The 232,417-nt window shown below is 47.5% G+C and overlaps 1 protein-coding gene, 2 long non-coding RNA genes and 1 other non-coding gene across 5 annotated transcripts; 1 reads left to right on the top strand and 3 right to left on the bottom strand.

The window, feature by feature from the left end:
* Positions 1–938: 938 nt before the first annotated feature.
* On the bottom strand, positions 939–49,261 carry LOC105486509 (tyrosine 3-monooxygenase/tryptophan 5-monooxygenase activation protein theta). Its single transcript, XM_011749406.2, has 5 exons — positions 48,968–49,261; positions 8,329–8,452; positions 5,069–5,232; positions 4,312–4,407; positions 939–2,301 (listed from the first exon to the last, which is right to left on the bottom strand). Exons 1-5 carry the CDS (start codon positions 49,259–49,261, stop codon positions 2,242–2,244), a joined length of 738 nt encoding a protein of 245 aa, XP_011747708.1. The 3' UTR covers positions 939–2,241.
* Positions 49,262–58,225: 8,964 nt separating this feature from the next.
* On the top strand, positions 58,226–141,858 carry LOC105486508 (uncharacterized). Of its 2 annotated transcripts, XR_011612207.1 has the most exons (4): positions 58,226–58,397; positions 60,860–60,952; positions 67,924–68,079; positions 140,793–141,858. It is a non-coding gene; the product is annotated as an uncharacterized lncRNA (long non-coding RNA). The 2 variants fall into 2 exon arrangements; XR_011612208.1 differs by lacking the exon at positions 67,924–68,079.
* Positions 141,859–166,315: 24,457 nt separating this feature from the next.
* Positions 166,316–166,456, bottom strand: LOC112427530 (U4 spliceosomal RNA). The gene has a single exon (XR_003019139.1). It is a non-coding gene; the product is annotated as a U4 spliceosomal RNA (small nuclear RNA).
* A 7,714-nt stretch (positions 166,457–174,170) lies between these two features.
* Positions 174,171–183,253, bottom strand: LOC105486507 (uncharacterized). Its single transcript, XR_011612209.1, has 3 exons — positions 183,113–183,253; positions 176,523–176,671; positions 174,171–174,526 (listed from the first exon to the last, which is right to left on the bottom strand). It is a non-coding gene; the product is annotated as an uncharacterized lncRNA (long non-coding RNA).
* Positions 183,254–232,417: the final 49,164 nt, after the last annotated feature.

Genomic DNA, 232,417 nt, shown 5'->3' on the forward strand with positions numbered 1-232,417 from the left:
CATGGTGGCTCATGCCTGTAATCCTAGCACTTTGGGAAGCAGAGGCAGATGGATCACCTGAGGTCAGACGTTCCAAGACCACCCTGCCAACAGTGAAACCCCGTCTCTACTAAAAATACAAAAAATTAGCCAGGCGTGGTGGTGGGCGCCTATAATCCCAGCTACTTGGGAGGCTGAGGCAGGAGAATCGGTTGAACCCAGAAGGCGGAGGTTGCACACCACTGCACTCTAGCCTGGGGGACAGAGTGAAACTCTGTCCCAAACAAAAAAAAAAAAAAAAAAAGAAAGGAAAACAAGTATAAATGAAGCCTTGTTTCATATTCACATTTTAGGATCAAGAATCCTACATAGCTATTTTTTCAGATTATCTTCTGACTTAAAAATCAGCTCTCAAGTCATTCAGTCTCAGTTATTTTTACTAATCTGAGTTCGGTTAGTAAAACAGCCATTGTGATACTATAAAACCAAAATTATTTTGAACTCACTAATAGTAAGATTGAATGTTTACCAACAGAAGTATAGAGTCCCCAACTTAATTTTTTGACTTTACAATGGTGCAAAAGTGACAGGCATTCAGTAGAAAGCATACTTCAAGTACCCATACAATGAATGTTTTTCACTTTCAGGGTTCAAAATTACATGAGAAATCCAACACTTTAGTATAAAATAAGCTTCATGCTCTTTGATCTTGCCCAACTGTAGGGCTAAGTGTTCTGGGCACATTTAATGTTGGATAGGCTAAGGTATAATGTTCATTAGGTTAGGTGTATTCAATGCATTTCTGACAGTATTTTCATCTTACAATGGATTTATCAGGGTATAGCCCCATTTTGAGTTGAGGAGTATCTGTATCTGAACTCTTACATTCCTTTTGAATATCCACTGAAGCACAATTCTAATAACAGCCAAGGTACTCACAATCACATAATTAACTCTGCTAGTTTTAAAATGTCCACTTTATTCCATATAACACTTAACCAGATATCATTTACATCTGAGGAAGAGATGGCCCATGAGACTGATCTATAGTAAAACACTCTAAGAAATGCAGTCCAATTTTATACATTTCCAGGCATCCCTAGACAAGTGTGTCACAATGCACAATGCAGAAATATAGGTATCACTACTACATTTTACATAAAAGGGAAGTATCAATAAACTTTAGAAAGTAGTAAATTCACCTGTCCCTTAAAATATGGGTATGCAATTGTTACAAAGCCATAGTAAATGGTTTATAAAATGTAATTTTATTTTCTGTTACTCTGCTGTTACATAGGGCATAACATTTTCACAAGGTTTTTTTGGGACTACAGTCAATGATTAGCAACACACAATAGTGGTCCAACTCTCTAAATAACAATCACTAGACAAACTGGACACCCTCTCACATGTGCACAAATCTGCATGGAAAAGTACTAAAGGTTTAGACTTGGACTTGTGTACTTTATTTCCCCTTTCTAGTGTATTAAGAAATGACATGCGCTTTAATTTGCCAAAAGCAATGCTTGTATTCTGGCAGCAACATGCTACTTCTATCACATAGTAAAGTGAATACCAGAACTACAAAGGCAGGAGGTGTAAGTGAATTTTTATTGGGAAGGGAGGTTGGCAACTTAAACAGCAGCAAATAAAGAGTGAATAAGGAAACTCCCTGTTGCCACAGATATACAAGACCTCCTTATGTGATATAGGAGCCATTTCAATTTGTGACCCCAGCCAGAGATGGCAAGTGCTTTTCCATTCAATCTAATACTTCCGGATTCCTACTAAAAAGGAATACATTAAGAGCATGGAAAAGTTGCTTACTGAAAGGAAACCCCTGAAGAGTAAGGGAGGGAATGTAGAAATTAAGAAGTTATGTGGAACACTGTTTAAATTGTAATTAACTACATTTTCTTATCTTCACAGTAATACAAAACACAGTCACTTGCAGAACTGGTTCAGATTACTTAAATACCAGATACATTTTTAGTCCTCTACATAAGTGTTTGGGAGTTACTTATGTTTATACGAAATGAAGCTATTAATACTTTTCTACAGCAGTACTGCACACCAGGAAGGCCAAGACAAACACAAATCAAGGAATGAAGTTTTCCCAAAGCTGCAGTGTGAAAAGACTATAAACAGTTGATTCCATACACATGAATGGGTTTCTTTGCTATAGGAAATCCAAGTGGAATAAGGAATGGAGATGTGTAAAAAGGTTTCTTGAAGGAAAGAAGGATGACACCCTGTATGGATTTAGTTTTCAGCCCCTTCTGCCGCATCACATTCTTCTCCTGCACTGTCTGATGTCCAAAGCTAGAAAAAGAAGAATCATATTAAGTCATTATTTCTAGATTAGGCCATTACACTAAGTACTACTGTCATATCAAAAATAACTACAAGAGTAGTAAATTCCTCAAACAATGGAGATCTTGACTAAGACTGAAGTTCTCTCTCAAAACCCCAAAGACCATCACATCCTTGCAGACTTTTCACTATGCATTTACAAAATGGCATACACACATGTCATTGGATATATGGTTTTATAGCTTCCTTTTTATTTAAAAAGCACTTGGCCAGGCACAGTGGCTAACGCCTGTAATCCCAGCACGTAGGGAGGCCAAGATGAGAAGATCGCATGAGGCCAGTTCAACACCAGCCTGGACAACATAGCAAGATCCCATGTCTACAAAAAATTTGAAAAACAAAATTGGCCAGGTACGGGGTGGTGTGTGCCTATAGTCCTAACTACTCAGGAGGCTGAGGCAGGAGGACTGCTTGAATCCAGGAGGTTGAGGCTGCAGTGAGCCATGATTACGAGACTGCACTCCAGCCTAGGTGACAGGGCGAGATCCTGTCTCAAAAAAAAAAAGTAACTTTTTAAAAAAGGCACTCTACTTTCATAATAAGCAAAGTGACAGTCTTAGAATTTAATGCTGTCTCTATTCCCAGCAGCCCAATGCTCTTCTTGAAAGCACTACTGCAGTATTATTACAGACTAATAAAGCAAAAAATTTTCACAGGGAGGAAAAAGCCACAATCATGGTTAACAATTTTAAAGTGTGTGAAGAGCTAAACTATAGCAAAAGCAGACTTACTTTGTGTTTCTCCAAGAATTAAACAGAAGTGGGTGATGGAAGCTACAGAGAAGCAATGTGTGCATGTATAGACAGGGTTCTTGAATTAGACAGAATGTTAAAACTAAGTGGATCTTCCATGATCTCTCTATTTTTAGGATAGAAAGATGAAGTGAAGAAGAGAAGTATTTATTGACTATAATTGTACTTTATTAGACCAACACCAAGACATTAGTGTTAATTTCAGAAAAGCTAGAATCTTACATAATCCTTAGGTTATTATGAAGATACCAAAATAAATAAAAATAAACAAAACAAAATCCCCCAAAGACCTGTCTCCATAATAGAGGAAACAAAACTGATTAAAAGATAGTTAGCTCCAAGGTATACATCTGGGAAGAGGTATAACTGCCTAATTTGCTCTTCCTCTGCAGAACTATTTGCTGATCATCTTCCATTGTCCCCTCACAACCACAGGGACTTCTTATGGCTAGAAATGCAGGGTCTTTATTCCCCTTTCAGTGGATGCATAAACACCCTATTCAGCAAAATTGAACAGACATGGTGCTAATTTAAAAAATACTATCTAGTAAATGATAAAGCACTAAACAAGGGGGCTGAGAGGACGAGATTTATATTAAAAGATTTGTTCCCTTCTTTTTCATTCTGTGAAGTCTAAGATTTTACCTATCAAATTTACTTGAACCTACAAAAGAATGTTAAAGTAAAGCTTAAGCTGTACTTTTTCTTGATTACTTCCTTTATCAATTGCCTATCTAAGAAGCAGGGAGAAAAAGACAAACAAAACAGAGACTTTGGCCTAGAAGCAGAGAAGGAGTAAATTTAGGTACAGGTTTACTCCCTAAAAATTCACAAAGTAAACTTTTATTAGAACGAGGTACTTCATGTGATTTTAAGAAAGCCTAGATATCTAGATAGTCCCTAACTGGCTATAGCTGATTTGCCCCAAAATATTGAAACTTTAGAAGCTCTCTTTATTAACATAATTTATCAACATCTTCATCCCAATGAAACAGTTGAGTTCCTATAATGTTACTTCTCAGGAAGGTCTGATAAAATGCCTATTCAACTTGAAAACCTGCCTACAAAATAATGTTCATCCCATAAAATACTAACACATATGTCATACTTTCAGTTCTTACGTATCTGCCCTAAAAGACACAAAGTCCAAAATAAAATATATTTTTGTTTCTGAAAAGGAAATAAAATTAAAGAGTAAACAACTCACTGTTAGGTTGTCTCTAAGCAACTGCATGATGAGGGTGCTGTCTTTGTATGAGTCTTCATTCAGTGTATCAAGTTCAGCAATGGCCTCATCAAAAGCCTGATAAATATTAATATCCATGGTAAAATATGTGCATTGACAAAAACTGGTTATTCTACAATTACAAACCAATTTTACAAAATAAATGAACACCCACCTTATATTCCACCATCAACAAACTCAACAGAACCATTCTCTCACACTCTCAGTTTAAGAACTTATGAGTATAACTGGAATTCTATAAAACTATACATTTAAGTAAATAAGCATGTCTTGGTTCTTTCACAGGACAAACAGAACAGCAGTAATGCTTAATATACTTCTTTCCAATAAGTAGTAGTATTTATCTGTACAGTGTCCTCTTTATTCTCTCGTTTTGAGCCACTTTGAGGAGTGTGGCTAATGCACAGCTATTCTAGTAACCAAACCTGGCAGGCATGACTTTCCAATCTTTTATGTTTCCTTCTTAATATCATTTATCCTTCTTTGATTACTCTGCTCAGTATGCTCTGTAGATGTATCACTGCTTATAATCATAGGGTAGAGTTAACGTGTCAGGGGCAGGAATAACGTAATCATGATGGTAAGAAAAAGAGAAGATTTCAAAATAAATATAGTAGAAATCATCCCTGGGCAACCAAGTAAAATACCTATAAATTAACATACCTGGTATCTCAAATAACTGTAGCTAAAGTAGGTATTTCCTGGACACACATCTTACCGTTTTAGCCAGCGTGCAGGCAAGCTCTGGGTTATTAAGAATCTCATAGTAAAATACAGAAAAGTTAAGAGCAAGCCCCAGGCGGATTGGGTGTGTGGGTTGCATCTCTTTCTTGCTTATATCAAATGCCTCTTGGTAAGCTCCTTGGGAATTATCTATCGTTTCTGTGAAGAGAAAAAAATAAGTGCAATATTAAAAATAACAATCCAGTGCATAGTACATTAACAACTTGAGCATTTGCTACTAGCTCTTGGTAGAACCAAGATTTTTCTCTGTATGGGTCTTTTAAAATCACGGTAGCTAACAAAAACCATTATCATGGCCAGGTGCGGTGACTCACACCTATAATCCCAGCACTTTGGGAGGCCGAGGCGGAGGGATCACTTGAGATCAGGAGTTCAAGACCAGCCTGGCCAACATGACGAAACCCTGTCTCTACCAAAAATACAAACATTAGCCAGGCGTCATGGCGGGGATCTGTAATCCCAGCTACTCAGGAGGCTGAGGCATGAGAATTGCCTGAACCCGGTAGGCAGAGGTTGCAGTGAGCTGAGAACGCACCACTATACTCCAGCTTGGGCGACAGAATGACACTCTGTCTCAAAAACAAACAAATAAACACACAAAAACAATATTGTGTACTGGGTATTTAAGAACTTATTTATGGCCAGGTGCAGTGGCTCATACCTATAATCCCAACACTTTGGGAGGGTGAGGCAGGGGGATCACTTGAACCCGAGAGTTCAAGACCAGCCTGGGCAACATAGGGAAACCTTATCCCTGTCTCTACGAAAAAAAAAAAAAAAATAGCTAGGCATGGTGGTGCATGTCTGTAGCTCTAGCTACTTGGGAGGCTGAGGTGGGAAGGACCCCTTGAACCCAGGAGGTTGAAGCTGCAGTGAGCCAAGATCATGCTGCTGCACTCCGAACGTGCGTGACAGAGTTTGTCACAAACAAACAAACAAAACAAAAAACCAGTTTAGAATGTTGCTTACATATAAACAGCTTAATGGAAAAAAACATGAGATATTATAGTAAACCAGACTTTTTTCCATCCCTAGGCTAAAACTATTTTCTTATTTTATGTCTTTTAACTCTATTACTTGGAAATGCAGCAATGAAAAATAATTTGGATGGGGTGCGGTGGCTCACACCTGTAATCCCAGCACTTTGGAAGGCCGAGGCGGGCAGATCACCTGAGGTTGGGAGTTCAAGACCAGCCTGACAACATGGAGAAACCCCAGCTATACTAATAACACAAAAATTAGCTGGGAGTGGTGGTGCATGCCTGTAATCCCAGCTACTTGGGAGGCTGAGGCATGAGCCTCACTTGAACTCAGGAGGCAGAGCTTGCGGTGAGCCAAGATCACACCATTGCACTTCAGCCTGGTTAACGAGAGCGAAACTCCGTCTCAAAAATGATGATGATGATGATGATAATAATAATAATAATAATTTGACTGGAATACCCTTTCCCGAAATAATGTGAACTTTACAAAGATCATCAACACCAAAATCTCTATTTTTCTGATTTGGAGAAATACTGATTCTTAGTATCAAGAGATACTATGTGAAAGGCAATATAAAAGTTTCAATACATAGGACAAAATCTGCTCTGACCTGAGTTTGATTACTGGCCTAATTAAAATGGTACTCTCCTTTCACAAAATGTTCAGTATTACCAACACTAATCTGATTATACCCATGTTTTGAAAAGGGTAGTTTTCTGTATGAGGCCACTGGCCTATTACAGCTTTAGAGATACTGATGTAAGAGAATTAAGCTATCCCTTTATGACATGAATCATGTTCATCTTCCTTCCTCTGAAATGGCACATTGATTGATCTAATCCTGACTGGTATAGCCCGCATGCAATAAGAAGTTCTTCCAGCCTGACAAATTAGGAAGCACCAGTGTCTCAGCAATTAGGTTATAAAGACAGCCTATCTACGAATCCCAGACTATCAGAATGTAAATGGGACTACGTGTGAGACCGGAAAGTGCCAATGAGATCCTAAGGGTTAAATCAGGTTAAAGCTACAGCTATGTCTCAATCTCCCAAATACTTCTCTCTGGCTTTCTGATACTTAAATGTACAGTTCTGTGCCAGTATCATGTCCAATTCTGCTTATCTTCATGGCAACAGAAATTACACATCAGTAACAGAATAAGTTAGTTTAGTATACAGATTTTGTTATAGCAAGGTACAACAGTTTCTCAAGTACAAGTTCTCTTTATATATGCAGTTACACTGATATTTAGGATGGCAAAACTCTCATTTTCAGGTCATAGTAACTATTTGTAGGGGTATATCTTTGTAGACAGGGCAAAATTAAGAACAAAATAACAAACTTACTAGAAAAAATAAGGAACTGATACTTCTATTACCTAGAACTTGATAAATCTGGTAGCAAGCACATACACTAAATTTAATGAGCTCTATCTTACACTCAGCTACCAGTATCCCAGGAGACACTCATTGCAAATAAATTCACTTTTTTATTATCAAGTTAGGCAATTTGGTCACTTTTTCCCATATCCATGTTTTCTATGATAGTCTAGGTAAATAAATAAATAAATATAGGTATTTAATACTAAAATCTATTTTTATGACCACTACTTGATTAATCAACAATTCCTATGTATTCAACCTTCCCAAGTAAAACCTAACCATATGGCTCATTCAAACTTACTGTGAAGTTGGAACAAGTTATACACCAGCAATAACACACTCATTTCACCTCTCCTCCTCAGAAATTTGATTATATGTAATTAGCAGTCAATGTTATGACCCCCTTAAAATAGACGATAATGAATTAATATGACAAACAGAAAAAGCACAACAACCTGTTTCCATGTTCTGTATGTAATTTCCAGTCATCTGAAGTTTTAAGGCATGATGACAGAAAGGCCATGTGAAATGCAGAATCACTCATAAAGTTTACACAAAAAACTCTGGAGCTAAAAATATGGTGAACCAAAATTCTAAAAAGCATAAAAGATTAAGCCCATTCTAAATAATACCATACGACATTACAGAGTTCATAGATGAGCTTAATTTTTTTTAAACAGCATATGATGTAAATTTATAACCCAATTTTCATTTTTGAGAATGTAAGGTAATACTAATTTTCTTGATATACATTGAATTGTTTTTAAGTCACAAAGAGCCTTAAGACTACGTATACTGTCATAGTATCCCATTTATCCCCATTTCTTTTTTTTAATTCTACTTTTGCCCATATAACAAATATACTTACGTTTTCGATCATCACCACATGCAACTTCAGCAAGGTACCGGAAGTAATCACCCTTCATTTTCAGATAGAAGACCTTACTCTCTGGATTAGTTGCATTGGCTATTAAATATTTATCCAACAATTCCTGAAATAAATAAGACAGAACATTGGGCACTAAACTTCTGCCTATTGCACATTATCATTAAATGATAAAACTTCTGCCTAGTGGGCATTTCAATCATTAACTACTACAGTAATACTATACCATACAAGCCTGGACTTGAAACATGTTCTTACAGCAGGGGTTAGGTTGTTGCCACTAGTTGCCCTGGGAGGCTTTAAATGATGTAGCCTATAGTTTCTAATGGTAAGGCTAGATTCTAGATTACACCAAACATTGTAATTTGAAACAGCCTGTCTGTTCACTCATCCATTCATTCAACAAACATTTTCATACCTGCTAGGTGCTATAATGGATATAGAGAAGACTTAAAATCAGGCCCCTGCCCTCAAGAAGCTCACAGTCTGTAAGTACACCAACTACACACCAAGCATTAAGAAAGATGTGGATACGGTGCTAAGAAAGCACAAAGAGAGAGCATCTGGCTCTGCTGGAGATGGCCTCCAGTTAAGACAGAATTCCCAGGGAAAGAGTATTTGAGGTGTCAAGAAGGAAAAGTAGAAATGCACCAAGCAGAAAACAGGGAGGTGCACTCATTTTAGGGAGGGGAAACAAAATGTTTAAAACATCAAGTACGAGGGAGAACAGTGCTACTCAGTGTCCTCTGCAGTCAAGTGTGCATCTAAAATGAGGTAAATACAGGAATCGAGAGTAAGAGGTTTAGAAACTTAGCACAGCAATTTAAAAGAATAATTTTAGGTCTACAAAATCTATTTTTTTAAAAAAGTTCTTGAGTATGTCTTTTGTTCCTAATTTCATACAAAGAAATTTTCACTTCTAGAGGTACAGGATATGGTATGCCTTGGAGTATAAAAAGTCACAAAAGACAAATATGATAGAAATCTTCTTAGATTCAATTTTTCTTGATGCTAGTCATCCATTTAAAAATCTTTTTAGGGACGGGTGCGGTGGCTCATGCCTGTAATCCCAGCACTTTGGGAGGCTGAGGCGGGCAGATCACAAAATCAGGAGTTCGAGACCAGCCTGGTCAACATAGTGAAATGCGGTCTCTACTAAAAATACAAAAAATTAGCCGGGCGTGGTGGTGGGCACCTGTAATCCCAGCTACTCAGGAGGCTGAGGCAGGAGAATCGCTTGAACCTGGGAGGTGGAGGTTGCAGTGAACCGAGATGACGCCACTACACTGCAGCCTGGGCGACGGTGCGAGACTCCATCTCAAACAAACAAAAACAAAAACAAACCAAAAAAAGTCTTTTTGTATTAAATATAACAAAGCAAAACAAAATTCTCATAAAAATGTTAAGATACTAATACCTACTTCATTGGTTTGTTTTGAGAATAAAACCAATAACAGATGTCAAAAGCCTGGAATAGCGTCACATGTTAAGTACTCAGTAAATGTTGGCTAGTATCAGCCTAGGTACACAGTTTGCCTGCCCAGGGAGAGTTTGAAAAGCACTGCTCTTGGAAAAGTGAAACTAGTGAACGTTTTAAAGCAGGGAAGAGAGAAGATCCTTTTTACATTTTGGAAAAATAACCACAGATACAATCAGTTAATATTACATAAAAATACTATCTGTGATACCAAACTGGCAAGTCTGGAGAATAAACAAGTAAGGTTGAGTCAAATTCACATAACTGGTAAAGAAAAGGAAAGCTGTTTATAAATTTAAAATAACAAAAGTTTAGAAAATACAATTCTAACCAAGAACTTTCTTCTTTATCTGACTAAAAGTGGTCTAACAAAACGCAATCACTGCATCCATGGTTTTTTTTAGACAAAGTCTCTCTACTGCCCAGTGTGAGTGCAGTGGTGTGATCTTGGCTCACTGCAACCTCCACCTCCCAGGCTCAAGCGATTCTCCTGCCTCAGTCTCCTGAGCAGCTGGGACTACAGGCACACACCACTACACCCAGCTTATTTTTGTATTTTTAGTAGAAACGGGGTTTCACCATGTTGACCAGGCTGGTCTCAAACTCCTGACCTCAAGTGATCTGACCACCTCGGCCTCCCAAAGTGCTGGGATGATAGGCGTGGGCAAATGCTCCTGGCCCGCAAGTTATTTTTAGAGAAAATAAACAGAGGCCATGTGCAATAGCTCATGCCTATCATCCCAGGAGTTTGAGATCAGCCTGGGCAACATAATAGGACCCTGTCTCTCCAAATAATTTTTTAAAAATTAGGTGTGGTGGCACACACCTGTAGTCCCAGCTACTTGGAAGGCTGAGGCAGAAGAAAGGCTTAAACCCTGGGGGTGGAGGTTTCAGTAAGCCATGGTTGTGCCACTGCATTCCAGCCTGGGAGACAGAGCAAAAGAGACCATGTCTCTAAAAGAAAAAAAAAAAAAAACAGAAAAACATTTAAAATCCTTTAATTCAAAAAAGATTTTAAATATCTAGATAATATATATACACACACACACACACACATATACACATATATATATTTTTTAAGGGCCTGAGGCCAGAGAAAGTTAAAACACGCACACATACACACGCGTGCACGTGCACAAAAAAAATTAGTATAAAATTATGTATCGAAGTCCCAGAAGTTTATACATTATAAAAGTGATGAGTATCAAAATTGTGGCTCAAGTTGGAAAGTTGCTGAGCCAGGAGTGTGGCAACAGAGGTCATTAGGGCCACACCCAAACTAAAGGCAACTGTGACAAGTGCTGCTCCAGCATCACTACACTCTTAACTGTAAAAAGAACAGACGAATCAGATTTTCAGAATTTATTGTGCTCAACATCACCAATATATTTTAATAGTTATGTAATAAACCGAGACACTTGAATCCTAAAAAATTACATTACTTTAACTTTTTCCTCTATTACCATTTTTATGTATTATGGATGACTTTCATACTAAAAACTATCTTTATGAACTGAATTTAGGGTTGTGGTGGAAGGAGGGGGGTAGGAAGCAATAGTGAGATAGTCACAAAAAAGTTCTAGATCTCAAACTGACTCAGTCATTGGAATCTTTAAATGAGTGGATTCTGAGAAGTAATATCAAAGAAGGCAAACACAGTATTTATACCAAGAGAAATACCACCTCTGCCTGTACCCACACCAAGGAACCCTAATACAAAGTAAGATGCCTCTCACTTTTCTTGTTCCTCCAAGTGAGTCAGTCAGTTACAATGAAATTCCACAGGATCTCCAAAAAGGTGCCAGCTCTGGTGAAGATATTATTTATAGTCACAAAAAAAGCTACTCAGTACCTTTAAGACCTAGTGCTCTGTTAACTGTGGTAGATGTGTAAGAGCAGGGGCTGAGAAAAGTCTGACCAGAACAAGGGTTTAGGGTGAGGAGTAGGAAAGAGAGAAACTTCCAGTCTAGCACTAGTCTCTCCTGAGTCACGCATGCTAGATGTGTGGGTGTTCACAAGGACTGTGGACAAAGGGCCTTCCAAGCATTCAGAAAGTTGCCAAACAGCTGCTGCATTCATTACAACACAGCCACTTATGAGCTAACCTTTCCTTTCTAAAATTATTAACTTTGACTACTAATTTGCATATAGCCATTACGTATGATTTACAGTGTTGGGCTTTTATAAACTGACTTGGGCATTACTTCCATCCTGGAGTTGTTCAGCCAGGTATCATGGTTCTTTGTCAGATGCCACTAGCTCTCTGTGAAGGAAACAACAGGTACAGAATAATTCCGTCTTTCCATATACTATCAGTAGTAAAGATGTATACTTTAGCTCAACTAAAAGACATAATGGATTCTGCTTCATGTCTTACCCAAATAATCAAGTCTGTATCTGTATTATCAATACCAAATGGCCGGGCGCGGTGGCTCAAGCCTGTAATCCCAGCACTTTGGGAGGCCGAGACGGGCGGATCATGATGAGGTCAGGAGATCGAGAGACCATCCCGGCTAACACGGTGAAACCCCGTCTCTACTAAAAAATACAAAAAAACTAGCCGGGCGAGGTGGCGGGTGCCTGCAGTCCCAGCTACTCGGGAGGCTGAGGCAGGAGAATGGCGTAAACCCGGGAGGCGGAGCTTGCAGTGAGCTGAGATCCGGCCACTGCACTCTAGCCTGGGTGACAGAGCAAGACTCCGTCTCAAAAAAAAAAAAAAAAAAAAATAGTATTAATACCAGATAGAATATAGGCTACAAATGTGTAATCTTTTAAAATTATTGTAAAAAATACAGATCAGAGACCAAAAACCCCAAACTGACACATAACTCCCTGAAAGTCTTCCCAAATAAGGGTACTGGTAAGAGGTCAGGAGGGAGGGCCAGGTGCCATGGCTCACGCCTGTTATCCCAGCACTTTGGGAGGCTGAGGCGGGTGAATCACTTGAGGTCAGGAGTTTGAGACCAGCCTGACCAACATGGTGAAACCCCATTTCTACTAAAAATACAAAATTAGCTGGGCGTGGTGATACATGCCTGTAATTCCAGCTATTTGGGATGCTGACGCAGGAGAATTGCGTGAACCCGGGAGGCAGAAGTTCCAGTGAGCTGAGATATTATACTCCAGCCTGGGCAACAAGAGCGAAACTCCATCTCAAAAAAAAAAAAAAAAAAAGAAAAGAAAAAGTCGCCAAGAGGGAGCATAGTTAGAAGTGCCCCCACTATTTCTTCTGTACATTATTCTTATCAATTAAGCAGGAGCTCTCCCTTGTAAACTCTTTAGCAAATTTTATTATCTTGGGAGTTTTGGTGGGCTAATATTGGAGGTCCCTCTGGTGCTGACAGTGTTACTTGACTGAGGAGTAAAACGTGGATGGTAGTGTGTTCCTTTTTGAGAATGTGAAAACTAAGAGGTCAATGTACTACCCACAATAACAAGATGAACTAGTAATTTAGAACACTCTAGACCAAAGAAACAAGGTTAAGTAAAAGGAAAGAACGTAAGTTATTATAGAGGTTGCTTTAGGAAATGCTAAAGGAACTCAGAATAAGTTTAATCTTAGAAAAACAGAACGGGAACAATAATAGACTATAACACAAAAGCCGTAAAGGGTAAGAAATGAAACTGTCAAGAAATAACATTAATGCAAATTTAGAACAGTAACTATTCCTCCTTTCTCCCACCCCCATATCTTAGAAAAAAAGGCTTCCAGAAGAAAAACAAAATCCCCATACGATTTTTAAGAGTTAACTACTGTATAAAACAATCCTACTTGCCACTTCAACCGCTTTTTCAAAATAATTTATTTGGTTTCAGCGGTAAAATTCTGTAACATTCAACAACTTAATCTTTTAATTCTAAATTCATTTATAAGTGATTTCCATTTTACAGACTAAGCTACTCTTGTCTCTCATTAAGCTTATTATGCTTATTTATAGGATTGATTTATTTAAGAAAGAGTAGATAACTGTTACGAAGAGCCTTAAAATACAAGCAAAATAACAGGAAGCAAAAAAAATGTTCTAAGAAGTTTCAATTTCCTAATAGTTTACTGAGGTTGATTAGCAAACACACTATCATGCTGAATCTCTAACTTTAGGATACACGTATCAGTCATTATTTCTATATTATCAGTTAGTCAGGATATGAATAGACCCTAAAATGGAGCGTTTCTAATAAAGATAAGGCCAAATCTAAGCTAGAGATTTTTCCCCCCTTGAGACGGAGTCTCGCTCTGCCAACCCAGGGTGAAGTGCAGTGGCGCAACCTCAGCTCACCTGCAACCTTCGCCTCCCCAAGTAACTGGGATTGCAGGCACCTGCCACCACACCCAGCTAATTTCTGCATTTTTAGTATTGACAGGGTTTCACCATGGCTGGTCTCGAACTCCTAACCTCAAGGGATCCGCCCTCTTCAGTCTCCCAAAGTGCTAGGATTACAGGCCTCAGCCACAGTGCCCAGTTTAGTGGTTTAATCAGTAAAACAAAAAAGGGACAGAGTAACTCTGTGTTATGTATCAGAATATTGAGTTTTAGAAATTAGATTATCATTTGTGGAACTTTTATACTATGGTTAGCTCTATAATCTTGTAGGAAATCACACCTTCTCAAGTGTCTGTCTCTGTAATTATGTAATGAGACTATTATGATCTAAAGGTCTCTGGTCTCAGAAACTACCATTTTATGACTATACCTGCTAGAATTAAATCTCATAAAGGATTTGCTGCCTTAACCAAGAAGGCAGTGAATCACCTAAGACTTAATCCAAGTTGATCATATAACATCAACTCATCTATGGAAATATTTTTAATCATTAAAAAAATGAACGCATTAAATAGTCAAATGTCCTTAAAATGTCCATTTTAAAATGTTACTAATTAAGAATTGTTGGGCCAGGTGCAGTGGCTCACACTTGTAATCCCAGCACTTTGGGAGGCCGAGGAGGGCAGATCACAACGTCAGGAGTTCGAAACCAGCCTGGCCAACACGGTGAAACCCTGTCGCTACTAAAAATACAAAAATTAGCCAGGCATGGTGGCAGGCACCTGTAATCCCAGCTACTCAGGAGGCTGAGGCAGGAGAATCGCTTGAAACCGGAAGGCAGAGGTTGCAGTGAGACAAGATCGTGCCACTGCACTCCAGCCTGGGCAAAAGAGCGAAACTCCATCTTTAAAAAAAAAAAAAAAAAAAAATTGTTAAGACTTAGAATCCAAGAATGACGAATCAACCCCATTCTGGTGCCCATGTTAAGTTCATTTTCAAAAAAACGAAGTATAGAATGAAGTAAAAATTTTGAGAGATAGAAGCAATCATTTATTTATTTATTTTTGAGACGGAGTTTCGCTCTTTATTTATTTATTTATTTTTTCATAGAGATGAGGTTTCTCTATGTTGGTCAGGCTAGTCTGAAACTCCTGACTTCAGGTGGTCTGCCTGCCTCAGCCTCCCAAAATGCTCGGATGACAGGCATGAGCCACTGCGCCCAGCCAGAAGCAAACCTTATAACCAATGTGACTGATCCTATACTCTGTGGGATTTAGCAGACACCACACAGCAGACATCAAACTCAAGTTGCAAAGCCTAATCAGATCCTTACATCCTTGCATCCCCAAGGTTAAAACTTTTCATTTAATTCTATACCAAATTCCAAACCTCTACAACCACATTTTAACAATGAAGTATACTGGAGGAGTAAAGCAACCATGTGATCTGGCTGCCCAGGACCATTTCAGTTTAAGCCCACTGTCCGTCCCAGCAGACAGATCTCATTTTATTGTCTTTTGCAGATATTGTGGTGTGTTTTTGTAGTTTTAACCAATTGAAGGTTTGTAGCGACACTGAATCAAGCATGTCTATCAGAGCCAATTTCCACCAGCATGTGCTCACTTCATGTCTCTGTGGCACAACCTGGTAATTCTCCCAATATTTCAAACTTTTTATGATTGTTATATCTACTATGGCGATCTGTGATCAGTGCTCATTAATGTTACTACTGTAATTGTTTTGGGGTACCACATGCATGCCCACGTAAGATGGTAAACTTAATCGATATATGCTGTGTCTGTTCTGACTGCTCCAACAATCGGGTGCTCCCAATCTCTTCTATCTCCTCTGGCTTACTTATTCCCCGAGACACAAAAATATTAAAATTAGACCAATTAATAACCCCACAATGGCCTTTAAGCGTTCAAGTGAAAAGATGAGTTACATGTCTCCTACTTTCAAAAGCTAGAAACAATTATACTTAGTGAGGAAGGCATTTCAAAAGCCAAGATAAGCTAAAGCTGGGCCTCTTGTACCAAACAGCGATGTTGTAAATGCAAAGAAAGAGTTCTTGAAGGAAATTAAAAGTGAACACTACTACAGTGAACACACAAATGGTAAGAAAGCAAAATAGACTTATTGATGATATGGAGAAAACTTTAAGTGGTCTGGATAGAAGCTGAGGCCAGCCACAACATTCCTTTAAATCAAAGCCTAATCCAGAGCAAGGCCTTAATTCTCTTCAATTCGATGAAGGCTGAGAGAAGTAAGGAAGCTGCGTAAGAAAAATTTGAAGCTAGGAGAGGTTGATTCATGAGGTTGACCAAAAGAAGCCACCACCTCCAGAACATAAAAGTACAGGGTAAAGGTGCAAGTGCTAATGTAGAGCTGCAGTAAGTTATCCAGAAGATCTAGCTAATATCACTGATGAATGAAGGTAGCTACACAAAGTACCATATTTCCAATGTAGAAAAAACAGCCTTATACCAGAAGATGCCATCAAGGACTTGACTCTCCAGGGCCAGTGCAGCTGGTGACTTCAAGATGAAGCCAATGCTCATTTAGCATTCCAAAAATCCTAGGATCCTTAAGAATTATGCTAAATCTACTCTGCCTGCACTCTACAAATGGAACACCCAACCAAGCCTGGATGACAGCACCTGTTTACAGGATGGTTCACCGAATATTTTAAGTTCATTGTTGAGACCTACTGCTCAGAAAAAAAAAGATTCCTTTCAAATTATAATTGCTCATTGACAATGTAGACCCTGTTTACCAAAGAGCTCTGAGGGTGATGTACAAGATTAATGCTGTTTTCATGCCTGCTAACACAAAACTACATCCATTCTGCAGCCCATAAATCAAGGAGTAATTTCAACTTTCAAGTGGAATTATTTAAGAAATACATTTCATAAGGCCATAGCTGTCATAGACAGTGATTCTTCTGACGGATCTGGGCAAAATAAATTGAAGACCACCTAGAAAGGATTCACCATTCTAGATGCCATTAAGAACATTTGTGATTCATGGGAAGAAGTCAAAATACTAACATTAACAAGAGTTTGGAAGAAGTTGATTTCTACTCTCATGAATGACTTTGAGGACTTTAAGATTTCAGTGGAAATCTTCCACCTGCAGATGTGGTGGAAACAGCAAGAGAAATACTAGAATTAGAAATGGAGACTGAAGATGTGACTGAATTGCTGCAAACACACGTTAAAACTTGAACACATGGTAACTTGCTTCTCATGGATGAGCAAAGAAAGTGGTTTCTTGAGATCTACTTCTGGTGAAGATGCCAATAACACTGTTGAAATGACAATAAAGGACTTAAAACACTGCATAAACTCAGTTGATAAAGCAGTGGCAGGGTTTGAGAGGATTGCCTTTGATTTTGAAAGAAATTCTATTCCAGCTGGGATGCCATCAAACAGCATCACATGCTATATAGAAAAATCTTTTGAGGGATGGGCATGGTGGCTCACGCCTATAATCCCAGCATTCTGAGAGGCCCAGGCGGGCGGATCACCTGAGGTCAGGAGTTCGAGACCAGCCTAACCAACATGGATAAACCCCGTCTCTACTAAAAATACCATATTAGTCAGGCGTGGCAGTGCTTGCCTGTAATCCCACCTACTTGGGAGGCTAAGGAGAACTGCTTGAGCCCAGGAGGCAGAGGGTTGTGGTGAGCCAAGATCGTGCCATTTCCAGCCTGGGCCACAAAAGTGAAACTCTGTCTCAAAAAAAACACAATGAAAAAAATCTTTTGTGAAAGAAAGCACCAATCAATGCAGCAAACTTCACTGTTACCTTGTTTTAAGCAATTGCAATGGCCATTCCCAGGACCAGTCAGCAACCGTCAACATGGAGGCAAGACCCTCCACCAGCAAAAAGATAAAAACTTCTAAAAGCTTAGACGATCGATTTCCTGGCAATTATTTTCTATTTAAGGTACGTACACTGGTTTTTAGACAAAATGCTATTGTGCACTTAATAGACTACAGTATAGTATAAGCATGACTTTTATACACTCTAGGGAACCAAAAATTTGTGTGGCTTGCTTTATTGAGATAATTCACTTTATTGTGGTGGTCTAGAACCAAATCTGCAATTATTAATGCTATTTCTTTTCATTCTTAGAAATATCCCACTTTGGAAGCCATTGTGTGGTCATCCTGTAGATAAGACTTAATATTATAATTCGGGCACGGTCTGAATTATAATACCCAGCTGTCACCATACCCAGCTGTCTTGCCCAGCCTAGAAACTCCACCACACAAAAAAAATATAATTCAAAATTATTACTTCAATACTTAAAAGTTAAAAAATGAATCATCCTGGTGTACCATTTAACGTTCACATAAAAGGTAATAAAACTTCCTCAGGCACGCACTGAGAACCACACATGTGATGCCATCCATGACTAAGAGCAGTTCTTCAGATTTTTTTTATTTTTTTTGAGACAAAGTCTTGCTCTGTCACCCAGGTTGGAGTGCAGTAGTGCGACCTCGGCTCACTGCAACCTCTGCCTCCCGGGTTCAAGCGATTCTCCGGCCTCAGCCTCCTGTGTAGCTGAGATTACAGGTACCCACCACCATGCTCGGCTAATTTTTTTTGTATTTTTAGTAGACGGGGTTTTGCCGTGTTGGCCAGGGTGGTCTCGAACTCCTGACCTCAGGTGATCTGCCTGCCTCGGCCTCCCAAAGTGCTGGGATTACAGGCATGAGCCACCACGCCTGACCGGTTCTTAAGATTATTAAAAACAAAAAGTTGTCTATATATCAAATGAACAGATACTAATTCAGACAACGAACCACGGTATTAACCTCATTAATGCCAAAAAATAAGCAATTTTCATAATGATACGTTAGAGCTTTTACTTTTAAAATATTCTGTCCCTCCTCCTCTATTCAATTATCCTTTAATATAACTCCTGGCCAGGTGTGGTGGCTCATGCCTAAAATCAAGGCACTTCAGGAGGCCAAGGAATGAGGATGACTTTTGGCTGCGAATTCCAGATTAGTTTGGGCAGCTAAGCATGATCTTGTCTCTAACAAAAATTTAAAAATTAGCCAGGCATAGTGCCTCACGCCTGTAAGTCCCAGCTACTTAGGACCATCTGTTTGCACCCAGATGTTCAAGGCTGCAGTGACCTATGATCACACCACTGCACTCCAGCCTGGGTGACAGAGCAAGACCCTGTCTCAATAAATAAATAAATAAAAATAAGTCCTTTTATAATATTTTATGCCTCCTTAACTAGGTTAAAATGAAATTAGTAGGTAATAATATGCCTATGCACTTTTTTTTTTTTTTTTTTTGAGAAGGAGTCTCGCTCTGTCACCCAGGCTGGAGTGCAGTGGTGCAATCTCAGCTCACTGCAAGCTCCACCTCCCGGGTTCATGCCATTCTCCTGCCTCAGCCTCCTGAGTAGTTGGGACTATAGGCGCCTGCCACCACACCCGGCTAATTTTTTGTATTTTTTAGTAGAGACGGAATTTTACCGTATTAGCTATGCTGGTCTCCGTCTCCTGACCTTGTGATCCGCCCGCCTCGGCCTCCCAGAGTGTTGGGATTACAGGCGTGAGCCACCGCGCCCAGCCTTTTTTTTTTTTTTAAATAGCTACTCCTGAGTAGCTAGGAGTACAGGTGAGTCCCACCACACCCAGCTGTCTTGCCCAGCCAGGAATGGAGTACAGTGCAGTAATCACAGCTTACTGCATCCTTGAACTCCTGGACTTAAGGGATCCTCCCACCTTAGCCCTACTATAGGGACGGGCTACCGTGCCCAGCTAATTGTTTTTAAATTTTGGAGAGACAGGGTCTCATCATCTTGCCCAGGCTGGTAACTCCTGGGCTCAAGTGGTCCTCCTGCCTCAGCCTCCCAAAGTGCTGGGACTACATGTGTGAACCACCATGCCTGATTAATTAAAAAAATTAAAAAATATATATATATACACACTTAAAAAAAGATATATGTTTTTAAAAAACATATATATTTAAAAAAACATATACACACACACACACACACACACACACACACATATATATATTTGTAGGGACACGGTCTTGCTATGTTGCCTAGGCTGGTCTTGAACTTCTGGCTTCAAGTGATCCTCCTGCTTCAGCCTCCCCAAGTGCTGAAATTACAGGCGTGAGCCACCTCATCTGACTGAGGAACACTTTTAAAATGTACATTTATCTCCTGAGGTATAAGGAACAAAGTAATTTTTAATAAAACAGTATTTTCAATAAACATTTATATACCTAAAGTACAAACACAATGTAGTTGGATATTTGCCTCTAAGAATCAACAACAATAAACAACCTTCAAATACAGACTTACGATCTGTTCAAATATCATGAATGGCCTGACCAGTCAAGTTACAAGCAAAACAAAGTACAATTCTCTCTTCAATTTTTTTTTTTTTTTTTTTTTTTTTGAGCCGGAGTCTCTCTCTATTGCCCAAGCTGGAGTACAGTGACACAATCTCGGCTCACTGCAACCTCAACCTCCCAGGTTCAAGTGATTCTTGAGCCTCAGCCTCCTGAGTAGCTGGGATTACAGGCATACACAACCACGCCTGGCTAATTTTTGTAATTTTTTTTAGTAGAGACGGGGTTTCTCCATGTTGGCCAGGCTGGTCTCGAATTCCTGACCTCAGGTGATCCTCCCACCTCAGTCTCCCAAAGGGCTGGGATTACAGGCGTGAGCCACCATGCCTGGCTTCCCTTGATTTTTACACAGTACATGCATTCCTGGTTAATTCTGTATGTTATTAAAACCATAAAATAGGCCAGGCATGGTGGCTCAGGCCTGGTAATCCCAGCACTTTGGGAGGCTGAGGTAAGAGGATCACTCAGAGTCAGGAGTTCGAAAGCAGCCTGGCTAGCATAGTGAAACCCTATCTCTACTAAAAATACTAAAAACTAGCCGGGCATAGTCGTGTATGCCTGTAATCCCAGCTACTCGGGAGGCTGAGGCAAGATAATTGCTTCAACCCAGGAGGAGGTCGAAGTGAGCTGAGATCAAACCACTGCACTCCAGCCTGGACGACAGAGTGACACTCCGTCTCAACAACAACAAAACCCATAAACTAAAACTTTGTCTTTAAATGTAAAGCCAAATTAGGCTTTGGCCTCAGATAGCTCCCTAAGTTTTTACCTAACTGAAAGAGCAGCTGGACAATTCCTTACATAGGCCTGGACTTCTAAGTGTTAAAGGATGTGTAGCACCACTGACCTCTGTCCAAAGTCAGTGCTACCTTCCCCACCTGAGCAGAAACACTGAGAGAAAGGAATATACAAGCGTTACAGGAGCTCAAAATAAAAAATAATTATTTAGTTATGGAATTAGAAGAATTTTTCTTAAGAAGGTATCAAATGAGAGGCAGAAAATACAGGGGAAAAAGGCATGCCAAGGCAAAGACTGGCATTTGAAAAGGTTTATCTGCACAAAGATATAGAAAGTCACTGAAGGTGGTAATCTTTATAAAAGAAAAAAATTCTAATCACAAAGAGAACTAAAGACACCAATATTTCACAGTATTCACTATGAATTACATTTGACTGACTCAGTGGAATGAGTACTGGACCAGTAATTTGGTTTAGATCAAGTTTAGATCAAGTTCCTCAGTTTCATCTCCTCTTCTACAAAATACATTTGACCCTTGAACATAGGTTTGAACTTTATGGGTCCACTTTTCTGAGAATTTTTTCCAGTCAGGCCTCCCTATCAGCAGGTTCTGCAACCACAACCAAGCATGGATCACAAACACAGTATTAAGGAGATGCAAAACCTGCATATAAGGAGGGCCGGCTTTTTGTATCCACAGGTTCCAGAGGGCTGAATGAGGAACTTGCGTATGTGTGGATTTTTGTATACAAGGAGGTGCTGGAACCAATTCCCCTCAGATACAGAGCGATGGCTATAATAAAAAATACTCTCGTTTTAAGAATCTACAGTAATTCTGAAGCACTAAATCAAAAGGGCAAACTCTTAAGCAGATGAACTCAATAAAAATGTTTCCTCGGGATTTGTCATTCACAAAATGTAGCACAGTGTCTATCACGTAGGACTCATCATTTGTCAAATGAACATCAGCCATGGCCTGGCAACATGTTGAAACGGATGCAACAGAAATGGAATTTCATACACAATACCACTTTGAAGTGATACTTGAATTATTTTAAATATTTATTTTGATCAAAGTCATAATGTGAAATAGGTAACTAACAACCACTCAAAAATTCCTAAGGAAAAATGAGTTTCCCCATTCTGTTCCCTTTTTCTTTATTTCTTTTTTTCTTTTTTATTTTTTTGAGACAGGATCTCACTCTGCTGCTCATGCTGGAATACAGTGGCATCATCTCGGCTCACTGCAGCATCAACTTCTAGGCTCAAGTAATCCTCCCACCTCAGCCTCCCAAGTAGCTGGGACCACAGGTACATACCACCACATCTGGCTAATTTTTGTATTTTTTTGTAGAGATGGGGTTTTGCCATTTTACCCAGGCTGGTAACTCCTGAGCTCAAGTGATCCTCCCACATCAGCCTCCCAAAGGGCGGGGATTACAGGCATGAGGCCACCACACACTTCTGCTCTGTTTCTAAGCTCCTTCAGGGAGTACTTTTAAAAAAAATCCTCACTTGATATGTACAATTCTTGCCCCCTGCCTAAGGCAGCCATCATTTACTAGCTTCTTGTACATTCTTTTTGTTGTTGTTGTTTTGTTTTTGAGACAGGGTCTCAATACATCACCCATGCTGGAGTGCAGTGGCACGATCTCAGCTCACTGCAACCTCTGCTTCCCAGGTTCAGGCAATTCTCCCACCTCAGCCTCCCCAGTAGCTGGGACTACAGGTGTGCGCCACCACGACCAGTTAATTTTTATTTTTTGGTAGAGGAGGGTTTTCACCATGTTGGCCCGGCTGCTCTCCAACTCCTGACCCAAGTGATCTGCCCGCCGTGGCCTCCCAAAATGCTGGGATTACAGGCATGAGCCACCGCGCCCGGCCTCTTGTACGTTCTTATAAGGATTCAAAACATTTAAAATCCATGTATGGCCCCCTCTCCCTCATGTTAGCACACTACACATTATTTTACACCTTAGCTTTTCCATTTAACAGTCCCTCTGAGTTAATTCCATGTCCATATATTTAACAGCTGCCTCATTCTATGTATAACACTGTATATACAGTATTCTACTGTGTGGGTACCCTAATTATTTATTTAGCTTCCTCTAAGGAACACTTACGTTGCTTCCGATCTTGGTATTTCCAACTATGCACCAAATGTACACTTGATCCTCAAGATAAATTGTTAAACTGTCCTCCCTGGAGTTAATTTCACTCCCACAAGCAATGCATAAATGTTCCCATTTCTCAACATCTTTCTGAATCCAGTGTGTAACAAACTTTAAACACCTTTTCCGGCCAGGCGCAGTGGCTCATCCCTGTAATCCCAGCACTTTGGGAGGCCAAGGCAGGCGGATTGCCTGAGCTCAGGAGTTCGTGACCAGCCTGGGCAACACGGCAAAACCCCCGTCTCTACTAAAATACAAAAATACAAAATACAAAAAATAAAAAAAATAAAAAAATTTTTTTTCCAGTCTAATGGGTGAAAAATACCTTACTACAGTTTTATTAGCATCTTTCCTTATTATAAATGCAGGTGAACATCTGTATATTCTTTTTTTGTGTGACGAAGTCTCACTCTGTTGCCCAGGCTGGAGTGCAGTGGCATGATCTTAGCTCACTGCAACCTCCACCTCCTGGGTTCAAGAGATTCTCCTGCCTCAGCCTCCCGAGTAGCTGGGATTACAGGCAGGTGCTGCCACACTGGGCTAATTTTTGTATTTTTACTAGAGACGGGGTTGCACCATGTTGGTGAGTTTATATCCTTTGCCCTTTTCCTAATGAGTTTTTCCTTACTGCTTTGGAAGAACTCTATATACTAATTAGTTCATTTTCTAGCTGTCTCTCAGATGAAACTATATGTAAACAGTCTGTCTGGCACCACAACTGCATTTAATATTTTTCTTTTTTTTTTTTTGAGACGGAGTCTTGTTCTGTCGCCTAGGCTGCAGTAGAGTGGCGTGATCTTGGCTCACTGCAACCTCCACCTCCCGGATTCAAGCAATTGTACTGCCTCAGCCTCCCAAGTAGCTGGGATTACATACGCGTGCCACCATACCCGGCTAATTTTTGTATTTTAGTAGAGATGGGGTTTCACCATGTTGGTCATGCTGGTCTCGAACTCCTGACCTTGTGATCTGTCTGTCTTGGCCTTCCAAAGTGCTGGGATTACAGGCATGAGCCACCATGCCTGGTCTAATATTTTTCTATTACTTTTTTTTCTTTCTTTTTTTTTTTTTATTGAGACAAGAGTTTTGCTCTGTTGCCCAGGCTGGAGTGCAGTGGTGCGATCTCGGCTCACTGCAACCTACGCCTCCCAGGTTCAAGTGATTCCCCTGCCTCAGCCTCTCGAGTAGCTGGGACTAACAGGCACATGCCACCACGCCCAGCTAATTTTTTTTTTTTTTTTTTTTTTTTTTTGTATTTTTAGTAAACTGAGTTTCACCTTGCTGGCTAGGCTGATCTCCAACTCCCGACCTCCCGACCTTGTGATCCACCCCCCTCAGCCTCCCAAACTGCTGGGATTACAGGCGTGAGACACCGCACCTGGCATTTTTCTATTACATTAAATCAGATAAAACAGTACCAACACTTCTGACCAATACGAGAAACACACGTGAATATGACTATGTGATTTCAGCACAAATAAAATACACAAAGAGGAGACTTTTAATTGAAATGCAAATCTGAATTTGTGTTTCCTGTCTACCTGACCACATGAAATGGTAACCCATTTTAAAGGTTACTAAATTCTTCCTTTTTTTTTTTTTTTGAGACAGAGGCTCACTCTGTCACCCAGGCTGGAGTGCAGTGGCGCAATCTTGGCTCACTGCAACCTCTGCCTCCTGGGTTCAAGCAAGTCTCCTGCCTCAGCCTCCCGAGTAGCTGGGACTACAAGCGCCACTACCATGCCCGTCTATCTTTTGTTATTTTTAGTAGAGATGGGGTTTCGCCATATCGGCCAGGCTTGTCTCAAAATCAACGTAATCCGCCCGCCTCAGCCTCCCAAAGTGCTGGGATTACAGGCGTGAGCCACCGAGGCTGGCCAAGTGTTACTAATTTTAGAGCAATAAAGAGCAGTATATCAGATTAAAACACACTGCATTCACTCTCAGTATGGAGTACCTAAGAAATCTGTGACTCACAACTTTAAAACAGATTCACAGAAACATGACTTTCTGGTTCTGGCAACATAGACTGAGCTTAAGGAGAATACCTCTTCTACTAAAAATAATCTAAATGCTAAGTAGAAGTACATAAAAATAGAAAAAACATACAGTAGAGCTTCAAAAGAAAGGAGAGATATATCCAGGCACTAGATAAGAGGAGGAAAGAAAGCTACAGCAGTAAGTGAAAGTTTGCAACACAACAACAGTGTGGAGGAGGCTGCGGACCACAGAAAAACTCTGTCATCGCTGAGAAGCAGGCAGAAATCTACTTCCTGGGCTTTTTGTTGGGTGGGGACTTCAAGATAAAAAGTAGTAAGAAATCTATTTCCTGGGCTTTTTTGGGGGGTGTAGTCTCCCACGAAAAAAAGAAACTCCAACCTATGTTCTGTGCAGGTGCTAGACAAACGTTTATTTCATGCATGATGTACGAAAACACAAGCTGAAAATGTTAAAAATTGGCTGGAGCACAGTGTGCCCAGCACAAATAATCAAAACTACTGTGTGAAGAGAGAGACTCTCACAATCTAAGGTACACACAAGTGCCATAAAAAAAGCAACATCCACGCTATTAAAAATAACAGGCTGGGCGTGCTGGCTCACACCTGTAATCCCAGCACTTTGGGAGGCCAAGGTGGGTGGATCACTTGAGGTCAGGAGTTCGAAACCAGCCTGGCCAACATGGCGAAACCCTATCCTTACAAAAATCAGCCAGGCGTGTTGGCGGGTGCCTGTAATCCCAGCTACTCAGGAGGCTGAGGCAGGAAGATCACTTGAATTCAGGAGGTGGAGGTTGCAGTGAGCCGAGATTGCACCACTGCACTCCAGCCTGGGCAAAAGAGCAAGATTCCAACTCAAACAAAACAAAAAAAAATACTCAAGGGACGGATTCTCTATCATGAGGGGTTAGCAGACACAAATAGGATGGTCAGTTCCCAAGAACTTTAAAACTGTGTATAATAAAACATAAATATGCTGAAAATAATTAAATAATCTTTTAAAGATGTTGAGGCTAGATACACAGGGTTATTACAGGACTTTCTTCATCTCAGTTTAAGTTTGAAATTTTTCCTGACTAAAACAATCAAAAAGATTTTAAAAGAAAAACAGAAGCCAGGAGAAACGAACAGTATATACAGTGAATTTTAAAAGGCAGCTTGGAGGTGGGAGAAGAGAAGAGGAAGGGCTTTTAGAATTAAAAAAATGAAAACAACTTTAAAATTGGAGCTGGACAAACAAAATTAATAAAACAAAAGGCACATCTGAAGAAACTACTCAGAATACAGAATAAAGAATAAGATGAAAAAGTGGAAAAGTTGTAAGATACGAATATAAAGAAAAGGTCTAAGGTAATAGCCAACAGGTATTCCAGGAGAGAACAGAAAGAACGAGGATGAGATGTTATTCCAGGATAATGGCCGAGACTCCCACTAATGGCATAAATACCTTCAGATTGGAAAAGCACAATAAATCCCAAGCAAGATAAAATAAAAATAAATTCATACCTAGATCATGGTAAAATTGTAGAATGCCAAAGACAAGAAAATTCTTAAAAGCTACCAGAGAAATGACACATTACCTATAAAGGAAGAAACAACAATATGACCGACAGTTGATTTTTCATCAGAAAACAATCAAGTATCTTCAAAGTGTTGAGAAAAACAACTGTCAGCTAGAATTCCATAACCAATTAAAGTACCACACAAAAACAGGTGCAAAAAAAAAAAGACATTTCCAGAAAGACAGACGTTCCCACTCATAGATCATTACTAAAAGAAACTTTTTTAGAGTGGGAAGGAAGAAGTAATGGAATAAAAGAAGTCATCAATTAGAGTATTAACAGTACCTAAAATAAGAGTACTGCAAAGGACTGAGTTGGCTATTAAAGCAAAGAAGCATGAAGAGGACAAGTGCTTCCCACATCTCTTTCAGAGGATTATCTAAATTTTTGAGGACAGTTACATGATTTTTTTCCTCCTTAATCTACCAAGTGTCTGCCTTTTAAGACCATACTTTCTAAAATCTGACAACTGAACTGTTGATTATTTGCTCCAGGAGAAAATGTTTCACTAGAATAATCAAGGATCCTAAATATTTCAATAGCCTATTATCCATCTTAAGGTAAATGACAAGACGACATGGGTCCATTTGAGATATTCACTGGCATGATTTAACCAACATCTACATGCTAATAACTCACAAATTTGCTCCTTCCCTAGTTGTATCTCAGTTTCTTCATCTGTAAAACAGTTAATGACAATTCTTACTTCACAGAGTTGTTGTGAAGATTAAATGAGTTAACACAAACTCTGCTTGGTACATAACCCTCAATGGCGTCATACAGCACAACACAAATCTTTCTCTTACATACCAGACCAAGTGCCTCCTACATATATTGACATCTGGATAGACCACTGGAACTTTAAACTTTACTTTTTTTTTTTTTTTTTTTTTTGAGACAGAGTTTCACTCTTGTTGCCCAGGCTGGAGTGCAATGGTGTGATCTCGGCTCACTGCAACCTCCGCCTCCTGGGTTCAAGCGATTCTCCTGCCTCAGCCTTCCAAGTAGCTGGGATTACGGGCATGCGCCACCACACCAGGCTAATTTTGTATTTTTAGTAGAGATGGGGTTTCTCCATGTTGGTCAGGCTGGTCTCGAACTCCCGACCTCAGGTGATCCGTCTGCTTCGGCCTCCCAAAGTGCTGGGATTACAGGTATGAGCCACCGCGCCCTGCCTACTCATTTTTTAAAAATTAAATTTACCTTCCTGACACGAGCTACCATTGATTCTGCTCCCCTACTCAATTTTCTGTCTTAGGAAAAGTACTCAGGAGCCCTAGGCAGAAACCTAGGTATCACCCTACTGCTTTCTTTGGCCTCATTTCCCCTGCCTTCTATATTTAGTCACCCAAGCCCCTGGAAGTAGTTTTCTCCAGGAAGTCAAGACTAATTTGGAAACTTTTCTCAGACAAGTAAGCCTAGTATACTTTGAGAACATATATCTCCCTTCTCTTTATAGTCACTGAGGGAAAAGATATTTTCTTGTCTGGATCTGATACATAACGACACTGAAGGATCCAATATATAGTCTAAAAAAGTGTGAACCATTATCAACGCACTAACAAATCTATCCCCTACAGTGGAGACGATGGTCCTTCAACATCTAAGCAGCATCCAACTCTTCTTTGGCATACCACACTTACTAAGCAACTTCCTGATTATGTCTTGATTCCTATGTGAGTCTATCTGCCTCCTGAAAGAGAACATACTGGTCATGTCAACACAGTACTGCAATATTTGTGCTAGTTATGGCTCACTGTAAATGAGTAAACTAACTTTCCTGGTTTTATGCACCAGTCACATGAGCTTGATCACTGTGGATCTAGGCTTGAAAGATGGCTCCACCCTGGTATAGTTCATAAAGCTAAAGGCCACACCATGAACTGCAGTAAACTCACAAGAGTAATGCTAACCCTCCCACTCCATCTTTTGGGAAATACCCCCCCAACACACTCCTAACTTCTCTGTAGTGTTACATGCCTGAGTATCCTTACATATTTTGAAATATATGTATCTGCTAGATCCCAAACCTGTTTCTATAGTTTTTTTTTTTTTTTTTTGAGACTGGGTCTCGCTGTGTCACCCAGAGGCTGGAATGCAGTGGTGCGATGTCAGCTCACCGCAACCTCTGCCTCCTGGGTTCAAGTGATTAATATCGTGCCTCAGCCACCCGAGCAGCTGGGATTACAGGCATGCGCCACCACGCCCAGCTAATTTTTGTATTTTCAGTAGATGGGGTTTGGCCGTGTTGGCCAGGCTGGTCTCAAACTCCTGGGCTCATGTGATCCACCCGCCTCGGCCTCCCAAAGTCCTGGAATTACAGGTATGAGCCACTGCACCCATCCCTGTTTCTGTATTACTTATTTCTACCAATTATTCTCTCACTCTCTGATCTCCCAGCCATCTAGGCTCATCCACACTACCTCTGAGTTTTCACTCTCCATTTCCCATTCCACCACAAGCTGCCAAAGTCCTACTGATTTCACCTTTATCACAGTATTTTTGAAAATCTATCTTCTCAGTATCATGCCTATTTCTATTACCCAAGTTAACCATAACATTTCACTTCAACTACTCCAATAATCTAACTGGTCTACCAGGTTTTTGGGTTCTTCTTTCTCGGATCCAGTTTACACCTTGCTGCCAGATTAATCTTAAATTCCATTGTGGGCATGTTAACTCCTGCTCAAAACTCTCAATGGCCTGTTAAAGGATAAACTTAAAGCCAGCCATTGTCCTGCAGACTCAAGGTCCTGCAGAATCAGACCCTAACCTAGAGCTTCCAGGTAATTTAAATGGTAAAGAGATATTGATCCCCTCAGTCACCACAACAGCAGGGTGAGAAATCCATTTTCCTCTGTACTATACAAATATGGTTATTCTGTGTGCCATTACACAAAAGGAGTTGGGAAGCATTGTCCTAACTGACTGACATCAACCTTATGTCTATTATGACCTTTTCTGGACCAGTAGGAGGAATGTGGAGCAACAATAAAGTGCCTCCCAAAAACATAAGTGGCACTCTAAGGAACATATATAAGTATTCTTTATGTCAGGATGCTAGGAATACAGCAGGTATTGGGAGGAAAGTTTAAAAAGCAACACTGTAAATATCTCCAGCACCACTCAAAGATAAAGCCACCTGAGCCCACGAATACAGTCTTTCAACAGTAAGGCAGCTACACTGAGGCTACAGGCAGCACTATTAAGAGTGACTGGTCATTAAAGTCATCCAACTACAGCCTCTTGTTGATCTCTGTGTTCACCACACAATCTTCTAGTGGTAATTTGGGTCCTCCTGTACATTTACCAAGAAACAATAAACACGGTTCGATCATGTCTCTTTGCCTGACTTAATCCTTGCAGCTCCTCTCTCAATAGACCAACAAATTAGATATGGGAGCCCATAAGGATGAGGGAGGGGACAAACCCTCAACCATGAATGTACACTACTATTTCACTCACCTAGCACCCTACTACCTCTTCCTTATCCTGATAAGAAGAGGGAAAATCCTTCAAAAATATATATTTAAAAAAATTTTTTTTTTTTTTTTTTTTTTTGAGACTGAGTCTGGCTGTCCCCCAGGCTGGAGTGCAGTGGCCGGATCTCAGCTCACTGCAAGCTCCGCCTCCCGGGTTCACGCCATTCTCCTGCCTCAGCCTCCCGAGTAGCTGGGACTACAGGCGCCCGCCACCTCGCCCGGCTAGTTTTTTAGTAGAGACGGGGTTTCACCGTGTTAGCCAGGATGGTCTCGATCTCCTGACCTTGTGATCCGCCTGTCTCAGCCTCCCAAAGTGCTGGGATTACAGGCTTGAGCCACCGCACCCGGCTTATTTTAAAAAATTTTATTGGGCCTTCATATGGAGCACTCATTAATGTGAATATGCCTTTCTGGATGAAAAAGGATTAACATCAGTGTGCAGACTAAAAATCACATCGCATAAAAGGTTTTCAAACTTTTGAGATTTGAGTCTAAAATGAACAAAAAAGGCATAAAACCCAACACTAGCTGGAATATTTATCAAATTAATGTCAGGAATTAAACAATAAGTTGTCATGATGTCAGAGAATATGGGCTCCTCACACTCAGTGGGATATGTGCCACTGTAGTTATAGTGAAAGCAATAATAAGTCAAAGGGTAGTCTATGCAATCAAGTGGTTTATTATTTTTGTGGGCTAAAGAAAATAAGGAGCTAAAACCGACAGGATAAATAGGCAAAAGAAAAAGGGAAGCAGCAGATGAAGAAAATCCAAGATTCTAAATACAAGGCAGCATTATCTCCATGACCCAAATATTTCTCAACATCTTTTCCCAGTCCATCTGATCTCTAGCCACCACCATCCCACAACCCAGGCAAAATTACATACAGTAATATTGCTATCAACATCTGCTATAGCACAGTGGTGTCTTACAGGGAAAGGGACAGCCTTTTTGTGAGCACAGTATTACCTCGCCCCTGATCCAAACAATTAACCATGTAAAAAAAAATAAAGACGTAGTTGAGGAAAAATGTTCATCCTATCTTCCAACTCAGGTACTGAGGTGCTGTGACTGCAGTGGTGAAGATACCTAACAGAAAGATGGCAGCCTCTGACAAGTCATGGGACAATAAAGTAAGGGTATGTGTCAGCTGCAATGTGCCAGTATTAGAGAAAATCAGAGTTTTTGTTCTTTCACTTCATCCAATGCAGCTTAACCAATTCCCGATGCTATTAGCAATAAACATAATGTCCAGTCTCTGACCTCCTATGTTATACCCCCACATTTGAGCAGCTGGATACTGAGTGGCCATAACTGCAACATAAAATGTTCTACCTTCTACTCCAAGATTCCCAGGATGTTCAGGTTTGGAAGAAAAGTTTAATACCTCCACTGGTGACACATACTACCTTCCCAATCTGTCAATCTGCATTAAAAACAATTACACATATATCACCATCATTTAGCAACATTTCCAGGACAGTGCTACAAAAGAACCAAGGCAAATAAATGCCAATGTCTATGCATACTTTCTTCCCCTTAGAGAATTTACAATTTACTAGCATCCACGAGCTGTTTTAGCTACTGATTTGGGAAGGACATCAGTTTTAGCCATTAATTTGGGGAGGAAAAGGACAAATCATAATGAGGAAACAAAGAACTTTCCTTAAAATCAGGGGGAAAGTCAAATCTTGGTCTGGTCATAAAGTAATCAAAATGGACAGACATCCTGATATTTAATAGAAAGGATGTTCCCTCAAACAAAAATAGGTCAAAATTGCCTTGCTAACTTAGTATATATGGGTCAAGTTTTGCTATATCCTAAGAAGACTACTAAAGATAGAAAACGGTTTATACTAGCAAGGACACAATTATACTTTGATTTGAGCTTTGCCTTTTCTATATGGCAAACTGAATTAAGCCACTACATTATAGAAATTATGTCATTATTTACAGGCTAACTTTTCCATTTATAACTAACACATGCCATATACATTTATCTCTGCAGCTGAAGTATCTACAACCCCTTCCTGCCTCGAGTCTATCAGTTCTGTTATGGGGTACAAAGGGAAGAACAGAGTCAACAGGAATTTAAGAGCCTATGGTGAAGAAAATTATTTTGCATTTACAACTAAACTTATATGAGTTACTGATCATATTCAAATGAACCCCCCAGGGACAACATAAAAACCCTGGAAATGAAGTAGTGTTTAATAGTACATAGAGGAAAAAATAAAGATGAAGTCCTTATTCTTATGCCCTTACAGCTTACCAATACTGATCTGAATTGGGCATAATTTACTTTGGGGGCAGTCACAAGAGCAACTTAGGAAACCGGTAAACTCCAGACAATATGGAACTGAACTGGGTTGGCCCGGTGCAGAGGCTCATGCCTGTAATCCCAGCACTTTGGGAGGCCAAGGAGGGCAGATCACGAGGTCAGGAGATCAGGACCATCCTGGCTAACATGGTGAAACCCCGTCTCTACTAAAAAAAAAAAAATTAGCTGGGCATGTTGGCAGGCACCTGTATAGTCCCAGCTAGTCGGGAGGCTGAGGCAGGTGAATGGCGTGAACCCGGAAGGCGGAGCTTGCAGTCAGCAGAGACCGCGCGCCACTGCACTCCAGCCTGGGGACTCCATCTCAAAAAAAAAAAAAAAAAAAAAAAGAACTGAACTTGGTCTCACTACCAAACCTGGTGAAAAAGAAGACACTATATAAACATAATCACACATTCTTATACAGGGTAGAAAATCAGAGCAGGCTGGTCCAAAGGTAATGAGTTATCTTGATTGCTCAGTTACAAATCAAACTCCTTGCTCCACTCTTCCCCCTTCTCACTACTGCACTTGACTACTCTTAAAAATAATTTTAATTCAGAAAGTAATAAAAAGGAAAAAAAAAGAAGAACTAGAGCAAAGGTAAGAAAGTGAGCAATATAGGAGAGAACCATAGGTAATTTCATGTGGTTGGAGGACAGAGGGAACAATGAGTGAGAAAGGACACTGAAGAAAAATGCTGGAAGGTCTTAGAGGTCCCTCTCAGGGAACCTAAACTCCATCTTACACGGTAATGATTGAGTGAAGAAGCAGTAATTATTCCCTCCCCAAGTCTTTATGAGCAATATCAGTATGTTAAAACAGACAAAAGGGAGCACACTGGTTGAAGGGTATATATATTTAAAGCCTAGATTCTTCCCCATTTACACACAAGAGAATTCAGATAAAGGAGAGATGATCTCAGAAGAATAGGGTCCTGTAAAGGAGGGCTCTAAAATGAAAGGCAGTAGAACTGAAAGAACACGTTTCTAGAAAAGGAGAATTGAGTTCCACAGCTAACTAGTTGTGGAACTGAGTAAATTAACATGCCTCAATTTCCTTACAATGTCCTTACCCATGTCTTATCTACCCATAACTGCACACTGGATGGTGCTAGGTAACAGAATTGAAAAGTATTAACAAGCTATAATTTGTAACTATAGAATGTAATGGTACCCAAATTGCATTTCATAGGATGGGTGTGATTTTAGCATTAGAAAGGGAGAGGAAATACATTACAGTAAAGTAATGGAAACAAAATACAGTACTGTCAACTTGACTAGACCACAGGGAACAGAGAAATCATGAGTTTTCCTTATACCCAATTAGCTCTGATTATATTTTTTGTGAGAATTTCAGACCAAGGATAAATGAATTGTTATTTCAACAAATGGTGCCAGGGTAACTGGATATCCACATGCAAAAAGAATAAAATTGGACCTTTTCCTCACTCCATATGCAAAAAGGAACTCAAAATGGACTAAAGACCTAAACACAGAAACTAAAATGATAAAATTTAGAAAAATTTAGAAAAAACCCTAAGTATGTATTTTCATGACCTTGGAGTAGGCAATGGTTTCTTAGATCTTACGCCAAAAATACAAGCAAACAAAAAAAAAAGGACTTCAAAATTAACAATGTTTCTGCTTCAAAGGACACTAACAAGACAATCTACAGAACTGGAGAAAAACATCTGCAAATTATGTACCTGATAAAGGTTTAGTATCCAGAATATATTAAAAAAAAAAAAAAAAAAGATTACAACCTAATGATAAAAACACAAATAACCCAATTTTAAAACGAGCAAAGGATATGAACAGACATTTCTCCAAAGAACATATACTAAAGGTCAATAAGTACATGATACCATTTCATATCCACCAGGATTGGTGAGGATGTAGAGAAATTGGAACTCTTGTACACTGTGGTGGGAATGTAAAATAGCCACTTTGGAAAACAATCTGGCAGTTCCTAAAACATTAAACAGGTACATACACAAGAGAAATGAAAACATGCCCATGCAGGCCGGGCGCGGTGGCTCAAGCCTGTAATCCCAGCACTTTGGGAGGCCGAGACTGGTGGATCATGAGGTCAGGAGATCGAGACCATCCTGGCTAACACGGTGAAACCCCGTCTCTACTAAAAAATACAAAAAAAACTAGCCGGGTGAGGTGGCGGGCGCCTGTAGTCCCAGCTACTCGGGAGGCTGAGGCAGGAGAACGGAGTGGACCCGGGAGGCGGAGCTTGCAGTGAGCTGAGATCCGGCCACTGCACTCCAGCCTGGGAGACAGAGCGAGACTCTGTCTCAAAAAAAAAAAAAAAGAAAAAGAAAAAGAAAACATGCCCATGCAAATTATCACAGCAGCATTATTCTTTTTTTTTTTTTTTTGAGACGGAGTCTTGCTCTGTCGCCCAGGCTGGGGTGCAGTGGCCGGATCTCAGCTCACTGCAAGCTCCGCCTCCCAGGTTTACGCCATTCTCCTACCTCAGCCTCCCGAGTAGCTGGGATTACAGGCGCCCACCAACCCGCCCGGCTAGTTTTTTTTGCATTTTTTAGTAGAGACGGGGTTTCACTGTGTTAGCCAGGATGGTCTCAATCTCCTGACCTTGTGATCCGCCCGTCTCGGCCTCCCAAAGTGCTGGGATTACAGGCTTGAGCCACCGCGCCCGGCCAGCAGCATTATTCTTAACAGCCTAAAGATGGAAGCAACCCAAATATGTCCATCGATGGACAAATAGATTTAAAAAGTACTTCTATACAGTGTAATATTATTCAGCCACAAAAAAAGCACAAAATTCTGATACATTTTTCAACATAAACATTATGCAAAATGAAGTCAGACACAAAAAGACAACTATTCTATAATTCCACTTACATGAGGTACCTACAGTAGTCAAATTCATAGAAAGTAGAATGGTGGTTGCCGAGGGGAATGGGGAGCTTTTGTTGAACTGGTATAGAGTTTCAGTTTTGCAAGATGAAGAGTTGCAGAGATGGATGGTGGTGATGGTTGCCAGTTGCATTGCACAACAAAATGAACGTACTTGATACCACTGAACTGTTGTAGCTTAAGAAGGGTTAAAATGCTAACTTTTATGTTACGTGTCTCTTACCACACAACAAGAGTTTTATTTAAAAAAGGTCAGGTGTGGTGGCTCACATTTGTAATTCCAGCACTCTGGGAGGCCACGCAGGAGGATCATCTGAGCCCAGGAGTTTGAGACCAGCGTGGGTAACAAAGTGAGACCCTGTCTCAAAAAAATTAGCTGAGGGTGGTGGTGTACACCTGTAATCCCAGCTATTTGGGAGACTGAAGTAGGAGGATCCCTTGAGCCCAGCAGTTTGAGGATGCAGTGAGTCATGATCATGCCATTGTACTCCAGCCTGGGTGACAGAGTGAGAGCCCCTGCCAAAAGAAAAAAAGAAGTTCTGATGCAAGCTTCAACACAAATAAACCTTGAGGGCATTAGGCTAAGTGAAAGAAGCCAGACACAAAACACTACATATTATGATTCTGTTTATATGAAACATCCAGAAGAGGCAAATCTATAGGGATAGAAAGCAGATTAGTGGTTGTCAGGAGCTGAGGTAAGGGGAGATGGTGAATGACTATTAATGGATATAGAATTTCTTTTTGTGGTAATGAAAATGTTTTGGAATTAATAATGATGACTGCACAATTTTGTGAATAAACTAAAAACCACAGAATCATATTTAAAAAGGTAAAATGTAATGTATTTGAATTATATTTAATTTAAAAATATATGTAAACTGACATTCCAAGTTTTTAAATGGGACAACAAAAAACAAGATAGAAAGCTTCTCTAATAAGGATAGTATCTGCAACTAAGCCAAATTATTTTGTAAACATTTCTTTGAAACTTTAAGGAAAGGAGATCATTAAGTTTCTTTAGAGAAATGAATTCTAAAGAGGGAAATTATTTATGTAGCAATCATCACTATGACTTTCAAATATATGTGCCTATACTTTTAGAGTTGTCTTTGTTTCACTTTGTTTTTTGAGACAGAGACTTGCTTTGTCACCCAGGCTTGAGTTAAGTGGCAGGAAGACGGATCACTGCAGCCTAAACCTCCTGGGCTTAAGTGATCCTCTTTCCTCAACTGCCAGTTAGCTCACAGGCACACACCACATCCCCAGCCAATGTTTTGATTTTGTTTTGTTTTGTTTTGTTTTTTTTGGGTAGAGACAGCATCTCATACTTTGTTGCCCGGGCTGATCTTGAACTCCTGGACTCAAGCAATCCTCCCGTGTTGGCCTCCCAAATTGCTGGGGTTATAGGTATGAGCCACCCTGCCCGGCCTGTTTATTTTAGATGTTCGAAACGACAAACAAAAATAACACTCTAGACAAAATGATGGAGAATACTTATTAAATGAGAAATAGTTCAGGGCTTTCATAAATTTGTGACCTCCACCCCTCCCCTTGGTCCTTTTACTCCATAAACTCTAATTATAAATTCTACTACCACAGGAAAAAAGAGGAATACATCCTTCTGAAAGGATGTATTAGTAGGTCCTTTAAAGACTCAACAGACTTGGGGGCTAAATATGTTGCTTTGGTGTCCTGATATAAACTTAAAAGAAAACTATAGTTTTATCAACAGATAAAATAAGTTTATGAACATCTATCAGGCCATTTTGATTACAAGCAGAAATGCTCAGTAACCTGTCCTGGACAAAAAATAAATCACTAAGTGCTTTCTGTTATCTGTATAAGAAGGATCACCTTCCAGAGATGTACAGCTGACTGTAAACAACAGAGGTATACAACCTTAAATCCTACCTGCTGAGTTATTCAAACTGCATCAGTGTACACTACACGATTTAAAACAGCAACAAACAAGACCTGAAAAACCCTAATGAGAAATATGGTAATACCAAAAAAGATATTAAATGTTTAAATGTTGTATGTGTGCTTGAGCCCAGGAGGCAGAGGTTGCAGTGAACTGAGATTGTGCCACTACATTCCAGCCTGGGAGACAGAGGGAGACCCTGTTTCAAAAAAGAAAAAAAAGAAAAAAAAGAAAAAGAGTTATATGTAAAAAATTAAAAAGATATTAAAAATTTAATTATGTAAAAAGTAACTTAAACAGAGCATAGCTATATTTAACGGGATATTCTATCCTTCCAAATGGTGGTCTCTGCAATCAGGCCCCAAATAATCAAGAGTATTTTAAACCTGTAATGTAACCTTTCCAACCTCTTCACTAATCCATCAGAATCCCAAGAGGGCAAACACTAGCAGTGAAGATCTAAAAAGCATATTCCCAAATTACTGGAAATAGTACCAGGCTGAAAGATCAGAACACCTAGTATAAATATGTTTAACTGCAGATGTTTAACAACTGCAGTTTTTTAAAGAGCAAAAATTCTGTGAGCTGCATTCAAGTAACGTTTGGTGGAATGTACAAAACAAAAGGGAAAATGGAGTACTAATTATTGAAGAACAACATCAGTAGGAGTTTATCAGGAATAAAATGTCTAATCTGATGATCCATATAGCTTATGGCTTTAAAGCATTTTCACACACTTCTCCATTTATTTTCTCTAATCACCACAACATGACATTCACAATCTATGACCATGCTTTAAGAAAGCATTTAAATTTAAGTAAGTTCTTATCGTCATGATCTCACCACTTGCACCATTATTTTTCCATTTCTCTAAGTAAAGCCTGTAGCAAACGTACAGGAAAGAGAATGTTCAAATGAGGAGTATCTTACAGAATATGTATTTAGTACCACACTGTGCCAAACCCAACTGGATACTGTAGCAAAAAATCCAGACGACAAAGAGATCATGAAATACTACTTATCTGGATAGAAAAACATGTAAACTGACAATCAAAGGTTGGTATGAAGATAAGTTTCACTGATAAATACTTTGACCAAAGCTGGTTAAAAGCTAACCTGACTTACTACCTCCAAAAGCTATGTATTTTTAAAACCTAAAAGCAACCAGCTCTGAAAGACCATTATCCATATTTTTCATGGATGTCAACTCTGCTTTTTGGTCAGGTATTGGGAGGGGCAAGTGAAGAGATTAACTTCATATTATCCTTCTCAACACAAGGAAGCAGAAAGACATTCCAACATACTAGTTCTTTAGCTGGTTTTCAGGAATTAACAGGGACTTTTACCACCCAATGTCTAATATCAACTATTCTCCTTTCTTCATTATCACATCTGTGATTTTCCTGGTCTTCAAACCTATATTCCTCGGGATAAGATGGGGTGAAGGGGCAGAGAAATGGAAAGGGTGGGGAAAGTTTTTACAAATTTCATTATCACTACATATGATGACTCCTCAGAAAATAAACTGCTCAATCACCCAACCACAGTAATAAAATTCTTGTGGAACAGCAAGTTCTATTAACTTCAGTAATTAAATTCCCATAGAGCAAAGTATAGTCTGGGAACCCCTAGAGGTCTCCCCTATACCCTTTGTGGGGTAGAGAGGAGACAAAGTAAAATCACTTTCATAATTCTAAGATGATATTTGCTTTTTTCCCACTGTCATTTTCTCACAACTGGAGTTTTCCAGAAGCTACAAGAGGTGTGATGCTACAATAGGTTGAATGAAAAGCAATGCTGCTATTCTCATTCAATTTGAAGTTATTTTCTTTTCTTTTTTTTTTTTTTTTTTTTTTTTTTGAGACGGAGTCTCGCTCTGTCGCCCAGGCTGGAGTGCAGTGGCTGGATCTCAGCTCACTGCAAGCTCCGCCTCCCGGGTTTGCGCCATTCTCCTGCCTCAGCCTCCCGAGTAGCTGGGACTACAGGCGCCCACCACCTCGCCCGGCTATTTTTTTGTATTTTTTAGTAGAGACGGGGTTTCACTGTGTTAGCCAGGATGGTCTCGATCTCCTGACCTCGTGATCCGCCTGTCTCGGCCTCCCAAAGTGCTGGGATTACAGGCTTGAGCCACCGCGCCCGGCCAAGTTATTTTATTTTCTAAAAAGGGGTTCTGAGATCAAGTTTGTGAACCACTGTCCTAGAGTATGGCCAATTGAGAGGTCTTACACAGCATCTGGTAACTCTATCAATCTACTTAGCATTCATCACCCAAATCAAAAAGTGATGGTGCCAGTCATGTCTCCTAAGTGGGGATCAATACCTTTCTATACATTCTCATATCTTGAGGACAAGACACAGGCTACACTATCTTCTTGCTATATGTATTAAAGACTCTCAACAAGTGATGTGAAATATCATAACCCGCAATACATGGCAACCAACAATTACAGTGAACACCCATATACCCACCACCTGGATCTTACCATTAACCTTTTGCCATACTTGCTTTATCAGATATCCATCCATTTCTAGCAGTTATAAACTGAAGACATCAGTACATACATATCACTAGTTTTTTCTTTCAAAGTAAAATTTACATACAAAATGCACAAATCTTGGGTGCACATTTGCTGAGTTTTGATGAATGTATAAAACTCAAACCCGTATCAACTACAGAATACAATTATCCATTCTACTATAAAGACACATGCACACGTATGTTTATTGTAGCACTATTCATAATAGCAAACACTGGGAACCAACCCAAATGCCCATCAATGATAAACTGAATCAAGAAAACGTGGCACATATACACCATGGAATACTATGCAATCATAAAAAAAGGATGAGTTCATGTCCTTTGCAAGGACATAGATGAAGCTGGAAACCATCATTCTCAGCAAACTATCACAAGATCAGAAAACCAAACACTGCATGTTTTCACTCATAAGTGAGAGCTGAACAATGAGAACACATGAACACAAGGAGGGGAACATCACACACCGGGGCCTGTCGAGAGGTGTTAGGGGAGGAATAGCATTGGAGAAATACCTAATGTAGATGACAGGCTGATTGGTGCAGCACACCACCACGGCACATGTATACCTATGAAAGAAACCTGCACGTTCTGCACATGTATCCCAGAACTTAAAAGTATTAAAAAAAAAAAAAAAAAATACAATTATCCTAGAAGCCTGCCCCTTCCCAATCAATCTCTGCCTATTCTCCCACAGAGGCCGTTATTCCTGATCTTTTTTTTCCCTACCACAAACAAGCTGTGTTTGTTCTAAAATTTCATATAAATGGAATCACACACACTATGTACTTTTTCATGCAGAGTTTCTTTCACCTAGCATGTTTCTGAAATTCATTCACGCTGTAGTATCAGTGGTCCGTTCCTTTTTTTTTGAGAGACGGAGTCTCAATCTGTCGCCCAGGCTGGAGTGCAGTGACCGGATCTCAGCTTACTGCAAGCTCCACCTCCCGGGTTTACGCCATTCTCCTGCCTCAGTAGCTGGGACTACAGGTGCCCGCAACCTCGCCTGGCTAGTTTTTTGTATTTTTTAGTAGAGACAGGGTTTCACCAGGTTAGCCAAGATGGTCTCGATCTCCTGACCTTGTGATCCGTCCGTCATGGCCTCCCAAAGTGCTGGGATTACAGACTTGAGCCACCATACCCAGCGGTCCGTTCCTTTTTAATGCTGAGTAGTATTCCACTTGTATATACATCAGTGTTTATCAATTTTCCTACTAGTGGAATATTTCTAGTTTTCTGCTCTTAGAATAAAGCTGTGATTAACATTCTTGTACCTATGCATCTTGGCCCCATGTATCATTCCCTCTTGCGTAAACACCTAAGAGTGGAATTTCTAGGGGAGGAAAAACTTATAATGGGAAATTTTAAAGGTACACAGGAGAACAGAGAATAGTACAATGAATTCCAATTGAAGCCAGCTGCAACTATATTACTTCATAGACACTCCTGTTTCATCTGTATCCCCCCAATTACTTTGAAGTCCTAGGTATTATCATCATTTTGTCTTTAAATATTCAATATGCAAACAATGCTTTAAAATCTAGTAATTTATCATAAAATATTTATCACTGACTTACCTATGGATTAAGAGTTTAATTAAAGTAGCAATTGATAAACTTGTCTTCTCTTCACATCTTTTAAATGATGCCTCTCTACCAGCCCCTTGATACCCAGAAAGTCAATGGTATAAACTCAGATATATTTTCTGTTGCCACTTGGAAACAATTAGTGCTAAACACAAAAATTGGTCTTAACGACAAAAATAGAGAACATTAACACAGCCAAGAGCCAACCAGATTTCCCAACTGCCAAACCAACACCTTGACTCAACTAATCCCATGCCATGCCATGTTCTAAATGAAACTACATGAGACTTAAACTTGCTTGTGCTGGAAAGGGTTAGAGGAAATGAATGGCCTTCTCAACCACTGCTGATGACAGCATACACGCATAGCTTTTCAGAGGGCTATCTGGAAAAAAACACAAATCTTTTGATTTGGAAATTCCACTTCCAAGAACCTAAGTAAATCCTAGCATAAAGCATGCCAACAACGATCTTCTTCCCAGTGTTGTTTGGAGAAAAACTGTTTACAACCTAAATGTTCACCACTGGGTTAAAAGTCTGAACCACGGCCTGGTGCAGTGGCTCACGCCTGTAATCCCAGCACTCTGGGAAGCAGAGGCGGGAGGATCACCTGAGGTCGGGAGTTTGAGACCAACCTGACCAGGAGGGAGAAACCTCGTCTCTACTAAAAATACAAAATTAGCTGGGTGTAGTGGTGCATGCCTGTAATCCCAACTACTTTTGAGGCTGACGCAGGAGAATTGCCTGAACCCGGAGGCAGAGGTTGAGGTGAGCCGAGATTGCGCCACTGCACTCTAGCCTAGGCAACAGAAGCGAAATTCCATCACCAAAAAAAAAAAAAAAAGAAAGAAAGAAAAGAAAAAAGAAAGTCTGCACCACATATGCCAAGCTACTATGATGGAGGGGAGTACATTTGCCCTTCATCAATTTTCACTGCATTTATAGATTTCAATATAATTGCAGTCTGTGCGAAGTTTTTAAAAGAGCAAATCTCAAGGCTTTGGAGACAGCTATGAAGAGGTGGCACTTTGAAAATATAGGACCCGGCCAGACACAGTGGTTCATGCCTGGGTGGATTGCTTGAGCTCACAAGGAGTTCAAGACCAGCCTGGATAACACGGCAAAACCTCATCTCTATAAAAAATACAAATTAGCCAGGCAAGTGCCTGTAGTCCCAGCTACTCCGGATGCTGAGGTAGGAGGATGGCTTGAGCACGGGAGGTGGAAGTTGCAGTGAGCCCAGATGGCGCAGCTCAGGCCACAGAGTTGCAGTGAGCCCAGTGGCACAGCTCAGGCCACAGAGCCAGACTCTGTCTCAAAAATAAAAACAAATCAAACCAAATCAAACAAAAAATAGGACCCACTGAATAAGTTTCAGTAAGGTGAACTGTAGAGTTTAACAGCATACACAAAATAATGACAAGGGGAAAAATAACAAGTCTAGCTAGACAAGAGGTTCAGGTAAGATACCAACACGTTAGGAAGAAATCAAAGGACAGCATGACACAATCCAATACAACTTAGTACAGCTCATTTTATTTATGGTCTAATCCAAGGTGTTCTCAACCTTGGCATTATTGGCACTGGGGGGCTGGGTTCTTTGTTGGGGAGTGTCTTGTACACCGCATGATGTTTAGTAGCATTCAGGCCTCTACCCGCTAGCCATGAGCAGCACCTTCCTTCCTCAAGTCTTAACCCAAAATGTCTCCAGATGTTGCCAAAATTCCACTGGGGGCAGTGGGGAGTGGGTAAAAATCACCTGGTTGGGTAACACGGATCTAACCTTAAACTTACAATATTCTATTCCACCCTTTTTTTTTTTTTTTTTTTTAGACAAGAGTTTTGCTCTGTTGCCTAGTCTGGAGTGCAATGGCGCAACCTCGGCTCACTGCAACCTCTGTCTCCCCAGTTCTAGCAACTCACCTCAGCCTCCCAAGTAACTGGGATTACAGGTGCCCGCCACTACGCCAGGCTAACTTTTTGTATTTTTAGTAGAGACAGGGTTTCACCATGTTGCCCAGGCTGGTCTCCAACTCCTGACCTCAGGTCACCCACCTGCCTCAGGCTCCCAAAGTGCCAGGATTACAGGCATGAGCCACCGTGTCCAGCCCATTTCATTCTTTAAAAAACAACAACAACAAAAAACCCTGGCCAGGCACGTCTCTACTAAAAATACAAAAAATTAGTCAGGCATGGTGGTCATGCCTGTAATCCCAGCTACTCAGGAGGCTGAGGGAGGAGAACTGCTCGAACCCAGGAGACAGAGGTTGCAGTGAGCTGACATGGTGCCACTGCACCCCAGCCGGGGTGGCAGAGCAAGACTCCATCTCAAAAAAAAAAAAAAAACACCCAACTCCCCCCCTTCCCCAAAACTGTTGCCTTTAAGCAGCCTACAATCTAAAGGCAAAACCCTCAACGTCAATGAGTTTTTAAATCTTATTACAGTATTGTGTGTATAAGAAAGTCTTCAATATTACAGACTGGGAGTTTTGCCCATCACAGATCTACCTTCCTTCCTCATTAGAAGCATTAATGTCTTGTATTTATCAAAATGCACTAATTCCTCAAAACAGAAATTCACACCATGGTCTTAAGTGAGCTACCATGCACTTAGGGCCTACTGTGGTCCATGTCATAAGCAGTTACGCCACTTGGGTTCAAATCCTTGCTCTTATCACTTACTAGCTTTATAATCTTGACCACATTACTAACTTCTTTATGCCTCATTCTCCTCAACTGTGAAACAGAAATACTATCAACCTACCTTAGCGGAGCAAAGTGAGTATAAAATGCTTAAAATAGTGTTTAGTGTGCAGTGAATGCCTGGTAAATGTCAATTATGAGCCATTATTCTAACTACAAGTCTCTAAAAACAGGTACCATCCTCATCAATTTACAGAAGAAAGAGAGTCTGAGAGATTAAGAAATTTGCCAGTGTCCATGCAACTAAAAGGTAATGGAGCAATGATTCAAAAATTGATTCAGAGTCCATACTTTTTCCACTGTGTCAATAAAATCACATTCAGATTCATTAACTACGAAGAAAAACATCAGTCTTACTCAAAAATAATGACCAGCATAAGACATTTTTTATTGAGATTAAATTTAAACACAACTAAATTCAAGCATATTACTCAATTAAGGTTACAAAGCTTTTACACTAAGACAGACAACTTTCAGAGATTCTCTACATATTATTTTAACTGACTCTTATTTTTAAAAATCATAATATGCACTTTAGTTTCTGAACTTGTTTATGCATTATGCTGAAGCAATTTACTGAAATTCTACTAGAACTGATGTACAGGAGACGATAATAAGATGTTTAAGATAGAAATTATCTTGTATACATTCAAACTGCCTGGTTCTTATTCCAAGGTCACTGACTTTGTAAATGACAGATTTTGTTCCCAAGTCCCAGAGGGGCTTTGTGAACCCCTCTAACTTTTTCCATTTGCCCTTCCCTCATACCCAAGTTCTTCTTAATGACTCCTAAACATCTTACCTGTAATATTTAAGCCCAGGGTTTTTTGTTTTTGTTTTCAGACAAGAGACTCGCTCTGTGGCCCAGGCTGGAGCGCAACCTTCACCTCCCAGATTCAGGCGATTCTCCTGCCTCAGCCTCCCAAGTAGCTGGGACTACAGGCATGTGCCACCACACCTGGCTAATTTTTTTGTATTTTTAATAGAGATGGGGTTTCACCATGTTGGCCAGGCTGGTCTCTAACTCCTGACCTCAGGTGATCCACTGGCCCTGGCCTCCCAGTGTGCTGGGATTACAGGCATGAGCCACCACAGCCAAAGCCCAGTTTTTTTTTTGCCTAGATTTTGCTCCTCCCAACACTCAGTAAGATCACCAATGACTTCTGCCTCACTTCTTTCTGAAGCCATTTCGCTGAAGTCACCAGTTTTCAACCTGTTATGTATTCTTCACATTCTTCAATTTGGACTTTAAAAACTACTCATTTAAGAGGTAGAAGGATGTCAGAGCAGAGCAGAATGGCTAGGACCTACTTACCCTACAGCCCCAAACTATGAGAACTGGAAGAGACTTAGAAACTTTAGCCCAAAGTCTTCGGTTTTACAATGACACTGAGAGACAGCTCTAACTGGATGAAATCTTCTCTAACTCCTCTCATCTTAGAGAGTTTGGTCCACTTATAGTTCCTTACTTTTGGATTTTAACATTTTTTTCTGCTTCCACGGTTCAGCAACCTCTTTCAATACAATGATTATCAAAAGGGTTGAGAGTTGTTCACAGAGTTATTTTGAATACATGGTTCAAGTAATTCTGCCCCAATCTACTGTATGAAAGGGAAAGAAGAGGCTGAGAATATCTGCTCTTTTCTATCAAAATTTTGGCTATCCTTCATGTTACTTCTACTAGTCTTCTACAACCACCAAGTCAAGTCTCACCTCCTCCACACCAAATTTTTCTTCCTGTTCACCAAAGGAAAAAAAGAAAACCCTGTATTAGCATGCATGTTCAGAAATTTTAGGTTTTACTCTACTTTCCTAGACTCCTTATTAAATTACTAACTCATCAATTATCAGACTCTTGTTCACTTGTCTATCACTTCCTTGTCCATCAGTTCAGATCACAGACTGGTTGGTTAGCACTCAAACCACGAATTCTAGATGCTGCTATGTGTACAGTGGTGGCTGACATCTGTAATCCCAGGACTTTGGGAGGCTAAGTCATGAGGACTGCTTGAGGCCAGAAGTTCAAGACCCCAAGTTTTATTTATTTATTGTAGAGATGGGGTCTTGTTATGCCCAGGCATAACAAGACCCCATCTCTACAATAAATAAATAAAACTTTAAAAAAACTCCAGTTTCCCATCAACCAAATGAAGAAACCCCCTTACTCCAACCTTCTATAAATGATCATTCCTGCCTTCCTTTCCAGGCTTGTCTCCTGCAACAACTCTACACATGAACTCTGCTCCAGCCATGCCGACACATTGTTTCCTGAAAAAGCCCTATCCCGGATATTCAGGTATTCCTTCGGCCTTTAATCCTGACACCTCCGCCAGCCTCTTCCCTCAATGTTCAGCCCTCAAAAACCTATCTTTGTGAAGCCTTTTCAAAGGTTTCTATTTCCTTCAGACTACATAGCACTGTGTTCATTAACTGTCTGATGGGAATATTGTGTTATTTATGTTTGTGTATCTCTCACATGCTCTCTAAATTATGAATCATCAGAGGGCAAAATCCACAATTCTGTTTTGTACTTCCCCATATTACTTAGAGCACAATGCCTGGCACACAGAAAGCTCTCAATATAGTTGCCAACTTGAAAAAGTGCTTTCCCAAGATATTTTTTTATAGGTTGGCCACCAAGCCCCAGTTAGCTTCTTATGCCATTTTATGAATATTTCATTTACACCTTGGTGTCTCAGATTCATCAAGCTAAACTACTCTATTTCTTCTCAGTATATAAAAGAGACTGTCCTAAATTCAGGGGTTGTCCCCATTGAAATGGTCTGTATGAAAGTTCTATTCTAACGTCACCTGGTCTATCTCTCAAGCTACATATCAACTAAGCAAAACTCTTCCCCCACTAATGCTATCGTAAAAATCAGAATTTATAAGAGCCACAAAATAAAACGAATATTCCTTCGGCTCAGAGTCACCTTGCTCGAGAAAAAGAAAAATCATGTGGTGATTCTGAATTGCTTCAACATAACTGAAAAGTAAAAAACTGAACAGAAAGAGACTGAAATATGCTGTGAGAGCACCCAAAATACATATATAGAAAACCTTAACATATGTAATTCTTGTGAGTCTTCCCTTGGTAACAGATAATGCTGTTAATAGCCATTACCATATGTTACTCAAGTTGAAGTCTACCATTACTTTCAAGTTGGCAAAATTTTTTAATACAGGCAATTCAGTCCAAAAAGCTTTTACAAGTGTTTCTTCAATGCCAAGCAGGGACTGGAAGCTAAGAGCACACGGACAAATACAACAAAGTTTTGACTTCATAAAGTAAATAATCTCAAGTTTTCTCCACTTTAGTACACACTCTGTCTACAATACTTTCTTTCCCCCTTTACCAGTTATTTCCATCAGCCATGATTTTGTCCGGATCGCCTGTCATCGTATTAGAAAAAGAGGTTAAAAAAGTTTCGTGGATTTTTTTTTTTTTTTTTAAACAAGGGGTGGGGAACACACCATTCTGATGACATGAAGAAAGAAGGCTTCGGGGTGGAGGAGGGGGCCAGGGAGAAATTATTTCTTCCACTCCCTTTTGAAAAAATCGCCAGTCTACTATGCTTGTCTATCAAAGCCCACCTAAAATATGATGTGCACAAACACATCAAAAATAAGTAGGCCTCTCGTAAAAGCGACACTTAAAGAAAGGCAAACCATATCGGATTATTTCCTATTTTATTCATAGAAATGACTCTTTGCAGCACTGAAACATTTAAAAACACTCCTGGATATAATGCTGGTATTTCAATTTGAAAAACTTATCCTACGGATCAAAAGATCCGTGCAATGACAAAGCTAAAAATGTTCTCTCTCACTAATAAGGGTGAATCACAGCAGCCACCTACTCCACCCAACAATAGTCCTTGCTAAGACTGGACAGTTCAAAACCTGGAAAGCTTTCCTTGTCCGCTCCACACTAGAAACGAATTCACTTCAACAGTAGTGTTTAAGCACAGCTGTGCAACAGCAAGGAAATGTTATTAAATGTTGAAATTTACCAGGACATTGTGTTCTTCAGATAGAGCTGTGCCCTTTTCACATTTACCGAACTCCCCTCCTCTGCTGTTTATAGGGGGTGGGGGGGAGCGCAACAGATACTCTTGCTTGAAAAATAAAGTATCTGTTCAGATTTTCGAAGTAAGTTTCCATTACTGGGTTTGGGAAAAAATCCCTACTACATTGTCTGTAACAAAAAGGTGCCTGCGCCTTCTTTCAACTGCCTGAAGCCATTAGAGAGCTCACAGATCTCCCCGCACAAGAAACTTGAAAACGCCTTTCAGTCTCGCAGAGACCTACTTGGATGTTTCCAAGTTCCATCGTTTGGTAGCTACCCAGCATCTGGGGGAAAGAAAAAAAAAAAAAAAAAGAACTTATCCTTGGAAAAGCAGCCTCTTGAGTCTCTAGAACCGGAGAGACACAGAAGGGAAGTCAGGGCTCACCTGAAACCCTCCACCTCGGCAGAGTCCGGTAAGCCCCGGCTCACCTTTCTTTCCGTGCCCGCGAAACTCTCAATGAAAAGTATCGCACAAAAGGCCTCCCCTGCTCCCCGCGCCGAGGACTCACCAGGACCGTGGTGCAGATGGATCTCAGCTCGGACTCCACTTTCTCCCGATAGTCCTTAATCAGCTGCAACTTCTTGTCGGAGGTGTCGGTCTTCTGCTCGATGCTCGAGATGACCCTCCAGGCGGACCTGCGGCCCCCGACCACGTTCTTGTAGGCCACGGAGAGCAGATTGCGCTCCTCGTTGGACAGCTCGGCGCCCTGCTCGGTCACTGCCTTCATGCAGGTGGCCATGTCGTCGTAGCGCTCGGCCTGCTCGGCCAGCTTGGCCTTCTGGATCAGCTCAGTCTTCTCCATGGCGGGCGCGGGGCCGGGGCCGGGGCGGAGGGCGAGGAGAGCGAGGGAGAGCGCCGACCCGGAGCGGGAGGAGCCTCGAGAGCTGCGGAGGGGCGGGGCGGCGAGGCGAGAACAAAAAGCAGGGAGGGAGCGCCGTCAGACAATGCGGCCCGCCGCCCGCTTTTGTCTCTCGCACATGCGGCCGCTTGAATTTCCCTCTCCCCCGCCCCCGCCCCCGCCGGGCGCCCGGGGAGGCCGCGGTCCGCGACGGGAGGAGGCGGGGGCGGCGCGAAGGCCCCGCGCGCACAGAGCCCGAGCCGCGACCGCTCCCGCCACCCCCGCCCGGCCGGCCCAAGATGGAAGCGACCGTTGGCCCCGCACCTTCCCGCCCGGAGCCGTCCCTGAGGGGAGCGGAATCGACAGCCGGCTGCTCGCGAGGGCGGCACCTCTGCCCGGCCCTCAAGCCCAGAGCGGCCGTTGGATGCCCGCGGGCCGACCCAGGTGCTCACCTTCACGTCTCCGCGGTCGCGACGAGTGTCCCACCACTTTGATCTGCTTTTGGCTTTAGCTGAGGACCCTCCCGTCTCAGCCTACCCCGGAGCCGAGGGGCGGTCCGCCGCCCAATGATGCGCCGAGCTTGGCCCGAGAGTCCCGCCCCCCGACGCGCCGCTGGCCAATGAGGACTGAGCGCGCGGAAGGGGGCGAGGGGGGCGGAGCGGGAGGGAACGCGGAGGCTAGGAGGGTGGGTCGGCGCGGGGAAGTTCGGTTGGCCGGCAGGCTGCAGCTTCGGCCACGGGGTTTCCTCCAATTAGATCCAGGGTAAAAGGACGTCACTGTTGCCATGGCGATGCCGTTACCAACTCCCCTCAGTCTCCCCGCCACCCCGGCACTTCTGGGTGCGGCACGAGACCCAGAGGCGCGCACGACCTCCGAAGCGGCGACCACGTCTCCCGGTGCGGATGGTGCATTGCATCTCAAGGTCTCTGGCCGAGTCTGAACTGGAGGGTGACATATTCAGCTGTTTGGGAGCACAGGGGCCTTTCTTTCCTCCACCTTCCGATCTGTGACAAAGGTTTGGATCCCAAGATACTAAACCCAGACCTTAATCACGTTGCCATTAGGGCTGGGAATTAAGCAAACCGCATCCCTATTAAAGAATAATTGATTCCTGGAGACAGTGGCTTCAGTATGGCACGTACGTGATAAATTCAGGTTTTCAGATGGGCACCCTAAAACAAAAACTTCCCTTGTGAAAAGGTAGGTCCCAGAAGATCCAGGCGAGTCTCTGTGACAATGCCAAGTATTGTGGTTTTCTTTAAAATGGGAAATGACATTCAGCACAATCTGCAGGAAAACACCTAGAACCACCCCTTCCCACCCCCCCACAAAAACCCTGCCCATAACATCGCTCCCCGCAAAAAAGCAATTTTTATGTTTCTTTCAGGCTTTCCAGGTTATGCATCTAAATCCATAATTTTTCACATCATTGTCACATGCGCACACGCTTTTTGTTTCTGGTATTATTTGTAAGAGCACACTTGAAAAGCCGAAATCCTCTCCCTGGATGTCGATTTCTGATTTTCTCCTCCTGGGGAACACCCTGCTGAAGTGAGAAAGATTTCCCCAGGCCCCTCCCATTCAGGGTAATCCCTGGCAGCTCCCTTTCCTTTTAAACCACTCCTGTCTCTCTTGGCACTCCAGTCCCCTAACTCCATCCAGGTAGGGTGGCTGTCCTGCCCGTCTGGCGAGTGGCCTTTGTGCCATCTTAAGATGCGAATTGCCCTCTGGGTTCACGCTGCTATGATCCCGATTCCAGCAGGTCTAGGGAGAATGGATCATAGAAGGCCCAAGAATGCCACAGGCAAGAAAGAATTTCCCATTCTCGGTGGAGACCTGAGCGAATCCGGAGAATCTCTAGAATGGGAGATCTGAGAGTGCAGACAGATGGGAGGAGAAGGTGCGACTTTCCAGAAATTCAGACTCCCTCTTGACTGCCCCTCCCTGTCCTGACTTGTAAAGGTTGCTTTGTGCTTTGACAGACAGGAGCGGCCTGGATTGGAAAGGGCCTGTGTCTTAACGCAGAAATGCCTTACTATGTTCCAGCCTTCTAATGGAGGGCCCTGCTGTTATTTCTGGAATCCCTGGGGCCCCACTGCAGACACATGAGTGTTTATGGCCCTGTGGGCTGGGGTGGAGCTGGACACCGAGAAATCCCAATGGAAAGAATTTGCATGTGGAAGGTCAGATAAAATGCCTTCTGTATGACCAGTGAATTTCAAGCTCACCAAAATTAGAGGCAACCCGGGCAAGGGGAGAAGCCAGTGGAGGTGGATAGGGGATAGAGACCCTGGAGAGGAAATCGTCAGGGGATGGGACCTCTGTGGTAGGGAGAGGTGCTACCAGAAGGAGCAAGCACACTAAATTCTTTGTCAGAAAGTCTAGGCTGTGCTGCTGTCTCCCCCAGTGACCTTGGGCAAGTTTTTGCTGCTTTCTGTACCTCAGTCTCTGAAATTTCTGCTTTCATTCAATCAAATATTTATTGAACACCAACTCATCTGGTTGCAATCATCTAGAATCATGGGTAAAAACTGCTTCCAACCAATGATGCAGTATAAAATTGCATTTTAGGAAGATTCAGAGGACCCTCTGCATAGCTAAAGGCTTCTGTGCCTGAAAGAACTCGGGTTGGAGAGAAATAAGGCTCTGGGAACTTGAAGTCCCTGGACACAGAAAGAACTAATGTGTGTTGAGTGATTGCATGTGTCAAGCACTATTTTAAGTCTTTTAGCGAGAATTAACTTATCCAATCTGCTTAATGCCACTACAAAGTAGGTGTTATTATGCTCACCGTCTCTATTTCACAGACAAGGAAATGAAGGCACAGGGTGGTCAAGCATGATGTACAGGGCCACACAGCTAGAGAGCGGCAGAACTTGGATACGGACCCCATGCAGTTTGGGTGCCAAAGCCCATCTTTTTAACCACTGCTGAGGCTGCCTCACCAAGTCTCCCCAGATCTCTGCTAGGTGCTGCAGAGAACCTAGGACAGATCAGACCAGCCTCTGTCTTCTAAGAGTTTCTCCCTAGTAAATATGAAACCTGTTAAGCATCACATCCAACATACTGGGAAGAAGTGCAGGGAACAGACAGCTAGCAAAGGGCGTACTGAGAAATTATTACCTTATTTATGAAGTTCTTGTTATTTTTTCTAAGTTACCTGGTATGAAGAAACTCCTGGAACAAAAAGGAGCACATGAACATGGAGCCAGAAGACCCTAAAATCCAGCCCTGCTATTTATATGTGATTTGAGCTTGGATACCTTGATCTTCTGTGAAACTCAGTTCCCTCTATCTGTAATCTGGAAAAATAATCCCAGCTGGGCACAGTGGCTCATGTCTGTAATCCCAATACTTTGGGAGGTTGAGATGGTGGATTGCTTGAGCCCAAGAGTTCCAGACCAGTGTAGGCAACATGGCAAAAACCTGTATCTACAAAAAAATATAAAAGTTATCTGGGCGTGATGGCGCACACCTGCAGTCCCAGCTACCTGGGAGGCTGAGATGGGAGGATCACCTGAGGCCAGAAGGTTGAGGCTGGTATGAGCCATGATTGCACCTCTGCACTCCAGCCTAGGCAACAGAGTGAGACCCTGTCTCAAAAATCATCATCATCATCATCATCATCATCATCATCATCATCATCATCGCAACATCAAAGAGTTGTTTGGAGATTAAATGAACTGTCACATAGGAAAATGCTGAGCATATAGCAAGTGTTCAGTAAATAGCATTTTCTTTTTTCCTTCTTTCCCTCTGCTTGGGGATGGGGTACAGCACTGGGGGGATGCTATCCAGCTGCAAGGAACCTTAGAACTTTATTAAATGTTTAGTGAAAGCTTATCTCTTGAATCATTGTTGTAATTAGTGCAGTTAATGGTCTACAGAATGGCTGCATTCCATGTACATTTCAGAATGAATGAGACCTGGTTGAGCTCACTCTCATAAATTGTTTCAGTGATTTATTTACTCAGACCAGTGGATCGCCAGAAACTTCTTCCTTTCCTGCCATATGGCAGCTAGTTTAGTGACAAGCAAACATTTGAGTGGGACTTTTCACCCAAAATCTTCATATAATTACTATTGGTGCTTCTGTGCAGTGGGCAGATAAAGAGTTGCCCCCACCTGGCCTGTGGGTGCTAAATGAGGTTTCGCAGAGTCACAGATAGATGGGGAAATCAAGGGAGCCTGGTCAAGGAAGTCTTTCTACATATTCCTTAGTTTGAAACTTTATTCACTTTGTTCAAGGTGATGGTTAGTTGTATGTGTCAACTTGGTGGATCACAATACCCAGATACTTAGTCAAACACTATTCTGAGTGTTTCTGTGAGGGTGTTTTTGGATGAGATTAGCGTTTAAATCAGTGGACTTTGTTGTTGGTGGTGGTTTTTTTGGTTTTGTTTTTTGAGACAGTCTCACTCTGTCACCCAGGCTGGAGCAAAGTGGTGTGATCTTGGCTCACTGCAGCCCTCACCTCCCTGGTTCAAGCGATTCTCCTGCCTCAGCCTCCTGAGTGGCTGGAATTATAGATGGGCACCACCATGCCTGGCTAATTTTTGTATTTTTAGTAGAGACGGGGTTTCATCATGTTGGCCAGGCTGGTCTTGAACTCCTGACCTCAAGTGATCCACCTGCCTCAGCCTCCCAAAGTGCTGGGATTATAGGTGTGAGCCACTGCACCTGGCCTAGATCAGTAGACTTTGAATAAGCAGTTTGCACTCCCTAATATGGGTGGGCCTCATCAAGTCAGAAGACCTGAAAAGAACACAAAAAGCATCCTTATTTGAGCAAGAGGGAACTTTCCAGCAGACTGCCTTCAGACTCCATCCGAAGCGCCGGCCCTTCCTGTGTCCCCCGCAGATGCTTTTAGAACTAGAAAGGGAACATGAGCTCTCCTGGATCTACATCCTGCTGGCCTGCAGGTTTTGAACTTGCCAGCATCCGTAACTGTGTGAACAAATTCCTTTTAATAAATCTCTCTCTCTACACACATACACATGCATATAAATACATGTGTGTATTCTATTGAATGCATTTAGTAACCTTTTTTTTACCCAACAAATGATATGGATATCTGTTTCTTTTCTTTGGAGCCTCACTCTGTTGCCCAGCGATCTCGGCTCGCTGCAACCTTTACTTCCCGGGTTCAAGCAATTCTCCTGCCTCAGCCTCCTAAGTTGCTGGGACTACAGGCACATGCCACCACGCCTGGCTAATTTTTGTATTTTTGGTAGAGATGGAGTTTCACCATGTTGGTCAGGCTAGTCTTGAACCCGTGACCTCAGGTGATCTGCCCACCTTGGCTTCCTAAAGTGCTGGGATTACAGGTGTTAGCCACTACGCCTGGTCAGATATGGATATCTTTTAATATCTTTTAATGTGTGTCTGCAACATACCAGTCTCTCTTCTCTCCCTTACCGGACCATGAGCCTCTTGAGGGTAAGGGTTTTTTTTGTTTGTTTGTTTGTTTGTTTTTAAATCTTGTATTCGGTGACTGCTCAACAGCTGGGTAAACTTAGCTATTGTAGTTCCCACTGGCTGACTAAACTGATGCTCAGAGAGGTTAAATTACCTATCCCAATTGGTAAACTTTAGAGTTAAGACTTAAAAACAGGTCTGTCTGATTTCAATCTTCTATTACAACAAGCAAGAATCTGTGCTACCTGCAGTGGAAGACAGAAGCTCCAGTGTTTGCTGGCCTGGGAACAATGTTTAGTTATTTGAGGCTGGTGGGCGGCTGAATATGTATCTACCCGTGAGTCAGAGGCTGATTTTATTTTCATGTAGAAGGCTCTGTTTCTATGCTCAACACATCCAGCAGCGAAAGAGGTGCATCCTTGTCCCTTGTCTGTTCCCTTTAATTGTCTACATGGTTCCCGTCCTCTCCCACTACCACCATCAGACTGCTACCTCCCAGTGGGAGAAGTTACATCTGACCTGCATGTCCCTGGTGACTTTACTGGGCCACAGAAGGCATTCAGTGAAGGCTTGTTTGGAGACTGGATCCAGACCATTCAGGATGCGTTTCCAATAACGCTGACCATTGGCCTTGTGTGCTTACTATGTGCCCAACCATATGCAGAGTCACTAGAATAGTAAAGCCACAGGAGGAAAGCACACAAGGCAGAGCTATGTCTTCAGCAGATGTTCCATAGATACAGGATTGCCTCTGCTCGGAAGAGTGTACCCAGAACCTTGAAGCCAGCACAGAAGGTCCCTGAGCCATCAGAAAACTGTCGCAAGATCACAGACTGATGCTCACCCTTACAAGACTTAGAGGAGCATTCTCCAAGCCCTCGCTCAGACTCAATTTCCTGCTAATTCATTCCACAAAATGTTTGAAGGTCTTCCACCTGCCAGATGCTGTCCTAAGGGCTGGGGTTTCCAGCATGATTAAGACACAGTCTGTGCTTAGAAGGAGCTTGACTGAGAGCACAGAGGTGGGTGCCTAACCTGGAGGCCAGCAAAGGCAGGGAAAATCCCCTTTCTCTTCAGTTGCAAGTTGTTCAGTTACCAGGTTTCCGGGTCCACAGCAGTCCAGAAGTGGCTACTTAGAAGGTGGGAGCAGAATTATTCCCGACACTTCCTCTGAAATCTACTCCACATTTCCGCAGATGACTTTGAGTAGAGTGACAGCTAGGGCTTTGGGGAGCCCATTTCTATGGTCTATGCAAGGCAATCAGTGGACAAGGCAGAGATGACAAACCCATAAAGAGCTCATAAAAAAGCTGGAGAGGCCAGGGCCAAATAGTGTCGAGGTACATGGCCCATATGTCCCAGGCAGGCCCTAGGTACGCGGCAATTAGCCTTAATCATCACAAAAAAATGGTCATTATGTTTCGTATTTTTATGCTTCGTATTATACGTAGACATATACGTTCTCTCTCTGTCTCTCTCTGGACATATATGAGAGTTGGGATTTTTTTAAGTTTTGGTACATAATCATCTCCCTAATTATGACTCATCTCCAGACAATTCGAGATAGTTGAAGAGATGAATGACCACAAAACAGCTAGAGAACAATGCACACAGGAGTTGATTGTGTGCTTCTCACAATAAGTGCTATGGGAGTTGAGAGAAGGGAGACATGAGTGTGGGCTCAGGCACCAGAAGGCTATGGAGTGAAAGGGACCCCTGTGGGGACAGCCACTGAGGTCATGCCAATCTGTGTTTCCATCCTTCCTGCTGCCCTTGGAGGGGCCCCTGGGAAGGGAGGAAGGCACAGGTGTTTCTCCTTGTGCTGGAGTTTCGTTTGGACGGTGCTGACTCCCGAAAAGGTGGATCTGGATACGAAGTTGGAATGTGACCAGCCAGGAGAGCTAGGCAGCTGAGGTGCAGAGGACTCTTCTACCTCTCCTCCTCCTGCCCTAACCAGCTCAGCACCAAGCACATGGGGCACTTTAAAAGCCCAGGACATGCTGGGAGACTCGCTGTGCTACCCTCAACCCCTTTAGCAGGAGGAGCTCTGTAAAAAACGCAAGTGTGGGCCGGGCGCGGTGGCTCAAGCCTGTAATCCCAGCACTTTGGGAGGCCAAGATGGGCAGATCACGAGGTCAGGAGATCGAGACCATGCTGGCTAACACGGTGAAACCTCGTCTCTACTAAAAAATACAAAAAATTAGCTAGGCGAGGTGGTGGGCGCCTGTAGTCCCAGCTACTCGGGAGGCTGAGGCAGGAGAATGGCGTGAATCCGGGAGGCGGAGCTTGCAGTGAGCTGAGATCCAGCCACTGCACTCCAGCCTGGGCGACAGAGCGAGACTCCGTCTCAAAAACAAAACAAGGCCGGGCGCGGTGGCTCAAGCCTGTAATCCCAGCACTTTGGGAGGCCGAGACGGGCGAATCACGAGGTCAGGAGATCGAGACCATCCTGGCTGACACAGTGAAACCCCGTCTCTACTAAAAAATACAAAAAAAAAACTAGCCAGGCGAGGTGGCGGGCGCCTGTAGTCCCAGCTACTTGGGAGGCTGAGGCAGGAGAATGGCGTAAACCCCGGAGGCGGAGCTTGCAGTGAGCTGAGATCTGGCCACTGTACTCCAGCCTGGACGACAGAGCCAGACTCCGTCTCAAAAAAAAATAAATAAAATAAATAAATAAATAAATAAAACAAAAAAACGCAAGTGTGACCTTCATTTTGCTTTGTGACTTAAAACCCTTCACCGTTATTCAGCTGCAGCTCAGCATGGTGGTTGGACTCAGGAGCCAGATGACCTGGGTTCAAATCATGGCTGCACTACTCACGAGATATGTGACGTTGGGCAGGTCAGCTGGCCGCTCTGTGCCTCAGTTTCCCCATTTATAAAATGGGGGTGATGGTAGTGAGAGTCCTAGCCCACAGGGTTGTTAGGAAGCTCCAGGGAGGAAGGCTGGTGAGGAGCTCCCTGACTCCTCTCTGTCTTCTCTTCTGGCTCCATTCCTTCTCTCTGCTTCAGCCTCTTCTGGGCTTTGCTCTGCTGCCATCTTCCCCTGGCTACCCGCTCATCTCTCAGGTCTTCGAGGAAATGGCACTTTCTCCCTGGGGTGTTCTAGGGCTCTGAGCCCCTCTCAGCTAGGTGAGCGCCCCCATCCTGGACTCCCCAAGCAGGTAGTTATTTGATGTTGCTTCCTCTGGTCCACTTGTCCAATAGCTGAAGGTATCTCAGAGAGGGGGTGCTACATCCATGTGATTTGCCTGTGTAGCCCCAGTGCCTAGCAGAGTGCTTGGCAGACACGCTGGGTGCCAAGAAAGCAATGGCCAAGTGGACGAATTCACAAAGGATGGAAGGAGGAGTCATAGGCTAGTGCACAGTACCCAAAGGACAGAGCTGAGGCTGCCGGTCAGGACAGCTTCAGGCTCTGGCCAGGCTCCAGCACACAGCTGGAGGCACCCGTGACTCTAGCTGGGAGGGGCTGGAAGATCCAGGCAGCCCCTGACCGCCCTCCTTCTCCTTAGTCATGTCCAGTTCTGTAAACAAATTCTCAACTGCACCAGAAGGCAGCTGAGAGAACCCAGTGAAGAAACCTTTTGCAGAGAGAGAAAAGAACCCTTTTGAATGTGATCAATCACCCTGATTTATTTGGATGATTACTCTTCTGGATTTCCTTAAACCAGGGAAAACCCAGGTAAGATATTTGGGGCCGTCATTCATCTAGACAAAGGACATAAAAGCTTGTTACATCAAAAGCCACCCCTGGAAAAAAACAGAGTTTCATCAACCCACTCAGCTATTAATATGAGATGCTCTCTGCCTGGGGACAGCAATTGCTGTAATTGATGCAAACGGTCCCAGCCACACTCACTGATTGTGGTTCTGAAACTCAGAGCTGCAGTTGACCAGACTGATGCGGCCAGCCTCACTCTGAAGGATCCTGCAGCAGGCAAATTGCTGGAATGTGTTCAGACGGAATCCAGCTGCTACAACCGTCACACAAACTTCCTAGAATAGAGGACAAAAGGTAGCAACTTGTTGCTTCTTGAGCCAAGAGATTTAGAACATGAGACCAAATGAGAGACATTAAAATAAAAAATGCAAGAAGTCGGTGAAATGAGGATTTAGCTCACCAGGCCAAAGCAGGCAGTCTTGGGTCTTTGCTGGGCAGTTGTAGCTGCCATATAAGCTGTCCCTGCCGGGGCTGGGATCTGGAGGCTGATGCTGAAACCTCGGCCTGGAGGTGATGTTGATGAAGCAGGGCTCTGACAGCCCCTACACTGTCAGAGGTCTGGGCAGTGCAGATGAGATTATCACTCCAAGATCCTCAAAGCATCCAGGAAAAAAGCACATCTAGGTACATTAGCTGAAGTTTTTAGAACACTAGTAAGCACCTAGTAGATGCTCAGAAAATGCATATTTTCTTTCCCTTTCCTGAAGACCAGGGGCCTAGCTTGGTCTGTATTAATTACTATATCAGAGTCCTTATTTGCAAATGAAAGAAACCAACTCTAGTGGATTGAAATATAAGACTATTACTTCTTACTGATGGTGAGGCATGTTGGTGAAGCAGGCTTATTGAATGAGCAGGCGCTGGGAGGGTGTGCAGCTAGAACCATGGCCCAAATCACCATGCAGACCTCTCCCAGGGAGATCCCTGTTGCTTCTGCCACTAAACAGCAGACATCACAGCATGCTGCACTGACTCCATGGCACCAGGTCCTGGAACCTGGATGCCAACACAGTCCAGTACCCTCTACTCTCATTGAAATCCATGACACCAAGCCTTGCTGCTGCCCCACAAAGGAATTCTCCACAGTCCCTGCTGCTTTGGATCATTCACTCCAGATTCAAAATCCTGGCTGTGGTTTCTGGCCAGGCCCAAGTCACGTGCCATGCCAAGGTTCAAGATAAGCTAGGGGGAATAAGTATCTAGAATGTACACCTTTCAAAAAGGAAAGTGGGCTCCACTTCCCACTAAGATTCGTAAAGTGGGGGATTCTTCCAACAAAGAAAGGGGCTTCAGAGGCTGGGCAGCCCAAAAATAGCACATCCCCTGCAGTTATACTTGGGTTTCCAGTCTACATGGCAGAAAAAAGAAGCAAAAGCTATGCTTGGACAGTGTGCAGAAGCTGGAGCCTGGGAAAAGCCTTAGCCTGGATTTCATGTTTCTCTCTCTGGAAAAGGTTGGGGGAGCTTTACTGTCATCGATGCCCCTACCTGGAAGGCTTTTCCCTCCCCAGACTTGCCCTCCTCCAAGACCCACAAAGATCTGCCTCTTGTTGAAGATGCGATTCTACCTCTAGATTGCATCACACTTTTTAGAAATGAATAACTTCATTTATGTAGGTCTTGTCAAGCTCCCCCAGATGAGGACAAAACTCATATTCATTAAACAGTTAACAAACATTCACTGAGTGTCTGCTAGGCCTTGGGGAGACCTAGGGCACAAAGACATGGCCTGTGCCTTTGAGAAGAAGGTCACATTGGGTGCCAAGTGTGTGGAGGTGTGAAGGCTTTGCAGAGGAGGTGACTTATTTAAATGGGTCTGAAGATGTTCCCAGCCATTGGTAGAGGGAGAGGTGCATCCCAGAGAGAAGGAACAACATGTACAGGGCAAGGAGTCATGAGAAGGCATGGCAGTTTTGGAACGGATTTGTTGGGATATGGTGTGTGTGTGGGCAGCAGGCAAGGAGGTGGGAGATGAGGTCACTGCTAAAGATTGGGACCACATGGCCGGGCACCGTGGCTCACGCTTGTAATCCCAGCACTTTGGGAGGCCGAGGTGAGTGGATCACGAGGTCAGGAGTTCGAGACCAGCCTGGCCAAGATGGTGAAACCCCGTCTCTACTAAAAATACAAGAATTAGCCGGGCATGGTGGCGGGAGCCTGTAATCCCAGCTACTTAGAAGGCTGAGACAGGGGAATCACTTGAACCTGGGAGGTGGAGGTTGCAGTGAGTCGAGATTATGCTACTGCATTCCAGCCTGGGCGACAGAGTAGGACTCCGTCTCTAAAAAAACAAAACAAAAAAAACAAAGATTGGGACCACATTCTTTTTACCCCAATCTTTAAAACCTGCTGGGTTTTTTTGTTTTGTGTTGTTTTTTTAACCCATTGAGTTTTACATTTTGTTTTATTTTCTTATTTTTGTAGAGACAGAGGTCTTGCTATGTTGCCCAGGCTGGTCTCAAGCTCCTGGCCTCAAGTGATCCTCCTTCTCAGCCTCCCAAAGTGCTGGGATTACAGGTGTGAGTCACTGCGCCTTGCCTGAAACCACATTCTTAGGAACCTTGAGTATCTCCCTGAGGAAAAGACATTGTATCCTGAGACCATTAGAAATCATCAGATACTTTTTAAATTGATGTTTTTATTGTGGTATATATACATAACATAAAATTTACCATGTAAACCATTTTTAAGTGTACAGTCCAGTGGCATTAAACACATTCAAAATGCTGTACAGCCAGCACCACCATCCATCTCCAGAATTCTTTCATCTTTTAAAACTGAAACTCTGCACCCATTTAACACTCACCCCCCATGCTCCCCTCACCCTAGTTCCCGGCAACCGCCACCATCCTACTTTCTGTCTCTATCATCAACGCTTTTAAGCCCGAGGGCCACCTGCTGGGATTTTTAAGAAAAGTCCCCACAGCTACATTGTAAAGGATAGGTTGGAGGATTTGGGGTAGGAGGCGACTGCAGAGAACTCCAGAGGTGACGATGACAGTGGCAGTGGGTTGGGGGAGTGTGTGCAGGAGGGTGACGAGAGAGATTGCAGAGATATTGATTAGATGCAGAAATCAAGAGGCATCCAAGGTCACTCCAAGACATCTTTTTATTTTTATTTATTTATTTATGTTTTTGAGACAGAGTCTCACTCTGTTGCCCAGGCTGGGGTGTAGTGGCATGATCTGGGCTCACTGCAACCTCTGCCTCCTGGGTTCAAGCAATTCTCCTGCCTCAGCCTCCTGAATAGCTGGGACTACAGGCACATGCCATATGCCCAGCTAATTTTTGTATTTTTAGTAGAGACAGGATTTCGACATCTTGGCCAGACTGGTTTTGAGCTCCTGGCCTCAAGTGATCCGCCCACCTTGACCTCCCAAAATGCTGGGATTACAGACGTGAGCCACTGTACTTGGCCCGAGGCATCTTTTTCTATTTTATTTTCATGATGTTAACCCCCACACCCATTCTTGTGTGAGACAGAGAGGCGATTATGATCGTACAGGAGTTTTAAATAATCCTCTGACCCTATCAATTCATAAATATTTCAAAATTACAGGCTATTTAGAGGGTGAAGGACATCCTCCCATATCAATCCCATAAGATGTGTGAGAGGACTTTAGGGCAAGTTTGCATGCTCTAATCCATTTCATAAAAGAGAAATCATTTACGAAAGTAGTTTATGGTCATGAAATGTGCAATGACAATTCAGAACAGTTCCTGTGCTAAGAATAATTATCTGAAGCTTGCATTCAAAAGACAGCTGACTAAACACAGGATCTGAAGTGATCGGAAGACCCGGGTTCCAGGCCAGTCTGCCACGAACCCGGTGACCCTGGGAGAGTGGCTTAACTTATCTGCATCTCTGTTTCCTCTTTAGCACAGTGGTTGCTGTGAGAATTAAATGAGATGCTTTGTGTAAAGCCCTGCGCAGCATGTGACCAACAGTGAGTGCTCAGTTCACAGTGGTTGCTGTTGTCTGTTATGATAACACTGATCATCATCATTATCTCCAAGGACTCATTCAGCCCTGACGCCCTGCGCTTTGAAGTTGTTCTTTTTTTTTTTTTTTTGAGACGGAGTCTCGCTCTGTCACCCAGGCTGGAGTGCAGTGGTGCCGTCTCAGCTCACTGCAAGCTCCGCCTCCCGGGTTCACGCCATTCTCCTGCCTCAGGCTCCCAAATAGCTGGAACTACAGGCAACCGCCACCAAGCCCGGCTAATTTTTTTGTGTTTTTAGTAGAGATGGGGTTTCACCGTGTTAGCCAGGATGGTCTCGATCTCCTGACCTTGTGATCCACATGCCTTGGTCTCCCAAAGTGCTGGGATTACAGGCGTGAGCCACCGCGCCGGCCTGCAGTTGTTCTTGAGAGGGAGATGAAACTGTCCATTCCTGGTTGTTCTGAAGAGAGTGTCTCACCCTCCCTGCGGGGCCTCCCCCATCCCTGTAGGCTAAGCCTCAGCTTTTCTGGAGTGTGACATTTCCGCCAGCCTCATTCTCTTTCTTTCTCACTTCTCCCAACTTACTCTGGCCCCAAATCACCCTGTCTAGTCTTCGTTAGCAGCTGTGCTGTTTCCTTTTCTGCCCCCATGATGCCAACATCTCCTCTGAATCTGGGCGCACTAGAGGTAGAGAAGGGGTGAGACCCTCTTCTCTCTCCTCTCTTAGGCCATAGACCCCTCCCTGAAGCTCCTCTGCCCCCTATCTCTGAGCCTCAGAGCCTTCCTTGCCACTCGGAGCTCCCCTTTGGGTGCCCTCTTGAAAGCTGTGTTCTGGGTACAGAATCTTGTCTAGAGCCTCAGATATTGGGACTTTTCCTGTGGGAGGCCAGGCTGAGGGACACCTCTGAGCTCCGAGGGGGCTGCTGGGCTGTGATTTGGTGCAGGGCTGACATCTGTATTTGAAACACAGAGTGGGCCAATGTGAACTCTATTGACTGAGAAGAGACACAGGTGCTAGAGTGAAGGTGCATGGATTGGAGGCATCTTGGAAACCCACACAACAGGAAACGGCTTTAGCCTGGACTGTTCCCACAGGGCTAAGTGCTCCCTACCTAAGAGAGAACCCATGTGTTTTTCTTCTTCGCAGTATGTAGTTTAAAATCATTTACTTTGTAGACAACAATCCACAGGGCTAGGCACATACCCAATTGACTGATTGGTAAGAGTCAAATATTTGTTGATGGAAAAAGCTTCAAGTTGTGTTTAGAAATTGTTCATGAAGTTAAACATCTATTTTGAAGTGACTTTGGTTGTGAGGCTTGAAGTTCTGTATCACCCTATAGTTTTAGGGTCCTTTACATTTTTCAGTGTTGTTGAAAAGCAATTTATTGTTCACCATGTGCCATGGTAGTTCCCCAACTTGAGCGCAGAGACTGTGTTTGTGTCTCTCCCAGCACCTAACAGAGTGGTGAATGTGTAGTAGATATTCAATAAATATTAATTTCGAGCATCTTTTGTAGCACACATTATTTATTCTAGATCGTTAACCTCAGAAATTCCAACTTAGTCACCTGCCAGGCCTAATTCCTTGTTTCAAGTAAGTGAGACACCACTCGGGGCTGCCTGTGATCAGTGCATGCTGCACGTTTTCCTGCGTGTCTGCCCGGATTCCTGTGTAGTCAGCTGATGATGATTGAAAAGTGAGTATCCAGCAGGCATTGCAGGGACCAATGTCTCATCAGAGACCCTGTTCACACATGCTCTTCACTTGGTGAGCGGTTTTACAGGTTTCCGATGACAGCAAGTATTTGTCTGTATTTCCCGGTGCAGAATTCTAGGCTCCTGGCAGCTTTTGTGAAAAACCATAGGCAGGAAAACCATCAACGTACTCCAGAGTTCTTCGAAAGTGAGTTTCATCACTGACCAGAGTTTCGAGTACAGAGTCATTCTCTTGGTTAGCGCAGAAGTAACTGCGCTACGGTAACTGACCAACAAAAGTGCCTTCCAGTTCAAAGTCGTGTTTAGTCTCACTTGAGCCCTCCGTCACTTGGATTAGGGGCCTCCCTGTCATTGCTGGAAGGGACTTCAGGAAGCATCTCTTCCAGGTCTTTACCTAAGGGCCGACGTGGACGGTGTGTGGCCCGGACAGGTGTGTGGGTTGTGAACATACTGAAATAGGCTGCTCTCATGAGTAAAGATTGGCTGCCCCCAAGCATCATGAGTGCCCCCCTGTCGCTCCCATTCTTTCCTGGAACCCTATAAATTCTCCACACCCTGATCTAGCAATGAAAGGGTTAATCCCTGGCCCAGCCCTGGGGGTGGTGGGTGGGGGCCTCCAGCTCTGCTGCTTCTGGGACTCTGCCACGTTGGGTCGTTGGATCGGAGGTGAGGTATTTTGACTGTCACTCCTGGCAGTGGGGATTCGGACCTGATGCACTGGAGAGCTGCATCAATGGGTTCCCAGTGAGGAAAGCTGTGCGAGGACGTGGCTACTTCAGGAGATTGAAGCTGGCTGCTTCTGGGGCTAATCCTGAGGAGGCCTCAGGAGGCTGAGAAACTCAACACATGGCATGTGAGTAGTGTTTGTGGCTCTACCTACAGAGAGCCTAGAGGTTCTGGGGGACCTAAGTAGAAGGAGAGGCAGATGATGTCACCCCCGCATGTGCACCCCTTCCATGGCTGTCCACCTGCCCAGGATAATTAAACCCCTGAGCGTGGCATCAGGCCCCCAGTCCTGGTCCTTGCCCACCTCTCCGCTGTCTCTGGCAGTCCTCCTGCTCTCCAGCCCCTCCTCCGCCCTCCTCCCTCCCTGCATCATGCTCTTCCCTCTACCTGGAATGTCCTGCTCTTTGTTACTGACAAGAGTCTACTCATCCTTTAAGACCAAGGTTCTCCTCTTCTAAATTTTCTCCGACTCTTTTCCAAACAGCCCTGACCCCAGGGCCACCACTGCCCACCATAGTGCTTTTGCAAGGTTCAGGAGACATCCAGAGAAGAGGCATGGCAGAGGCAGCCCACCAAGGGTGCAGGCTGTTCTTGAAGCTCCCTCCCCTGTTCAGCCATCTGCACAGTGTCTGCCCTCGCCCTGCCCCTTGCTGTCTCATTGCAGGCTGGCACCTGGTGGACCTCAGCATTGCATTTCCTGCCCTCCCTTGCAACCATAGGTTTCCTTCTGTGCTTCCTCCCACTGGCCCATGAGCTCTCCCAAGGCAGGGCCTGTGACGATGGCTTCTGTATCCCAAGTAACTGTGATAAGTAACCATGGATCCCATGGTAAGCTGTCCACAAATGTTTTTTTAAAGGAGAAAGAGAGCTAGAGGGGAGGAGAGGGAATGGGTAGAGGGAAACTCCCTATAACCTGTCTACTCCTCTGGCTCCCTTGGTCCTCTGGGTCAGTGCTGCTTTAATGGACAATGGCAGCAATGGAGGAAGAAGAGGAAGGGTGGGCGTGGTGTGTCCTGGCTGCAAAGAGGGCTCCTCACCAGGCTCTTGCCAGCGCCCAGCCCCCATAGACCCAGCCTCATGTTTACTTGCAGGGAGAACATATCTCTGGGGAGCGTTTGGGGAAGGGATCTCTCGGATATAGGAAAGCCTGGATTCTTCAGGGGAGCAAAGCCCCCCGAGATAGGATGTCCGGCACATCCTCGGGCCTCCTCAGAGGAATAAGGTGCTGTGGGACAAGGTAGAACCATACCCATCTTCCTGAGCACGGTCCCAGGCTGGGGCCACAATGAGGAACAAGGAGTCCCTGCCCTTGGGGAGTCCCAGTTCAGTAGAGATAAAAATCAATTACAGTACAATTCTCTACACACAGGGAAAAAAGTCTCCACAGTGCTGAGGCAGCCCCAGAGAAGAAGAGAACAATGCTGTTTGGGGATGGAAACTCACTCATAACGTACAGGAAGGGAGGTCAGGAGTAAATGACACTTACCTTGGGTTTTAAAGAATGAATAAGGGTTAGGCAAGCCAGTGCAGGATGGAAGGGAGTTTTAGGCAGGAGAAACGGCATATGCAAAGACAGTCATACATGAAAAACAGCGTGCTCAGGAAGACACAAACAGGGAGATAACGTTGGGAACTTCAAGTACCAGGCAGGGATAGTGAGAGATGGGGCAGAGGAGGTGGGTGGGAGTGAGAACACAAAAAATGGTAAATGGAGCTCAGAGGGATCTAGAATTTACCTATTACCTTCATTCAATTTACAATCACTTATTAAGCTCCTTCTCTATGTGAGATATTTTTCTTCGAATCTTCCCAGCAATCCTTATTCCCCCTTGCCACTAAGGAATGGGCACACCTTGGACACCACACGTCATCCAGACCCACTTTATAGAAGGGGAAACTGCAGCTCAGACTAGGTAAATGGGGTATCTGAGAGCTCCCAGTTGGTTAATGTCTGAACCAAGACTTGAATCCAGATCTCTAAATTTCCCAGTCCTGGCTCTGGTTCCAGACCCTTGCACTATGTGTGTAAAGCAGGCCCTTCAGACCTGAAACCATTTCTTATTTATTGACACCTGAAGTGGTTCGTGAAATGATACTCAGGTCAAAGGAAGCCAGGATCTCTTTTGAAACTCCGAAAATCAAAGAGACTCATGATTTGGTAAAGAGACTTCCATTACATGTGCATAAGCAGAATTTTCTGCTTGAAAAAAAAAGATGGTTTGGGGAGCTTGTAAGCACCTCCCTTTATGTTCACATGGACGCCCATTTCTGAGGCTGGCTTGTCAGTTGCTCAATAGTGGTTCTAGTTTGCAAACGGTTCACCTTCAGGGTATTGATCCCTCTCTAGTTCTCTCATTGATGTCCCTGTCATTGAGTGAGCTGTTTCAGCAGTGCTCCTGTTCTTTTTCAAAGTCACCCTTAGTTGCCATCGATTCCATCAGCATTCTTTGCAGGCTGCGACCTTATTGGTTTGCAAGGACAGCAAATATTGGGAGTTTGGAAACAGCACACTCCTGGCTTTCCTGGGGAGGGCTGGGCCCTGCAGCTAGGTGGGCTTTGCTGAGACAGAAATGAGTGGCAGAAAATGACTGATTGTCTCTGGGTTACAGCTTCAACTGCTAGGGCTCCCTTGGCTTCTTGGGTACAAGTCCTCCCTACAGGACACACAGACTGCATCCTTCTGCCTCCCTACCCGACCCTGCACCCCCTGAGTGCCATCTTCATAACCGGAAGAAGTCACGAGCTGGAAGTCAGCAGGCAGCCCCCCTGCCCAGGCTGTGCAGGATGCGATGTTACAAACCACGCCCAGATCTGCACCCTGAGGCCCCTGGTTGTGTGGGGTAGTGGGCAATGCCCAGGTTTGGTGTCAGACAGGCAAGGTTCATACCTCAACGCTGCCATTTCTAGTTACGTGACCTTGGGAAGGTTACCTGCTTTTCCTGAGCCTTTATTATTAAAATTTTATTTTGAAATTTCATTTCAAAATGCACTGTCTAATATGGTAGCCACTAAGCACACGTGGCTATTGAACGCTTGAAACGTGATGAGTCTGCATTGAGATGTGCCGTGAGTATAACACACCTGGATTTCATCCCTCCCCAGGTACAACAGTGACCCGTGGTGCAGTAGGGAGGGCTGTTTTCCATGCCCAGCGAGGCCTGCTCAGCACCCATGAGGTCTTTATGGATGGCCTGCCTCCCAGCTGGTACCTACCTGGTCCTGTCACAGTCCCAGGACTCTAGACCTCAAGGCAGCCAGGCAGGTGCTACAGATGGTGACCTCTCAGTGGCACGGCCTGGCCCTGCAGCAGAATGCAGTGTTGGGGGCGGGGTGAGGAATGGAGTGTGGATTGTGCCAAAACAGGAGTTTCTATATCTAGTCCTGCCACCGACTACACCTGCATTGCTGCGTGACCTTGACAGCTACTCCTTCCGCACCTGAACGTCCCTCGTCTGGAAACTGGACTTGCCTCCTAGGGTTCCTGCAAATATAAAATGAGCTAACACCTTTGAGGTATTTGGCATTGTCCTGGCACTTGGCAAACACATGATAAATATTAGCAATCACTTGCAAGGGGTTGTGGGGTTGGGGGGAGCTTTGCCCCTCTCCCGCCTCTCCAGGGCTGAGCAGCAGGGAAGAGCTTTCTGCATAGGAGAGAGCAAGAGAGATAAATAAACCCACATCTTCCTCTGAAGGAGGCTCCTGCTGGCTGGCTGCTCACCTGACCAAGTCTCCCTCCCAGCCTCTCTTCACTCTCTGGTCTGCCCTCAAGGGAGCCAGGTCACACAGCCTCAGCACCTCTTGCATGCCAATCTCTAGCTGGTGCCTTCCACTGGCTGAACCCCATAAAGGGCGGCCGGGCACCATGGTTCATGCCTGTAATCCCAGCGCTTTGGGAGGCCAAGAGTTCAAGTCCAGCCTGGGCAACACGGTGAAACACTATCTCTACAAAAAATACAAAAATTAGCAGGGTGTGGTGGTGCTAAGCTTGCAGTGAGCTGAGATGGTGCCACTGCACTCCAGCCTGGGCGACAGAGCAAGACTCCATCTCAAAAAAAAAAAAAGAAAAAAAAGAAACTAGGGCCAGGCACGGTGGTTCACGCCTGTAATCCCAGTACTTTGGTAGGCTGAGGTAGGTGGATCATCTGAGGTCAGGAGTTTGAGACGAGCCTGGCCAACATGGTGAAACCCCGTCTCTACTAAAAATACAAAAAGTAGCCAGGCATGGTGATGTGCACCTGTAGTCCCAACTACTCAGGAGGCTGAGGCAGGAGAATCATTTGAACCTGGGAGATGGAGGTTGCAGTGAGCTGAGATCACACCACTGCACTCTAGCCCAGGAGACAGAGTGAGACTCTGTCTCAAAAAAAAAAAAAAAAAAAAAAAAAAAAAAAGAAAAAAAGAAAAAAGAAACTAGAGGGCAAGGGATGCATTGATGTAGCTGGTATGCGCCAGCCTCTCTGGGCACAGTGCAGGGTGAAGAAGGGTGGCGACAGCGCTGGAGGAACATAGCACCTGTCCTCTGATCCAGATGACAGAGAAAGAAGTCACAGTCTAGGTGTCAGAAAACCTGAGCTCTATCCCCAGGGTTTCCCCTGACTGATTGCATGAATGTGGGCAAGCCCCTGGTCTGCTCTGAGCCTTTGTTTTCCCATCTAGAAAATGACAAAGTTGGAGCAGTGACATCCAAGTTCCCTCCAAACCTAACATACTGTCTTTTACTGACACTGCTGCAGATGAAGTAACAAGGCAAAGCTATGTTTGCCATTAGCTCTCAGGGAAATGCAAATGAAACCCACAATGAGACACCACTTCACACCCACTAGGATGCATCAAAAGACAGCTACATATCAAAAAGACAGATCATAATGTGTGGAGGGTGTGGAGGCACTGGAGCCCTTGTGTGCTGCTAGTGGGAATGTTAAATGGGGCAGACACTTAACAGTGGCTGGAAAATTGTCTAGCAGTTCCTCAAAAGGCTAAACAGAGTTACCACATGACCCTGCCATTCCACTGCTGCGTATATTTCCAAGAGAAATGAGAGCACATGTACACCCAAAAACTTGCACACAAATGCTCATAGCAGCATTCATAATGCATTCCAGATAAACAAGATGTAGTATATCTACAGGATGGAATGCTACTAGACAACAAAGGAAATAAAGTACAACATGCATAAATCTTGAAGACATTATGCTACACGAAAAAAGAGTATGTTCTCACTCAGAGCTGGGACTTGAACAATGAGAACATTTGGACGCAGGGTGGGGAACATCACATACTGGGGCCTGTCGTGGGGTGGGGGGAACGGGGAGGGATAGCATTAGGAGATATACCTAATGTAAATGACGAGTTAATGGGTGCAGCACACCAACATGGCACATATATACATATGTAACAAACCTGCACGTTGTGCACATGTACCCCAGAACTTAAAAGTATAATTTAAAAAAGAAAAAAGTCAGAGGGAAAAGGCCACACATTGTATGTGTGACCTGCCTACTTCCCTCTCCGTGATGCTTCCTCTCTGGTCAGCTCCTCTCCCTGGGTTCTGGTCATTATTTTTTTCCCTTTGTCCCTCAGGGCTAGGGGTGGTAACTGCTCCTTCTATTTCTTACCCCAGGAAACTGCATCCATTACTGATTGCCATAAACATTTTCCTCCACTTTGTGAATAGTTCTTGATTAAACTTTCCTACTGTTTCCCAACTTCTGCATCTGTATCTTGATGCAGTGCCTTACTCTCCACCCATCCATCCATCCATCCATCCATCCATCCATCCATCCATCCATTCATCCATCCATCCATCCATCCATCCATCCACCTATTCATCCATCTACCCATCCATCCATCCATCCATCCATCCATCCATCCATCCATCCATCCATCCATCCATTCTTCCATCCCTTCATCCATCCATCCACCCATCCACCTGTTCATCCATCCACTCATTCATCTATCCATCCATCTATCCAACCTCCCACCATCCATACCCCATCCATCCATCCACCCAATCACCCATCCACCGTTCATCCATTCACTCATTGACCTATCTATCCATCCATCCATCCTTCCACCCTCCATCTACCCCCCATCCATCCATCCATCCATCCATCCATCATCCATCCACCCATCCACCTATTCATCCATCTATCCATCCATCCATCCATCCACCTGTTCATCCATCCACTCATCCATCTATCCATCCATCCATCCACCCTCCCACCATCCATACCCCATCCATCCATCCACCCAATCACCCATCCACCATTTATCTATTCACTCATCGACCTATCTATCCATCCATCCATTCTTCCACCCTCCATCTACCCCCCCATCCATCCATGCACCCATCCATTCACTCTTCCATTCAGAAGCACAATGCAGCATTCATTCTGGATGCTTAGTACATTCAGCAAACACTGAGTCCCTACTGCTCAGTAAGTGGCCAGTGCTAGGCCCTGTGCCAGGAATATAGGTAATTAAAGCACAGCCTCTGTTCTCCAGAAGTTGATGATACAGTCTAGGGATAAAAATAAAATATACATATCTCGTGTCCTGTCTAGTGAGCAAAAAAAAAAAAGAAAGTGAGCCAAAAAAAGAAAGAAAAGAAAAGAAAAAGCCTTGGCAATTACTTAGCAAGATTAGCAATTACTTAGCAAGATTTGGAGACTTAAAGGGTACATTATGGGTTCTATTATTTTTAAGTTTTGAAGCAGTTTAGGAGCGTATGATTCTTCACCCTTCACAGGCTCCAAAAACCACCAAGAACTGAGCCTGCTATGAGCTGTCACTGGGCAGGGACCTATCCTGCTTTTCTTTGTATATCCGGGGCTCAGCACATAGTAGGTGCTCTGGGAAGTCAGCAGAATTTAATTAACTCTGACCTGAAGACAAGGCTCTACAAAAACGGAGACGTTGGGAACAGTCTGTGTTCAAAACATTATAGTAACAAGCAGTCAGCCAAACTGCATGGTGGAAAGACTGCTCCGCCTCCCTCTCTTCTCCATCTCTATGGTGACTGTTAAGGGAACTGGTCAAGGTCAAACATGGTCAACCAAGCAGGAATATCCCAGGGACTCTGGCAGCTGCAGCTTAGGTTTATACCACTGCGTGGAGGTCTTCTGTATTTCAGATTATAATATTTGTGCATTGTATGAGAGTCTTTTTTGTTATTGCACAAATATGATAAAGACATTAAATACATTTTTAAGAAAGAAAAATAAACCATCCCTTTGCCATTGAACTGATTGAATGTTTGCATTTCCCTTCCAGCCTTTGTCTATTTCCATATGCATTTCATCCTCCTCCGTGGTGATCACAGTGAACCTCTAATTTTGTATTCTGCTTATAATGCCTTTTTTAAAGAAAGCATTGTTCTTTCATGGAGATTCCGTGCTTGGGGCCAATCCTCGTTGGCACATCAGTTTTCCTCTTAGGAGCACATCATGGAAAAGACAATGGGAGACGTTTTCATGGCTTCTATTGGGTGTCTGTGAAATGCTTTGTTTCCACAGACTAAGAAGTTAGCATAAGCACAGAACAGAACAGACTTTTCATACGGATTATTCGTATTGTTCGCTCAATGGGGTGTTTTATTTCCCATATAAATCAAGTGGACACAGCATGGGTGTTAGCCTGAATAACCAAGATTTTTATTCCGAGATACTCACTAACTGTGTGAGCTTGGGCCACTAACCTAAATCTCTGGTTGTCAGTTTCTATCTCTGAAAGTAAGAACAACTTCTATCTACTAGGACCGGGGAGAGGAGAGAATGACATGAGATAGAGATTGGGTTCTGTCTGTGAGACTCTATAGAACTATAGTTCTCTGAATGATACTGAGATTAACCTTGGGCAAACCTTTCTGATCCTTTGCTTATATATCCGTGAAATGAGAAAATAAAGGTCCCAGCGAGCCTGAATGAGATCATGAGTACGAAAGCGCCCTGTTAGTGAAAATGCCTCTGGTCATCACTCCACTACATCTTCCTGTCTCTGTTTTCTCTTGGCCCTAGAAAGTGGTGTGGAAGTTTGGGGGTGAGTTCTGAAGTGCATTCCACAACTGGAAGCAGAGCAGCCACTGATTGCCTTGGGCCAGCAGTTTCCGGAGCCCAAACTTGGACCTCTGCATCCCTGCTAGGGCCCCAGCTCTAAGTACTGGGATATGGTGCTGAATGGGGCTGGGAGGTTGTCAGCTTTCCTAGCTGCCTCTGTGTGCTGCACTCTCTCCAGGGCCCAGTTCTCCAGCAGCAGGAGCAGGTATGCTGAGGACTCCAAGAGAGACAGCCTTCTGAATTGCAGCAAGTTTGTGGGGGCACCTGGGGGACAGGGTCTGGGACAGCGCAGTCCAGCCCAGGCAGGGGAGACTGCAACAACAGCAACTCTGCTAGAAATGACATGCAGGTGTTGGCTGAAAGCCATCTACTCTACCTCCTTCCTTTTCTTTTCATCTTCCCTTTCTTTCCCCCTCTCCCTCCTGTCTTCTCTACTCCACTTTTCTCCTTTCTTCCACAGTGCTTATGGCTGCCTATGTGGTGCCAAGCATCATGCAGTATTAGCAGCCACACGCTGCTCACCCAGAAAACTGGACTTTTGTGCTCACAGGCTTTCAGAGAAATGGGGACAGCCTGGACTGCACGCAGACGGAGCCACTAGGGCTGGTGGGGAGGTTCGAGAGATGTCACAGGAGATACCTGAAGGACTGAGGCTATAGCTTGGAGGAGACTCTGAAAACTGTTATATCTGAAGAACTGTCCATTGAAAGAAGAACAAAAAATTTTTTTTTTCTGGCTGGGCATGGTGACTCACCACTGTAATCCCAGCACTTTGGGGGGCCAAGGTGGGCAGCTCAACTTGAGACCAGGAGTTTGAGACCAGGCTGGCCAACATGGTGAAAACCCATCTCTACTGAAAATACAACAAATTAGCTGGGTGTGGTGGTGTGTGCCTGTAGTCCCAACTTGGGAGGCTGAGGCCTGAGAATTGCTTGAGCCGGAGAGGTGGAGGTTGCAGTGAGCTGAAGAGCGTGCCACTGCACTCCAGGCTGGGTGACAGAGCCAGAGCCAGACCCTGTCTCAAAAAAAAAAAAAGAAAAAAGAAAAAAATTTTTTTTTTCTGTGAAACCCAAAAGGAACAATTAGGTAGACAGTTTCAGCTCCATATCTGAGAGTTCTTTCATAATCTGAATTGTCCTAAGGTGGAAGAGGCTTCCCTGGAAGGTGAGTTCCTTGTCACCAAAGACCCTCAAGGACAGCCGGGACCACTCGGTGGCCAGAATGCTGGAGAGGGGAATTCAAACTTCTATTGCAGTGGGAGCGTGTCAGACTCGATGACTGTCAGACTCTGGGCTTCCTTTCGATCTTTGAGCTGAGAGTGGAAGAAGATGAAGTGTGACTCAGCTATTCAACCACGCCACAACCCCAAGCGTCTTTAGTTTTTGTTCTGATTTTTATCTTCAGTAGCTGGCTGACTGGGCATGAGTAATTCCAACTCCCCAGGCTGGGTGCACTTCACAGGCACGGGTCAGCATGAAATAGAATCTGTGGCTCCAAGCCCACCTTGACTGTGGTCACCAAAGATGCTTACCCTGACCCTGGGGTAAGAAATGAGCCCTTGGAGGGTCCTGGGTGTGCCCAGCCCCCACTGATGTGACTGGCAGCCACTACCACAGTCTGCAGCCCCGGGCAGGGGAGCCTCCCCTTCCAAAGTTCTAGAGGATTTTAAAAAATGTTTAAAGTCATTGACAGCAAAACAAAATCAAGTATCAAGTTTCGAGTCACCTCTCTTGCAAACAGAAACTTTTCTGTAAGAACTGCTTCTACTAGGCTGGGTGTGGTGGCTCACGCCTGTAATCCCAGCATTTTGGGAGGCCGAGGTGGGCAGATCATGAAGTCAGGAGTTTGAGACCAGCCTGGCCAACATAGTGAAATCCTGTCTCTGCTAAAAATACAAAAAATTAGCTGGTCGTGGTGACATGCACTTATAGTCCCAGCTACTAGGGAGACTGAGGCAGGAGAATAGCTTGAACCCGGAGGCAGAGGTTGCAGTGAGCTGAGATTGCACCATTGCACTTCAGCCTGGGCGACAGTGTGAGACTCTGTCTCAAAAAAAAAAAAAAAAAAAAAAAAAAAAAAAAAAAAAAAGAACTGCTTCTACTGGGAAAGAAAACTAGGGAGAAAACCATTTATAGATTATCTCAGATTTACAAGTAAGAACCACAGGCCTGACCCCAGTTCACCTATGCCAGGGCTGAGTCTACACAGTCAACAGCCTCAGGATGCAGGGATGAGTCAGTGTGAAACAAAGACTCATCCCCCATTTAAGGGAGCCCCTTCCCTGCTGTGCTCAGCCTGCACAGAGTCTGCCTCTAGACAACCCAGACAGCCAGAAGCCAATGCATCTGACTGAGAGGAGTGGCTAGTAACTTCCCTTTTTAAAAGCTTTCTTATTGGCTGGGCGCGGTGGCTCATGTCTGTAATCCCAGCACTTCGGGAGGTTGAGGCAGGCGGATAGACTTGAGGTCAGGAGTTTGAGACCAGCCTGGCCAACGTGGCAAAACCCCATCTATACTAAAAATACAAAAATTAGCTGGGTGTGGTGGTGCACGCCTGTAGTCCCAGCTATTTGAGATGCTGAGGCATGAAAATCACTTGAGCCTGGGAGGCAGAGATTGCAGTGAGCCTGGAAGACAGAGCAAGACTCCATCTCAAAACAAAAACCAACCAAACAAAACACCTTTCTTATTGAGGGGTAGCACATCTGCCACCAAGTGTGCTTCTGATGGTCCCTCCAAAAGCCTCTTCCCCGGTATCTGGATTTGAGTGGGGTGACAAAAAGGCTGAACATGGCTGGAGCCTGTCCTATGGCTTCAGTCCCTAGGTCCCCAGAGCTCCTCTGGTGTCTGTCCTCTCTGAAGCTTGGTTCTTCAGCTTTCCCATTAGGACTGTGAGTTCCCTCACATCTGGAGGTCGTTTCTGTTGTACTATCAAAGAACCTTGACAAAGAGAACGTACCCACTTGGTCTCCGTAGCTCCAGGGCCAGAACTTTTACTGACACACAGTAAAGTTCAAAAATGTTTAACTGAGTTGAACTGTGATGACTCCCTGCTTTCAGTCTGGGGATCAGAGACAGAGCTGCCTGGGTGTCCTCGATGGAAGAAGTTCTTCCTGATCACTTTGGCTTGAACAGCACTTGCAGGAGAACCTGCTTGGTGCCCTTGGCCCCAGGCTGGGGGTACCACATGACTCTGTGCAAAGCTTTGCAGAAACTAATGGGACCCTCACTCCATCTTGAAAGCTTGCTTCCTCCTTCCTGTTAGGCATGAGCCCGATGCCAACGCCCTGTGGAATTCTGACCCAACTTTCTCACTTCCAGCCTTCCCAAAACAGAGTTTCTACTTCTCTCCTGCCTCTCTGTTCAACCCCTAACCACCCAATTCTGCTTCTTCTAGGCGTTCTCAAAACACTAATAATAACATTTGAGTGCATTAGCTGACTGAATGTAGAGGAATCTTAAGAATCAGAAATCCCACTGCACTCCAGCCTGGGCGACAGAGTGAGACTCCGTCTCAGAAAAAAAAAAAAAAAAAAAAAAAAAGAATCAGAAATCAAATTGAGTTTTATAAAAATGAGGGTTTAGAAGGAAGGTTTTAATATAGGTGATTAAGCTGTAGGCTCCAGAATGGGGAGAGGTGTGAAGCCCCACACCTTTTCTCTCTTCTCCAGTGCAGGCTCCACCCAGCACTCGCTGTCAGTATTACTCCCATGGATGCTGGTTAATCACTGCTGGGAGGCAGCCTCCAGGGGTGGTGTGGTATTGCTTCTTAACTGTGCACAAGGCTTGAGGACTTAGCTCCTCTTTGTCCCTCCACCTTCTGCTTACAGACAGTAGAGACAATTTCACTCATCTTTGAACACACAAAAATGCTACTCAGTAAACAAGCATTGGATAGATGATGCCTCCTGGAGCCTATCATTGCTTTCCTTTTTTTCCCCAAATGTAACCTTATTTAAAGACATTTCTCATAAAAGTAGAGAAAATTGCATACTACCATATTATACCTACCACCCAGCTTCAACAATGATCATTTTGCTATTCTTATTTCATCTGCACTCGCACCAACATTTTGTTTTTGCAGGAGTCTTTTAAAGCAAATCTCAGTCATCATGTAATTTCATCCATAAAGATTTCAGTATAGATTTCTAATAGGAAAGGACTTAAAAAAACAAACTCAGCTACTTTCCATTCTCAGACCTAACAGAATATATTTCTTTTTCTTTTTTTGAGGGCGGTGGGTGGGGGAAATGGCATCTTACTTTGTCCCCTAGGCTGGAGTATCACAGCTCACTGCAACCTCGACCTCCTGGGCTTAAGCAATCCTCCCACTTCAGCCTTCTGAGTAGCTGGGACCACATGCACATGCCACCATGCCCAGCTAATTTTTAAATTTTTTGTAGAGACAGGGTCTCCCTATGTTGCCCAAGCTGGTCTTGAACTCCTGGGGTCCAGTGATCTTCCCACCTTGGCCTCTCAAAGTGCTGAGATTACAGGCATAAGCCCCTACACCCAGCCAATAAATTTCTTAATATTATCTCACATGTAGGCCACATTCAGTTTTCCTCAGTTGTCTCAAAACAGTCTTTTACAGTTGGTTTGTTCAAATTAGGATCCTTAAAAGAGTAAGTGTGGTGCTGGATGGGTGTGTTTCTTATGTCTGTTCCCCTTCTTTTTTTTTTTTTTTTTTTTAATGCCATTTAATTGTGGAAGAAACCAGGTCATGAGTCCTGCAGACATTTTCCACAGTTGTTTGGATTTGGCTGACGGCATCCACACGGTGACACTGCACACTCCTCCGTCCCGGGTTAGCAGAGGTTTGCATGCCACACTGCCTGGGCATGCCTGGTTTCAGCATTGCTTTCATTCTGGAAACTGTGGCCCCACGTTAAGCACTGCAGCTGTTATTCTGCTTCACTGACTCATGGTTTTCTCCTGAACATTGTGTGTGTTCATCAGGAGAGGGAGGTAATGGGGAAAGGACTGACGCTCCTGGGACAACCATTAACTGATGAAATGGCTGGAGACAGCGGCTCATGCCTGTAATCCCAGCACTTTAGGAGGCTGAGGTGGGAGGATCACTTGAACTCAGGAGTTCCAGACCAGCCTGGGCAACATAATGAGACCTTACCTCTATAAAAAATAAAAATAAAAATTAGCTGGGCATGGTGGCATGCGCCTGTAGTCCCAGCTACTCAGGAGGCTGAGGCAGGAGGATCCCTTGAGCCCAGGAAGTTGAGGCTGCAGTGAGCAGTGATTGCAACACTGCATTCCAGCCTGGGCCACAGAGTGAGACTCTGTCTCCAAAAAAAAAAAAAAAAAAAAAAAAAATCAAAGAACAACAACAACAAAAAACAAAACTCCATTGGGGCCGGGCACGGTGGCTCATGCCTGTAATCCCAGCACTTCAAGAGGCCGAGGTGGGTAGATCACTTGAGGCCAGGAGTTCGAGACCAACCTGGCCAACATGGTGAAACCCTGTCTTTACTAAAAATACAAAATTCAGCCAGGCATCTGGCACATGCTTGTAATTCCAGCTACTCAGGAGGCTAAGGCAGGAGAATCACTTGAACCCAGGAGGCGGAGGTTGCAGTGAGCAGAGATGGTGCCATTGCACACCAGCCTGGGCAACAGAGTGAGACTCCATCTTCAAAAAAACAAAAAACGCCAAAAAAACCAGTGGTACCTACATTCTCCAACTTCCCCATCCTCTGGTCGGATAACTCTGAGGCACATTCTGCATGGTTCTTCAGAGGGTCCCTAACAAGACTGAGCCTCTATTACCTACAATAGTAACCATCCTTTGTGGGCCTTTAGTATTATTATTATTTTTTATCACCATACATGATACTTAACCTTTATCATTAATGTATTAAAACAGGGTGCCCACCCTTTGTCAGTAACACACACTCATTGTCTTTTCTTCTGGGTTTTCCTCCTCCCACACTCCTTCCTGAGACCATCTCCCAAATAAATGACCTGCTCCCAAATCCTCCTCCCAGGCTCTTCTCTCAATGCAACCCAAGCCAAGACACCTTCCTGTGTCTAATAAATCGTGGTTAGCTCCAGAGCTCAGCCGGATGCAGCTTCCTCGCTTTCTCGTTTTGGCAGGTTGGCATCTCCGGCACTGCCGCGTGCTTCCCATTGTGTTGTGCCTGCCCGGCGGGAGCCTGCTATTCCGTCAGTGGCAGTGGATCTGTGGGAGGAGCCTCTATTCGTCTTCTGTGATTTCAGCCTCATAATGCTAGGGGTCTGCCTCACACAGTCAGGGGCCTACCTCTCATGTTTCTTTGTCACCTGTTTGGTGCTGCTCCCTGAATTTATGTCTGAACCTTTCCAAAGCTGGTTGAATTCCCGCCTGCAGGCAGCGCAAGGGTGGTTCAGCAGCAGGAGGCTGGGGTCTGGCTGCCCTCATACCAAACTTGCAAAGCAGCAGTTTTGTTCCCTTTACCTCACCAGGGTCTCAGTGTGTGAGTCATTTCAACTGAGGGCGTTAGGTTTTCAAGTCCACAGGGTGGAATACTTAGTGTCACAAAAATAGAAGCTCATCAAAGGTGTGCTTTGCTAGGCTGGGTGGCTGCTCACCAATTCATAGGAGGCTTAGCACATTGTAATGGAAAAGCAGAAAGGGCATGTAAGCCGGGTGAGTGTGTGAGTGTTGTGTGTGTGTGTGAGTGTGTGCATGTGAATGTGTCTCCAAGACCTCTTTCCCCATCAACTGGCAGAAATCACTGCTTGTTCTATATGCCTACTCGTTCTAACTGCTCCATCTGAAGCCTCCCCCGTTCTGTACTCCATCTCCCTGTCCCCAGTTAGTTTCCTGCCATCCTGCAATGCCTGAAATCAAGCCTGTGATGTGGGAGGTAGCTTGATAAGTGAAGATAGCTCGGAATTTCCAGTTAGAAGACGTGATGACTTACTGTGTGACTCTGGATCATTCACTGAGCCACTCTGGGCCCTATTTTTCTTACCTTTTAGTTGAACACAATACATATAGGTAAGTTATAATGCTTTGACTTGACAAATCAAATGAGAACATGCATAATGAAAAAAGAATATTAGGCCGGGCGCGGTGGCTCAAGCCTGTAATCCCAGCACTTTGGGAGGCCGAGACGGGCGGATCACAAGGTCAGGAGATCGAGACCATCCTGGCTAACATGGTGAAACCCCGTCTCTACTAAAAATACAAAAAAACTAGCCGGGCGAGGTGGCGGGCGCCTGTAGTCCCAGCTATTCGGGAGGCTGAGGCAGGAGAATGGCGTAAACCCGGGAGGCAGAGCTTGCAGTGAGCTGAGATCCGGCCACTGCACTCCAGCCTGGGTGACAGAGCGAGACTCCGTCTCAAAAAAAAAAAAAAAAAAAAAAAAAAAAGAGAATATTGTACGTAGTAAAGCTTTGTATGAATGAGAGGGTATTTTTCTGCCTCAGTGGAAATAGATTTTTAGTTCTCTCTTGGACAGGCTTTGACAGGAATAGAAAATGAGGATTGAACCAGTCTGTTTCTGTTGTCTCTGCAAACAACAGAAACAGAAACAGACTCAGGCTAGTTGACGTAGAAAAGAGATTTATTGACAGCATATTGGGTAGCTCTTAGACTTGCCAGAGGGCTGCAGAGACAGGCGTGGGAGATAAACAGGAGCCGAGAACTGGGCAATGACCACAGCCTTGGCCAGGGCCACAACACGAAGGGACACGGCTATGACCAATTCTGAACACAGGGCAGTGGGGCTTGCTGTTCCACTGTTGCAGCCCTCTGGAACCATCCGTGGCTCCATTTGGTTGCCATTCCTTTCAGGCCTGCCTGGAAGGGGCTGGGACTCTGGGCCTCTGGGGTTTCCCCCCAGAGACAAGGCCTCACTCTGTTGTCCAGGCTAGAGTGCAGTGGCACAAACATGGCTTACTGCAGCCTTGACCTCCTGGCCTCAAGCGATCCTCCTGCCTTGGCCTCCTAAGTAGCTAGGACTACAGGTACGTGCCACTGCACTTGGGTAATTTTTTATTTTTATTTTTTATAGAGACATGGTCTCACTATGTTGCTCAGGCTGATCTCGAACTCCTGAATTTAAGTGATCCTCCTGCCTCGGCCTCCCAAAGTGCTGGGACTGCCAACTGTGAGCCAGTGTGCCCACCTGGGGTTTCCACTTCTGTGTAGGAAATGGGCTGAGGGAGGAGAGACCTTATTAATAGGCGGAGGCAGCAGTGGGATGAGGCAGGAAACCTTGGAGGCTGACAAAGGCCAAGATGAATACTGATGCTGTCATGCTATTGAGTATTGATCTTGTACGTGACGTCCTGACAGATCTGTTGAGGTTCCACTGTGGCAGAGCACCATGGTGGCCACAGTGGTAGGTGGGACAGAGCTTCTGCTTTGAACTTAAAAAATACATGGTGTAAATCATGATATGACATATGAGGAAATAGATTGTAGCCATTATTAATCTTTTTTTTTTTTTTTTGAGACAGAGTCTTGCTCTGTTGCCTAGGCTGGAGTGCAGTGGTGCAATCTCGGTTCACTGCAACCTCCAACTCCCGGGTTCCAGCGATTCTCCTGTCTCAGCCTTCTGAGTGGCTGGGATTACAGGCACCCGCCACCACGCCCAGCTAATTTTTGTATTTGTAGTAGAGACAGGGTTTCACCATGTTGGCCAGGCTGGTCTCAAACTCCTGACCTCAAGCGATCTGCCTACCTCGGCATCCCAAAGTGCTGGGATTACAGGTGTGAGCCACCATTCCCGGCCCCGTTATTAATCATTTTTATGAAAATGTGGGAAAATGCTTGTGACAGACCGTTAATGAAAACAAAAGAGGAAGGCCGGGCGCGGTGGCTCAAGCCTGTAATCCCAGCACTTTGGGAGGCCGAGGCGGGCGGATCACAAGGTCAGGAGATCGAGACCACAGTGAAACCCCGTCTCTACTAAAAATACAAAAAATTAGCCGGGCGCGGTGGCGGGCGCCTGTAGTCCCAGCTACTCAGGAGGCTGAGGCAGGAGAATGGCGGGAACCCGGGAGGCGGAGCTTGCAGTGAGCCGAGATCGCGCCACTGCACTCCAGCCTGGGCAACAGCGTGAGACTCCGTCTCAAAAAAAAAAAAAAAAAAAAAAGAAAAAAAAGAAAACAAAAGAGGAATACCATACTGTCTATACACTTGATTACAAGGTTATAAAACAAGTGTGGATGTGGAAGTTAGTGTGCAAAACAGGAAAAGGCTGTTTTGAGTTGGAATATTGGGATTATGGGTGATGTTGATTTTTAAACTTTTTTTTTCCTTTAAGGTTGCTATCACATAGCTCTTTACATTGAAAATAAATGCAGTAAGCATTTCAATGTACGTATACGAAGGCAATATAAGAGCTGTTTTGGATGATGTTAACGATACTGAAAACTTCAGTAGTATCCCCTTACTATACGAGGAATTAGTTATCAGGTTCCAGTGAGGGAAGAGCAAATGCAAGACAGTCAGGAGAAGGTGCTGGCAGTGTGGCCACCCGCCTCTCTTTCCTTTCAGAAAAGATGGTTGCTAAGACTCCAGCAGGCAGCCTGTCTCTCATCAGTTCAATCCACTGCAATGTTTCTTTGCAACCAAAAATGACTCCTCTACCACTGGCTCTCTCAGTTCTCAGAGCACGAGTCTCTGACCACATTTGTGTGAATTGTCCTCAATCTCAGAGGAGAAAGTAATGGAGACAGTCTTGCCTACTCCTCTGTCTCCTGGACCCTTGATTCTAAGCTCTTCCTGTCTTGTATCCTATTAGCCAACAAATTCAGCTTCCACTAGGATATACACAAGAGCTGCACGCTGCATGATCATACGGGTTGTGAAATGTTGACCCATCCCCAGTTTATGGGCTTGTTTCTTTGAGAGTCGAGGCATGAGATAGGGAGAGATAGGGACATTAGCCCTCAAGATGGAGAGCTGCTTATTGCAGAGTGCTAATTAGTGCTAGAAGTTTGCCACCTGTAACCCTGCTTCATATAAAAGGGAAAGACAGATGTTCTTATTAACAGTGGCTTTAGCAGAAACAAGAGACATGCACAGGTTCACCACATTCTGTAAGACGATTGGGTTTTCTAGGTACAATTTGAGGGCATAGCCAAACATTGTCCCAGTTTTCTGACCCCACAGCTTCCTGTCTCTTCTACCTAGTTCATAATTTGGTAAAGTAAAATGTAACTCACTGCCACTCGGATGTGCAGAGGAAAGAGAGTGCAATTTAAACTTTTTCCATCCTTAATGTGGTCTGTTCTCCTGAGGTCCACTCACCCCGACCCACTGATTAGTGGAAACAATTAATTTTATATTCAATCTTGTATAAACATGGTCCTATCTGTTCACTGAAATGGCCCCTTTAGGAAACTGTCTTGCATTTGGATACAGATACTCAGTCTCTCAGTCACCTCTTCTGGCTCCAAGATGGTGTCTGGAGGTATCAGAGAAGGGTTTACATTTTCTTACAGCAACAGCAAATACTTGGAGTCCTCGATGATGGTGTCCACTCCCACTCTGTTCCCTAGGTGATGAGTTTGACCCACCTGAATTCCTCTTGCCCCATTGACGTCTGAGGCTGGAGTGCCTTGTGACCCGGTCTTCCCTTACGTGATTAGGGTTCAATAGGGGCACCCTAGCTGCAGCCCCGGAGTGTCTGCCCTGTCCTGCCCCTGCCCTCCTGCCCAGGTGCCCTCCCCAGCTTCTGCCATAAGCCATCCTGCGCCTGGATATGATCATCTGTCCTTGATGTCAACCTTGAACTTATTTAATGCTCCCTTTCCAAGTGCAAGCCTTGATGGGGACACGGGGGGTCCCACGCCTGCCTGCTTTATCTCCTCACTCTCTTTACTCTCTCTCCTCCATCCACCAAGCCAGAAAAAACGTGGGCTTTTCATTTACTTCTCCTACATCATATCTTCCTTCACTCTGCTTCCAGCTAAGCTTTAATGATGAACTGGGATCTCTCCTATGCACTGCAGGAGAACTCTGTGGGCTGAGTCTTCCAAGCCCACATGCTGACATGCTGAAGGAAGAAAGAAACTTGGGGGATCCTTTCTTTAGATAACAGTCTGGCTTGCAAAATGTGTTTTTGCTGCTTAATGCTATTTTTGAATATAGCAGCACAATATTACCTTTTTACCCTTCTCTTGGGAGTTCCATTTGTGACAAATTCTAATCCCCCTCCACAGACAGATGCCTAGGGTGAACTAGGGCAAGAGTTTTTGTATTTGTGGAAACTCTATTTATAATTCTATTCTGGGAATCTTTTACTTGGCATTTGATCTGTCTAAAACCAGGCTCTTCTTCCATCGCCAGCTTAGTTTTCCTGAAGTTATACTTTGATTGTGTCACTCTGCACAAAAGCCTTCCATGGTCCCCATTCTCACGGCATGAGCTCCTTTGGCTCTCTCTCTGCTTTCACCTCCCCAGATTCTCCTTCATAGCTTTCTCCTTAGCAGGCCTGTCACCTCTTTTTTCTTGCCTTCCTCCAAGTTTCTGCTCACCTAAATATACCACCTCCCTCTTCTTTCTGCCTATTCAAATTCCAGCATCCTCCAAAACCTGTACCAATCCCACCCATTCCATGAAGTTCTTTGAATCAGCTGAGTAAAGGCTCTCCCTTCTACTGTTCCACAGCACTTGTTAGACATGGAGCTTAGCCTGCTTTGTTGAGTTGGCACAATGGAGGTCCTGCCTTGGAGGTGGCCCATTGGTGACCGGGAGACATGTCCAGAGACCAAGAGTCAAGCTAGTTAGGCAGTGCGTGATAGATAAAATCGACTTCAAAGGCAAAATGTCTTCCAGAAAAGGAGCAGGTGGAGAAGGACTTACTGACTGAATTAATGAATCAGTACTCCTAATAGATTAAATAAGCAAATGTGGGCCAGGCGTGGTGGCTCATGCCTGTAATCTCACACTTTGGGAGGCCAAGGCGGGTGGATCACAAGGTCAGGAGTTTGAAACCAGCCTGGCCAATATGGTGAAATCCCATCTCTACTAAAAAATACAAATATTAGCTGAGTATGGTGGCCGACGCCTGTAGTCCCAGCTACTGGCGAGGCTGAGGCAGGAGAATTGCTTGAACCTGGGAGGTGGAGGTTGCAGTGAGACAAGATCACACCACTGCACTCCAGCCTGGGTGACAGAGTGAGACTTCATCTCAGAAAGAAAGAAAGAAAGAAAGAGAGAGAGAGAGAGAGGAAAAGGAAGGAAAGGAAAAGAAAAGGTGTCAGTGGAAGTGAAGGGTTAACACGGACTGCAGAGCCATGTCCAGGCAGCATGTCTCTGGCCCTGACCAGGTGATACAACCCCATGGCCCCAGGGTAACCTGTCCCTGCAGCGGGAAGTGAGTGGCTGTGGCAGTCGTTGTGGATGATATCAGCTCAGTCTCTGGCTCCTGCCTTTCACTGACATTTGTCTCCCGCATGGACACCCCTAGGGGTGTTGACTGGTTGATCTAAACATTCCGGAATGCGAGTCCTCTTTCGGCCTACAGCTCACACATTAGCGACCAGCTAGTTCAGCAGTCTCAGGAGCTCAGCTGTGCGATTCAACGTCAAGGGCTTACCTTGGATCAGAGCCTGGGATGCAATGGCCATGTCAATATCCTGTCTCCAGGGGGCTCTGTGTGAACTAAGGTTATCTTCCCTGGGGAATATCTCTGCAGCATAGGGAAGCATCCCCTCTGTTTTCCTAATAGACTTTAGGTGGGACAGGATGGGCAATACTTCCACTATTGGTTTGTACCTTCATAGCGAGTAGCCCCGTCCCTTGCATTCAGTTATAGACATACAATAAGTATTTGTTGAATTGGACCTGGAAACTGCTCCCCAAGAAAAAAGGCATTGGGGAAATTCTTAACAACAATAACTTATGGACCTTTGGTCCAGAGGTGAGACCTGCAAAGAAAAAGGGGGTGAAAATGGGAAAGAATGCAGGTGTGTGTCCTCATGGGTGTGTCCCAGGGAAAGTGGAAATTACTGAAGAAGCTGGGGGAACTCCAACAATATTCCCTGGGCACTGCGCCCAGAAGGGGCACAAAGATGAGTAGCACATGGTCTCGAGCTGGGGACTGTAACAGCCCACAGGCTACTTGAGACAAAGAAATGTAGAAATACATTCTCCAGGCTGAGGACTGGTCCCCTCAGGGTATGGACAGGCCATGTCATGTTGTCTACATATCTCAGGTGGGCCGATAACAGGTCCTCATAGATTAAGGACTGGCCCCCTCAGGGTGAGGACAGGTTCCTCCAGGCTAGGGAGGTAGGAGACATATCTCTTCTCTTGTACTCAGTCTCCCAGCCTCTTGCCTTCAGACAGGCTGTCTCCTCCAGCTGGGGCCTGGCTTTGCTTCTAGTGGACACTCATGGCCTTGTCGCTGGAGAAGGGTTCCTCTTTAAGATAATGCACTATTAGGCCAGGTGCAGTGGCTTGTGCCTGTAATGCTAGCACTTTGGGAGCCCAAGGCGGGGAGACCACCAGAGGTCAGGAGTTCGAGACCAGCCTGGCCAACATGGTGAAACCCCCGTCTCTACTAAAAATACAAAAATTAGCTGGGCATGGTGGTGCATGCTTATAATCCCAGCTACTCGGGAGGCTGAGGCAGGAGAATCGCTGGAACCCAGGAGGTGGAGGTTGCAGTGAGCTGAGATGGCGCTATTGCACTCCAGCCTGGGTGACAGAGTGAGACGCTGTCTCAAAACAAACAAACAAAAAATACACTATTAGAAAAACACAATTCACAAAACCTGAAATATAGAGGGATTAAGTATTTGTACGACAAGGTGTATTTAAATCTAAATAGACTATATGCAGAGTTCCTGTCAGATTTTCAATTTATAAAAATGTTACTTACATACAACTTTTCAGGAACCATTTTATTGATAGAAACAGCTCACCTGATGAGCCTCCAGATGTTCACCGTGGGGTCTGGGTGTGTGGAGGAGTCTCCCACAGGTAAGATTTGACCAAGGGTCTTCAGTTTCTTGCTGGGATCACATGGGCTGGTGCAGAGAGGATATCCCAGTCAATCGGGGTAGGAAAGAGCAGAACTACAAAACCCTGGTGAGGCAGAAAAGGAACGGGGGTGGTTCCTAACGCTAACGATCCCAAAGAAGGGACAATTTGATAAAGGAACACAGTAAGAAATCATGGGTCAGAGAAGGTCTCCCACTTAACTCCAGAATGTATCTTCCCTGCTTAAAGCCAAAGAGGTCTGTAAAAATATCTTCCAACCTCTGCAGATGTAACAGACATTCATAGAGGAAGATTTGCAGACTTGTTCCCATGGGTAGAGAGTGCCTGGAGAAAGACACCATCATTTCAGCTTCACGTGAACCCTGCAGGAACAAATAGACACAGGAATACCCAGAGTGACAGGACAGTGGGTTGAGTCTGTGCCGTTGACATGGGACTCTGCAGACAGAGAGAATAAGACCTCTCTGCACTCATGTTGTTGACACCAACAAATGGCTGTAATGTCACAGAACTTGTGAGGCTGAAAATAACTCAAGCACAAAGAGAATGATGAGAAAAGTTGATCTGGACCAGAACCAGGGAAGACTATGCCAGACCTGCTCAGTTAGGGATTGAAGTAGCACCCAGTGGGTGACATTGGCTGTGAACTCCAGACTCCCTCTGGAGCGTTTGTTGTTGCTGTTGTTGTTGTTGTTGTTTTTTAGACAGAGTCTTGCTCTGTCACCCAGGCTGGAGAATGCAGTGGTGTGATCTTGACTCACTGCAACCTCTGCCTACCGAGTTCAAGTGATTCTCCTGCCTCAGTCTCCCGAGTAGCTGGGATTACAGGCATGAGCCACCGTGCCCCCTAATTTTTGTATTTTTTTTTTTTTTTTGAGACGGAGTCTTGCTCTGTCCGCTAAGTTGGAGTGCAGTGGCACTATCTTGGCTCACTGCGAGCTCCACCTCCCAGGTTCACGCCATTCTCCTGCCTCAACCTCCCAAGTAGCTGGGACTACAGGCGCCCGCCACCGTGCCCGGCTAATTTTTTGTATTTTCAGTAGAGACGGGGTTTCACCGTGGTCTCGATCTCCTGACCTTGTGATCCGCCTGCCTCGGCCTCCCAAAGTGCTGGGATTACAGGCGTGAGCCACCGCGCCCGGCCATTTTTGTATTTTTAATAAAGACAGGGTTTTGCCAAGTTGGCCAGGCTGGTCTCGAACTCCTGACCTCAGGAGATTAGCCCTTCTTGGCCTCCCAAAGTGCTGGGTGGAGTGGTATTTTTATATCTGGAAAGATATTTTTATTTTACATGTATGTTTATATCTAGAATGATCTTTTTATTTTCTATGTATGTTTCTGAGCCTGGGTGCCTCTGAACAGTTCATTCTATAGCCTGGGTTCTGTTTTCTGCAAGTGAACTCTGGGATCCAACTGCAGTTGTCCAAAATGCAAGAACCTCTGAAGGAGTGTTCAGGCAAAGACATGTCCTGGCTCTGCTTTCTAGAGAGGAGCCTGGAAGGGTGGACTCTGTCGGAAGAGGCTGTGCCTTGTCCCTGCTCATGATTGCCCTGCATTCTCTCTTCTTGGGCTGGTGCCAGCCTGAGAAGGAGAGTTGGGTTTGCTGCCTGGCAGACTCCTGGTTGGGGGCTGTTGGCAGAACTTGACACCTGGGTGGAGACACTGATGTAGCACCCAGGCCCGGCTGCATCCAGTCATGGTGACTTAAGCTCCAGGGCTGGACAGCTACCTGGAGCCAGTTCTCGATTTTGAACGTGTAGATAGGAGACTGCAATCAGCAGATCTGGAATCTTCTGCCTGCTTGCTTTGACTGCCTAAGGTTTCATTTACTCTTGAATCTAAAAGATGTTTACTTAAAAAGTAAACAGGTTCATGCAGCTGAGTAAATACTGGCAAAACATTTCACAAAACTTTCTGAAAGCCCAGATAGACTGTCAAGATGAAGGCTCCTGTGTAACAGAAACACCCGCCAGCCCCATTCATTCACTTTTGAGGAAAAAATGAATGATATGTATTTTGAGCACCGACTTAGGCTTCTGAGGCCCCTCTGCCTCAACTGCCTGGACTTGTTGGCTTCTGCTGCCTCCATCTTTGTCCGGCCCCCACCCAACCTTGCTCTGACCCCCAGCTGAGCTTCTACTCCTGGACTTCAGATTTCTGCCTCTTTCTGAGAATGCCTCTCCAAGCCTTCTTGTCAGGGTACAGAAATAGAAGTTTTCATTTCTCATCATGACAGATTTAAGGCACTGTGAGTCTTAAATTAGAATTACTCCCTTGATACTCTTTAATCCTTCATAATACCCTTCGGGGCAGCTGTAGCCCTGGGGCAAAGCCATTAGTTATTTTCTGGATGTGACACAAAGTAGCTGATGGATTTCTCACAGCCCCTGTCATTTTTTAAATTTTTATTTTATTTTATTTTATTTATTTATTTTTGAGATGGAGTCTCGCTCCGTCGCCCAGGCTGGAATGCAGTGGCATGACCTCTGCTCACTGCAAGCTCTGCCTGCCGGGTTCATGCCATTCTCCTGCCTCAGCCTCCCGAGCAGCTGGGACTACAGGCGTCTGCCAACATGCCTGGCTAATTTTTTGTATTTTTAGTAGAGATGGGGTTTCACCGTGTTAACCAGGATAGTCTTGATCTCGTGATGTCGTGATCTGCCTGCCTCGTCCTCCCGAAGTACTGAGATTACAGGCATGAGCCACCGCGCCCAGGCTGTCATTTTATTTTTTTAAGCCACTGCAGTAGCCAGTGAATAGTAAGCGTCACTATGAATTCTTTTTTGAGACGGAGTCTCACTCTGTCTCCCAGGCTGGAGTGCGGTGGCGCAGTCTCACCTCACTGCAACCTCCACCTCCCGGGTTCAAGAGATTCTCCTGCCTCAGCCTCCCAAGTAGCTGGGATTACAGGCTTGTGCCACCACGCCCAGCCAATTTTTGTATTTTTAGTAGAGATGGGGTCTTACCATGTTGGCCAGGCTGGTCCTGAACTCCTGACCTCAAGTGATCTGCCTGCCTCGACCTCCCAAAATGCTGGGATTATAGGCATGAGCCACTGTGCCTGGCCTTCACTATGAATTTTTGCTTTGTAACAGTTCGATTTAAGTGCAACTTTCCTAAAATGTGTTGATTTTATAAAGTGACACCAACACATTGCATATCAACCCCCTAAATACACAAAAGGCCTTCCTTGTAAAAGGCAGATGAGAGAGGCCCGGGGTGGCCTACAAATTCCCTGGTGCGTAAGCAGGTTGTTGCCACCCGGCAGCATTTGCAAAGCAAACCCATTCTCTATGTTTCCCTTTCCTGGATTTTTTTTGGGGGGCCATATTTCTATTTGTGTGTCAGGCCACCTCAGTGCTCCCTGCACTATTTATCATTTCCTCAATACATTCTTTATCTTAAAGGAAAACTTCCTATCAATACTATATATGTTACCCATATTTATTCTGATACATTTAAAAATAAAGAGTAGAATAAAAACATTCGTTTGTGTATCACCTAAAATCTTTTCACATACTCCTAATATTATGCACACCTCAGTTGGATAAAGACCTATGTGATCACTGCAATGATAGAAGTTTGTACAAGGTGTAGGCTGGGCACGGTGGCTCACGCCTGTAATCCCAGCACTTTGGGAGGCCGAGGCGGGTGGATCATTTGAGGCCAGCAGTTTGAGACCAGCCTGACCAACATGGTGAAGCCCTGTCTCTACTAAAAATACAAAAGTTAGCTGGGCCTTGTGGTACAAACCTGTAATCCCAGCGACTTGGGAGGCTCAGGCAAAAGAATTGCTCAAACCTGGGAGACAGAGCTTGCACTGAGCCGAGCGTGCCACTGCACTCCAGCCTGGGTGAAAGAGCAAGACTCTGTCTCAAAAAGAAAAAAAAATAGTTTATACAATATGTAGATTTAGTAAACAGGAAGGCGAAAATTGATTATTACACAGAGTCTATTCCTGGACTACCTTGTTTTAAGAATACTGTAGCCCTGGCCGGGTGCAATGGTTCACACCTGTAATTCCAGCACTTTGGGAGACTGAAGTGGGAGGATTGCTTGAGTCCAAGAGTTTGAGACCAGGCTGGGCAACATAACAAGATCCTGTCTTAAAAAAAAAAAAAAAAAAAAAATTAGTCAGGCGTGGTGGCACGCACCTGTGGTCCCATGAGAGGCTGAGGTGGGAGGATCCCTTGAGCCCGGGAGGTCAAGGCTGCAGTGAGCTGTGATTGCACCACTGCGCGAAGCAAGACAGGTCTAAAAAAAAAAACAGTCATAACCCCACCTCATATCAATTCTGTATTAAGTATATATATTGTTATAGAGACTTTATTTTTTAGAGCAGTTTAGATTCACAGCAAAATTGAGCTGAAGGTACAGAGACTTCCCATATACCCGCTCCTGCACAGACCATCAACATTCTGCACCAACGAGGTTGTTGTAATTGATGAACCAATGTTGACACCCTATTATCACTCACAGTCCATAGCTTACATTAGGGTATGTGTTTTGGCAGATATATAATGACAGTACCCACCATTATGACATCATACAGAATAGTTTCATTGTCCTAAAAATCCTCCTTGCTCTGCCTATTCATCCCTATCTTCCCTCAAACCCCTGGCAACCACTGATCTTTTTACTGTCTCCATAGTTTTGCCTTTTCCAGAATGTCATATAGCTGGAATTGTACCGTAAGTAGCCTTTTCAGCTTGGATTCATTCACTTAGTAATATGCATTTAATTTTCCTCCATGCAGCTTGATAGCTCTTTTTTTAAAGCACTGAATAATATTCCATTGTGTGGATATACCACAGTTTATCCATTCACCTATTGAAGGACATCTGGGATGTTTCCAAGTTTTGGCAACTATGAGTAAAGCTGCTCTAGACATTATTTTATTGTTATTTTTGAGATGGAGGGAGTCTCACTCTGTCACCCAGGCTGAAGTACAGTGGCATGATCTTGGCTCACTGCAACCTCCATTTCCTAGGTTCAAGTGACTCTCCTACCTCAGCCTCCTGAGTAGCTAGGATTACAGGCATATGCCACCGTGCCCAGCTAATTTTTTTGTATTTTTGGTAGAGGCAGGGTTTCACCATGTTGGCCAGGCTGGTTTCGAACTCCTGGCCTCAAACAATTTGCCCACGTTGGCCTATCAAAGTGCTGGGATTACATGCATTAGCCACCATGCCCAGCCTGCTCTAAACATTCTTGTGCAAGTTTTTGGGTGGACATAAGTTTTCAATTGTTTGGGTAACTACCAAGTAGCATGATTGTATGTTTTTGTAAAAAACCCAAACTGTTCTCCAAAGTGGCTATACCGTTTTGCACTCCCGTGTTCCTGTTACTCTACATCCCCATCAGCATTTCGTGTTGTCAGTGTTTTGGATTTTGGCCATGCTAATAGGTGTGTAGTGGTATCTCATTGTTTTAATTTGTAATTCCCTAAGGATGTATGATGTTGAGCATCTTCTCATACACTTATTTTTCCATCTGTACATCTTTGGTGAGGGGTCTGTATAAGTGTTTTTCTTTTTCTTTTTTTCCTTTTTTTTTTGAGATGGAGTCTCGCTCTGTTGTCCAGGCTGGAGTGCAATGGTGTGATCTCAGCTCACTGCAACCTCCACCTCCCAGGTTCAAACGATTCTCCTGCCTCAGCCTCCTGAGTAGCTGGGACTATAGGCACCCACCACCATGCCTGTCCAATGTAGAGACAGGGTTTCACCATTTTGGCCAGGCTGGTCTTGAACTCCTGACCTCAAGTGATCCACCCACCTCGGCCTCCCAAAGTGCTGAGATTACAGGCATCAGCCACCGTGCCCAGCCTGTTTGAGTCTTTTTCCCATTATTTTTTTGGATTGTTCATTTTCTTTCTGTTGAGTTTTAAGGGTTATTTGTATATTTTAGATAACAGTTTTTAATCAGAAGTGCCTTATGCAGACATTTTCTCCCAGCCTGTGGCTTGTCTTCTCTTTCTCCTGACAGTCTTTCTTTTGAAGAGCAGGCCAGGTACAGTGGCTCACATCTGTAATCCCAGCAATTTGGGAGGCTGAGGTGGATGGATCACTTGAGGTTAGGAGTTCGAGACCAGCCTGGCCAACACGGTGAAACCCCGTCACTACTAAAAATACAAAAGTTAGCCAGACATAATGGCTCACGCCTGTAGTTCCAGCTACTTGAGGGGCTGAGCCAGGAGATTGCTTGAACCCAGAAGGTGGAGGTTGCAGTTAGCCAAGATTGCACCACTGCACTCCAGCCTGGGTGACAGAGCGAGACCCTGTTTAAAAAAAAAAAAAAAAAGAGAGAGCCACATTAAGTATTTAATTTGGGGTTTTATTAAGAACATTTAGGCTGGGTGTGGTGGCTCACACCTGTAATCCCAACACTTTGGAAGGCTCAGGCGGGAGGATCCCTTGACACCAGGAGTTTGAGACTGGCCTGGGCAACATAGTGAGACCCATCTCTACCAAAAAAAAAAAAAGAGAGAGAGAGAGAGAGAGAGAGAGAAACTAGCCAGGTGTGGTGGTGCACACCTGTAGTTGTAACTGCTCCGGAGGCTGAGGTGGGACGAACCCAGGAGTGTGAGGCTTCTGTGAACTCTGATTATGCCACTGCACTCCAGCATAGGCAACAGAACTCTAAAAAACAAACAAACAAACAAACAAAAATCCAGAAAGCTGAGGTCCAGGGAACAGCAGTCATGCTGTCATTGTTGCCATCACCATGATCACCATCACTGTCAACCATTTATCTAACACCTACCCAGTGTGTGTGCTGAGGCTGGAGAGAAGGATAAGAGGTAGTCCTGCCCTCGGGGCTTGCAGTCTGCTGGGATGATGAGTCCTGCAGGAAGTTAGTGGCTGAGCTGCCACTAGAGCTCAGGTCTCTCTCTGGACTCCTGGACCAGGGCTTATCCTGTTATATTGTGGCCTCTTCTGTCACCACAGTACACGGTCGCGAGTATCCTTAGTTGAGATGCTAATTTAGACTATCGATCCTAACACATGAAAAGATTATGTTTGGATAAGAATGGTGATTCTGGCTCAATGCCCAGTACAGGTGTCGGGGTGTTATCTGAACTGGGTGCCAGACAAAATGAGATATTAAAAATGCCTGGAGAAGGATCTGATAAGACCTGGCTTGGATCAGGTGTCCACCTCTGGGCCAGTCATCTGTGGCCAGCGGCAGAGTCATAGAAGAGTTGGGAAGCTCCTGCTAAAATCAAAGGGTTAGAGTCAGAGGAGAAGCAGTTCTCCAAAGAAGGCATGCTTCCCAGAAGGGAGGAGGTGTCAGGCAGACCAAGCAGTAAGTGCCCTCTATAATCATAGAAGCTCAATCAAAAAGATACTAAAGATGTTTAAAAAGGAGAGAGGCTCTGTCCTCCCCGGGGTCAAGGATGTCACAGTACCCACTCGCTTAGAATGGAAAGTGAAGGGGAACAAGTTTGCAAAGAACCAAGGGCCAGAAAGCAAAAGACAATGCGCTGTGTGGGAGGTAGTTGAACTTGTCTGCAAGCTAAACTGAGTACCAATCAGGGAACAGGGAGTAGGAAAGGACGTTTCGGGAGGGAAAAGTTAGGAAGGGGCTCAGCCCTGGGGAACTGGATGCCAGACTGATGCTTTAAATTGTAGACTTTGGGATTGGGTTGTCCCAATGAAGAATGCTCAAATGAAGAATGCTCAGTTAAATTCAAATTTCAGAAACACAATGGATATTTGCATGAACATACTTATGCTAAAAGAGTATTCATTGTGTATCTGAAATTCAAATTTAACTGGGCGTGTTTTTTTTTTCTTAAACCTGTTAATCCTATCTGAGGAGCCAGTGAAGGGTTTTGAGCCAAAGCTTGCCTGAGGCCATTGACTCAATCCAAACTCCAGAACTTCTTACCTCCAAAATCTTGGGCAGAGAAACTGATGCCCGTTACAGTGAATCCGGCTTTGCCAGCTACTTGGTTCCTTTTGAATTCTCCCAGAAAGACTGAATCCGCAGCATGGAGTATTAAGTATAGTCTTTTAATGTCTCAATGCTTTCGGCTCTGGCACATCTATCCTTTGTCACCGTGGTAACTCAATGGGAGCCATAGAATTCAATTAACCAAATGCCCCATTTCCTTGAGGATGACTAAGTAGTCAAACTACCTAGGCTTGCTGACATCATCCTTGATCTATTCTTTCAGTGAGCTTGGTTAGATGGAAATTAAGAAACAAGTATCACAGATTTGCAAACGTGTTGCTGTCTCTTCTGTCCCCATCCTTACTCTATGGCGGAGAGGTCGCAGGGCGGGGCCTTGGGAAGCCGCACAGCTCTGGTTTCCCGGATAGCTGTGAGAAGCAGCACAGTGCGTCTTCACAGCTAGGACCCCGGGGGAGTTGTTATAGCACACCCAGGAGTGCACTCCCTCAGCAATTTTCACTTACAGCAGAGAGGAGTCTGTCGGAAAAACATGCACCCTCTACAAAGGAGTGATTCAGATGACCTGGTCTCAGCTTCCAGCTCCTCTGCTCGCCAGCCCTTCACACACTCCCCATCACAGGAAGATTTGTTAAAAGCCAACCAAGAAAGAGAGAGAATTTGAGATCCTGCGCAAACAATCCTAGAAGGTGCCAGAAGCTGCCGGAAGCTTCTTCTCTTCCAAGAAGCCACCACTTTGACTGCAGCCACAAATGACTGCCCACTCCTGCAGGAGGACAGGAGGACCCCATAGCCCTATGTGCTCTGCCCCTGTCTACAGCCTGCCTCTCACCACGTGCCCACAGTCACCACATGTCAGCCATAGCAAACTACCTGGGGACCCCTAAGCGCCCTGCTTGTGGGGCTCCGCATGCTGGTCCCAGTTCTTTTTCAGCCTGGGGTCCTCCACTTGCCCTCTGCCTCACTGGCTCAGTAGAGCCTTCAGAGCTCCCACGTCAGCTCCTCCAAAAAGTGGTGCCAGACCCTGCCTCCTGTTCCTGAAAACCGAGCTCGCTGTGTCACACTTAACATGTTGTGCCCGACCTATTCTTCTACACCTCTGTCCTCGTGACGTGGGGGCTGCTGGAGGCCAGTGAATGTGAATTTTATCTTTGTATTTGCAGGGTACAACATGGCACTAGGTATGGATTAGATGCTCAGTAACAATTTTAAACTGGTTTAAAAGTAATTCCAACATTGCAAAAGGGTCTAAAGCAAAAAATGAATAAAAGTTTCCTGCCACTTCTGAATCTCATTCTTCAGAGGCATCCACATACATGAGGAGAGCAGCCTTCTAGATATTGACTACACCTGAACGACTATACTACATGTGCACTCAGGCACCATGCATGTGAGCATATGCACAGGGCCATGTGGGCCATGCTGTCCCACGCTTGCCTTTTTCACTTTAGCTTTTTTTTTTTTTTTTTTTTTTGAGGCAGGTTCACTCAGGTTGAAGTACAGTGGTGCAATCACAGCTCACTGTAGCCTTGAGCTTCTGGCTTTGAGTGATCCTCCCACCTCAGCCTCCTGAGTAGCTGGGATTATAGGTGAGCCACCACGCCTGTCCAGCAATTTAGCTTTATTTTATTTTTTTGAGATGGAGTCTCCCTCTGTTGCCCAGGTTGGAGTGCAGTGGTACATTGCAACCTCTGCCTCCTGGGTTCAAACGATTCTGCTGCTTCAGCCTCCTGAGTAGCTGGGATTACAGGCACCCACCACCATACCGGTCTAATTTTTTGTATTTTTAGTAGAGATGGGGTTTCACCATGTTGGCCAGGCTGGTCTTGAACTCCTGACCTTAAGTGATCCTCCTGCTTCGGCCTCCCAAAGTACTGGGATTACAAGTGTGAGCCACCATGCCTGGCCTGGCCAGCAATATAGCTTTTAAAACTTTCCATGGCAACACGTATAGATCTACTTTAATCTATCGATGCATAATATACCATAATAGAAGTCTAGAAAAGTCTATTTAAACAATTTCGCATCTTAAATTGCTTTTTTTCTATTTTAGACAGTGCTGTATCTGTATCTCTCTCTCTCTTTTCTTTTTTTTTTTTTTTGGAGACAGGGTCTCACTCTGTTGCCCAGACTGGAGTGCAGTGGCGCCATCTCAGCTCACTGCAACATCCACCTCCCGGGTTCAAATGATTCTCCTGCCTCAGCCTACTGAGTATCTGGGATTGATTACAGGTGCGTGCCACCACGACTGGCTAATTTTTGTATTTTTAGTAGAGACAGGGTTTCACCATGTTAGCCAGGCTGGTCTCGAACTCCTGTCCTCAGGTGATCCACCTACCTCAGCCTCCCAAAGTGCTGAGATTACAGGCCTGAGCCACCGCACCTGGCCGTTATAATCTCTTTTTATATGTACCTATTTGCTCTTGTACATAGGTAGTTATAGGACAAATTTCTAGAAATGAAATTGCTAGGACATAGCAAGGGCATTTAGAATTTGTCAAAGGTCTCTGAAAAGGTGGCAACAAATTAAAGTCCAAGCATAGGGCAGGAGTCTTTTTCCAAAAACTCTTGCCAACACAATGTAGTCACCTCTGTAATTTTTACTAGTCTGAAAAATACAATTCAGTGTTCTGAGTGGCACTAATTTGAGAAAAGTTGTATTTTTAAAATGTTATTATTGGTCATTTATATTTCCTTTTCAGTGAACTACTTAGTTACAATGTCCTTTTCTCATTGTCCTATTTGGTTATTTTTCACTTTCATATTGATTTGCCTAGGTCCTTTAGATTTTAATGAAATTAGCCTGTTTATATATCATCTCCCCCCAGTTTGTTGTTTATTATTCCTTCTTATTTCTTATTTGTTTATTTTTGCCTCATAAAAGTTTTAAATTTAAATTTAGTAGTCACATTTATCAATCTTTTCCTGGCTTCTGAGCAGATATGCTCATTAAAAGAGATGAGTAAATAAAAGAACAAACACATTCTTATGGCTTTCATTAATTGTACTGTATTTTAGAATACACAATCATATTATTATTTTATATAAGGTAATATTACTTCCTCACTGAAACTGAAAGCAGGAGTTGTCATTTGGACTTCTCTGTAATCTCTACAGTACACAGTAGGCTGATATTCTACTAAGTTCTTGAGTTCTGCCAAGCACAACCTGTATTAGTTCTTCCTCATGCTGTTGTAAGGAATGCCCAAGACTAGGTAAGTTATAAAGGAAAGAGGTTTAATCGATTCACAGTTTCACATGGCTGGGAAGGCCTCAGGAAATTTACAATCACGGCGGAAGGGGAAGCAAACATGTCCTCCTTCACGTGGCAGCAGGAGAGAGAAGTGCAGAGCAAAAGGGAGAAAAGCCCTCTATAAAACCCTCAGATCTTGTGAAAACTCATTCACTATCATGGGAACAGCATGGGGGCACCGCCCCCATGATCGAATCACCTCCCCCAACATGTGGAGATTGCAATTCGGATTACGATTCAAGATGAAATTTGGGTGGGGACGCAGAGTCAGACCATATCACCACCCACGCCTCAAAGCCCAGCTCCCGTGTCTCAGGCCCACGCAGATGTAAGACACTCTGAAAACCAAGCCGACCCAGTGCCTGCTTCCAGGCCTTCCTCCATCTATGGCCTGAAAGTCTGTGTTTCCCCCAAAATTCATATGTTGAAATCTAATTGCCGAAATGATGGTACTTGGAGGCGGGGCCTTTAGTAGGTGATTATATCATGAGACCACACCCTCACGATGTGATTAGTACCCTTAGAGAAGAGACCCCAGAGACCTGCCTTGCCGCTTCCACCTTGTGAGAACACAACGAGAAGACAGCTGTCTATGAACCAGGAAATGGGTCCTCTCCAGGCACTGAGTCTGCCAGCACCTTAATCTTGGACTTCCCAGGTTCTAGAACTGTGAGGACAAAATTTCTGTTGTTTACAAGTCTATGATATTTTGTTAGAGCAGCTGGAACAGACTAAGACACTACACATGACAGGAGGCACAGCCCAACCCAGTCCATAGGACCCATCAGATCCGAGGCTGAAAGAGTCCTAAAAGCTCATGCCCTGGCTGTAGCATGTGGTGGGACTGCAACCTCATGGGGGTCCTTCACCCATTCCTTTCAGCCCTGGACTGAGTGCATGGAACTCGGGGAAGAGGGGCAGCATTCCTGCCTTCAGACTGAGAGCATGTGTGGGTGCCTGCACAGGTCTGTCCAGCCCTGCCTGCCACAACCCCACGATAGGCTGCCTGCCGAGTTCTCTTGCTTGGGTCACAGGACCCTGCCTCATTTCCTGGGCCTAGGCTGGGACTCTGTCCTGTGAACCTGCCTCATGCTCTGGGACACGCCAGCCCTCCCCATTCCACCTCCACAGGTGCTATAATTCTGTGTCTGAACCCCAGGCTTGTTCCTGAAGCCCCAGTACCTGCCATCCTTCTTGCTGGCCTCCCACAAAGTGGCATGTAAGTGACAGTACCCCCGTGGGACCCTTCTGTCTTAGTCTATCTGCTGTATTATCTGCTGTAATACAAGGCCATTAACTGGGTGGATTATACACAACAGAAATTCATTTCTCACAGATCTGGGGTCTGAGAAATCCAAGGTCAAGGTAGATTTGGTGTTTGGTGAGGACCTGCTTTCTGATTCATAGATGTGTCCTCACATGGTAGAAAGGGAAGGCATCTCTCTGGGGCCTCTTTTATAAGGGCATTAATCTCATTCTTGAGGGTTCTGTTCTCACGACCTAATCGTCTCCCATAGGCCCCTCCACCTAATACCATCACATTGGAGACTAGGTTTTGTAGGGGCTAAAGCAACTCCATCTTGGATGCTAGTCTGCCATGTTGACTTCTGATGAATTCCAGTTCCAGGAATGCCTCTAAGATTTCTGCTTTATCTACTGTTTACTGTAAATCCTCTGCATAGGCAAATTCTTTCTGAAGCGCATATACCCTTTCTTTATGGTACATAAGCTCTGGGTCTGGGAGATGATAATGACCTGGAGATCCACCATCTTGCAGCTGCCCAAGACATGCTTCTGTTCCGAAGTCTCTATTAGATGTTTCTTTCTGAGAAACTGGATTTTGTCAGCCTTTCTTTGGCCTCTCAGCTCCCCTGGCCTTTAGGGGTAGGTTTGCATAGATCTGCCTGCCGCAGAACAGGTTTCAACATACGGGTTTTTGGTGGGGACACAGGCACTCAGTCCATAGCATCTTCCCCCACATTTTACCTGATTAACACTTATTCTTAGGATCACACTCCCATTGAATGAGTGCTATGTGCTAGACTCTGCTTGATCCTCTACACATTATTTCCTTTACTGTTCACCAACAACATTTTGCGAGTCGTGTTATATCCCCTCTTACAAACCAGGAAGCCAAGAGTCAGGGAGAGGAAGCCAGTTGCCTGAGGTCTCCTAACCTTGAAGGAGCAGGGCCAGCAGTTCAACCGTCTCTCCCGGAGGCTCCTGCAGGCCTCAGCTCCATCTGCTGCACTGTAATTCCTTCCAGCCACAGGCCTGCCCCCAAGACCTTGCTCCCACAGACTGTAGTTCAGGCCTAGCCCTTCCCAGCCGCCCTCAGCCACCACAGCCACCCTGAGGTAGAAGTTACTTCAAGCCAGGCGTGGTGGCTCATGCCTATAATCCCAGCACTTTGGGAGGCCAAGGTGGGAGGATCACTTGAGCCCAGAAGTTTGAGACCAGCCTGGGCAACACAGTGAGAACCTGTTTTTACAAAAAGTTTTGTAAAAAAATTAGCTGGGCACGGTGGCGCATGCCCGTGGTCCCAGCTACGCAGGAGGCTGAGGTGTGAGGAATGCTTGAGCCTGCAACGTCACGGCTACAGTGAGCCATGATTGTACCGCTGTGCTCTAGCCTGGGTGCCAGAGCAAGAAGCTGTCTTAAAAAAAAAAGAGTTATTTCACCTCCTTTATTGCAGATTGCTACATATATAAACAAAAAGAAGTAAAAGCATTCCCTTCTTCTGCTGCTCCCACCTGAGGAGAAAACCGGGGCTGTTTGGTAAAAGCCTTGGCAGCAGAACGTGTGCATTTGCTTGATCTCTTCAAAGCTCTCCATGCCACACTCCTCAGAGACCGGTTCAGTGCTCACACTCCCTCCCCAGTCCCCCCCAGGAAACAAATGTGGTGATGGCTTCCTCCTTTGCCTGCCATGGGCCCAGGCCTGAAGTAAGGCGCCATTAAGCTGAGAAAATAGGCTCTTTCCTCTCCCTTTGTTTCATTTAAAAAAACTGTTAAGTCATTGAGTGAAACAACATATAAATACATTATTCTAGTAGATGGATACAGGCACATAAAGTAAAAACTTGAGGCCGGGCATGGTGGCTCACGACTGTAATCCCAGCACTCTGGGAGGCCGAGGCTGGAGGATCACCTGAAGTCAGGAGTTTAAGACCAGCCTCACCAACATGGTGAAACCCTGGCCCTACTGAAAATACAAAAATTAGCCAGGTGTGGTGGCACATGCCTGTAATCCCAGTTACTTGGGAGACTGAAGCAGGAGAATCACTTGAACCTGGGAGGTGGAGTTGCAGTGAACCAAGATCACGCCATTGCACTCCAGCCTGGGCAACAGAGCAAGACTCTGTCTCAAAACAAAACAAAACAAAACAAAATAAGAACAAGAACAAAAAACCTTGAAGCTCTCTGAAATTACTAACAGTATGGTATGCATCACACACACACACACACACACACAAATGTGATGTCATAGTACATAGAATACTATTGTCCCATTACTTGCTTGTTTAAATTTTTATTTTTACATACTAAATTTGACTTAGAAAAAGTTCCATGTGAGGATATACAGCTCCACTTCCTTGTTTCTAAGGGTTATGAAGTATCTCACAGTAAGATTTATTTATTATTGTTTTGAGACAGGGTCTCACTCTGTCACCCAGGCTGGAGTGTAGTGGCGTGATCATGACTCACTGCAGTTTCAGCATCCCAGGCTCAAGCAATCCTCCCACCTAGCCTCTCAAATAGCTGCGGACACAGGCACATGCCACCACACCTGGCTAATTTTTAAATCTTTTTGTAGAGACAGAGCCTCATTATGTTACCCAGGCTGGTCACAAACTCTTGGACTCAAGCGATCCCCCCACCTCAGCCTCCCAAAGTGCTGGGATTACAGGTGTGAGCCACCGCACCCAGCCTAGTAGGGTTTTAAAATCTTAGCTGGACTGGCTTTCAAATTGTGGTCCTTGAACCCCTAGCGGAATCCAAAACCCTTCAAGGAGTCCTCAAGGTCAAAATTATCTCTATAATATAATAATAATGAGTTGTTCTGCCCTGTTCACTGAGGTGGCCTTTGCACTGATGGTACAAAAGCGATGGTGTGTAAACTGCTGGCACCTCGGCATGGATGGAGGCAGAGGCCCCAACCTGCTCTAGCGGTCACTGTGCTCCTTATCACCGGGCACTCAGTGAGAAAAAAGCCAGTTTCATTTAAGAATGTCCTTGACTTCAGCAGAACACAGACTCTAAAAATAAAAAAATAAAATAAAAAAATAAAGAACAAAAAGAATGTCCTTGGTGAAGCTGTAGAAATTACTAATTTTATAAAATCTCAACCTTTGAGTACAGGTCCTTTTAATATTCTGCATGAGGAACTGGGAAGTGATCAAATGTGATGTTTGAAGGAAAGCATTTGTGCAACGCAGTTGCAGGCTGAACTAGCTGCATTTTTCAGGGAGTGTCATTTTTACTTGCAAAGGACAACTGACAAACAAGTGCTGGTTATTCTGACTTAGATGTTTGACAAACATTTCCACAAAATCAATCGAGGAGCCTGTCGCTTCAAGGAAAACAACTGATAGTATTTGTCGGCAATAAATACAATTTGAATTTTCAACTGAAAAATTAGAATTTAGAAAATTTGTATCTGCCACCTTCAGCTAAGCCTCCCATTACTTAAACACTGATAAGCCATGGGTAAAGATGAATAGGTGTGGTTTTCATTTTTTAAATTGTTTTATTTTTATTTGAGATGGAGTCTCACTCTTGTTGCCCAGGCTGGAGTGCAGTGGCTCGATCTCAGCTCACTGGAACCTCCGCCTCCCGGGTCCAAGCGATTCTACTGCCTCAGCCGCTCAAGTAGCTGGAATTATAGGTGCGTGCCACCACACCTGGCCAATTTTTTATATTTTTGGTAGAAATGGGGTTTCACCGTGTTGGCCAGGCTGATCTTGAACTCCTGACCTCGAGTGATCCACTCGCCTCGGCCTCCCAAAGTGCTGGGATTACAGGCGTGAGCCACTGTGCCAGGCCTGTCTTTTAATATTGTATGATGAAACATGTCAACATTTGGAAGCTCTGTATCACTCAGTGAACCAATACTTTGCAAATAACAAATGCATTATGTTACAAAATCATGCATGAATAAGAGATGCATTGAAAGTAGCAGATAGAACAATGGATTTTAATGTAACCAAGCATAAAAAGTTCATTGATAGAAATTCAGATTCTCCACTGCAACTACCTCTAAGAAACTACCATTTATTGAAGTCTTATGTAATATCAAGTTAGAGTATCCACAATTAACTGAAAAAGACCATTAAAATATTCCTATTTTTTCAAACTACATGTCTCTGTGAGCCAGCTATTTTTTTGTTTGTTTGTTTTTTGAGATGGAGTCTTGCTCTGTGCAGTGGCACGATCTCGGCTCACTGCAACCTCCGCCTCCTGGGTTGAAGCAATTCTCCCGTCTCGGCCTCCTGAGTAGCTAGGACTACAGGCACCCGCCACCACACCCAGTTATTTTTGTATTTTTAGTAGAGATGGGGTTTCACTATATTGGTCACGCTGGTCTCGAACTCCTGACCTCAGGTGATCCACTCACCTCAGCCTCCCAAAGTGCTGGGATTACAGGCATGAGCCACCGTGCTCGGCCTAGCTATTCTTTAAATTCTGCAAACAAACCAAAATATCACAATGGATTGAATTTAAAAGCAGGTATAGGTTTTCCAACTATAAAACAGTGCTACTCTTCTCAGGAAATTTATTGTTGTTTTGAAAAATACAATTATATTTCAGAAGATATATTCATATGTAATGCATTAATCATTATTTTCTTCTTTTTTTTCTCTCACCCAGACTGGAGTGCAGTGGCATGATTGCCGCTGACTGCAGCCTCCACCTCTTGGGCTCAAGTGATCCTCCCACCCCAGCCTACCCAAGTAGCTGGGATAACAGGTGGGCACTACTATTCCTGGCTAATTTTTGTATTTTTTGTAGAGGTGGGGTTTCACCATGTTCTCCAGTCTGGTCTCAAACTCCTGAGCTCAAGTGATCTACCTGCCTCAGCCTCCCAAAGTGCTGGGATTACAGGCATGAGCTACCATGCCTGGCATTATTTTCAATTCATTAATAAACATATATTTTAAAACTTTTATCTATTTTAATTTCCAATATGGTAAATATTGACAGATATAACCTGCATAATTAAAAGCTCTTTGGGTTTTTTTGATACTTTTTAAGAATGTAAAGATGCACTGAGACCAAAAAATTGAAAACAATTGCTATAGGTAATGCACTTTCAGACCTGGAGGTTGGTTGTAATACTTGACCCTGCTTTGGCCAGAACAGGTAGCTTAAGAGTTATTCAGGGACCAGATATCTCTGGCAATTATCTATGTCCCTATCTCTGGCAGACCCTCCTCTACCCAACAAACACACACACTCCTATTCTTTTGTGTTCTGTGAAACCAGATAAATAGATTTGTTAAAATTAAGTGTAGATTTGAATCTAATAGACTTCAAACAAGGAAAAAAGAGAGTAAAATGCAGAGATTCCCTATTTTTTCTGGAAAAATGTCCTCTATTGCTTTCCCACGCAGAATAGTGGTCCATGAAGCAGTAGGACCGGCAGCATCTGTAGCTTGTTAAAGATGCAAATTCATGATTTCTCAGCCCAGACTTAGTCAGGATATACATTTTAAGAAGATCCCGGCCGGACGCGGTGGCTCACGCCTGTAATCACAGCACTTTGGGAGGCTGAGGTGGGCGGATCACTTGAGGCCAGGAGTTCAAGACCAGCCTGGCCAACATGGTGAAACCCCGTCTCTACTAAAACAACAAAAAACAAAAATTAGCTGGACGAGGAGGCACATGCCTGTAATCCCAGCTACTCGGGAGGCTGAGGGAGGAGAATTGCTTGAACTGGGACCCTGGAGGCGGAGGTTACAGTGAGTGAAGATCGTGCCACTGCACTCCAACCTGGGCTACATAGTGAGACTCTATCTCAAAAAAAAAAAAAAAATCCCAATGTAATGTTTATGCACATTAAAGTTTGTGAAACACTGCTCTAGTATGAGGATTTCATAGTCTAAACTTCAAAAAGACTTCTAATTTTCAGGATTGTTGACAGGCTATTTGGAAAAATCTTCCTACTGAACAAAACTAAAAAATACGGATAAGACATGTCTTGATGAAAGCATTAAAGAAATATTAAGACACTAAGAAACCACCACATCAAAAATGAAGGGAACATTCATTCAGAGAGGTAAGCCTGAATTACAGATGTTCTTGCCCTGAGATCATTTGCTAAATCCAGAAAACTAGAACCTAAGATTCAAGATTCTCAGGATGAAAAATATAATATCAAAATCTGTAAATGGAAAAGCCCCTGTGCTTCCAGGGGAGGGTCTTGACTACGAGTTGTCCAGGTTCTTGGTATTTTGAACAAAACATTGGACAAAACGCACACACAAAGCAAGGAAAGAATGAAGCAACAAAAGCATAGAAAAAGCATACTTTTTATTGAAACAAAAGTATGCGACACACAGTGTGAGATCACTCCAACAAGCAGTGCTCAAGAGTGCTAGTTATACCTTTTTCTGGGTTTTAAATACCTTCTAGAGGTTTCCCACTGGTTACTTGGTTTACACCCTATGTAAATGAAGTAGTGCCCACAACCAGTCTGATCGGTTGTGGAAGCAACTGTAATGAAGTTACCAAGTTATATCCCTATGCAAATTAAGACTAGGCCCATGACTAGTCTCATTGGTTGCAGGAAGGGACCAATCAGAAGTACTTTCATTTTTCATCTGTGAGGCAGGAAAAGGGAAGAGGGCTTACAAAGGGGAGTTTTCCTTTTGATTAAGTTCTGGGAAATCAGTGTGAATCCCCGTTAGGTTCCCTGCCTCCAGACCTTATTCTCCTGCCTCACCTGGGTCAGAAACTCTCGAGCTTGAACCTGGTAATGCTCTAGGTGCCTAGAAGGAACAAATATATATCCTCTTTGGGGAGACATCTTTATCAATGGGTGGCAAATTATTCCTACAGGCAATTTTTAAATACAATGAGCATGAGAGGTGACAACATGCTGGCAGCCCTTGCTCGCTCTCAGCACCTCCTTGGCCTCGGCAACGACTCTGGCCATGCTTGAGGAGCCCTTCAGCCCGCTGCTGCACTGTGGGAGCCCCTCTCTGGGCTGGCCGAGGCCAGAGCTGGCTCCCTCTGCTTGTGGGGAGGTGTGGAGGGGGAAGTGAGGGTGGGAACCCAGGCTGTGCAAGGCGCTGGCAGGCAGGTGCGAGTTCCGGGTAGGCGTGGGCTTGGTGGGCCCCGCACTGGGAGAGGCCGTGGTGCTGCCGGCCCTGGGCAATGAGGGGCTTAGCACCCAGGCCAGCTGCTATGGAGGGTGCACTGGGTCCCCTAGCACTACTGGCCTACCAGCGCTGCACTTGAATTCTCGCCGGACCTCAGATACCTCCCAGTGGGGCAGGGCTTGGGACCCACAGCCCGCCATGCCTGAGCCTCCCCCAACACCCCTCCTTGGGCTCCTGCGCAGCCTGAGCCTCCCCAACAAGGGCTGCCCCCTGCTCTGCAGCGCTGGATCCCATCAACCACCCAAGGGTCGAGAAGTGCAGGTGCACAGCGCGGGACTGGTGGGCAGCTCTGCCTGCAGCCCTGGTGCCAGATCCACTAGGTGAAGCCAGCTGGGCTCCTGGGTCTAGTGGGGGCTTGGGGAACCTTTATATCTAGTCAAGGGATTGTAAATACACCAATCAGCACCCTGTGTCTAGCTCAAGGTTTGTAAATACACCAGTCAGTACTCTGTATCTAGCTAACCTAGTGGGGACTTGGAGAACTTCTCTGTCTAGCACTCTGTGTCTAGCTAAACGATTATAATTGCACCAATCAGCATTCTGTGTCTAGCTCAGGGTTTGTAAATACACCAATCAGCACTCTGTGTCTAGCTCAAGGTTTGTAAATACACCAATCAGTACTCTGTGTCTAGCTCAAGGTTTGTAAATACACCAATCAGTACTCTGTATCTAGCTAACCTAGTCGGGACTTTGAGCTTTTTCCATCTAGCACTCTGTGTCTAGTCTCAGGGATTGTAAATGCACCAATCAGCACTCTGTCAAAATGGACAAATCAGCTCTCTGTAAAATGGACCAATCAGCGCTCTGTAAAACGGACCAATCAGCTCTCTGTAAAATGGACCAATCAGCAGGATGTGGGTGGGGTCAGATAAGGGACTAAAAGCAGGCTGCCAGAGCCCCCGGTGACAACCTGCTGGGGTCTGCTTGCACTCTGTAGAAGCTGTTTTCTTTTGCTCTTTGTAATAAATCTAGTGCTCACCTTTTGGGTGCACACCGCCTGTATGAGTTGTAACTAAGGCTGTGAAGGTCTGCACCTTCACTCCTGAAGCCAGTGAGACCACAAACCCACCAGGAAGAACGAACAACTCCAGACATGCCGCCTTTACGAGCTGTAACACTCACCGCAAAGGTCTGCTGTTTCACACCTGTCAGTAAGACCACAAACCCACCAGAAGGAAGAAGCTCCAGACACATCTGAAGGAACAAACCCTGGACACACAATCTTTAAGAACTGCAACATTCACTACAAGGGTCCACGGCTTCATTCTTGAAGCCAGCGAGACCAAGAACCCCCCAAATCTGGACACAACCAGACCTGTAATAGACAATTAGGCTCTCACAGAAACCGCGCAAGAACCAGACTATAAAAGACTATAGCGACTAACAAACTCAAATCCAGGCTTGAAGATTCTTCAGGCAATAGGAATCTATGAAAAGTCCCATAGAAAATTTGAGAAAGAACCTCATAGAACTTGTAGAAATAATAAACTGCAATAATTGAAATGAAAACCGAAAGGACGGATTTCATAGTAGATTGTACGTAGCAGAAGCGATATTAGTGAAATGTAAAAACAATTAGAAAAACGTTTGCAGAGTGCAGTGTGGAAAGACAAGATAGAAAATTATTCCAGTAACAAGGCAAGAGATATAGAGCGAAAAAGCCCAGTATAGGCTGAAAGCCTAGAAAGAGAAGAGAAAGACAGTGTGGCAGAGGTGATATTTGAGGAGATGATGGCTGAGAATTTTTCTGGAACTAATAAAAGGCATTGATCCGCAAATTAAAGAATCACAGTGAATCCCAAACTGGATAACTAAAATGAAATCTGCACTGCGATACGTCACCGTGAAAGTTCAGAAAAACCACCAGAAAGTGATAACCTAGGAAGTAGCTAGAAAGAAAAATGCACATGAGCCACAGAGGGACTGAGAGCTGACTTCTCAAAGCAACTCTAGAAGCTCAAGATAACAGAATCCAACGGGCTGGCAATAATTGCTAATTTAGACTCCCATGCTCAACACAAACGTCTTTCAAAAATAGAGTTTCATACAAGGACAGTTGAGAGAGTTTGTCATACAAAGACTTAAATTCTATAGGATATACTTCAGTTAGAAAAAGGATAATTCCAGTGGGAAAGTCTGTGGTACAAAAAGAAATGAGGAACAAAGAAACTGGTGAATGTGTGAATGAATCTAAATGAACACAGACTACACTAAGCAATGATAATAACGTCCTGTAGGGCTTAAAAATAGAATTAAGATACATGAAAACAGTTGCAGATAAGTTGAGGGAGAAATAAATGCAGTTGAGAGAGGAGGACAAAAACACTGATTAATGTTAGACTTGGTTAAGCTGAGAATGCATGTTGTAATTTCAATGGTAAATTCTGATTAAATGGAAACAGTGTATGTAACTTCCAAATGAATGAAAGGGAAAGGTAGAATGCTAAAAAATAATCTAAGAGAGGGCAAGATATGAGAGAAAAAGAAACATAAAATAGACAGGACAACTAGAAAGTATAAAATAAGAGCAGAGAGCCAGGTGGCCAGGTGCGGTGGCATGCACCCTTAGCATATCCTGTTTAATGCCTGAGGCAGGAGGATCCCTTGAGCCCAAGAGTTCCAGGCTATAGCATGTGCTATGATTGTTCATGTGAATAGCAACTGCATTCCAGCCTGGGCAATATAGCAAGACTCCATTTCTTTAAAAAAAAAAAGCCAGATTAAAAAAAACACTTTTTATTATGGGAAATTAAGTACCACAAAAATAGGCCAGGCATGGTATCTCACACCGGTAATCCAGATACTTTGAAAGGTGGACGTGGGGGGATTGCTTGAGCCCAGGAGTTTGAGACTAGCCTGGGCAACATAGTAAGACCTTGTCTCTGAAAAAAAAAAATTAAATTACAATTAGCCAGGTATGGTGGTATAGGCCTGTAGTATAGCTACTTGGGAGCCTAAGGCGGGAGGATGGCTTGATCCCAGCAGCTAGAGGTTGCCGTGAGCTATGCTTGTGACACTGCAGTTCAGCCTGTGCAACAGATTGAGACCCTGTATCTAAATAAATAAAAATAAAATAAACAGAATAGTATCATGAACGTTCTGCATCCATTATCCTAATACTTAATGGTCTAGTTTCATTTCTGTTTTCCACTTTTTCCTATTTTAAAACAAATCTCAGACATCATGTTATTTTATTCATAAACATTGTAGGGTGTATTTTTATCAGATAAGGACTTTAAAATTACAATACCAAAATACCATTATCACAAAAATGGTATATTTAAATAGAAATATATCAGAAATTATGTAAAATGTAAATAGATTAGATAATCTTGTCTTTTGGGGGTTGTTTGTTTTTGAGATGGAGTCTTGCTCTGTCAGTCAGGCTGGGGTGCAATGGCACGATCTCGGTTCACTGCAAACTCTGCCTCCCGGGTTCAAATGATTCTTCTGCCTCAGCCTCCTGAGTAGCTGGGATTACAAGCGTGCACAACCAAGCGGCTTATTTTTGTGTTTTTATTGGAGACGGCGTTTCCATATTGGCCAGGCTGGTCTCAAACTCCTGACCTCAAGTGATCTGCCCGCCTTGGGCTCCCAAAGTGCTGAGATTATAGGCATGAGCCACTGTGCCCGGCTTAGATAATCTTGTTAAAGACAAAAATCGTGAGACTATTTGTTTTTTTTTTAAACCCACTCTATGCTACTTACATCTAAATAAAAGGATTCAGGCATGTTGCAAGTACATAATGGAAAAAGATATGTAAATATTAACCAGTAGAAAATACGTGCAGATAATGAAAGAAAAAGGTGTTTTACATACATGATACAGAAAAGGTGGACAAAGTTCTAACGCCAACAGCTTCTGCTTCCCAGGAGTTGGATCCACATTTTTTTTTTTTCATTGTATTTTTATTTTTAGAGACAGGATCGAGCGCAGGAGGACTGCAGGGGTATGATCATAGCTCACTGCACCCTTGAACTCCTGTGCTCAAGTGATGCTCCTCAGTAGCTAGGACTATGGGCATGAACCACCACTGAGTTTTTTCGGTTTTTGTGGAGGGGGTTTTGTCCAATTGCTCAGGCTAGTCTTGAACTGGCCTCAAGCGATCCTCCCACCTTGGCCTCTCAAAGCCCTGGTATTACAGGCATGAGCCACCATGCCTGGGTTTCCTTCTTCATCTCGTGAGCTAGGAGTAAACCTCAGCTCTGTTCACAAATGAAGAACAAGGGCTTAGGAAGCTGACTGGCTGGCCAGAGATGCTGCTGGTGAGGGACAGAGGCCCCAGCACTCAGAGGAGTACCCCTTCCACATGCCGTGAGGCCTTCCTAGGCCTGAGAAGGGGAAGGTGGGCGGGGTTTCTGGGAAGGAGATGGAGGCTCAAAATTTTGTTAAGAAGATGGACTTCTTGGTCCTGCTACAGGTAGAGCTTGGGGGTCATTAAAAGCAAGGGCAAGAGTGGGGAAGCACTGGCTCCAGTGTCCCTTAACAAACGACAACTGGAGAGGGACAGGAAGACAGAATGCTGTGTGTGCCCCCTTGGTGTTCATGCTCCTTGAGCTCTTGTTGGTGGGGTCTTTCCTGGTGGAGGGCAGTGGGGAGGCAGTGTGAGGAAGGGGTGCTCAGGCCTTGGCCCCTGCCAGGAAGAGTGCAGCTGAGTTCCTTGGCTCCTTTGTGGACCCTGTGGCCCTGACACCCCAGGACCCCAGGCAGGTCCTGAGGCAACCTCAGAATATTTTGTTTCAGGTGCTTCCTGCAAATCAGCCTCAATCTGATTTCACTCTGCACAGTCTAACGACAGAAAGGGATTATAGGAAGGAAATGCGGCCCCTGGGGGATTCAGAATTTGTGACTCATCTAGACCTGTCCAGATTCATCTGGGAGGAAACCAGTGTAGCTTCACAGCGAATCCCAGCAGATTCCTCCCCAGTTGTGCCAGCCTCCTCATGCTGGCCAGAAGGAGATGGGATGCAGGATCCTGAGTTGAAATTCAGCCTCACGGACACAAACAAAATTAGATTATACACACACAAACACACACACTTACACAGCCCCACTTGGGCCTAGTCAAATAAATATACAGACCTTTTAGTTTCACTTCCCTTCCCCGCCAAGACTTGAGTTTTAGCTACACACACACACCCCCACTTGCATACACGGACATACTGTGCTATTCCAATAAGCCTCCCTTCCTGGGTTGGTAATGGGGACCAGCTAGTGATGAGGGAGCGGAGGTAGCATAGCCTGGGGTCACCCTAGCCTAGCAGAGTGGTCAGAAGCCCGACCTATCCAGGAGAAGAGCCACTCCCACGCTGCAGCCAGCAGCCTCGCTCTTCCTGGTGGGGAGGTACATGGAACCCATCATGCTTATTTTTTCCTAAAAAGGTTTCTCTTCAGATTGTATAAATCTTGCCTCTTACTAAAAAGCCAAGTGCAGTGAGATCTCTCTCACATGAAGTCTATCGTAAGTCCAGTTTACTCTGTGTGTCCTTTACCTGAGGGCAGTCGGTGCTGTGGAAAGCACAGGCTTTGGAGCTAAACCCACCAGACTTCTGAGCTGGATTTGATGCTCTCCACCCTCTGAGCCTCAGTCTCATCACCTATAAAATGGGTATAGAAGAGCAACCTCATTCATAAAGGATGGTTCCTGGAACACAGTAGTTGCTTAATAAATGTTGATTTTATGTCTTCCCAAATTTCTGGCCTTCAAATGACACCTGCTCATCTGGGTCTTTAGAGCCAAGAATGGAGTCCTAAGACCAGCAGAGACCTCACCTTTGACAGTTCAGGAATTGAATCTTGTCACCCATCTCCCTTCTTCCCACCATTGCCTCACCTGGCTTGGCCACCACCTTCACAGTCCCCCTGTCTAGCCCCTCTCCCAGATTAAACTCTGTGGTTCAGTGTGAAAAGGCCAAGCGGCAGGGAGGCAGTTTGAGTAGCAAGCCCAGGCCTGGCTGCTACTGGAAGGGACAAATGCAGGCTCCCCACGGCCAGACCTGACCCATGAGGGAGGGAGTGGGTGGGATACAGACTCTGGTGGTGTGCCCCCAGAGGTCACGTGAAGCTCTCAGGAGGCAGCGAACAAACATGCCCTCCAATTCTTCTTTATTTTTCTTTGTTTTGAGATGAAGTCTGACTCTGTTGCCCAGGCTGGAATGCAGTGGCACAGTCTTGGCTCACTGCAACCTCCGCCTCCTGGGTTCAAGCAATTGTGCCTCAGCCTCCCAAGTAGCTGGGACTACAGGCGCCTGCCACTGCACTCCGCTAATTTTTGTATTTTTAGTAGAGACAGGGTTTCACCATGTTGACCAGGCTGGTCTCGAACTCCTGACCTCAGGTGTTCTGCCTCAGCCTCCCAAAGCACTGGGATTATAGGTGTGAGCCACTGTGCCCGGCCTGACAGTTTCTTTTGACATCACTGGGACACCTGACTTCAGGATCCAAGTGCGACACAGCCTTGAACACACAGGCACATTGGGAGGAGCAGGATGGTCAGGAAGTTTGCGTGAAAGGAGAGACTGCTGGATTAATGAAATTGCACCGTCTTTTGAAAGGGCCTCAAGGAGAGTTCAGTCCTGAGTTAGCCTTGGCATTAAAAATAAAACTGTACTTCTGTTCAGACTCATCCATTGCAGCGAGAATGATCTGGGTGGGCTTCAAATATCAAAAGCCTCCAAGGGGAATGGGGAATGGCTTAGAGGGTAAGCAATCTGTGATCTCATGTGACAAGCAGTCTAGAGCCGTGGACTCCAGTTCTTTTCTTTATTCTTCTCTGCTGTCCTTAGCTCTCAGGTTGAGGTCCTTCCTGGCAAAGCTGCCTTAGGCCCAGATGTCACATCTGCATGACAACATCTCGGGACCATTTGCCCCAGCAGATTGCCTTTCATTTCTGATTGGCCAACAAGTGGCTGAGGATCATCTTACTTGCACCCTGGTGCTGGGCGCTGACCACCTCCGGAAGCACTTGGCCAAGGGGAGAGGGTGCTGGACACAATCAGGTTCTCCTGGGGAGAGGGGGGAGGGAATGGCTGCTGGAAGGGTTCCACTGGGGACTTCCACAGCAGCTTGTTAGATCTCCTTCCTCCCAGAATTCCCCGAAGTTGGTGGAACAGGAAGAGGACGAGAAGGCATGTTTGTATGTTGTCTCCTTGGAATGTCTCAAAAATCCACAACATCCCGATTTGAGAAATGAGCATCACAGAGCAAGCAAAGCAGCAGGTGGAAGCTGCCAAGCTTGTGAGCAACGAGACAGAATCCACACCCAGGGCTTTCTAACGGCAGGGCCACGCCCTCCACACTCCACCTCAGCCCTCTGCCCTGGGATGGTGCAGAGACAGGGTGTGGTCAAGGGGCCTAGGGTGAGGGTCCTCCAGTACTTCACAGGAAACTCCCCTTCTTTTAGCCTCATTCGTCAAAGAAAGGGCTTAGACGCTACAATCTTTTAAGTTTCCTTCTAGATCAATCTCTCTTTGATTTAATACCCTCTAAAAGAGATTTGGGGCCCCAGAAAAAAAGAAAGAACGCAACTGGCACTTCTGTGGTTGACTCAGCACAGAGGCCTGGACAGGCATCAGGAGGCTGGGCTCCTCCTATTTCAGGCCTCGTGAGTTCATCCCGAGGCCTGTGCCAGTCCCTGCGGTTTCTCATCTCTCCATCCTGGTCTGTATGACAAAATGACTAAAAATACCGAGCTCCCCGCGGGCCGGCCACCCGGCTAACGCCCTCCCTTGAAGCAGCTCATGTTTAAGTCTTAGGTATGCCGCAGATGACAGCCCAGGACAAGCCACCTTTGGAAGCTTTGATTCCCAGGAACCCCGCTTGGGTTGGTCCGTGTGCTCTGGTGGAAGGACCTCGGACACTGTCCACTTCCCGGGCAGGGAACCTGGCGTGTCTGAGCCTCAGTTTCCGGGTCTCCTCATCCCACAAATACGCCCACAGATTGTGTGAGTGGCGAGCCTAACCCTGCTGAGGGTTTGATCCGCGTCAGTTCACGCTGTCCCTGGGCCCATCTCCTGCTGGGTCCCTACAGGAGAGCTTTCTCTCAAGGAAAACCTGGGCCTGTCATCGCTCAGGCCTGTACATTGACCCAGTTTCTCGCAGGCTTTCCTAAATTGCTTTCTGAGACAGTCACGAAGGTGAATTGTTGTGTGCAGCCATTGCGGGGACAAAGGCCGGCAAGTTGGTCGTCCCATTTCAGGTCCGTGTGTCCCATTTCACTGCACTGTCCCGTGCCAGCGCTGCCTGAGTCTTCGAGTGCTCCGTGGCCTCCCACCCCCGCCTCTCCGTGGGTGGCTTCTGTGAGGCCTCCAGGAAGCAGGAATGAAAAGAAGCCGGGCTTGCTGTGCTCAGGTGAGAGCCGGCGCAGTGAGTTTGAGAACATCTCACTTCTACAAGCAGGAACCCTGCGCCCTTGGGACATTGTTTCACCTTCTGGACTCTCAATATATTGGCTTTGAAAAAATATAAACAACTCCTTTATCTTGTCTGAAGAAAGGAATATGAAAAAAAACTCCACCTCCTTTACACGGAAGATGTGAGGACCAGACGAGAAAGACACACATACCAATTTTATTTTATTCTTTTTTCTTTTGAGATGGAGTCTTACTCTGTCACCCAGGCTGGAGAGTGCAATGGCACGATCTCAGCTCACTGCAACCTCTGCCTCCCAGGTTCAAGCGATTCTCCTGCCTCAGCCTCTCGAGTAGCTAGGACTACAGGTGCCTGGCACCATGCTCAGTTAATTTTGTTTGTAATTTGAGTACAGATGGGGTTTCACCACGTTGGCCCGGCTGCCCTTGAACTCCTGACGTCAGGTGATCCACCTGCCTTGGCCTCCCAAAGTGCTGGGATTACAGGTGTGAACCACCATGCCCGGCCACACATACCAAATTTGAGAACTCAGTGTTTTGTCCATGACATGCATTTGCCAATGTTCAGAGCACCCAGTGGGTGCCAAGCCGGTGCTCGGGGCTGGGGTGGGCAGGGTGGGGGGAACTGCCCTTCGCTGGACTGCGTGGCGCCCTCTTCCCTGGGAAGAGAGACTGGAAACGTGCACTTCCCATCACCGGGACACGTCCTGTGCTGAGTGGCCTCGTACGCTCAGTGTGGTCAGGGGCTGATGCTACAGGGCCAGGCTCAGGGGCTTGATTCTCTCTGGTCTTGGGCCTCTGCGCTGTTGGCTGCCTCTAGGAAGCTTGTATGGCAGAGACTCCGGCTCTGAAGTTGGACTCCAGTCAATCTGCCCGTGCCTCTCGGGTTCCCCAAGAGCTTTCCATGTAGGAATGCAACTGTTCTCACAGAGCAAAGACAGAAGTGAGGGCCACCACCCTCTTTTCTCCTTTTCTTTTGTGTTTTATGCACATATATTGAAGAGAATAGCTCTAGAAGGTGTCTTGTAGAAACACAACAGCAGTTCCTGCCCCTGCTCCCTATTTCCCTCCTTGAAGTAGCCTTTCACTTTGTTTACTGATTTTTTTAAGACAGGGTCTCGCTTTGAACACGGCTGACTGCAGCCTCGACCTTCCAGACTCAAGCTACCCTCCTGCCTCAGTCCCCCAAAGATCTGGGACCACTGGCATGCGCCACTACTTCCAGCTAATTTATTTTTGTATGTTTAGTAGAGATGGTGGTCTTGTCATGTTGCCCAGGCTGGTCTCAAACTCCTGAGCTCAAGAGATCTGCCCACCTCCGCCTCCCAAAGTGTTTTTAGCTGATTATCAGGATGGCCTGTCTATCTCTAGAAGACAGGTTTGCATAATTACTGTTCTTTTTTTTTAAGACGGAGTCTCCCTCTTGTCACCCAGGCTGGAGTATGATGGCGCCATCTTGGCTCACTGCAACCTCTGCCTCCCGGGTTTGAACGATTCTCCTGCCTCAGCCTCATCAAGTAGCTGGGATTACAGGCACCACCACCGTGCCTGGCTAAGTTTTTTGGTAATTTTAGTAAAGATGGGGTTTCACCATGTTGGCAAGGCTGGTCTCAAACTCCTGACCTCAGGTGACCTGCCCACCTCTGCCTCCCAAAATGTTAGGATTACAGGCATGAGCCACCGTGCCCAGCTGCATAATCACTTTTTAATTTTTCAGTGTGGACCCCATCACTGACTTCTCCTCCTGGAAGGTGGAGATTAAGCTCATTTTCCATGCTCTGCTATCCCTAGACATGTGAATCCTTCAGTCAGGCTGAACCCCTGTTGACTCTAAGGGATGGTACCACACCATGTCCAGGAGGCCAAAGAAGAGACCCGGAGCCAGCGAATGAGACGTAGGGTTTATTGTGGCCTTACATACAGGGCAGTTCAGGAGTGGCAGCTGAACAGGAGAACTGCAACTGTTTGTAAAAAGCGTGCAGTTTATGTAGCATTTCACTTACCAACTTCCACCTAGCAACCTTCATTTAACCCAAAACAAAGGACCTCAATTCCTTGTATGACCTATATTCAAAGGAACGGACCAGGGGTTCAGACGCCCTTTATAGATAAGGAGTGAATTTCCAGGTTGGCCACTCCCGGATTCCTTAGCTCAGAATGTGAAACACACACAGTGTCATTCTCAGGGTGTGCTTGAGTTATTGCTGTCAGGTGCCTCTGTGATACACCTTCCTATATCCCTATGGAATTATGATATAATTTTAGTTAGATTCATAGTCATCATATATCATTAAGCCATGGAAATACTTTAGATCAGTTAAAAAATATAGTAAAATGTCGTGAGTACTTTTCCTTTTCTACACAAATTTTTTGTTATCCTTGAAGTTAATAATTGTCTTTTTATGGTTTAATTTTCTGTGTATTTATCACCAATTCAACTCCGAACTTTTCACCAGTTGTCTCAAGGTCCTCTCGAGACATTCCAATGTACCAGGCACTGCTGGGTTCATCCTCCTGAAACGGTCAGTCTCTCCAGGCACTTTCCTACCTGCGCCCCGTGTCCAGCGTGCACCTGTCTTCCCAGCGTCTGCCTGTGCCTCGTATAGGGACCACCCTCAGCTGCCTTTCCATGCAGGGCTGCTTGTTTCCTGTGCCCAGTGACTCTTTCTTGGGTTACCCCTCCTTTAAAAGGGGGACATTCTCTAGAGGTTTCCTGAGAAGGGAGTCATTGCAGTTAAGCCTTTTGGGTCCTTGCATGTCTGAACGTGTCCTGTTCTTACCTCTCCCTGATGAATAGGTTGGCTATTTGTAGCATTCTAGATCATAAACCAGTATCCCTCGAATTCCGAAGCCATTGCTCTCCTATCTTTTAGCTTCCAGGGTTGCTGTAGGATATCAAGCCCATTCTTGGCTGGGTGTGGTAGCCTGTAATCCCAGTAGTTTGGGAGGCCAAGGCAGGCAGATCACTTGAGGTCAGGAGTTCAAGATCAGTCTGGGCAACATGGCGATACCCCCATCTCTACAAAAAATACAAAAATTAGCTGGGCATGGTGATGCATGCCTATAATTCCAGCTACTCTGGGAGGCTGAGGCACGAAAATCACTTGAACCTGGGAGGTGGAGTTGTAGGGAGCTGAGATAGCGCCACTGCCCTCCAGCCTGGATGACAGAGCAAGAATCTGTCTCAAAAAACAGGAAAAGAAAAAGAAATAAAGCCCATTCTAGTTCCTATCTTTTGGAATGTGACCTGTTCCCCTCTCTGGAAGCTTGCATGATCTTCTGTTTACCCACGGTATTCTGAAATGTCTCAGAGATGAGCTCTGGTGTGGGTCTGAATGCCCAGTGAGGAAAGGTGCACTCTGTGGCTCATTTCTCTAGAGAAGACATTTCCAGTCTCTTCACCGAGGTGAAGACCCAGCTCCAGACCTCAGGCCCGCTGTGGGGGCAGTGGTTTGAGCATTGAGCATCATATATTCACTTAAACCTGCCATCTGTGGTGAGAGTGTATGTCCTCAACTGTGCATGCATCCCCCAACCCCAAGAACCACTTTTACTCTTCTCCTGAGAATAGACCTCCAATCTTCTTCTGGGAAGAGGAAGGGCAGGTACTCATGAGTGAAGAGGGGACCCCCAACTACTTTTCTGGCTCCTTTGAGTCAATCCTCCTTATTTTAGTAACCCTTTTACTTGAGTGCCAGAGGTTCTTGATCCTGTTGATTTCTTGAGAATTCTGAGTAGTTGGTTCTCAATTTTCTCGAGCGTGGGTTTGAGATTTTGCTCTCTGGGGTCTGCTAAGTCTGTTACCATTCTTCCATCTGCTTGCAAACATCAGGGTCTGCTCTCCTGTTATTTCTGTGTGTGCACCTACATGTGTGCATGTGTGCGTGTGCACGTATGTGTGTGCGTGTGTACGTATGTGTGTGCGTGTGTGTGTGTGAGTGAATCTGTTTACTATCATTCTGGTGGGCTTTTGGGAGGGAGTGAAATGAGATGTTTTGTCTGCCACCCTCCCCAGCAGCCTGGTTTCAATGTTATGAACAAAGTCCAGAGGCCTCAGAGCACAGAGGTAACGCCATGAACCACCCAGGGGTTTTTCCATCACAGAGAGATGATGAGTGCCTTTTCAGGCTGGGGGAAAGAGTTTAGAGAGAGTCTGAGAAGGAAGAAAGTGGGTTGCTATTGTGAGTCCCTGAGAGAAGGGTCAGAAGGCTGGTGAGGGTTAGAGTGGGAGTAGCACAGACCCCAGGTAGGTTGAGCAGGTGCTCCGCACACTGGCTGGGACTCTGGGAGGAGAGGGCTGTGCAGGGCCTCTGTGCTTCATGGAGACAGGGTGGCATGGTAAAAGCAGCAAGATAAGGGCCCGAGAGATCCCTGCTTGCCCAGGGTCCCACAGCTGAGTGTTCCAGAAGACTGAGGGAGGGGACACCAAGAGGAGAAACTAGAAAACCAAACAGAGTGAGCCCCTCCTTAGGCTGAGGCCAGTGATGGTATCAACAGGTGGGGACATACGCTCTCCAGGGCACCAGATGACCCTCAGGAGAAGAGAAAGGGGACCCAGAGTCACGAAGGCATAAAGTTGTAAGAGCTGGGGGACCTGTAAGGAACATCCAGTGTCCCAATTTTATTGATTGATTGACTGATTGAGATGGAGTTTCACTCTTGTTGCCCAGGCTGAAGTGCAGTGGCACGATCTCAGCTCACTGCAACCTCTGCCTTCCAGGTTCAAGCAATTCTACTGTCTCAGCCTCCCAAGTGGCTGGTATTACAGGTACCCTCCACCACGCCTAGCTAATTTTTGTATTTTTAGTAGAGAAGGGGTTTTACCATGTTGGCCAGGCTGGTCTTGAACTCCTGACCTCAGGTGATCCACCCACCTCGGCCTCCCAAAGTGCTGGGATTACAACAGGCATGAGCCACTGCGCCCAGTCCCAATGTCCCCATTTTATAGAGGGGGTTCTGGGGTTCAGAGAGGGAAAGAGACTTGTCCCAGGACACTTAGTTTTGCGATGTCTCTAAAGAGGATTGATAGAGTAATGGTTTACTCATCCAGGAATCCTATCCTTGGAGTGACCCAGTTCTGTCTGTCCTGCTCTGTTTGTCTAGATCTTCATCAAAGTTATTTAGCTAAAGCTTTTTTTTTTTTTCGCCAGTTGCCCCAAGTATACATCAGTATGGCCATGTGACTATACAAGGAGCTATTCTATAGGGACCTTAGGGGAGGGGAAGGCGTTCATCAGCTGTAGGAGAAAGGACACCTGCAGCAGAAGGCGTTCAAAGGTGTGCACAGAAATAAGGAGCTAATGAACGGTATGTTTAGGGAACATAACTACTTCGGAGACAGGATCTCATATTGTTCAGCATCCCAAGTGACACCCTGAGCGGCCTGGGGCAGAACCGTGTGTTGTCGAGCTGTATGTGTCATCACGGACCCACCTGGGGGGACTTCTGATCTACACTTCTGCAGAGAACTTTCCCTACAGCCACGGACCAAGGCATCTGAAGAAGGCACATGCCTATTTGTGACTGGCTCCATGGTGACTCATCAGGTCTTAAGTTTTTTTAAAAAAGACTGAGGAGGTTTCCAGACCTGCACTTTTCCAGATGGCTCTGTGGGCTTTGGCCTGAGGTTGGGCTGAACCTGCTGGAACATGGGTGATTGGAAAGGTTCACAGAAGAGTGAGAACAACTCCAAACCTCCTTCTACCCACCCCTCCAACATGAAAAAGTAAAAAGACTAGGAGAGGAAACAGAAGCTCTGGCACTTCTCTTTTGGTGAAACCTTATGAAAATAAGTCAATGTCTTGCCTTTGTGCTTCCTTTGGAAAGACTTTTTAGCCTTTGGAGTCTGATGAAGCTAGGTATGAGTTTGGCCTCACTGCTGTCTGGCTAAGAGACCTTGGACAAGTTACTTAACTTTTCTGAGCCTCAGTTGTTGGGAGAATTGAGACAATGTAGGTGAAGTGCCTTCTGGGTCTATACTTGAGGTAGGATAGGGTTTAATATCAGTGTTCCTCTTCATATTCCACTAAGGTAGCTTTCTAACTTTCTTTGACAAGTCAGTTCTCTAGTTCTCCGTTTTCTCACTTGTAATTAGGACATTGGACTAGACATTCTCTAGGTTCCTCTCAGTGCCAGTATGCATGACATTTTTTTCTAAAATAAGGTTTGTGGACCACTTAGAACAGAATAACTTCAAGTGTGTTTAAAAAACAGAGATTCCTGGGTTCCTCTCCAGACCTGCTGAAACTTGCACTTTCCTTGTGCTTCCTCATGCTTGGCAATCTCTGTTCTGTTTTACACCTTGTCTATCTTGCCCGTCTTTATAACTCAATCTAAAATCTCAGTGCTGGGCTAATGGTAGGGCCTCAATACGTCCTTGATTACAGCTTGCTGCCTAGACTGGGAACTACCTTTGCTGCCATCTTTGTTTCTTTGAGGCTCAGTCCTCTTGTCTTCAATGTGTGTAGTGATTCCCCCAAAATGGAAGACAGCTCAGGTCAGAGAAAAAGCCTGGGAGTCTATGAGGATGAGTGGGAAATAGGGAGTCTGGAAAAGGAGAGTTTTGGATCACGGACCCTCAGCGGCCCCTTCCCAGTCTGGAATCCTGAGACTCTAGTTTCCATTGTGAGAACCAATTCCATTGTGCTAGTTTACATCACCTCCTCTGTTTGTCAACTCCCAGCTTCCATTTCGTTTATTCCTCTCTTCATTACTACCTACATGACAGACTGGTGCTGTGAGATTAGTGTGTTTCATGCACATCCGTTCTTTATTACATCTTGAGATCTACTCTTATTTGTGCTCACATAACCCTAGTCTATTCCCCTGAACTACTGTCTGGAATTCCTCTGCAGGACCATTTCACAATTTATTTATGCCTTCTCCTATTGATGGTTATGTAAATAGTTCCCAGTTCTTCCCTATTACAAACAACACTGTGATCACCCCCTCATACCTGTCCCCTTGTGTACTTAGGTACAAACACCTAGAAGGAGCCTTGCTGGGTTATACTTGCAGTTTCACTAGATACTGCTGAATTGCCCTCCAAAATGGTGGTGTCAGTTTACACTCCCATCCGTTGTATATGGGAAGACCCATTTCCCTCAACCTTTCCAACACTCAATGTTTAGACTTTGTTTTGCGGATCTGATGGGTGACCCTAGTATCTTGTTGTAATTTATCTGTTTCTGATTCCTAATTCTGTTGAGTAAATCCATTTGGGTTTCTTCTACTGTAAATTACCTATTCATATATTTTGCCCATTTGCCTGTTCCTTGTTATTTTATGGGAGTTCTTCAAACATCCTTGATACCAATCCTTTACCTATCATGTTTTGCATATATTTTCCTCCAATCAATACTTACGTTTTAACTTTGTCTATGGTGTCCTTTATCAGTGACTTTTGAACAGGGGAGTTACACAGGGTTGAATTCAGAAAGACCTCTCTTTTAAACCAGAAGTGTATTGATGTGCATATATAGACCCACAGAGCAATAAAATAGAATCAAGTCCAGGAAAAGACTTGTGCATCTATGGGAACTGAGTTTATGATAGAATTGCATCATATATCAGAGAAGAAAGGACATACTATTTGATAAATGGTATTGAAGCAATTAACTATTTATATGAAGTTTTAAATTCTGATGTGGTCAAATTTGATACTTTTTTTAGCCTATAATTTTTGCTTCTGGTGTCTGATTTAAGTATATTTTGTCTATGCCAATGTCATAAATATTGTCTTCAATGGGTGTAGTGATTCCGCCAAAATAGAAGACAGCTCAGGTCAGAGAAAAAGTCCTGTAGTGAAACTACAAGTCTATGCTTGATTCAAATTTTCTTCTAATTATTTTACATTATTTTTGTCACATTTAGGTTTTGAATTTATATTTTGGATATGGTGTGAGGGAGGGATATAATTATACATCACTTCATATAGATAACTAATTGCTTCAATACCACTTATTGAATAGTATGTCCTTTCCTCTCTGATGTATGATACCATTCTGTCATAAACCCAGTTCCCATATATGCATGTGTCTTTTCCTGAACTTGATTCTGTTTTACTGCTCTGTGGGTCTATATATGCACTATCAATATACTTCTGGTTTAAGAGAGTGGTCGTTCTAAATTCAATCCTGTGTAACTCCTCTGTTAAAAAGTTATCAAAGTGTTCAATCAAATGGCCCTTTATCATCTAATCCCTGCCTATTTTTGGCCATCTTCTCTCTCCTGTCTTTCCCCAAGTCCCTGTGGCACTATCAAAATCATTTACCCTAGGCTTCATCTCAGTTGATCTACTTGCTGTCCTTCCAACCCATGCTGAGGTTTTGCTTTCCTGCCTTTGTATATATTGTTCTCTCTGCCTGGAATGTCTTTCCTACTCATTTCTTATCTGATGAAGTTTACCAAAATGCTTTTTCAATGCCTTCCTCAACCCCCTAGTTGGGGTTCTCCTAGGTGCTCCCCAGCATTTTGCTCATCTCTACCATGGCTCTCCAGATGTTCTACTGACCTAATTTAGGATTCTAGTCAGGCTCCTCCACCAGATAGGCTAGGAGAGCTTCCCAAGGGCAGGAGTGCATCTAATTCATTTCTGTGTCTGCTTTCCCCTTGTCACCCACCCCAGTGGATCTAGCTTGTGTCTGACATGGAGCCAGACAATAATAGCTGAGTTCACTGAATACTGGTTATCTGCCATCTACTCTCCTATTTCATACTTATGGCAACCTTTGAATGTGGTAGAATTCCCACTCTTCAGATGAGAAAATTGAGGCTCAGAGAGGTGACATAGCCTATAAGGGCACATAACTGGAAACATCAAAGGTGAGATCCAGACCCGGTCTTTCTGACTTTAGAGCCAATGCTCTTCCACTACAATCTACATTGGGGCTCAGTAAACATTTACTGAGTAAAAGAATAAATACATGCAGAACTCCGCCAACACAGAGCATCCCCGAAGGTGGAGCCAGGGCCCCAGGCACTCGGAGGAGGCAGGCCTCTGGCAGTAGCTAAGCAGATTCCCATCTCAGATGTCAGCCCTGCCTACCCTTCTGTGCCCCCTCCCACCCCCGGGCTGGTGTTTGTGGGACAGTTTCCACTGTGTTGCCTGGGAAACGAGGCATCCTGCCACCACCACTCCCCACCTCCAGGCTGCCAACACCCACCACGCCCGGCTTGGGGGTTTTGGCTGGTTTCCCTTGTGTCCTAGTCAGCTTGAGAAACCCTCGGATGTACTTGCCGCTTTTACAGTGTGGCTTTGCTTACCCGGGTGGGAGGTGCTGCCTGGGGTGAGCTCATCACCTCTGATTCCTCAGTGCCACCCACTGACGTCTCTTGGCACTGAGTTCTTACAACTGGTTCCAGGGGATATTTGGTGGTTGATGGTCACCACCCATGTGTCATGGTCCCTGAGCATCCCCCGCCACCCCACTGCTCCCTATTTTGGCAGTTACTGTCACCCTCTAGGGATGCAGAGATGCAGTTCACCTATCTAGAGTGCGGTAATCAGATGGGGAAGTACAAGTGGCAACTGACGCCTAGAGAGCTGGAAACCTTCCCACATGGCTCCACTCACCTGGACTCTGGGAGACCTCAGCTGCCCAGCAGTGGAGGCTGGGGCAGCAGAGGGGCCAGACCTGGAGCCCAGAAGCCTGGATCTGAGTCTGACTCATCGCGAGCCTTTGGCCTTTGCAGGATTGGGCAAGCCGAGGAACTTCTCTGGTCTTAGTCTCCACCCCCCTGCTGGAGCAGGTGAGGTCAATGAGTAGGGGCACGTAACTTCCTCTCAGTAAACCCTGGGTTCCTGGAGACAGGAGAGGGAGGGTGGTTTTCTGGGGGCATTTGTTGACATTTCTAGAGAAAATCTGAGGCTTTGACAGAATCAGACCTCAGAAATGTGGGCCTGCCTTCCTGTTGTGGGGGATGGTGGCAGGAGAGTGGGGAAGGAGATGAGACCCCAGCTTTCTCTGGCTGTGGCTTGGGTAAGGCCCCCTACTCCCTGCCTGTGCTGTCTGTCCAGTAGCGGGCTCATGCGTGACTCTTTAGGGTACATGGCTATGTATATTCCTAAATCAAATTAAATCCCATTCCCGGCCGGGCGCGGTGGCTCACACCTATAATCCCAGCACTTTGGGAGGCCGAGGCAGGCGGATCGTGAGGTCAGGAGATCGAGACCATCCTGGCTAACATGGTGAAACCCCGTCTCTACTAAAAATACAAAAAATTAGCCAGGCGTGGTGGTGGGCACCTGTAGTCCCAGCTACTTGGGAGGCTGAGGCAGGAGAATGGCATGCACCGAGAAGGCGGAGCTTGCAGTGAGCTGAGATCATGACAATGCACTGCAGCCTGGGCAACAGCGCGAGACTCCATCTCAAAAAAAAAAAAAAAAAAAAATCCAATTCCTGCCCCCCACATCCTGTCATTTGGGGTACATGTAGTATCCGTTATTCCTGGGTTCTTCCCTTCCCTCTACCCCCTGTAATGTGAAAATCCAAGCTAGTTCCTGCTAAGACATCCACTGCCCCAGCTCTGGCCTCAGGCCCTGAGGAGGACTTGCTGCTTCTGAGCCTGTAGCCTAGGGCCTGGGGGTGATTGATGACCAGAGACCCTGGACCCTGAGCCCAGCCTCCCCTCCTCAGCGTCATTGTCATCAGGCAGGTTGAGGATCTGCCAGTCATATGGCTTGACTGGCTCTTCACCTGCTCCCTAGGCCCCTGAAGCCCTCTCCCCACCTCCTCCTCTAGAAGACATAGCACATGGACTCCCCAGGTCATTCAGGCTGTTAAGGAAACAAAGGTCAGGGAGGAGCAAGGCTGTAACACAAACTTCTGCAGCACAGGACAGAGCCTGGCTCTTCTGATGGGGGCAGCAGGTAGGGATAAAGCAAGGGAGAAAACCCCTTTTTCCACTTCCTTACATCTAGAGTCTCATTCCATGAGGACGCCCCATAACCATGGGATGCAGAGAGCAAGAGTTTACTTCCTCCACTTTCTAGCTGAATGAGCTTACCAGCTTCAGCTTCACCAGATGTCAAATGGGGATGATGGTCAGGCCAACAGGCTAACTCAGTGGGGTGCTGATATGGTTTAGCTGTGTCCTCACCCAAATCTCATCTGGAATTGTAGCTCACATAATTTCCATGTGTCGTGGGAAAGACCCAATGGACGTGATTGAATCGGGGGTGGGGGCAGGTCTTTCCTGTGCTGTTCTCGTGATAGTGAATAAGTCTCACAAGATCTGGCGGTTTTCTAAGGAGCAGTTCCTCTGCACACGCCCTCTTGCCTGCCACAATGTAAGACATGCCTTTGCTTCTCCTTTGCCTTCTGCCATGATTGTGAGGCCTCCCCAGCCATGTGGAACTGTGAATCCATTAAATCTCTTTCCTTAATAAATTACCCAGTCTCGGGTATGTCTTTATTAGCAGTGTGAGAACAGACTAATACAGGTGCTATTTGGCATTCTGAGTGGGATGATTGTAAAATTGCGTATCTTACCCATTTCAAAATATTTACCATGGGTACTAAATATCAGTAACACCCCCAGTCACTGTGATAACCAAAACTAAAAAATTAAATGCCTTCACATAGCTTCAAATGCCTCCTAAAGTAAGGGCAGTACCATCGCCAGGTAAAAATCACCTTAAAATTTTTTTTATATTGGCCATGTGTGGTGGCTCATGCCTGTAATCCCAGTACTTTGGGAGGTTGAGGTGGGTGGATCTCAAGGTCAAGAGATTGAGACCATCCTGACCAACATGGTGAAACCCCGTCTCGACTAAAAATACAAAAATTAGCTGGGCGTGGTAGCGCATGCCTGTAGTCTCAGCTACTCAGGAGGCTGAGGCAGGAGAATCGCTTGAACCCAGGAGGTGGAGGTTGCAGTGAGCTGAGATTACACCATTACACTCCAGCCTGGGTGACAGAGCAAGACTCCGTCTCAAATGGTTTTTAATGTCCTTTTTGCCTAAGGAAAAAACATGAAATATTGCAACCATAGAGCAATACTTCTGTCCCTTGCACGCACTAATTTATTCGTTAAACCTTTATTAGTGCCCACTGGATGTCAGGCTTGGGGAAAACAGAAAATGCGATACAGCCTCCACTTTGCAAGCTTTGGCCAGGCATGACGCAAGCCCACGGGGGAGCCTCAGCCTGGGTGGTTTCACAGCCACCTCCCATGGAGCCCCTCCACAAGGGCCCTTCAGGGTCTGTCATCCAATCATGTGTTGGTCCTTCCATCACTAGGCCCTCCTGGTCCTGTTCCTTCTCCGTGAGTGAGACGGGCAGCCAGTATTGCAGAGTCTGAGCTTTAAAAGGGTCATTCTGTCTATGATGGGGATAGTCTGGAAGACGGAGGGGAGGGCAGAGTTAGGAGGTGGTGATCCCAGGGAGGAAGTTGGAGGGAGTGGCATGGAGATGGGGATGAGGTTGAATTCTAGACACCTGCTGAAGGTACAGCCAACAGGGTTACACATCTGTCTTCGAGCTCCCCAGACCTGCAGACAAAGACTCGTTCCCGCCACAAAAGGCAGCACTGATGAGGGCGGGGGCATTGCCAGGTCCTGAGCCTCCAGCTTCCCCATCATGACAGCCCGCTGGGTGGCCAGAGTAACCCCTTTCATTTGGACTTTGATTTATTGCTGCCTGGAGATAAGATCTTCTGCTTAAAAAGGAGATTAATTGGAAATGCTCATGTTTAGAGTACGAATCTTTTTTTTTTTTTTTTTTTTTTTTTTTGAGACAGAGTCTTGCTCTATCACCTAGGCTGGAGTGCAGTGGCACAATCTCGGCTCACTGCAACCTCCGCCTCCTGGGTTCAAGCAATTCTCCTGTCTCAGCCTCCTGAGTACCTGGGACTACAGGCGCCTGCCACCACACCTGGCTAATTTTTGTATTTTTAGTAGAGACGGGATTTTACCTTGTTGGTCAGGCTGGTCTCGAACTCCTGACCTCAGGTGATCCACCCGCCTTGGCCTCTGAAAGTGCTGGGATTACAAGCATGAACCACTGCGCCTGGCCGAGGGCAAATCATTTTATTTAAAGACATTCCAGACGAAAGCCAGCACAGACAACAGTGGTGTTCTTGCCTCAGCTGAGCAGCCTCTGTTCTTGCAAACAGACCTAGTTCCGATTTCTCTGGATGTGTTTGGTTTTGCCTGTGCTGACACTTCAGGCGGGGTCCCCTGTGCATCTTGCAGGGCTGCTCCTGAGCCAGTCACCTCCATTTATACAACAGTTCCATGGAAAACCTCAGAGGAGGCTGCAAATACACACACACACACACACACACACACACACACACACACACACACACACACACACACACACAGTGCAGAATGTTTTCCCTGACTGAATGTGAGCTTATTTCTGTGCGTGTGTGCACTGTTAGAAAAAGCATTTGACTTAACAACATCTGCTTTTGAATTTTGTCATTACCATGACCTTTAATGTCTCTGGCAAGACATTAAACTCTCAGAGCCTCAGTTTTTGCAGTTGTCAAGTGGGGCCAGGTGGGCTGCTGTACGCATTAAACTGGAAGAGATCATGTATGTGAGGCCTGGCCCAGATGGCAGCGAGTGAATATCTGGTATGTTTCTACCTCCTTTGGGAAATTGATCAGCTATTCATCTTTTGGTTTGGGAATACATTTTGGAAAATGCTGGCCTAAATGTATAGGTCATTCCTCCATCATGTATGCATTCAGGACAGGAAGCACTGATCCATCACCTACTGGGTGATTGGTCACGACCTTGGAAGGTCATGACCAACATGATCTTTCCATGTTGAGGAAACAAGAAAGGCAACTGTCTTTACTTTTTGGGGCTTCAAGGTGTAGTGGGGGCAGAAGATGAATGACCAGCCTTTGCCCAGCCCCCTCAGTTAGCCTCACACTGCTCCTGTGCAAAGTCCTGAAATGCAAAGCTCATCCACCAGCTTGGCTTACACTCTGCGTGGCTCCCTAGGACCTCACAGTCAAGGCTTTGCTGACCTCAGGCCCTCAGGGCTTTGGCCCCCATTGGCCCTCGAGATCCAAATCCTCCTTGCCCTTCACCCTCCTGCAGAACCATGCCTCTAGGACGCACCCTCTGTGTCCTTGCGTGTAAATCCCCTTGAACTGCCTGTGGGCTCTCTGACCACCCAGCTTGGATTCCTCCTCCCTTCCTGCACAATCTCACCCTTTCCCACGTGTTCCTTAGACCCATCACAGGCCCTGATGTTTGTTAGGGACACGTCTCTTGCTGGGAGCCCCTTGAGGGCAGGGCCTATGTTTTGTTCATTTTGATTCCCCAGGGCCTGGCACAGGTGCTCAATCAGTTCATTTGAATTGTATATTTGCTTTAAGAAACAGCCTTCTTATTTAATTTAATTTTACTTTATTTTGTTTTATTTATTTTTCTGAGACAGAGTCTCACTCTGTTGCCCAGGCTGGAGTGCAGTGGCACAATCTTGGCTCACTGCAACCTCCACCTCCCAGGTTCAAGTGATTCTCTTGCCTCAGCTTCCTGAGTAGCTAGGATTACAGGTGCCCGCCACCACACCCAGCTAATTTCTGTATTTTTAGTAGAGACGGGGTTTCACCATGTTGGCCAGACTGGTCTCGAACTCCTGACCTCAAGTGATTCGCCCGCCTCGGCCTCCCAGAGTGCTGGAATTACAGGAGCAAGCCACAGTGCCCGGCCCAGGCTTCTTCTTTTAATGCCCCTTATTAGTCAGCAGTTTTGGAAAGAGAAACAACCTCCCACAAACCTGTGACCCTCTCACAGAGCCTGAGGCAGGAGGCAGCCCCTGGGAGGCTGGGATGCTGCTGGGACCCACGGAGCCACGGTGCCTGGTGCCTGCTGAAGCCGAGTGACCCTGTGTGGCTCCTCCTGCCCCCTCCCCTGGCCCGAGTTTTCCATTTCCATTTCTGTTTTATACATCTTGCTGCCTGGGCCCCTTCTGGCAAGTCATTTCAGAAAGAGGGAGGGGACTTGTTTTTGAGAGTTACCGATACTCCCAGAGGGCTGAGGGAAGACACTGAGGCAGGTTGAGTGCGATGGGACCGTTTCTAATGCATGGCTCTGCTCATGCCTGTCCACTGCCTGAGAGCCTTCAATATACAATAATGACAATGACATCACCATCGACAACAATAATAAAAACAGTCAATGATTGAGAGCTTCGTGTGTGCTTGGCATAGAAATAAACTCACAGATATGATCTCAAATGCCTACATTGTGAGTTAGAAATTACTACCCCCACTTTATAGTTGAGGAAATAGGAGGCTTAAAAATGAAGCAGCTTGGCCCAGGTTCCTCAGTGCAGGGGCCATGAGCAAGGCCTCTCAGAACTCTGACTGTGGGAGCGTTGGTGACCAGCAACCCTGCTGCTGCCCTTGGAAACCCATTTCCATAAGGCTATGCTTCCCCTGGGCTGCTCCTAGTCCATGGCTGGGCCTGGCAGGGACAGGGAGGAAAGGTGGAAGATGCAGGCTTCCTGTGCTGGATGACTTTTGCTGGAGGATCCCTGGCTGTCTTGCTGAGCTCAGAACTGCATTGCTTTGTGAGATCCTTGCACACAAACTTCCTTCCTTCCCTCTTTCTTTCAACCAGGGCAGTGAGGGGCTTAGCACCCGGGCCAGCAGCTGCGGAGGGTGCACTAGGTCCCCCAGCACTGCCGGCCCACCCGCACCAAGCTCGAGTTCTTGCAGGGCCTCAGCTGCCTACCTGCAGGGCAGGGCTCAGGTCCTGCAGCCCACCATGCCCGAGACCCCCCACCAGTGGGCTCCCACGCGGACCAAGCCTCCCTGACGGGCACCGCCCCCTGCTCTGCGGCCCCTGGTCCCATCAACCACACAAGGGCTGAGGAGTGCAGGCACAGGGCGTGGGACTTGTGGGCAGCTCTGCCTGCGGCCCTGGCACAGGATCCACTAGGTGAAGCCAGCTGGGCTCCTAAGTTGGGTGGGGACTTGGAGAACTTTTATGTCTAGCTAGAGGATTGTAAATGCACCAATCAGCATTCTGTGTCTAGCTCAAGGTTTGTAAATGCACCAATCAGTGCTCTGTATCTAGCTAATCTAGTGGGGACTTGGAGAACTTTTCTGTCTAGCACTCTGTGTCTAGCTAAACGATTGTAAACGCACCAATCAGCACTCTGTGTCTAGCTCAGGGATTGTAAACACACCAATCAGCACTCTGTCAAAACAGACCAATCAGCTCTCTGTAAAATGGACTAATCAGCAGGATGTGGGTGGGGTCAGATAAGGTAATAAAAGCAGGCTGCCTGAGCCAGCAGCGGAAACGCACTCGGGTCCTCTTCCACATTGTGGAAGCTTTGTTCTTTCACTCTTTACGATAAATCTTTGCTGCTCCTTACTCTTTGGGTCCATGCCGTCTTCATGAGCTGTAACACTCATGGCAAGGGTCTGCAGCTTCACTCCTGAAGCCAGCGAGACCATGAACCCATGGGGAGGAACGAACAATTCCAGACGTGTGCTGCCTTTAAGAGCTGTAACACTCACTGCAACAGTCCGCATCTTCATTCTTGAAGTCAGGGAGACTAAGAACCCACCAATTCTGGACACATTTTGGCAACCACGAAGGGCCTATCGTCTATTGCCAAGCAGTGAGACTATCGTCAAGTGGTGAGACCATTGCCTATCGCCAAGCGGTGAGTATCAACGGACCCCTTTTGCTTGCTATTCTGTCCTATTTTTCCTTAGAATTCGGGGGCTAAATACCAGGCACCTGTCGGCCAGTTAAAAGTGACTAGCACGGCCACCGGACTAAAGACACGGGTGTCAGGCTTTCTGGGAAAGGGCTCTCTAACAACCCCTGACTCTTCGGAGTTGGGAGTGTTGGTTTACCTGGAACCAGCTTCCACTTTTCCCGTACTTCTGGGCTAAACCAAGGGTCAACAGAGAGGAAAGCCATGCAGCTCAGGGGTCCTGACAACAAGTTGGTTGACCCTGCGGCCATGAGCGGAACTCTAAAAAGGCATGTCGCCCAAGCGAGACTCGCCCATCTATCTTATCTATCCTGACCCTTTTCCTCCTGGGTCCTAATGCCTGCCAGACAAACTTCCTCTCACCTCTCTTCTGTGAGACTAGTCCCGCTTCTAAAAACCACCCACTGTCTCTGGTGCTTTAGTTTCTCCTATAAGAATGACTTCTAGCATAAACTCCAGGACTCTGCTGCCTTCTTTAGGCACCAGGGCTCCCAATCAGAAAGACATAATTTTTGCCTAAAGCCCTGTCATGGGGGGACTATCTGGAATTTTAGGATCGCTCCTCGGTCAAGCAGGCCTAACAAAAGCTATTCCTGAAGCTAGGATGTGAGGAGCCTCAGAAATTGTATCCTTCCTATTCATAGAAGTGACGGCAAAAGTTGTCACTCTTCCAACTCTGGAGATCCCTTCCCTCCCTCAGGGTATGGCCCTCTGCTTCATTTTTGGGGCATAACATCTCTATAGGATGGGGGTAAAGTCCCAATACTAACAGGAGAATGCTTAGGACTCTAACAGGTTTTCGAGAATGCATGGGTAAAGGCCACTAAATCCGATTTTTCTTGGTCCTCTTTGTGGTCTAGGAGGACAGAAAAGGGTGCAGGTTTTCGAGAATGCATTGGTAAGGGCCACTAAATCCAACATTCATCAGTCCTCTTTGTGATGTAAGAGGAAAACTAGTGTTTCTGCTGCTGCATCGGTGAACACAACTATTCTGATCAGCAGGTCCAGGGACTGCTGCAGGTTCTTGGGCAGAGGGAGAAACAAAAACCAAAACTGCGGGTGGTTTTGTCTTTCAGATGGGAAACACTCAGGCATCAACAGGCTCACCCTTGAAATGCCTCCTAAGCCATTGGGACCAATTTGACCCACAAACCCTGAAAAAGAGGTGGCTCATTTTTTTCTGCACTACAGCTTGGCCCCAATATTCTCTCTCTGATGGGGAAAAATGGCCACCTGAGGGAAGTACAAATTACAGTACTATCCTGCAGCTTGACCTTTTCTGTAAGAGGGAAGGCAAATGGAGTGAAATACGTTATGTCCAAGCTTTCTTTTCATTGAGGGAGAATCCACAACTATGCAAAGCTTGCAATTTACATCCCACAGGAGGACCTCTCAGCTTACTCCCATATCCTAGCCCTCCCTATAGCTCCCCTTCCTATTAATGATAATCCTTCTCTAATCGCCCCTGCCCAGAAGGAAATAAGCAAGGAAATCTCCAAAGGACCACAAAAACCCCCAGGCTATCGGTTATGCCCCCTTCAAGTTGTAGGGGGAGGGGAATTTGGCCCAACCCGGGTACATGTCCCTTTCTCCCTCTCTGATTTAAAGCAGATCAAGGCAGACCTTGGGAAGTTTTCAGATGATCCTGATAGGTACATAGATGTCCTATAGGGTCTAGGGCAAACCTTCGACCTCGTTTGGAGAGATGTCATGCTACTGTTAGATCAAACCCTGGCCTTTAATGAAAAGAATGTGGCTTTAGCTGCAGCCCGAGAGTGTGGAGATACCTGGTATCTTAGTCAAGTAAATGATAGAATGACAGCTGAAGAAAGGGACAAATTCCCTACCGGTCAGCAAGCCATCCCCAGTATGGATCCCCACTGGGACATTGACTCAGGTCATGGGGACTGGAGTCGTAAACATCTATTGACCTGTGTTCTAGAAGGACTAAGGAGAATTAGAAAAAAGCCCATGAATTATTCAATGATGCCCACCATAACTCAGGGAAAAGAAGAAAATCCTCTGCCTTCCTTGAGCGGCTACGTGAGGCCTTACGAAAATATACTGCCCTGTCACCTGAATCACTTGAGGGTCAATTGATTCTAAAAGATAAGTTTTTTACCCAGTCAGTCACAGATATCAGGAGAAAGCTCCAAAAGCAAGCCCTGGGCCCTGAACAAAATTTGGAGGCATTATTAAACCTGGCAACCTTGGTGTTCTATAATAGGGACCAAGACGAAAAGGTCCAAAAGGAAAAGTGAGATAAGAGGCTGCAGCCTTAGTCATGGCCGTCAGACAAACAAACCTTGGTGGTTCAGAGGGGACAGAAAATGGAGCAGGCCAATCACCTGGTAGGGCTTGTTATCAGTGTGGTTTATTAGGACACTTTAAAAAAGATTGTCCAATGAGAAACAAGCTGCCCCCTTGTCCATGTCCACTATGCAGAGGCAATCACTGGAAGGTGCACTGCCCCAGAGGATGAAGGGCCAGGAAATTGACTTCCTCCTGGATACTGGCGTGGCCTTCACAGTGTTAATCTCCTGGATGACTGTCCTGGATGACTGTCCTTAAGGTCCGTTACCATCCGAGGAATCCTGGGACAGCCTGTAACCAGGTATTTCTCCTACCTCCTCAGTTGTAATTGGGAGACTTTGCTCTTTTCACATGCCTTTCCTGTTATGCCTGAAAATCCCACACCTTTATTACGGAGAGATATATTAGCCAAGGATGGAGCTATTATATACATAAATATGGGGAACAAGTTACCCATTTGTTGTCTCCTACTTGAAGAGGGAATCAACCCTGAAGTCTGGGCATCGGAAGGACAATTTGGAAGGGTAAAAAATGCCCGCCCAGTCCAAATCAGGTTAAAAGATCCCACCACTTTTCCTTATCAAAGGCAGTATCCCTCAAGGCCTCAAGCTCATAAAGTATTACAGGATATTGTTAAACATTTAAAAGCTCAAGGTTTAGCAAGGAAATGCAGCAGTCCTTGCAACACCCCAAATTCTGGGAGTACAAAAACTGAATGGTCAGTGGAGACTAGTGCAAGATCTTAGACTCATCAATGAGGCAGTAATTCCTCTATATCCAGTTGTACCAAACCCCTATACCTGGCTCTCTCAAATACCAGAGGAAGCAGAATGGTTCATGGCTCTGGACCTCAAGGATACCTTCTGTATTCCCCTGCACTCTGACTCGCAGTTTTTCTTTACCTTTGAGGATTCCACAGACCAAATGTCCTAACACGTGGACAGTCTTGCCCCAAGGGTTTAGGGATAGCCCTCACCTGTTTGGTCGGGCACTGGCCCAAGATCTAGGCCACTTCTCAAGTTCAGGCACTCTGGTCCTTCAATATGTGGAGGATTTACTTTTAGCTACCAGTTCAGAAGCCTCATGCCAGCAGGCTACTCTAGATCTCTTGAACTTTCTAGCTAATCAAGGGTACAAGGCATCTAGGTTGAAGGCCCAGCTTTGCCTACAGCAGGTCAAATATCTAGGCCTAATCTTAGCCAGAGGGATGAGGGCCCTCAGCAAGGAACAAATGCAGCCTATACTGGCTTATCCTTACCCTAAGACATTGAAACAGTTGTGGGGGTTCCTTGGAATTGCCGACTTTTGCCAACTATGGATCTCCGATACAGCAAGATAGTCGGGCCCCTCTATACTCTAATCAAGGAAACCCAGAGGGCAAATAGTCATCTAGTAGAATGGGAACCAGAGGCAGAAACAGCCTTCAAAACCTTAAAGCAGGCCCTAGTACAAGCTCTAGCCTTAAGCCTTCCGACAGGACAAAACTTCTCTTTATACGTCAGAGAGAGAGCAGGGGTAGTTCTTGGAGTCCTTACTCAGACTCGTGGGACAACCCCGCTACCAGTGGCATACCTAAGTAAGGAAATTGATGTAGTAGCAAAAGGCTGACCTCACTGTTTAAGGGTAGTTGCAGCAGTGGCTGTCTTAGTGTCAGAGGCTACCAAGATAATACAAGGAAAGGATCTCACTGTCTGGACTACTCATAATGTAAATGGCATACTAGGTGGGAAAGGAAGTTTATGGCTATCAGAAAACTGCCTACTTAGATACCAGGTGCTACTCCTTGAGGGACCGGTGCTTCAAATACGCATGTGCATGGCCCTCAACCCTGCCACTTTTCTCCCAGAGGATGGGGAACCAATTAAGCATGACTGCCACCAAATTATAGTCCAGATTTATGCTGCCCAAGATGATCTCTTAGAAGTCCCCTTAGCTAATCCTGACCTTAACCTATATACTGATGGAAGTTCATTTGTGGAGAATGGGATACGAAAGGCAGGTTACGCCATGGTTAGTGAGGTAACCATACTTGAAAGTAAGCCTCTTCCCCCAGGCACCAGTGCCCAGTTAGCAGAACTAGTAGCACTTACCCGAACTTTAGAACTGGGAAAGGGAAAAAAGAATAAATGTGTATACAGATAGCAAGTACGCTTATCTAATCCTACATGCCCATGCTGCAATATGGAAAGAAAGGGAGTTCCTAACCTTGGGGAACCCCCATTAAATACCACAAGGAAATCATGGAGTTACTGCACACAGTGCAAAAACCGAAGAAGGTGGCAGTCTTACACTGCCAAAGCCATCAAAAAGGGGAAGGAGAAGGGAGAACAGCAGCATAAGCAGCTGGCAGAGGCAGCAAAAAGAGAGAAAGAGACAGAGAGAGAGAGAGAGCGGAAGAGTCAGAGAGAAAAAGAGGGAGTCAGAAAGAGAAGAGAGACAATGAAGAAGTCAAAAACAGAGATAGAAATAGTAAAGAAAAAACAGTGTACCCTATTCCTTTAAAGGCCAGGGTAAAGTTCTGTCTACCCAGCCAAGGTATATTCTTATGTGGAACGTCGACCTATATCTGCCTCCCCACTAACTGGACGGGCACCTGCACCTTAGTCTTTCTAAGTCCCAACATTAACGTTGCCACAGGAAATCAGACCTTTTCAGTACCCCTCAAAGCTCAAGTCCGTCAGCACAGAGCATACAACTAATATCCCTACTTATAGGGTTAGGAATGGCTACTGCTACAGGAACCAGAATTAGCCGGTTTATGTACTTCATTATCCTACTACCACACACTCTCAAAGGATTTCTCAGTTTGCAAGAAATAACAAAATCTATCCTTACTTTACAATCCCAAATACTCTTTAGTAGCAGTGACTCTCCAAAACTGTCGAGGCCTAGACCTCCTCACTGCTGAGAAAGGAGGACTCTACACCTTCTTAGGGGAAGAGTGTTGTTTTTATACTAACCAGTAAGGGATAGTACGAGATGCCACCCAGCATTTACAGGAAAAGACTTCTGAAATGAGACACCTTTCAAACTCTTATACCAACCTCTGGAGTTGGGCAACATAGCTTCTCCTCTTTCTAGGTCCCGTGGCAGCCATCTTGCTGTTACTCGCTTTTGGACCCTGTATTTTTAACCTTCTTGTCAAATTTGTTTCCTCTGGAATCGAGGCCATCAAGCTACGGATGGTCTTACAAATGGAACCCCAATGAGTTCAACTAACAACTTCTACTGAGGACCCCTGGACCGACCCGCTGGCACCTTTACTGGCCTAGAGAGCTTCCCTCTGGAGGACACTGCAACTGCAGGGCCCCCTCATCGCCCCTGTCCAGCAGGAAGTAGCTAGAGTGTCATCGACCAAATTCCCAACAGCAATTGGGATGTCCTGTTTAGAGGGGGGGATTGAGAGGTGACAGTGTGCTGGCAGCCCTGGCAGCCCTCACTCACTCTTGGCACCTCCTCGACCTCAACACCCACTCTGGCCGTGCTTGAGGAGACCTTCAGCCTGCCACTGCACTGTGGGAGCCCCTCTCTGGGCTGGCCAAGGCCGGAACAGACTCCCTCTGCTTGTGGGGAGATGTGGAGGGAGAGGTATGGGCAGGAACTGGGGCTGTGTGCAGCGTTTGTGGGCCAGCGTGAGTTCCAGGTGGGCATGGGCTTGGTGGGCCCTGCACTCAGAGCGGCCAGCCAGCGCCACTGGCCCTGGGCAGTGAGGGGCTTAGACCCAGGCCAGCAGCTGCAGAGGGTGCACTGTGTCCCCCAGCACTGCCGGCCCACCTGCACCATGCTCGAGTTCACACCAGGCCTCAGCGGCCTCCCCACGGGGCAGGGCTTGGGACCTGCAGCCCACAAAGCCCAAGCCCCCCCACCGGTGGGATCCTGCACAGCCCGAGCCTTCCCGATGGGTGCTTCCCCCTGCTCCACAGTGCCCGGTCCCATCGACCACCCAAGGGCTGAGGAGTGCAGGTGCGCAGTGCAGGATTGGCAGGCAGCTCCACCCACGGCCCTGGCATGGGATCCACTAGACGAAGCTAGCTGGGCTCCTGAGTCGGGTAGGGACTTGGAGAACTTTTATGTCTAGCTAGAGGATTGTAAATGCACCACTCAGCAGTCTGTGTCTAGCTCAAGGTTTGTAAATATACCAATCAGTACTCTGTATCTAGCTAATCTAGTGAGGACTTGGAGAACTTTTCTGTCTAGCACTCTGTGTCTAGCTAAAGGATTGTAAATGCACCAGTCAGTACTCCGTGTCTAGCTCAGGGATTGTAAACACACCAATCAGCAACTTGTGTCTAGCTCAAGGTTTGTAAATACACCAATCAATACTCTGTATCTAGATAATCTAGTGGGGACTTGGAGAACTTTTCTGTCTAGCACTCTGTGTCTAGCTAAACGATTGTAAATGCACCAATCAGCACTCTGTGTCTAGCTCAGGGATTGTAAACGCACCAATCAGCACTCTGTCAAAAGGGACCAATTAGCTCTCTGTAAAATGGACCAATCAGCAGGATGTGGATGGGGTCAGATAAGGGAATAAAAAGAGGCTGCCCGAGCCAGCAGTGGAAACCGGCTTGGGTCCCCTTCCACACTGTGGAAGCTTTGTTCTTTCACTCTTTACAATAAATTTTGCTGCTGCTTACTCTTTGGGTCCACGCCACCTTCATGAGCTGTAACACTCGTGGCAAAGGTCTGCAGCTTCACTCCTGAAGCCAGCAAGACCATGAACCCACCAGGAGGAACAAACAACTCCAGACGTGCTGCCTTTAAGAGCTGTAACACTCACTGTGACAGTCCGCGGCTTCATTCTTGAAGTCAGCGAGACCAAGAACCCATCAATTCCGGACACAATAGGATCTGAATGCAAGTGAACCCTGCAACTCCTGGATTGCATGCCCTCAAAGGGACGTGGTGGTGGTGCTCCTTCATGGACTCCGTGAGATGGCGACACCTGGGGGGTGGCAGAGCAATCAGACAGAAGGAGACTGGGTCCCTGCTAACTTTGCAGTGCAGAGGCGCCATGCCTTCTTAGACTTCTTCGTGGGAGAGACAGTCTTGCGTCTTGTTTAAATCGCTGATACTCTGAATATCTGTTACACTTACACAGCCAAACTCAGTATCTCAACTGATTCAGAATTGAATTTTGGCTTGGTTGACAAAGCATTAGATTGTACAGGGCCTCAAAACCCACATCATTAGTAGAAGGAAGGTTAATTGCAGAAGCAGTCCCATTTGGCTCAACTTTATCAGTGACAAAATGATGAGTTGTTTTTCTGTTAAAACAGCCCCAGGTTGCAAGGCAGGTAACCTGAGCATGTCCAGATGAGCTAAGTGTGCCCGACTGATGACCCCAGAGCCGGATGGAATGGAAAACAGATGGAAACTGAGTACTAGAAGCCAGGAATGGGGACCAAATGAGGAAGCCAGTGGTGCCCTGTTTTGTTGCAGCACACACTTAAGAGCCAAGAACTTTTTTTTTTTTTTTTTTTTTTTTTTGAGACAGAGTCTCACTTTGTTGCTGGAGTGCAGTGGGTCAAGCTTGGCTCACTTCAGCCTCCACCTCCCAGGTTCAAGCGATTCTCCTGCCTCAGCCTCCCACGTAGCTGGGATTACAGGCACTTGCCACCATGCCTGGATAATCTTTGTATTTTTAGTAGAGACTGGGTTTCACCATGTTGGCCAGGCTGGTTTCAAACTCTTGACCTCAAGTGATCTGCCTGCCTTGGCCTCCCAAAGTGCTGGGATTACAGACGTGAGCCACTGCACCTGGCCAAGAGCCAAGGACCTGTCATGGCCTCTTTGCATGAACCTATCAGATCATGCTTCTTTGCACCTTCTTGTCTCTTTCACTGTTACTCTCTGCCTATAAAACCCATCCCCAGACCCCAGCTCAGGGAGACAGATTTGGGTGTTGGCTCCTGTCTCCTTGTAAGCCAGCTTACAATAAAGCTTTTGCTGTTCTCAAAAGCGAGTGCCATAATATTAGCCTCTGTGTACTTCAGGCAGCAAGCCCATTGCTGGGTAACAGTAGCCCAGAGTGGAGGGAGAACGAGCAGGAGGCAGAGGAGCACAGTGGCCACAAGCACGGTGAACCGTTCTAGTGTGGTGCTTGGCACAAAGGAAGCCCTTAGGAAAGGCAGGGGTTACCCTTATGGCTATTACTACTGTGATTATGGAAGCCAGTCATGCAGGGGTGTAGCAAGATTAGGATTAGCACTGAGTGTGGAGCAATGTCTGCCGTGGTCTGAAAGTGAGGCAAGAGCCTGATCTGGGGCTGAGAAATAGTTTGAATCAGTTGTGGAGCAGCAAGTTGATTAGACAGCAGGGAAAAAATCAACCCCAAGGCAGCAGAGATGCTTTTCTAGCCCCACAGGGGAAGACTTCCGGCCTGCAAGGTAGACACCATCCTGCTCAAGCCTTGAAGGCCCAGGGAAAACGGGAATCAGCCACCATGTTGGGTGGTTTGGGCCACTGCATCAGCACCTCTGAGCCCTGGCACTGCCCGCTGTGACTGCAGGAGCAGGGGGATTTCTCAGCCAGAGTGACCCATTTTGGATGCCAGTACCATGGGAGGACTCCAGTGGTCAGCTCTTTCCTTCCCTTGTCCTATGTGTGCCTTGAGGTTGGCAGCTAAGTCACACCTGACCTGCCCCCCATGCAGGAGTCACTGGGAGGACAGGATAAAAGCAGCTCCTCAGCCTGGCACCTGGGGTTCTTCACAACCTGCAGCCCCCAGTCTAGCTCCTGCTTCACCCTCAGCCGGATGCTCCTCCCACCATCACACCAAGCCCCACCCTTGAAACTGTGCTTTTGCCTGGGCCATTCCTTTGAGCCTTTCCCTCTTCTCCCTCTGGCCAGCTCCTATTCATTCTGCAGTGCTCAGTCCAACATCACCCCTGGGAAGCTCAGCTTTCTTCATTGCTCCCTCCTCTCCTGGGACCCCGCTCATAGGTGTCTTTTACTAGACAGAAGGCTCCCGAAGAGCCAGGATTCTCATCTACTTTTTTCTCCATCCCCATCAGGCCGCAAAATGCATGGCACAGGGAAGGGTTTGATAACTTTTTGACGGATGAACAAAGAAGATTCAAGCCACTTGTCAACAAGCCCAAAGTGAAAATGCAGAAAATGACAGGAAATCATCCAGAGACACTTGTGACAGGGATGAGAACTGTCACTGTTGAGAGGTGCTGCGGAGATGGGTGTCCACGGATGACTGTTGGGAGGCTGACTGCGGGGATGTGGCGCCATTAGCTCAAGAGTGGGCAACTCCCTACCACGCTGGTGGCGCCAGTCAGGACAGGACAATCTTACTGCAGTGGCACGGCGCCCTGATCCCTGACCCCATGTAGGTGTTTTACTTTAGCTAATGCTGCAGAGATAATGCAGACAGGGAAATTGAGGCCCCAGTGCTGAGCAGACCAATCACCTCGTTATAAGCAGTGAGGGTTTCTGGCTCCACTCCTGGGCCCCAAACCACTGTGGGCTCACGAAGAATCTTCCAGAGTTGGAGTCAGAATGTCTGGGTTTGAGTGTAGCCTCCACCCCTTAATGACTTTGCATTGATAATTCCATTCCCTGAGCCTCATTCTACCCATCTATAAAATGGGGAGAAATAGTCTATTTCCTGGTTACTTCACTGAGATGTTGTGTCAAAAAATAATATATGTAATAAAATGCTTTCCTAAGTAAAAAAAGATTTCCTAAGTAAAACACAGATTTTATTTTATATTTTTAGTTAAGGTTTGCAAAATTAGATGACAGACTAGGAAATCCGGACTACAGTGTGTGATCAGGAACGTTATGATTTCAAAAGAAAACATACTTCAGAAAAACCTTACATGTGAGGCAGATATGATGAGATCTAATAACTGGTGGGCATTGGTTGAGTGAGTTCTGTCTTACCTTGTGTTTATCTTTTGAAATCCAGGTAAGCTTGGCCAGGAGCTGTGGCTCATGTCAATAATCACAGCAGTTTGGGAGGCTGAGGCAGGAAGATCTCTTGAGCCCAGGAGTTCGAGACCAGCCTGAGCAGCATAGTGAGACGTCATCTCTACAAAAAAATAAAACAAAATAAAATAAAATAAAATCTAGATAATCTGACCTGGTGACATAAGAACACACACACACACCACACAACACACACTATGCACAGCACACATACACACACACACACACACACAGCCTGGCCAGTCTTTGGCTCCTAGGATAAGTCTCAACACCAGGCTTTGTGATTCCACATGAGCTATTTCAAATTTTACCTTTACCAAACACAGTAGGTAAAATCCTAGTTTCAGGCATAGCTTCTTGGACAGAGAGACGTATTATTATTGTTACCACTAAAAATAAAAGTAGGAGAATATTTGCCTCACATATAATAGCTAATGGGTTTGTATACTCAATATAAAAGAATACTTATTAAAAAATAAATCAGGAAAAATATTCCAGCAGAAAACATGGACAACAGACCCAATACAAGAAGTGTAAATATAGGCCGGGCGTGGTGGCTCACACCTCTAATCCCAGCACTTTGGGAGGCCAAGGCGGGCAGATCACCTGAAATCAGGAGTTCAAGACCAGCCTGGCCGACATGGTGAAACCCCATCTCTACTAAAAAAAATACAAAAATTAGCCGGGTGTGGTGGCTTATTCCTGTAATCCCAGCTAGTCGGGAGGCTGAGGCAGGAGAATCGCTTGAACCTGGGAATTGGAGGTTGCCGTGAGCCAAGATCACACCACTGTCCTCAATCTTGCGTGACAGAGCGAGAGTCCATCTCAAAAAAAAATAGTAAGTGTAAAAATGCAATAAGCATTCCTACAGACACTTAACCTCATTAATGATTAAAAATTCATGTTAAAATAATAAGAAAATACAATGCTTTGGCTATGAAACCAAGAGTATAAATATGGTAATATAGGGCCAGGCACAGTGGCTCATGCCTATGATCCCAGCACTTTGGGAGGCCAGAGTCAGTGGATCCTCTGAGCTCAGGAGTTTGAGACCAGCATGGGCAACATAGCGAGACCACCCCCCATCTCTACAAAAATTAAAAATTAGCTGGGCATGGTGATGCACGCCTGTGGTCCCAGCTACTTGGGAGGCTGAGGCAGGAGGATCATTGAGCCCAGGAATTTGAGGCTGCAGTGAGCCATGATCATGTTACTGTACTCCAGCCTGGACAAGAGAGTGAGACCTTATCTCTAAAAAAGAAAATACGACAACATATATCAAAAGTCACAAAAGTGCATTTGCCACAGTTTTATTTCTAAGAAAAATCTATGAAATTAGAAAATGCTCAAAGCTTTAGCTACAAGATTGTTCACTCCTAATAGCTCTGTCTGTAATAGTGAATAATTGAATATAACTGACAGAGTTAATCATAAGGCATAAAAACCAAGGCACCTTTTGAGGGATTAAGATCTCCGTAGAGATGTTAGAGAGTGCACAAGCGCACATACACATGCACACACACACATGCTCACACATGCACACACACGTCTAGCAGGATGTTCAAAAATACGTTAAGTGGGCAGCTGGGTGGTAAGATTATGGGTGGTAAGACTTTTATGGCTTTTTCCCCCTTATCTTTATTTTGTACTTTATCTACAGTGAGCATGTTAAACATATGTCATGGGAAAGTCTGTAAAGGTGCTCGTGGGTGAGAGCTTCCCGGTGCTGGGGCCTCCGCGATGCCCTCTTCTTCAGTCCTCACTCGAAGCAGGGAGAGCTTGGGTGATGGGAAAGGGGCCTGCGGCTGGCCAGGGGAGCTGGGTGTGAACCAGATGTGCCTGGTTCCAAAGCCCAAGGTCCGCACTTGATGTGCGCCAGTGGCTGATGGGAAGTGGTATACATTTGGTACAGGGTCTTCTCTCTGGTTCTCTAGAGAACCCAAACTTCCAGGTATGTCTCTTCCAGGGCTGGAGTGCTTCTGAGTAAGGGCCCTGCACACTCTCTGGAGTGCTACTTAAACCAGTCTCATTAGGACTCATGGAACACAGTTCGGCTGTCAAGGGCTCTGCCACATCCTGGGGGCCCAAAGCGGCCCCTCCTCCGAGCTGCTCTGGGGCCTCTGGAAGCCATGGTTTGGTACGTGTGAATTTGAGGGGTTGCAGCTCTGACTGGAAGAGCAGGAATCCAGGGCCTCGAGCCTGCCCTGCCTGTGTTCCTTACTGGTTGAGGGACTTTGGGAAAAGCAGGTTGCCTTGCTGAGTCTGTTTCTCCAACCTCCAGATCAGGAGAGTATTTCCTGTCCCACCTCCTCCAAGGGTTGCTTGAGGAGTGTACTAGGAGTGCAAGAAGCAGCAGTACTTGTGGGAAAAATGGAATTAAAGTGCATGCACACTTAACCTCTCAGGCTGGTGTGCAAGGTTCCTGTTCTCCTTGAACAAGCGCCCTTGACTACAAAGCCAGTGATGTATCTATCTCGCCCACCCTTTGCTGATGTGCACTCTTATGGAGAGAGAATGGGGAATGGCTTACGTGTGGGAGTTTTTAGGGGGGCCAATGACAGGTATCCAAATACATCAGTGTGATATCCTTGGCACAGAACAGGGGGATTTAGTATGGACGAGCTGGCAATTGAACTCCTGAATCATCATTTGTATGTGTGCAGGTGTCCATAGGATGACCGCATGGCTATTTGGTGATGCTCTCCAACCCAGGGAAGGAGATGAGGGAGACAGCCATGGTTGTGGGAAGATTTCCATTTGTTACAAACACTGGCATTGTTTGATGATACCCTGTCCTGCGTGCCCTGGCACTGGGTTTAAGCCTAATTTTATTTGGTCACCTACAGTGTTGCAGCATGAAGAAAGAACACAGGCTCTGCCCCTTACCAGGCGCAGGACTTTGAGTTATTTAATGCCTCGGAGACTTAGTTGCTTTCCCTGCCTCTCGGTGGAACTCTGGCCTGGCTCAGAGCCTTTCTGGATTTGAGGGAAATGCATGTTGGATTTGGGGTGCACAGCCCAGAAGACACGGTTTCCTTTAGCACCTTGGGTTTCTGACAGGCTCTGAGGGCACTGAGCTCTGGAATGAGGGCTGCACGAACCAGAGGCCCCCAAGATGTGGAATGTTGGCAGAGCACAGAAGTCACAGCTGATTCGTTATGCATTCACTAAGTCTCTGTCACCAATGTTTCGGGACAAGTATCTTGTGCAGGTGCTGGTAAGTCTTCACTCTACCCCTCACTGGCTGTGGAAGGAGGCACAGAGATCACCTCTGTAAGCCTGAGTTTATCATAAAAATGGAAATGTGTGCACTTTGGAAAGCTGAGGTGGGAGGACCGCTTGAACCCAGGAGTTTGAGACCAGCCTGGGTAACATAGTGAAACCCTGTCTCTATACATAAGAAGAAAAAAGCAGAAAAAAATTAGCTGGGCATGATGGCATGTGCCTGTAGTCCCAGCTACTCAGGAGGCTGCGGTAGGAGGATCCCTTGAGCCGAGGTGGTCAAGGCTGTAGTGAGCCATGATCATGCCACTGCACTCCAGCCTGGGTGACGAAACTAGACCCTGTCTCCAAAAAAAAAAAAATAAGTGGGAGTGGGGGACGCCTTGACCAGCTCTGGTCTTATCCACCTTGCAGGGCCTTGTGAGGGAGAGAGTGGCTGTCTCGGGCAAGAGAACCTCAGGCAAGACTAGGGCTCTCCTATTTTTGGGCTCCTGTCTTGGAGTAATTTATTCCGTGGCCTCAGTGGCTCATCTGTAAAATGGGGTAATAATCCTGTAATGACAATGGGATTGCTAGGAGGAGTCCTGAGATAATGTTTGCAAAGTGTCTGCCCCAGCCCAGACCCTCAATCCCATACAACCCTCTGCACCACAGTCCAAGGGACCATCCTCCTCCCACCAGCTTTGTTGAAGATTGTGGGAGGCATTCTAACCTGAAGATGTGTTTTCAGCTAAATCTACCCTTCTGAGAGAGAGTGTTGCTTTGGCAGGATGGTTCCATTCGGCACTCTCAGTGGACAAGGCCCTAGATGTTAGTTTCTGGGTGGACACAGAGACGGATAAACCAACCTTGTGCAGCACACAGTTTAAAGAGGAAGATGGGCTGGGCGTGGTGACTCACGGCTATAATCCCAGCAATTTGGGAGGCTGAGACGGGTGGATCACCTGAGGTCAGGAGTTCCAGACCAGTCTGGCCAACATGGCGAAACCCCGCCTCTACTAAAAATAGAAACAAATTAGCCAGGCATGGTGGTGGGTACCTGTAGTCCCAGCTACTCAGAAGGCTGAGGCAAAAGAATTGCTTGAACCCAGGAGGCGGAGGTTGCAGTGAGCAGAGATCATGTCATTGCACTCCAGCCTGGGTGACAGAGCAAGACTCTGCCTCAATTAAAATAAAAAATAAAATAAAATAAAATAAAAGAGGGAGATGGACAGACACACAAGACAGAATGACCGAAGGCCCACAGAAGGCACAGAGCAGAGGAAAGGGTTTGAGTGGCCAGGAAAGGGGGACTCAGGGGTTGGATGCTGGGGGCCAGGGAGGCCTTTGATGAATGGAGAAAGTGGGAAAATTACTTCCCAGAAAAATACAGGAAGGCAAAAGGGTCCACGCCCCTCCCCAGCTCCTCTGGGGAGATTGTCTGGAATAGAGAGAGGGTGGCAGTAGGTGGCCCCGGGAAGCAATGTGGGGTCAGGGTCTTGAAGGGACTTGGATGCCACACTGAGGAGCTTAGGATTGATGATGATGGAGGAAAACCCCATTGGTGGTTTTGCCAAGCAGAATCCCAAGGGACTCGTTGCACCCAGCAGGGTTCTCTGAGGCCCCAGCGGCAGAGGGCAAGGTGGAGCCTGACGGCTTCTGTATTAGTCCGTTTTCACACTGCTGATAAAGACATAAGACTGGGACGAAAAAGAGGTTTAATTGGACTTATAGTTCCACATGGCTGGGGAGGCCTCAGAATTATGGCAGGAGGTGAAAGGCACTTCTCACATGGCGGCAGCAAGAGAAAATGAAAAGAAGCAAAAGGAGCAATCCCTGATAAGGAAAGCCATCAGATCTTGTGAGACTTACTCACTTCCATAAGAACAGTATGGGGGAAACTGCCCTCATGATTCAGTTATCTCCCACCAGGTCCCTCCCACAACACATGGGAATTATGGGAGCTACAATTCAAGATGAGTTTTGGGTGGGCACACAGTCAAACCATATTAGCTTTCCACTGCAGAGGTCAGAGGGAGGGGAAGAGGGAAGCGAGGCCTCCAACTCATCTCTGGCCCTGGACCACTCCTGGGGGTGACCTTGGGGTCAGGGAGCTCCAGCCTTCCTACTCAAGGGGTTTCTGACTTAGGAATCTGACAGTGGCCAAGGCAGAAGAGCTGAGCTCATATCTGTGTGGTTATCCAGGCAGATGCTGCTGTTGGCCCTGTGGACTTGAAAGAGGAAGAATTCTCTCAGAAAAATTTTTCCTGATGTTTTTGGAGAATAGGAGCCATTTCTGAATAACTGGGGACTTCCTCACCAAAATCTCCCATGGGCCCTCCTGACATTTTCTCTCATACACTGTCATCCTTCAGAGAGCTAGGGAGGTTTATTATTATTATTATAGATGGAGTTTCACTCTTGTTGCCCAGGCTGGAGTGCAAGGGCGTGATCTCAGCTCACCGTAACCTCCACCTCCCAGATTCAAGTGATTCTCCTGCCTCAGCCTCCTGAGTAACTGGGATTACAGGCACGCACCACGACACCCGGCTAATTTTGTATTTTTAGTAGAGATGGGGTTTCTCCATGTTGGTCAGGCTGGTCTTGAACTCCTGACCTCAGGTGATCCACCCGCCTTGGCCTCCCAAAGTGCTGGAATTGTACAGGTGTGAGCCACCACGCCTGGTCGAGATTTATTATTATTTTTAATCAGTGAGATATGCGAGCAGGAGCTGATCATCCCATTTCATGGGTGAGGCATGCCAAAGCTTGGAAAAGCTGGATGACCTACCCCAGTCACAGCTGTTTCATGGTAGACCCTGCATTCTCATTCTGCCCTCTAAGCTAGTGACTTTTTCCACAGCCTGCCTGTGCTCATGGTAATACTTTTAACCAAGGGCCTTTTTTTTTTTTTTTTTTTTTTTTTTTTTGAGACGGAATCTTGCTGTCGCCCTGTGGCCGGATCTCAGCTCACTGCAAGCTCCGCCTCCCAGGTTTACACCATTCTCCTGCCTCAGCCTCCCGAGTAGCTGGGACTACAGGCGCCCGCCACCTCACCCGGCTAGTTTTTTGTATTTTTTAGTAGAGACGGGGTTTCACCGTGTTAGCCAGGATGGTCTCAATCTCCTGACCTTGTGATCCGCCCGTCTCAGCCTCCCAAAGTGCTGGGATTACAGGCTTGAGCCACTGTGCCCGGCCTAACCAAGGGCTTTAAGTCCTGAGTGTAATGATGGCTTTTCCAATACTGGTTGTGTGACCTTGATTGTGTTATTAATAGGGAGGCCAGACCAAATACAGGATGTTCAGTAAAATTTGAATTTCAGGCCAGGTGCAGTGGCTCACGCCTGTAATCCCAGCACTTTGGGAGGCTGAGGTGGGTGAATCACCTGAGGTCAGGAGTTCAAGACCAGCCTGGGCAATATGGCAAACCCCCGTCTCAACTAAAAATACAAAAATTAGCCGGGCATGGTGGCAGGCACCTGTAATCCCAACTACTCAGGAGGCTGAGGCAGTAGAATAACTTGAATCCAGGAGGTGGAGATTGCAGTGAGCTGAGATTGTGCCACTGCACTCCAGCCTGGGCGACAGAACGAGACTCTGCTTAAAACAAACAAAAATTTGATTTTCAGATAAACAATAAGTAGTTTTTAGTATAAGAATGTTGCATGCAATATTTGCTAACCCTGGCAACTGCAGTTATTCTCGTCTGTAAAATGGAGCTGTTGTGAAAAGTAAATGGGATCATGCATTAAAAAGAACTTGCCACAAAGCAGCATCTGATGAATGTTAAAAAAAATTAAAAATGGGCTGGGCGTGGTGGCTCACGGCTGTAATCCCAGCACTTTGGGAGGCCGAGGTGGGCGGATCACGAGGTCAGGAGATCGAAACCATCCTGGCTAACACGGTGAAATTCTGTCTCTACTAAAAATACAAAAAGTTAGCCGGGCATGGTGGCGGGTGCCTGTAGTACCAGCTACTCTGGAGGCTGAGGCAGGAGAATGGCACGAACCCAAGAGGAGGAGTTTGCAGTGAGCCGAGATCACGCCACTGCACTCCAGCCTGGGTGACAGAGACTCCGTCTCAAAAAAAAAAAAAAAATTACAAATGATGCTGGGCATGGTGGCTCATGCCTGTAATTCCAGCACTTTGGGAGGCCAAGGCGGGTGGATCACCTGAGGTCAGGAGTTCAAGAACGGCCTGGCCAACATGGTGAAACCTTGTCTCTTCTAAAAATACAAAAAATTAGCCGGGCATGGTGGTGGGCGCCTGTAATCCCAGCTACTCAGGAGGCTGAGGCAGGAGAATAGCTTGAACCCGGGAGGCAGAGGCTGCAGTGAGCCGAGATCATGCCATTACACTCCAGCCTGGGCAACAAGAGCAAAACTCTGTCTCAAAAAAAAAAAAAAATACATAAAAATATAAAACGAAAAACAAACCTCGGTAGAAGGCCATATAAATTATCTCAGGCCTCTTCCCTTTCCTCACCTTAAAACCCTTCACAACTAGGGTCAATAAACTTTTTCTGGAAAGTTCCAGACAGGAAAATCTTTTAGGTTTTATGGCCCACGCAGTCTCTGCTGTGGTGGCACAAAAGCAGTCAGAGACAGTATGTGATCAATGGATGTGGCTGTGTTCCAGTCAAACTTTATTTACAAAAGCAGGTGGGGGTAGGGTTCAGTCTGGGGCATTTGCCGCTGCCTGCTCTCCTGGGGGCAACTGGGTACTCAGCAAGTGATTTGATCTTAGGTCTTCACCTTCCTTCTGTATTTGCTCATGGTTGGCTCATGGCCAAGCACAGGTGTTTTGTTCTTGTTTGTCAGAAAGCCACACACACAGCCCTGACAACCACAGGCCTGGGGCCTGGCTTCCCTGGGAGCTTGCAGCCCCCTGGCTCACCACGCCCAAAGTATATGGACAAGGCCTGGTGTTACCCTAAAGCTGCCACAGACAGGAGGGCGGCCCACCCCAGCAGGCTGGCTTTCGAGGCACACATGGTTCCATGCTCCATTGACCAGGGATTGCCATAGCAACCGGGGTTGCCGCCGCCGCCTCCTGCTCAGTGCTGAAGAGGTGTGCTCCCTTGCAAATGAAGTCCCTAGGGAAAAAAAAAAAGAACCAATGTCTCCAATCTTTAAAGGAGTCATTAGGTCTGGAAGGACCTAGTTCCTTTCAAATCCTTCCATGGCCGTTTCGAAGTTACTGTCCTTGTAAGGCAGGGACGTGGAAAGATTTGAAAGAAATAAAATAAGACCAGTAATAATGATGATAAAAGAAATATCCAAATGGTCTGTGGTGTATGTTCAGGATTTGCCGGTCCATGATCTCAATGTATCTTCACCATCTGGAGCATTTCGTCTAAGTCATTAGACTGCCTGACACCTACTGCCTGTCGGGAGCCATTCTAGGCCCCAGGGATTCAATGATGAAGCAGACAGACGTTGTCTCTGCTCTCATGGACTTTATAGTTTAATGCAGGGTTTGCCAGGGAGCCAAGGAAAGAGAAAATAAAATATTACAAACTGCAAGAAGTGCAGTGAAGGGGAGGCACAGGGCATGGAGTACTAAACAAAAATTATGGAAGGTCATTGACTTGGACTAAACTCCTGTATGAGGCCCCAACAAGTCAGACTAAACATCAAAGTGGAGTCACCCAGGCTAAAGTCCCGCCTCACCAAACTGAAACTAAGTTGTTAGCTGACCGCTCAAGACATCAGCAGAGAGGTGACAGCCAATTTCCCAAACAGGCTGGTTTCAATCTTCCACTGACACGATAATAAAGTTGCCTCTATTTTAATCCCTACACATAAAAAGGTAGCCTGGCTGAAGTTAACAAATAAGTTAATTTGCTATTGTTCTGTCTCCCTGTCCCCGTCTTACAAGGACAGTGGCTTTGAAATAACCAATCTACTTTTTGTCCTCTGTGTCCTTTCTGTCTATAAAGGCAACCTGTGCTCAGCACATCAGAACATGTACTCTGTTTCATGGAATCCTGTGTTGCTCAATTCTAGAATCACAAATAAAGCCAATCGAGATCTTTAACTAAATTCATTGTAATTTTGTCTTTTGACAAGAGTAAGAGATTAATGTGTCTTTGGGGTAAACCTAGCTGGGTAGTAGTAGTATGGTGAGGGCTGGCCTCTCAAAGGAGATAATATTTAAACTGAGGGGCAGAAGGGTAGCAGATGAAGTCAGAAGCAAGGGCCAAACCCCAAAGCACCTTCTGGTCATGGTTTCCCCCATACTGTTCTCATGAAAGTGAATAAGTCTCACAAGATCTGATAGTTTTCCTTATCAGGGGTTTCTGCTTTTGCATCTTTGCATTTTCTCTTGCCTCCACCATGTGAGAAGTGCCTTTAGCCTCCTGCGCTGATTCTGAGGCCTCCCCAGCCTAGGTGACGAGAGCAAAACTCCATCTCAAAAAAAAAAAGGACAAAAATATAAATGAGTGGGGCAAGGATTGGAGGAGCAACGGGAGAAAGGTATTGTTACCCAGAGATGAGTAAGAGGCTGATGCCCCTGGGCCCATGAGCCCACATGCTTCCATCCTCGTTACACAATTGAGCAACTGAGGCTAAACTTTTCAATAAAATGAAGGGCCTTTTTTTTTATTATATACAGCCAAAAAAAAAAAAAAAAGATTTAGAAAAATGTAACTAAATGGATGAAATACTGAGTAAATGCTAAAAATAATCATAAGAGCCCCTACAAGTCATTAAGAGAAACACTGACAACCAACAGGAAATTAGGTATGGTTATTAACAAATGGTTCTCCCCAAAGGGAACACAGGTGGCTCTGAAATATATGAAAAGATGCTCACTTCACTGATGGTAAGAGGAATGGAGAATAAAAATCCAGCGGCGTATTAGGGTTCTCCCGAGAAACAGAACCTAGAGGGTATACAGTCATACATTGCACACCAGCATTTCATTCAACCACGGACTGCACACGTGATGGTGCTCCCATAAAATCATAGTGCTTCCACAAAATTAAACACCGCATTGTTACTGTACCTTTTCTATGTTTAGATATGTTTAGATACACAAATACTTACTATTCATTGTGTTCTAACTGCTACAGTATTCAGTACAATAACATGCTGTACAAGTTTGTAGCCTGGGAGAAACAGGTTCTACCATACAGCCTGGGTGTGTAGCAGGCTATGCCCCGTAGGTGAGTGTAAGCTCTGACATTCACCAAACAATGAAATCGCCGAAGGACCCATTTCTCAGACTGTATCCCTGTTAAATGACATGTGACTGGGTAGATGGATGGATGGATAGATAGATAGAAGAGAAGGGGTTAGGCGAATGGCCTCGCAGTTATGGAGGCTGAGAAGTCCCGTGACAGGCTGTCTGCAAGCTGGAGACCCCGGGATGCTGGCAGCATAGCTCAGTGCAAGTCCAAAGCCTCAGAACCAGGGAAGCTCTCAGTCTCGGGGTGATGGCCCGGGAACCTGGCTCGAGGAGCCAGGATGCAGAGGGTACTACCAGTGTGCAGCACTGTACCTGGCTTTCTTCATTGACTTTTTAATCCACTCCCACTTCTATCTGAAAAAATAGGTGAACTAGAAATCATCTTTCAGTAGTCCTAGTCAAATGCCCAACTAAGTTATAAAACTTTGGGAGTGAAAATTTTTTGGTATAAAAATTAAATGAGATAAAGTATGAACATTTGCTTAGCTTAGATCCTGACATGTGGCAATCATTCGATAAATGGCAGTTGTTAGTACAATACTAACCTATGATTAATGGAAATTCATGTAACAGAAAATTCTGAACTTAAGAAACTAATAAGTCTATTTTGTTCCCCACTTAGAACCCAGGGTCTAGCAGAGGTGTGATGTATAGAAGACGCTTCATCTGTATTTGTTGAAGGAATGAACCCCACCGTAGTCTCCATTCCCATTGTTAAAACCTAACCTTGCCATTACCAGCGACAGCAACCACCACTGAACTCAAATTCCAGCTGACTTCCCAACCACCGAACCCTTGAGTTGCCCAGCAGCCCTGCATGTCCCTAATGCCCTTCAGCTCCCCTGGGTGACTCGGCCTTGCCCCCTCGCATGTCTTTACGCTTGCCCGCATCTGCACCTGACGCTCTCCTTCCTCCACGGAGGGGCTGTTCATGCTCCTTCCCAAGGCACAGATTCGTACCAGCCCCTAGTCCCCCTTCCCCACTTCATCCTTCATTTCCCCCACCAAGTGGATTTTTCCCATTTGCATGTACATGTGCTATTATTATTATTATTTTTATCTGTAGTCAGAGACCCCAGCCCAGCCCCTTCCCTGAACTCCAGGCTTATTTTTCCAACAGTGTCCTCAAGAGCCCCACCTGGGCGTCTAACAGGCATTTCAAACTCACCACGTCTGGAGCTGTACCTCTGAGCTCACCCTGATAAGGTCCTTCCTGTGCTAAGCTCAGGCGAAAAACCTGGAGTCACCTTGAGTTACCTTTTACCTGCTCACCTCTTGAACGCCCTCCCCTTCATTTCCTGCAGGCACACTGGCAACCTTGCCCTTCCTGGAGCACACGGACGTCCAGACCTCTGCCTGGCTGCCCCTCACCATCTCCACTCAAACCCCAGCTTCTCAGGGCAGCTTTCCCCAGGCACCTCTCAAGCGGAACCTGGGTATGCCTATGCCCCAGCTGTTCCACTCCTACACTCAGTAGCAACACCCTTGCATGTTCACCAAGAGACACGTCTAAGAATGCGTCCAGCGGCACTGCTCATGATACATTTTGAAAACATTTCTAATTTACCTTTGAGTTACTCCAGCACTTCTTCTAAACCTCACGCAGAGCCCCACAGGGGACTAAGGGCTTGTCGGGTGGAAAGCCCGCCCTGCCTCACCGCCTTTCCACTTCGCCTTCTCCAGAGCTGGGCGGACTTTCTCATCTGCCCGGGGAAGCAGTGCGGCCAGGGGTTGAGGGCCAAGTTCTGAATCCAGCCTGCTGGAGTTTGAATCCAGCTCTTTCTCTTGCTGTGTGGGCTTGGCCAAGCTGTTTAACTTCTCCGTGCTCGCTTCCTCATCTGTAACGTGGGGATAATAACACCACTCGCCTCCCACGGCTGCTCATGAGGATTAGCCGAGTTCACACCTGTAACTGTTTGGAATGGCGCCTGCTGCAAGGCAGGGCTCAGTAACTGTTGCTCATTATTTCTGTAGCAAGGTCTGCTGGCTTAGTGGAGGCAAATGGGTCTGGGTCAAAGTGCGAGGCTTCCACGTGGAGTTACACAGCTGCATCCAAGTGGCTCAACCTCTCTGAGCCTCAGTTTCTTCATCTGTAAAGCAGTTAGTGGTACGTGCTTCTCAGTGTTTTCAAGAGGAGTGCCCTATGTTACTAATGCTTGACAAGTTCCTGCTGCGTTTTTCGGTGCCTAGATCCTCGCTCCCTTTTGCTCCCGCCACTGTCCTCATTTGGAAATCCAGCTCCCTATGCCCAGGTATGGCCATCCCTGCAATCCCTTTCCAATGGATTACAGAATGCCAGACTTGGAAGAGATGTTAGACCTGGACTGTCTAGTCTAGGTTGCTCAGTTTACAGATAGGGAGACCGAGGCCTATAGTGGGCAGTGATAGTCCACAGTCACACACCTCACGGTTCTGCTCACTTTATACCTCCTTCTCTGTGACAACTTAGACATGTTCGGCCTCTCAAATGACCTGCTGTCCCCACTTGCCTGGGACCAAAGACATTCCTGGGACCAGGACTTTCCTGTTAACGCTAGGATGGGGTGTTCACTCTGGCCACCTCCAGAAGAAACGTGCTTGGAAATGTCAAATGCTGAAAAAACGTAATGGGCTTTAAGAACAGTGTTTAAGAATCACTGGGTCACGGGTGTGCACATATGCCCGAGCTCATCAAATCGTACACTTTAAATGTGTGCAGTTTATTTGATATCAATTATATCTCAATAAAGCTGTAAATGAAAGAAAAGAAGAAAGAGATCCATCAATTAATTGGCCCTGAGAGATAGCAGTTGGTCATAAAATTGCAGTGGTGAGTATTAGTTGAACATGTGTTATGTGCCAAGCACTTTACATGCATTGCCTCCTCCTCATGGTGGCTGGAAATCTCTCTTTGTTGTATCAAGAGGGAAACTGGGGCCCGGAGGGCTGAGTGAGTTGTTCAAAGGCCTATAGTCAGTCCTCCAGCAGTGTTTGCTTTATCTTCTATTTATCTCATATGTGTATTGAGAGATCTTCATTTCCTCATCAACAAATGCAGACAAGGCCAGGAATGGTGGCTCACACCTACAATCCCAGCACTTTGGGAAGCCAAGGTAGATTGGCCCAGGAGTTCAAGACCAGCCTGGGCAACATGGAGAAACCCCATCTCTACTAAAAATACAAAAAATTAGCCAGGTGTTGTGGCGCAGCCTGTAGTCCCAGCTACTCGGGAGGCTGAGATGGGAGGATCCCTTGAGCTTGGGAGGCAGAGGTTCCAGTGAACTGAGATTGTGCCACTGCACTCCAGCCTGGGCGACAGAGCCAGACCTTGTCTCAAAAAAAAAAAAAAAAAAAAAAAAAAAAGAAAGAAAGAAAAAAAGAAATGCGGGTGAACACAAGGAAGTTTATGGCTTAAACTGTTTTATTATGCAACAGCCCATGCCAGAGACCCAGCAAGTGTCCTCCCAGACTCAAGGAAAGGAGCAACTGCAGTTCTTTGCTCAAGCCTGTCTTGGAAGCCAGAGTACAGAGTCTACCAAATCTCCAGGCTTGGGTTCCCAAGGGAAACGGAGATGGGGCCTCATGGAGCTCAGTTCTGGTGAATCTTTCCTAGTAGAGGGTGTCTGGGTCTCTGGATCACAGAGTTGCAAGATTCAGATTCACCTAACTTGAAATCGGAAAGAGTCCCTAATCCCCCCCACTCCCCTTTAGCAGATGGGATAAGCTAATGCCCAGAGAGGGGGCATGACTTTCCAAGGTCACACAGCAAGACAGTGGAATCCCAGGTGGGCCTCCTGACTGTGCTCTGACCATTTAGGTTCCCCTGAGCAGCACTGAATGGGATGTCTGCAAGGCAGAGACTTTGGAGAACTTACAGTTTTGGGGTTCCCTAAGCTCGATGCAGAATCACCTGAGAATCTTTGAAGAGATACCCATGTCTGGACCCCACCCCAGACCGATAAATCAAAACCTCTGGGGGTGAGACCTGACATAGACATCCTTCTAAAGCTCCTCAAGTAATTCTAATACGCGGCTGGCACTGAGCACCACTGCTCTACACAAACTAAGCGTGAGCCCCAAAGATGGGAAATGCCAGGCTGTAGTGAGAGCTCTGAAGACCAGAGAGGAGCTCACCCCTGGTCTTCAACCCCACCTTCAGGGATTTTTTTTTTGAGACAGGGTCTCATTCTGTCGCCCAGGCTGGAGTGCAGTGGCCTGGTATCGGCTCTCTGCAACCTCTGTCTCCTGTGTTCAAGTGATTCTCTTGCCTCAGCCTCCTAAGTAGCTGGGATTATAGGCCCCCCCAACTATGCCCCGCTAATTTTTGTATTTTTAGTAGAGACGGGGTTTCGCCATGTTGGGCAAGCTGGTCTCGAACTCCTGACCTTGTGATCCACCCACCTCGGCCTCCCAAAGTGCTGGGATTACAGGCATGAGCCACTGCGTCTGTCCCAGGGCTCTTTCCAATCCAATACGCTGCTGCCTTCTACAAAGAGTCTGATGTTTGATCCCCATCAGAGCAGCGCCAAATCTGGCCGAGGAGGACGTTGTGCTCAGATGTGTTTGGAGCAGAGAGCCCCAGTGAGGGAGGCAGACTCCAGGTCAAGTCCTGAGCAAGTTGAGAATTCTAGTGTCACCATAGCTGAGTTCACTAATTTCCAGACTTGGAGAGACATAGCCACCCCACTATCCCCTAAGTCATTCTGTCCACCCTCCCAGTGGCAAGGCCTCTACGGTCTCTGTCATTCCAGCCGACCTGCAGTGTTTATTGCTAGTGCTAATTCACAGATGAACTGAATGAGGCCTCAGGGAGGTTAAGCAACTTGTCCATGGTCACAGGCCGATAAACAGGCCTTGGCCAATAATTTGAACCCAGTTCAGCATAAAACCAAAGAACATGTTCTTGTTCCAGTCTTTTGCCAACTCCGTTTGGGTCTTTCCTGGATAGGCTCAGATTAGCCATTTGGTCATCATGCACCCTGGTGTCTTTCTAGCCCCAAGTGCTCTTTTCCTTGAGTCTGGGAGGACACTGCCTCGGTGTCTGGCGATGGGCTGTTTCCTCCTGCTCCTCCTTGCCCAGAAACCACTGGCCGGATTATGGACCAGGGGCACACACAGCGTCTGTCAGGGTCTGAGACAACCTGAGGCTTGAGACACATTAAGAACCAGCTCTGGCTCCAAAAATCTGCCTGTTGATCTCTGCAAAGAGCCGGTATAGCTGGAAGAGAAACAATTAAATCAGAGCCAAGATTCTGTGAGGCTTATGTTGCAGCAAAGCCTGTCATCTGAAGCCTGGACTTTCTTTTTCATCTTCATTTAAAAGGAGGGTGTTTATGCAAATTTGTCATGAAGGTTTAGCAATCTTGGCTTGTCCTGGTGCCAAGCTCTGCTTCCTAATTGGATCAGGGGTAATTGTTAATGCTTACAACCAATGTTCCTCTTAAAATTGCATGCTTTGTAAGAGTGGCTCTTGAAAACATATAATTCTGATGTCGTGAAACCATTGCATCAATGCAGAGTTTTGAAAACATGGAAAAGTTCACCAGGAAACTGAGGGGGTTGTTATTCTTACTTGTGACAGTCTTGGATGTCACTGGTTGTAATGCTGTCTGGACATCATGGAGAAGGAGACACAGGCACTTGTGGGTTAATGTCTCAATCATACAGGAAGATCGGTAATTCTGGGATGGGACACAAAGAAGAAAGAGAATCAGATTAGGAGGCCTGGCCATGCTGTGCCCCAGGCTGCTCAGCTGTCTGAGGCAAATCTTTGCAGCCTCAGTTTCCTCACCTGTGAAATGAAAGGGTTGGGCTAGATGCCCCCAAGTGACTTTGAGTCACTGAGAAACTTCACTTCTCTGGGCTTCACTTTTCCCATATGGCAGTCAAAGGTATTGACCTGGATGACTCAGAAAGAGCCTGGCCCTAAAATTCCATCACCTCTGAAATGTTCTAGTATTGCCAAATGATTCCCAACCTGCAAGAGGTGTTGCTGGGCATCCCCCTTCATCGTCTTCTTCCCTTCTTCCCAGCAAAGTTAGTGGAATATTTCCTTGACTGCACGTAGCTTGATCTTTCCAGTGCTGGTAATACGGGTGGATTTAAGGAAACTTCATTTTCTCCTTTCAGAGTCAATCACAGTTTAGCCTTTTTTTTAATCCATTATAAATGTATTGATGGATGATGGGGGAGAATGAAAGGTGCAGAGCAGGCTTAGAGTCACATTCTTCCTTCTTTATTTTGAGACAGAGTCTCGCTCTGTCTCCCAGGCTGGAGTGCGGTGGTGCGATCTCAGCTCACTGCAACCTCTGCCTCCTGGATTCAAGCAATTTCCTGCCTCAGCCTTCCAGGTCACTGGGACTACAGGTGCACACCACCACACCCGGCTAATTTTTGTACTTTTAGTAGAGATGGAGTTTCACCATGTTGACCAGGGTGGTCTTGAACTCCTGAGCTCAGGTGATCCTCCGTCCTTGGCCTCTCAAAGTCCTGGGATTACAGGTGTGAGCCATGGTGCCCAGCTGAAACCCCCATTTATTTCTAAAGGGAAACATGGGAGTCTAGATGCCAGAATGCACACAAATCCTAGATTGAATTGGGGGAAAAACCTTGAAAAAGCAAGACCAAATTGGCAGAAAGGTGGAAAATGTCACTGGAGGCCAGAAAGTCAAGAAAACAGAAATCCAGAGAGAAAAGTGGTCACTGAGGCTGGGGTTTGCCTGGACAGACACTGAGTCACATAGGTGGGATCCCAGCGACTCGTTCGAGGTGGAAGGTCACACTGGAGACCCACCCCCAACATAAAGCCACCACCACCACTTCCAAGAAAGGTGTTTGGGATTCTTGCCTGCCAGTGCCTGGACTCTGGCTTTAGGGGAAAAAAAGAAAAATTGTCCACTGAAAATGTGTAGCATAAGCCCCAAATCTTACTCAGGTTTAGGGCCAGAATTCTAGCAACCTACTGCCACTTTTTTTTTTTTTTTTTTTTCCTTCTAGCTGCCTTTTAAACAAAAATCCTGTTGCTGATTTAAATAAATGTTTGGCTTTGGGTCTTTCAGGCCACACAGATAGCATGAATTCCAATGCCTGGCAGGAGCAAACAGGAATCCTATCTAAGGGAAAAGCACTTAAAGCCAAGCCTCAGTGGATTTCCACAGATAAAATTCTAAGGAACATGAGCTGTCAACTAAAAATCACAAGACACATGCCAAACAAGTAAGCAGAAAAATCAATTCCAGAACCAGACCCTTAAGACTGCACATATTGGAAATATCAGACCTGGAATACAAAACAGGTAGGGTTGAGGTTTTGTTTGTTTTTTTTTTTTTCTGAGAGAGAGAGGGTCTTGCTCTGTCACTCAGGCTGGTCTTGAACTCCTGACCCCAGGTGATCCACCCGCTTCAGCCTCCCAAAGTGCTGGGATTACAGGCATGAGCCACTGTGCCTAGCTGATTAATTTTAGATTCTATTTCAGAAACTATGCATATCAAGATATCTAGATAAGTACGAAAGGGGTAATAATTGGTGTGTAAACTTCCAAACCAAAAGGGGGAAAAAATGGAATGAGAAAATCAATCAATACAATACAAAAGAGTAAGACAGCGAAAAAAAAACAACAACAGAAAAAGTGGGATGATTAGAAAGCACAAAATAAGATGGTAGGAATGATTCAAATATGTCAATCATTTCCCAATAAATGTAAACAGACTAAATTATCTGGATAAAAGACAAAGATCATTGGAATGGCTGAAAAAGGTGGTTAGAAGAGATTTATTAATAACATAAGAAGAGAGGAAAGTCAAAAGTAAAAGGATGTTTAAAGATGTAAGTAAAATACTAACCAAAAGAAATGATATGAATATTTATTTAAAAATGAGAAAACAGACAATATGACCTCTATCACTATTTCTATTTTGAATTTCATGGAGTCTTAGTATAATAAAAATATTAAAATAAAACTTGTAAACACTAGAAAGAAAAAAATTGCCATTATTCACATATTACATAATTGTCTTCAAAGAAAATTCAAAATATACTACAAACCTACTCACATGGTAAAAATTTAAATGAGTATTGAGTGAAAATTAACTTCCCTGTTATCCCAGTCACCAGCTCTCCTTCCCAGCAGCAACTACTGTTACTGATTTTCTAGAGTACCCTTTCAAAGATATTCTATCTACCTATCTTCAGACTTAATGATTTTACTCCAAGATCCCCTGTGTGATTCTTTTACAATCACACCCCCAGCAGCATTCTCAAAGGGCTTGTCTCCCATATTGTGTGTCTGGGGGAGCTGCATTCAATGTGTCAGCAAGGTTTCACTGAGCACCCACTATGAACCAGGTACTGTGCTGGGGACTAAAAGATGAAGAAAACATTATCCTTCCCTGAAGGTTCTCAGGATCAAGTGAGGAGAGACAGGGAACCAACTAAGCCTCATATGGCAGATCAAATGATAGATGTCAGATGTCATAATGGAGGTAGAGAGAGGTAAAGAAAGCCTGGGGAAGCCCAGAGGAGAGAGGAATGGACTTGGCATCAAAACAGGACTACAGAGGAGGAACTTGAAGAACAAGTAGGGTTTTCAGGTGTAAAGAAGGTGGGGAAAAGCACTCTAAGCTAAAGGAATAATGTGATGAAGTGCAGAGACACAGAAGAGCTTAGTGTGTTTCCCAAAGTGGGGAAGTGATCTGATGGGGCTTTGTGGTTTGGGGCAGGGTGGTGCTGGAATGGAGAGGCCAAAACGAGTCAGATGGTGAAGAACCTCAAATGCTAGGCCAAGGGTTTATGACTCAGGCACAGGCACAGGGGAGAGAAGAGAGGGGGGATGTGAGCAGGTCCATGTTTCCAGAAGCTTACTCTGCCTTGTTTAGGGGCCCCACATCCCTGTCCATTCCCTCTTCCTAGGCCTCCCCTCCACCAAGGTGGTCTTTGTTTTCTGGGTGCACTGGCAAGTAGTGTGGGATGGATTTGCTCTAATGCTGAGCAGTTCCCTGCAATTTCAGAAACACCTATCATCAAGCTTGAGGGGCAAAACTGCAGGAGAAGTTTAGGGGAAGAAGCCTGACCCCTATATAGGGGATGTTGTATCATAATTTTATCCCACGTGACTGTCATATTTCAAGGCCTTGGGCAAATGGCACCTCTTCCAAGAAACTACAATGTCACTATTACCTTTTCTGGAGAAACTTTCTTTACCTTCCTTATGCTCATCTAGCACGTCCCCTACTGACTTTATTGGAACACTTGCTGGGCCAGCCCTTGTATGAATTTAGTTGGATTATATGAATCCATCAAGTAACTGCAGAGGTCCACCCATGCCAGGACCTGAACCCAGCTCTGAGGATGTAGAAATGAAAACATTGAGTCCTTGTCTTCAAGGAAGGAAGCTCACCCCAGAGATCACCTGGGGATCTTTATCTGCGTAGTAAAACAACATTTGTTCCTGTGCAGCTCTGCCTCTCACCTTCCTGTAACTTGTCCCATCTAGCGCTGAAAGAGAATCAATTACCAACCATCGTCTGAGCATCGGGCCTGGTCATTTCCCCACGCCCCTCTCTGTTATGAAGAGGGCATTAAGCCTCAACCATCTGGTGCCTCTTCAAGTTCATGTTTTGTAAACACTGTTGCACATGTGTGCACATAATACCTTTGTTAAGATTTTCTCTTGTTAACCTGTTTTTTGTCATAGGGGTGTTGGCTGTGACCCTTTATGATGGGGAGAAAGGGGATCACCCCTTTCTGTCCCTACGTTTTCAAGGTTTATTTACATTCTAGCATGTGTCAGAATTCCATGCCTTTTTATGGCTGAATAATATTCCATCACGTGAATATGCCACATTTCGTGTATCCATTCATCTATTGAAGGACGTTCGGGTTGTTTTGCTATGGTCAATAATGCTGCTATGAACGTGAGTGTACAAGTACCTGTGTGGGTCCCCGATGTTTTGGGTAGATACTTGGGAGTGGAATTGCTAGGTCACACAGCAGTTACTGTGCTGAACTGTGTGAGGAGATTCCTCCCTCTCAGCGGTTCTTATGCTCACCTTCCTTTCTGTGTCTACTGCTGCCTTCTGCCTTCAGAAGCCCCCTCCTTCTTTCTGCACCTGGGCTAAGACAGCAGCTTCCTATTTGGTGTCTACTTCCCACACCCACCTCCAGAGCTCATCCCAAAGAGCGATGGTGCTGTGGACCAAACTGTCTCCCAAATGCACGCGTCGAAGATCTTACCCAGCTGTGACTGTATTTGGAGATAGGGCCTTTGTGGAGGTAACAAAGGTTAATGGAGATTATAAGGGTGACCTCAGTTACCTAATCCAATAGGACTGGTTTGGAAATAGATTTCTGTTGTCTAAGCTCCCAGCCTGTGGTATTGTATCATGGCAGCCCGAGCACATGAACGCAGGTGGTGAGCTGCTCTTCCCCTGAGCCACACTGCCAAGGCTGCCCTGCTGGAAATCTTTGGTGTTGCTGCCCTGCAAGACAGAATCCTAACGCTTCATCATTTGAGGCCGGCCATTCGCAGCCTTGCCTGCACTTCTGGGACTGTGTCTCCTTGCTCTTCCACCCCCAAGCTCTTCTTCAGCTGAGTCAGTGTGTTGGCTCTTTCTGGAATAGGTGTTATGCATTCAGCCTCTGTCCAAATGTCCCCCTACTCCCCCGAGTGCCCTACTCTCCCTAGTACCCCCTACTTCCTCTAGTACCCCCCACTCGCCCGATGCCCTACTCCCTTTAGTACTCCCTACTCCTTCTAGTAATCCCCACTCCCCCAGTACCCCTCACTTCCTCTAGTACCCCTGACTCCCCCAGTATCCCCCACTCCCCCTAGTGCTCTACTCACTCTAGTCCCCCTGCTCCCTCTAGTACTCCCCACTCCCCCTAGTGCCCCCAAGTCCCTCTAGTACCCCCACTCCTCCTAGTACCCCCACTCCCTCTAGTACCCCCAACTCCTCCTAGTACCCCCACTCCCCCTAGTGCCCCCATTCCTCCTAGTGCCCCCCACTTCCTCTAGTACCCCCACTCCCTCTAGTGCCCCCCACTCCCTCTAGTACCCCTGACTCCCCCAGTACCCCCCACTCCCCCTAGTGCCCCCCACTTCCTCTAGTACCCCCCAGTACCCCTCACTCCCCCGTTACATCCCACTCCCCCAAACCCCCCACTTCCTCTAGTACCCCCTACTTCCCCAGTACCTCCCACTCCCCCTAGTGCCCCCACCCCATCTAGTACCCCCCACACTCCCACTCCCTCTAGTACGCCCCACACCCCCTAGTCCCCCCCAGTCACTTTGGAATGCCTTCTCCTGCTTTCTGCTTATTCCCCTCCTACAGGAGCTGCCCTTGGGGGTGGGGTGCAGGAGTGCAGTGATGTCCACTCGAGAAGCTCCTTGGGACATTTGCATTAGTGCCATCTCTGTGCACATACAGTGGCGCACACAGTCGTTCAGCCCAGAAACTTGTGAACACACAGCTACTACTGACCGAGCACCTTCCATGCAGACTTTAAGAGGATACTTTGAGATATAAATAAGAGAAAAAGCTCAAAATGGCTTGTAATAGTCATAGCTGACCCTTACATAATACAACATGCCAGATGCGATTTGAATACTTTCTACACATTAACCCCTTCAATCCTCACGATGATCTCATAAACCAGATACAGTTATTATCACCATCCCCATTTCACAGATGAGGAAACTGAGAAGAGAGAGAAAATAAACAAGCCAAAAGTCCTTGGTGGTAGTGGTGGTGGATTGGGCCGTCAAGCTCCATAGTCTTTGCCCCTGGCCCCCACTATCCCATGTCTCTGACCTTGGGACAGCTTTCTCTCACTTAATGAGATGTCTCAAGGTGGGGACATCCCATGGGAAATTAATTCAACCGCTCAAGGCTGTCACCAAGGGCTTGGCTTCTTTTCATCTCGACACTCTGCCGCCGTTAGCCTCTTGGCTTTTATGTTGGTTATTATCCCTTTATGTCACAATATGGCTGCAGCAGTTCTAAGTATCATGTTCTCACCCAGCCACACCCAAAGGTCAGAAAGAGAGAAAGCCCCTTCTTTCTGGCTCTTTTTTTAAGAGTAAGGGAAACTTTCCCCAAATTCACCCAGAGATTTCCCCTCGTGTCCTGTTAGTCAGAATGAAGTTACACGCCTGTTCATAAACTAATCACCGGGTCACACTGACTGACTTAGACCAATCAAGACACTCTACTAGGCTCCCAGGGAGTCCTGCTTCTCCTGAAGCATGTGGCTGCCCGAAAACCTGAATAAAACAGGTGTCTGGCTTGCTGGTGAAGGAGAGGAACTGGAAGGGTTGCAGGCCTGTCACACACCATCGCTATTTCTGGCTGTCACATCAGCCTTGTGAGATCAGGACTTTTATCGTTTTATAAATAAGGAAACCAAGAATCAGAGACAAGGAGGTGCTTGGCCAAGGTCAGCGGCTGGTGAGTGAGAGAGTCCGCATGCTCAGCCCATCCCCAGGAGTCTGGCAAGGCTGGAAACTGGTCTTTCTTTTCCCATCCTAGACTGATTGCGTTGGAAAGATTCATGCTCTGTCAGCTGGCTCTTGCTGTCCCTTCCTGACGGCTGTGACTCTGAGAACAGTTTAATTTCAGAAACCCTCACAGGGTGGCTCCTCTCCCTGCCAGGCATCAGGAGGCCCCAGAGGAGCAGCAGAGACAAGACTCGCTGTCCAGACTCCCTTCTGGAGGGACTGCGGTCAGGGAGCCCAGGCTGACCCTCGTGTTCTCATGCCTCGGTCCTGTTGATAAGACGGAAGTCTGTGCTGGGTTCCTATCCACATAGCCCTTGCGGGGAGTGGGTCCCACGCGCTGCTTCTGCAGACCCAGCTCGTCCTGTTTCCGGTTTCTTTTTCTTTTTTTTGAGACGGAGTCTCGCTCTGTTGCGATCCGACCCCCTCAGCCTCCGGAGGTGCTGGGATTACAGGCGTGAGCTACCGCGCCCGGCCCTGTTTCTGGTTTCTAATTCTCTTAGGACGTCATTGCCTTTGATCTTCCGAGCCCCCGGAAGGGCTCATCCCTCTCACATCTGCCTTCCTCCTAGAGGTGTGGCGCCTGCTCTTCCGCCGCGCAAGGGAGGGGAGTGACTGGGCGCCCAAGTCCTGTTGCCCGTCCCCTCTCCCTTGCCTGTGCTCAGAGCCAGGGACTCTGCTATTTGTAGGCCCTGCAGGCTCTGTCTGGGGTCTTTCCCCAGGTGAGGCTGTGCGTCCGGGAAGCAGAGGCAGCCTGGAGTTCCTTCTGGATGCCGGCCAGGGCTGCGCTGTTTGCCTGGAGAGGCCATCGGCACCACTGAGAAGGTCCCTGGGACTCGCTGCTCGGACACAAATGTGGCAGCCAGTCAGGAGCTACGTTCTTCTTTGCTGGAAACAAGCAAGGATAGACTGTGATTTTCCTCTCCCTCTGTTGTGTATTTTTCACTCCTGTCTCTCCACCCACCCATCCATCCGTCCATCCACTCATCCATGCACCCACCCACCCACCCATCCATCCATCCATCCATCCATCCACTCATCCATCCACCCGCCCACCCATCTATCCACCCATCCATCCACCCATCCATCCATCCATCCACCCATCCACCCATCCACCCACCCATCGAACCATCCACCCACCCATCGAACCATCCACCCACCCATTGAACCATCCATCTACCCACCCACCCATCTATCCACCCATCCATCCACCCATCCATCCATCTATCCATCCACCCACCCATCCATCCATCCATCCATTCATCCATCCACCCATCCATCCATCCATCCACCCATCCACCCATCCACCCACCCATCGAACCATCCACCCACCCATCAAACCATCCACCCACCCACCCATCCATCCATCCATCCACCCACCCACCCATTGAACCATCCACCCACCCACCCATCCATCCACCCATCCATCCATCCATTCACCCACCCACCCATCCACCCATCCACCCATCTATCCATCCACCCACCTGTCACATAGCATAGCAAATACAACAAAGACTCACGTATGGTTCCTGCCCCTACACCCTCAACACTCACATCCTGGTGGGGAACTCCTACAACCAACGAATGCAGAAGGTTTTAGCTCCCTGATGAGCATTTGTATTTGAAGTTGGGGGTGGGGAGCTGCACAAATGTGCACAACTTAATAGAGGTCTCTGGCATTGTGCCAAAGTGAAGCTGAGAAGGAGTTAAATTTTTGTTTTTTTGGTTGTTCAGCCTCTGTAGAGAGTCTCAAAAATTCTCGATGCCAACTATATTTCAAGTTGTCATGGCAAGGTATTGGGAAAAGTTTTCAATTAGCAATAATCATGCCTCAGGCAAACCTCATTGGCTATGGTACCGCCACTGCAGAAAGCTGAGGAGTTATTTTTAAGCAAGGGCGCTGCCTTCCCAGCATGTCTTAAATTTCTCCAGGGTGAGTCAGATCACCCCTGTTCTTGGGGACCTCTTACACTGGCTTCTGGTCACCAGGTCTAGGGGAGGTTAGTGACCTTAGCCCTGGAAGGGGAGCCTCAAAGTCACTGGTGAGCCTCAAAAGAGGCTGGCAGGGCTGCCTGCCCAGACCCATCTGCTACAGTTACAATGGGGAGTGTCCTTGGGTAATGAACTGCTATGTAGAGCTCATGATTAAGCACTAATTAATTATTAATGCACTGTGTCATAATTTTGCCTGGCCCTTTCTATGCCAAAGAATTGTATCCCGCAGTTCCATTTCTGATCCCACATTTTCTGATTTGTGGCCATGGTGGCCCCTTTTCAAGCTCACCTGTCTCTGCAGTGGCCGGATGGAGCATTGATGGTACCTGCGCCACGAGGTCATTGTCCACTGGTAGTAGGTGGCATGGATGATGACTCGTGGGTGTAACGTGTGTAAACAACAACAGATACACCAGCTGGGGTCAGCCACACCTGGAATTCTGGCTGTAATGCTGCTGTGGTTTGGATATTTGTCTCCTGAAACCTCATGTTGAAATTTGATCCCGGATGTTGGAGGTGGGGGCTTATGGGAGGTGTTTGCATCATGGGGACAAATCCCTCATGAAGGTCTTGGTACTGTCCTTGTCCTTGTTATAATGAGTAGGTTCTCACTCTATTAGTTCCCTCAAAAGCTGGTTGTTTAAAGAGCCTGGCATATCCCCCTCCTCTCTCTGGCTTTCCCTCTCCGCATGTGATCCTTACACATACCAGCTTCCCTTTGCCTTCTGCTGTGAGTGGAAGCAGCCTGAAGCCCTCACCAGAGGCAGATGCTGGCACCGTGCTTGTTGTACAGTCTGCAGAACCATGAGCCAAAGAAACCTCTTTTGTTTGTAAGTTACCCAGTCTCAGGTATATCCTTTATGGCAATGCAAATGGACTAAGGCAAATGTACTCACCTTGGTGTTACCTCAATCATGTTACTTAACCCTTTGAGCCCTTCTCATCCATACAGGAAGGAGAAGAGTAGCACCTGCCTCACATGTTTTACCAGAAAGAGGACCTCAGTCTCCAGTGATGGATTGGGACATGTCTTGTCCTGAGGTTTCCTTTGCTGTACTTCACTTGGGGCCATCTCAGGAACCTCTGAGACACCACTTGGAGGAGGCACTCAGCTCTGCCTCTGGCCTGCACCTGTCCTTGGTTTATGGGTGGGGTCAGTTGTTGGGACTATTTTAGTTACAGGTTCCAGAAATCCATCTTCAAGCTGCAAAGGGGAATTCTTGTAAGGATTTGGGGGTATCTCCCAGAATCTGAGGGTAAGAACTGAGCTGGTTTTCAGGAGCGATGGGAAATCGTGGTTCGGCTCCACCTATGTCTCGTCCTGGCTCCTCTTTGTGAATATGCATTTTTCTTTTCCTGGAGATGAGATTTTCCTCCTTCTCTGTCTATGTGGCATGACATGTAGTCACAAATGCTCCCAAAATTTAGCTTCTCGTAATCCCAATGCTTTGGGAGGCTGAGGCGGGTGGATGACCTGACTTCAGGAGTTCAAGACCAGCCTGGCCAACATGGTGAAACCCTGTCTCTACTAAAAACACAAAAAATTAGCCGGGCCTGGTGGCAGGCGCCTGTAGTCCCAGCTGCTCGGGAGGCTGAGGCAGGGGAATCACCTGAACGTGGGAGGTGGAGCTTGCAGTGAGCCGAGATCTCACCACTGCACTCCAGTCTGGGTGACTAGAGCAAAGCTCTGTCTCAAAAAAAAAAAAAAGAAAAGAAAAGAAAAGAAAAGAAATGCAGCTTCTCTACTCAAGTTATTAGTTAAGACTGAGCTGACATGTCTTGGTCCTAAGTTCCAGATGTCCAGCTGGGGCCAGGGGTCTGTGACTGGCACATCACCTGCAGCCACAGATGGGGTCTGAGAGACCGGCGTTCGCTGGCAACACGCGAACAGTGAGAAAGCCGGGCCAGCAGTCCTCAATGAGGTGGGGTGGTGTTGGGACGAGCAGGGTCCCAGGAAAAGGGGTTGTGGAAACTGCTCTACCACCACCTGCCTGGGGCTGCTTACTGAGAGGACACAGTCTCCTGGAGTGTCATCATTCCCCCATGATGGCTTCCAAGAGGCTGAGTGAGCATGCACTTAGGGCACCAGCAAGGCCAGCAACAACACTGAAAACATTTTTTTTTTCCTGGTAAAAATTGTTTGGGTTTTTTTTAGATGGAGTTCTGTCACCTAGACTGGAGTGTATTTGCTAGATCCCGGCTCACTGCATCCTCTGCCTCCTGGGTTCAAGGGATTGTCCTGTCTCAGCCTCCCAAGTAGCTGGGACTACAGGTTCACACCACCATGCCCAGCTATTTTTTCTATTTTCAGTAGAGACATGGTTTTGCCATGTTGCCCCAGCTAGTCTCAAACTCCTGGCCTCAAATGATCCTCCTGCCTCAGCCTCCCAAATGCTGAGATTACAGGCATGAACCACCGCACCCAGCCAAAAATTGTTTTTAAAAATCAAAGTCATCATAAGAAAAAAATTAGAAGCCTTCTGGACTTTTCTTACGCTTCTTATAAAGTTGATGATTGTTTTTATCTTGAATGATATTATTGGGTGCATTGGATTGCAGAGTGTCCCCCCAAAATTCATGTTCTTCCCAGAAGCTCAGAGTGTGACCTTATTTGGAAATAGGGTCATTGCAGATGTGATTACTTAAGATGGAGTCATACTGGAGTAGAGCAGGCCCTAACTCCAAAAAAGATTGATGTCATATGAAGAGGAGAAGAGACAGAGACAACACACACAGGGAGAGAGCCACACAGGGAGGCAGGGACTGGAGGGAGGCACCTGCAAGCCAGGGAACGCCATGGCTGCTGATGACACCAGAAGTTACAAAAGTCAGGAAGGGTCCTCCCCTGGAGCCTTCAGCAGGATCACAGCCGTGTGGACGTTTGTATGTCAGGTTTCTAGCCTCCAGTGTGTGAGGGGACACATTTGTGTTGCTCTGAGCCACTCAGTTTGTGGTTCTTCCTCACAGCAGCCACGGGTTGGGTTGGGGAGGTTTATGCTTTTCAATACTTGCAGCATAAAACGCCCCAAAGTTCTTAGTTTATTCCTGGATAGAGGTGAACAGCACAGGCTGGAGAGTTATCTGTGTCTGAATAAAATCCTTATCTCTGCTATTTACTAGTTATATTGCCTTGGCAGGTAATGTAACCTCTTTGTGCCTCAGTTTCCACATTGGTAAAATGAGGTGAATAATCCTACCCAGGTAACGGAGGTGTAAATCAGCTACTGCATGCAAAGGCTTGAAAAGGTGCCTGGCATGTGACAAGGCCTCAGTGTAAAACACGTGTTCTCATCACATCCCTCAGCAGGTCGGATGATGGCGGGGGTGGCCAGTCCAGGGGCTGTGCAGGCTGAGAGGGGTCATCTGTAGGGACCTGGCTTTGTTGGGGGCCGCCTGGGAACCATGAACTTCCTGCAGGAAGAGCTCTTTTCCTGGGGCAGGCTGCTGTAGGAGGGGTCCTCTGGCACCGGGACAGGAACTGAAGCTGGTCTGGATCTGCTCAGGGACTCAGCAGAGCTGCCGCCCCGAGCCGCCTGGCTGCTGGTCTAGTGGGGGACGTGTTTACCACCAGACCCTTTGCCCCGTGATTCTCTGCCCGATGGAGAATTGGCCCCATCCAAGCCTTGCCCTGTACTTATGACCATTTTAAACACATCTGCAGATGCTGTCATATTCAATAAAATATATCCTTGGAAAGGCAATGTGAAATTTATAGTGGCTTTTCATTCTTGCACATTTTCTCAATTACGGATACTAAAAGCCTAATCATGATCGTGTGAGGCTTTGTAATAAAATGGTTTCATAAAATGTTGAGAAAGTGTCTGAAAAACGTTGGAAGCCTGTCCCACTGGAGGGTGACCCCTCCGCAATCCCGACAGGAGGTTGTGCAAGCTGGAGTCCACACCCGCCACAGGAACTCCTGCCTCCAGGGGAGCCTGTCTACAGGCAGCTCTGATTTTCAGAAAGCTGACAGCTACGCTGCCTGTGACCCTGCCTTTAAGCCGGCGACTACGCTGCCTGCAACCCTGCCTTCCTGTCACTGCACCCCACGGTCCTGTTATCCCTCCTGGAGCACCTGAGAACAAGGGTCCCTCTTTTCCCCACCACAGTCCTCCCCATCCCCCGCTTCTGCTGACTGCCATCTTCAAGGTCACTCCCTGGGCCACCTCACCAGGGCCTTTAGCCCAGCAGCCCCTTCTGCAGGCAGCACCATTGGCGCTGGTGGCTGCCCTGACTCTCGGTCCCCTGTGAGTGTCCTGTCTTTATTTTGCAGCAGAAGGGGAAGGATCCAAGGAGAAAGCCAATAGGTGTCCTCACGAATCCAGAAACGTCTCTCCCTTCCCACCACCTTGGAGAAGTGGTGCCTCCCCCTGCTACTGCCATCCCCTTTCCTCCCCACACACACTGTGGGAAGCAGCACGGTGCCATGGAAAGGCCTAGAACTGGGAATCAGGGCACGTTGGGTGTGCATTCCTTTTGTACCACTCACTAGCTTTGCAACCCAGGCAACTTCCTTGACCTCTGCCTTCAGTTTCTTCATCCAAAAATGAGATTGGCAATTCCACCTCCCAGGGCTTTTATAAGGATTAGGTGCATGGTACTTAGTAGGTGCTTTGTAAATATTAGATAAGCCTCGACCTCCTGGGCTCAAGCAATCCTCCCACCTCAGCCTCCAGAGTAGCTGGGACTATAGGTGCACACCATCACACCCACCTAATTTTAAAATTTTTTATAGTGACAGGGTCTCGTTCAAGTGATCCTGCCACCTTGGCCTTCCAAAATGTTGAGATTACAGGCATGAGCCAAAATTCTTGAACAGGGGCCACAGGATCATATTACAACTTCATAATATTCACTTGGAGAGAATTAAACTGATAAGTGGATATAACAGGTGTCAGATTCATCTTTTCCCTGGCCAGAGCATCTCAAGAAGAAAAGAGTGATCCCAATCACCATTACTGAAGCAAATCCTATCCTCTGGTTCTATCTTCACCTGGAGGCCTCTAGCATCCTTCAAAGATGCTTCTCCGCAATTCCTTCCAGAAGTCTCTGCAGATGCTTGCCTGTGCTTGGCCATGCTGGAGTGACCATGTGGATCAGGTCCTGGCTCTTCTTCTAGGTGCTCAGGACTGCTGGGGGTGGGGGTGGGGAAGTGAGAAATTGGAGGTTGATGCATTACCTATGGATCCTTAATAAGTACCCCAAAACCTAGCAGCTTACAACAGCTTTATGATCTTACACAGTTTCCGAGGGTCGGAAGCCCAGCTTAGCTGGGTGCCTCTGGCTCGGGGCCTCCTGGGAGGCTGTAGCCAAGTTGTTGGCTAGATCTGCATCACTGAAATCCCGGAAGGCTGGAGGATCCATTTCTAAAATGGGGAACTCCCATGGCTGGTGGCTGGTGTCCTCAGTTCCAGGATGGCTGTTGTCTGGGGCCCCCAGGGAACCCCCAGCCACCTCCAGACTCCATAGAGCTGTCTCCAGGGCAGTTGACTCCACAGAGTAAGTGATTTGGGAGTAGCAAGTGACAGTGCCACCAAAGCAGAAGCTGCAGTGTCCTTTATAACCTAACCTCAGAAGTGACATGCCCTCCCTGTGGCTGTGTTTACTGAGTTGAGTCCACACTCCAGGAGCAGGCTGTGAGGGCCAGGAAATGGGATCACTGGGCGCCCCCCTGGAGCCTGGCTCCCATGGCTGCTAAGCATAGCATCCAAGCAGAGAGGCCTGGGCACTCTTAAGTGACATTTCCCTCAGTCTGGGCAGCCTGAGGAGTTGTCTACTCTGAGCCGGGGTGGGGGAGCCATCTGCTCCCAAGCTTTTCCCGGGGCAGTGCCAGATAATCCAGGCAACCCCCCTTTTCTATAATGTTTTTCCTTCGAGCCATTACATTCCTCCTCTTTGATCTAGAAATCACCTTACTGTTGCCCTTACCATGAGCTTTCCAAACCAACAACCTCAAATTAATAATCAGCACAGCTCTCGTACTAATTACCATTTTAGTCCTAGTCCTAGTCCTAGGTCCTTGGTGTGGAACTCCCACCTGGGGAGGCTCAGCCAGTGACCCAAAGGACCCGTCCTCATGCTAATCTGCCCCCCCCGGTCTCAGGGGTTCCAGAAGGCAGAGCGTTCCTCGTGTGACCCACAGGGCAAACCTCCTGTCATGGCATCAGGACCAGGCTACATAGTTTGGGATGCCCAGTGCCAAATGAAATGTGTGGACCCTTGTTCAAAAATTATTAGGAATTTTGGCAGGGCTCAGTGGCTCATGCCTGTAATCTCAGTGCTTTGGGAGGCTAAGGTGGGAGGATCACTTGAGTCCAGGAGTTTGAGACCAGCCTGGGCAATGTAGTGAGTGAGACTCCATTTCTACAAAAAATTTAAAAATTAGCTGGGTGTGTTGGCATGCACTTGTAGTCCCAGCTACCTGGGAGGCTGAGAAGGGAGGGTTGCTTGAGCTGGGAAGGTAGAGGCTGCAGTGAGCCATGATTGCACCTCTGCACTCCAGCCTGGGCAACAGCGAGATCCCATCTCAAAAAAAAAAAAATAAATGTTTTAACATGATGACAACATCAAAGCAATTGCAGGAACCTTGTAAGTGCGGGGCTCTGTGCACCTCTGTGGGTCACATGGCCATGAATAGCATGCAGCAGGTCTGTTGGAGTGAAAGGTGTCACAGTGGGTTTGTGTCTCTGTCCCAGGGCCTGGCACTGGGATGTACTCCCTTGGCCAAGGCTGCTTATGTCCCTAGCCCTGGTGAAGATGTGGCTAATGGTCACAGCATCTTCACAGACCCCTCCCCTACCCCCATAGAGTCAATTCACTGCACTTCAAGGGTCATGGGAGTCTGAAATGTTTATGAAGCTGCCTGTTAATTCCTCCTTAGTTTTAAATGTGGCCCCTTTTTCTACAACTCAGATAGAAGTCACATCAGGCTTGAGGATAAACCCTGCCTACTTAATTTCAATTCTCTCAGACTCCTCAGCGTTTCAGAAATATATTTTATATATGTATGTATGTATGTACGGAGATAGGGTCTCACTTTGTTGTCAGCTGGAGTGCAGTGTGATCACAGCTCACTGCAACCTTGAATTCCTGGGATTAAGTGATCCTCCCGCCTCAGGTTCCCAAAGTGCTGGGATTAAGGGCATGAGCCACTGTCTTTCAATATATAGTAGCTGGTTTATTTCATAATTGCTATGTTTTGAATGTGTCCCCCAGAAGTTAGGGCTTTAGAAACCTAATCCCTTTGCCCTCTTGAATGGATTAATGGATTCATGAGGGCTTTACCTTTACAAATGGGTCAATGTCACTATCACAGGAGTAGTTTCATTATCACAGGAGTGATTTTGTTATAACATGGAGCTCTCTCTGGCTCTCTCGCTCTTGCTCTCTCACCATGCATCCCATGCTGGGATGCATCATCATGCAGCACAAAGGCCCTCGCCAGAGGCTGGTGCCATGCTCTTGGACTTCTCAGCCTCCAGAACTGTGAGCTAAATAACCTTTCTTTAAAAAAATAAATTACCCAGTCTGTGATATTCTGTTATAGCAATGGAAAACAGATTAAGACAGTAATTCTATGTATTATTTTATTTGATTTGTTATTGGCAGTCACCAAACTACCAAAGGGGTTCATGGCACAAAAAGGATAAGACTGTTAGGAGCAGATGACCTGGCAAATGCAGATGTGGAAAAGGAATAGGCTTGGAGCAAATGCAAGGTTTAATCGTTCTTTCAGGGTTTTATGCTCCTTGCCTCTATTAATTTAGTAAATGGCTTTGTCACGGGTGTGTTATTGTTCGCTTTTCTTTGATGGCATCCCTCATGTCTGGGCTGAGTAGGTGACTAAGCACTTGGGACTTGATGGGCTGAAGATGGGACATCCCCAGGCTCTCTGTTCTTGGAGAAACAGCTGCAGCAGGTTCCTTGAATATGTGTCAGGATCTAATTTTCCTAGGAGGAAAAAAAAACCCCTGTGAAACTATATATGCAAATGTGAAAGAACAGAGGGGAGGTTATCTCCCTTGGGCATTCCCTTCTCCTCCTAGTCATTTGTTGAGCATTTACATGCATCGCCCCCATTTAATTCTCATAGAGCCTGGGAAGCAGTTTTCTATTTCTACCTAACAGAAGAGGAAACGTTACAGGAGATATTTCAAGACTTACTCCAGGTAAAGCTGTTTGCAAGTGACAGAGCTAGAACTTGGTGGTCTCAAAGCCTGTGTCACACTGTTCTCACTGCCTCTGTGCCCAGCCTATGCAGGGCAGGGAGAAGAGCACCAGGGTGGCCTTAGGCAACTCATGGGTATCTGGGGAATCAAACAAGGCAGCATATACCTGATGAAAGGAGCCTCAGAAATTCAAAGCAAGTGATTGCTTTCATCTAGGGTGGTCCGAGAAGTCTTTCTTGAGCTGGATCATAACAGATTCAGACATGGAGAGGTGGAGAGAAAGCTGTGGGGCTGATCGTGGGGGGCAGGGGCAGCAAGGGGATGGGTAAGCACACATCAAAGGAGGTGCAGGGGATCAGTAAGAGAGGAGGCTGGTGGCCTGGGATGGATGAATGCAAGCCTGATTCCCAAGTTGAGCAGTTTATACTTATTTCAGCAGGATATTGGGGAGCCACCAAAGGTTCTTGAGAGGGGAAGTCATACAATAAAGCTTCACTTTAAGAAATGAATTGGGAGTTGGAAGATGGTTTAGGGGGTGGCAGGCCTGGAGACTGTGAAACTGGTTAGGAAGTTATTGCAACTGCTTGGGTGAGAAATGCTGAGGACCTGAAATAAGGTGATGGAGGGGAGACAGGAAGGTCAGCAGGAGCTGGATGCCTGATTGCATGGCAGGGCACGGGTGGCTGGGAGGACCCAGTGGGGCATGTGGACAAGAGAGAAGTCAAGGGAGGCTGAGAGGACCAGCCATATGGCTCTTAGCATTGGAGTGACCGTGGGGAGTTTTAGCTCATTCATCCTGCAGTATCCCATAGGTCCTGCAAGGGAAGTCCAATTGGCCTGTGATAGAGACCTGTCTGGAGCCCAGGCTCTCCAAGCTGTCTCCTGGTTTTCAGGAGAGATCAGCCCTTGCCCCAGGCCTGCTACATTGGCTTTCACTTTTCCCACAATTTAGCCCCAGAAGTGGTGGGAGCAGAAGCTTTGACCACAAACTGGAGCCATGAAGCCAGTTGTGGTGGCATGAAATGAACGGCCTCAGACCTGCGGAAGTATTGCACCTGTTCATAGATGATCAAAGGAGCGGCAGGTGCATTTCCTTCCTCCTTTGCAAATGGCCAATTGCCCTGAGTTTTCCATGAAAGAAGGGCCATGGAGAGTAATAGTGCAGCTCTCAGACTCTGGAGCCCAACTATTACAGGTGGGCCCAAATCCCAGCTCTGCCGGGTACTTGCCGTGAGACTTTGGGCCAGTTACTTAATCTCTCTGTCCATCAGTTGCTTCATCTGTAAAATGGGAATAATATTGGTATGCCCCTCCATGGACTACGGAGGATAAGTGAGGTAAAACACATAATGCTAATCGTGCCTGGTATGTAGTTGGTGCTTAATAAATAAATGTTGAATGAATTCGTTTTTTAGAATGAAACATCCCACGGAGAAGAATCAGAGGTGATTTTTTTTTTCCCTTTTGCATGTGAAATGGAAAAATCTAGATAAGAAAGGGCCTAGCTTTGTTCTGGCCACTTCACAATAGTCCACTTGAGTTGGGGGAGAGGAGAGTTACTGGAGGGAGTACGCTAAAAACTCATGAAAAATGATTTCCTTTCTCTGCTTGTTGAAATTCTGCCTTCAAGGCCCAGTTTAAGTGTCACCTCCTCAGAGGAGCCCTCCTTGGTTTCCACCCTTCCTCACCCCTGTCAGACTCGTGGCTTCCTTCTCTATTCTCCCCAGTGTTCAGCATGTAGGTTGATGGTAGCACTCACTAATTCTGCTTTGTTTTACCTGTACTCAAGTTCATGGCTGTCTCCTCTCTGTGGCGGAGCTTTGCGTTGGATGGGTCTGGGAAGTCCCACCTACAGCTGACAAGCTGGGCTGGGCTCCAGGCCATCACAGGTCCTCCATCAGCAGCTCTGTCCACCCTGGCCTTGTTCCTTCAGACAAATGTGGCCAATGCGTTGAATTAACAGCACTTTTAGGATCAAATCACAAAGCAACTCCCGATTTAGTCGGTGGAATCACCTCTTCCCTGGCCACTGCTGCAAACTCAGGCAATCCTATAACTTTTCTGGTTGCTCTTAGTTAATAAAAACTGTCTCACTGCAGGAAGGTGAAATGTCCCATCCAGAATCTGAGTTAAAATGAAGGCTTCTTGCCTCTGCCGTCCTGAGCTTGCTGCAGGTAGGAAGCCTGCAGCTGGGAAGGGGCTTAGCTTTTCCCTCCTTCCTCACCCAGCTCACTGTCCACATGCTACTCAGACTTCCCGGCATTTGACCCAGCGGACGGCTCCTGCAGGTGTCTCCCCTGGCTCCTGTGAGGCCCACTGGCCTTGGTTCCGCTCTTTCTGAGGCTGTGACATTGGAGTTGTCTCTTTGGCTCTTCTCTGTCCACACTCTGTCCCTGGAAAGCCGCACCCCAGCAACATTCCCATCTCTCCCTTCAACCCAGACCCTCCCTGAGCTCCAGACTCTGGTTTCCAGTACTGGATTCCAGCGTTCAACCTGACAACAGCCGCTGGCGCCAAGGCTTCCTGAACTCAGTAACTGCCCCCGCTTAATTGCTGAGATGAGAAACCCCTGGCAGTGCTTGTTTTCTCCCTTTCACTCCAAATCCATGCACAATCTAGCCCTAAGTTCTGCAGGCTCTGCAGCAATGGTTCTCAGCCCAGAGTGACTGTGGCCCCCAGGGGACATTTGGCAATGTCTGAAGACATGTTTTATTGTCTTAATTGGGGGTGGGTGGTGCTATGGGTGTCTAGTGGACTGAGGCCAGGGATGCTTCTAAACACCCTACAGTGCACAGGCCAGATCCCACAGTGAAGTGTCTTCCAGTCCAAAATGTCAGTAGCAGCACCCCAAGAAACCCGCTCTGCAGCCAGAATGCATCCTGCACCCCACGCTCCTCCCGCCTCCACTGCCGTGGCCCGGCCAGAGCAACATCTCGTCTGGCCTGACTGACTGCAATGGCTTCTTCCACTCTTGCCCTCCCGCAGACTGGTTTCCACTGCACAGCCAGCAGTGCCTTTCTTTCTTTCTTTCTTTCTTTTTTTTTTTTTGTTTTGAGACGGAGTTTTGCTCTGTCACCCAGGCTGGAGTGTAGTGGTGTGATCTCAGCTCACTGTAACCTCTGCCTCCTGGGTTCAAGCGATTCTTGTGCCTCAGCCTCTTGAGTAGCTGGGATTACAGGCACGTGCCACCACACCCAGCTAATTTTTTGGGTATTTTTAGTAGAGATGGGTTTTCACCATGTTGGTGAGGCTGGTCTCGAACTCCTAACCTCCTCAGCCTCCCAAAGTGCTGGGATTACAGGCATGAGCCACGGCGCTTGGCCAGCAGTGCCGTTCTAAAACAGGAAGATCCTGCCCTTCCCCAGCCTAAAACCTTCCGGTGGTTTTCCGTGGCTCTTAGAACCAAACTCATCTCTGGTCAGCAAAGCTCTGGACAGTCCCTGCTGCCCATCATCCTCCAGGCTCAGTCTCAGGCATGGCTGCCCTGGCCTGTCTCTTGTCCCTTGTTGTCCCTTGCGGGGGGACTTTGCTCTTGCCATCCCACGGGCTTAGCATGCTCCTCCCAGACCTCAGTGCCCCTCCTCATCTCTCAGGTCTCTGCTCCCATGAGCCAATCTCAGGAAGCTGGGGGGGCGGTGGGCGGGCTGTGGCCCAGGGCAGGTTTGGGGCTGTGCTTTGTGACTCAGCGCCGGTTCACTCCTCTGCACTGGGGTGTGGTGGGGGTGATGCTGCTTTGAGTCAAAGCAGCTACAAAACTCCGAGCGCAAGTCAGCTGTTTTCTACCTCTGGAAGCGGGCCGGGCTCCTTCTCAGATTTATCGAAGGCAGGCAGCCGCTGACCCCTCCCTTTGCTGTTGGAGGTGAGGAGAAGGAAGGGGACACAGGCCCTGGGAACTCGCCCCTGCTGAGTTAGTCTACCTTTGGCAGCCTGAAGTTCGGGCTCCTGGCCCAGCATTGCAGGTCCCCCGCTGTCGGGATGGACCCCAGGCTCAGAACCCTCATCTGGTCAGGGCTCTCCCCCTGCCTGGAACCAACCCACAGACCTTCCATTCCCTCCCTTGACTCAGGACTCAGGCCAGGGCAAAAGTAAGGGGCACAAGTGGGGAGAAAACCTGTGGAGGTGCCTGCTTGGTGCAAGTTCAGGCAGAGGCGCTTGATGTGACACTTCCCCTTTAACTGACTCATCACTCCCAGCGTCCAGGCTGCGTCATGGCCGTTATGCAGTGAAGTCAACCAAAGCGCAGAGAGTTCATTGACGGGACAGAGCCTTGCAGGGGAACAGATTCAATCGCAGAACTCAGGCCCAAATGACTCCGCACCATGCGTGCAAGTGCAGACACACACACACACACACAGCCTGCCTGTGCTGCTGAGGGTGCAATAAGGACCAAGACCAAGAGAAAGAGTAGCCAAGGGAAGAGGGACAGGCCTTTGTTGGGACAGTCCTGGTGGCAAAGGGCATTTTGGCTGAGAAACCCCTAAAGTTAGATTTGACCCCATGACTGGGGTGGGGGGCACAAGCTTATCTCAGAGCTGTCAACTCCCCTGCTCTGGGGTCTGGTTGATCCGTGCAGGGACACAGCCCTGTGTGCTGAGAGGAAAGCTGGCCCTGTGGGGGGGGCGGGACAGGCACCCAAGGGCCCCGTGGCCCTCCCTTTTCTTCCCCAGGTGGCTGCCCCGCCCCAGAGGCGCTCCTGCCACTCGCCCCTGAGGGGGATGCCTCCAGCCACTTGTCCCAGCCTCGGGAGTCTCCACAGCAGAGACAGATGTGGGAGGGTGAGTTCTGAGGAGATTCGGAGTTCTGAGGAGATTGGGATCCTCTCCAGGGATGAGGGAGCCGGGCTGGAGGGGCTCGTGGGGAGCGGGGGGCCACTGCTCCTGCTGATAGAAGAGGAGCGCGCTGTGGGCATCTAGTGAACTGAGGCTGATAGAAAAGAAGGGGCCCCTGGCCAGGCTCCGTGCTGAGGGCCAGGCACCTTTGTTGCTTTTGAAGAGAGAGAGTCTTGGGGGAGCAAGCCCGCGGCTGCCTCTTCCTCCCTCAGATGATCCCTTTGCCCTAATTGGACACCCGGTGGGGTTCAGAGTTGATGGGGTCACAGGGGATCTGCCAGCTCAGGAAAGAAGAAGGTGAGCAACAGGGACAACTTCGGTTCTCCCATTCAGGGATGGGGTGGCCTCGGGCAGGTTACCCCATGGATCTGCTCCTAAGCCTCCTCCCTGGGAAACCGGGCCAACACCTCCTACCTCATGGGCAGGCCGTGAGAACCAAACCTCGGGGTCATTCGCCACCAGGAAATGCAAACGAAAGCCACAGTGAGATGCCACCACACGCCCACGGCTACAGTGACCATCAGTAATGGCGGTGGGGGGGCGGGGGGCAGACGCCCCCCCACCTCCCCACTCCTCTCTGGCGGGAACAGAAAACAGCCTAGCCCCCTTGGAAAACAGTTTGACCATTTCTTAGAAAGTTCCACATCACCTCCTTATACTAGATGGAAGAAGAGTGTGTGCTGCATGATTCCATTCAGATAAGTTTCTAGAAAATGCACACTCGTCACAGTGACAGAGGCAGATCACAGTCTGCCTGGAGAGGGAGGGTACGCAGGGGCAGGAGGGACAGGTGACAGAGGGGCACATGGCTTCTGGAGGCGGTTTCACAGGTGTAGACATGTCAAACTCATCAAATTGTACTGCTTCATTAAATATCAGTTACACCTGGGTAAAGCTGTAGAAAATAGCTTTTTGGAGGCAATAAAGGGCGGATTTACACTGCAAAAAAATGGCAAGGCAAGTGAGGCGCCTGGCACAGGACTGTTTAGTCAATGCCGGCCGCTGGACATGTGAGCCCAGACTAGTTTCTCACAACTTCCATTCATTCTTTCCTCCCCGAACACAGAAACGGAGCAAGGGGAGGGATGGGAGCTCCGAGCCCTGCCTGCAGGAGCGCTCAGAGACACGCACCACAGAACTGGGTCACGGTGCTGGGGATCCAGGACAGGAGGGCCTCACAGACGCCCGGAAGGTTCGGAGGAAGCGGCTGGAGAGCAGGCAGAGAAGAGGGTGAAGGAAGATTGCAGAGAGGAAATGGCATATGGGGTTGTGAGGGACTCTCCTCGAGGCCACTGCTTAGGGCTGTCTGGGCTGGTGAGTGGGGCCTAAGGGATCCTCTCCTCCACGTGGTGGGGTATGGAACACGGGACATGGGACAGGAGAGCTCAGTCCAGGAGTGGTCCCAGAGCCCCTGGGAGCAGAGCAGCCACAAGCAGATGAGGGGCCCGGAAGCAAGAGGGGCTGAAGGGCCAAGTCTTTGGTGGGATATCAGTTTCCCAGGGCTCTGTAACGACCAGGTCAGGAAAGGCACCGGGTGGCACTACTTTGGGAGAAAGAGCCTCCCATGCCCCTAATCCCTAACCCTTACCCGGGGGCAGGGAAGCCACTGGGATTCCGGGACGAGGCCTTCGCAGGCTTCTTTCGGGAAGTGGCTCCCGTTTGAGAATGAGGGTGGAACACAGGGAGATGGAGGCGGCACAGCGTGGAGCACCGGCTCCAGGGTCTGATGAAGTAGCTTCGTATTTGCCTTTGCCACATCCTAGCAAGGTGACTTTGGGCACAGTACTTTGCCTTTCTGGCCCTCTGCGTGATTGGTTGTTACTTTTATTTTGTTCTGAACTCTCGGCAACATCTAGCATGTATATGAGCCTGACTAATGGTTCACTTCGTTCGTTCATTCAGACACTCATTGATCAAATCTGACCAGCTCACACTCTCCTGGGTTAGCCGTTAAATCCCAGCACCTGTAGCCAGGTGGACGTCATTCCCCACAGGTGGGCCCTGCTGGGGACTCATCTCCCTGTGCTCTTGCCACACACCTACCTGCAGTTTCCAGAATGTGCCAGGCTCCCTGGTGCTGCTGAGCCTCTGCAAGTGTGGCTCCCCTGCCTGAAACGCCCCCACCCGCCCCCACCCTCCTGCTGGTCTGGCCGCCTCCCAGTCAGCCTTGTCCAGTTACATTTTCCTGCCTCACTTCCCCGCTGAGTGAGTGTGGCCCCTCTCAGCTCTCCCAGCCCCTTACCCTTGGGCCTCTAGTTTGGCAGCTGTCACACAAGCTACAGTCACAACTGGTCTGCCACCCATTGCAGACGAGGCTCCTGGAAGGGTGATGCTACGGCTCCCCCCACCTCTAGCACGGTGCCCAGCACAGAATGGGAGCTGAGGAAATGTTTGTAGCAAGAGGTAAAACTGCTTCACAGTGTGTGTTATGAGTTGAACTGTTTCCCCCAAAAAGGTATGTTGAAGTCTTATGACCTGAATTGTGTTTCTCCAAAATCCATATGTTGAAGCCCTAACCCCTGTACCTCAGAATGTGACTGCATTTGGAGAAAGGGCCTTTAAAAAGTAGTGTAATTAAGTTAAAATGAGGTCATGTGGGTGGGCTGTAATCCCATCTGCCTGGAGTGCTTACGAGAAGGGAAGATATGGACATAGCCACACCTGGAGGAAAGGCCAGGTGAAGACATGGGGAGGAGACGTTCCTCTGCAAGCCAAGGAGAGAAACCTTGGAAGAAACCAGCCCTGCGAACCCCTTGGTCATGGGCTTCCAGCCTCCAGAACTGGGAGAAATCCATTTCTATTGTTTAAGCCCCTGGGTCTGCAGTACTTTGTTATGGCAGTCCCGGCAAACAAATACAAAGTCCTAAGCCCCGGTGCCTCCAAAGGACCCTTATTTGGAATTAGGGTGATTGCAGATGTGATAAGTTAAGATGATGTCATACTGGAGTAGGGTGGGCCCTGATCCAATATGAATGTATCCTGATAAAAAGGGGAAATGTGGACACAGACACGTACACAGGGAGACTGCCATGTGGACACGAAGGCAGAGATTGAGGTGACACATGTAGAAGCCCCGGAATGCCAAAGGTGGCCAGAAAACCATCCAGAGCTGGGGAGGCCTGGAATAGAGTCTCCGTCACAGCCCCAGCAGGACCCATCCCTGCTCGCACCTCGATCAGAGACTTTTGGCCTGCAGAACTGCAAGGCAGTGAATTTCTATTGCTTCAAGCCACCTAGTTTGTGGTACTTTGTTAGGGCAGCTCTGGCAAACTAACAGAATACGGGAGATTAAAATATCACCCCACTACAAGTTCATCCAAACAAGGGGTTCTGCTGGCAGCAGCACAAAGCTACCATGAAAACACCTAATTATGAGAAATGAGCTCCCAGACCCTCCTGCCCGTCACTCCCTGATCTTATCAACTTCTGCCCCCTCCACTCACACAGACAACTGTTTACATGTCTGTGTTGCCCCCAAGCCAGCCACCCCCAGAACCATGCTCTGCCCATTGCTGGGCTCAGTAAATACTCTCACTTACGGCTAGGTCACTCATCCAGAGTCGTCCTCTGCTCCCTGAAATCCCATCTCCAGGAAATCCAGATCCAGGCGGCACTGAGCCCTCCCACGTGGGTACAAGAGCACATTTAGACCAAATTTCAGTCGGTCCAGGGAGGCCCTGGATGCCAAACTTTTGCACCTTCTGGTGCTTCCCGACATGCCACCCGTGGCTGACTTGCGTTCTACCTTGGCTGCTGCCTGTCCACCTGCACACCTGTCCACACCCCAGCTCCAAATAAGGAGAGGAACTAAACCCAGCACTGCCCCATGGCAAGCTGTGGAGAAGGAATGGGAGTGGGTGGAGATGTACCTCCCTGCTCCGTGGACGTGTGGTTAGGAAACGCCATTCCTGGCTAGGAGCAGAAGCTGGACTGGGGTGAGCCGAAATCTCGGCCAAGACTCGACCTTCAGGGAGTGCCTGAGACGCTGCACAGCCAACAAACTGCGGGGCCAAGGACACTTGCAGAATGAAGATTGGCCTACTTTAGCCCCCTGCCCAAGGCTTCAATCCCCTCTGCAGTCTCCCTGCTGAGGGGACACCGCTGTTTGAACACCTCAGCTGACGTGGGACAGCTGGCATCTTTCCTGCCTAGACCTGAGAATGGCTGGCCGAGGCTGAGGCTTAGGGGGACTCATTCCCTTCCAAACTTGCTCATATCCGTGCAGTGGGCCACAGTTCCTGTCTGGGAGCCCCCCACTCCTACAGGTCTTCCTCAGCAGCCTTCCCCATGGCTCCATGTAAAATTTCACCCCCATTTTTCCTGCCATGTTTCTCTTCTTGTCACTTTCCACCCTCTAAATCCTGTTTGTGTATTTAACTGATTGCTTTTGGTCACTGTCTGTCTCCTCCCCGTAGAGAGAGGCCGCCTGGGAGGGAGGGTTTATTTGAGGGCTTGGGGTTGCTATGGCAGGCACAAAGTCTGCAGCTGTGGCCTGCCCGAATAGAAGAGAGGCTGGAGCGCTAAGTGGGAGACATTTCTGCAGTGGGTCCACAGCCATGCAGGGCTGGCTGGAGGGGGCTAGGCGGGGGTCCCACAGGGAGGCAATGGGTCCTAGTAGCTGCTCCGGGTCTCCTGCAGAAGAGGTTGCAATTTCAGATCCGTGAGCTTCTCCTCATTCCAAACACTGGCTTCCTCCACTTCTTTTTCCTCTCCTGGGAATAATTGGAAAAATGATTCCTAAGCTGTCAGGAGAAAATAAAGAAACCATAGCGACCGATTTGCAGCCTCTCCTAAATCAGCCAAATGAGAAATGGATTTGGAACCACCTCTGGAGGGGGCGGCTAACATCTCCAGGAAGGCGATAACCATAGGTTGTGTTTCAGCAGGCGAGGAGGGGCAGGGCTGGGGTGGAGCTGCCGAAAGCCTCCCTCAGCCACCCCCTGCGCTTCTAGTCCCTTCCCTGGCTCAGGGCTGGCCAGAAAGACAGCGACGTTTCATGCAGGGCTCCGCAGACGGCAGGCGTTCCACACCCATTCCCTCCCTTCTCTGGAAATAGCCCTGGGAAGTAGGCAGTGTTACTGACTCCAGGTCACAGACCAGGACACACAGACCTGCCTGTGGCCGCAGAGCTGGTTCATGGGAGGAGGCTGGAGCCACTGCTCATGCTGACATTGGCCTGGTCCCCACAACTGTGCCTTTTCTGTCGTGTCCCCAGAATTTTAACATTCTCCAGCCAGACACAGGCCAAGACCAACAACGCTTCACTTGGTGAAGACCATTTCGTGTTCCTCCAGCAGCCTCTGTGACCTCGGGTGAGCCATTCTGTCAAGTAATCCTGAATTTACCTCCCAGTGACATTGTGTCTCTGGGTCATCATCAGACTTCTCAGGGCAGACCCACGGGACTGTGGAGAAAAGGGCTTGAAGGAAGGAGATTTGTGCCAGAGCCCCTGGTGCTGTCAAAGTCAAATAAAATATACAGACGAATCTCTAAGTTTAAAATGTTTTATTTGGGAAGCAAGAATTTCAGTTTGGGACATACACACAGACTGGGCGGTCTTCAGTATGTCCAAAGAGCAAAGAGAAGGTTGGAGGTTTCATAAAAATGAGAAATGTTAACGGATCGTTAGGAAAGCAAGTTCGTTAGCGCTGGAAACATTTTGGGGATCCAGCAAGCTCTGATTGGTGGGTGGGTGAAACTGGTCTTAGATTTCCGCAGGTCGTTTCAGTAGCTATTAGATCAAACTGGTTTCAGGTTGCAACACTTGTTCCAGCAGCCAGGGTTGGAGACAGTTATATTCTTGGAGCAATGTTACATGCTTTTTCCCCTGGTCTCCTAACTCTGCTGGCCTATGACAACAGTGACCTTTGTATGATCAACTTTCACAGTGGCAACAGGAGGAACCAGATCTGAGCCCACACCCATGTCTTCTGGCCGGCTTTCTCTCTCTTGCTCCTAGCAGGGAAATGCAGGGTGAGTGACAGAAGTGGACTCAGCTGCAGGCAACATCGAGTGATCTAGGTTCCAGGTTCAGCACTTTGACCATTGTCTTATCAACATAAAGAATTGGTGCTTTGAAATTTTGTCAAGTTCAGGTTTGAGCAGCCTGATGCAGAAGTTCCCAGGTCAGGGACTCCAGGGCAGGGAGTTGGAGGGGTGAGCTGGCTGCAGTCTCTGGTCAATGTAGGTTCTGGAAAGAAAGAAAGAAGGAAGGGAGTCTCCTCACTTTACCTCTCTGGTCTCTGAAACAGTGTCCGCCGTTCTGAGTCCTCAGCTGCCTGTAGCTCTTTACAGAACAGACCCTACCCTGCTGTCCTTACAAAAGGCCAACTTACTATCCAGCATCTCAGATGTTGCCACAAGGGGCAACACCAGAGGTTGGGTGACTCCCTAGCCAGAACTCCAAGGCTACACACAGCTATTTAGACAAAAGAAGTGTGCTTGTTTATTTGCTTTAGAATGCAATTTCATGAGTGACATTTAGCATTTGTTGAGCCCCTATGTTTACAAAGTGCTTCCACCCACATGCTCTCACCGGACCACCTGTGAGGGAGCACAATGTGATCTCCACCTTAAGGACTGAGGATGGGACTCAGCCAGGAGCCCAGGACTGTCCACCTCCTATTCTAGGGGGTTCTTTACATCCACAGAGGTTTCGAAACAAGGAGCGTGCCTTACGGAGCATTTCAATTGCATTTGATGTTTAATGACTCTTATTTACTTATCACAAATACGATTTTTTTTTTTTTTTCCGGAGACAGAGTTTTGCTCTTTTTGCCCAGGCTGGAGTGCAGTGGCACGATCTCGGCTCACTGCAAGCTCCACCTCCCAGGTTCATGCCATTCTCCTGCCTCAGCCTCTTGAGTAGCTGGGACTACAGGTGCCCACCACCACACCCAGCTAATTTTTTTTCTTTGTATTTTTTAGTAGAGATGGGGTTTCACTATGTTAACCAGGATGGTCTCGATCTCCTGACCTCGTGATCCACCCGCCTCAGCCTCCCACAAATACGATTTTTAGTGATATGAGAGCCAAGTCGCAAAGACGAGATTAAACATGTCCTCTCTTCTGTTGCACTGGCTTCTCTACATCATGGTAACGGGTTGTCAGGTTCAACTGCAGCATTGCTGTTAGAGGCAAAGGTAGTCAGGAAGCTCATTCTTGCAATCTCTGGAACTTTAGTAAAAACTCAAGGATATCTATTTTTTCCTTTCCCTAAAATTTTCTCAGCATTCTCACTAACCAGATAATGTTAGCTTTATTTTGCATCCATTCATTTGCTGAAGCCTACATGTGTTTCAGTAACTATGCTAAAAGATTGTTTGTCCCTATTTGAGGGCATTCTCAGTTCAGTGGGAGTTGGTGGCAGTGGCAGATATGTACAGTTACAAGGTGATGCAATGACAGTGGCAGGCAGAGGGAGGTCTGGGAGCACAGAGGGGAGGCACCTAATCCAGACTGGTAATATCAGGGAGGGCTTCTTGGAGGAGGTGACATCTGAGTTTCCCAAAGGAGAAGGTAGCCAAGGGAAGGAAAAGAAGTTGCAGGAAGTAGAGAGGGGCTGTTGAAGGAACTGGGGCACGGGAGCATTGGGTACTCAAACAAGGAGTGGTCTGGGGAGACGGACCTTAGGGAACACAGTGGGAGTGGGAAAAGCTCAGCCCAGCCCTCTGCCATGGGTTTTGTATGCTGAGTCACTGGGAGGCTTAAAACAAAGAAGACCTTTCTTAAAGAGCAGTTTTAGGTTCACAGCAAAACTGAGCAAAAGGTACAGAGAGTTCCCACAGAGCCCCTGCCCCCAGCAGAGTTGTACGTTTGTTACAATAAGGAGCCTGCATCAACACATCATTATCATCCCACTGGAAGATTCTGAGCGGGGAAAACATTTTCACATTACCTTTTACAAAGTCTTCTTCCTGGCACTGAGTCACAGTCGTTTTTAAAGAATTAATGGTGTAGGTTGTTACTTAGCATTTCCCCGGAGCAAATGTTTCTATGATCCCCAAAAGCCAGAGGCTACGATGTCTTCTTGTCCCACGCTGTAGATCTGTAAACCTAGAACAATGCCTGATCTAGCAGATGCTTAGAAAGTAGAGGAGGGTAGAGGCGGGAGGAAAGCAGGGGTAGAGGGAGGGAGGGAGGGAGGAAAGGGAGGGAGGGAGGAAGATAGCAACAAGGTCTGTTGTGTATTTCCGAAACATCATTCTGGCAGCAAATAGAGGAAAGACGGCAGAGGGTGTGGCTTGTGGTCAGGGACAGTTAGGAGGCTACTGTCATGTTCCAGGTGCAAAGGGCAAGTGGTCTGAGTAGGTAGCTGTGGTGGAGAGGAGGGGACATTGAAAAGGTGGGCTCTACCCCATCAGGTGCCTGAGGACGTGAGTGCAGTAGAAAACCACCAGGAAGCTTTCGAGACCCAGGCCCAGCTCTCAGTCTTCTCTGAACCATCGAAGTAGAGGGAGAGTTTGTAAGGACTCCAAAGGGAAAGAGAACACGGGAGGGAAGGCGGGTTGGGGAGGGTCAGGTAGGGTACTTAAGTTGGATTGAGTTTGAAATATACAAACTAAGGAAAATGTCAGATGGTTCTTGTTTATTGTCTAAAGAGTAGAGGGGAGAAGAACAGAAAACAGACGTTTACGTTGGTTGGGTGTTAGATAAAAGGCCCCGAGTCCTCTGCTTCTGAGTGAGAATGACGATGCGCCATGGAATGATAGGGCCCTTTGGAGGTTCTGTCTGCAAGGTAATCTGTTTGCAGATGAGCTCAGGCACGGGGAAGGTGCATGGTGTGAGTGTGGCTTGCTGAACTCACAGCGAGCCATTTCAGGGATGCTGGGACGGAAGCCGCCCTCCCTTTCCTGCCTCTGCTTCCAAGTTCTTTCTCTGCAGCCCTGTCAACGCGCTGCCTTTGCTTCATAGCACATTTCCTAATGGGCTCTGGCGGCACTGAGGCAGCCTTCATATTCCATTTGTTCCTTGGATAATAAGCTTAGCCTCGAAGCCAAAAAGAGAAAGCTCTGATGATTGTTAAATACACATGCACGGGGCTGACTGCTCCCCAAAACCTCCAGTCAGACATTGCACCAGCTCAGCAAGGCCATTTGCATCCGGGCAAATGGCCCTCAATGACTAATAGAAATCCAACTCTATCTTGGCAAGGAAGGCCTTCAGTATTCAGCATTAATTTGGTTTGCACAGTGGAATGGAACACATCTTTAGTTCCTTTTAGGGAACCTGACTTACGCTTTCTCCAAAGGGTGCTTCCTGGGGGCTCCCAGGCATTGGAAATGCCGGCTGTAACTCATCTCAGGGGCTCCCTAGTCCCAAGCACAATCTGCCTTATTTTTTTCCCAGTTTTATAGCTCAGAGAGGATTGCGATGACGAGGTCACCTGAATCCTAATCACGCTTCGAGTCATCATTAGGACTTGATGCATTTGTTCTGGCACGGACAGCACCGCTGCAGCTCATAGCCAGAATGATTCTGTCTGGCTTCCCACTCCACACCAGAAGTCTGGAAATGCAGGCTGTTCTTTTCCATTTGGAGTCCTGGGATCTGGGTTATTATTGCCAAAGGCAAAGGAATGAGTTTCTAGAATTATCACTTGGAGGAGCAATGCACCAGGGAGTAAACCTAGGAAGTTTCCAGAAAACTAGAACGTGATGATCTCCACAGTATACTCTGAATGTGAAAACCCAACTAATAGAACATTCGGAGGTCAGTGCAGGACTCCTCAGCCTGTCTCCACCAGGCCTTTTAGTCAATCTAGGAGGGCGAGAAAAATCACTTCGATTTTAGGCTCTTGCTGTGCTCTCAGGGCAAAAATAAGCCTGTGGCCTTCAGGGGTCTCCAAGACACCTGCTCAGTAAGGAAGTTTAGTCTCAACCTCCAGAATGAACTAGGCTCAATTCAAACAAAATTGGTGAGGACCCACTAGTGCCAGGTGGGAGGTGACTAAGGTGGGCATAGGGGAAGGGATACCCTCAGTCCTGTGGTCACAGACTTGCTAGCTGGGCCCTCACCCCAGAGAGCAGCCGCCCAAGGGCTGCAGCAACAGAAAGCCTTCCCCACTGTTAAAGCCTAAGGCCTTGTCCAGGGAAGACTAAGGCCTGGAGGAAATCACCTGGGGAAGAACTGGGACTAAAGGGCTGTGCTTTGTGCCAGGATCAGGCATACGGTTGTGCGTGTTGTCCACTGTGCAAGGACATCCAGCTGAAAGGTGAGCAAGGGCTAGATTCCAGCATGCCTGCCACACACCACACTGTGTGCCCATGGTGTTGCATCTGTCCAGAAGGGGCATCCTTCTCTAAGTCACACAGACAGACCCTGTGGGCTCACTAGGGCCCTGGACATGAGGAGAATGAAACAGCTTCGGGAAGGGGTCAGTGAAATTTGGCCGAGCAGCACAGGGCTGCAGACAGGACGGAAAATACTCCCTTTACCACACTGGCTGCCTTGCCTTTGGTGCTTTGGAAGGGAATTGAGGAATTAACAACCAAACTCACTCTATTCCATTCCTAGCACCTTGTACACATCCATGGCCATGTTAACTCTACCTATGCCTCCTCCTGGACTTGCGAGCAGTTATTCCCAGCAAATCCCTGCAGGTGCTGTACGAGACAGATCTCTGCATGGGCAGCTCATCCTGCCAGCTGGAGTCAAGGTTATCTCATCCAGGCTGGCTGAAACCCGTAAGCAGTCCTCTTTCGGAATTCTGCCTGCTGTGCTAACCAAATGTAGTTCATGTTACCTGTCTTTTTAAAATATTTCTAGCCTTTTTTCCCCTGTATATTCATGATTTAATTTTGTATGCCACTTTTGTCAGTTGCTACACGCTAAGCATTTTCCATAGTGCCATGTCATTTCCACACTGCCATGTGTCAGTATGGCCGTATTATCGCCAGTTAAGCAGGGCTCTGTAGTCTGACTAATCATTATCAAATGGTTTACTCAGCAAACACATGTGCCCCTGGCAGGAAACATTGAGTGGTGGGTAGAAGATCTCTCCTCAACTCTGTTCTGTTCAACATTTTTGCTGATAGCCAGGATGAAGGTGTATCATGCAGACCACTCAACAAATTGGCAAAAGACACAGAACTAGAAAGGGTGATACATTGTTTGGACAAGGTAGTCAAGATTCAAGATTGCCCAGCAATGCTTCCCTGGAAACTTTTTCTTACCTACCCCTGTCTGCATAGGGTTTTGTCAGAAAACATTTTAAATGGTCCATTTTCAAGGCATGATAAATCTAAGCACTGGCAGCCAGCCTGTGAATGTAACAAACAGCACAGCTCACGCTCCTAGAAGGTCACGATACACGAACAGAATGTAGAAGAGGGGTCAGCCCATAAAAGGGAAGAAACTTCCATTATTGGGAAATTGAAACTTAAGAGGGGGAAGAGGACAGGGTATAACCTTATAAGGGGGATAATGACACTTAGGCAACGTCCAGGAAGATTGTCACCCCACAGTACTCAGCCATGAGGAACTGGGGGAGGGACTTGCATGCTGGGAGATAAATTACCTGCTGTAGCTGCCCCAGGTGTGCCTACCAGCCACCCAATCTGGCAAGACCTCTATTAAAAGTCTCACTTTCGCTATTCTTTGTGCCTGAGTCCGTTTCTTTGGGTCTGGACAGGTGAGCGTGTTTCTCACAGTTTTGCTCAGCAGCCGCAACCACAGCAGGTGGCTCATCGGTGCAAGGTGGGCGAGAGACCCGAACTGGGCCAGAGAAACTTCCTGATGATTTTGGAATTGGGGCTTACAGATTCCAGGCGTCTCCAGGTGGCTTGAGCATAGCACATCAGCTAGGGAGACACTGTGGCTGTGTTTTGTCTTGTGGCCCCGAAGCGGAGGAGGCTGGTTGGGAGAGAGACTCAGCGAGAAGGTGCAGAGAGAAGCAAGAGAAAAGAGAGGCAACTAGAACCCTGCTTCATTCGTTCTTGAAGCCCAGTCACATTTCTGCCCCCTTATTCAGAGAGTCCATATCATGAGAATACAATCCCCTCGGCCTGGGTTGGCATCTATGTTCATTGCAGCTGAGAAGGTCCCAGTGAAGCCAGCCGGCAGATCTGCAGTCTTGGTCTCCAGTTGACAAAGTTCAACAGAGTCAATAGGCTGCAGAAGAATCAAGCCCCAAACTGGGGGGAAGACCACATTTGGAGGGTGACAGTTTTGGTGTGACCTTGGCAAACAGTAGGATGCCTAAGGAAGTCCCCTGGACAGTGAAATCAGGCTCTACACTCAATGGCTGAAAGAATCAGAGACATTTTGGCAGAGGAAGGGAAGAAGATTTGGCAGAAAAACACATTTGTCATATAGGGTGTGGAGAACCAAGGTCAGAACTAGGACAAACAAATGAAAGATGCCTGAATGCAAATTTTGGCAAGCTTTTTCTAGCAGGTATCTGCTAGTGGGCGGGGTTTCCTGGGAAGAGGCAGCCAATGGGCGGGAGTTTTAGCAGAGGCTGGACGACCGCATTGTGGGTAGGTGAACTTCCTGAACAGAGGTGGTTGGATGCATCCTTCCAGCCCATGGTTCTGGGGTTGGCGTGAAGTGGGCATTTTCCCTATCCTCTGTAGACTGAGGAATGACCCTCTACAGATGTTTCATAAGTCCCAGGAGTAGAACGTTTGGCTTGAACTCCTCCTCCCAAGCAGTCCCTCATTTAGGAAATCATTCGAGGGACTGGGGAGGTCCTGGGCGGTGAAGGACCTCACCCCAATGGAAGCAGCAAAAGAAGCATTCTCTGAGTGAAGGACAGTGCCCACAGTGGCCCGCCAAGAGTACGTGGCCCTCCCTGACTGTCCCTACCTCTGTTGGGAACCTAGAGGGGGCAGGAGGACATATGAGTAAGTGCACCCCCTGAAGAAGGACACGGGGGCTGTTGCCTTGCAGAGGGTCGCATGCTGGGCTTGTCTGGTGAACTGGAATCTCTCAATTCGAAGTCCACAGGCAGACGGGGAAGTAATTTCCTAGAAATTAAGTCTGAACACTCCACAGCCTCTCCTCAAAGAGTGAATATGGGCTGGCAGCTGGGGCGCACGGGGGCCTTGTGTGTGCACGTGTAAGGGTGTGTACTGTTATGTGTGTGCACATCCTCACACACATACACACCCTCACACATGTACATCTACACACACGTACCTGCCTCTACACACCCACATGTGCACACGCTCACACACCAGTGCACATCAGGGGAAGCTTTCTTCTCTCCTGAGGAAGTCCAGGAAGCTCCTGGCAGGAGAGTTGAGCTGGACCGACCTGAGGCCTGCAGGCCAAGGAGGCTGAGGACTGGGAAATGGTGCAGGGCCCAGCATAGCTGCAGAAATCTGACCCCAGGCTGAGCATGTCAGCACAGTGACCATGAAGCAGCAGCCCAGCAGGTGGGGGCTCCCTCCCCAGCGCAGAAGGTTCGCTATAGGGTGCAGAGCGGCCGGCCAGCCTCAGGCCCACTCCAGTTAGAGCTGAGCTGGCAGCGTCTGTCCTCCACCAGCCCTGCCCCAGTGGCCCAGGCTTGCCGTTTCCTCCTGCTCCTGCAGCAGGGCCCTGACTCATTCATACCTCTCAGGCCTGTCCCCCATCTCCCACTCGGTTCCCAGCACTGCCCACAGTCATTCTTTTAAAGGAGACTTTGCTTGCCTCACTCCCCTCCTTAAAACTCAACAGTGACCCATTCCTCAGCAAAAAAGCAGGCATTTTTCAGCCTAGCATTGCCTAGCATTTTAGAATAATAACACACTTCTCAAGCCCGATCTGAGTGCTTTTACATACACAATTGACCCTTGAACAATACGGGTCCACTTATGCACAGATTTTTCTCCATCGAAGTTATACCATATGCCCGCCCTTCCTGCCTCCCCTCCCACCTCCTCTACCTCTTCTGCCTCTGCACCCCTGAGACAGCAAGACCAACCCCTCCTCTTCCTCCCCAGCCTACTCAATATGAAGACAACAAAGATGAATGTACTTCCCCTTAATGAAGGGTGAGCATGTTTTCTCTTCCTGATATTCTTAATAACATTTTCTCCTCTCCAGCTTACTGTATTGTTAGAATATGGTGTATATAATATATATATACTGTATAAAATATGTATTAATCAACTGTTTATGTTATCAGTAAGGCTTATAGTCAACAAATAGGCTATTAGTAGTTAACTTTGGGGGGAGCCTAAGGTTATATATGTATTTTCTTTTTTTTTTGAGACAGGGTCTCCCTCTGTCACCTAGGCTGTAGTGCAGTAGCATAATCATGGCCCCCTGTAGCCTCAACCTCCCAGGCTCAAGCAATTCTCTCACCTCGACCTCCTGAGAAGCTGGAACTACAGGCGCAGGCCACCATACCAGAGTGGTTTTATTCTAATGTTTGTAGAGACAGGGTCTTCCTGTGTTGCCCAGGCTGGCCTTCAACTCCTGGGCTCAAGTGATCCTCTCACCTTGGCCATCCAAAGTGCTGGGATTACAGGTGTGAGCCACTGCACCAGCCTTTACATGGATATTCAACTCCATGGTGGGGGGGCAGTGTCCCCTAACCCCCCTGTTGTTCAAAGGTCAACCGTATTTGCCTCTTCGTCCTCACAATCACCCCCTTGAAGGAGGCATTATTATGACGATTATCCCCATATTATAAGTGAGGGAAATCAGGCAGGGGGAGGAGCTCATCACTTGCCCACTAGCACAGACAATAGGGGACAGATCCAAGTTCAAACTCAGTCTGACATCTCAGCCCACACCCTTGCAGCTCAAAGTGTGGTCCCTGGACCAGTGCATCAGCATCACCCGAGAGCTTGTTAGAAATGCAGAGGCTCAGGCCCCCAAACCTGCTGAGTCAAGAAAGTCCCTGAGATCTGAGAAGCTCTGCTTGGGCTTCAGAGCCAGGTCCCCTCTCACCCACCTGACTCAGCCCTGTCAGCCCCATGCCTTTGCTTGTGCCGTCCTTCAGCCTGGAGCTCTCTGCCTTGGTGTGGGGACCCTCCAGGCCCCCCACCACATCCACAAGTAGCTCGAGTGCTCCCTCCTCTTCTGACCTCCCTGGTCCATGGCTCCTCCATCCCCTAGGGAAGGATCGGTCCCTCCCACCTTGAGCTCTTGATGTGAGGTCGTGCCTCAGTTATTGTTCTGACATTGCAGAGGGTATTTGTGAGTGAGTTGGACTTGGACGAATTCCCCTTTTTGTGTGTACACATGCATGAGTGCACACATCTTGTTTTCCTCGTGGAACCGGACAGCTGGCCTCTGAACCCCAGTCCCTGTACCTGTCAGCCGGGGCTTCCCTCCTCTTTCCCTCCTCCTTGAATCCAGCTCTGAGGACCTTGATCCTCCATGCCTGGCCTGATCCCTAACGAAGCCCTTGATCTCAGAACTCAGTGCATCATTCCCCACCAGCCAGGAGGAGCCGGCAGCTTTGCCTGCCTTTTGCCTTTCCCTTCTGATACTTTCCTCCTTGATCTCGAGCCCTGTCGGTAGCAAAGGGCAAGGAGGGGCCTCCCAGCAGAGCAGCTGGTGCCCTTCGCCACGGGTCACACCTCCCTGCCCCAATACCTGGCCTTGGTGGCTAAGGGCGATGGGGAGGGGTTGGCTGGGCAGTGGCAGCCAGCACAGAGGCCCAATCTGGCCTGAGAGCCAGGTGGGCAGAGTGTTGGAGGGAGCAGGCAGGAGAAGAGCAAAGGCTTGGGAGCTGAATCCTGTCTCCACAGCATCTGCCGCGGCCTCACTCCTCAGCACTTCGGCTCCCTCCTTCTCAGCTGGGGAGAATGAGACAGCCCACGAGGCTGAGGCATTATGAGGATGAGAGGAAGCGCCTCGTGTCAAGAGAACTGAGTATTTAGCCAATTGCCATTTGATGGACTTCTGGACAGTCAGAACTGGAGTTCATAAGGAATCACTACCAGGCAGGGAAGCTGTGTCCTGCGCAAGGGGGCACGGCCAGCTGTTAACAGAATGAGACGACGCTTCCCCCATCCTGGCGTCCTGCCCGTGGCCCTCTGTGGCTCCCCTTCGTTGATTAGGAAAATGGAATCAGGGTGGCGCCTCGGGAGAAAATGCTGTGGATCCCAGGGTCAAAGCTCATTGTGCCCTTGGTGAGCTGTTTGCCCTGAGAAGAACCCAGCGAAGATGGCTCCTGCGTTGTCTCCCTTGACCACTGCTGGGTCTGGACGTCCCTAGAGAGTGGGCTGAAGCCAGGTCATGTTCCCGTCACTGGAGAAGTGGAAAAAAAGGGGCTGCCATCCCGCCTCTCTGACAAACACAGGGAGGTGCCCCTGCGCCTCTGCCACTCTGCCAGGGATACAGACACTCAGGCAGCACCACAGGCCCCAAGAGGCACAGGCACACCGACAAAAGCAAACCCATACCAGGGACACAGACACCACACACATTTAGTCATTGCTGGCGGTCCCCAGGTCCCAGAGACCCTCACAGAAGCTCAAGGACTCGAATGAGGTGTTGGTATGTTCAACACCCAGGCCCCCCACACACACCTGTGTACGCCCACATGCTGCCACGCTGACCTGTGGGTGGGGGCAGGCACATGAGTGGGCACTGAGCCTTGGCCTGAGCAGGTGCGTGGGTGTCCCCCCACACTCAAATGGGCAGCTGGAAAGCAGGGTCAGGCCTCAGGTGCAGAGCACAGCGGCCATGAGTGGGGGTGGTGGGCGTTGCCATGGAGATGAGAGCCGGAGAGGCAGCACTGCAGGCGAGCTCCGTGTGGGCGGGTGAGCCCGCAGATCCACAGATCAGCTCCGTGTGGGCGGGTGAGCCCGCAGATCCACAGATCAGCTCCGTGTGGGCGGGTGAGCCCGCAGATCCACAGATCTCGGGAGGGACTGGGCAGTGCTGGAGGCTCCGGGACGGGAGGAGGCTCTTGAGGTGGGGGTGGGGCTGAGGGGCTCTGGAATGACGGGAGCAGCTGCTTGTGTTGCAGGCCTGGGTGCGGGGTCATGAACTTGTGGTCTTGGCTGGGAGCAGGGACAGACTATGGGGCCTCTGCCTCCCCCAATCAGTGCCACTCACTCCCACTCCTGTCCCCTACCGGCAACTGTGCCGAGCTCACAGCCAAGGCAAAGCTATCAGGGAGGGCGAGCAGAGGCAGGGAGCTAAGGATCACGGCTGGTTTGGGGAAAACAGCTGAGGAGGGTCTGGGTGATTCTCCCCACCTCCTGGCATCACCTAACCTGCTCTTTCTTTTCCACTGTCTCTCCTTTGCAGTCTAGTGGAATGGGAATCACACAGGATTGGGAGTTAAACAGTAAATCAGGATGCCGGTCCCTGTCGACCAACTCTGGGACGGTGAGCAACCTGCCCAGTGAATGTCAACCTGGGTCTTCACATCTGTAAAATGGGATGAGGAACCCTGATCAACCTACCTCCAGAGCTGCTAAGAAGGTCCAATGACTCTCAGGAAATTCAACTAGACAGACATGGACAGACGCCTACTATGCACCAGCACGCTGCAGCGCTCCAGGGACGGAGAGGAGCACACTCTCGCAGAGCTCACCAGCGAGTGGGTGGGAGAGGAGTGCGTACAAACAGGACAGCTCGGACAAGCGCCAGGACTCAGCCTGTTGCCGCAGCTCCTGGGAGTGCCTGCTGAGGGCCAAGTACTGGGGTACAAGGAGGCAAGAGTGGCGGCAGAGGAGCCCAGGGACTGCGTGGGAGTCAAATCACAGAAGAGCGGCGGCTTCCCCCAGAGCGGCCTCACGTGCATCCGACTCGTTCATCCTCATAACCCGCCAGGTGGAGCCACTGAATGCTCTCCCCATTTTACACGTGAGAAAGCTGTGATCAGAAAGAATAAACAGCTGTCCCAAGTGCAAATCCCAGGGGTGGAGCTGGGATTTGACCCCCATCTGGCAGGTCCCAGAGTCCCTGCTTTGGGCCACTGAGCTCAGCTGCTTCTCCTGGCCTCACCCTTCCATGTGCCTATTGCCTCTGGGAAGAGTTGCCCAGTGTCAAAGGCCCTCCCCTGCTCCCTGCCCCGACCCTGGCTTGGGCTGCGGTTCCACCAGCCACTCACCCCTCCGCCTGCCCCGTTCCCTTCTCCTTGCCTGCCTTCAATAAGACAGTCCAGGGGCGCCGACAGATAGCACAGTGTCACAGAGCCCGACAGCACTGACATCGGCGTCCTGCGCCACCACTTGCGAGCTGTGGCAAGGCCATGGAGGCTCTCTGAGTGCTGTTCCCGCACTGCAGTCCACACACGGGCAGTGCGGGGCATGAGCCGGGCCCTCAACACCTTCAGTGCTTACGAGGCACTCTGCACCCCCCTGTGCTTCCAGAAGGGGCCATCTGTCCCCTGTTTCCAGGCAGTGGAAGGTGGAGTCTAGCCTGGCAGGACAGGAGGCAGACGCTGGGCCTTGTCTCCAGAGAAACCTGCCTCCTCCCTCACTCGCTGTGTGTCCTGGGGAAAATCACAAGGCCTCTCTGAGTTTTGTTCCTGGGGCCTTCCACCCCAGGGTCCCAGACGGGATCCAGCAGGACCCGAGGGCCATGGGTCTGAGCTGGCAGGATCTGAGCTTGGAGATCTTGCCCCTCTCCAGAGGACCAGCACCTCTCCCAGCTCCTCCAAGTGGCCCCCTGGTAGCCTCCCTGGGCCCTGTGAGTGGGAGAGGGGGAAGAAGCAGCTGTCACCTGGGTTGGAGGGGGCACTGGCGGATGGCAGAGGAAGCCTGCCTGGGCTGGGAGTGGGCACCCTACGGCTCCCCTCTCTGGGCCTGGCTCCCCCACCGCTGACAGCCTGGGCTGTGAACAGGCCTGTGGGAGGGCCTGCACGTGGGGATGCCCCCACCTCCCCAGGGAGGATGTGAGGCCGAGGCTGACCCCGGTCTCAGGCACAGCCTTACAGTGGGCAGCTTTGAGAAACCCTGTGAGAAGGGCCAGCTCTGGGCTCAGAGGCCAGGGAGGGCGTGGGAGAAAGAGGCAGTGCCCCCGCACTGGCTGGCATCTCTTGAGGTTTCTGTAGAAATGTTTGCTCTGGCAGGAAAAAAAAATCTGTTGCCATGGTAACCTATGTCTTCTCTCCCCAGCTGAGTCCTCAGAGGGCAAATCGTCTCAGAATTACCAGGGATGCGTGGCCGGCTACACTTAGGGGAAGCTTCCCGAACCCAGGCCTCCCTGCAGGGTGAAGGAGCCACATTCGCTCAAACACTGGAGCCTCATTCATTCATTCATTCATTCATTCATTCAACAATCACTGAGACTGTATGCGCCACCCTGTGCTGGCCCTGCGGCTGTGGAAATTCATCCAATTCAGTCCCAGAACTCAAGGAGCTCGGAGTCTGGTGGGAAGATGGGTGTGTAAACGTGAATCCACGGAGGTGGTGAGATCTTTGACAGGGGATGGCGGAATGCTGCAGAAGCACAAAGGGAAGGTGGGAGGGCTTCCTGGAGGAGGCCTGCTTTGGCTGGGTCTTTGGGCTGCTCTAGACCCTGGAAGCCCTTAGAGCCCGACCCCCTGCCTGGTGCTGCACCCATTTTACAGAGGAGAGCACTGAGGTCCAGATAGGGTGAATGACTTGCCAGGGTCATAAAAGGAAAGGCAGCTTCGTATCCGACCTGAATAAATAATGTATTCTGGATTTTAATTATTTAAAAAGCTTCCATTTCACTGAGTCTCATCAAAAATAGAAACTCTCTTCCTTTCACTCTAGATTTCTCTTGAAAGTGGCAGGTGGGCGCAGAGGCGGGGCCCGGGCCTCTGAAGTGTCCTGCTTGTGGCAGCGGCTGTGATGCAGAGGCCACGAGCCCCCAGCCTCTGCCGGAGAAATGACAAGTGGCCGTCATCCTGGAGCCTCCCCCTTGCCTTAGGCCACTCCATACCTGGTCCTCAGATGGGTGGTCAGCGCCCCGCTGTTCCCGCAGGACTTGGGTGGTCCCCCAAGTCCACCAGCCTCTCTTTCCTCCCGGGCACACGGGGGTCATGACAGCACCTCTTGGAGATGTTGAAAGAATCTTGCGTTGGGTGTCTGTGGGGGGAGGGGGTCCCATCTCTGTCCCCAGACCTGACACACCATAGACCCCCAACCTATGGACATTTCCATCCTTCAAGGACAGGCCTTAGAGAAAGGAAGAAAACCAAATCGCCAAGAGGTGTGAGAAGAAAGGGCTGGGGAGGGAAAGCCAGGACACACCGGCCTACTGTTGGCCATTGGGGTGATCTTGTGGCTTTGAAAATCCAGATCAGTTCCCCAAAACTCAGCCAGTCAGGGGCTCCCGCTCGCCACTGTGCTCTGCAACATTCCCGCCCCTTGTTCCTCGGTATCTTACCAAGCCCACATCACACAGATCAGCTTCTTTTCCATGGGAAGCAGCCAACGACAGCTCCAACCCAGCACCAGACAGAATCTCACTGAGGCTTCCAAGCGCCACCACCCCCATCTGTCTTCCTTGTCGTGTGCCCCTGGGGCTTAGCTCTGAACACAGACATCACCCAAACAGGGTAGGCCACCACAAGTCAAGGTCTCACTTCCAAACCAGAGCACACTCAACTCCAGTCCACCTCTCCCTGCTTCGCTGTCCCCAGACCCCATCTGTAACATTTGCATCTCTGTTGGAGAAGGTCGAAGGCCAACCACCAAACCCCAAGCCCCCTCCAGCTCCTGCCCCCGCCACACTGCCCTTGACATTCCTCCCTCACGCTGGGACCCTCCGCTGGGCTCTGTGATGAACAAGCACTGCAAAACTCTGGGGGCACTGCAGCTCTCCAGGTGATTTCTATTGAATAAACACTGCCAGGTCCCAAACCGTCTGGGAGGTAAATACTATTACTAAGTAACGGGCAAGTGGTCATGAGCTTTGGCGTGGCAGAAGCAGGGCAGAAATGGAGGTCAGCATCTCTGCCTCCAATTCCCGCCCTTCCCCTCTCTCCAGCCTTCTTTATCTCATTTGATCTGGACAGCTGTGGAGAGCTACCACTCCCCACTTTACAGGCTAGGGAGCCTCAAAAAGCAAAGCGACTTGCCCAGAGCTCTGGAACAAATCCCTCAACCTCCACAGGGGCTGCATGAATGTCGCTGGTGGCTTAAACCACCAAAACGTGTTGTCTCCCAGTTCTGGAGGCCAGAAGTCCAACAGCAACGTGCAAGCAGGGTTGGTTCCTGCTGGGGCCGTAAGGGAGACTGCTCCAGGCCTCTCCCTCCGTGTCTGGCGGTTTGCTGGCCATCTTCCACGTTCCTTGGCTTCTAGATGCATCTCCCAGTCTCTGCCTTCGTGCTCACATGGCCTGTGTCTGTGTCCAAATGTCCTATAAAAATAAGGACACTGGTCATCGTGGGTTAGGGCCCACCCTACTCCAGAGTGGCCTCATCTTCACAAATCACATCTGCAATGACCCTGTTTCCAAATACAGTCACATTCTGAGTTCCGTGGGGTTAATGTCAACGTGGGAATTGGGAGACACAATTCAGCCGTAAGGGAGGCTCAGGGGTCATCCCCGGAGGTCATCCCCAAAGGCAGGGTGTGCTCATCCCATCCTGACCCACAGAAGCCACTGTGCTCATCCCATCCCTACCCGCAGAAGCCACTGCAGAGGCAACTGGCCTGGCCCCAAGAAAGCTTCTCGAGGACCCCGACTTCTACCAAAAGGCTGAGAAGCACTTGGAGCGGGAAGGAAGGAGCTCATGTGGAGGCCGTCCCACTTCCCCCGGGAGTCCCACTTCCATCCTGAGAGCCTGGACCTGGACTGAGGGCAGAGTCTGCAGTTCCAGTCCCCGAGATCCACTCTCCTGCCTGTGACTCCGGTCCCAGGGCTCATCTCTGTGGTCCTTAAAGGCAGTGGCTGCAGCAGCAGGAGTGGGGATGGCAGAAGGACGTCTACACAGGACTGCTTGGGATCCCAGTTCCCACGTGTTAGCTGTGTATCTTCAGATAACTGACTTTTCCCTTCTGAACTTGAGTTTTCTCCTCCAGGAAAAATGAGGCTTTGCAGGGTTGCTGTGGGGACAGCGCCTGAGCTCACCTAGGCAGGGACAGCAAGTTCCCACCTGGCCCCTGAAGAGACCAAGCTTGCTTTTCTAGTGTCCAAAAAGCCCCCAAACCAAGATGCCAACCCCACACCCAGCATGCCCCCATACCTGGCTCCAGGCACAATCTTCTTCACTGGGTTAAAAAGAAAAATCTCTTGGGACCCCAAGGCAGGTGGATTGCCTGATCTCAGGAGTTCAAGACCAGCCTGGCCAAGATGGTGAAACCCAGTCTCTACTAAAATACAAAAACATTAGCCAGGTGTGGTGGCATGCGCCTGTAGTCCCAGCTACTTGGGAAGCTGAGGCAGGAGGATTGCAGTGAGCCGAGTGAGCAGAGGTTGCAGTGAGGCGAGATTGCACCACGGTACTCCAGCTTGGGTGACAGGGCAAGACTCTGTCTCAAAAAAAAAAGAAAAAAAGAAAAGTGTCTCCCGAAAATGAGGTCAGATTGTAAGTCACGCTCCGTGTTCTTCCCCAGTGCCAGACAGAGTGGACCTGAGGGCTGGCTTCAGCCACTTCTGCCCGGAAGCCTTCAGACTGCCTCTGAGTGAGTTGGCCCAACCAGGAAGGTGGGGTTTAGATAAGAGAAAGGGGGATATCATTTCCAATGTATTCTGGGGGTGTCCTTTTTCCTTTCTCTTCCTTGGCCAGAATGAGTCCCTCTGGGAGGGGGGCACAAGAGGACCTCAGAGATTGGCCCTGGTCGGGGACTCAGGAAACAGAACATGTCGCCATTCTGCCTGCTCTCCGCTGTGGGACGAGTCCTCACTGCCATGGGACAAGTGAGGGTTCCAGACAGGGACCTGCCACGGACCAACCCAGCCACTTGGGGCAATGACTTTCTCTCCCTCAAACCTCCGTTTCCTCACCTGAGGTAGGGAGCTCTCTAACCTCACCCAGCCCCTTTCACGGAGCCATTGAGGCGATCAGAGGACCGGTGTCAAATGTGAAAAATGCCTCGGATGCTGTGAAATGCTGCAGAGGTGTGAGCTTTGGGCGGGGCCACTAGAGTTCTCTGGCAACAAAGGGCTGCAGAAGCCATGCCAATGATGCACAGGGACTCTGAGCTCCAGGGAGAGAAGGGGGAAAGTTCAGTCTACATGGCAGGTAGGATAGAGCAAGCGGGGAGCCCAGACCTGCCGACCCCCAGGCCTGGCTGAACCAGCCCTTCCTCTGGGCCTGCGGGGGGTGGGGGGGGCTCCCCTTTCACAGTAGAGGTGCTCCTGGGCGCAGCAGCCTGGCATAAAGCATTTTAAGCCCAGGGTGTTTGGGGACAGGTCTTACTGTTGGTTATTTTCACAGGGACAAGTCAGAGTCTGCATAACAGTGGGGACTGAGGAAGCTCCTGGCTGGCAGGGCTTGGCTGGATCTTGCACTGCCTCCCACCTCCCTCCTGGAGGCCAGGTACACCATCCTGCCCCAGAGGCCTTGGCCAGAGATGTCCCCTCAGCCTGGCTGTCCTTCCCACTCCTTCCCAGCTGGGGAGCAGCACCCTTCAACCACCTGCCCATGGCCCCTGCGCCGGGAAGCCCCCCTCACAGCCAGCTGGAGGTGACTCTGCCTTCCCAGCCCTGGCCATGAAGTGTGGAGCGGTGGAAAGGGTGAGGCCCGGCTCTGGAAACCTGGCTTTTCCTCCCACTGCACCATGACTGTGAGACGTGAGCAAGCACTTTGCCTCTCCGAGCCTGGTTCGTTATCTATAATTGAGTCTAATTCCCAGGAGTGCTGGGGGGAGGAGGGTTAAATTTGTACATGGAAGAAATACTTTTGAGCATCTATTAAATACCAGGCTTAAAAATGCACACTTATGTGTTAGTCATAAAAAAAAAAAGCCAGGCCTGACTTTAGGCATTTATCAAAAAAGACAAAGCCTGTATGAGTGAATATTCTAATGGGGGACACGGTGGACAGATGAACCATGACTCAAACAAGAATAACAGAGCAGGGCAAGGGTGTAGAGTCATCCACGGAGGGTGCTGTGCTGTCTATAGACACCACAGGCATTAATAAATGCTGAATGCATGGATGGATGGATGAATGGATGGATGGATGGATGGATGGATGGATGGATGGATGGATGGATGGATCGATGGAGGCTGCCTCATACCCCCACCTCTCATAACCAACAATCGTCATGGTTGTCACCCACAGTATCTCCTTCTCAGAAGAGCTTGCCAAAGCCCCAAGTTGGGCCAAGGAGCAGCCAGAAGGGGGCTCTGAGTGGAGGTGGGCCTGGCGCCCCTCCCACACTGCCTCCTCCTCTCCTAGGACCATCTCCGAAGTAGCCTCCCCTTGCAAGGAGGCTGGCAGGGCAGAGAGGGTCACCCAAGGCCTGGAAAGAGCCCCAGCAGCTGACAGCAAGTGTCCCAGGCACAGGGCAAAGGCTCTGCCTGTTTCCTGTCTGGACGTCACAATGCCCTGGTGCAGCAGGCCTTCCTCCCAGGAGCTGGTGCTGAGAGGGTGGTGGAGGAGAGGAGGAAATCCCACCTCGGGGGATCGGGGGCCAGAAGAGTCAGCAGGGCCTTCAGAAGTCCCCTGATTCAGCTTTCTCAATTCTGGGTGGGGACATGGAGCCCGACAGAGGGTGAGGACTGCCAGAGGTAACACAGCGTCAGGGATGGGGCAGAATTAAGTCAGGTCTACCTGAGTCCCTTTACAATTCACCTTCAAAAGCCCCCAGGTGCTGCTGAATGTTTCCTCCCCTTTTAAATGCACGCTGCCCTTGGTCTTGTCCTTGATTAGGCCCTTGGTCCTGTCCTTGGCTTTGCCTTTGGTCCTGTCCCTGCCCTTGGCTCTGTCCCTGCCCTTGACTATGTCCTTGGCCTTGTCCTTGGCTCTGCCCTTGGCCCTGTCCTTGGCCTTGCCTTTGGCCCTGTCCCTGCCCTCGGCTCTGTCCTTAGTGGCCCTGCTCCCTGGCATGCCCCCTCCCTCACCCACCGCTCCCTGTCTTACTAATCCAAGGCCACCCTGCTTGTCTCTCATGTCCCTCAGGCCTTTTGTCAACTGTGGAGATGATGACACTCAGTGAGTAACTATGGCTTATGGCTTGTGGCTTAAGGAAAGGCACTCCAAGTTTCCAACCCACGTGCTCGGTCTCTAGCGGGTCCTAATGTGAGACCACAGTCTCAGGCAAACCATTCCAGGGCATGAGGCTGAAGAAGTGGCTGACAGCCCCAGGCCAGGCAGCACTGCCAGCTCGTCTCCTCAAGGTGGAGCTCTCCTCTCCGCCTCCGCAGGAGTCAGCAGTTCACTCAGCACGCGGGTGCACAGGCACATGTGGGCACACATGGGCACACACGGGCACACACAGGCACATGTGGGCACATGCAGGCACACACAGGCTCACATGGGCACACACAGGAATACACAGGCACACATGGGCACACTCGGGGCACACACAGGCTCACGTGGGCACAACATGGGCATACACAGGCACATGTGGGCACATTCGGGGCACACATGGGCCCATGCAAGCACACATGGACACGCACAGGCGCACATGGACACGCACGGTCACCCACACGGGCAAACACTCCCAGTTACTCCAACCTACCTCCAGACCTTCCCGACCTGGATCCTCCCCATCTGGGCATCCTGGGTGGAAGGCAGGGCTCCCCCAACACCTGCCTGACTGAATAGAAAAAGAAAATAAATAAAAATGGAGCCTTTCCTCAGCTTCTTGGGGAAGTCGTGGGCCGGCCAGGGGTTGGCAGGAACCAAATGGGCTGGTTCAGCACCACATAAATCAGGGGATTTGAGAATTGCTGGGCGAGAGGTTCTGCAGATCACCAGATCACAGCACTGTGGAGACATGGTGTTTAACTTCACAGAATTTAGAATTGCAGACTCTCGGGAACACGCACAGCTGTCCCCAGTCTCCTCCCTACAGACGTCTCCAAATCCCGGGCAGCACCCTCTGAAGCCCCTGCCTGGCTTCCCTGCTGCTCTCGGCTTCACTCCCTTCCTGTCCACGCAGCCTACCCTCCCCAGCGACCTTCTGCCCAGCCACAGCCATTAGCTTCCTGCTGCTCAGAAGCCATAGCAGGCTCATTTTAGTGAGGAGGACAGAGTTCATTAGCTTACCCTCTGCCGACTCCCTCACTACCAAGCTTCTTTCCCTTCCAGTCTACCCTAGAGAGGCCACATGATGCATGCATAGGAAAAAACGTCCGGGCACGAGCCCTGATACACATCTATTGTGTGTTTGAAAATGATGTCCCTGACAGTGCAAGATGACTGGCCTCCTCCTGGGGTGGCTCAGGGCTCCCAGAGAGCATGAGAGGGGCTAGTGGAAGCTGCTGGCCTCCCGAGGCCCAGCCCGGCCACCACCCACCTTCCTTGGCTGCCTCTCACTGACCAGAGCGACCAGAGAATTTGCCCGGATTCGGGAAGTGGCATGGGGTAGGGTGGGGTGGGGGGGTGACGATGGCTCTAAGAAACAGCTTTGAAGATGCAGGGAGGGCCATGAGCTAAGGACCAGGGCAACCTCAGGAGTGGGAAAAGGCAAGGAACCAGCTTCCCCACAGAGTCTCCGGAAGGAAGATGGCCTGCTGATGCCCCCATTGCTGCCCAGGGAGACCTGCTACAGACTTCTGACCTCCAGAACTATAAGATAGTCAATGTGTCTTGCAAAATCACAAATTGGTGGCTTAAAACCACGAAATTTGTGGTAACTTGTGACAGCAGCAATAGGAAATTGATACAAGTATGTATCCAACTGTTATTGTATGTGTTAGTGTTGTCAGAGTGGCGAGAAACAGACATCAGCTTTAGCTACCTTTAGCAAAAAAAGCCCACAAAAAACCCAGAAAATGTATGAGAAGATACTGTCCCAGCTCACAGGGCCAAAGTGCTGAGCAGCGACTCACAGGAAGCAGGAAACACAGAGGCTCTGTGTGGATCAGCAGAGCAAGAACTTCCTGCCCTTCTCTCAAGGCACCCGCCTGGTGGGGGCTCCACGCAAGTTCCAGGCTCCATGAACCTGGATCCCAACTTCACTGGAAGGGGAAATCCAGACCCAGCCTGCCTCCACCTATGATGGCTAGGAGGGGGAACTGCTGGGCCAGGAAGCCACCCCCATGGGTACCTGCTGGAGCCCAAAGCCCCATTCTAGTTAGTAAGCTGCAGCGGGTGCAGAACTTAAACCTGCATCCCCAAGGCCACGCCTCTCTCCAGGCTACAGTTGCTCTCAAAGGCAGGCCGGTCAGGCAGCTTGTGTGGCCTGAGCAGGATGCTAGACAGCCGGGGAAGGGGAGGCAGGAAGAGGCATTGGCTCCAGCTGGCAGAACCCTGGGGTCAGGAGGAGAAGACGGAGAAGCTCACGAAGTCCAGAGTCCGCATGCTAGAGACTTGCGAGCCGCATTTGGCCACAGACAGTTTTATTCAGCTTGCGTGGTTTTTGTTTGCCTGTCTGTATAATGGCTACAATATACTCAAGACATTAACAAGATGGATTTGCAATTTCCTTTCAAATCGCGTTTCTTTGCAGCCTCCCATCTCCAAAGTGAGGAATGAGTTTATGGCTTCAGAGAAGGAGCTGAGGTTTCTACCCAGTGCCAAATAAAAAGTCTTCACTTTGAGACTGAAAGTTCACTTTTTAGAGCACAGAGAATTTTTAGCACATGTTTCTGCTGAGGGCTGAGTAGGAAATCTTTTAGGTCAGTGGGTTTGTGGTTGGCAGGTTTGTGGTCTCGGTTGCAGTTCCTCAACGCTGCTGTTGAAACACGAAAGTGAGCGGACATGGCAGTGATTCAATAAAACTTTATCGGTCGCAGACATGGCAGTGATTCAATAAAACTTTATCGGTCCTGGAATTTACACTTCATATAATTTTCACATGTTATGAAACATTATACTTGTTTTGATTTTTTTCAACTATTTAAAAATGTAGCAACCATTTTTAGGCAGCTGGCTATACAAAAGACATGGCAGGCTGGCTTTTGGTCCCTGAACTACTGTTTACATGTCTTTATTCTAAGACTAGAGTTAGAGTGACCACTTATCCAGGCTTGCCTGGGACCTTCTGCTTTAGCATGAGAGTGCTCTGCTCTGTCGGTGACTAGATGGAGGGATGACCCAGGTTTGTCCGCCTCGGGTCTTCCCTGACTCCCAGGTGACCCCACCTGCAGTTAGGAGGTTCTGAGGGGACAGGGGCTATGCCCTTGTAACAGAGGCTGCTGGACAGATGGACCAGGCCCAGGATGGGTTGGGAGGCACAGCCAGACCTCAGGGGGTTCCTATAGCACTGGTGAAAGTGAAGGAGGTTCCTGTAAGAAGGAAGGACCTCGAACCTGACGGGCTAAGAGACAGCAGATCTCAAACCTCAGACCTCTAGCCTCAGGCATCGCACAGGCTAAGCAAGGACAGGCAGACATGGGGCATGGGCCTAGTGGCTAGAGGAACGAGCTCGACAGTCCCCAGCCAGTCCATGTCACTTGGTTTTGTCCCCTGCCTGACCCCTGCAGACTCCAGATTTCCAACACCTGGTAGGCGGCTGGGAGGTGTGGAAAGTGAGTACTGGGCGCCAGGAAAATGGGGTTCCCGGAAGATGACTCAGGCAGCCCCAGAATATGTCTCCATCACTAATAAAGTCCAGAAGCAAGCCTGTGCCCATCCACTGCGATGATGGTTTCTATGTGATGTTACTGTCATGAAGCCAAACCTGCAGTAACACCAACCCCTAAAGGCAACCAGGACTTCAGCCAAGTCCAAGTCCTGCATTCCGTGGACTTTGAGCAAGTCAGTTCTCCTCTCTAAGTTTTACTATCCTTGTCCATATGATGAGGTGGGGTGGGTTTCCCATTGGATCTGAACATCTGTTTGTTTGTTTTTTTCTTTTCTTTTCCTTTTTTGAGACAGAGTCTCGCTCTGTTGCACAGGCTGGAGTGCAGTGGCGCAATCTTGGCTCACTGCAACCTCCAGCTCCCGGGTTCAAGCGATTCTCCTGCCTCAGCCTCTGGAGTAGCTGGGACTACAGGCATGTGACACCATGCCTAGCTAATTTTTGTATTTTTAGTAGAGACGAGGTTTCACCATGTTGGCCAGGCTGGTGTCCTGACCTCAGGTGATCCACCTGCCTTGGCCTCCCAAAGTGCTGGGATTATAGGCGTGAGCCACCTCACCCGGCCAACATCTCAGTTTTAAAATCTCAAGCTAGTACTGACTGGTAAGAAAGAAAAGCAACCTCTTCAAATGGCAAAAGCCTCTCTACTAACCCCTGTAGAATATAAAAAGAAAATCAGCTAGGTGAGCACGGAAATCCTGTTTTTAGGGCAAATTTCCTTTGGGTTATAAATAAGTGGTTCTTAGCGGAAGGTCCCCCACACTGGACCTGGGAGGCCCATACCACTTTACCCTTGACCCAGGCACGCTGATGTTGGCAATAAAGGATGTGACATGCCAGAGGGAGCTGAGGCTCCTGGTGACAGCTGTTGCCAAGGTAACAGCAGGCCAGTCTGCAAACAGGTAGAAACAACGGGCTCTTCTCACCTTGGAAATTGCCAGGAGGCTGATTAAGTGTTTTAGAATCACAGATGGGAGCCGAGAAGCCTTCTTCTCTGGAAACTCACAGCGCAGAGTCACCCTTGCGGGGCTGGGAGTAAGAAGCCTGGGTTCTCAGTCTGTGCCGCGATCACAGGCACTCCTTACTTTGTTGGACCTCGGATACTGTGCAGTTTTTACAAACTGAAGGTGTGTGGCAATGCTGTGTCAAGCAGGCCTATCGGTACCATCCTTCCAACAGCACCTGCTAACCCTGTGTCTCGTGCCACATTTTGGTAATTCTCGCAATATTTCAAACTTTTCCCTTATTATTATATCTGCTATGTTGATCTGTGATCAGCAACCTTTGCTGTTATTTGGTGTTACTACTGTAATTGTTTTGGGGCACCATGAACCGTGCCCACGTAAGATGGTGAATTTAATCAATAAATGGCATGTGTTCTCACTGCTCTACTGACCAGCCATTCCCGTCTCTCTCTCCCTCTTCTTCTCTTTCTCCCTCTCCTTGGTTCTTCTTATTCCCTCAGATACGACAAATATTGAAATTAGGCAAATTAACAACCTTACAATGGCCTCTGAGTGTTCAAGTGAAAGGAAAAGTCAGTCTCTCACTTTACTTCAACAGCTAGACGTGATGAAGCTAGTGAGGAAGGCATACTGAAAGCTGAGAATGGCTGGAAGTTTGGCCTCTTATGCCATCCAGCCCAGTTGTGAAGGCAGAGGAAAAGAAGTTCTTGAAGGAATTTAAAAGTGTTACTCCAGTGAACACATGAATAATAAGAAAGCAAAGCAGACTTATTGCCAAAAGGGAGCAAGTTTTAGTAGCCTGGATAGAAGCTCAAACCAGCCGCAACCTTCCCTTAAGCCACAGCCTAATCCAGAGCAAGGTCCTAACTCTCTATGAAGGCTGAGAGGGGTGAGGAAGCTGCAGAAGAAAAGCTTGAAGCTAGTAGAGGTTGGTTCATAAGGTTTGTATTAGTCCGTTTTCACACTACTGTAAAGAACTACCTGAGGCAGGGTAATTTATGAAGAAAAGAGGTTTGATTGACTCACAGTTCCACAGGATTAACAGAGAGCATGGCTGGGAGGCCTCAGGAAACTGACAATCATGGCAGAAAGCGAACTGGAAGCAAGGGCCTTCTTCACATGGTGGCAGGAGAGAGAGAGCCGGGGGGAAGTGCCACACACTTTTAAACCATCAGGTCTCATGAGAACTCACTATCATGAGAACAGCAGGGGGAAAATCTGCCCCCATGATCCAATCACCTCCCACCAGGCCCCTCCTCCAATTCGACCTGAGATTTGAGTGGGGACACAAATCCACACCCTATCAAGGTTGAAGGAAAGAAGCCAGAACATGAAAGTGCAAGGGGAAGCCGCAAGTGCTGGTGAAGAAGCTGCAGCAAGTCATCCAGAAGATCCAGCTAACATCCTTGATGAAGGCGGCTCCACCAAACAACAGGTTTTCTTTTTTTTTTTTTTTGAGACGGAGTCTTGCTCTGTCTCCCAGGCTGGACTGCAGTGGCCGGATCTCAGCTCACTGCAAGCTCCGCCTCCCAGGTTTACGCCATTCTCCTGCCTCAGCCTCCCGAGTAGCTGGGACTACAAGCGCCCGCCACCGCGCCTGGCTAGGTTTTTTTTTTGTATTTTTTAGTAGAGACGGAGTTTCACGGTGTTAGCCAGGATGGTCTCGATCTCCTGACCTTGTGATCCGCCCGTCTCGGCCTCCCAAAGTGTTGGGATTACAGGCTTGAGCCACTGGGCCCGGCCCAAACAACAGGTTTTCAATGTAAATGAAACAGCCTTCTATTAGAAGAAGATACCATCTAGGACTTTCATAGCGAAAAAGGGCAAGTCAATGCCTGGCTGCAAAACTTTGGAGGACAGGCTGCCTGCCTTGTTAGGGGATAATGCAGCTGGTAACTTTAAGTTGAAGCCAGCGTTCGTTTACCATTCCAAAAATGCTAGGGTCGTTAAGAAGTGTGCTGAATCTACTCATCTGTGCTCTGTGAATGAAACACTCAAGCCTGGATGACAGCACCTCTCTTTACAGCATAGTTTATTAACTATTTTAAGTCCACTGTTAAGACCTACTGCTCAGAAAAAAAGATTCCTTTCAAAACATTACTGCTCATTGACAATGTACCTAGTCTTTGATGGAAATGCTCCAAGAGCTTTGATGGAGATGTACAGGAGATTAGTGTTGTTTTCATATCTGCTAACACAACATCCATTCTACAGCCCAAGATCAAGGAGTAATTTCAACTTTCAAGTGGAATTATTTAAGAAATCTTTTTCATAGACTGTAGTTGTCATAGCTGCCATAGATAGTGAATTCTCTGATGGATCTGGGCAAAATACATTGGAAACCTTCTGGAAAGGATTCACCATTCTAGATGCTATTAGGAACATTCATGATTTATGGGAGGAGGTCAAAATATCAACATTAACAAGAGTTTGGAAAAAGTTAATTCCTCCTCTCATGGATGACTGTGAGGGACTCAGTGGATGAAGTAACTGCAGATGTGGTGGAAACAGCAAGAGAACTAGATCCTAAGCAAATAAATGTGGGAACAGAAAACCGAATACCGCACGTTCTCACTTACAAGTGGGAGCTAACTGTCGGGTACTCGTGGACATAAAGATAGTAATGGACACTGGGAACTACTAGACGGGGAAAAGAGGGAAGGGGACAAGGGTTGAAAAATGTTCGGTACTATGCTCAGTGCCAGGGTGACAGGATCAGTCATGCCCCAAACCTCAGCATCATGCAACGTACCCAAGTAGCAAACCTGCACATGTGGCCCCTAAATCTAAAATAAAAGTTGAAAAAGATAAAAAGAGAGAGAACTAGAATGAGAATTGGAGCCTAAAGCCATGAGTGATCTCATGATAAAACTTGAATGGATGAGGAGTTGCTTCTTACGGATGAGCAGAGAAAGCGGTTTCTTGAGACAAAATCTCCCCCTGGTGAAAACGCCATGGACATTGTTGAAATGACAACAAAGGATTTGGAATATTCCATAAACTTAGCTGATAAAGCAGTGGCAGGGTTTGAGAGGAGTGACTCTACATTTGAAAGCAGTTCTACCGTGGGTAAAATGCTACCAAACGGCACGGCATACTACAGGGAAACCTTCCATGAAAGGAAGCACCAATCGATGCAGCAAGCCTCACTGCTGTCTTACTTTAAACATTGCCACAGCCTCCCCAACCTTCAGCAGTCACCACCCTGATCAGTCAGCAGCCATCAGCATCAAGGCAAGACCCTCCACCGGTAAGATTAGGACTCACTGAAGGCTCAGATGATCATTAGCATTTTTTAGCAATAACGTATTTTTATTTTTTGTTTTGAGACAGAGTCTTGCTCTGTCACCCAGGTTGGAGTTCAGTGGCACGATCTCAGCTCACTGCAACCTCCGCCTGCTGGGTTCAAGCGATTCTCCTGCTTCAGCCTCCCAAGTAGCTGAGACTACAGGCGTACACCACCACACCTTGTTAATTTTTGTATTTTTAGTAGAGATGGGGTTTCATCATGTTGGCCAGGCTAGTCTCCATCTCCTGACCTCAGCGATCTGCCTACCTCGGCCTCCCAAAGTGTTGGGATTATAGGCATGAACCATTGCGCCCAGCCACATATGTTTAAATTAATGTACATTAGATTTTTTAGACACAATGTGATCAATACTCTTGTACACTTAATAGACTATGATACACTGTAAACATAACTATTCTATGCATTGGGAAACTAAAAACATTGTGTGCCTTGCTTTAGTGCTGTAGTCTGGAACTGAATCTGGAATATATCCAAGGTATGCTTGTATTTGCTATGTTGCTCCAGGAAATTACTTTTTCTCTGTTTCTCCAACTGGAAGGATTATATTAAACCTGGGGAAAGGCCCTTGAAGAATTTCATGGCACCCTCGGGGACACTGTGGGCCTGAAAATGATATTGATTTATTTTTTTCAAGGGAATTCTTTTATTTTTATTGTATAAAATTTTGAAGCATTTAAGTGACGAAGAATACTATAAGCAGAATAATATTTTTTTTAAAAAAAATGTAAAACAAGAAAGTAATGGTAGGAAAATGTTAAGTCCTTTAGCCTATGAATTTGTTGCAAAATGAATAAAACTACTGATAGGTTCAGTTAGGAGTATCTTTTGGGTTTTTTGGTAGGGTTTGCAAAACTCTTTTGAGGTAAGTATTAGGGTGCTTTTGTGTAGTTCTGATTACAGTGCATAGCGTATAGAAATGTTCTTTGTGGTTTCTCCTGTCTCCATCTGGGCATGTCAAAGTTCAATTATGGTTTAAGTCATAGAGGACTTTTTATCACTCCTCGGCCTTTTGGCTAAGATTAAGTATAACAGTGGATCTTTTGTCTCAATCAAATTACCATACTTGCGTATCTCATTCGAGGGCCAATGAAAAAAAAGAATGTATTTACAAGGATTATATTAAAATCATCAAGTACATGGGCCAGGCGCAGTGGCTCATGACTGTAATCCCAGCACTTTGGGATTCTGAGGCAGACAGAAGGATTGCTTGCGCACAGGAGTTCGAAACCAGCCTGGGCAACATAACAAGACCCTGTCTCTATAAAAAATAAAAAAAAAAAAATTAGCTGGGTATGGTGGCACATGCCTGCAGTTCCAGATACTCAGGAGGCTAAGGCGAGAGGTTCGCTTGAGCCCAGGAGTTTGAGGTTACAGTGAGCTATGATGGCACCACTGCACTTCAGCCTAAGCGACAGTCAGACCTCATCTCTTTTTCAAAAAGTTATCAAATATATAAAGAACACTATTTTAGGAAATATAGTTTTGTTTTTTTGAGACAGAGTCTTGCTCTGTCACCCAGGCTGGAGTGCAGTAGTGCGATCTTGCCTTGCTGCAACCTCTGACTCCCAGGTTCAAACGATTCTTGTGCCTCGGCTTCCCAAGTAGCTGGGATTACAGGTGCCCGCCACCATGGCCAGCTAATTTTTGTATTTTTAGTAGAAATGGAGTTTCACCATGTTGACCAGACTGGTCTCGAACTCCTGACCTCAGGTGATCTGCCCGCCTCGGCCTCCCAAAGTGCTGGGATTACAGGCGTGAACCACCGCGCCTGGCTCAAAATTACTTTAAAGAGAAAAAACAGGCAAACATCCTCTGCCGTGGGGCCAGCTGCTGTAAGCACTGAGTTATGCCTGCATGTGGCTCTGGGTCTGAGAACCCCCATAGCTTGACCCACCTCCTCCCTGGGGACCTGATGACACCCAGATCCCCGGTGATCCAGGGCTGTGCAGGGACAAAGGGCCCTTCAGGAAATGCTAGAATTTAAACTCTGCTTCCCCCAACTTCTCTCTGCTGTCGTCACTTTCATTTCTTAGTTTAATGAGCTTTCTCTCTGTGGAAAGAGCTGCCAGCCACCTTTCTTGAGTGGTTTGCGTAGGAGGAGGGGTTCCCTTCAGGTTCTTCCCAAGGTCTTGGGCATCTTCCTGCAGAATTGCGCTTCTCGGGTGTGTGGCTGAAGCTTTCAGGCGCACTGGAAAGTGTCTTCTCCATTTCTTAGCAGTAAATTTCTTCCTCGATGACTTTTCTGCGAGTTTCTGCTGATGTTCTTATTGTAGGGCAGGCAGGATGGGGAGTTTCGCCTGAAGCCTCTGAGTCTCACTTGCAAGCTGTGGTCTTGCAGACTGCAAAGATGCTGGCTCAATTTGCAGACTCTTCATTTCAGCTGGAAGCGCTTCATTTGTTTGATTTTCTTCACGTGGCTTTTATCTGGCTTTTCTCCCTCAAGTCTCCTTAAAGAATCATCTAAGCTAACAGCATTGTTTCTTCAAATCATTTTCTGACAGATTGTCTTGGTCTCCATTTTCCAGTGCCCTCTTTCTGTCTGATTCCAAGCTGCAATCTTCTCTAAAGTGATCACGAAAGCTTATCTCCAGCATGGTTCAGTCAGAGGTCTCTGCGGGCTGTCACCACATCCTGTCCCATGCACATGTTCTGGTTTCCAAGACTTCTCTCCATGCCTTCGTTCCTTCATTCCTGCCCTCTCCCCTTCTGTGCCATAGGTGCTGGGGAGAGCAGTTGGTATGATCTGGATGTTTTATGGTGTTTTTTTGTTTTTTTTTGATATGGAATTTTGCTCTGTCACCCAGGCTGGAGTGCAGTGGCGTGATCTCGGCTCACTGCAACCTCTGCCTCCTGGGTTCAAGTGATTCTCCTGCCTCAGCCTCCTGAGTAGCTGGGATTACAGGCGCCAGCTACCACACCCGGCTAGTTTTTGTGTTTTCAGTAGAGACAGGGCTTCACCATGTTGGCCAGGCTGGTCTTGAACTCCCAACCTCAGGTGATCCACCCACCTCAGCCTCCCAAAATACTGGGATTACAGGTGTGAGCCACCGTGCCCAGCCTGATCTGGATGTTTGCTCCCTGCACATCTCATGTTGAAATGTGATCCCCGGTGTTAAAGGTGGGCCTGGAGGGAGGGGTTTGGGTCTTGGAGGCGGATCCCTCATGAATGGCTCGGTGCTGTCCTTGCAGTAATGAGTGAGTTCTCACTCCATGAGTTCATGCCAGATCTGATTGTTTTTGTTTTTGTTTTTGTTTTTGTTTTTGAGACGGAGTCTCGCTCTGTCGCCCAGGCTGGAGTGCAGTGGCCGGATCTCAGCTCACTGCAAGCTCCGCCTCCCAGGTTTATGCTATTCTCCTGCCTCAGCCTCCCGAGTAGCTGGGACTTCAGGTGCCCGCCACCTCGCCCGGCTAGTTTTTTGTATTTTTTAGTAGAGATGGGGTTTCACCGTGTTAGCCAGGATGGTCTCGATCTCCTGATCTAGTGATCCGCCCGTCTTGGCCTCCCAAAGTGCGGGGATTACAGGCTTGAGCCACCGCGCCTGGCCTAGATCTGATTGTTTAAAAGAGCCTGACCTCTCCCCTCTCTCTCTTGCGTCTGCTCTTGCCATGTGACATGCTAGCTCCTTCTTCACCTTCCGCCATGACTGAAAACTTCCTGAAGCCTCACCAGCAGCGGATGCTGGCATTGTGCTTCCTGTTCAGCCTGCAGAACTGTCAGCCAAATAAACCTCTTTTCTTTTTTTTTTTTTTGACAGAGTCCTGCTCTGTCACCCAGGCTGGAGTGCAGTGGTGAGATGGCGGCTTACTGCAACCTCTCCCTCCCAGTTCAAGCCTCAGCCTCCCAACTAGCTGAGATTACAGGTGCCTGCCACCATGCCTGGCTAATTTTTTTTTTTTTTCTTTCTTTTTTCAGTACAGACAGGGTTTCACCATGTTGGCCAGGCTGGTCTCAAAATCCTGACCTCATGATCCGCCTGCTTCAGCCTCCCAACCTCTTTTCTTTATAAATTACCCAGCCTCGGGTATTCCTTTATAGCAATGCAAAATGGGCTAATTCAGCAGTTTCAGGTTTTCCTGAAGAAGAGTGAAGATGAAGGTTTTTAGCCAAACCATCGGTATCTCCTCTAGAAGTCATTCCGTATTATTCGGAGATGCTTTCAGGATGTGTCTGGCATCAGTCACTTGGGATTGGTGGGATTCTGATGCATCATTCAGGGGCCCTGTCTGTGCACCAAGGTGAGTCCACGTCACCACATGGAATGAAGGTTTGGGGGTTGTTATCTATTTTTTTTCTAAAGGGTCTCCCTCATCGTCAAGTGAAGAGGCAGACCCGCCACATCTTCATCAAGTGCTGCCAGCTGGTTGTATCTTCAGGGGCCTGACCTCCACAGCAGGGCATCGTGGGCTCCCCACCTGTGGCATCACTCCAAGCTGCTCCCTGACTTGACTCTTCAACTCAGGCGGAAAGTCTCTTGGCTAGTTCTTTTTCTCTTTTTAAAGGATGTCGGGTCTTTACATAAAGTCAATGATAGCAGCATTTACCAGAATCTTCCAAGCAAACCTAGAGCCTTGGGTCTTGTCTTTCAGACCACGCCAGCAGAACACAGTGCAGCTGCCCCAGGCCCAGCTGGAAGGACACACGCTGGCCATCAGCAGGTCCTCCTCAGCAACGAGGGGCCCCGCAGTTCTGCCCGTGTTTGCCAGTGTCCTGTTGACTACAACTGACTACACGGAAGCCCAAACAAGTGCCCAGCCACCAGGGCAGCCTGCCATGGGCTGGAGAGCAGAGGCCAGGCTCCTTCTGGTCGCTGCTCTGGCCACTGCTCAAATGGACTGTGATCCCATGTCCAGCACACTGGGGAAGTGGGAAAGGCCAAGGCAGCACAGGCCCTCCAGGAAACCTAAAGGAACAAAGCAGGGCCCAGCCAGGACCCCTTGTGTGCTCAAAAGCTCATGAGGGCACATGGAGGGTGCGGAGGCCGCCTAGGGGACTTGAGTGCCATGTCCCCAGGTGAGGCTCCACCTTCTCATCTTAGCCGTCTCCTGCAGCTGGAAGCCTAACCTGCCTACAAGGTCACAGGGCCCTCTTTAAAGTCCCCTCTCTCCCTGCCCCCTCTCCTTGTTCCTGAAGGCCCCTCCCTCATTTGTGTCTGCTTATCTGCTGGGCAGGGGCCGAGGACCAAAGGGCTTCATGAAAGGCCTACTTTTCACTCATGAGAAACAGGGAGAAATTCATGGAACAGGCCATGTCTTAAGGTTTTACGGGTGTTCAGTGGCGCTGCTTTGTCCCCATTCAATCTAAGCATTCCTGGAAGGGGAGAGGAAATTCTCCTGGGTGTAACCACGACCAGACCCCACCAGGTTTTGAGCATGCAGTCCCCCGGTTGCCTGGGGTCCACAAGGGCACCAAGTCTTCAGAAGTGTGCTCTGTGGAGTGGCTGTCCCAGCAGTGGGGCCTTCCTTCCACTGAACTTGTCACCTCGTCTGTCTTTCTTTTGTCCTTTCTCTTTCTTTCCTTTCTTTTATTTCTTTTTTTCCTTCTTTCTTTCCTTTCTTTGAGACAGAGTCTCACACTGTCACCCAGCCTGGAGTGCAGTGGCATGATCTCAGCTCACTGCAACTTCCACCTCCTGGGTTCCAGCGATTCTCGTGCCGCAGCCTCCCAACTAGCTGGGATTACAGGCACGCACCACCACACCCAGCTAATTTTTGTATTTTTAGTAAAGACGGTGTTTTGCCATGTTGACCGGGCTGATCTCCAACTCCTGACCTCAGTGTTCCATCTACCTCGGCCTCCCAAAGTGCTGGGATTACAGGTGTGAGCCCGGCCCACCTCTTATTTCTTTAAACAACATCTCCCTCTCTAGGCCTCTCTGGCAGGCTCAGATCAGAACCCCCTTGCCGATCACCCGCCCATCTGCAGAGATTTCCTCTTGGGTCTGGGGGACCGGATAGGCACCTAGAAGCAGGACACAGGTCCCCTGGAATGTCGGGGACTGGCCTAGAGGGGAAGAATAAGGGCACCAAATACCTGATGAGGAGCCAAGAGGTCTCGGAAGCCAGGTGAGGGCTGCAGGGAGGACAGCCCACAGCCCCCGCTCCCTGCACCTGCACTCTGCAGCCCTGCTGCCAGCCTCTGGTGGAGGAGCTGGCCTTTGCTCCGGCTGTGGTTCCAGGGCTGGCAGTATGGTGCTCAGTTTTATATCAGGCTTCTGCTCAAGATTTCATCTGAACAAACGTTTCCTCAGCTACAAAAATCAGTCACCACTGAACAGGACACTTGTAAACGGTTAAACTGGTAAATCCTGTGTGTGTGTGTGTGTGTGTCTGTGTATATATATACACACACACACATATATATATACACACACCAAGTCATCTCTAAGACTCTAAGGTACTCAGATTCTACACTGTAAAGTCTAAGATGTCACCTTTGGCCAAGCACAGTGGCTCACGCCTGTGATCCTCCACTTTGGGAGGCCGAGGAGGGAGGATTACTTGAGGTCAGGAGTTTGAGACCAGCCTTGCCAACATGGCGAAACTCCATCTCTACTAAGAAAAATGCAAAATTTAGCCGGGAGTGGTGGCAGGCGCCTCCCAGTTACTCAGGAGGCTGAGGCAGGAGGATCACTTGAACCTGGGAAATGGAGGTTGCAGTGAGCAGAAATGGCACCACTGCACTTCAGCCTGGGTGACAGAGTGAGACTGTCTCAAAAAAAAAAAAAAAAAATCCATAAAGAGAGGTGGGAGAGACATTTTTGCAACAGCAGCCAAAAATCAGAGAACAGCCCTTATCTTATGTTTTGTTGTCTCCAAATGCAGTCTCCCAAATAGGATGAGAAGTCAAAGGACTAAATATATACAAAGGTGAAATCCAAGTACTTATATAACAAGGTGAGAAGGATTTTTAAAAAAACATCTCTTTAGCAATTGGCACCAGATTTCCTCTTGGCGAGGGGGAGAGGACTGTCTTTGTCCAGAAAATACTATGAGTGGCGCCAAGGCTCTGGGCCTCCAGGAGGGTGGGGGCTGTTCTGCATAAGACCAAGGGGACAATCTGCTATTTTTGTTCCTAAGCAGGGCAGGGGTAGAGGAGGCCCCTGAGATGGGGGAGGAGGGGTAAGAGGGGGAGACGGAGCACCGGATGATGGAGAAGGCTGGCAGTGTGGAGGAGCAGCAACCTCAGTGCTGGGAACCGTGCCCACTGCACAGTGTGGAGGGGGTCAGTGCTGCCCAGGGAGGTCTTCTCGTCAGGATAGAGGCACTGAGAGGGGCTGAAATTTCCACCTGGGCAGAATTCCTGAGAGAACAAAGCCCAGAGGCTGCAGCAGTCCTGGGAACTTGGCAAACTTGGGCAAGACCTTGAACCTCCTCCAGCCATGGAGCGCAGAGGGTGGAGTGGACACGACCCAGGTTTCCAGGGTCCAGGCATCTGAGTGACACCTAAAGAAGGTAGGGACAGCCCAGGCACAGTGGCTCACGCCTGTAAACCCAACACTCTGGGAGGCTGAGGCGGGTGGATCACTTGAGGTCAGGAGTTCGAGGCCAGCCTGACCAACATGGTGAAACCCATCTCTAATAAAATACAAAAATTAGTTGAGTGTGGGGGCAGGCGCCTGTAGTCCTAGCTACACGGGAGGCTGAGGCAGGAGAATCACTTGAACCCAGGAGGCAGAGGTTGCAGTGAACCGAGATTGTGCCACTGCACTCCAGGCTGGGTGACAGAGCGAGACTCCATGGCAAAAAAAAAAAAAAAGGAGGTGGTGGGGACACAGCACCCTGGCATTCCCGTGGAAGATGATCTTCCTCTGCCTAAGCAGCCCCCAGACAGACCTGTGAACCTGGCTTCAGGATATACAAACCCTTGGGGGAAGTGAGGGCCCCTCCCCAAAAGGGGAAATCCTGCCTCACCTTGACCACACTCAGATGACTTTGTTGTTTCCACAGTGGAGAAGGGGGGACCCTCTGGACATAGGGGGTTTCCCAGGCCTTTCCGTACTGAGGACTTGCTTCCTCCTCAAAAACATCCGGTCAGCCCAGTACAGCCATAGCTGTGCTCAAAATAACCTCACAGCAAGGGCTGATGGAGCCTCCTCAGTTAAAAATAACCTGCAGTGGCCGGGCGCGGTGGCTCACGCCTGTAATCCTAGCACTTTGGGAGGCCAAGGTGGGCAGATCACGAGGTCAGGAGATTGAGACCATCCTAGCTAACACGATGAAACCCTGTCTCCACTAAAAATACAAAAACTTAGCCAGATGTGGTGGCACGCACCTGTAGTCCCAGCTACTCAGGAGGCTGAGGCAGGAGAATTGCTTGAACTGGGAGGTGGAGGCTGCAGTGAGCCAAGATGGTGCCACTGCACTTCAGCCTGGGTGACAGAGCGAGACTCTGTCTCAAAAAATAAATAAGTAACCTGCAGCTGCTGCATCCGGACAGAGCTCGGGGCTCCCACGGGACTCACACTCTCCATGAGGGAAAGGCCTCCCCATCCCCTGAGGCTAAGGGACAGATAGCACACGCCGGGCTTCCTAGGTGCCAGCTGCTGCTCTCCATTAAACTCCGCATCAGCCCTGTGAGGTGGGCACTGGCCTGGCTTGGCTCTATGTCCTCACCCAAATCTCATCTTGAATTGTAATCCCCACGTGGGGAGGTTGGGGGATGATTGGATCATGGGGACGGTTTCCCCCTGCTGTTCTCGTGATAGCAAGTGAGTTCTCACGAGACTTGATGGTTTTATAGGGCAGTTTTCCCTGTTCTTGCTCACTGTCGCTCTCTCCTGCTGCCCTGTGAAGAAGGTGTTGGTTCCTCCTTCCACCAAGGTTCTATGTTTCCTGAGGCCTCCCCAGCCATGCAGAACTCTGAGTCAATTAAACCTCTTTCCTTTACTGGTCTCGGTTATTTCTTTATCGCAGTATGAGAAGAGACCGACACAGGCACCACTGTCATCATTGCACAAAAGAGGACGCATATGCACAGAGATGTTAATGAACCAGCCCAAAGTGCCACCGCTCCGGAGTGGCAGAGCCAGGCTCAAGCCCAGCAGTGTGGCCAAGTCTGTGGCCCTGTGTGTTGCCTGTTCCTCCTTCTTTTTTTTTTTTTTTTTTTTTTTTTTTGAGATGGAGTCTCACTCTGCCGCCCAGGCTGGAGTGCAGTGGCGCGATCTCGGCTCACTGCAAGCTCCGCCTCCCAAGTAGCTGGGACTACAGGCGCCCGCCACCGCGCCCGGCTAGTTTTTTTGCATTTTTTAGTAGAGACGGGGTTTCACTGTGTTAGCCAGGATGATCTCGATCTCCTGACCTCGTGATCCGCCCGTCTCGGCCTCCCAGAGTGCTGGGATTACAGGCTTGAGCCACCGCGACCGACCGCCTGTTCCTCCTCCTGAGCCAGGAAATAGTGAGGGGCTGAGCCTACTCCCTCTACTTGAGTAAGTCTCTGCCCCTCAGCCTTACTCTCCTCACAGGCAAAGTCAGGTAAGCAGCCCATTCACAGCTGGGGATGTGAGGTCAGGTGCAGCCAACATGGAGACCTGGTCCAGGCGGGGTGCCTCTGAGCGGTAGCCACGCCAGTTCCCATCCCTGAGGTCCACAGGGAGGGGTGGGGTGCGTCTGAGCAGAGAACCAGCTCCCCGGACCCCCAGCCGGCACCCTCCACTGACATCTGTCCCTCATACCACTCACATCTTATATTTGTATTCTGTTTTGTACTTTTCAAAGCAATTTCTCATCTACCTTCTGAATTGACCTTGATCACCCACAGGACAGTCAGGAGCACAAACCTACCCTGGTCGCCCCTGGCCTAAAGCTCTTCAATGGCTTCTTGTTTTCCCTAAGCTCAAGGCCCAAGCCCTCACCAGGGCACCCCCCTCCCCACCCACCGCACTGCTGGGCCCTCTGCTCTGCCTGCCACCCTCCCCCACATCTCGGATCTCCCCTCTGTGTGTGTTGGACTGGTCACCAGTCTTCCTCCATCCCTCACTGCGTTTGAGCTCCCTCTTCCCCTGGCCTAGGACACTCTCTGCCCTCTACCCAGTAGCCCTGCTCCCCTTTCTCAGCTCAGCCCAGCCCACCCTGACACCCTCACCCCCACAGCCGCAGGTTGAGGCCCCTGTGATGGACTCACAGCCCACAGATTGCCCTTCCTTCCCAACCTTCTCAGAGCTGCCAATGGTGGCGTTATTTGCATTTTGTCTACTTCTTAAAAAACTTGTGTTTTAGGTTTAGGAGTACGTGTTCAGGTTTGTTCTATAGGCAAATTGCATGTCATGGGGGCTTGGTGTATGGATTATTTTGCCACCCAGGTAATAAGCACAGTAGGTGGTTTTCTTATTCTTGCCGCCCCCCCTCCCTCCACCCTCGAGTAGGCCCCAGTGTCTTGCTGTCTTCTTTGGCGTCTCCATGTGTACTTACATTTTACCTGTTTAACCTCAGTCCATCTCACACGGCCATAAGCTCTAGGGGGAGGGTTTGCATCTGTTTTTCTCCAAGCTCTGGCCCCCCAGTGCCCTGGGCCTAGCTCAGTGCCCACCATGCCGTCAGCCTCTGTGATATTAACGTGGACAGGCCTTCCCCACTAATAGACAGGGGCTGAACCCAGAACAATGAGGAGAGACTTGCCAGAGGTGGAGCTGGGCCCGGGGTGCCTGTCTATCCAGCCGTGGCCACAACAGCCAGCTGCGGAGTTGGGGACACAACCCTAGTGCCTCCCACCAGGCAGGAGGGGAGCCTGCAAGTGCCCAGAGGACAAAGGTCAACACTCCTGTCTGTGGTTTCTGATGTGTGAGATGATCTGTGTGATCACAGACCATCACAGACGTCACAGTTCCCTCCAGTCACGTAACACATGGCCCTGTTCTATTCAGTCTCACGACGTTGTGGGTTAGGAATTCAGTGGGGCTGGACTGAGCAATTTTCTGCTCCTTGTGGCATTGACTGGGGTCACTAAGTGGTGTGCAGCTGGTGGAGGGGCTGGCCTGAAAGGTCTCAGACAGCGGCCCTCATGCTGGGCACTCAGCAGGGCGAGGAAATGACCGGGTCCTTGTCCCTCTCCATGGACTCTCAGGGCCTCTCCACACCTGGGGGTTGAGCTTGCTTCAAGAGACCAAGGTGGAAACCACCAATCCTTGTAAAGTCCAGGCCCAGTCTAGGCTGGCACAGTCACCTCTGCTGTACCCTACACAGGCCAGCCTAGGCTCAGAGGACCAGACCCCACCTCTCAAGGCAGATGTTATTGTCTCTGTCTTACAGATAGGTAGGTTGAGGCTCAGAGACGTGAAGTATCCAAGGTCACAGAACTTACCTGGGACTCACACCTGGAGATTCACACGTGGGACTGCAGCCTGGAGTGTAAGCCTAAAGTCCGGGCTCTGGGCTGGGCACAGTGGCTCATGCCTGTAATCCCAGTGCTTTGGGAGGCCAAGGCGGGAGCATCACTTGAGGCCAGGAGTTTGAGACCAACCTGGGAAACAGCAAGACCCTGTCTCTACAAAAATGAAAAATAAAATTAGCCAGGAGCGGTAGTGCATGCTTGTGGTCCCAGCACCTTGAGAGGTTGAGGCAGGAGGATTGCCTGATCCCAGGAGCCTGAGGCTGCAGTGAGCCGTGACTGAGCCACTGCCCTCCAGCCTGAGCGACAGAGACCTAGACTCTAAACAGATAAAGCCTGAACTCCCCTCCCAGGCCGCCCTCCCTTCCTCAATGCTTGCTACGGTGGCGTGGGTGGGTCAGGACTGACTGAGCCAACGCCCACATCTCACCTGTGGTTCCCAGCCTGGCTGCTCACTTAGCTAAACAACTTGTATCATCACAGGTCCCTTGGCCCTGCCTGTAGGGGGTTGACTTGAATTGGTCTGAGGTGGAGTCTGGACATTGGTATTTTTTAAAGTGCTCAGGTGATTTCCATTAAAGCCGAGGCTGAGAACTCCTGGTTACAACCAGAGGCTCCCCTCCCTTTCCTGCTCCTGCCTGGAGGGCCCCCCTGAGCACCCAGCCGCTCCCTCCAATCGTTGGGGAAGGGAGACTGGGACCTGCTCAGCAGTCGTCTCTGGTGGAGAGGGACACATATAGCAGGGGCTAGAACCAGTGACCCTCACCAAAGCCAGGCCGGGCCCGGCTCTGCCAGGGAGCTGAGGATGAGGGCTCCAGTCCCAGCACTGCCACTTGCTAGTTGAGGTTTCTTAACCTCTCTGACCTTCTACATATTGTGGTTAATAATGACCGCCATGCTGCCTTCACAGAGGGTTTTCAAGATGCAAAAGGGGGAACAAACATAAAAACGCTTAGCAAAACAATGCAAGGCTTTTACACGGAAATTACAAAACCTCATTGAAAGAAATTAAAGAACTAAATAAATGGAAAGACACCCTATGTCTGTGGTTTGCAAGATTTAACACGGGGAAGATTTTTAATTGTTCCTATTATTAATACTACCCAAATTGATGTACAGATTCAATGAAACATTAGGTTTAAACAAATTCTTTTGGTCAGAGAACAAGAAGGCTTTCAGACAGCAACTAGAGCACATGTGTCTCTAAATTGTGTCTTATAATTGAGGGTGTGTCACACTTTAAGTGTCACAGAGCCTCTTCAGCTGGGGTCCTCTCATGAGGTCAAGGGGTATGCCCTCCCAGAGCCCATGCTCCTCCCCGCATTTCCAGGGCCTTCTTGAACTTCTTTCCAGGGTCTGCCCTCCTGAGGCTGACCTGGTTTGCACGGGGCAGCTGTTCGTGGGACAAGGGGGTGTGGACGATGGCAGGCTGGGACACCGCACGTATGCATGAATGTGTGCATATTTGGGGCACAGAGCAGAAGGGGGCAGATGGGGCTGGTCCACCCCACACCATCGCGTTGTAGTGCCGAACTCCCAGGAGTCCAAAAATACTCAATTTAAAGCTGGCCTTCTAGATCCTTGTGAAGGCATATTTATAAGAGGCTGGAGCACATTTTATTTAATAGTTTGTCAGCTATATGACTTTTAAATATTTAGACTCAGAGTAGGTGGGCCTCCAATTCTACCTGTGCCTCAGTGCCTAGAAGTATTAGGGTAAAGTCTGCAAAGTACCCAATTCTCTAAAAACACCCAGCTCAGGCATTGGTACAAGCAGCCCCCTTTCTAGAAGGCCCTCCCCCACGTCTGCCTGGCTGATCTGGTTCTTCCCTCAAGTTTCAGCCCAGATTCTCACTCTCCTGAGCAGACAGGCCCCCATGGCCTTTGTTCCTTCCCTCCCAGCACTCTCTGGCCAGCTTGTGCGGTTGCCTGAAGACCTACTAACAGCAGGAGCTGGGGACTCCTTGAAGACTCTGACCTTGGCCGACTCCCCCAAGAATTCTCAGACCCTGGCATGCATGCCAGCACAAGTGTTGCCCAGGGCAGGTTCGGTGGACACATCTACAGTTCATTCGCCCACTTTAGTCCATTTGCTTAAGATACCCTTCCCTGGCAATCTGTAAGGGGCACACATACTGCCTGGGGCTCTCAAACTGCAGATTCCAGTTCTGTAGGTCTGGGAGGGGCCTAAGATTTCTGCGGTTCTAACCAGCTCCCAGGTGAGGCCAATGCTGCCGGCTCAGGGACCACACTTTGCGTAGTGAGGCTTTAGAGCTCATTATCTTCCAGAAAGACAAATGCAACACAGGTGTTGCCTGTAGCCAATCCTTCAGCAAATGCTATGGATGCTGCGACTCTGAAATCGGGCTGCACCTGTGCAGCAGTCCCGTGAGAGAGTCTATTAATAAGTAGCAAAGTGGACTCCTCACTGAGGAAGGCAATTCAGGGACTTAGGAAGTCAGGGATACCCAGAAGGTACACAAGGGGGCTGGGAATCCAGGCTGCCACCTCTGGGCCCAGAGGCCCGGGTGCCAGGCTCAACACAATTGCTGCTCGCCCAGTGACCTCGCGTGAGACACCTCCTCTCTCTGGGCCTCTGCACCTCGCGGGTACTATCTGCCATGAGAGTGAGATGGGAAACTCTTCCAAAGAAAGGAGGGCTGAACGCTGGTGAGCTGGCATTACTGGCAAGAGCAGGTGTGATCAGCTCTGACCACGAGCCAAACACCATTCTGCCCACTTTCTCTGTATCCTTGTCTTTAACCCTCAGGGCGACCCCCAGAGGTGGGAACTGTTCTTATTACCTTTTCACCAGGAGAAAACTGAAGCCCAGAGAACGCAATTGCTGTTAAGACCCCAGGCCGTCTGGCTCCCAGCCCTCTACTGAACCCTCTTGTCACTCTGCCTCTCCAGCCGGAAGCTGTGAAACCGTAATAGGTTCATTGCCTGACATGGGCAGGAAGTCAACACGCGAGATGCCGCATTGCAACAGAGACAGGTTTAATCAGTGTAGGGCCACCAAGTGAGGAGATGGGAGGAAACCCCCAATCCATCATCTGCCCAAGCAGTTCGGGGCTCGAATTTTTAAGGGTTTTGAAGTGGGTCAAAGTGTGGAGGTTCTTGATTGGTGGAAGAGTGCAGTTACAGGACAGGGAGATGAAGAAACCGTACTCTCACGCGGATTCCGTTCCTCTGTGGGGGTCTTCAGGCTGGTTGGCATCGGCTATTCTGATGGAATTCAGGATCTGCTTAAGCAACTCTTAAACAAAATTCCTATGATTCTAAGGTCAGAGATCCTATCAATTGGAACCATGGGGATGTGAACTGTCCGTACCTAGGGCTACGTGACTTTAGGTTACAAGGAAGTAGGTCAAAGCACAGCCCGATGAACGCTTAATTATAGCTACATGACTGTCCACAATTCTTGTTAACCCTGTGAGAATGGCTTCAGCTGGGGCTGCACTAGGTTAAAGAGAGAAGAAGGGTGGGGACCTCAGCCCTTCCTTCCTGCCCAGACCACAGCCTGCAAACCTCCTCGGGTCCCCTCTGTCCAGGGCTCTGGCTGCAGACAGATCAGAAAGGACCCGGGGTCTGTCCCACCCCAGCCAGGCAGCCTAGAGCCCTCAGAGCAGGTGCTGCCCAAATGTTCCTGGACGTGGTGGGACCTTCTGCTAGGCAGGCTCTTACTCATAGATTTGGGGGCTGCTTGTTTTAAAACACCCTGTTAGGTTTAAAACAACCTGAGCTTCCCCCAGCCAGGTCCCTATCTCATTGTGTTGTCTGTTTGCTTGTCTGTCTTGTCCTCTAAACTTTGCACTCTCAGAAACGGCGCGGTGTTCCCTCCTCCCTAGGTCTCCAGCTCAGCGTCCGGCACACAGTGGGTACTGAACTGACTTGCTCCTAGTTTCCCCTTTAGAAGTGCTGGGATGCAGTGACAACGCGCTTCCGGATTTTGCCACCAGAGGGCAGGCGCGCACAGCAGCCGAGTGTGAGCAGCGCGGAAGAGGGCAGGTGGGGCTGGGAGGGTCCCTGGACATCCAGCAGGCAGGGCAGGGAAGGGCCAGGCGCAGAGGGTAAATGAGGACAGGGCCTTAGGGGAGTCTCTTCAATTCTCGTGCCGATTCCAGAGACTCCTTTTCTCTTCCTTCCCCTCCATTCCCCTGCCATCTCTTTTCCACTCCCTCCCTCCCCTTCAATGTTGACCAGGGTCCAGTTTTGACTTTGTGTGACTCTGGGCCAGAAATCTCTGCTAAGTTGTAGTTTCCTCATCTGTAAAATGAGGAAGTAGTGCTAATACCCAATTCGGTGCATTTCCCTATCTTTCCTTCCTCGGGCTTTGGGACCCTTTGTAGGGCCACGTTTCTCAGCTCTCCGTGGGGAGCTCCAAGACTGTGACCCAGGCAAAGCCAGGGGCCCTTTGGAGTGAGCTGCCTCCTCCTTAAGTCTCCTCTGCCCCCTGCCTGGGAGAGGACACCTGCAGGCCCGGCCCGGTGGGGCTGAGTGGGGCTGGCAGGGTGGATGGGCTGTGACAGCCATGCTGGGTACACCCCGCAGGACATCAGCTGGGCCTGTTCCACTCAAGCATAAATGAGCAGGCAGGCATGAATGAATGAATGAATGAGAATGAGACAAACTCTGGCTTCAGAGTACTTGTAGCAAAGGGATTTTCATACCCACTGCCAGTGGAACCCGGAAACCTCCTAAGCCTCTTGGAGCTCAGCTCGAGTGGAGTCCACTGAGGGCTTGTCCTCTTTTTGAAGCCTCGTGTCCCTTTTGGACTCCTCACCGGCAGAGGCCTGAGAGGACCCTTGGTCTAAGCTTTCTGGGGGTGAGGGGAGGAGTCTGCTAACTGGGAGGGTTTACCCAACGTCATGTATTTATTCCTCATCAAACAAACACAACCTAGCCACCCCTCCGGGACTGTGCTGTGTCTGGGCTGTGAGCATCCCGAGGGACTGTGCAGCGGGAGGGGGTGGAGGAGCCGGAGTGCTCTGAGGGGAGCCGGGGAAGGCCTCTCCGAGGAGGGGGCTTTTGAGCAGGAGGCCTGTGCTTTGAGCAGAGATCCCACAGAGGGTCCCAGGTCAGCTGGACCGGCACTTCGGAGAAGTCACTGACCAAGGAATCAGAGGCAGGGGGCCTCATGAGCTGAGCCAGTCCCGGCCCTAGGGAATGAGGGCAAAGCGGCAGCCTGTGGTCGGACAGCAGTGCTGGATCCAGGGGCTTCTAGCTCCCACGCCCACTCACAGCGCACTGTCTCCAGGGGAAGGGTTTCTGGGCGGGCCCAGGAAATGGGGATGTGTCATCGAGTGGGTGCTCAGTCCCCAGCAGAGCTCACGGCTGACAGCCAGGCCCAGTCTCTCCTGTCACTGGATCCCACCTGCAGGGACTTGCCCGGAGCTGACCTAAATTTCCTGGCCACTCTGTCGACACCTCCAGGGCGGGGCAAGGCATGGCTTCGCAGAAGCCCAAACAGAATTCGTGACCAACAGCGCAGAGACTCAACCACCACCTGGCCTGGGGAGCCCAGCTCCACCTGGGGCTCAAAGGGCTGCTGCGGTGGCTTCCTGGGCCCTGCCTGACCCTGACCTCTCCCGGAAGCTGGCCTCGCAGTGGGTGGGGGCAGACGGCACCGGGGAGGATTTAGAAACATGGCGGGCGTGGGGATCCAGGGCAGGGGGCACCGTGTGTGTTCCAGGCTCGCTTCCTCTTTGTGAGTCTTCCAGTTTGCTTTTCAGGGAAGTAGACTCATTTCAGACCCAGGAGAAACGGTGGGCTTCGGCAGGGCCGCCCCGGGCCCACCTCCCGGAGTCTCGCTCCCTGCTCCATCCAGGCTCCCGGCTCTCCGGCTGCTCTGGGGAAGTCAGAGCCTCCCATCTTGGCAGCAGCGCCCACCCCCAACCTCCGCACACTCAGTTCTCTTGCCACACAGCCTAGAAAATTCTCCCTCTGGCTTGGGGCTCCATTTGCTGAGCCAAGATGAGGCATGAATCACAGGGTTGCGAACTGCGTGAGGCTGTCTGGAACCTGCAGACCTCAGAGCCTGCAGAACTGCAGCCCCTTCCCCCACCGCGTCCCTGGGCCCTGTCGTCGCTGGCTTCTCAGCTCTTCTCTCACTGAGCCTGCCGTAGTTAAAACAGTTCCAACCTCGAGGCAGGTCAGGTCTTGGGAGCCCAGACGGCTCCTGGGCACAGGGGTTTGTCGGCCTGATCAGAATAAGCAAATAGTATTCTTTTTAGATTCTTTTTTCTTGGATTACAAACTCACAATTAAGTCTTTCTAGGCTGGGCGCGGTGACTCATGCCTGTAATCCCAGCACTTTGGGAGGCTAAGGCGGGCGGATCACTTGGGGTCAGGAGTTGGAAAGCAGCCTGGCCAACATAGTGAAACCCTGTCTCACTGAAAATACAAAAATTAGCTGGGCATGGTGGTACATGCCTCTAATCCCAGCTACTCGGGAGGCTGAGGCAGGAGAATTACATGAATCCAGGAGGCAGAGGTTGCAGTGAGCCGAGATCACACCACTGCACTCCAGGCTGGGTGACAGAGCGACTTCGTCTCAAAAAAAAAAAAAAAAAAAAAAAAAAAAAAAGGCTTTCTAAATAATTCTGGACTCCCAAATGCCCCCCAAACAGATCCAGGGCGACTCCAGTTTGAGCCCTGTTGAGAGAACAGGGAGTTGGTGTGGGATCAGCCTGGGGCTGGCTGTGCAGCATTTGAGGGGCCACCTTCTCTGAGCCAGCTATCTGAGGAGCTGCCTTCTCTGAGCCTTGGTTCTGAATCCAAGGCTCCTCATGCTCTGGCATCCTTGCCTCTGATTTCTCGGAAATGCCCCGGGCCCTGTGGCTGGTCAGACGCTGGGCTCCAGGCAAGGCTCGTGGCTGAGTCCAGAGGGGCTGTGGGCCCGCCTCTTGGCATTGGTAGGTCAGCAGCCCAGGAAAGCTCCGTGTTGCCCATCAAGGAGGGGACAGGGGTCTGGGCAGCACAGGGTGCTGTCCCTAGGAGGAATGCCAGCCACCTCCTCTAGGGCCCTGGGAGAGAAATCCTGAGAGCCCAGTACTTCCTCCTCCATGGCCCACCTGAAACCTGGCCTCAGTTCTCCTGAAGCTAGGAAAGGGTGCTGCCTTAGTTTCTTACAAGAGGATTGGGAAAAAGAAATGTGAGAGCTGGAGAAACGGCTCCAGGGACCAAGCCCAGAGCTTTCTCTGCACACACAGCCACTGTAGACATTTGGACCGGAAGGTCTTCAGCGCACACTTGGCCGATTGCTCCACATAAGAGGGCGGGCCCAGGTTCAAGGTGCACTGTCAGGGACACCTGGGCTTCTTGGCTCCCAGCCAGACGTTGGGCAACAGCTCCAATACCTGTGTGCCTCAGCATCCACATCTGCCGGTGCTCTCGGAGAATTAGGCCATGGAATCAACACCTAAGCATCCAGGCAGAGGTGGGAGAGTCGCTTGAGAAGCAGGGCTGGCCACATTGGCTACCTGCCTCCATTTCCTCTTCCTAACAGTATCCCAGGGTGCAAAATTGGAATGACCTCTTCCACACAGGAGAACATCTGGTGGGACCAGCATTCAAGGCCCTCCGTCCACACCTGCCCACTGCCCCTGCCGCCCTCTTGCAGGTAAGGGACAGGCTCCTGCACAGCCTGGTCAGTCACTGCTCCCTTCTGCAGTCTGGCTCTTGAAAAGAGGGACAAAGAAACTGGCTGGGGTGCCTCACTCCTCTTGAGGGGCTAAGAGATAGCTGCCTGCCCTGATTGCTGGGCTCTGAGTCAGAGGTGGTGATTCCTGCTCCAAAGCCTCTGGAAATGTCCTGGGTGTTGGCCATGCCCAAGCCTGAGTTCCACCCTCCTCTGAACTTGGTTTCTGTTATTATTTGAATTATGTTCCGTTATGGTTTTTTGTTTTTTGGTTTTTTTTTTGAGATGGAGTTTTGCTCTTTTTGTCCAGGCTGGAGTGCAATGGCGTGATCTCAGCTCACTGCAAACTCTGCCTCCTGGGTTCAAGTGATTCTTCTGCCTCAGCCTTCTGAGTAGCTGGGATTACAGGTGCGCACCACCACACCCAGCTAATTTTTTTTTTTTTTAAGACGGAGGTTCGCTCTTGTCATCCAGGCTGGAGTGCAATGGTGCGATCTCGGCTCACTGCAACCTCTACCTCCCGAGTTCAAGCAATTCTCCTGTCTCAGCCTCCCAAGTAGCTGGGATGACAGGCGCCTGCCACTATGCCCAGATACTTTTTGTATTTTTAGTAGAGACAGAGTTTCACCATATTGGCCCGGCTGGTCCCGAACTCCTGATCTCTGATGATCTGCCTGCCTTGGTCTCCCAAAGTGCAGGGTGACAGGCGTGAACCACCACACCTGGGCCCGTTATGGTTTAATTTGTCTTGCTGTGCTCTGAATGTTTATGTCCCCCCAAAATTAATATGTTGAAATCTTATCCTCCAATGTGATGGTATTAGGGGGTGGGGCCTTCAGGAGGTGATTAGGTCAAGAGGGTGGAGCCCTTGTGAATGGGGTTAGTGCCCTTATCAAAGAGGGCCAAGGGAGCTCCTCCATGCCCCCTTCCGCTAAATGTGGACACAGAAGGTGCCACGTATGAGCCAGAAAGCAGACCCTCACCAGCCATATCCGCCAGCACCTTGTTCTTGGACTTCCCAGCCTCCGGAACTGCAAGAAATAATTGTCTGCTATTTATAAGCTACTCAATTTATGATGTCTTATTATA

The sequence above is a fragment of the Macaca nemestrina genome, chromosome 13, assembly GCF_043159975.1.
Source record: "Macaca nemestrina isolate mMacNem1 chromosome 13, mMacNem.hap1, whole genome shotgun sequence".
Lineage (NCBI taxonomy): Eukaryota > Metazoa > Chordata > Mammalia > Primates > Cercopithecidae > Macaca > Macaca nemestrina.

What these genes read in the sequence shown, in the direction of transcription:
- LOC105486509 (XM_011749406.2), bottom strand. Translation starts at nt 49,261, where the DNA reads ATGGAGAAGACTGAGCTGATCCAGAAGGCCAAGCTGGCCGAGCAGGCC. An exon ending in CCTGCACGCTGGCTAAAACG is followed by an intron (nt 4,408 to 5,068) that starts GTAAGATGTGTG and finishes AATATTTATCAG; the next exon opens with GCTTTTGATGAGGCCATTGC. An exon ending in TGCTTAGAGACAACCTAACA is followed by an intron (nt 2,302 to 4,311) that starts GTGAGTTGTTTA and finishes TTCTTTTTCTAG; the next exon opens with CTTTGGACATCAGACAGTGC.